General features: G+C 36.1%; 8 protein-coding genes and 1 long non-coding RNA gene across 16 annotated transcripts; 6 read left to right on the top strand and 3 right to left on the bottom strand.

Moving 5' to 3' along the window:
* Positions 1 to 9,665: 9,665 nt before the first annotated feature.
* LOC123873557 lies at positions 9,666 to 13,400 on the bottom strand. The gene is made up of 2 exons (XM_045918425.1): positions 13,102 to 13,400; positions 9,666 to 12,671 (listed from the first exon to the last, which is right to left on the bottom strand). Exon 2 carries the CDS (start codon positions 12,668 to 12,670, stop codon positions 10,208 to 10,210), a length of 2,463 nt encoding a protein of 820 aa, XP_045774381.1. The 5' UTR covers position 12,671; positions 13,102 to 13,400; the 3' UTR covers positions 9,666 to 10,207.
* A 6,775-nt stretch (positions 13,401 to 20,175) lies between these two features.
* On the top strand, positions 20,176 to 61,019 carry LOC123873559. 7 transcript variants are annotated; one of them, XM_045918434.1, is made up of 14 exons: positions 20,176 to 20,259; positions 21,270 to 21,422; positions 44,169 to 44,342; positions 44,856 to 44,968; positions 46,072 to 46,160; positions 46,726 to 46,844; positions 53,221 to 53,501; positions 54,017 to 54,108; positions 54,406 to 54,564; positions 54,729 to 54,840; positions 55,248 to 55,417; positions 57,780 to 57,931; positions 58,493 to 58,600; positions 59,392 to 61,019. In XM_045918434.1, exons 2-14 carry the CDS (start codon positions 21,277 to 21,279, stop codon positions 59,531 to 59,533), a joined length of 1,857 nt encoding a protein of 618 aa, XP_045774390.1. In that variant the 5' UTR covers positions 20,176 to 20,259; positions 21,270 to 21,276; the 3' UTR covers positions 59,534 to 61,019. The 7 variants fall into 7 exon arrangements, with proteins under 7 accessions (XP_045774390.1, XP_045774388.1, XP_045774384.1 ...); XM_045918432.1 differs by having other exon boundaries at positions 20,182 to 20,323; XM_045918428.1 differs by having other exon boundaries at positions 20,184 to 20,279.
* Positions 61,020 to 61,369: 350 nt separating this feature from the next.
* On the top strand, positions 61,370 to 64,776 carry LOC123873561 (zinc finger protein 277). Its single transcript, XM_045918442.1, has 2 exons — positions 61,370 to 61,731; positions 62,066 to 64,776. Exons 1-2 carry the CDS (start codon positions 61,482 to 61,484, stop codon positions 63,127 to 63,129), a joined length of 1,314 nt encoding a protein of 437 aa, XP_045774398.1. The 5' UTR covers positions 61,370 to 61,481; the 3' UTR covers positions 63,130 to 64,776.
* Positions 64,777 to 105,292: 40,516 nt separating this feature from the next.
* Positions 105,293 to 237,220, top strand: LOC123873563 (neuropeptide CCHamide-1 receptor-like). The gene is made up of 9 exons (XM_045918444.1): positions 105,293 to 105,597; positions 174,952 to 175,137; positions 179,861 to 180,087; positions 217,318 to 217,448; positions 226,066 to 226,254; positions 227,052 to 227,155; positions 228,900 to 229,037; positions 232,460 to 232,573; positions 235,791 to 237,220. Exons 2-9 carry the CDS (start codon positions 174,962 to 174,964, stop codon positions 235,849 to 235,851), a joined length of 1,140 nt encoding a protein of 379 aa, XP_045774400.1. The 5' UTR covers positions 105,293 to 105,597; positions 174,952 to 174,961; the 3' UTR covers positions 235,852 to 237,220.
* On the top strand, positions 196,630 to 212,193 carry LOC123873586. Its single transcript, XR_006797712.1, has 3 exons — positions 196,630 to 196,643; positions 196,942 to 196,943; positions 212,134 to 212,193. It is a non-coding gene; the product is annotated as an uncharacterized LOC123873586 (long non-coding RNA).
* Positions 237,221 to 245,541: 8,321 nt separating the features above from the next.
* LOC123873582 (general transcription factor IIH subunit 5) lies at positions 245,542 to 248,839 on the top strand. The gene is made up of 3 exons (XM_045918464.1): positions 245,542 to 245,765; positions 248,295 to 248,482; positions 248,759 to 248,839. Exons 1-2 carry the CDS (start codon positions 245,731 to 245,733, stop codon positions 248,479 to 248,481), a joined length of 222 nt encoding a protein of 73 aa, XP_045774420.1. The 5' UTR covers positions 245,542 to 245,730; the 3' UTR covers position 248,482; positions 248,759 to 248,839.
* Positions 246,189 to 248,092, bottom strand: LOC123873575 (meiotic nuclear division protein 1 homolog). The gene is made up of 5 exons (XM_045918458.1): positions 247,922 to 248,092; positions 247,691 to 247,827; positions 247,457 to 247,562; positions 247,013 to 247,159; positions 246,189 to 246,567 (listed from the first exon to the last, which is right to left on the bottom strand). Exons 1-5 carry the CDS (start codon positions 248,009 to 248,011, stop codon positions 246,427 to 246,429), a joined length of 621 nt encoding a protein of 206 aa, XP_045774414.1. The 5' UTR covers positions 248,012 to 248,092; the 3' UTR covers positions 246,189 to 246,426.
* LOC123873579 (zinc finger HIT domain-containing protein 1) lies at positions 248,779 to 249,871 on the top strand. The gene is made up of 2 exons (XM_045918461.1): positions 248,779 to 249,104; positions 249,659 to 249,871. The coding sequence occupies exons 1-2, from the start codon at positions 248,779 to 248,781 to the stop codon at positions 249,792 to 249,794; spliced, it is 462 nt and encodes a 153-aa protein (XP_045774417.1). The 3' UTR covers positions 249,795 to 249,871.
* A 3,919-nt stretch (positions 249,872 to 253,790) lies between these two features.
* Positions 253,791 to 279,955, bottom strand: LOC123873570 (protein atonal homolog 8). 2 transcript variants are annotated; one of them, XR_006797709.1, is made up of 3 exons: positions 279,687 to 279,955; positions 254,854 to 255,900; positions 253,791 to 254,821 (listed from the first exon to the last, which is right to left on the bottom strand). XR_006797709.1 is itself a non-coding variant. In XM_045918453.1 (2 exons), the coding sequence occupies exons 1-2, from the start codon at positions 279,742 to 279,744 to the stop codon at positions 255,185 to 255,187; spliced, it is 774 nt and encodes a 257-aa protein (XP_045774409.1). In that variant the 5' UTR covers positions 279,745 to 279,955; the 3' UTR covers positions 253,791 to 255,184. The 2 variants fall into 2 exon arrangements, 1 of the variants encoding a protein (XP_045774409.1); XM_045918453.1 differs by having other exon boundaries at positions 253,791 to 255,900.
* Between the last annotated feature and the right edge of the window lie 8,403 nt (positions 279,956 to 288,358).

The following is a 288,358-nucleotide window of genomic DNA, read 5'->3' as shown; positions in this document are numbered from 1 at the left end:
ATACGTACTATTACTCACTCTAACAAGTGTAAATTAAAAATTTATAACTCCCCCGACAAGTGAAGGTTACAGTAACTAGAAAAGAGTTGATAACTTTCAAACGACTTAACCGATTTTCTTGGATTATAGCTAAGAACACTCTCGATCAAGCCACCTTTCAAATAAAAAAAAAACTAAATTAAAATCGGTTCATTAGTTTAGGAGCTACGATGCCACAGACAGATACACAGATACACACGTCAAACTAATAACACCCCTCTTTTTAGGTCGGAGGTTGAAAATACTCGACTAGGTACTTCAGTCACATAGCCACGAAATATGTGACAAGCAAACAAAAGCTCATCATGCTAACAGAGAAGACTGTAGGAAAGAGGCCACGTGGACGTAGCCTGAGACGCTGGACGGAACAGCCTGGGGTGGTTCACTAACTCTGAGGCACCGAGCCCATTTGACATTGGTTTGTTCTACATTACTACTTACGAGTGAAAATAAAATAATTTTTCGTCGAAAACCTTCAATAGATTAAAAACAAATGTCAATGCATTCAGTGGCATACACTGAGCGAATCAGTACACAGATAAAGGAAGCATTTTACTCTAACATCTACTGTGCTTATCGCACAGCGGCTACGCTGAAAAATATCACCAAAAGGTATTATCAGCAAGAGGCCAAGATCCTCAGTAATGAGGGAGGGAGGGAGAAACTGTTCAAGTTAACGTTAACTTGAAACTTAGAGCCCAAGGTCTTCCTATTAGTATTTGAACAGGGCACTACGCAAACTTTGAGGTAGGTATGTAAACTAAAGTAAACAAACAAACGGCACAAAGGAGTATAAATACGAATTTATAGAAATACAACTTTAGTGGATTAACTCACAAACTTTTACTAGCTCTTTATGCTTGAGATATAAAAACTATTTTTGGGTGATTTTTTATTAAATAACTGAAAACGAATGGTTGCAAAGGCTTCCAGAATGAGCCGATATCGGGATCTGGCTATTAACGCGAAGAGTTTAGGGCGTGGTCACACTGACGTGTTGATTACAACTTTCTGTACCGAAAAATTCGGGCTTGGGCCTAAGAGATTAAGTTAAATTGCAGAGCGGCTATTCGGAATATAATCATACAAAAAAAAATCTGTAGACCAAATACTAGGTACATTCTTGCTCTTGATGTAATGTAAATATTTTCATTTGGCAAAGTTGGCAAAATTCATAGTTGGAATTAGTTGACTTATTTACCCAAAACTAATACTACTAATTTTTTACCCAAAAATCACACTGAAGGGACGGCGACTTACTTTTCATCTTACGATTAGCTACAAAAGATTAGTCTAATCGGTCACTGACGAGTTTTTCGTCGCTAGATACAACATTCATTCAAAATTTAAAATCTTTTATTCTATCATATTTTGTTCTATCTTTACCTTTTATTTTTATTTATTTTTTCTTTTTTGTATAATAATTAATCATCTAGTTCGTGTAAGTGGCTCTGCCGTTCAATTAGATGTAAATAAAATAAATAAATAAATAAATGGGATTATTCCAGGGATTGGTCCGCCAAAAAATTCCTGAAAGGCCAGCAATGCATTGGCTGTTCCTCTGGTGCTGCAAATGTTCATGGCTGACGGTAATCACTTAACTTCAGGTGACCCACAAGCTTATTTGCTAACTATTTTTATTCAAAAAAAAAGCTATCAAATTTAAAAAAAAACTAAAAAGTCCTACTTATTTGTCTACATTTTCTGAAACTATAGTGCCAATTCTTTATTTGATTAATAATAAAAATCAATTTTTCTTAGTTTCTGGAAAAAAAAGTATGGGTTGAAACAGTTTTGATATTATTGGCATACGATATGCTCTTGGGTATGAAAATGTGCCCAATTTATCACTCTACCCTTTATGTAAATATCTTCGGCCGTCGTAGCATCGGCGCTAGGCCCCAGGCGCTTTGGCACTAATGAAATAATTCCACATGTAATTTAGGACTGTTTAAGATGTCAAATTTTAAATTGGATGCGCGAAAAGGTTGGCATGAAATAATAAATTAATCGGTTCGCTGAAATGGTAAAGTGACTTCGTGTAATGAAATTTGAGTTAAGTAGGAGGTGCGTTTTGGTTTTCTTACGTTTATTACCCCCTTGACTGATGAGAGTCAATTTAACCCTCGGTCGGTCGCGCTTATTTTTGTAACATCGTGGGTCGCGTGGGGTCTGAAATAGCCCAGTTAGTGAATAGTGTTTTTATTTATTATTTAACAAGTGTAAATTAAAAATTTGTAACACCTCCGACAAGTGAAGATTACAGTAACTAGAAAAGAGCTGATAACTTTCAAACGGCTGAACCGATTTTCTAGGATTATAGCTAAGAACACTCTCGATCAAGCCAAGATGGCTTGATCAAACAAAAAAAAAAACTAAATTAAGATCAGTTCATTAGGTTAGGAGCTACAATGTCACAGCCAGATACACAGACACATAGAAACACAGATAGACACGTCAAACTTATAACACCTCTCTTTTAGGGTCGGGGGTTAATAAAGGATCTAGTCACTGGCATAAATCGTTTGGCGGCATGGCTTATCGCCAAACGATTTAGCGTTCCGGTACGCAGAAATCGATATGGGGTATGGGTTTAATAATACCATATATTTATATACCTAAATTATGCCATATCGCTTCCACGTTAGCCCACTACCACCTTAAACTGTATCATTACTCCTAACGAACTAACTAATTTAGTCATATACTATCGAGTTTCTGTGTATTAACTACACGGTACACAGCTACACTTAAAATCTATATACATATAATAAAATTGTAGAAAAGTGGTGTCTGTACAATGGAAATATATAAAAAAAAGTAGCAGGGGTTGTTATTATATCGATGCCGAACCCGAAATTGTAATTAATTTTTTTTGTCTGTTTGTCTGTGTGTTTGTGCACGCTAATATCAGAAACGGCTTATTCGATTTAGATAAAGGTTTTCACTAATATATTGTAGTAAGCTTCACTTAACATTTAGTGTTTATTTCATGTCAATCGGTTCATAAATAAAAAAAGTTATGTCAATTTAAAGAATCACGGCGAACATTTTTAACGTACAGAGTACGTACTACACCCCTCGCGCCTGAGCGTTCGTGGCTATATAAAGCGCGCTGAGAGCCATTCCACGCGAAAGAAGTCGCGGGCACAGCTAATAAATCAATAAAAACTTAAAAATGAACACTCTGTATCAGCGGGGAATTCTTGTTTTCTCTTTCTACACAAAGCTACTATAACAGACAGATTTGAAAGTTAACTGTGAAAGGAAATAAGCAGTTTTTCTTGAGTCTGGGCTTTTAAAGCCCCCGTGTGACCGATCCTGGGTTAAAGGGTTATCAGATAACTGATCGCTTACTGACTTTACGTGTAAAGAAAGAGCCTGTGAGGACCAGACCTTCGTTATGTTATAAAAGCTGAAAGTTTCTGTCCGCATTGTTCCCGAACACAGAGAGGAACGATCAGCGACTACTAAGATTGGATTATGGTGGCTTTGGCAGATAACAGGTAACAAAGACTATAAAATCCGTCGTAAAAAATCACCATTTTTTTTTCTTCGACATAGTACTTATTAGAAATCACGTCATGCATTACCAGACACTTATAGTATCGTGGCAACTCCCTGCTAGACACACAGGACATATTAATGTTTATAGATGACTAGCCGATGCCCGCGACTTCACCCGCGTAAAATTAGGTTTTTTGAAATCCCGTGGGAACTCTTTGATTTTCCAGGATAAAAAGTAGCCTATGTGCTAGTCCAGGATATTATCTATCTCCATTCTGAATTTCAGCCAAATCCGTCCAGTGGTTTTTGCGTGAAGGAGTAACAAACATACACACACACACACACACACATACAAACTTTCGCCTTTATAATATTAAGTGTAAACTTCATAGTCGCCGATCGTTCCGCCCTGTGTTGGGGACAATGCGTATAGAAACAATCAGCGTTTATAACATAACGAATGTCTGGCCCTCACTGGTTCTTAGTCCATAGGGCTTGCCTTATTAATACAATGTATCGACTTGATAAATTTGAATTCGATTTTTTGTAGAGCTGGTGAAATGAATAATGTAGGTAGCGCTTATTACACTTTATTTTGCCGGTCTTTCTTAACAGGGCTCTCTCCGTCACTCGTTTCATACAATCGTAGTTCCACTTTCATTTGAATACTAAGCAAACAAAGTCCATGAAATTTTGCAAACATATTCTAGAAACTAATATCAGTGTCTGTGGTGTTTTAGATTTTTCTAAAAATATGTTGTTTTAAAATTACAGGGGCTCAAAGATTTGTATGAAAATTTTTAAGACCGCGTAACTTTGAAACCGAATATTTTAACAGAAATCTGGAAAACCACAGACATAGATATTAGTTTTTAGAATATGTCTGCAAAATTTCATGGACTTTGGTTGCTGAATATTCAAATGAAATTGGAACTACGATTGTGTGAAACGAGTGACGGAGAGAGAGCCCTCTTAAAGAATATAAGCCATCACACTAATATTGTAACGGTGAAAGTTTGTGTATATATATGGGTGTACATATATACATATGTGTGTATGTTTGTCATTATTTCACGCAAAAACTACTGAACTGATTTCGCTGAAATTCGAAATGGAGATAGATTATACACTGGACTAACATATAGGCTACTTTTTATCCCGGAAAAAGAGTTCCTACGGGATTTTGAAAAATCTTAATCCACGCGGACAAAGTCAGCTAGCGTTAACATAAATATTCCCCTCCAACTAATCTTAATCTTGCGAAGAGTAGAGGTACGACAATAGTGGTGTTTGGATCAAAGACATTAAATAATTAAAAAAAAATGTAATTAAATAATTAACAAATTAAAATTATGTGTGTGTGTGTGTGTGTGTTTGTTACTCCTTCACGCAAAAACCACTTCACGGATTTGGCTGAAATTCGGAATGTAGATAGATAACATCCTGGATTAGCACATATGCCACTTTTTATGCCGGAAAACCAAAGAGTTCCCACGGGATTTCGAAAAACCCAAATCCACGCGGACGAAGTCGCGGGTGTCAGCTAGTTACCTATAATACAAGTGTAAATTAAAAATTTATAACACCCCCGACAAGTGAAGGTTACAGTAACTAGAAAACAGATGATAACTTTCAAACGGCTGAACCGATTTTCTCGAATTATGGCTAAGAATGGTGGCTTACCTTTCAAACAAACAAAAAAACTAAATTAAAATCGGTTCATTAGTTTAGGAGCTATGATGCCACAGACAGATACACAAACACACAGATACACACGTCAAACTTAATTCCTCTTTTTGGGTCGGGGGTTAAAAATGGCTCGTGGGATATAAAATTAGCTGAGTCGCTAAAAACGTGTAAAAGCAATTACAGATCGCTTCAACAAGAGTACTCTGGTCCATTATCAATTACAGATAACGAATAAATGTATGAAATAAATTCCCGAGCGGGTTATCGTGTAATAACTCAGATACAATCGCAATTAAACCTGGTACTAGAAGGTACTAGTGTGGAAATAAAAAATATGCTCCTATCTAGGGATCCTCTATTCATTACGTCATACGTTTTGTAATGGTAATTGAAATTGCAAACAAGTGTAAATTAAAAATTTATAACACCCCCGACAAGTGAAGGTTACAGTAACTAGAAAAGAGCTGATAACTTTCAAACGGCTGAACCAATTTTCTTGGATTATAGCTAAGAACACTCTCGATCAAGCCACCTTTCAAACAAAAAAACTAAACTAATTTCGGTTCATTAGTTTAGGAGCTGCGATGCCACAGACAGATACACATGTCTTTATAACACCCCTCTTTTTGGGTCGGGGGTTAAAAACTTTGATCAAAATGGCTTGGTATATATTATATAAATATCGAAAACTATGCGAGCTACGATGCCATAGACAGATACACAAATACACACGTCAAACTTACAATACCCCTCTTTTTGGGTCGGGGGTTAAAATAAATACATTACACTGCATTATTACCCCAAGAAAAGCCCTCAGTCCTTACCGTTCTGAGATTGTGAATGGAAGCAATCAGGTCGTTCATAGATTACGACAAAAAAGATCAGGCAAGAGTCATACAATTTAGACCTCATCGTTGTCACTGATCTGATCCGATTTTCATCCTTTGGTATAAAAGGCTGAGGAGCAAAAAAGGAAAAAAAAAGTAAAATAAAAGAAAGAAAAATGTTCTTTCGCCTATTTTTATGTATGCCCTAACCTGATTGAATACAATCAGGCTGGCTAACAAGTCATGTTTATAGAATTTGGTTTTGTCTCCAGCGGGGATTGAAAATCTATTATTGGCTCGAGGAAAGAATTCATTACATTACACATAACATTCTAAAAAGATTTCTTTCAATTTATTGTGTCGATCTAGATTACTCAACTAATACAATTTAACACGCAGAATTTTTTACATTTATTCCAACTACGGCAAATAAATGCATAAAAACAAATAGGTAGTTGAGGATACTATCCCCTAAGGGACCATGACCAAATGGAAATGGAAAACTTAGATCAAAATGGCTTAGTATATATAAATATCGAAAACTAAAATCTATGAACTAATAAACTAAATAACTAAATAATAATTATTAAAACAAAGAACCTAAATCTAAAAACCTTAAAAAATATAATATAATAACTAAAATAAATTCCCTATAGGCAAGGTTCCGAAGATACTGGCAGCGATCCCCCTTTGAATGGCTAGACTAATTCTTTGTCCGAGGTAGCTGCCAGCTCTTCGGTCTCCTGTGATGTCGACTAACCTTTTTGATATTTCCCTAAAAAAGTTTATAGCACTAGGACTCCACGGACCAAGGGTCTCGACACAGAATGGGACAAAGTCATTTTCGGAGCCTAGACCCCCATATTTGCACACTTAAGCTACCAATGTATATTAATATATTATGCCAAAAATGTTGATATTGCATTAGCAGACAAAGCCGTGGTTAAAATCTAGTTAAACTATATTCTATTCAGTCAGACCGATCTTACTGGCCATTGTCACAGTTTATTTATACCGTGCCGCATTCTCCGCGCGCGGGCATTTTATTTCTACTCTAATTAAATAGCACTTGGAAACCGATCGCGCTGATAGTTGAGGAGCGCTTTTACAGCTTTGTTTTTTACGCTCGCTCTACACTCACGCCGCGAAAGCCACGAACGCCGCGAACGCTGCGGAATAATAGACTAGATGGCTTCATGATTTACCGTGTTTCCCGTCCAATGTTGGTTTTATTGTTCGTGACAAAGGAATTCTGAAATATTGTGAAACATTGCGAATGTAATGGACCATGTTTTTTGCACAGAGTTGAAAGTTGATTTCAAACTATGCTAACGAAATATATAAATATAATATAATATAAATATTTAAAAGTAGGGTGAGGGATATTTATATTATATTTCCGTAGTTTGAAGGCAACTTAAGGCTATCCTTGCCAACGATCCCCCGTCGATTTCCTACGTATGATATTATTGTTCTTATCTCTATCTGCCCTGGTTCGTGCATTCTCGGTTCCTAGATCGGTACATTTGTGATAACCAAATTTCAAATTGCTGTGATTGGCTGAATTTACCATGTTCTTGCTGCGACAGTGAGTTTGAGCCACTAGCGGAACAATGTTAGCCGGTCAGAAATGATTGTAATTAGTCAACCTGTTTGACGTCCGTGTTCTGTTTTCGATTACAAAAAAGAAAAAATTGTTGTTGCAATCATCAATTTTAGCAAATAGTGAAAGAGAGTCGGCCAATCAGAGGTCACAACTACCGTCACACTTTCTGTCACACTATGGCAGTAGGCATACCGAGTAATGAAAACAATTTTTCATTCTGTCTAGGTCGAAGTAGGGTTGCCACCTGGCTCTTTTTGATTTACAGGCTACCACCATCAAAAATACGGGGTTTAGATTTGAAGAAATTTGAAATTTTGAAGTATTTGAAGAATATATATATAGGCGGTGTTTCTCTCTGAAATGCATGGAAAGCCTATTTAGATATTTCAGTTTATTTATAAGTTTTGTATTTTTTCTCTGTATGTTGCCGTATCTTGATTGGTGAACTGTGTTTGCAATGTGGTTTTAAATAAAAGATTTATTTATTTAAATAGCTTTTAAAAACTCTTAGTGTTGTAAAGCAAAATGTTATACATTTCATGCATACAATCTTCTCATTTCAACTTAAAATTACATTTAATTTGTAATTCCACCTTCACAGTATCAATACTATGGCCGTAGCCAGGAATCGATTGCGGGAGAGGTTTTATTAGGGCCGGAACTGAATCCTGTCATGAGGAAAAAAACATTCGCTCAACTTTATGGGCTAATTACCTGGTTAGTGGAATTTCGCCTTTCAATTTGACAGTGAGATAAAATACAACAATAAAAAAGCGCGAGCGCAGTGAGCGTAAGTGTTTTTGGTTCAATACAGAAAAAATTAAAATGAAAGGGAAACGAGTGTAGCCATAGCAAGATTTTATTTTTAAAGCTTCCTATCCATACTAATATTACGAATACGACAGTATATCTATTTGCCTATCTATTTGTTACCCTTTCACGGCCCATCTTCTTTACCAAAATTTTGGTACTTACTATTCAGAGGTAACTTGCATCCCAGACATTTTTTTTAGGCGGCTTTTTAGCCCGGAAAATCCCCCACGGAATTTTTAAAAATCTAAATTCATGCAAACGAAATTGCGGGGTTTACACCAAGTAATAGAAATTCAAAGCGCGAGTGAAGTGAGCGCGAAATGTTTGATATATTTCCAAAAAAAAATTGGTAAGCAAATGCAAGAAATAGTGTTAGTATTATTTTAGGCTTAGGTTTTTGACGGCTTCCCAGGCGCAGTCGCCATTTCGAAATTTCTGGTCTGGTGGGAGGCTTCGGTCATGGCTAGTTATATGGTTAGTATGGCCCTAACGGCCAAGAAATTAGACTGCATCATCACTTACCACTAGAAAAGATTAAAGTCACGGGCTAACTTGTATAAAAAAAGGCTTACATCCTCAAACCAAGCCCCGCCGCCTTGGCTACGACCATGATCAATATCGAGTGGGTTTCGGCTACGCATTGCCGCAAAAGGAAAATATTCTTTCTACTGGACATAACGTCAGTGTTTGATTTCGCCAGCCAGCTCCTGCTGAATTTGTAAAAAACCGGCCAAGTGCGAGTCAGACCCACGCACCGAGGGTTCCGTATTCGGGTATTTTTTCCGACATTTTACTCGAGAAATCAAAATCTGTTATGCATTAAAAAAATATGCATAAAAATAAATAAAAATCTGTTTTAGAATGAACAGGTAAAGCCCTTTCATATGATAACCCACTTGATATATCGTCGGTTAAATAGAAAAGTGACGTTATTCAAAAAGAACAAATTTTACAATACAAGCATTTAAAGTTTTCACTTCAATTAATACTAATTTTTCCTTTTGAGTTTTATATTTATGTGTAAGTGTTATATATCATTTTAAAGGTATTTACATGAAAATAAAGATGGTGTGGTTATTTTAACTAATTTACTAAAAAAGAGGTATTTCTAGCAAGAAATGTCATTTTTCTACATAATTAAAAACATTTTGCGGAATGAATTTTGTAAAAATGTAACACAATAATGGAAAAAATATGGTTTTATTAAGTATATGGTTTTTATAAATTGAGGTATTCAAATAATTACAAATCCACTTAAAATTATATGCAATAACAATCATAAACAAACCTCTATTTTAAGAGTAATCCCTACTTATTAGATAAATCAATGGCAACAATATTGAGATCAATGAGCTTAAACTTAAATCTGCTTATTTTGGGTTTTGAATAAGAATATAAAACTGTAAAATCTGTAAAATATGTTTCATAAGATATTGAAAACGTTTTCTCCTTTATGTAAATCAATTTTTTATTATTAGCTTTAGTATGCATTTTTGTACTGATTCTACCAATCAATTATAAAACTAAAATATTATTAGTATCTACTTATTTAAAAGTTATAGAGCCTCTTCAAAAAAAATTAAAATATTCCAAAATATATGTAAAGTTTCATACTCAGTCTACCTAGATATTGTAAATAGGTTTTTGAGATGATTTCAAAATCCAAAAAAAAACTATTTAGTAAATAACGTATCACACAAAAGAAAAACAATGTGAGATTATTTGGTTAAAGACTTTGATAAAAGTTTTTATAAAATCGGGGAATTATGTTTTTATCTATTAGTGTAAGTATACCGGCTTTCTTAGTGTCAGATACATCCAATTTTGTTGAGTACAGCGGCTGTAATTCGGAACACAAGTTAGTTTTTTTCTTGGTAGCTCTAGTTTTGACCATGACAGTTTTGAAACTATCTTCTTTATACGAACATTTGTAATAGAATCGATCATTAAACTTTTTTTCCACTCTGACAACTTTAATATCTCCCATCTTTAACTTTTCTCGGTCTTCATTGCTTGAAAAATTTGAACCGACACCGTCTGCAATTTTCTTAATGTCAAAGAAGCTCTCATGATTTAGTTCATGGACTTTGTATGGATTTCCTTTTTTTTTGGCAGTTCTGATCAATGTTATGTATTGTTCCGGGACGTAAATAGGTGAGGATTTCAAAGACCTTGAAATGTTACGCTCAATCACAGAATGCGCGGAATCTCCTTCATTTTGTGAGTGACCCTTTATGAGAAACTTGTGGGTTATAGAATTTAAATTTTCTAGATAAGTTACGGCGTAGATATACATTGCAATCATATATTTATTTTTTTGCTGTCCACAGCAGTTGTCACTATAAAATATGACATCAAAATCGTCTTTGATTTTATCTTGTAAATTTCTTAAATAACTTAAAACGCAGGATCCTATTTCATTGACTCCTCTGGCCCCTTCACCTTCGTGCCAGACATAGCAGTTTACGTCTTTGGATCCGAGTTCGTAAATAGTAAAGTTGAGAACATTAAGTTTTGATATATAATAAAAATTGGATACATCACCTCTTGGGCACGGCATTACAGCTTGCAAATCATAGACGGCAATTATACATTTTTCATTGGCATTTTCTTTGTCTAACTCTTTTTCTTTTCTTACTAAATCTTTTTCTTCTAAATGCGAGTAATATTTGATTTTTAACGGCTCTTTATCTTCTGCATTGTTATAAGCAGCGCAATCCTCGCATTGGTCTTTTTTCGGAGACCAAAAGGAAATATTGTATTCTTTGGTAAATATATTGTAATATATTTGATAATCAGCGTGAGGAACGTTTTCCAATCGACATTTTGTAATATAGTCCCTATGTAGCTGTGCAATAGAGAGACCTCCTTCAATGTATTCCCGACTCGTACTAGCTCGACAGTAGTGGCTTTCAATTCTAGGTATAGAATTGATATGTTCTTTGATCCCATCAATAATTGCAGCATCAAGCTTATTGTGTTTGCGATGCTTTCCTCTTTTGTCCTCATTCAGAAACCCTCCAACTGTAGAGTTTTGCATTGAAATTACTGTTCTTATCGGTCTGTCGGATATACCCAGAGTATTTTTAAAAAAAGTCTTACAAACCCGAATTATTTCTCTGTCTACTTCAAAATTGAAGGCATGGTTATAATCTTTTCTTGTACTTCCTTCGCGAATATATCTATACTTCGGTTTTATTGCGGTTACATGTTTATTAATAAATTGACGTTGCTTATCTAAATTTCCCATCTTCCAGTAATTCATAAATATAAGTTTCCGCTTTTCCTCACTAATCTTGTTATAACATTTCAGTTTACATTTTTCAGTGCATGTTGGTTTTATTTGTCTTTCTTGCATTTGTTTTTGTGACTTCGATGTCGATGTATACGCTTTTCCAGAATTTCTTAATAATTTAGCTTTATTTTTGCTCCATTCTTCCGGTACAGCTTTTCTTTTTCGGCCAGTCTTTGCTTTTTTGTTTCCATCGTCAACTGTATTTTCTAGGTTTTCATTCACTGTAGCGATTTCATCTTCCGAAGATGTCGATGACATTGCAAGATCTTTGCGTAGTATAAAATCAGGGTCATTATCTACGTCGTCAGACGAAAAGTCCTTTTGACTATCAGGAATGGAGTTGAAGGAACTATCGTCATCGTCCTCATAGGAAATATCTGATTCCGATATTATTATATTGCATGAAGTCTTGGGTTGGCCTGAAAAGAGAACGTTAGTACTTTCTTCTGATTTTGAATCACTTACATCAGCTGATTCCATAATATTTGTACTCGGCCCAGGTTGATCATTTGGCAGGTATGGAATAATTTGTAAATCCAAAAAAGAATTGTTGCTAATAGGAGTCGGTACCTTAACATTGCTACTTAAACTAATCAAAGGAGTGCGTGTGCAATTCAAATTATTTTGCAGTGGTTCGACGACGATAATCTCACATAATTTAGATGTAGATACTTCGTTTGGTGGATATTTATCCTCAGTAGCTGAGGTATGGTCTTGAAAAACTGGCTCGGGCTCTGTAGTAACTGGTTTTATGAATTCGGGCACATAAGATATTACAGATATTTGTGGATCTTCATTTGACTTTAACTGAACTGAATTAAACTCTACTGGATTCTCCTTAGAAAATTCTTTAGACGTCGTAATCATTTTTACCATTTTTTCACCACGCTTCATCCTACAAAAAACAAAGAAGTTTTAAACCCATCTTTTTATTCTAAAGGTTAAATCAAAATTAATCAAATATTTTTATTCAATCATTTTAACTAATTTTGTACTTTAACGTTAAAATGTACTATGTATTTTAATAGATAACCGTCATTATTTTAAAAACACAATACAATAAATATTCATTCTAAGCATTCACAGTCATATTTGAAATTGTTACATTTTTCTGATGAACTTCATGATACTAAATGTACAAAAACTATACAGAAAAATGTCATAATTACAAATAAGTCGAGTATCAATAACTTCATTTCACAACAAGCAGTCACATTTCTAAAAATGTCGTTTCTCAATATAAGCTACTAACACAATTACAGTTAAATTTTAAAGAACAAACGTAATTTCTCAAAAAAATACATTGTTCTATAAATTTTTCTTACCTTTTGCAATCGTATCCAAACACTTTTTTGAAAAATGACAATTTTCTATAAAAACGCACATGTACTCAGTTCCGTGGCTGGGTTGCAAATGGCAGAGTGACGTTATTCTACAACCAATATGGCAGATGAACATAAAGTACCGAAATGACACTTGCGACATCTAGTGAGCTTAACGTGTAATTTTATAAAGTGTCTTTTATCCATATAAAAATAATGTTGATAACAGACTCTTTTTAATGATAACCTTACTTTCTGAAAATTTTGAGAAATGTCATTTTTCCATTTAACCGACGATATGTAGTTATCTTACTTTGAAAATTGAAAATACTAATATTTGTTCATGAACACATGACAGACGGATAGAAGGACAGATGGACAGACGGACAGACGGAAAGACTGATAGACTGACAGACAACGAAGTGATCCTATAAGAGTTCTTTTTTGCTTTTGAGTTACGGAACCCTAAAAATATTTAGTTTTATTTGCCCCGTATTTTATTTTCATAATTACAGGTTTCTGTATCCTGAAATACGGGGTAACCAGTAAAATACGGGGCCTCTGGCAACCCTATTCGGAAAACACTGTCACATTCAAGTTAATGTCAAATATTTTGTTTTCAATTACAGAAAGCTGCATCAATCATTATTACAATATTTTCTTTGTTGTGATTGGCTGAATTTTTGAGTTTCAGCCAATAAACAGACTGTTTGCCAATTAAACGTCATAACAATATAAATGCCAGAAAGTTTAACCAAATAAAACAAACTTAATGAGAACCTAGTGAGAATGCAAACGGCACACAATTTATAATACATATTATGTTAGTCGTATATAATAGATATTATAGTAGTCGTTCACTTTGGTAATAGTCAGATTGTCATCAGTAAAATTGATATTGGTCGATGTATCCTAAATTATTGTTTCGGTGACAAATATTTTTATTATCTATTTATCTTTGAACAGAATGGAATAGAATGAAATGGAATGGAATACAATGATAAATTTTTATTCCTGTAAACTTTTAGGTAAACTTCAAAGTGTTTTTGGATGGTCAGAAAAATTTACCACTGGTTCGGAATGCCGATCCTACGTTTTCTAGGGTTTCGTACCTCAAAATGAAAAACGGAACTCTTATAGGATCACTTTGTTGTCTATCTCTCTGTCTGTCGTGTGTGTCAAGAAAACCTCTAGGGTACTTCCCGTTGACTCAAAACCATGAAATTTGGCAGGTAACCTAACTGCGTAATTTTGGGTAGTTTTTTTAATCGATAAAGAAAGTTTGCGACATTATTCAATAAAAAATTTGGATTCCAACTCCTCAACCCTGATGTTGCAGGGGACCTGACTACTAAAGCTAATGGGATTTAAAAAGTGTCGATTATTAATTGATATTGAAGGTATCTATACCAAGTAAACACTTTGTCGTTGACCTCAACCCTGATGCTGTAAGAAATTGTATTCCTAAATCCTGGTGATCCCTCGGGATTTGAAAAGGATCACCCGTTTAAATATTCTTACGTGATACAGAAACAAGTTGCATCCCGGGGACGGGCTATTACGGAGAGGCAACTTTTGTTCTGGGAAATGAAAGGATCGGGATTTTTAAAAACCTAAATCCACGCGAGCGAAGCTGCGGGCATTAGCTAGTTGTAAATATATTTAGAAGCTACTATAAGATAATAGATAAGGTACTTATTTCCTTATATTTTTATTGTATGGCAGCGCGCGGTTTTAAATTATAAATTGCACGTCCTGTCCTTTTCTGTAATACATTTTTTTCTCAATATCTACCGCTTTATCTCATAGCAAGAGTCCGTAAGACATAATACAGTGAAAATAAGCAAAATATACAATTTTTGCAGTTTCCACGTCAGTACCTGTCGAATTTTTCTAACAGTGTAAGCAGCAGAGCTGAGTTTACCATCAAGTGTTGATATGTGGGTGTTCCATAGAAGCTTTGCATCTAACATTATACCGAGAAACACGGGGTTCTCCTTTATTTTCAACATATGATTATTTATCAATGAATTTATGTCATTTAAGGTCCTGGTATTGGGCAGTGTGAATTCAACACACTTAGATTTCTTTGCATTTGGAAGTAAATTGTTAGCAATAAATCAGAGAGTGACCTGTGATATGGCATTACATATAGCATTATACATATATGGCATTGTCAAAAATTATAATATTAAAGCTGTGCGTATTGCGTGAGGAATAGGTTGCAAGAGAGTTGCAACTTGCAGGGTTTGATGCATGCGCTATTGCCAGCAAACATGAGACATATTTTTATCTACAGGCAACGTCTACGCATAACGGTAGGTAACGCATACGTCTAACGCAAGTTGAAATGTACCAGTGTATTTAGTTAGACCTATCGACAAGTTTGGAGTTGGGTGCAGTCTAAATGTGGCCCGTGTGTTTAGACTGTCAGTTTCTGTCAGTTTCACGTGTCGTCCCCCGCACTTCACCACCCCGCTTGCACAAATCGAGACAGCACGAAATTTTCAAGATTTCTGGGTGTAATTTCTGGTTTTCGTAGTTCCCACATAATTATAACAATATAAAATATATAACGATAATTTTTTTACTACATAATATTCATTTTTTCTAGGTCTGTGGTTTTTCCAAATTTCATTAAATTGCTTCGTTGTCTAGAAAAACGAGCACAAAGTTGGGCCTTTTTTTAAAGAAAAATACAAATCTTTGAGCCCCTGTAATTTTAAAACTACATATTTTTAGAAAAATCTAAAACACCACAGACACAGATATTAGTTTCTAGACTATGTCTGCAAAATTTCATGGACTTTGGTTGCTTAATATTCAAATGAAATGGGAACTACGATTGTATGGAGTAAGTGACGGAGAGAGCTCTGTTAAGTGTAGAGCGGACTTATGCGAAGACAAGGGTAATTACGCACTGCGAAATTTCACCGGACAAGTCAAGGATTTGCAAGCAGCTATGGTAACTGCAGTAGGGATGATGACTATGTAAAAATGCTTGCTTAGTACGGAACTTGTTGAAATACATAGATGTGACGTCATAAAGGTGTAACGTAATTTGACGGACTTTTTTAGTTTAAATTATCGATTAAACTAAAAAAGCATGTCAAATCATTGTGACGTCACATGCCAGTGTTTCATAGAAGCTCAGTATGCACTAAGCGCGTGTGTGGACGTTTGATAAAAAGATACTGACTTGACTAGTTGTCAACATCCCTATTCAGCAATCACACTTCACACTAAATATTATAAAGGTGAAAGTTTGTGTATGTGTGTATGTATGTGTGTGTGTGTGTATGTTTGTTACTCTTCCACGCAAAAACTACTGAACGGATTTGGCTGAAATTTGAAATAAAGATAGATAATATCCTGGATCCTGGCGGGGAGCGGGTGATGAGGAAGGCGGAGGACCGTGTTTGGTGGCGCGCTCTTGGAAAGGCCTATGTCCAGCAGTGGACGCTTACAGGCTGATGGATGATGGATGGATGAATATCCTGGATTAGCACATTTGGTTTGGATTGGTTACTTTTTATTCCAGAAAATCAAAGAGTTCCCACGGGATTTTGAAAAACATAAATCCACGCGGATGCAGTCGCGGGCATCAGCTAGTTAGGTATAAATTTCCATACTGACCTACTGGGATCGAACCTAGGTCATTCCGTTTACAAGACCACAGCACTCACCGCTGCGTTTGGGAGGTCGTCTTTCTACTCTAATTAAATAGCACTTGGAAACCGATCGTCCCGATAGTTGAGGTGAGCTTTTACGGAGCTTTGTTTATCAATGAACGAAAGCTTTGATCTTCTGAGTCCTACCACGTTTTCCTGTTGCATGCCTAGTTTTAAAGTTTTATTTTTACTTCTAAGTAAACTTGGCTTGGTTTGAATTAAAACAATTTATTATTAAGGGCCATGCTTGGTTGATAGTCAAGCCAAAAAGTTCTAGAGTGGCTTTATTATTGTTACAAAATGATTATGACAGAATTACCTTAACAATAAAATGACACCTACAGTGTGATGATTGCAATCAGCAATAGAACGTGGTAGACCTGCAGCTCGCTCCAGCAATACGCGGGACTTCAATTACTTTTATACATGGCATAATATTGTATTCAAACTTTGAAAAGAGCAACCGCCGGGTTTCTTGCTGGTTCTTCTCGGTAGGAAAGGCATTCCGAATCATCAAAAGTACTTGTAAAAGTTAAATATAATAAAAAAAAATGAGTTTTTGAATTTTGAGGTCTGATTGGCCAACACTCTCTCACTACTGCATTGGTGCAACAAAAATTTAGGTAAAGTCTACGAGTACGTACCATAAATTCAGCCAATCACAAAAATTAATTAAATTATATTTTTAGGGTTCCGTACCCGAAGTGTGCCAACGGGACCCTATTACTTAGTCTCCGCTGTTCGTCCGTCCGTCCCTCCGTCCGTCCGTCCGTCTGTCTGTGAGCAGGCTGTATCTCGCGAACCGTAATATTTGTTTTTTTTATTCTCATACAAGTTAGCCCTTGACTGAAATCTCACCTGGTGGAAAGTGATGATACAGTCTAAGATGGAATGGTTAGAGAGTTGAAATTTTTATACAATGTGTATTTCTATTGCCGCTATAACAACAGATAATGAAAATTCAAAATGGCATCTATAAAAATTAAAACCCTTCGTATTCGCATCCTACTCACAACACTATTAACCGATTATATTATTTACTAGATGATGCCCGCAGCTTCGCCCGCGTGGATTGGTCAGATCCCCTGCAGCAGTGGGATTGAGGAGCTGGACTCCAAATTTTTTATGGAACAATGTCACAAAGATCCTCTATCGATAAAAAAAATTGCGCAAATCGGTTCAGAAATCTCCGAGATTTCAGTGTTGATAAGTAGAAAAACACAACTCCTGCATTTTTAAAGTAGGTTAAAAAGTAGCCTATGTTACTCCTTGGTTAATCCTCTACTTGTCTGTGAAATTGCTGTCAAAATAGGTTCAGCTTTTACGAAGATTAGCCCGTTCAAACAGACACACACTTCAATTTTATTTATTAGTATAGATTTATTTTACCAATTTTTTTAAGATGCTTGGATATTATGAGTAAGTAGATATTTATCTTTGCATATTTTATAGAATAAATATTGGTAATATAAACTGACGCAATTTGTTATAGATAATCTATAAACTTTAACAGTTTTTTTATTGACTCTTAACGTACAGAATGGCGTAAATTATGAAAGTCGTAATAACGGAACTGAGCGGATTATATCCATAGTTCCGGGTGTAAAATAGAAATTAAGAGGATAGTCTAGTTGTAAAATTTTCCAATTTTTTTTTTTCATAGTCATTGGACATTTGCCTACATTTTATTCTTGAAATATTATTTCAACTGATATCGTTTCTACCCCTCCCCCAAACGTTTACAAAATTGGACAATTTTGGTTTTATTAGATTCAGTAATAAGTGCCTCGTACGTTTTTAGTTACATAAAAAATACTCCAGAAAGGTTTTAGGTCAAAAATATGGATATTTAGACACTAGTAACTTTTGAAATAAGCAATATTACTTTAAAATTATAACGTACGAGCATAGTTATTCATTATATCTAAGTACAACATTTCTAAAAATTATGAAAATTGAACTACGTTTACTAAGAGGAAAATGTTATCTCTTTTTGTATGATAATTAATTTACAACTAGACGATCCTCTTAATGATTCCCTATTAAAGATTTTTATTGTCATTTAAGTGTCTTAATAAAATCTCGTCTCTTGGTAGTTAAAGATCATAGAGATAGCAAAATAAATTTGTTTTAGGTTTCTTCTCAGACCAGGGCGCGTTTGGAACCCTCGTAGCTTTACTTTGAAGCCTACGTAATTAATTATCACCATTACGTACAAAGTTATAATATACTTGTAGAAATTTTTGTTTAAATACCATGGCAATGACAATATGTATATTCTACAAGTTTTGTGTAAAAACTTGCTTGAATTTTTTATGTATTCATAAAATGTGATGATGATAATGAAATTTCAATAAACGATAATTTTTTTGATTCAATTGAATTGGGAGTAAAATAGGGGTGGGAAATTTGTGTAGTCCACGCGATCAAGTCATGAACGCGGGCATAAGTAAGTTTCTTGATAATATTCTTATCAAAGCCCGCTTTCAGACGATTATTATCCACGCGACTGTATGAAAAATGTCACACAAAAACTATATAGACCTCATCACACTATCACACTAATCACACTAATATTATAAAGGCGAAAGTTTGTGTGTATGTGTGTGTGTATGTGTGTGTGTGTGTGTGTGTGTGTGTGTGTGTGTGTGTATGTATGTTTGTTACTCCTTCACGCAAAAACCACTGGATGGATTTGGCTGAAATTCAGAATGGAGATAGATAATATCCTGGGTTAGTACATAGGCTACTTTTTATCCCGGAAAATCAAAGAGTTCCCACGGGATTTCGAAAAACCTAAATCCACGCGGGTGAAGTCGCGGGCGTCAACTAATAAATGATAAAGCTACGGCGAATCCGCTAAAAGCTGTGAAGTTAACGGCTCTGCGCCCAAGATTAACCGCCCCCGTGTAGTTTTTTTAGGGTTCCGTACGTCACAAGGAAAAACGGAACCCTTATAGGATTGTCTGTCTGTCTGTCTGTCCGTCCGTCCGTCCGTCCATCGTACTTCCCGTTGAACTAGAATCATGAAATGATGAAAATAAAGGAATAAATCCGAAAACCGTGAATTTATGGTTACATCACAAAAAAAATATTAAAATGTGTTTCAATTTTCAAAGTATGATAACTATACCAAGTGGGGTATCATAATATAAAAGGACTTTACTTTTACATTCTAAAAGACCTATTTAAGCAAATAAAATAATTTGATTTGATTTGAAAACAGATTTTTATTTATTTTCATGTATAAATAGTTTTTGATTTATCGTGCAAAATGTTGGAAAAAATACCCGAGTACGGAACCCTCAAGTGCAACCCGAGTGCGCGAGTCTGCCTCACACTTGTCCAGTTTTTGTTTGTTTGATAGCAATGCATGATGCACTGTGCCTACATATTTTTCACTGCACACGCATCGTCGCTGTGGTGCAGTCGCGCGCACGCATCGCGGATGCAGCACGGTGCATCGTGTGTGACCTCGTCCTTACATTCCGTACGCAGTAAAATAGAAAAGTTAACCCTGTCCGAACTTTGGTCCAATTTTTTTATACACTTTGGTCCAATTTTTTTATACACTTTGGTCCAAATTTTTTTAATTTAAGTAATATCATGGTGTCTTTTTAAAGTGATTAGGCTTACTATCAAAACTTTTGCGGATCTTTAATTATTTTGAGTGTTACTTTAGTGAAATTATGTTACTTATTTTTAATGATTTAAAATTAGGCGGATTTTATGTTTGAAGTTTTCAATATTTTCTAGTTTTTTTTTTTGAGTGTTTGCGGTTGATTTAAAAATTGGTCAATTTTTTTAATTTATTTAGTGTATGTGAATTTTTGAAAAATTATACAGATTATTGAAGGTGATATTATTTTTAACTTATATTTGCAGAACATCATAACTTCATATCAGTAATAATTCAGTTTAATTTAAAATAAAAGTTTAATGATGATTTTTTAATTACTGCTTTGAAAGATTAAGCCTTTGCCCGCGACTTCGTCTGCGGTATATAGCCTTTATTACTACTGCATAAAGTAGCTTTCTAATAGTGAAAGAATTATTAAAATCGATTCACTAGTTTCAGAGCTTATCGATTACAAATAAACAAAGAAGAAGATTTTTATCTTTATTGTTACAACTTTCCGGTACAAATAAATATTATAAGTAAATAAAAATAAAAAATTAGGATAAAAAAATCTAAATTAGATCTGTACAGCAAATCGTGGGATAATAACGCTAAATCAGATTACAAGTTATGAATAGTAAATACCTACCTAATACAATTAGACCAAAGTTCGCAGAGTAGGTGTCGAGTGTAACTTAATCCTTGCATTTCGAACACAAAAAAATATCCAAAACGAACCATTCTATTGACACCCGTGGTATAATCTCAATAGCAAAGCATCACTATGGGATAAAATGCACATTATTATACACCCATAACTGTCAGCTTCCACTTGCTAGGTGAATAATTTAGTTTTACACGTTCTTTCGTTTTTGGGCTAGCTCCCAAATGTTGAACCCATTTTTCAACATCGCATTGAATTTCAAATATGTCTTTATAAGCGTGATTGTTTTTTTATTGTGGACTATTCCCAATTTGTTGTCCCGTGGAGGTGGTTTGTGTTTTAGGACAGTGCAACGAAATAGGAATATGAGGTAAGGGTTTTTACTATTATGATTTTTTTACTATTATTAAACTAAGTACATAGTACAATTTATTTTATTAAAAATTATTTTTGCAATATTATTTTTTCTATCTTCAGACTAAGTTCCATAATATCTTTAAGCAATTGACTATTTTTCCTTTCGCAATTATTATTTTACAGCTATTTTTTTAAAATCCAGGATTACTCAAATTTATTGATTGGCGGTAAAATTGCTTAAACACATAATATTATTGAACCAATTTACTTACTTTTATTTAACGTTATGTTTTTATAAGTTAAAATTTATTTAAATAGACCTTAAAAAGGCTTGGAAAAGTGAATTTTTCCTTGTAATAATCATTTTATTGCCGCCCATAGAAACTAAGCGGCAAAACACTGTTTCAATGAGAATAAATAATGCAAATGAGTTATTTGGATACAAAATAGCTTATTTCATGGATAGATGAACTATGCAACAGGAAATAACAATTATACTTACTAAAATCAAAATGTCACGTTGCCGATACATTGTTCTATAATTTATATTCTAACTGAATATTGGCTACAAGGACGTTAGGTATATAAAACTGTAATTTGCCGCGCCATTTTTAGACTCTCATAATATAGTTCAAGATATGAAATATATTTTGACAATGACAGATTTTTGGGTTACAACTTCGATGTATTTTTTACAATGATTAGCGGGTATATCAGCACCCATTAATATTTTCAGCACCAGTTCAGTTCATGAGTTCAGAGAATCACACGTTATCGGATTTTTTAGAAATTTTATTGTTCTTTCCCTTCAATTTAAAAGACCGGCCAAGTTCGAGTCGGACTCGCGCACCGAGGGTTCCGTACTCGGGTATTTTTTTCGACATTTTGCACGACAGAGTTGCTCTTTATAATATAGACAAGAAATAAGTCCAGATTTCTCGAAATTTCCACGGAAGAGAAATCGCGGACAGTCGCTAGTAAACTATATTAGTGCCACAAACTAAAACCAGAGTGAACTAGAGTGAGGGAACTCTCAGTTTGGTCCTGTATCGACGATATGTCAAATTAATTATTAGGGCTATGGTGGCGTGAAATCATAGAAAATAGGACTACCTTAGGGCTACCTGCGTCAAATGTAGACATTAGACGCCTGCCAGTGACGTCGAAGCCTCGACATTTTTAACCCCCGACCCAAACAAAGGGGTGTTATAAGTTTGACGTGTGTATCTGTGTATCTGTCTGTGGCATCGTAGCTCCTAAACTAATAAACCGATTTTAATTTAGTTTTTTTTGTTTGAAAGGTGTCTTGATCGAGAGTGTTGTACGCTATAATCCAAGAAAATCTGTTCAGCCGTTTGAAAGTTATCATTTCTTTTCTAGTTACTGTAACCTTCATTTGTTGGGGGTGTTATAAATTTTTAATTTACACTTGTGTTAGAAGTTCTCTAACTGTCATGAACTGTGCTAAAACTGTTCAGTTATATTCATTCCCTTTCATAATATAATATTCATAGGACAAGAAAAGCAACAGTGAAACAAAAGTACGGGTAATCATTTATTGCGTGCAAAGTGGAGGGTTAACTTGGCGCCATGATAAGCGCTTCAGTCTAAAGGCGTATTCACACTGGTGTATATTTTAATCGGATCACATTTTATATCATGATCAACCCATTTCCGCCCCACTACTGAGTACGGGTCTCCTCTCAGAATGAGAAGGGTTAAGGCCACAGTCTGCCACGCTGGCCCAATGCGGATTGGCAGACTTCACACACCTTTGAGAACATGGAGAACTCTCAGGCATGCAGGTTTCCTCACGATGTTTTCCTTCACCGTTAAAGCAAGTGATATTTAATTGCTTAAAACGCACATAACTGAAAAGTTAGTGGTGCGTGCCCGGGATCGAACCCCCGACCTCCGATTAGGAGGCGGACGTTCTAACCACTAGGCTATCACAGCTTTTCTCACATTTTATATAATCTTTCCCAATATTTTTTAAAGTGAACTTAGTTGTATTCGTTTATTTTCAGTCGACAATTTATATTTTTGTTACATATTTGACGAATGATGCCCGCGTCTACTTCAACGTGGATTTAAGTTTGTGAAAATCCCGTGGAAAGACTTATGATTTTCTGGGTCCAAATGACCTAGGTATGTCTTTTCTGGAAGGCAAAGTATCTCTGTACCTTTCATTAAAATCAGTTAAACAGATTGGCCGTGAAAAGTTAGCAGACAGACAGAGTGTAGAGAGAGTGAAAGAAGTACCAGGCATCATCTATTATGTACAGAAAAAGCTTGCTGGGCAGATAATAATAAGCTACCAACATTTTATCCTGGGAAATCGAAGAAAATCGGATTTCATGGGATTTTTAAAACAAAATACCTACTTAAATCCACGCGTCCAAAGGCGCAAGCGTCGCGTCCATCTCGTTTCTTCATTTTTAACCCCCGACCCAAAAAGAGGGGTGTTATAAGTTTGACGTGTGTATCTGTGTATCTGTCTATGGTATCGTAACTCCTAAAGGAATGAACCGATTTTAATTTAGTTTTTTTTTGTTTGAAAGGTGGCTTGATCGAGAGTGTTTTTAACTATAATCGAAGACAATCGGTTAAGCCGTTTGAAAGTTATCAGCTCTTTTCTAGTTTTCTTATAGAGGCTTTTGTGTCGGGGGTTTTTTAGTTTTGAGCTATATTTACGTGTTAACATACAAGTCTCTTGAAAATGTAAAGCCTGGTCCACACTTTTCTCACAATTAAGTAGACAAGTATTAGATACTAGCCGATGCCCGCGACTTCGCCCGCGTGGATTTGGGTTTTTCGAAATCCCGTGGGAACTCTTTGATTTTCCGGGATAAAAAGCAGCCTATGTGCTAATCCAGGATATGATCTATCTTCATTCCAAATTTCAGCCAAATCCGTTCAGTAGTTTTTGCGTGAAGGAGTAACAAACATACACACACACACACACACACACACACACACACAAACTTTCACCTTTATAATATTAGTGTGATCGATTCGATTCACATAGCAACTTAACCCCTTGTAACAGAATCGCGAAGCCCCACTGCGACATAATTACTACATCGTTAATGTCAGGGAACATAACACTCGCACGCAACTCAGCTATTGTAACGTAAGGGTTAATTGTTCAGTATCGCACAGCCTGCTTCGACGCTGATTCAGCGATGAAATTAGTGGTATCCCTGCTAATAAATGCGAAAGTGTATTTGTTATACGACTGCACAGAAAAGGGGAGTGTAAAGTATTCAGCGTTCATGTATGTGCGTTTGTTTATCCCACCATAACTTCTAAATGCCTGAACAGATTTGAATGTAAGAGCTATCGTTAGAATCCACACTGGCTAGAAAATTTTAGAAAAACTCAATATGGCGGCTGAATTGAGCCATTTTCAAATGTGTTCTTGTTTTTTTACTTTTAAGTTAATTTGGGGGGGGGGGGGGGGGGTAGTCGGGTTGCGTATATTTTTTTTAAATTACGACTTGTTCTAGTGAGGTATGGAATTATCTAAATCTAAAAATAACTTAATTTCGCTGTCGCCTTGAAAAGTTTCCATTGTCCAAGGTTTATACGTTTTGGAACCACAAAAAATAACAAATTCGTCCATCCTGCTTATCCTTTGACGCAACTGAGCTAGATTTTTTTCGACGGGAAGTATCTAGAAATTCATTCAACCACTTTATTCATGCAGTGAACAAGGACGTCATAGAATGGGACGCGATAGTTAAAAAAATATACGGATTTTTTCAAAATTCAAAATTCAAAATTCAACCATCCATACTAACATTATAAATGCGAAAGTGTGTCTGTCTGTCTGTCTGTCTGTCTGTCTGTCTGCTAGCTTTTCACGGCCCAACAGTTTAACCGATTTTGACGGTACATGGTTAGCTTATATCCCGGGGACGGACATAGGCTACTTTTATCCCGGAAAATCAAGGAGTTCCCACGGGATTCCCAAAAACCCATCCGCTTAACCGATTTGTATGAAAGGTACCGAGGTAGCTTGCGTCAATGTTATTGACATAGGCAACTTTTTATCCCGGAAAATCAAACAGTTTCCACGGGATTTTTAAAAACCTAAATCCACGCGGACGAAGTTGCGGGCATCCTCTAGTTATTTATATGTGTATCCTGAACTCCATTGGCTATCGCGAAGCATTTTACTCGCAAAGCAGTCATCGCAATCCTAAAGGCTTACAAAGGAGCATGCGCTGAGTTTCTTGCCGGTTATTCTCATTAGGAAGGGCATCCCATTCTTTTGAAATGCCGCACGCGTTCCAGGTTAGTCCGCTTCCATCTTAGACTGCATCATCACTTAGCACCAGGTGAGATTGTAGTCAAGGGCCAACTTGTATCTGAATAAAATAAAACCAGTGCAGTGGTAAGTATATTCAATTGATGATTCGAATGAACTTAGTAGATATGTATCTATCTTGTAAGGTCAAATTCAAATTCAAAATATTTTTATGAGATTAGACTTTTACAAGTTCTTTTGAATCGTCAAAAGCATCTACCATCCATCCATCCATCCATCCATCCATCAGCCTGTATGCGTCCACTGCTGGACATAGGCCTTTCCAAGAGCGCGCCACCAAACACGGTCCTCCGCCTTCCTCATCCACCCGCTCCCCGCCACCTTCTTCAGGTCATCGGTCCAGCGGGCTGGAGGTCGTCCTACACTGCGCTTACCGGTACGCGGTCTCCACTCCAGAACACGACTGCCCATCGGCCGTCGGTTCTACGACAGACATGACCTGCCCATTGCCACTTCAGCTCGCTAATCCTTTGAGCTATGTCGATCGCTTTTGTTCTTCTGCGAATTTCCTCGTTCCGGATTTTATCCCTGAGAGTGATACCCAACATAGCTCGCTCCATAGCGCGCTGAGCGACCTTTAGTTTGTGGACGAGGCCAACTGTCAGTGTCCACGTTTCTGCTCCATACGCAAAGCATCTACCACTGATTCGGAATGCCTTTCCTACCGAGAAGAAACAACGAGAAACTCGGCGGTTGCTCTTCAAATCGGCGGTTGCAAATCTTTATCTACTTACCAGTTATTTACATGCCAAATAGCCCCATTCAACCAGTAGTTTGAGCTGTGCGGTGATAGATCAGTCAGTCAGTCAGTTAGCTTTTACTTTTTTATATTTAGATGATGGGAAACAAGTCGTAATCAAAAAATCAAAAACTCCAAAAACGAACTAAAAAGAAAACTTTCGCATTTAGAAATGGCACTCACATTTTTTTTTCAAAAATCTTATAGCCAGTGTCACTCGGGATGATGTACAGATTCTAAGGGTACCCTATACATTCAAATTTCTTCAGGAATTTAGGAGTTATAAAGAAATTCACTTATACATAAACATTACACTCCTTGTTTTGGGGCAGTCGTGTAAAAAAAGGAAAAATAAAATACAATACAAGTGTTCCACACAAATAGACACTTCCTGGCCTTTGAGTTTGAAGGTTGGTAGGCATGATAAATTCCTCCAAACAAAAAATGTTTTATAATATTACAAGCGTACCAATACACAATAGCGAAGGTAGATTCCGAAGCCCTTTAATCCTAACCATTGAGACAGAACTCGTTATTTTTCCCGGCCCTTTTTACGAGTAGGTACATCCCTTTTGAACTTCCGTGTGTTTTTAATTGTACAAAAAAACCCGGCCAAGTGCGAGCCAGACTCGCGCACTGAGGGTTCCGTACTCGGGTATTATTTCCAACATTTTGCACGATAAATTAAAAACTATTAGGTATGCATAAAAATAAATAAAAATCTGTTTTAGAATGTACAGGTAAAGCCCTTCCATATGATATCCCACATGGTATAGTTATTTTACTTTGAAAATTGAAACATATTTTAATTTTTTTTTTAATGGTGTAACCAAAAATCTTCTAACTGATAAACTAGTTCTAATAAAACAGATACCCTAAAATGTAGGTAGACTAGAAAAATACTAGGTATCCAGGTGCTGTTGCTCAGACTTGATTTTGCTTGTACTTAATCAAAATCTAATCCGATAAGACTTTCTGCAACTGATAAAATTATTAATTAACTGTGCCATAATAATTAATAGTGACTGACAAAAATAATGAGTGAATGAAAGCATTTCTTTAGAAAAGAATATAAAGTAGGTAGCTAATCTGATCAATAACATATCTATGGATCAATAAGTAAAATGGCAATGCTAAGAATCTGACAGTAACGTAATTCACAAACGGACAAACAATTGAATTAAAGTCTAAACAAAAAGGCAGGTTACTCCGGTCGATAAACAGACATCAAAGCTGGCTATAAATAATATAATGTCGTTGTCCTAAGTACTTTATAATTATCCGTCTAACCTTTGTATTGGGAAATAACGGACACTGGTGCACGGATGTAAGGAACTTTCTTTCTTTCCTTTCTTCAGCTGAAAAGTTTCTAATACGCACTGCTAGAATAAATAATAAATCACACTTCACACTAATATTATAAAGGCGAAAGTTTGTGTGTGTGTGTGTGTGTGTGTGTTTGTGTGTCTGTGCGTGTGTGTGTGTATGTATGTTTGTTACTCCTTCACGCAAAAACCACTAGACGGATTTTGCTGAAATTAGGAATGGAGATAGATACTATCCTGGATTAGCAACTTTTTATCACGGAAAATCAAAGAGTTCCCACGGGATTTCGAAAAACCTAAATCCACGCGGGCGAAGTCGCGATCTTGGCAAAACAGTGCTTACAAACTTTAGTCTGAGGCCCTGCCTCCTGATAAAGTGAAAACTGTGTTTCAGGAGCCGAGGGAGGTTTCAGGAGAATATGGAATGCCCTTCCGTTTTCCGGCTTCAGTTTTCCTCGTTAGCTATAATATTGTAACATTGGTACCTTCAAGAGAAGTATGTAGGTATCTTCTAGGCTAGCGCGCTCCACCATTTCTAGGCTGCATCATCTCGATGTTCTCATCATCATCATCATCTCTACTGTTCGATCCGATTGCAGTGAAGTTCAAGCCTACATAATTTAAAAAAAAAGTTTTAACCCACAATCATGGGGCCGTCTTCCTTTTTACCTTAAACAGGCCATCTTTAGCCCTTCCAGCCTTCTTGAGAACGTAGTAGAAAACTCTCAGGCATGCACTTTCCCTTACCATGTTTTCTTTCATCGTTGAAAGCAAGCGATATAGCTCCAAAAGGTTAAATAAAAGTTAAGGGGCGGAACAACAAATAACTGGCCAAGTGCGAGTCAGACTCGCGCACGGAGGGTTCCGTAAAATATTTTTTGCACAATAAATTGAAAGCTATACTATTATTACATAAAAATAAATGCTTTAGAATGTACAGGTAATGAATGACCTTTCATATGATTCCCCACTCGGTTTAGTGATCATACTTGAAAATTAAAAATACTAATTATATTTGTTCATAAACACATTTTTTTGTGATGTTACCACAAACTCACGGTTTTCAGATTGCGGATGTGTGTGTGATATGGATTTCATGATTCTAGGTCAACGGGAAGTACCCTAGACGAGTAAGTTTCTTGAAAGACACGACAGACTGACAGACAGACAATGAAGTGATCCTATAAGGGTTGATCTTTTCCTTTTGAGGTACGGAACCCTAAAAACGAATTTAATCACTATCTTGTGCCTACTTATGCCAACCAAGATGATTTTCTACTGGTTTTATGAGCTTTCAATGGGGCCTATAAAATATACGGCTGCCGTAAGGAGAACCGACGCCATATCAGTCCATAACTCCATATTAGAGAAAAGGAAGCGAAGGCTTCGCACGTATTCGAGGAATTTGACGTGTGACATGACGTCATGTAATCTATTTACACATGATTTACACATTTTTATACAGAATTCTCACGAATGAAATTATATAGAATTTTTTTGTAGTAATCAGTGGTAAGGCGTATTTACTTACTTACATTTTAGCAGCTTTCTTGACGTTGAGTTGAGTGAGACCCTATAGGTATAACCCGTTTATACAACACCTATGGACACTTTCTGAAATATTCTGAATAAACAGGAACCATAACAATATTAAAAATTCAATAATTCATACAATCGTATTTTTTTTCACATTGCACAATAAATCAAAAACTATTGTGCATAAAAATAAATGAAAAACTGTTTTAGAATGTACAGGTAAAGCCCTTTCATAAAATGATATTCCACTTAGTTAGTATATTAATCTTGTTGAAAGTTGAAAATATTAATTATATGTCCATTTTAATTTTTTTGTGATGTAACCATAAATTCACGGATTTCCGATTTTTCCTTTACTTGTCCTATAAGACCTACTTGCCAAATTTCATGATTCTCTCAACGGGAAGTACCCTATACGTTTTCTTGACAGAAACGACAGACGAACAGACAGACGGACAGACAGCGCAGACTTAGTAATAGGGTCCCATTGCCTTCCTTCAAGTAGGGAACTCTAAAAACCCATCCAATACAATTATTTTAGTAGGTATATAATTATTAAAATATTAAGTTATCAAAACATAAAACAATTAAGCTCAAGACATGGATTCAGTAAGTGGTTTCCCTAGTTGTTTTACCATAATATTAACACAACCAAATTACAACAGTCTCGAATACTAATTAACAAACGTAATATCACGTTACAAAATAACAAACTATGTATTCAAACCAAAATACTCGAAACATAATTATTTTAGGTATACAAGTAAGAGCTAACACAGACGACAGTATTTTGTCTGAAACCGATTTTTATCCGTCAACGGTTGACGTCAGGATAGGTGTAAAACGGTGGCCGATTTTACGCCAACGCAAAGCAAATCGCAAACTATGAGTACACATCCCTTCCGATTTTACGCCGATGCAACGTATCGCAACCCTTAAATGATAAATTACATAAATCTCTTCTAAGTTAGTCAGCTTCTGTTTTAGATTGCATTATCTATCACTTACCATCAGGTGAGATTGAGAACTAGCTAGCTTTTTCAGCCACATTAGTCCACGCAGAATATGATAGAGTAAAATATATAAACAGTTTTCTTTCTTTAAATGAACACGAGTACTTATTTTATGCTTTTCTTGCTTCTTATGTCGACGATATTTGGTCATACTTTGTAAAACCGTTGTATGCGAGTAAGTATGTTTTTCTTTAAGTTAGGAAATAACTTGTTCCTTTTCCAATCGAATATTTTATCGGTCGTGTGCGCTAAGATTAAATTGTAACAACGTTGTGTGTTCAGTGTAAAAGGCACGTTTCAGTTCAGAAACGAATATTCAGGAAAATGTAAACACTTAGCATCTGCGCAATTGTAATTCGGCGATCGTGATCGGATTGAATTTCGAAAGTTTTTTTTTTTAAATTTTACCATTATAATTTTTTTTATCGTTAGACGTTCACGTGAGAAATAATCTTTGAATTATTGGGTAATCATTTAGAAAACACGGAAAATAAGTTCCAAACTTTTACCAAAAACTTTAGCTATTAAATACAGGTAAGTATTGAAATAAGTTTTCTCGACCTTATCTATAGTTCTTGTGCAACATAAATATAGAAGGTGTGGGAAATAATCAGAAAAGTTTGAATTCAATATGAAAAAGACAAAGTACCTACCTACAAAAAAATATTGTGTGCATTTCACACGCGATAAAAGTGAAACCTTCAGATTTCAGAAAACCAAACTTCGAGAAAATGCGTACGAGTAGTTAGGAGTGAAAATAATTATTATTGTAGGGTTCAAAATTATTTTAGTTACCTACATTTACCTAATTTTGTTAATCTGGAGGTGGGCGTTAACATCTACAACACAGTTTGTAACTAGCGCAGTTTTTACCGTTCTTTACTTTTAGGGCAATGTAAAGAGTTTATAAAGATTTTTAATTTTTTTTTTCATTTTCATTTTATAAAATACATAACATTACATAAAATACAGACTCCAAGTTTTAAATTTCTATTAATTCTTATTCTATAATTAATGGTAATTAATAGAAACATCACGGAACATTTTATAATGTATTCTTTACCTATCATACTCTCCCAAGCTAAATCCTATAGATGTATTTATTTGTCTCTTTTTAGTTCGCTTTTTCGTTGCATCGAGAGGCATCACACAGTACTAAACCAGTTTTTACTTTAAAATCCTGCAAATAAAATACAAATTAGTTTGTTGTTACAATGTGTTCTCAGAACGATGAAAATAAACGCATATCCAGTGATTAAAGGATTTCAGAAATTGTAACATCCTGTAGCAACTTAACACATGAATTCTCCAGGGGTGTGACTTCATCCGTGTGGGTTTAAGTATTTAAAAATCCAGTGGAAACTCTTTGATTTTCCGGAATTTTCCGGAAAAGCAGCCCATTTCCTTCTCCAGGATGCAAGCCATTTTTGTATATTTCAACGCCGTGCCAGTAGCCGAGTATCAAATGCAGGTAGGTACGCTAGCAAAATTAGGGTTCTGTATCTCAAAAGGAAAAACTGAACCCTTATAGGATCACTTTGGTGTCTATCTGTCTGTCTGTCTTTCCATCCGTCCGTCCGTCCGTCCATCCGTCCGTCCATCTGACTACTGACTAGCACTTGGCCGGTTTTTTTAACTACATTTAAATACGTGTTAAGTATCGAATTCTGACTAAGCTTATTTTTCTTAGGTCAATAAACTTGAGATGAAGGCTCTGTCTATAACATAGATAACCAAAAAAGTGAGTAAAGATTAAAAATACGTTAAACAATATCTTAGATTTTAATAAACATATCATTTTTCTTGTCATATTAGACGAGCAAAGTTCGTAAGATAATCCAATCTCGTTCTCAGAAGCTGTCTAAACGATTTTCAATATACTAAGGGATTAGGGTTTCTTTGCTTCCAAGAATCAATAAAGGCAATTCTTTTTGGCATAACCTCGATATTATGATCTTTATAATAAACCTTTATGAGCTGAGGCATAATAACATGAATCTACACTAATATTATAAGGAGGCAAAGTTTGTAAGTTTGGATGTAGCGGAATCTCCGGAAGTCCAGAAAATTCTTAATTTGACTTATTGCCACTGATGGGAAAATTAAAACGATCCCGACTGATAATTATATGATACCTAAATCAAAATTGCACAAACTTGGCGTAATAGTAAACAAATATAAAATATTATTTGATGTTCCTTAATGTTAGTGGTATGATGAAAACAAACAAGGCTCAGTGATTAAAATAATATAGATATAGATATAAAGCAGACATTGAAACATATTTGATTCGCTATATATCTATACAGAAAACAATATAAAATACAGAAGAAACTTTACAAGAGGGTACAAAGTCGGCCTACATTCAAGCATTGAACAGAATAATATGTTTACTCGAGGACGGTTATAATCGGTACCTATACTAGCTTTTTGATTGATAATCTCTCAGAATTCATACTTTTCTTTGTTTAACAAAATAGATAATACGCGTTTGACTGCAACCACACCAAATAGTAGGTGATGATGCAGCCTAAGGCGGAGCGCGCCTGCTCAAAAGGTGCCTAATTTTTCTTTCGAGGGGAAATTTAGCACATTTACAGAAACGTGACGTTACCGCTACCTATTCAGAAGCATATTTCAATTTTGAAAAAACATCGGAGGTATTCTGATTTTTTGAATTTATGAGAAGTGAGAGCCGAAAAAATATTTGGGTTCATTTCCTGAAGTAAGACATAATAGGTAGGTACATCGTTCAAAGGGCGTTTTAAAATTATTACGAGTTTTTTGGAAAAATACCATTTACGAATGACCGTCAAAGTTTTTAGCAACTAGCATGATTACAGAATCCTACCTTATGCGTATTATATCGACTTGTAGGTAAATTTCGTAAATCTTTCCGTGAAATGTGCCTAAAGTTTTAAGATTGATTCCATGATAGAAAAGGTACGCTCTACTGTACTCTGCATCTCTTTCCATAAGATGGTTTAAAAGCCTCAGCTATCAAAAAGCGGTCAAGTGTACCTACCATCGTACAAGCAATTACAGTTTTTTATTTTTTATAATTTTCATGGCGGCAGTTTTGAAATTTTTAGTATTGTTATAGTGGCAATAGAATTACATATGTATTGCGTGAAAATTTCAGCTTTCTATCTTATGATTCACGAGATACAACCTGCTGACAAATAGTCGGATGGACGGACGGACGGACAGCGGAGCGTAGTAATAAGATGTCGTTGGCACCCTTTGTACGGAATCCTAAAAGCACTTATAGAACCAAATCAATAATTTTAGATTTTAATTAGTACTTTCTAGTAATGTAAATTTTATTTATCAAAATAATTACTAATTTGTGGCAACCCTTGCTATTTGTGTTTGTATAAGGGATGTTCAGAAAACGTCCTGTTTATATAAAGATTGCACAGTCTTAATCATCATACATTAATCCTAATATGAAACACCGACATATCAACATACCTACTTTTATTGTGATTATTTGTATGTAATTTCAGGAACATAGAACTTATATTCTGCTGATACCTGCAAGTTATTCATCTGACAAAGTCAATAATAATTAATTGTAACAAGTGTAAATTAAAAATTTATAACACCCCCGACAAGTGAAGACTACAGTAACTAGAAAAGAGCTGATAACTTTCAAACGGCTGAACCGATTTCCTTAGATTATAGCTAAGAACACTCTCGAACAAGCCACCTTTCAAACAAAAAAAAACTAAATTAAAATCGGTTCATTAGTTTAAGAGCTACGATGCCACACAGATACACACGTCAAACTTATAACGCCCCTCTTTTTGGGTCGGGGGTTAAAAAGTGTATCTAGAGTGGTACCCAATTTGAATAAAAGCTTTGACTCTGACCTGAATCAACCAATTTTCTTTTTGCCAAGTCTCGTAACTACGACAAGAAGTTCTATTCTGGCCGATTTTATTACATTTACACAAACTAAAGCAATAAGACAAGTGTGAAGAAAAATTCGTTCCAACGCCAAAACTCATATTCACCGAATTAATTAACCATTTCGCAAAACTTCCTTACGAATGCGAAATGAATCTAAATCGGCCGGCACCGCGACGCTTTTCTGCAAACCGTGTTAATCCTTGAAGTTATTTATACGCAGACGTCTCGAAAAGCGCTAGCATTAAGTAAAAGTCAAAGACATTCATATGTTATTATTAGTGTCAGACAGGACAAACAGTCGGTGAAAAAATTATTTCCTTTTGGCTACTTTTCTCTCTTATATATAGCTCATTTTGTAAGGCTCCTAATATAGAGCTCAAATACAATGCCTCTAATAAAATAGTATTAAGAATAATAAAATAATTCTCAAATATTGGAGCTAAGTCGAAATGCAGCAACATGTTTTTTTAATGTTTCAAAGTTGGCAGAACTTTGACGTCTCTGTAATTGAGGTGAAAACCATTTCATGCCAAAAACCACATCATTATCAGTCCAATAGTTGTAGAGAGGCATAATACTTGAAGAGACTAAAATACCTCTACACAAATCGCTTAAATAACCTCTTCAATCTAAGTGGCGATGAGATCGGGATCAAAGATAAAAATCATTACTCTCCTACCTGCCCGGCTAGCATGGGCAGTACCTAGATAAAAATTATATCCACTGATTTCTATGACATCGGTGGATATAATCGGGGGATATAATTTTTATCTACTGCCCATGCTAGCCGGGCTGGTGCAGTCTGGTAAAAGTCTGGTAAAAGCTTAAGCGCTATGTCCGGTTGAATATTCTGTAAGTACAGGCGGACGATGAGCGACTCTACCCTTTAAATATCTTTGACTAAAATACATCAAAACACAGACAGAAATACAAAAGCGTGGCAGACTGACGGGCAGACGGCTTATTTATAGTGATTTTTCCTCCCATCCCGACATTTATTGATATATTTGTTACACTTTACTCATTGACTTTGAATTTTCTGCAACTTCTGTTAATGGTTCAATTTATTGGTGACATTTTTCTTTTGAAATTAAAGTGTATATTTTTAAATCAACAACGGCAGGATTGTTTTGGAAGTTTTTTTAATTCAAATACAAGTTAGCTCTTGACTGCAATTTCACCTGGTGGTAAGTGATGATGCAATCTAAGATGGAACTTGGAAGCGGGCTAACCTGGAAGGGGTATGGCAGTTTTCATTAAACCCATACCTTTTTTGTTTCTACACGGCATCATACCGGAAAGCCTTGGCAGCAAGGCTTCGCCGATAGGGTGGTGACTAGCTACGGACGAAGCCTGCTGCCAGACCAGCAAGGCAGGACACTCGATTAGGTTTAGGTAAGTTATTGTACGATAGGATATATTTTCACACTCGATTCGGTATATTTTCAATTGAAAATATATCGAGTGTTCTGAATTGCCCCGCAAACCAGAGATAAGCATACAAATTATAAAATTCCAAGTCCCGGCCGGGATTCAATATGATTTTTTCAATTTTAGCTCTTACAATCGTTTGCTACATTACATAGTTAACAAAGAATTATTAAAATCACTAATAATATGTACTCGAATGTAAAAACTGATTATGGGCTTGAATAAAACTCTGTACCACTTCCAGTTTTATCCGCTTTTAAACCCCCGACCCAATAAGAGGGGTGTTATAAGTTTGACGTGTGTATCTGTGTATTTTTCTGTGCCCTCGTAGCTCCTAAACTAATGAACCGATTTTAATTTAGTTTTTTTTGTTTTAAAGGTGGCTTGATCGAGAGTGTTCTTAACTATAATCCAAGAAAATCGGTTCTGCCGTTTGAAAGTTATCAGCTCTTTTCTAGTTAAGGTGTTATAAATTTTAATTTACACTTATATCTAAGACAGCATCAACATAATACCATATGTGATCGCATTCAACTAATTTGTCAGCAAATAGAAAAATATTATTAGATAATTAACTAGGTATATTAATAAATCTATATTCTCTAAGAGAAAACTTAGCAGTGAAACGTTATACTTAATAGATCTTTCCTATCAATACTCAGCATATGACTAATAGCACAAGTAAAAGAAAAATCTAAAAACCCTAAATTCGTGGTTACACCACAAAAGCTATTAAACTATTAAAGTAAAACCTAACCAAATGGAAAAGGTTTCCCTCGTAAAGAAAAGCGATTCAAACGAGCTGTCATTTACAAACGGACGTATTTGTTGCCAGGAGAATGATTGCTAATAAATCTTTTTTTTACTGTAGCAACTGGAATTTTACTGGAATGATAAACAGGGCTACCACAAGATAAAGTTTTGAATCTGAAAGTTATTAACTGTCATTTGCAAAATTTAAAATATTTACCTCTTCTATAATAGACCTTAAAATCTGTGTTAGCTTCGTAAAAAAATCTATTATAGCACAAAGAGTACTTATATAGATTTTTTTCACATCTCTAAATATCTTATACTAGCTGATGCCCGCGACTTCATTCGCGTGGATGTAGGTTTTTTGAAATTCCCGTGGGAACTCTTTGATTTTCCGGGATAAAAAGTAGCCTATGTGCTAATCCAGGATATAATTTATCTCCATTTTAAATTTCAGCCCAATCCGTCCAGTAGTTTTTGCGTGAAGGAGTAACAAACATACACACACACACACATACAAACTTTGTCCTTTATAATATTAGTGTGATTGAAGAGGTTAGTTCCACAATTAGTGTTTCATAGTGACAGGTAATCTTACATTTCGAAATTATAATAATTTTTCTAACAAAATCAAGAGCCCAGTTTGGTAAACTTTTGTTCTCAGATTAATATTACTGAGGCGACCCTGAAATTAATATAATCAATCCTATCTGTTACTCAGTAACGTTGTCATGAAAATTGTATACTTAATGTTTTTTGTCAATGAACTAAGTATATCGATAAGTATAACGTATACTTAGATGGATTACGGTTAACAGTCATCCATAGAGCGTCAACTTTTAATACCTTTCATCGTTACTAGGCCAGTCGTTAATTAGAGAATCGTAAATAAAGCATGCATAAATAAGTGGATCATAAAGTATGTGTGTCAAATCAAAAATTCGCTGACATACTTTTAGCGTTCTCACCACATGCTTGCATTAGTTACATGTTGCATCACTATGTGTAATGTGTCACTGTGATATGTTACACGGGATTTTTGCTAAACATATAATATATAACTGTCAGGCCACCAAATACAGTGCTAGTAACGACTAGGTGTTGATTTAGTGCCAGAATTAGGGAGACCAGTTGTTGCTGATCATATAGGACTTTCCTATATCCAAAACTAGCTGATGCCCGCGACTTCGTTCGCGTGGATGTAGGTTTTTTAAAAATCCCGTGGGAACTCTTTGATTTTCTGGGATAAAAAGTAGCCTTTGTGCTAATCCAGGGTATAATCTATCTCCATTCTAAATTTCAGCCCAATCCGTCCAGTAGTTTTTGCGTGAAGGAGTAACAAATATACACACACACACACACATACAAAGTTTCTCTTTTATAGTATTAGTGTGATTAGGAAAACAAACCTTCTTCCCTTTTTCTTGTTTGGTGGTTTTTTATGGTAAAAAATAAGCCTGTTTTGTCATATTTCGCGGATAAACTTAGACCGCCGATTAACAGAAAACCGCTATAAATATTTACCTGTAAAATATCAAGGACATGGTGTTGTTTTATATATAGAAATTTTCAATTTTTTTACCACTAAATCGAACCTATTTTCAACGGGCTGAAAGTTAGAAACGAAATAGAAAAGCTTTATTATGTCGACACGTCATTGGTTAGTACTTAACGGCCTTTATCTGCTTAAAAATAAATATGCGAAAATCAAATAAAAAAGTCTATAAAACTTTGTTTGAGTTTAACTACCTACATATAAACTGTGGTCAGAAATTTTTTTTTCTGCCTTGTCTTATCATCTAATGTGTAGTTACCTGATATTCTGTACTTCAAGGGTCATATAAAAATCTGATAAATATCTGTTATATCTGATATATGATATAAAATTTTTGACCAATATTTCACCATTTTCATATCACAAAAACAAGATCTTTTCAAAACATTTTCAGATGTCTTGAAAACATATAGTATTATGGGAACACTATTCAAAACATAAACTGGTCGTACATTACCGATTCGTCATAACACCTATTCCTGTATCACACCGTTTACCGTTTTATCATGATCAATGTACAGCATCAAATTATAAGTGAGGCATTAATAATTCAATAAGTTATTGCGTACTCACGTTTATCATTTTCTTGATCTATATTAAGAGGCAATCGCCTGTTACAATATGTTTGTTTACATTATGTCTATAACCAGGGGCGCCGACTCCGTGGGTGCTCGGGTGCTCCAGCATCCACGAGAGGTAAATAGTGGGTGCCGAGCACCCACAACTATGACTATCTAAAATAATTCTCATTTTCATCTTTTAACAAACGCGATCTAAATAATATACCTGCCTAAATAATATAGGCATGTGTGTACACGATGCAGCATTTAGTATGAGTACAACGCGCAACGTTGCGGCGGCGGCGGTGGCGGTACGAAGTTCCCCAGGTCAGCTAGTACTTGACATAAATAACAAATGTACAAGTAGTAGTATGTCATTTAAAAAGCTGGAGCACCCACGGGAATTTGAAAACCCGGCGCCCCTGTCTATAACATACCTGAAAAGGAAAATTTAAACTAGTAGGTATTAAATTTAAAAAAATAAATGATTTTTAAAAACATCACATCGGTTAAACGGATGAGTCTTTAAGAATCATCAATCACGAGGGAAATCTTTGATTTTCCTGGATAAAAAGTAGGCTATGTCCGTTCCGGGGATGTAAGCTAACTCTTTACCAAACATCAAAATCAGTTAAGCTATTGGGCCGTGAAAAGCTAGCAGACAGACACACTTTGCATTTATAATATTAATTTAGTATAATAGTATATAGTATGGATTAAAGTAATTATAGATCATTGCCGTAAAGTAATTACAGTTCTAGTAAAAACACATCGGAATGTAGAACAATAGTATTTTTTAACTCGTACCAGTAACTAAAGACCAAATACACACTCGAGATGGCTCCGTACAGCCTTCAAGTGCGCTTACCTTACCAGATTCCAACGGATCTTCTTTTTTCGCAATGAAACTATCACTAAAGGCTGAAACAAACAGAACGTATGGCAATACCTACCATGTCTAACGCTACTAGAAGCTATAAAACTTTTTTTTTTGCTACCGGGGATGAGATCTCCCGGCGTCTTGGGGGGACGACAGCGACTTATGTAGGATTTTTATCCCCTAAGTGACCGCTGACGTCGCATATTGGGAGGTGCCAAGATATCTAAGAACGCATTGGTGCCTCCCTTGCACAGCACTCATTGGGCTTGTCCTGGAGGAATAACCTTCTCAATGCATGCACCTCTCTATGGGGTATGGCTGCTAGTGCCACAGAAAGCTGCCATGTTTTCCTCGCTATGGTACAAGCTTCCAGCAAAGAATGCAAGGAAGGGATCCCCCTACATTCTACTTTTTAACCCCCGACCCAAAAAGAGGGGTGTTATAAGTTTGACGTGTGTATCTGTGTATCTGTCTGTGGCATCGTAGCACCTAAACGAATGAAGCGATTTTAATTTAGTTTTTTTTGTTTGAAAGGTGGCTTGATCGAAAATGTTCTTAGCTATCATTTAAGAAAATCGGTTCAGCCGTTTGAAAGTTATCAGCTTTTTTCTAGTTACTGTAACCTTCACATGTCGGGGGTGTTATAAATTTTTAATTTACACTAGTTGTTTATTAATAATGTCCCGATTGCGTTGACTTGAAGTTGGTGGCATAGAGAATTATCAGCTGATCGCTGTGTGGGCGCCTGAAATCTGATAGTAGGTACGTACGCATTTAATCCAGTGAAAAGTAGTATCAGAAATATCGGCACATGCCTTGGCACATGTTGAGGGGTATAATAATGGGGAGAGAAGAAACAGAGGAGGAGAAAAAATATCTACAGGGTTTGCACGAGGGAATTTCAATGCACATCCTTGGTCATAAGGCTATTCTCGTTCATGAGACACTCTCTGCCAGCAAGAAATCTGCATGGATTTCTTTTCCTCTAAAGATATAAATTAAGTTGCATTACAGAAACTGTATGAAACTGCGCTTCGTCAGCGTTCGATGGTATGATGTGCTTTTTTAATTATGATGCGTTATAATACGTTCGCGTACGCATCCGTTTACGGCCTGCGCAGGAGAGAAACAATTTGCGTGTGCGTGGAAAAAAATCTGGCACAACGGGCGGAGAGGGCAAAAATGATTTACTAAGAACTGTATCGCACACTATGGATTAATATTACGGCAAAACACCGTAGTGAAACATAAGAGGATTTTATCCCTCGTCTGCGCAGACCCTTATTGTGTCGACCTGCCATACAGCTGCCGCGGTGCGGCGTGTGTGTTTAAGGTTTTAAGAAAACGTGCGCGCGCGCATGTATTGTTTGCAAAAAACACCGCTAATGGAAACACTAAATCATTGTGAAATTTACTACACCCAACTACGCCGAGATTTATAGAGTATGGTCAGGAATCGCGGGCTAATGTTCCATCTGTCAAAATTCGCGCCGCCATTTTGAAATTTGCCTCAACGCAAATACAGACGTTTTTGGCGTGAACGTTTTTTGATATATCGCTGGATATTTCTTTACCGACGTGCGAAACAATGACCGCTTGTGGTATGGAGTACAAATTTATGGTCATTTTGCCATATGAGCTTATTGAACTCCGGTGCATATAGTTCCAGGAATTTCATGAGAAACAAAAAAGGGTAGGTTAAGATAGGTAATACCCGTTGTAAATTATCGGCGTAAGTGTAGGCCTAAGGTTTAGCAGGCTATAGAATAGGTATAGATGGATAGAATTATCATCATCATAATGATCAACTCATTGCTGGCTCACTACAGAGCACGGGTCTCTAAGTATGAGAAGGGTGAGGCCATAGTCCACCACGCTGGCCAAGTGCGGATTGGCAGACTTCACACACCTTTGAAAACTTATGGAGAACCCTCAGGCACACAGGTTTCCTCACGATTTTTTCCTTCAGCGCTAAAGCGAGTGATATTTTGTGCTATTTTAATTTTGAGGCCCTATATAAAATTGCTGATTCATCTGAAAAGAAATGGTCCGTAAGGCATGCGTGATTAGACAGTTTTCGATCAAGTTTTGTAAACAACAACAAACTAGTTTGGTAAACTATTTATGCGGATAATGAGGTCCTAACAGATCCTATCCGAAACTGTAGGTGGTAAAAGTAAAGTAAATAAAGGTTCCAAATTAAACCTTTTTTACAGTTTTCGAGGCTTCGACACTTTTTCGCGTGAATTTAGGCTTCTTAAAATCCAGGGTGAATTGTAATTTTCCGGGATAAAAATTATGCCCTATCCATCCCCACGAGGCAAGCTATCCCTGTATATAATTCTGTCAAAATTGGTGAAATGGATGCTGCTGGGACTAGAACCGTGAGATTTTGCATCATAAAGATTTTTTAAATATTTGCCCAAACCCAACCCCCCCCCCCCCCCCCCCCACACACACACACACAAAGAATGGTTTTCAGAAATTACACCCCAGCAAAGCAGGGCGGGTCAGCTAGTTATTCACATGATATATAGCTTGATAATGAATGCAGCTTCGTACACGTGGATTTACGTTTAAAAGCACTGTGCGAAGTCTTTGATTTTCCGGGATAAAAAGTTGTATTTGTCCATCTCCAGAATATAAGCAGGGGCGTAGCTACCGCCGTATTTGCCGTATCAATTATACGGGGCCCCCGGGCCACGGGGGCCCCCAAAGTGTGTTATATTATATATTCGAAATATTACAACCGGAGAAACTCCTATCTTCTTCAAGCGAAGAGATATTAAACGCTTCCGGAAAACTGTCTGCTAAATACAGTAAAGACATCTCACTTAATCTTTGTGACCAATTAAAGGCTCTAAAAACATGCTTAAATTCTGAAATTAAAAAAAATTATTCCATTAAAGAACTCATTGAATTATTGCTAGTAAAATTCAATAGTCTTGCATCCAGTTTTCCCGAGGTAATCACAGCATGCTTTTTATTCTTGACCCTTCCAGTTACAACCGCAATGGCAGAAAGAAGTTTTTCAAAATTAAAACTAATAAAAAATTACTTAAGAACTTCGATGGGACAAGAACGGCTGTCAGACATCTCACTATTGTCCATAGAGGCAGAAACTTTAGAAAAACTAAAATCATCATCAGTCATAAATGATTTAATAAATCAGTTTGCCGATAAAAAGGCAAGGAGAGTGAATATTTAAAATTCGATTTTTATTTGTAAAATGGGTAAATTATGTGATAAATAAATATTACTTCTCACAATATTTTTTTTCTTTTGTGAAAAATCTTTACCTCCATATAAGGGCCTCCAAAAAAATTTTTATACGGGGCCCCGACAAGGCACGCCACGCCACTGAATATAAGCAAAGTGTTTTGCTGTATAAACTATTACAGACACACTTTCATAATCAATATGGGTTCAAATTCAAGATTTTATTTCGTGTAGGCCAAGAGCTTACTATTGTCTGCGTTGTAACAAGAAAATAGTAGATAAGTTGTAATAAACCAATAATTTTATACTTGGCGATGTTTCATAGACCCAAATGACCTCCTCTGATAGATTTTCTGATAGCCTTATTTCAATAATTATTAGTTTCGAGAAATGCATTCCAATTCCGTCGATCGAAAGTGGTTCAAATCCTGATTGAAAAATTCTAATGCGGTTATGTCAAGCAATTTGTCTCTATAACTCACTGTATAAAAATGTAGGTACTTCTGACGTTCGTAACCTTACTGAAGATTATGATCGCCATCATGGCAGTCCAAATCTTTGATAAATAATATTAGAGGAAAAATGGCAAGAAACAAAATTGATCTTCTTGAGTTAATGAATTGAAGTTCTTGTATGAGAAGATCACACTAATATTATAAAGGAGAAAGTTTGTATGTGTGTCTGTGTGTGTGTGTGTGTTTGTATGTTTGTTACTCCTTCACGCAAAAACTACTGGACGGATCGGGCTGAAATTTAGAATGGAGATAGATTATACCCTGGATTAGCACATAGGCTACTTATTATCCCGGAAAATCAAAGAGTTTCCATGGGAATTTTAAAAAATCCACGCGAACAAAGTCGCGGGCATCATCTAGTGGGGTAATAAATCGTTTTTTTCCTAGCTCCTTTTCCTATCATAATATCTTTGATATTAGATGTGAAAGTGTGTTTTTGTTTGCTTATTGTTTTGTTGGTTTGTTCTTCAATCACTCAGGAACGGATTGTCGTGATTTTTGGTTGGATATAGTTAAAAACCTTTAGAGTGACATAGGCTACTTTTCATCCCGGAAAATCAAAGAGTTTCCACGAGATTTCAAAAACCACGCGGACGAAGTCGCGGGTATCAGTTATCCATACTAATATTATAAATGCGAAAGTGTGTCTGTCTGTCTATCTGTCTATCTGCTACCTTTTCACGGCCCAACAGTGTAACCGATTCTTACGAAAGGTACAGAGTTAGCTTATATCCCGGGGACGGACATAGGCTACTTTTATCCCGGAAAATCAAACAGTTCCCACGGCATCTATATAAAGCTAAATCCACGCGGACGGAGTCGCGGGCATCCTCTAGTTATAAAATAAGGACACCCTTTTGTCTACTATTCCAGAGCAAAAGCCTATAGCCTTTAACTCTCACAGATCTGGAGTTTCAGTAATCATACAGCAGAAATATTTCTCACCCTTAGGGTTGAAATTCAAGTTTTAATGTTTTGTTCATAGAAACCTAGAAGTCCTAACCACCAGGCTGGCGACGCTCATCCTCCTCAACGCTGCTGGAGCTGGACTGGCTGCTCCAAGTGTGCTGGTCACCAGACCAATCTCCAAGGTCTCAGTGGAATGGTTGCCGATGGACAATCAGACTTTGTATAGATTGGAGGAAGGAGAGACACGAAAGTAAGTAATATTCCTGACATCCATACTATATTAATTAATATTAATTTAATATTATAAATGCGAAAGTGTGTCTGTCTGTCTGTCTGCTACGTTTTCACGGCCCAACCGCCGAACCGATTTTAATGAAATTTGGTACAGACTTGGGGTACATCCCGAGGAGGGACATAGTATTAGGTTACTTTTTAATAATGGCATTAGAAATATGAGTTTACAAGCCATTATCGTCACGATATCGATATATAACATCATTGCTAAAAAGTTACATAAGCTTTCTTTCCATCTTTACTTAGTCAGATTTAAATAATTATACTCTTTCAAATGGATATATCCCGATTCCCGACGCAAAATTTACAAAACCCAGGGTAATAAATAGCCGTTTTCAAATCATAGTGAGTCAATTTTTTTTTTTTTTCAAGAAATGCATATGGATCTCATTTCTTAGGGTTCTCGGGATGCAAAAACGACGTCCATTTTTAAACTCAAGATGGTTTAGGTATTGCTCATTTGTTTCAGCCTAGAACTGAACACGTCGCTGATCTCCCAGATGACGGTCTACATCACAGTGAGTCCATGCTCGAGGCATATGCACTGGGCGTTCTATCGGGGACCACCTGATTCTAGTGACTGTAAGTGTAATGAAGAATTTATGGGTACTTAGTAGAGAGACGACATAACGAGTCGCAGGGAGCCGCTGAATTCAGGCGGCGCAAGACCGTGGAAATGTCTACAAGAGACCTATGGCCAGTGGATGTCTATCGGCTGACGATGATGATGATAATTGAAGAATCGGTAGAAAATATTGTTTTATCGTATCAGTTCTTGCGGCCTTTTGTGATTTTCCTTTTAGGGTACCATACCCGATTGGTGCAAACGGGACCTTATTATCTACTAAGCACGCCTCCGTCCGTCCATCCATCCGTCCGTCCGTCCGTCAGCGGGCTGTATCTCGTGAACCGTCATGGGTAGAGTTGAAATTTTCGCAGAATGTGTATTTCTATTGCCGCTTTAACAACACATTTTAAAAACTTCAAAATGGCCGCCTTGAAAATTAAAAAGTGTTTCATCATAATTTCTTGTACGATGGCACCATAGATAGGTATAATGGATTTCTGTGGATGGCACAGAACCCTTCGTGTGCAAGTACGACTTGCACTTTACCGGTTTTTATTTGTATTTTTAAAGTAAAATTTTAGCAATTTTCAATATCGTTATACGTCATAGCGTTACCTGCATTTCTCAACTAATTAAAAACCGGCCAAGTGCGAGTCAGACTCGCGCACTGAGGGTTCCGTACTCGGGTATTTTTCCAACATTTTGCACGATAAATCAAAAACTATTATACATAAAAATAAATAAAAATCTCTTTTAGGCTGTACAGATAAAGCCCTTTCATATTATGATACCCCACTTGGTATACTTATCTTATTTAGAAAATTGAAACACCAAAATGATGTAACCACAAATTCGCGGTTTTCAGATTTATTCCTGTACTTGTGCTATAAGACCTACCTACCTACCAAATTTCATGATTCTAGGTCAACGGGAAGTACCCTATAGGTTTCTTGACAGACACGACGGACAGACAGACAACAAAGTAATCCTATAAGGGTTCCGTTTTTCCTTTTGAGGTACGGAACCCTAAAAAGTATTATTTCTTGTTCGATGGTGCGGAACCCTACGTGCACGAGTCCGATTCCAACTTGACAAGTTTTTTTTCTGTTACCTACAGCAAAACTGCAACTGGTTCAGGAACACGGAGGTGTCGAGATGCACACTATATCATTTTCAATATCTAAACAAGACAGATATGTTTTGCAGGTATGATTATTTTCTTTCAATTATAAAGGGAAAATTGCTTGTTGGTCGGGTTATAAAAATTTCATCTTGTTATAAATACCGGTAGAAAATAGCAATAGCATGTATACCTAAGTAAAAAACCGACTTCCAAAACCACTACAAAGTAACTAAAAAGTAAGTAAAAGTCGGGCGACTTTCACGCTTTTAGATTTCTAGTTTCTTTTATTATGCTCATTACTTCATATACTTTGTAGTGGTTTTGGAAGTCGGTTTTTAAATTAAACAATCATTCATTTTCACTTTCAGTTTATTTAATTTATACAAAAATGTAGGTACAATTTGATACTCCTTAAAAACGAAACAAATTGTGATCTAAGTAGTGCTTTAATATTCGTACTAAGGTTGTGTTATTTTTCTTTTTTTTTAATATTTTTTTTATTTTTTTTTTGAAAAAATAGTCTTACATTTTTAGCTCGCCAAACTATTGGGCCAGTTGGTTGGCGAGATGGCGCTCTTAATTTTATATACTAACCACTATATTTTCTTATATATTATATTTATTATTCTAATAGTTATTTCTTTTCAGTTGTCTTCTTCAAAAGGGGGCGCAGCAGCAGTGAGCGTGCGCGGGGAAGCCACCAGACTTGTGCGCATGCGTTTGCGTGTACGTTCCAAACGAAGGCTTTCTACTAACTGGGATCCTAGGTAATTCCTCATCGAGATAATTCCTCATTCCTCATTTTTCGTTCCGTTTGTTGTGGAGATCCTGGGGCCATGGAGTCTTAGTGCTGAAAATTTTGAATTATTTACTTAATTTCTAGCACGATGTTACGGAACCCTTTGTGTGCAAAAAGAATCACACTTGACTGGTTTTTATTTGTATTTTTAAAGTGAAATGTCAGCTATTTTCAATATCACATACCCCATACCGTTAACCTGCATTTCTCGCCAATAATTTAGAAAAAGATCTCGCAACACACATCCGTAGGTACCTATTGCGCTTTATAGTCTCATATCTAACCATACATGGCGTATCATAAATTGATCAATACTCGTTCTTGTGACGAACAGACGGACAGCTCGGATTTATGGCCTGGGAGAGTTATGGTTTAACGGTGATATTCCATGCGAGTTTTTATATTTGGACGTTTCTTACTCCCGTTACATGAGTTTTAATTATGGTGTTTCTATAACTATTTATTTTTGAACAATTGCCAAAAAGGAAAAATTCCCGAGTACGGAACTCGAGTCTGACTCGCACTTGGCCGGTTTTTTTTCTATTAAAGAATGTTTTAATATCTCATGATCATTCATTTCATTAATTAATTAAACACGGCTGAATTAATTAAAATTAGACTCAAGATTATTTTCTTTCAATTAAAAGCATCGTGTTAATTAAGCGCGGTATCTTTGAGCATTTCAATCTACTTTCTAATATTAGATTTGAAATAAAATGGACCAAATATTATAATTCCTAATTAGCTAGTGAGAGTTACATTTTTCTTCTGGTTTTCGAAGAAAACAGTGGGCCGGCCGCGATGTGTTGATCATGATGAAAATTCAAAGTCAAATACTGCAATTAGATATTCTAGGTATTCTTTGACATCAATTAATTTTTTACTAAATGATGCCAACGACTTCGTTCCCGTGGGTCTCTTAAAATCCCGTGGGAACTCATTGATTTTCCGGGATAAAAAGTAGCCTTTGTTTTAATCCAGGGTAAAATCTGTCCCCTTTCCAGATTTCAGTCAAATCTGTCCAGTAGTTTTTACGTGAAAGAGAAACAAACACACACACAAACTTTCGCCCTTATAATATTAGTGTAATATATTTTTTCACTAACACTGTAACTCTGTACAAAATGTACCTACTATACTGAAAAATTGCGCGCCATTACATGGCAGTTTGCAATTGGACTTTTATAATTTTAATACCCATTGTACTTACAAGTTTGCAATGAATAATTCAAATCTAAATCTATTTAATAGCTGTACCATACTTGATGACATGTACCAACTTATTCCGTTCAAAAACAGATGATATTCGCGACTTTTACGGTTTCAGGTAGGTATAGAAAGGTACACGTAAGCTATAGAATAACATAAACAGAATAAATATTTAAGGACAAGACTACAAATGGCGAGGCTGTCACATATCAATTGACTATTAACTTATCACTAGTGATGGGAACCGTATATTATCGTATGGATTTATTCAATCGAGGGCAAGTAGAGGTTGGTAGAACGGACTATGTATGGCAAGGGTCAGACAGTCGATAAATATCGTGATACGGGTCTCAATATTTATTAATAACGATGTTATACCGTTTGCACATTAATAAAACATTATTGACGGGATCCCATCACAAAATTTATGAAAAATATTTGCTAAGCGCTTAAAAACGTAAAACGTAAATCGTCTAAACTTAAGGACTATCTATGCAAAATACCTCGAAAACTCGAAATCCAGTGATCAACTTTCACGAATACGACCTGCAGTGTATACCTAAAACCATTACCCATTATTATAAATGCGAAATAGTGTTTCTTTGTTGGTTGGTTGCCACGGAGCAAGGAATCGTCATGATTTTTTACATGATGTAGTTAGTCCTGGGCAGTGATAGGCATAGACTACTTTTTATTACAAAAAATCGAAGAGTTCCCGCGGGATTGTCACGGAAGATGTCTTATCAGCTTGCTATATAATAAAATCATTTATCAAGCCACATACTATTATATTATATTATATACAAGGAAGGAGGAATTATTATATACAAGGATATTAAACGGAGCAAGGAATGTTAGAAAATTGGGGTGCGAAAAGCCAAATGATGCGAAAGGAAAAGATATAATAAATGGGAAGCCTTTTAGTGATGACTCGTTAAACACTGTCGTAAGTCATTAAATGAATCGAAACCTCGAATACTGTTTAAATCATAAGCGGAAAGATTTGGAAGCCAACCGCATTATTATCCGAAGAAATCTCCTATCATTATAATAAAATCAATAGAAAGGGGTAACAAGTAACAACCCCTATTATTATCAACCGATGGATGTCCACTGCTAGACATATAGATAGATAGATAGAACACTTTATTGCACACAAAAACACATATAAAGGAACACAGCACAGAAAGAAGAAAACAGAAAAAACAATTGTGTGCAAAGGCGGCCTTATTGCTTGGAACAATCTCTATGTATACATATGTCTCTTGTAGGGAGTCCACACGCCACGTTCTTGATCCACCGGTTCCCTGTGACTCATTTGGGACCCGAATTTATCGGTTTTTCGAACTACATTAAAATATATGACGTGGTCTACCCATTGTCCCTTTACTTCGCAACCTCAGCTAAGAGGAGTGTGATGCCGAAAGAGAAAAAAGTTCCAATTACAATTACAAATTGTAAAGAACTCAAATATCAACATTGAGACATCGAATATTTCAGCCTCAGCTTCGGAGCATCAAAGAGTAAAGAAATAGGATAATGATAAAAAAAATACGATTAAACCTAGAATTTATGTTATTAAATTATCGACCTGGTACCTGTACTAGTCGGCACGTGTAATTACCTCTCCTTTTTTCAATTGAGCATCCCCCTGTAGTAAAAACCTATCTGCCGCAACATTGTATGGCACGGAACTGTTAATTATACGCGATCATGGACCAATACTGCATTAGCTCTTACATTCTCATTTATACTGGCACTTTTATGAAATGGCTCAGACTTTATCGGGGGATTAAAATGAATTTGATTTTATTTTGTTAAAGTACGGCTGCACTATCGGATTTTGGTAAATAATTTGAGTTTGGGCTTTTTAGATTGTTCGGCATTCGTCAAATCAACTGGGGCCACACTACAGGATACGGCGAATGTTTTATGTTTGGCGAATTTTTAAAGCTTATTTAAAATCTAAATGATACCCGCAGGACTTCGTCCGTGGGAACTTTATTTTCCCGGATAAATCGTACCCTAAGTTGTGTTAAGTCAGAATAGCTTACATCGCCTTCCAAACTTGAGCCAAGTCCGTCTACTAGTTATTGCGTTAAAGAGTATCAAATATACAAGGAACCAAAAGCTTAATTTGCTATAATCCGCCAAACCAAAGAAATCTGTATGTATCTGTATGTAAGAGTATCAAATACACAAATACACGCACACACACACACACACACACACACACACACACACACACACACACACACACACACGCACACAGACACACACACGCACACGCACACGCACACGCACACGCACACGCACACGCACACGCACACGCACACGCACACGCACACACGCACACACACACACACACACACGCGAGCGCGCGCACACCTTTCATCACAATCTTTCACCTTTATAATACATATTTGCCGAATCCCGATAGTGGAACCGAACCATTACAGAATACAGTAGGTAGTCGTTGTTCTAGGCCTTGCCAATATCGTAGGTTTTTATGGAATTAAGGAGGTTCTACTTTATAGAGATGTAGCACTATAAAACCTACTATGTAGTCTCAGAAGCATTCTGTTTAGGAATTTGTATACGATCATCGACCAATACTGCATAAGCTTCTACATTCCTATTTATACTGGCACTTTTATGAAATGGCTTAGATTGTTTATCAGGGAATGAAATGGATTATTTTAATTTAATTTTTTTTCTTGTATCCTTAAGATGTGATATCTTTGCATAGGGTGGGTAAATAATAATGTAGTAATGGGTCGAAGGGAATCAATTTAACGTTTCAATTACTCTAACTAATTAGGGTTAAAATTAAACATCTCAATGGATATCAGCCTGTTTAGTGTTTATAGTCGCTTCAACAGTTTTCCTACTATCCTTAAACCTATGTAACGATTTAATGAGTGATTAACGTTCTTCTTCTGGTCTTATTAGGTAATAGGTACATGTTGCACTTTGTAGATTAATGTTTTTATACTTGTCTACCAAAAATTGCTTTTTCCGTATTTCAAATGTATATAGGTACTTCACCATCATACATTACTGTTCTATTTCTTACATCAACAAAATCCACAAAAACTTTCATAATACCTACTATTTTTAGCAATATCAAAATTAAAGCCATCTCTACATAGCTCTACATCTGGTATTGGCTTTTTACAAGCTTCTCTATTTTTCCTGATCATAATCTCAAAACAAGGTGCAATCATGAAGTGAATTATACCAATTTTATATCCACATAAGCTCCATGAAGAATTCAATCGGGGCAAAAAAGAGCAAAATTTAAATTCTCAGTAACACCGACAACGCTGTTAACTGCAATAACGTTAATTAAACAAGTAACAAGTTTCTACATGTTGTATCAAATTGCCAATATAAGATGTCTTTACTATTTGCAGAGAACGCTACTGGGATAGTACTCGATAAATAGAATAAAGAGTCAGCAAAGGCAAGCTTCATTCCTTCAACTTTTTGTTTCCGACTATCCGCACCTCCAATGAAAAATAAATCTTAACTGATAGAAACTAAGGTTACAATTTGATCTCCACATACCAACTTGATTTTACACATTAAAACTGATAAGGGATATGAAATTTAATTGCTCCAAGATAAAGTCTTATTTCCAACGTGTCTAGAAAAATCTGAGTTCCAAGTAAGCTTTGACCGAGCTTAATAAATTAGTGCGCGACACTTTTGTTTATTAATGAAATATGGTTTATTTTCAGTACTAAAATTAATGCATATAAAATTTATATGACATCTATTGAGACAGCTAAAGTACTTTATTTGTTTGATATTTTAGTCCTATAATTTCTGCAATTCTAACAAGACCAATAAAACTGTAGTTTATATTCATGTTATAGATATTATGTATTGAATATTCATTCTATTCATTCTGTAGTACCTTTTCAATATTCAATTCATTTCATATTCCTAGTATTGCAATTCCTTTTTTATTCATTGTAAGTATTACATCAATTGCCAACCAACGGGTTTTGAAACTGCATTTCTCTATCGCTTCTGAATCGTCTTGATTTATTATTTAAAATGTACCTCATCATGATCAACCCATTTCCGCCCCACTACTGAGTACGGGTCTCTTCTCAGAATTAGAAGGTTTTAGGCCATAGTCTGCCACGCTGGCCCAATGCGGATTGGCAGACTTCACACACCTTTGAGAACATGGAGAACTCTCAGGCATGCAGGTTTCCTTACGATGTTTTCCTTCACCGTTAAAGCAAGTGATATTTAATTGCTTAAAACGCACATAACTAAAAAGTTAGTGGTGCGTGCCCGGGATCGAACCCCCGACCTCCGATTAGGAGGCGGACGTTCTAACCACTAGGCTATCACATCTTTTTAAAATGTACCTCAAAACTTTTTTTTCGGTAGAAAAAAAAGAAATCATTATAAACAACTTTTTTTATAAAGTAAGAGTCTGTAAACGTTAAAGCCACTTTGCCTTTAAAAGAAATTGAATAGGATTTTCAAAACGCCTCACCTAGATCCAACTATGCACTAGTCGGTACTTAAACTTTTTATAAACATTTAAAAAGCGTTTCAATGACTAATTAATGTGTAATTAGATGTGATTGAAATGAATCAAAGAAAAAAGCTTTCTTATATAAATATTTTCTTGGGGCTTACACTTAAGTGCAATTAAGTGCAATTTGTAACAGCTTCTTATCGTTTAATAGATTACGGGGTTAGTATGTATAATAATTTTATTCCAAACGGATGTGAAACTATTTATTATTCACAAGATAATTCAAAAGTAGCACACTTAATTATCAACACAGAAATGTTCAACTACTCTATTTTGCCTTTACATTCATTAATTTCCACAAAACTCTTTAAAAAACCTATTTCTTCGTATTCTTTCAATTTTTTCTCGTCGTTATAAATTATTTCATCAACCAGATTGCGTTGCTTTTAAAAGACTGTCTTTTTTATGAATATTTATTTTATTTTCCAGTTGGTACATTATAATATCTTACCTACATACTTAATTCATAACTTTGTTCAGCATTCATTTTTTTATTAATTCATCAGAAAAAATGATTATTGTCCCTTGAGTTCGTTGTTTCATTTTACTAACAGTTTTTTTTTGGTTTCAGCCCTATAGATCCTCAAGCAACCACATACTGCGTCGTCGCATCCCATAGAAAGAACTACACGTCACTCTGTGCTGCTCAATACGATGTTCGATCGAATCGATTTGACAATAAACCCATTCGATTCAACTCGGCTGAAGATCGATCCAACGAGAGGATTCGTACGAAGCATAATCAGACTGACAACAATACCGGATTAACTGATAGTAATAAAATAGACGATTTGGATGCTTTTAACATATATGAAGGAAACTTCAAGAGTGTCTACAGGAGAAAGAAGTTTGGTAAGTCGTCTTATGTAACTGGTAGATTAGATTTTGATGAAAAATCTAATTAAATGAGTCAGCAAATGAAAAGTATTATTGCGAATTTCTTTTAGCATACCTAAGTAATAAATAAAATTAATCATCAAATCATTAAGATATGGTTGCTAACTTTAAACTATGGGCCTCATAAGAAAGCTTAGAGTCACTCAGTGGGCGATGGAGAGAGCTATGCGTGGAGTTTCTCTACGTGAACAAATCAGAAATGAAAAGATCCGTAGGAGAACCAGAGTAACCAGTCTATTGGTTGACGATGATGATGATGATTAAGTAAAGCTTATTAGTAATACCATCGATGTAGGAGGATGGAGGAGGAGGCTGTAGGAGGATGGAGGAGGAGGATGTAGGAGGATGAGGAGGAGGATGTAGGAGGATGTATCGATGATGATGATTGTAACACTTTACATTTACCAATTCATATTCATATTTTTATAATAATATGCTGATGATGTTGATGGTGGTGTTTTTTTAAACAGGACGCAGCACAAGAGTATCAAATGAAGACCCAGTAATTGCATGCGTAGGAGATAGAACACATCATTTAATAGAAAATTTGGATCCAAGCACGGTAAGTAAATTAATTGTTACTAACCCCCGACCCAAAAATGGGGTGTTATAAGTTTGACGTGTGTATCTGTGTATCTGTCTGTGGCATCGTAGCTCGCAAACTAATGAACCGATTTTAATTTAGTTTTTTTGTTTGAAAGGTGGCTTGATCGAGAGTGTTCATAGCTATAATCCAAAAAAAATCGGTTCAGCCGTTTGAAAGTTATCAGCTCTTTTCTAGTTGCTGTACCTTCACTTGTCGGGGGTGCTATAAATTTTTAATTTACACTTGTATCTAACTAAGCACAAATCTTTACAGACATATTTTGTAAGCATATTCGGAGTAGCAAGAGATCGCCGAATTGGTTCCTTACTTGCATCGGGTAGTGTGAGGCCAAGAACCTCCACGGCTAAGAAACTTCGGGAAAACGTGCCTCTCAAAGCGGACATTAAGGGGAAAAGCGTATTTTACTTGAAGGTAAAGGAAAAATTAAGATCACTTAAGTATCGCTATAATGAAATGCATGGCTGCGTGCAAAAAATCTAATTTCTGTTATACTAACACACTGTTTGAAAACCTTATTATTGTTTGGAGTTTGCTTTGTTGGATGGCGATAATATTATAGAGATCCTTTTTTTCAGACGACAGTTGGAAGTGGAGGAGGGCTCTGGCTTGCAGTATCAACTTGCGGCGGTTCCGTAGATATTGATGTTTCTGTAAAAGGCAAACGATTGTATTTAGCTAAAAATATTGGTAAGTTAGACAAATTATTGACTTTCTTTAAACAAACAACAATGATTGAAGGAGTCGTTCGTAGTTGTAGACTTAAAGATAAAAAAATAATTAAATATACTGTTGAAATTAAATGAAAAATATTTCAAAATATTGAAATATAATCTCCATGTATCTATTTCATTTAGAATATTCTTTTCGCTTACAAACTGCAGTACAGTTTTCTGAAATAAAAACATACTGTATATTTTGTTTGTGCATTTAATAAACTCAATTTAAAAAAAATGGAGGTCAACTTTTAGCAATTACAATTATTAATTATAATATTATAATTAATAATTATTTTTATTATTTTTATTAATTACATAATATTATTGTACATTTCGCTAAGAGTCATGTGCCGTCTAATATGATATATTTTTTTTCAGAACCACATCTAAAGTTCTACATACCAGCACCGATATCAAGTTCATCAATACAAGAAACCAGTGATGAAGGATCAGTCCAGTTCGATTCGAGCTCCGAAGAATCAAAAATAAGATATGTGATAAGAGTGCTGCCTAATAAGTGGTACAGAGACTTAGCTGTTACTGTTGAGGTAGGGGTTTTACTTGAAAATGTCTGAGATCTTTAAACATGTTAGTTAACTAGCCTCAAAGTCCTTGCAACTAGACTTATCTGTATTTTAACAAACTTCTAAAAAAACTGATGGGTCGCAATTCAGCGTAGGTATATGTTTTTTCGTATGGTTGAGCCATCCGATCTTCAGGAAAACAGGAAGTGATTTTTGAGAACCTTTTTTTGAGTGCGAGGTGAAATCGAGCTACTTTGGCTAATTCTGTTGTACACAAATCTCTAACCTCAACCAAAATGATAGGTCTAAATGTATTGTTTGTGAAGTATATTTCATGTGATGTTTCATAAAGCTCTCTGCGAAAAAAAAATAGCAACTTGTATAGTATAGTATTTCATTTATTGCAAGATTGTAAGTAAAAAAGATGTTACATAAATTTTAAGTAGGTACGTATCACAATCTGCCATGACATGGCGTGCAAAATTTACTATCTTTACATACATTTTCAATAAGTACATAAAATATCATTCTTAATCAATAGAAAATTAAACATTAATAGGTAGGTACTCCTGGAGTCACAATTATAAAATAAATATATGTCACAATGTTACAAGTCTTGCTATCCTTTTTCGCAGAGAGTTTTAGTTTGGAAATTGGAAATTCCATATCCATTGGGATAAGTTCTACCCATGGAATCTCGCTGGCACGTCACACTCGGGTGCCCTGGGATCTCCTTAAATGGCACAAACTCCTTTGATGCGACTTTTTGAACTTGTTCCAAATAAAATGGTCCCTGCTCTTTTCAAATCATTAACCCCCGACCCAAGAAGAGGGGTTCTATAAGTTTGATATGTGTATCTGTGTATTTGTGTATCTGTCTGTGGCATCGTAGCTTCTAAACTAATGAACCGATTTTTATTTAGTTTTTTTTTTGTTTGAAAGTTGGTTTGATCGAGAGTGTTCTTGGCTATAATAATCCAAGAAAATCGGTTCAGCTGTTTGAAAGTTATCAGCTCTTTTCTAGTTACGGTAACCTTCACTTGTCGGTGGTGTTATAAATTTTTAATTTACACTTGTTTTGAAAGCATTTCATACAATTTGTTGATCGTTCTCTGACAAACAAAATAATTACTTTGCAAGTCGCTAACACATTATTATTCACAATCATGCCCATGTTAGTTAGCTATATCCCAAAACCGTCCAAAAGCCAAAAGTGTTCAGCAGTCCTTTGAACCTGTATAATTCAATTAATTAGTTGAATGTTTTACTTGTTTCGGGCGTTTGCTCGCGTCAGACTTTCCAGACAAACCCTTTGACAACGCGTTAATCCCTGATACTATTAGCACGTGGTGCATGCACATTGTACCTACGAAGCGAATTTACGAGGAAAGTCACGTACTCTGCAATTTGATGGCCATATTGAATTCATTTGGTGTTGACAAGGGTTTGTTGGATTAACAGGGCTCTCTCCGTCACTCGTTTCATACAATCGTAGTTCCAATTTCATTTGAATATTAAGCAACCAAAGTCCATGAAATTTTGCAGACATATTCTAGAAAGTAATATCTGTGTCTGTGGTGTTTTAGATTTTTCTAAAAATATTATGTAGTTTTAAAATTACAGGGGCTCAAAGATTTGTATGAAATTTTTTAAGACCGCGTAACTTTGAATCCGAATATTTTAACAGAAATCTGGAAAACCACAGACATAGATATTACTTTCTAGAATATGTCTGCAAAATAACATGGACTTTGGTTGCTTAATATTCAAATGAAATTGGAACTACGATTGTATGAAACGAGTGACGGAGAGAGCCCTCTTAAACAGTCTCCTTAAGGTATAAACTTCATTGAAAATTATTAGGTACCTACTGAAATAGCATCATTTGGTTTCGAAAAACTATTTTATCGCTCAAATACACCACCACCATTATAATTTTCTGATGTAGGCGTGGGCTCCATAACTTTAAATCTGATCATGGATTTGAACTAAAAGCACAAAAAAATAGTAATTCTGTCTTCGACACCTTAACCTTGGCTACACCTCAAGCACAGAACAAACAGAAGAAAGAAAGAAACAGAATCGGTATTCAAACGGTGCATTTTGAATTCTTGGATAATGGTGGGGATTTCTTTGGGTTCCTTTGGCTTGGCAGATAATTTTTTCAGATTCTCCCGCATTAGACAGTTTCAAAGATCTCAAAATATATTATTAGCAATCAATTTGATTGTATTGATGTGGGTGTACTCCACTTCGGCGGGGAGGGGCAACGCACGCACAACAGACGGAAACGTTTAAGTGCGGAAACCAGCCAGAGAGAGAAGAAGAAGAAGAAGTGGGTGTACTCCAGCTCAAAAAAATCAATGATTATAATGCCCCTTTCCAGCTCACGGCATCAACTACACGATGGGGTGTCAGCACTCCAGAACTAGATGGAGAAGATGGAAGTACCGTGCGAGAGTTGCGACCGAGGAGATCCTGCAACTCCGTTGACATTGCGTTCTTACCAGCTTCTCATAATGCTACTGATGTTATTAGGTAATACTGCATTCTGATTCCTTCGACCTTTGCTCCTCGTGTTAGTCCCCCGGATTTTCTAAAATTTGCTTGATTCGTAGTTGGCTGGTTTTTAGGGCAGGCAGTTGGCACCCTTCGAGTAACTATCGTAGTTACTGCCAACGGTATCCTTTTACTAAACCTCCGCCTGCCCGTCCATCTGTCAGTCCGTCTGCCTGTCTGTCAGCGGGATGTATCTCATGAACCGTAATAGGCAGAGAGTTGAAATTTTCAGTGCGATTTTTTAATGCCGCTGCTGTAATAAAATTTCAAAATGGCTGCCATGAAAATTAAAAAAATTATAAAGTATTAAGTGTTACATACAATATCTTTTACAATGGTATGGAACTCTTCGTGTGCTAGTTCGACTCGCACTTGGTCGGTTTTTCACTAAGCAATGAAATTATAATTTATAAGATAGGTAGGTATTTACTTTTGTATGCAAGGCACCCTTAGCAGAAAGTTGTAGATTATCTGTATTGCTAAAATCAGTTTTCTAATCTGTTTTCTCAATAATTAATCTACTAATTTCTTTGTTTTCAGATATTGCGTCCTAAGTCGAGAGATAGTGAATAATGACAATTTTATTTGTGCCTTATCAAAGAAGTCCTCAACTAAAGCCCCATGTACAAGTCACTTACAACGACCTCCGTGAGTACATGTTTCAATATCAGCTGTTTAATCTTCAATCTTGCCCTGATTGGTATTAGAGGGCCCTACCTTTGATAATTGCAGTCTCAAATGAAAATCCATAGCGGCATAGACTCCATTTCATCCCGGAAATAATACAAAGAGTGACATAAAAACTAATATTCGTCAAGAACATCAGGAATGATTGTAAAAAGATAATCTACTTCAGTGCGAACTATTACTAACATGCAGTTACTATTTTTGGAAGCCTATCGCCGCAGTTCGTTATCTTCATTGTGACAATTGCTATCACTTCAGATTGGTAGAACTCTGGTGGACAAAGGTGTCTGTAGTTGGCATGCCTTCACTAGGTACCTACTGGTTAAAGTGCATTATTCACAGCAAGAATATTGCCAATGACAACAATAGAGATTGTACCAATTGCAATGTGATAATTACCTACAAATCTGCCCCGCGATTTTGTAAGAAAAACGTATTCATCGTAATCGTAATCGACAGCAAATTCTGCTGGTTCCGTTGATTGGGGCAGCCAATCAAGGGGCTGAATTTGCTACCAATCACGATATACAAGGAACCAAAAGCTTAATTTGCTATAATCCGCATAATAAAGCTTAATTTGCTATAATATGCGGATTATAGCAAATTAAGCTTTTGGTTCCTTGTATATCATGGACTTCCGCAAAATAACGCCTGCTTCTATAATACCAATTTACACAATCAGGGGGCTGATAAGGCGGCAGACCCATTTCTTTAGTGGATTAGGCACGTAAATGAAAATCTTTACATTTCAGAACGAGGGTGATAGTCCAGAAAGTCACCGGTCTAAAACCTGGAAGAAAATACGCGCTGCAAGTGACCGCTGCTTCGAAAGGGACCTCAGTGCCATACAATGCCATATACGTAGAAACGAATGCCTCCTGTAAAGAAGAATAATAGTTTTGTCAACTGCTGTATTTAACTTGGCTACCATTTATTAATACCACAGAATACATAATATTTTCTATAGCAAAACGTTTAGCAAACCAAAGCTTGCTTGTTGCACATTACAGCTACGTACCTATCTATCTACTGTCTGTTTTTAGGATTGCGTACACAAAGGGTAAAACAGCTCTGCCCTATTAATGGCACTATATCCAAAACATGATAAAATTATGTACGTAACCCTAAAAGAAAGAAGCCTAACTCGCACTTTTTTATTTTCAACCGATACGGTTTTTTTAACGGTTTCCCCGACCGCCTAAAATAAAATTGTACCTTTAACTATAATCTTTACAATATTAACAGTGTAATCATATTGTCTAACTAATCATATTTAATGTATTATGTTCAGAAATCTAAAAACGCTTCGAGAAAAAGTACCTTATGCCCGTCCGCCGTTTGGCTCGTCTTGGCGGGGGCACTACCGTGCCCCCTGATTTTGTTTTTTATAACTATATTGAAACCAGGTGCCTACCTAGTGTAGTTTCCACCTAATAATACCTACCATTATGCAAAAAACTTAAATAATTGCGGTAGGTAGTCAAGTCAGAACCTGCAGCAGCTCCTTATTGTAATAGTAAATCAGTATTAGTTACATTTAGGTTTATTTTGTGTAGGTACCTAACTACTGTGAAAGTAATAATTAAATAATAATGTGTAATAATTAATTATAAGTAACTTCTTAACAAAATGATGCCCGCGACTTCGTTCGCGTGGATTTAGGTTTTTAAAAATCCCGTGGGCGCCCCTTAATTTCCCGGTCCTTCGACGGGATGCAAGCTGTCTGTAACTTCGTCAAAATTGGTTAAAAAAATGGGCCGTCAAAAGCTAGGAGACAGGCTGACACTCTCGCATTTATAATATGGATTTTAAATAGGTTTTCAGTTAATGGTAATAGTTAGTTAAAATATAATTTAATTTTGCGTAAAGATACCAGTTATACTGGAGATTTTTTGTAAATAAACTATAAAAAAATATCGCGTCAATTTTCAAATCATATAATTAGTGAAACTGAACGTACTTAACATTATTTTTAAATAATATAGAGGTTTTTGTAATAATTTATTTCTTTAAATTAAAAAATTTGAGGGTAGTTTATAAAATATACCTACTGGGGCTATTTGCGCTAAGCAGTCGTATTCAATGTCAGTTGCCGTTTAAATTGCAGCCAACTGATGTGAATGAACCGTAAAATATTTTTTTATAGTTTCTATAATATGATTTCTGTGCTATTTTAGTAGAAATTGATTGCGACTGCGTTGCGCAATTACTCCCCTGATCACTCCTGATTAATCATGATAAATAGAATAAGGTTTATTTTATGATTTTATAGATAAGTTTACTTGTGGCATTTAGTTGAACAGAATGTAAGTTCCTACTATTTTTATGCAGAGTGTATTTAAAAGATATAGAATTTTAAAATATAATAAATTTAAAAAGATTTTTTGTTTTATTGTCGACGATAAAAAGAGACAGGTACCTACCTGGCTAGTATGGGGTTTATGAACATAAATTTTATGGAATTTCAAACCGGTGCCCTGCCAAGCTGTCCGGCAAATAAAAAATAGAGTTTGCCCTCTATCTGCATCTTCAGCTTCAATATATTTTTATGTCCATTATTTTTTTATGTCCATTGCTGAACTTGAATTATAAAGTTACCCTCATTGATTGTACCTAACTAAGGATTCCAAAAATCCATGCTAGCGTTGAACGAAATGCAATGCTTTAATCATTGTAACTGTCAATGTCACGACTTTGACAGTTGTCTTACGACTGGCATGACATCTGTCAGTGTGAAGTGTCAAAATATTGTTTTTTTGGCTGTGAAATCCTGAAAAATCATTGGAAAAATTCTAAAATTGACTGAATATCTGTTGCCTAAACGAGTTTTTACACAAATAAAATGGCCACAAACGAGAAACAGTTCTTTGGACCGTTAACTTTGCACCAAAAGAGTGAAAATCCATCGATCTTCAAGACCGAGACTCCGAATGAGTGCGCTTGTGTTTTGTGCGACGAAGTGTTTGTTCTGCCGGCGTCTGAGAAGCAGATGTTGACGCATCTCTTCATGGAGCATCGTCTGGTTATAGCCGATGCTAACCAGATTGCGGATTTGGAAGGTTATATGAAATATTGGAAGTTGAGATTTAAAGGTTAGTTGAGTGTTAATTTAAATAAAAAATAACTTATGGAGACTTGCAACAACTTTAAAAAAGTAGTACAATATCTAGTTATGCTAATATTCATCATGCATAGTGAATATTATTAGATTAAAGTATCATAACTTAGCAGATTAGTGTTGAACTAGGTTTAGAATTTTGAAAAGTGGTTTAGCTCTTTCCATTTGAAAAAAATTAAGAATTTTAAAATTTTACTATCAGGAACTAAGATATTTTCTAAAGCAAAAATCTTAATCTATCTTTATTCCAAATTAGTTATGTTTAAGTGTATTGAACTTACTAAGTTTTTGTGTGCATACATTTTCAGATCAAAACCTGCCATTCTTTTGTACCACAATGCTGCTAGACAACAAACCAGACGGAACAAAATCAAAGAATGAAGAATACTTCTTATTAAGTGATGTATTACCTGAGGACAAAGAACTGCGACTTAATCTCCGTCAAACCAAATTGGAAACATTATTAGAAAGGCATGCCTTTGAAAGAGAAGACAAGGACTATTCAAAAGAGTGCCTCTTTTGCAGATTTGTTTCTATTGGCACCAGAGCAAGCTACCTAAATCATTTGTATGAAAAACACAACTTTCATATCGCTAAGCCCGACAACCTAATCTTTATCGATGATCTCATAGATTTAATAAGTTCAAAGTTAGATAAACTGCAGTGTATATTTTGTGAAGGTGTGTTCAAAGATCGGACTATTTTGAAAGAGCACATGCGTAAAAAAGGCCATAAAAGGATAAATCCTGTAAACAAAGAGTATGATAAGTTCTTTTTAGTTAACTACATAGGTGATAGACATCCAGTAAATAAACAGAAACCATTCAATATGTCGAGTAGTTCAAAAATGTATAACATTAAAGTTAGGGAAGAAGAATTTGAACCGGACTCGAATATAGACAGTGATCCAGAATGGTCGGAATGGACTGAAGAAAACGGACCAGTAATCACATGTTTACTATGTGAGCATACAGAAACGGAATTCGAAAATATGCTAGACCATATGGAAAAGAAACACGAGTTTTCCTTTTCAAAAGCTACAGAAGGATTCAACTTTTACTATAAAATTAAAATAGTAAATTATATAAGAAGGCAGATACATTTAAAGCAGTGTTTAGCGTGTGAAACTAAGTTCGACGATTCGAAGAATTTAGAAAAGCATTTAAAAGAAATGAAACACTGGATTTTAAGTAAGGAAAAATGGGACCAGCCTGAATATTACTTTCCAACATATGAAGATGATCTCTTCTTATGTTTCATTCATGATGACGATGAGAGTTGGTGGTCTGGTGATGAGAGGGAAACGGAGAATCAGAATTCTATGTCAGATAATATATCTAAAGAGATGGCAATGGCAGTTCTTGGTGATTGAACATGTAATATTAGTATATCTCACTTAAGTACATAATATTACTGCAAGCTATATTACTTAATTATTATAAATGCAAAAGTGTGTCTGTCTATTTCCTCTTCAAGGCGGCTTAATAGACTTCCCTGGCGCAGTGGTACGCACTGTTGTCTTATTAGTGGGAGGTCCCAGGTTCAATTCCCGGCAGGGGTTTGGAATTTAATAATTTCTAAATCTCTGGTCTAATCCGGTGGGAGGCTTCGGCCGTGGTTAGTTACCACCGTACCAGCAAAGTCGTGCCGTCGAGCGATTTAGCGTACTGGTACGATGCCAGACATGTAGAAACCAAAGGGATATGGATTTAATAAAAACTGCCATACCCCTTCCAGGTTAGCCCACTTCCATCTTAGACTGCATCATCACTTACCACCAGGTGAGATTGCAGTCAAGAGCTAACTTGTGTCTGAATTAAATACAAAAATTAATTGCTGAACAGCACTGATATATTTCAGCACACATTATACATTGTGGATATTATAACAAAGGCAAATTTTTATCAGTCCCACAGGAAAACAGAAAAATATGTGGATAGTCTCAGGCACTAGCCTATAATATTTGCCTAATTGATTACATTGGTGTAAAGTGTAAATAGTTTCCTAAGGGTTCTGATAATAATAAATCAAGCGCCCTAAGCCCACAGATTGGTATCTGTGAAGACAAGGATCTATGAAATGAAACAGGCTCATTTTGTATGGCTTATACATACTTCATTCCATAGAGTGCCATAACGCCATATTTGTCTTATAATGACCAATCATTCCTATTGCTTAGAGCAATCTGGTAGAGATCGCTCTAAGCAATAAGGCCGCCTTTGCACACAATTGTTTTTTTCTGTTTTCTTCCTTGTGTTGTGTTTCTTTACATGTTTTTGTGTGCAATAAAGACTTCTATCAATCTGTGCGCCTAAGATGTTTATTATCTCAAATCCATAACACCAAATCTGTGATTATAGCAATGTAATTATCACTTTTATTATGTATGGTATGTTGCTGAAACTATATATTTTAGCCAATAGCAAGTTAGATGGATTTGTTGAATATTTTTGGTGATTTTGGAACTACTTTGTATATTAGCACATAATAATGTTTTTCTTAAAAATATGGATTCTGTACTTATGAATTTAAACCCGGTTGTATAGATCCTTCCAATTAAACAAATGCAAACCGTAATTCTGCAATAGTAAATGATCAAATGATTTATTTGTTCTTAAAATCGGTTTTTACAAATTGTGCAAATGTAAACATTTAAGGTTGTAACTTGGCTGTATAAGTTGTAACACTAAAATCATATTAAGTAAGCAAATGTGCAATAATTTTTTAAGGATTTGTGTCTTACATAACAGCATTTATTTTGCTAATAATTACAGTAATAAAATATTTTATAATATTAAATTATATTGATATACTCCTATGTAATGAATCAATATTAAAATGTTAATAATAAGGTAGCTTTCTAGATTTTACACATAATTATGTTAATTTGGTTATATACACAAATCTCTGAAATAACTGCCAATAGTCTGTAATCTGTCGAAAGGTTATTTGGCAACATTGTTATTTGTAAAAAATAGGGTCTTGGACTTTAGTAATAAAATGATGTAATGATTTGGACATTGGTCGACATATTATTTTTCAATTACTTTACTTTTCTGTTAAAAAATTGAAAAATATTTGTCGTTTACGCATTGTAAAGACATTGATCGCATTCCGTACAGTGTGACGTTGATAAAATTAATTTTGTAAATTTCTAAAAATTTAAGTTTTTTCAAGTTATTTTCTTTTAATAATGAATTCTTGCCCCATAAACTACCGTAATACAATTGTACATCACATCATTTTATTACTACGGTCCAAGACTATATTGTGTTATGTTTTTTGATAAACAACAATGTTGTATGTGACATATCGATAGATTACCGATCATTATAATCATCAAGTGCCTTCTTCGAAACCAAGTTTGGCGGCCGTCATACGAAAAGCTTCTCTATCTAAAGCCGCCTCTTTAAGGGCCATGAGACGGGTCTGCCAGCGAAATTCAAATTTAATCTGGTTTTTCGCAATTTGTAAAGTAATAGGACAACGTAGGCTTATGGCATTTTAATTGCGACAATAGGCAGTATCATCCTCACAGGTTTATATGAAAATCTTTACTTGAAATTGTCCAGTTTAAGAAATTAGCTCTAGTATCGACTAATTTGTAGGTTTGTTAATTTGTAGCTAATTTCTTAAACTGGACCCTTTCCCAGTAAAGATTTTTATATAAACCGGTGAGGATGATACTGCTATTGTCGCAATTAAAATGCCATGCGTTGTATTAGTTTACAAATTGCGAAAAACCAGATTAAATTTGAATTTCGCGGGCAGCTCTGTCGCTTCCACCTTAAACTTTGGGCAACTAAACTCTGTCCATCTAACCATTTGCGCCTTTGGTGACCTGCGGAGTGATTCGCTAACTCAGTGCGCTAACATTGAATGAGCTCATTTGACATTGGTTGGTCTTACATTGCTGCTTCACTGAAAGACATTAAAATAATTTTTCGTAGAAAACCTTCAATGAATTAAAAATAAATGTCAAATGAACTTGGTGGCTATCATTCAGTGTTAGACACTGAGTTCGCGAATCAAGAGGCTGGTGCCCTTTTGAGAGTGATCGATTGATTATTATAATTTCGGCCGTCAAATAACAGAACTGAAATATGTAATACAATCGTTTTTCCTCAATGAACATTTTAAACAGACAGACAGACAACAAAGTGATCCTATAAGGGTTCCATTTTTCCTTTTGAGGTACGGAACCCTAAAAATATCGCACTAAGACCAGACCTTTTAGTTTATTTTAGAGATGCGTTGGGTATAACCAAATTAGAATCATAGCTGATATTAACTTTGTAATCTTGTATCGTCTATAATATTTTAATAAGCAATTTTTTAGCAATACTCTAATGCCTAATGTAATGGCACGACTTTAAGAGCGTTGAAGCATGAGCCTGGAACACAAGTTTAGGTATTTACCCGAGGTTCTTTGTTTGTTTCCGTGAACGGACGTACCCAGCGCAGTTTAGTTTATAACAAACCGTTTTGATCCTAGACGATTTTCAAACTGATTATTTTTTTCAATATTTTTAAGTATGTGGTGTTAGTTTGTCGTTTTTTTCAAAACAATGATGTTTTTTAAAACAGTGTATTTTCTTTATAGATTAAGTACGAGTGAATAAAACTTATAATTGTAGTCAGTACTTAATACTAATCTTTTATATACTTGTGCAAGTATAAGAGAGTCAAGAAATTATACAAAATTCAACTTTCCTTATACATATTTACGAAAATATGGTTCCCTTATCATGCACAGTATAAATAGTTACACCTACTATAATAATTTTCACACATATATTTATAAAGGCTAAAATAAATGTGAAATCCGTCTAAAATTTAAACAGTCTTAAATATTTAATTTGCAATATTATCAAAAATATAATGCAATGCTAATACTCATAAAGAAATTGAGCATTTTTTATTTATTTATGGTCCTTTATAATCTTTTCAAATTTTATTGTTAGTACTAAATCGTACTTACCGTAAGCGCAAGACAATGGACAGTACAATGAAAGTGATTAACAGGTACAAAAATGCAGATGTTACACTTGAGTAGGTATTTATTCATCAAAAATAAGTGCATTGCTACACGAGTAAGCTAGGGATACAAAAACAAAATAAGATAAAGTTCAAAACTAAAAGTACAAAAACCCACCTACTACTTTTAAAGACTTCACCGCAGATGATTGATTTATATTTGAATATGTATAAATTATTATTATATACATGTATTCGAAATTTTCATAGTAGCTATGATTTGATATCAAACTCGATCCATCTATTTCAAGTTTATTTTTTCTCGATATACATTTCTTTTTCATGTCATGTGTAGGTAAACCAATTCAATATACTTTTTGGGTTTTGTAGGTTATATCTCTTACATTCGTTTTGATTATGATAAGTTCTTTTATGACATATCGGAAAATTTTATGACATATTATGACAATATAGCCTCTAACACACGGAATGGTAAAGCGAAGCGAAAGAGAGATCTCATTTATCAAAATTTAATGTGCAGTTTGGCAGTAATAAGTGAATCGATGAGCCAATAAACAAACAAATACGCAACACAACACGTGACAGGTTGTGATGGCAATCAGGGTGAGGACGCCCCGCACACCCACACAATCCCTGGGCTAATCCGGTGCGGGATAGCGCGGGTGACGTGCGGGTGTGCAGAACGTCCCCCGCCTCATACTTCGATTGCCATCTCGACCTGTCACGTACTATACATAGCTCCCGAAAACTCAGTCATTCAGTCAGTTCAGGCATTCGTCATTCATTAACGCCGCAACAGAGCTACAGATTGAGGCTTTTTTTGCAAAGACATAGCTGAGAACCTAATAAGTAATAAATGCAACTTTTTTTCCCGAAAAATATGAACACTTTCCGCGGGATAGCATACTATTTTTCACGCATTTGTCGTACAATAACGCCGCAACAGAGCTACGGATTGACGCTTTTTTTTTGCAAAGATATAGCTGAGAACCTAATAAGTAATAAATGAGACTTTTTCTGCCGAAAAATATGGACACTTCCCGCGGGATAGCATACTATTTTTCACGCATTTGTCGTTCAATAACGCCATAACAGAGCTACGGATTGACGGCATTTTTTGCACAGACATAGTAGAGAATCTAAAAAGTGAAATAAGCAACTTTTCTCTCTAAAAACCAAACAGTTCCTGCAGGATAGCATGCTATCGTTCAGGCATTCGTCATTCAATAACGCCGCAACAGAGTTACGGATGGACGCTTTTTTTTTGCAAAGACATAGCTGAGAATCTAATTCCCGTTGACCTAGAATCATGAAATTTGGCAGGTAGGTAGGTCTTACAGCACAAGTACAGGAATAAATCTGAAAACTGCGAATTAAAAAAAAATGTTTCAATTTTCAAACTAAGGTAACTATACCAAGTGGGGTATCATATGAAAGGACTTTACCTGTACATTCTAAAACAGGTTTTTATTTATTTTTATGCATAATAGTTTTTGACTTATCGTGCAAAATTTTGGAAAAAATAGCCGAGTACGGAACTCTTAGTGCGCGAGTGTGACTCGCACTTGGCCAGTTGTTTTGCATAGACATAGTCGAGGAAAAAGTATTATAGACTACTTCTTTTCCTTTCAAAAAAAAACAAATAGTTCCCGCAGGATAGCATGCTAAAACACATGATAAAATAACTTAGGCATTGCATAAAATATTGTAACAAATCTCAATTATTATTAAAACCTTGAATCACGCGAGCGATGCCGCGGGTAATAGCTAGTTCAAAAATAAAACCATCATAAAGATCCACGAGGGATGACCACGTGCAAATGATAGTAATTATCCTATTGTTTCAGGTGTTATGGTAGAGTGTACAATGTATACAACCAAAATCTAAATACAAAATACCGTACTAATGCTGTAAAAGACAATAAACTAATGCCATTATGCAAATGAAAAAAAAAAGAGATCATAATGGAATACAAGAAACCGCGCTAATGCCATAAAAGGACGATGAATCATCAAAATTTTATTTAGCGGCTAGGACAAATAGCAAGGCTATTGGGATATAGCATTGTCAGCCGGTAATAACTGTAAAACTATAAGCCTTTAAGAATATTTGATTCTGAAAAATTATAATTCTAGTCAATAACTAATTATACAAAATTCAACTTTCCGTTTATTTAAAAACATGGTTTTCCTTATCACAAACGGTATAATGAAACCTTGAGTATTGAGTTTTACATATTTATAAAAGCTCTTGAAATAAATGTGAAACCCATGTAAAATTTAAACAGTTAAAAATTTATTTTTTAGAAATTATTAAAAATATAGATCAATGCCACTGCTCTGATAGGCATTGATCTATTCTCTACCGAAATCGCGTTTTACAATTTTTTTCAAATTTTGAAAATTAAATTGTTCCCTTTCAATGACAGGGAACAATAGATACCAATGCAGCTATTTGCTCGAGGCAATACTTATTTATTAACTAGCTGATGCCCGCAGCTTCACCCGCGTGGATTTTGGTTTCTAAAAATCCCGTGGGAACTTTTGATTTTCCAGGACAAAAGTAGCCTATCCGTAATAGCCCGTCCCCGGGATGCAACGCATTTCTGTACCACGTAAAAAACATCCTTTAAAAATCCCGAGGGATCACCAGGATTTAGGAATGCAATTCCTTACAGCATCATATAAACACAATTTAAAAATATACAAAAAGTTTTAATCTATCTTTAAGAAAAAATAGCGAGTATTAAAAATACCTAGTATTGAGAAGTGATAGTCGCACTACAATTTCAGGTAAATCGTAAATAATCCGATAACAATTGCTAAGCAAACAAGCGTTACGTCCGTTCTCGGAGAGGCCTCGGCCGATACTAATTTCCTAGTTCAATTTACTATTGCTTGTTGCACGGTTTTGTAGTGTGTTTCAAGATTATTTTTTGGAAACAAATATTAATTAAATTTAATTTTTTTTTTCTGTTTATATTGCAAATATGTTCTTCTTTAATGAGTACTTGGTTTTATTTATAAATGAAGAAAAATAACCCACCTAAATGACAGTTTTATGTGTCTGTAGTTTTATGAAATTATGACTTTTTTGTTTGAATTTTTATAATGTAAAAAATGCCAAACGAAAGATTTGGTTCTGTCATCTTATTAGTTCAGGACCTTTTCTTTGGTAAATATATCTCTTTGTGAGAATCGACCAAGTAACTTTTGATGTAGTGAACGTCAAAGATGACACGAAATCCAAAATTCAGTAATAGTCTTTTGGTGTTTTAGGCAATAAAAGATAAACTATGAATAAATTGCAAAATGTTGTCTGTCAATTTAATAAAACAGGAAATATTCTACAAAGTAGTATATACATGTTTTACATAAATGCAGTGTTTAATAAAATATAGGGGGGCAAAATGGCTTAAGAATAGCTCATGCCGGTTCAACACTCTTAAAGTAAATTAAAATTAAGTGTTTTTGTGTTATTTACTTACAAAGCCGGAAAAACTATTATATTATTAACCTTTCCAAATGCCAATTGTAAGACACATTGTGACTATTCCTACCACAGAATTCTAAAGGTTATAGAAATACTAATTATTATTATTATCTGTCTAGAAATGTAATCTGCTGTGTTTATCCTGACAGAATTTCGCCGATTTTGACAGAAATATTTGAAGGCACATTATACAGGTGTAACCAAAACGCTAGCAAAAACGTGATAGTACTGATGATTACTGATAAGATACCATTAAAAAAAACACGATTTTTTTTAAATCCAATAATTTTAAAAGTTCACAATATACCTACTGCAAATAAAACATCTGACTGACGCTAGAGGTCAACGAACGTTGCGTAAATAGGTCAGGCGAAGTCAATGCCGCGTCTCAGGTGGGGCATTGATCCGAGTTTTGCACGCTATATAATGCGGACTTGAAAAATATTAAATCACTAAAACTAATTAACCTACGATATCCTAATCGCCTGATGGTGAAATATCACAGGCTTGAGAAAGCCTCGCGAACAGTGGCATGGGTCCCGAGGTATATAATCGGATCCCCCACGTCATAAGAAATGAGAAAACATTAACATTTTTAAACGAAAAATGAAAAGCTGGCTTGTCGAGGAGTCTTTCTATAGTTATAATGAATTCCTACTTAGAAAGATTGAAGACAAAATTGATTATTAATATTTATTATTGTACTTTATTCTATATTTTTAAGCAAAATTATTGTGACATTTTATTATAAAAAATAATTTGAATTATTGGATTGACGTATAATGTATATTATCAAGATTAAATGACTATGACTATGACTAAAGATAAGGCAAATGGTTACTGGCATCGGATAGTTTTTGCTAGGGTTCTGGTTACACCTTGTATTAGCAACTAAAGCAACTTAAGCCTCGTTCACGGAGATGCGGAGGGTTGCGAGTTGGTTCCGTTGTGCATAGTGTGGCGCAAACATAAAAATTACGATTGAGAATCAATAACGGCTGACTCACATTTTTACCAAATGATTTTTAAACGTAGGTTCATAAACTATATATTATAACTTAAGTTTAAAAATTATTTTTGCTAACTATGTGAGTTTAGTGGTTATTTACTCTTAACCGTGGATATGGTGACATCTGAGAGCGTATCATAATATGCAGAAGCGTAATTGCGCGCGTTTGCCTTAATATTCAAATTTCAGGCTTAAGATTCATCAAGCGCCTAATGTTTATTAAATAATAATAAAAAATCATATAAAATACCTAATAAAGAGCATTGTCCTAAAATATGCTGACTTTTTGTTCCCCCTTGGCACTCTTTGGCTTTGTACTTAAGAACGTTAAGAACTTAATTAGTAAAGGTAATAACTCATCCACGCGCGTCCATATTGACATTCTTCATACCAAGTACAGTAGGTACATTGCATCGTGGACATAAACTTCAGGAGGAAGTGTGTCTGTTTGTCTGCCTTATGACTACTAACTTTTCACAGCCTATAATAATTATGTTCAACTGTTTTTGACGAAATTTATTAAAGGAAAAGGGCATAGGTAGGGCATTTTGATCCCGGAAAATCAAAGAGTTCTCTAGGGTTCTCAAAAACCCTAAATCCACATTCACGAAGTCACAGGCATCATCTACAAGTGTTTCGTACAGGGATAACTTTCATCCTGAACACTGCTTAAGGAACTTTTTATCCCGGAAAATCATTTCCCACTGGATTTTTAAAAATTTAAATCCACGCGGGCGTCGTCTACTTAGTAACTAGTATGTAGGTAGATCATATTAATTCAATGACTTATAAGTGAAGCGTAACACTACGTAGCAATAAGTCTTGCAGAAGTCAGCCCTGGCTTACTCACTTTCAGTGTACTTACCTAAATTATTATGATGACTTGATGAATTTCTGGAAATTTTATAAACTAAAATTTGCAGAAGTTCACTGTGCTGCCACATATTTGGATTTCTGTGGCTGCCACAGTGCAAGTGACTTGCCAGAGCTGACTGCAAGTTTTATAGCTATTGGACATTTCGCGATGTTTGCTCTTACTCCGATACAAAAACTCCCACGACGGTTATTATTGAAAGCCGAAATTACTTACGTGCCTGTCGCATACTATCCGAGTAGGTCACGTAAAGGCCCTTTGGATTTGAGAGCTTTTTTTATTGACAAAAAGTATTAAGAGACTATAAATGAAAAGATGTTTATTACTTAGGGTCAGCAGACATCACTGTAAATTCCGTGAGTACCTATATAGAAACTTGAGATTTTGCGTACCTAAGTTCTCTATTACGTACCTAGTACCTACCTATAAATGTAAAGAATTTCAAAAAATTTTTTTGCTTGTACCAGAAAGTTAATGAAGAGAAAAGTGGACAGAGAAGTACCTACCTACTTATCTCCATAAGAAATCTCTACCAGTGACCCTTGGCAGTGCGAAAGGTATAACAAAGATAGAAAGTATTCATTAAAAAAGCTTAATAGATGTTATGTTATATTATATACGATATAGGTACCTACGTTTCTTATATTACTTTTTCTTCTGTTAGGTATTTTTGTTCTGCGAATTTCCTCGATCAGGATTTCATCCCTGTGAAAGATACCTACCTACCCACTTACCTAGCTTATAACAGGTGATACCATATTGCCAAATAGTAGGTAATCCGGTTAATGGACATACAATTTGTGCACACATCCGCTCACCCGACACGTCAAAGGTGCGTCTTGTGTATCTATTACCGATAATTTGAGAACAATAGCTTTGTATCGGTGATAAGTTTATTGTCTTACCTACTTGGTAAATATATATCCCTAATTGGGTTTTATACAGCGTCATACCTGTACAGTTAGGTGATAAGAGGCTTGCTATAGGTAGGTAGAGCTGGTCTATTTTGAAATGACGCGCCCCACCACCGCAATTTACACATCACTACTACACAAAATTATGTAGTGGGGCGCGTCATTTCTACGTACTTAGTGTCAGGAAAAAAAATGGTCAAGAACGAGACGGACTCGCACAGGAAGGGTTCCGTACCATCGTACAAGAAATAACACTAATTTTCATGGCGGCAATTTTGAAATTTTTAGTGCCCCGTCCACACACTGCCCGTGTGGCATGGCACGGAGCGAGGAACGGAGGCAGAGTACACGTAGTGTGGACGCGTTACTCGCATGTCCCTCGTTTATGCCCAACGCTCCCTATTTTGTCGGTAAGTATGCAATACTCTCGGGTTGTAAAGGCGCTTAAGCGACCTAGTGCGGTGGTGGTGACGGGAGTATTTGTTGTTTAGCGGCTAAAATATACATTATGTGAAAATTGCAAGTCTCTACCTATTAGGGTTCACGAGATAAAGCCCGTTGACAAAGAGACGGACGGACGGTGGAGTCTTAGTAAAAGGTCTCGTGGCACCTTTCTGGTACGGAACTCTAAATTCTGACGTTGAACCTGTGCAGGGGAATTGCTCGCTCTATTAGGATTACGGAGATGGTGTAGTGAGCGTAAGTCCATACAAGTCCACATAAAGAATACTAAATGCTCGAGGCGGGCCGGTGCTGGTCTGGCGCCGGATGGCTCTAGTGAGCTATGACCTTTACGCTTTACACTTTGCAATCTTTTATTACAAAGCCATTACTAGCAGATGGCCCTCGACGTTGCCTCGTCTCCATACAAATTGTTTAGTGTTTACTCCAATCTTTTACACTCACGAATTGTTTACGAATAAGTCTATTCTGTTTTTTGCACTTTGATCAGAAATAGCACCCAATAGCTCTAACACCAGATGTGCTGTTTTATTCTTATTATGCTCTTAGGGAGCTTTTTACGATGTCTCATAAATCAAAGTAAGTAATCGGCTGCAATGAAATATTTTTGATGCTCCTTGGATGTTCCAGTGTCGTTTTTATTAGCTTTCCTAATAGTACCTACCCACTTACCTATTTATGTATAGCTACCCAGATAAGTCGCAGAAATCTAAATTCTGAATACTGTGACCCAACTCAACTCGCCTACTATTTGGGGATAGATACTGATTTGATCCCGTAGTAGGTACCAACCTACTTATATACATTTCTAACTTTTCGGAGTTATGAACTTACTAAGCAAGGGAAACATCACTCGTGAGGAAATCTGCATGTGAGAATGCTTCACGGTGTCCTCAAAGTTGTGTGAAATCTGTCATTCCTTACTTGGTCAGCGTGGTAGACTACGGCCTAAACCCTCTTCATTCGTTCGAGAAGGCCGGCGATGGGATGATGAATCCAGCAAACCATTTTATTTAGGACTAGCTGATGCCCGCAGCTTCGCCCGCGTGGATTGGTCAGATCCCCTGCAGCATCAGGATTGAGGAGTTGGACTCCAAATTTTTTATGAAACAATGTCGCAAAGTTCCTCTATCGATTAAAAAAGAAATGACGCAAATCGGTTCAGAAATCTCGGAGATTTCGGTGTACATAGGTAGAAAAACACAACTCCCTTTTTAAAAGTCGGTTAAAAAAGTAGCCTATTTTACGCCCTGGTCAATCCTCTACTTGCCTGTGAAAGTCCCGTCAAAATCGGTTCAGCCGTTCCAAAGATTAGCCTTTTCAAACAGACAGACAGACAGACAGACAGACAGACAGACAGACAGACAAAAATTTTAAAAACGTGTGATTCAGTTATGGTATCGTTCAAGTAACCATATGAGCTTAATATGAGGTAGTTATTTCGAAATTACAGACAGACACTCCAATTTTATTTATTAGTATAGATTCCGTTATTATATGGGGTATCAAATAAAAGGGCTTTACCTGTACATTCTAAAACAGATTTTTATTTATTTTTATGTGTTTTTGATTTATCGTGCAAAATGTTGGAAAAAATACCCGAGTACGGAACCCTCAGTGCGCGAGTCTGACTCGCACTTGGCCGTTTTGTTTCATTTAGGTACTTATTTATTTCCATCTATGAACCTGTAGTTCGCAACAGGTCGAGATTACAATCGGGGTGGGGACGCCCTGCACACCCGCACAGCCCCGCGCTTACCCGGTGCGGGATAGCGCGGGTGACGTTCGGAGCGTCTCCCCGCCTCATACCTCGATTGCCATCTCGAGCTGTCGCGTACTATACTAACATACCATTACCTACTGACATTCGATGCCGAAAGTCAAGATCAATTCAACAAGTATAAATTAAAAAAATTTAAAACACCTCCGACAAGTGAAGCTTACAAGTAACTAGAAAGCGCTGAAGAAAGAGCTGATAACTTTCAAACAGCTGAACCGATTTTCTTGTTCATAGTTAAGAACACTCGATCAAGCCACCTTTCAAGCAAAAAAAAACTAAATTAAAATCGGTTCATTAGTTGAGGAGCTACGATGCCACAGACAGATACACACGTCAAACTTATAACACCCCTCTTTTTGGGTCGGGGGTTAATAAATAGGAATCTACTTAGCGTAATTTCCGATGAGGTCATTTATTTGGATGGTATGGATTTTTAAAAATTATTCACCCAAATAAAATTGGGAGCAACAATAAATTTTGTACAACCAACAAACCATTCATACTCCCACGGAAGTGCAGTGGCCTCCCACACAAAAGCATTCAGCTCGAAGCCTCAGCCATCAACGTAATATCTTAATCTGACTGCAATACTGCAGTAGGTACCGTATCTTTGTTCTATAGAAAAAAAAAATTTAGTTTGCAGTCGTAATGCAATTAGCAGTCATCATCATCATCATTATCAACTCATTATTTGTATTGAGTTTGTTGTGGGCTCTTCTCAGACTTGGGCGCGTTTGGAACCCTCGTAGCTTTAGTTTTAAGTAACGTAGGTAATTAATTATCACCACTATATCGTACAATTTTAACAATTTCGACCATGAAAAGGAGTACAATTGTACCTACTTTGAATAAATGATTTTGACTTTGACTTTGACTATTTGCATAGTTACAACATAATACTCTTATTTGCAATACCATTGCATGGTAAATGTGATGATAGGTACTTTGTAATTTTCTAACATCTTTGTAAACCTGCATTTAAATGACTGATTGACTGTCGGCCCACTACGGATCTCCTCTCAGAATGAGCAGGTTTTAGACCATAGTCTGTCATGCTGACACAGAGTGGCCCAATAGCAGATTTCACATTTCACACCTTTGATAATATTGTGGAGAATTTTCAGGCATACCGGTTTCCTCACGATGTTTTCTTTTTAATTGTGAGAGTGAATGAAATGAAACAAAAATGTGAGACAACGAAACAAACCTGGCATCGAAACCCCGTTCTACCGAAAAGAAGACCGACGTGTAAACCATTAGGCTATCATGGCTTTTCACAGCGCTCTTCATACAAACGTAGTTTATTTCTCATTTCAATACTAATCAATCAAACTCAATGCAATTTTGTAGACACCTTCTAGAAACATGTGTTGTGGTTTATCAAATTTCCGTAAAAAATTCTAGTTTTTAAGTTACACGGATTTAAGATTTGAATGTATCTAAATTCTAAAGTATTTACTTTGAAACTTAAATATAGCAACGGAAATTTGGCCAACCACAGACAGATATTTTTTGGTAATTACATGTTTTTTTAATTACAACATTACATAGAATGTATTATATACGTTGGTATATTATAGTTGTGTACAAAACACGATGTATAAAAAAAATACACGAAAATATAAAAATCTCTAACAAAGGGTGAACAATAACTATTTGAACGATAGAACGTGACCAGTTTATTGGGTTTCTAATAATATTTTTATTCATTAAGGTTCATGCTTGGAATAAAAATCTGCTCTGTTCTGTTGTATAACCATTTCTTAATCCTTTTGATGTCGATGATAAATCTGCGAATCAGGGTCTACCTACTGTTTTCTCATCTGGTAGCTAATATTGTTTTTAGCCCCCGACTCAAAAAGAGGGGTGTTATAAGTTTGACGTGTGTATGATCTGTGTTTCTGTGTATCTGTCTGTGGCATCATAGCTCCTAAACTAATGAACCGATTTTAATTTAGTTTTTTTTTTGTTTGAAAGGTGGCTTGATCGAGAGTATTCTTAGCTATAATCCAAGAAAATCAGCTCTTTTCTAGTTACTGTAACCTTCACTTGTCGCGAGTGTTATAAATTTTTAATTTAAAATCTAGCCCTAAGCTGAATTCTCATATTCTGAGCCAGATTTTGGAAAAAAATTGAGGAGCCCTATGTCGATGGACACGCAGTATATGAAAATATATAAACTTAAAACCTTACATTATATGTATATAATTTAAATTGTAATAATATTAAGTACTTAACACTCTAATTAATTAATTAAGTACAGTACTTAACTCTGCAATAAAGGCTCTTTTTATTTTATTGTAATATATAACAGTTTAATATTATCGTCTATCTGGTAGGTAGGTAGTAGGTACATCAAATGTAATAAACTAGAAAATTATCACAAAGAAAAAGAGTCTATTTTATGTTCCCTAAAAAAATCACGTTAGCATCATAATAATAGGTATTCCGAACTTTTAATAAAAATGCGATTCATGTCCATAATCATAAAGGCAAATATTCTTTTGGTAACATTCCAATTTCCAAAGGAAAATCTGCGCTCATCCCAAAAATTAAACGTGGAAAACTGTTATTTTTGGCTGCTACTCCTTTTGATATTAATGTCTTACTTATTTATTTTGTACAGTCGATTTAGTAAATATTTAGATGACAAATGATTTTATTTTTAACCGACTTCAAAAATGGAGGTTCTAAATTCGACGGTATGTTTTTTTGTATGTTTGTTACGCGATTACTCCTGATTGAACTGATTACGCGATTGAACTGATTTTGATATATTTTTTGTTTTATATTTAGTAATCTTAAATAACCCCAAACACTATAAAGTAATAAAGTAAAAAATAGTTTTTGTTTCTATACACGTGCATATACTTGTATGTATGAAGTCGGGCGAGTACCTAGTATAATAAAAGAAATTAGAAAATATCAAAGCATACGGTTCGCCCGACTCCATGTAACTACAAACAAAAATTATTTTTTAATTTTTAGTGTTTGGGGTTATTGAAGTCGGTTTTTTTTTTTTTGTTTTTTTTTTTTTATAATGGTGCGTTTACATGGGCACACTTAGGTACTTATTTATCTTGTAGGTACAGTCGATTTAGGGCTGAATTTTAATCGTCAATTAACTTTTATCTCTGAGAAATTTTGGGGTTTGAAAATTTTTCTATAGGAAATCTGTCATAACCCTGTGGTTAAGTCATTGCGGGGTTCGACCTCGTCACGCACCTCTAATTTTTCAAAGTAAGGTAGGTAATTTTAAAATAAGGTAGGAAATTGACATTTTTATCCCGGAAAATCAAAGAGCTCCCACGGGATTTTTAAAAACCTAAATCCAAGTGATACCTATAGAAGTAATACCTACTAGGTACTGTTATAATATGTACCTACCATAAAATGTTGGCGCCGATATATTTTCAGCAATAAAAACCAATCCAAACCACCATTTCCTAAAGCAATAAAACTGCCCGATGTAATTTTTACTGCAGCAATCATCGGCTTATATGAAATGGTTAGATATTTTATGTACTTACTGGTTAGATCGGGGGTTCGGGGAACCCTGATCTCTCGAGTCTGGACGGACAGACAGACAGACAACAAAGGGTTCCGTTTTTCCTTTTGAGGTACGGAACCCTAAAAATAATCAAAATGTGTACATGAACAAACAATTAGTATTTTCAATTTTCAAACTATACCAAGTGGGGTATCATATGAAAGGGATTTACGTGTCTATTCTAAAACAAATTTTTATTTATTTTTATGAATAATAGTTTTTGATTTATCGTGCAAAATGTCGGAAAAAAACCCCGTCTACGGAACCCTCGGTGCGCGAGTCTGACTCGCACTTGGCCGGTTTTTACATGGCTATAGTGAAGACCTGAAGTGTGATATAGGCTACTTTTTATCCCGGAAAATCAAAGAGCTCCCACGGATTTTTTGAAAATCTAAATCCACGCGAACGAAGTCGCGGGCATCAGCGAATTTTAAAATAGCGAACAAAAAATATATTTATTTTATTGTAAACAAATCTTTCACTAAGTAATATTATACCTTAAAAATATTATGTTAAGTATATTAGGTATACTATAAGTATAGTCACACTAATATTACAAAGGCGAAAGTTCGTATGTGTGTGTGTATGTTTGTTACTCACCTTCACGCTAAAACTACTGGACGGATTGGGCTGAAATTTAGAATGGAGACAGATTATACTCTGGATTAGCACATGGGCTACTTTTTATCCCGGAAAATCAAAGAGTTCCCACGGGATTTTTAAAAAACTACATCAACGCGAACGAAGTCGTGGGCATCAGCTAGTATAGTATAAGTATGTAAACATTCTATAGCGACCATTTTGCAAAGGTGAACAAAAATTACTTTCCTTGCCATTTACATTATGCGCTTTCGTGGTTTGATGGCTAGCGCGCTCGAGTAGCCTTGAACTTAATTTTCCACCGCGTAAACATTGGCAGGACTTTCGAGTATGTTCACTGTGACTTGCAGTTAGGGTTGCCTACTATTTATAAAACACTTAAAACAATATTTTTTTTTTCTTTCTCGTCTGGCTTTACACTGATTTGCCAATGTAAAGTTTGTAGTTATTTACGAGTTAGGTAAACTATATGTATAAGTATGGACTTCGTCTGTGCCGGCGCCCGCCGACATACACGCGGTGCCCCTTTAGAGCCTTTCCCAGTCAGTTCCACCACCAATAAACACCAGCAGAACACAAAAACCGGCCACTTCTAACAAAAAAACACTCCAAAAAGGCACTAACACGCGCGCCAGCTAACGCTACCACAGACGAAGTCAAAATAATATTAAGGTTGAAGAAAAAAGTACATAGTACTTTTTAGTGTTTTAAGTAGCGTAATTCAGGTGCAAATCTGCAATTCAGTATTTTTTTGTTAGCTTTAGAAGCCTCGCCATGTTATTTAAAATCAAAATTCACATAAATGAGTAGTGACTAGTGACTGAAATCTATGTTGTACCTATAGGTATTTTACTTGTATTCAATAATAGGTAAATTCCATTTATAGAGTAAATAAAATATATAATTATGTATATGATATGGCCATACTATACATACTTTTCTTGCTACTTACATTAAAATTGAACCGATTTTCTTGGATTATAGCTAAGAACACTCTCGATCAAGCCACCTTTCAAACAAAAAAAAACTAAATTAAAATCGGTTCATTCGTTTAGGCGCTACGATGCCACAGACAGATACACAGATACACAGACACACAGATACACACGTCAAACTTATAACACCTCTCTTTTTGGGTCGGGGGTTAAAAATGACGACTATGGTAATAATTATTATTATGAATGTATCTACAATATTATAACGTTATAAATGAATAAGAATGTTGCACGAAATTAATTGTAAAAAGAAATATGTATTTAATTTAATGGTAGTAGAATAAAGCGCCATTTTTTTATTATTATAGCCGTATTATACATACTTATGTTTTTAGCAATATGGACAGTATGGTTAGCAACCCTATTTGTGGTTGAAAACAAGCTCAGACCTAATTACTTTAGGTGCCTCAGTTCAACTTCAAAACCATTCAAAACTATTTTAAACACAGAGCTCTAAAATAAGACACGTGCCATCAACGTATGTAACCTATTTTTTACTGAGTTGGGAACTTTTCATAATAATATTTTAACACCACCAAAATCCAATTCCGGGCTAATATCCATACTAATATTATAAATGCGAAAGTGTGTCTAACTATCTGTATGTCTGTCTATCTGCCTGCCTGAGCCCGCCCGGTTGCCCGAATAAAAATAAAAACATCGTAAAAAACCTGCATACACAAGAGTTCTCAAAGGTGTGTGAAGTCTATCAATCCGCACTGGGCCAGTGGGAGGACTATGTTCTAAGCCCTTCTAATTCCGAGGTGAGACCCGTGCTCAGTAGTTGGCCGGTTATGATTTGAACTTGATGATGAACGCCCTTGACATTATAAATTGTATTAAGTATACATTTTCTTGATGCATAATAACTATAACAACAATAAAAGATAATTTTTGTACGACAGTAGATTTAGAACAAGGGCAAATAGCTAGGTGTCACGAAATAGACCCATAATTCACGCACACGAAAGGAACCTTTACTGAAAATCTTTATTGAAAATTTTCGGTCAAACTTTCGTTTAGCCCTGTTACCCACATTGATTGCTATTCTTTGTTCACACCTTTTCGTAATAAAAAACCTGGGTCTTAACTTAAATTACACATAAAGTTAAACTATTACTTATACTATACTTATTAACAAAAAAACTATTACTAAAATAACTAATTAAGTATTAATGCGAAAGTATGTCTGTCTGTCTGCTAGCTTTTCACGGCCCATTTGTTTTACCCATTTTGACGAAAGGTACTGCGATAGCTTACATCCTGGGGTGGACGTACCTAGAATACTTTTGTATCAGAAAACCAGAGTTTCCACGGGATTTAATAGTCCTGAATTACTCACTGACTGACATCATCGCCCAGTCCAAACCCGTTGAACTAAAAAGCTGACATTTTGCATATAGACGTCCATTTTATAATGTAGATAACGAATAAATTTTTCAAAATTTTTAAATTTTTCAAAATTTTTGAATTTTTCAAAATTTCCACGAGAACGTAGCCACGGGTGATCGTTAGACATATTTTGTATACTTTGTCCTTAACACAAAACAGCGCCTCTATCTTCAATAGAAAATGCTATCGTTTTTCTGAACCCCCAGGATTAATAGATCCGAAACGTATGTCTGAGAGATGAAACCCAGTTTAGCAATAATACAGTTGGGGTTGCTATAAACCTACCTAGTTGTTATAGATAACAACTTATTAATTGACAGTGAAAAAGAGTTTCGCTGCAATAAACTTTTCATCGTGATAAAAGGTTGCACTGATAGGCTTTTAAAAGATATTTAAGTATCTATGAGAGACCACTAGTTCTAAAGCGATCGATGATGTCTGCTTTTTCGATCACCTATTTGTCCGTTTAAACTCCGTCAGAAAGTCATAGTTTTAAACTACGATCTCTATGTAGGTACTACGTACTGGCTTGGCCATTTCAAACAGAATTTTTGCTGGCTGCAACTCGCTTTTGCATAGATATAATATAATTATAATATTAAGTTTTACAGCTTCATAAAACATGATTTTCTTACCCAAGCCATAGAATAAAGACAAAATTAAGAATACAACGAAGAAATATTATAAATTTTTAACAAAATTTCGCCACAACGTAATCATGGCCGGAAAGTGAATCTCTCTAGTGAAATAAACTTGCGCTGTACGTCATTTCCTTAACTAAATGATTGCTATACTGTGGATTGAAGTGTTGAAATATTGCCATCAATCTTCTGGATTTATCGAAAGCTTTGAAAGAGATAACCATCACCGTTTCTAAGCAATAGTAATCCAGAACATAAATATTAAACACTACAAAGAAATTCCGATTTCTTTATCTCAATTTATATTTAAACTTCTCGAAAAAATTGCCTTTCTTTGTACGAAATCTGTCTAAAGATAGACTGAGGTACAACATACACGAGACCTGAGTACTCTAAAATGTGCTATAATAAATTATACAACGCGAACAAAGTCGCGGAAAAACGCTAGTTTGTATACGAAGCCTACCTACTCTTATGTGTCGTCTTCTAAGTTTAGTGTCGATATCGTATAAATAAATTAAACCTTAACCCCGCAATATCATGTCTCATCTTTATCCTGCAAACCTAGCACAATCAATGCGACAAAAAATTATCTCTTGTGGTTTTTGAAAATTTTGGTCACTGAAAGAGTCGCGAAAAAGACGCAAGCAAATGTGGTCGAATGTTTTCTTTATCATTGTCATATTGATGTAAGTTTTTAACCGACTTCCAAAAAAGGAGGAGGTTCTCAATTCGTCGGGATCTTTTTTTTTTTTTTTTTTTTTTTTTTGTATGTTCCCCGATTACTCAAAGACCCCTGGACCGATTTGTAAAATTTTTTTTTTTGTTTGTTTCTTTATCATTTTGATAGCAATAAAAGAAAAACTTGACAATTCATAAGGCTTTACTTAGTCATAGACGAGACGAAAAATTGAGGTTGATTTGTTATGCTTATTTGACGGCCTTTGTAAATCAAAGTCACCTCTATCTGCGCCTAGGTCTTCATTTTTTGTCGCTGGCAATAACATTTGAATTAGGTCTTTTGTACTGAATAATGCGTACGAAATTGTATATTCAAGTCCCCAGACCTTGAACTGTAAGAGATTTATTATTCTTATAAAATTATTTATTTACGAATAAAAGTATAAAATTGTTTCTCACCAAACAAAATCGAGTGTAACTATGAACACTATTATGTCACACAGACGCAACAGCTGGAACTAAATACAAAATGTACAGTGTCAAATGAAAAACATACTGCATGCCGCCCAAGCACAATCAGGGCGCAAAGGGCGACAATGGTTTCTCGCGACATTTTTAACGATAAAAGGCGCAACACTGGCCTACTAATGTGATATGTTAAAAGGGGGCGTGTTAAATTGGCTCTACATCCATACTAATATTATAAATGCGAAAGTTTGTCTGTTTATTTTTCACGGCCCATCCGTTGAACCGATAGATATTGACGATACTTGGGCTAATTTTTATCCCAAAAGTCAATGAGTTGCCATGAGATTTTTAAAAAACCTAAATCCACGCGGACGAAGTCATAATCTATGTACTTAGTAAGGCATAAAAGATAAAAGTGAGGTATATTGACTACCAAATTCAATTTGACCATCTATGGGTACCTCTTGTTATAAATGCCATATTGTATTGTACCTACCTGCCTAATAATATAATCAATCAATCATTGAAATCATTATTATTTTTAATTAAATACTTATGTGATAAGTTAATTACGTGCCACTGCACTCGTAATCAGTATCACTCGACTGAATTTTCAATTATAATGCTGAGCCTATCTCGGTTATTATTGTGAAATCATTTATATGTATATTTTAATAAGCATACTAACATTGGCCGAACGCATTCGGCGAACGTGTACAACGTCGACTTGCCGAATTTCGTGGGTTTCGGTAAAAATAGCAAACGGTTTTCGCGCGATTCGGAAAATCTCTTTGGCCGGCACTTGTCAAATACATTAGGCCTATGCAATGTATACTGGAGCTTCCAGCTAATAATGAACTACTAATTCAACATTAACATTGCTTTTAATTAGTCTATTAGATAAATATTGGTACACTGTAGACGCAAAACGTATTTTCGACGATCCCTCAGGCTCAAGTTTGGTAAACTATTAATTAATATTTAAACTATCGTGAGTGATTTCCATTATAAGTACCTATAGATTGTTACACCGCGAGCTGAGTCCCTATGAAAAGTGACCCCGGATGAGTTCGGTCCCTATGAAAAAGGACCCCGGATGTTTTCGAAACTAGTCGGGCTTACATTAACTAAATACATCAGTTAGCCGTTCAATCTATGTAAGTAGCCTTTTACAAGTGCTTTTTACACTGGTTTAACATTTACCACTGGTTCGGAATGCCGTTCCTACCAAAAATTTTGGTAAGGGTTCCTTTACATAATAGTCAGCTCAGCAAATCCGGGTGAAAGAATCAGATATGTGCAGATGAATTTTCGACAGAAGGCTAAGATGAAAGAGCATTATTTCTCATGTTTTAACGGGTTTTCTTAGTTGAAAACGGGACAGATTACGTCAGACGGTCAGAGACGGATATGTCCATTAGTCTACTGGACATGACTACGACGTGTGAAGCGCTAAAAGCCGGATAAAGCCTGAATAAGCCCGGGTTTTCTGATCAAGTGAACCGTGTGAAAGACTCGTTTTGAAATGGCCGATTTGGTTTTTCAATAAAAAATGCCGAATCGAGTGTGTTGACCCGACTGTTATGAAGCAATCGTTACATTTTTCCAATGCGTAAACATTGAGGAAAATATTGACGGAACGTGACATGAAACGCTGCCTTCAAGTCAACATTAGAAATTGAATAGAATAGAATAAGCTACATTTTTATTCAAATAAACTTTTACAAGTGCTTTGGAAATTTTGCAATTGCTCATAAATCTAAATGGCTAAGGTTTGGAGTACTCTTCCGCGAACTGTGTTTCCTACCAATTACAATCCGGGTGGCTTTAAATTAGGAGTGAATAGGCATCTTCTAGGTAAACGCGTTCCATCTTAGACCACATCATCACTTTCCATCAGGTGTGATTATTGAAGGCTTTACACCTAAGCGGTTCGTATCAAAAACTTTGAGGATAATGTTGCATACCAGTTCATTTGATGTAACCACTGGATGCCAACGCTCATGGCAACTGTTCTGTGTTAGTATCGCTGATTTCTTGCCAAGAACGATATAAAAAAGATCGATGTACGTATGTATGTATGTATGTTCCTGATCAAGCTCTCCAAATTTTAGTCTTGCTTCTCATGGTCCATCTGCTTAATCCAGTTTAATAAAATTCATATAGAGTTAGTTTTCATCCCGAGGACGAACATAATATACTTTTTATTCCGGAAAATCAGACCTCCCACGGAAAACCTAAACCCACGCGGACGAAGTCTTGAGCATTATCTAGTAGAACAGAAAGCTAATACATAATGAAGATTGCTTCAAAGAATACAATTTGTCAAACAAAAGAAAAAACTCGTCCGTCTCAAAAAAAATATCCAAACAACCACATTTTTTAACGAAACTAGACAAGCTGAAACTCCAACAATGAATATTCTTTGTCTTAAAAGAACCATTTTGTACAAGAAATGTAACATTATTCACTTTACAGTTCAGTAAACAGAGTTAAAAGATTCTCGATATAATATGAACAAAATAACAACCAAACTTTTCCTGACACTCAACTTATTTCTAAAGATGGGTGTCCACTGTGTTTGCGAATCTGTGTAGTTGTGATTGGAAATTGGAAACTTTCCCGCGCTCTAAGTTATACTTTAGTTTTCCTTAGTTTGTTTACAACTTAAAATACGGTTTAAAAGATAAACAAATCGCAGAAACCTTCTCGAAATAACGTAAAAACCGGCCAAGTGTGAATCAGATTCACGCACCGAGGATTCCGTATTCGGGTATTTTTTCCGACATTTTGCACGATAAATCAAACACTACATATCATGGGAAGTACAATATAAATTCTCTTGACAGACACAACAGACGTACAGATGGAGAGACGGACAGACAGACAGACAACAAAGTGTTCCTGTAAAGGTTCCGTTTTCCATTTAGAGGTACAGAACTAGACGTACGTAACGTAGACTCAAAGATTGGTATGAACATTTTTGAGCCCCTGTGACTTTTAAAAAACTACTCATTTTAACAGATAAACCACACCACCACAAAACTACAAACAGATATGATTTTATAAACCACAGAGAGATATTAATTTCTAGAATTTGTTTACATTTTAAAACCAAACTATTAGGTTTTTTTAGAACGAACTACGATTGAAGTCATCTTGAGGTTCATTTTACTTTGACGTTGAAGCGTTTTGACTCCCGAATTCTATCAACAATGTTGGTGAGATGTAAAATCTTAAACTGAACACACTGAAGGCTCAAGGTTACAGATTCGAGATACAGTGGACTCCTAGCTTTACACTAATTTTTATGAGCGCGGGTTCTTAACCCCTTTTTTGGTTATGATTAAAAAAACGTATTTTCTTGTTTATTTTCAGCGATAATAATTAATTATTTTACCGCTGACGTCTAATTATTATGTACAGGCGCCATGTTTTATAATCACACTAATATTATAAAGGCGAAAGTTTGTATGTGTGTGTGTGTGTGTGTGTGTGTGTGTGTGTGTGTGTGTGTGTGTGTGTGCTTGGAACTCTTATTACCTAAGTAGGTATTGTTCTCTAGAATCTAGATAGTTAGCTTTTATTGATTTTAGGTAGTCTTTTCTAAAATAATGTCTACCTACCTAGGTAATACCTAGTAGATAAAACATGTTCTAACTTCTAACAAAATTAAAAGTTAACAGTGAACTGAATTATTTTAGTAGGTTGGTACCTTCATACAAAAATCGCCTCCTACAAAACTAGAATAGAAATTAAATGAATTTATGTCATGTAGGACAACCGGTTGGCTCGGGAAGCAGATTCTATTGAGTAGAGCTGGTAAGAAACTCGGCAGTTGCTCTTTTTTATGTTTTAGTATGATATGGACATGAAATAGTAAACCAAAACTTGTACCAGATTTCAATTTTTTTTTTGTTTGGAATGACCCATCTAGTCTATAGAGCTCGTTGGTCTATGGCATAACTAATAGTCCATCACAGTGATGCCAAGAAAAGTTTGATTAACGAGAGTAAGGTTTCAGAGCAACTTTTATTTTATTCTTCAGTGTCACTTCGATGAAGCGATCGTTATCTTGCTAGTTTTAAAATGTAATTTTTAAATACATATCAAAAATTGTGGAACCGGCCCGATTCGAACCTGCATCCTTTGGGAATCGCGCCCGATGACTTGACCACTAGGTCTCATTTGCCTTGCTGCCAGTGCCGAAATTCGAGACCTGCCGGTTTCACAATTTTTGATATGTATTTAAAAAAACCGGCCAAATGCGAGTCAGACCCGCGCAGTGAGGGTTCCGTACTCGGGTATTTTTTCCAACGTTTTGCACGATAAATCAAAAACTTATTATACATAAAAATAAATAAAAACATTTTATTACACATAAAAAAATCTGTTTTAGAATGTACAGGTAAAGTACCCTTTCATATGATACCGCACTTGGTATAGTTATCTTACTTTGAAAATTAAAACACATTTTAATTTTTTTTAATAATGTAACCACAAATTCGGGGTTTTCAGATTTATTACTGTACTTGTGCTATAAGACCTACCTACCTACCAAATTTCATGATTCTAGGTCAACGGGAAGTACCCTATAGGTTTCTTGACAGACAGACAACAAAGTGATCCTATAAGGATTCCGTTTTTCCTTTTGAGGTACGGAACCCTAAAAATTAGCAAATAATTTAATTAATACTGAGGATTAGTCTCCTCTGTGAATGAGAAGGGGTTGACCGTAGTCATACCACGCTGCTGACCAAGTGCGGATTGGCAGACTTTACACACTTTTCAGAATATTATGGAGAACTCTCAGGCATGCAGGTTTCCTCACAATGTTTTCCTTCAGCGTTAAAGCAAATGATACTAATTCATTGCTTTGACCACAGAGCCCTCTCCTGACCGATGAGCCTTAAGCTATTTTAAGGCTTAATCCATATAAGGGACGAAGCAAGAAGCCAACAAAACCAAAAAAAAGTGCCTGATGCTTGCGTACAACTTTATTAATACAAAATGCCACCCTTTCTTATTAGGACTGATCTTTCACAGGAAGGAAAATATGTAAACGATATTTTCCTTGACAAAGCGTAACAAAGGTAACATAAAGTTACTAAACATTTCCGGAACCTGTGCAATTTCCTTTTACAAAAATATAAAAAATTTGCTGAAATAAGTATTATAAATTATAACAATCTAGTTAGACTTATGTTTACAAATGTACCTAATATTTTCTTTTTATTATACTTTTATTTATCGTCGATCATTATTCATTGATTTTAGAAGCATAGACTTCTGCAGTTATACCGTGAAAGATACTATTGTATTAAATATGGTTATACAAAGCATAAGTACGGACGGAGTGCTCCATGCAACTCATGAAGAAACGTGGACAGTCCCAAATTGACTTAGGGTCTAGAACACTGAAGAGCTTCCTTTATTAACCCCCGACAAAAGAGGGGTGTTATAAGTTTGAAGTGTGTATCTGTGTATCTGTCTGTGGCATCGTAGCTCCTAAACGAATGAACCGATTTTAACTTAGGTTTTTTTTTTGTTTGAAAGGTGGCTTGATCGAGAGTGTTCTTAGCTATAATCCAAGAAAATCGGTTCGGCCGTTTGAAAGTTATTTACTTTTTAGCGTTTTGTGTCTGGGGTTTTTAAATTTTGAATTTATGTTATACTTACAATTATAGTACTACAAAATTTTATTTTAGGTGTCTGCTTGGCGCCGGTTTTAGATGTATGGACAAACACGAACCTTCAGCCAGCCTATAGTATGTGAAATGGGGAGAACCAGGAAGTCCAGGAGTGGACGCAAAGAGACTGATGCTGTTGCAGTGTTCTACCATGTAGAGTAATAAAGTTCATAATATTACCACCCACTGTGTTTAATTAAAAACCACCAGTAACAACGGCCATTCCTTTAAATTATGCTTTTATCAGGCAAGTTTGTTTTATAGCAGAAACGCTGTAAACTCCTTCCTAGAAAGTGTAACGTGGATTTATAGGTTATGGAAAGGACAATTTCATGATTTATTGACAAAGCGCTGTGGCCGGGCGTCTTTAAAAAGAATAGTCAGCATGCTCGGTAACATTTTTAGGGTTCCGTACTTCAAAAGAAAAAACGGAACCCTTATTGGGTCACTTCGTTGTCTATCTGTCTGTCTGTCTGTCTGTCCGTCGTGTCTGTCAAGAAACCTATAGAGTACTTCCCGTTGAATCATGAAATTTAGCAGGTAGGTAGGTCTTATAGCACAAGTACAGGAATAAATCTGAAAACCGCGAATTTGTGGTCACATCATTAAAAAAAAAATTAAACATGTTTCAATTTTCAAAGTAAGATAACTATACCAAATGGGGTATCATATGAAAGGGCTGTACTTGTACATTCTAAAACAGATTTTTATTTATTTTTACGCATAATAGTTTTTGATTTATCGTGCAAAATGTTGGAAAAAATACCCGAGTACGGAACTCTCAGTGCGCGAGTCTGACTCGCTCTTGGCCGGTTTTTTCATTTTGCCCTCAATTAAGCGAACAGTCTGTGAAAGGAGTAAATATGATACCTACTAGTGCAACGGAAGGGTATGACCTTTCATATTCCAGTCCGCTTTGAGCTAGCTATTGATATTTCTAGAGCTCTCCGGATCAGAGGGATTAAAAAAAAAAATGCAACATGTCCAACATGGCTCATAAAAGTACTGGTATGGTATACTCGAGTATACCAATGTGAACATTTTCATACAGTTCTTTATGAAAATGTTCATATTGGTGGTGTATCAGAATAAAATTGACGTAAGACTTTTATTTCCACAGTTTTCCACTTACAGCGCAGATTGTAGATACCTTTATTGATGAACTTGTGCGTTTAGAAACGAGGCAGTCCTTTTTACTTTGACGCTCGAATACTATCAACGTTGGCGATAATATGTACAAGTGTAAATTAAAAGTTTATAAAACCCCCGACGAGTGAAGGTTACAGTAACTAGAAAAGAGCTGTCAACTTTCAAACGGCTGAACCGATTTTCTTGGATTATAGCTAAGAACACTCTCGATCAAGCCACCTTTCAAACAAAAAAACTTAATTAAAATCGGTTCATTACTTTAGGAGCTACGATGCCACAGACAGATACACAAATACACACGACAAACTTATAACCATCCCTCTTTTTGTATCGGGGGTTAAAAATATCATGCTAACCCTACTTTTTAGCGGTCATTACTGCAAAGCAGTAGGGTCAGCATTAGCACCCGTAGTAAATTTTTATATTTCTGCTTAGCTGGCCCTTCCATTGTCTCTATAATTCCGTATCAAGTAATAATGCTTAGTTACGGTCAATTGCAAAGGAGGTGGGATTTATGAGGAACTTTCATCTAACGCAACTTTATCGCCGCTTTAATTGCTGCGGCACGATATTAAACTTCGGACGAACATGGTTTGGGTTTCAAAGGCAGACTTTTTTAACCCCCGACCCAAAAAGAGGGGTGTTATAAGTTTGACGTGTGTATCTGTGTGTCTGTGTATCTGTGTATCTGTGTATCTGTCTGTGGCATCGTAGCGCCTAAACGAATGAACCGATTTTAATTTACTTTTTTTGTTTGAAAGGTGGCTTGATCGAGAGTGTTCTTAGCTATAATCCAAAAAAATTGGTTCAGCCGTTTAAAAGTTATCAGCTATTTTCTAGTTTTCTTGTAGAAAAGAAGGTTAGATAACCCTTAGGTTCATAATATTCAAGTGTCAATTGACAAATGTCAAGCTGTCAAGATGGACGTTGCCTAGATATACATAATTATTTATTTGAAAATGATTTGTCGGGGGTGTTGAAATTTTTTAATTTACACTTGTTTAATCATTCAGATACAGATACAAGTTAGCCCTTGACTGCAATCTCACCTGATGATAAGTGATGACTGATGATGTTAGTTATGATAAGATGGAAGCGAGCTAACCTGGAAGGGGTATGGCAGTTTTTGCCCAATTTTTGTTCAGTTGCCCTGGCAATTTACGTTGCCCGTAATGTTTTGTTGCCAGTTCTAATTATGTTTTTTGACAAACAAATCCATAACCATATGCTATTTAGCGATAAGGCCGCCTTTATGTGCCTACATTTTAAGTTTTCTTTTTGTAACCTGTCTTATTGTGTGGTTTGTGGTGCAATAAAGTATATACATAGATACACACATACATAAACATTTTACGTGAGTACTTTTTGGTTCTGTTGTAAAAAAAATCATAGCGAGACTTTCTGTGAGACTTTGTATGTGAATACGTATCTTTTCACGTTACCATACTTCATCTAAGAGTTATTTGTACAATTTTCTACAACGAGTCGCAATTAACATTAAATTATATTACAGAAACAAAAATATGCCTATATTATAGTCGTAAAGCCCCATTATAGCCCATAATATTTTGACCCTCGTTACGCAAATTGCGTGAAACAGCTGTGCCAGCGAGCTTTTCCTGATTTGTATTTCTTACAATTTACAGTTTACATGGATCGAAGTGAAAAGACCTTGACTTTATTTTTGCCACATGAGCATGAATTTTATGAAAATGCGCAAATATTTGTAGTTAAGTATATATTATACAACTGAGCAGTTAAAAAAGGATTGAAACTTACTTATAAGAAGTGTAAATTAAAAATTTATAACAACCCCGACAAGTGAAGGTTACAGTAACTAGAAAAGAGCTGATAACTCAAACGGCTGAACTGATTTTCTTGAATTAGAGCTAAAAACACTCTCGTTCAAGCCACCTTTCAAACAAAAAAAAAAACTAAATTAAAATCGGTTCATTAGTTTAGGAGCTACGATGCCACAGACAGATACACAGCTACACACGTCAAACTTATAACACCCCTCTTTTTGGGTCGGGGGTTAAAAACAAAATTAGTCCAAAGATGACTAGGGTGTATACTGTATACCTACTCAGAAACCTGTGTCCGTATATCCACTTCGGACAGGGTGGATTAACGGACTTTGTATATTTATTTTTTTAGTCCAACGGACTTCACCTTTCCGACTATACAACCTAGGGTGGCTGTTTAAGTGTGGATAAACGGAATAAGGGCTTGGTGCAAGTGTAGTGCATTTTGTTGTTCGGTTACCAAGTTCTATAACATAAAATATCTAAGATCTAGTTCCGCCCTCGCCATTTTACTATCGAATCGTGCAACGTCGTAAAAGTCTGCACCCCTGTAGTCGTACGGACTCTTCTACGAAGAGATTCGCTTCCTCGTTCCAATACTCATTTCTACAATATGAAATGCCCTTCCAGTTTTCGTTTTCCCAGACAGCTAATATTGGAACCTTCAAAAGAAGACTGAATAGCCAAATTTTAGACAGGTGTACTCCATCTTAGGTGGGATCATCACTTACTATTTGGTGCGATTTCAGTCAAGCACATATTTAATTTTTTTAAATAAAAAACTTTATTCAATACTTACGTAGAAGTTAAAATTCTCAATAAAAATAATCGTAACAATTCCCGAGTTCAAAATCGGTTGCTCTAGCCAAGTTAAGACTTGGCTGTGTACCAAATTCCCAGAACAAAACATCTGTGGTCAACTGTACTTAATGTGTATGGCTACTAAATGGCGCTAAATGTAAATATAAGATAAGATATAGTATATTTTAGATGTTATAATTCTTAATTAAAAAAGGTCATTTGATGGTTAAATAAAATTATATAATATATATCTAGATATGTAAGATAATGTGTGTGTGTGCGTGTGTGTGAAAGCGTGTGTGTGTGTGTGTGTGTGTATGTAAAAATATTGTTATTTTATTATTGATTCCATGATAATCCCAACCTTCCGGTTAGAACGCGAGCGTCCTATCCTAGGTCGAGAATTCGGTGCCGCGGGCACGCTTTTCTTACTTTTCGAAGTTATGTACGTTTTTAGTAAGTATGACTACTAAAAAATTGATCCTAATTCGGAAATATCATTAAGCAGTATTGAGCATAACAAGGTCTCACAAAGGCATCCTTACAAAATATTAGCATTTAGATATATCTACTCAGATGCATACACACCATTCGGTTAATTCGCATATTTTTGCATAAAAAGAAGGATCCTATTTCCCTTCGTGAAGATCAAACTGTAATAAAATTGGGTCACATAAAGTTGGCACGAACTACGGAATCGGAAATTGAGGTCTTTTAGCGAAACCGTATCTCTGGTCCTTACTGATTGCGTGTTTATTTTTAGCTACTGTTTGTGGAAGTGTAATTAGCATGTAATATAATATCGTTTAGCTTGGTTTCTAATTAATACATAAACATACTCAAATGTTTTGTAAGTTCTGCTGTTTTTGTTTGAAAGGTGGCTTGATCGAGAGTGTTCTTAGCTATAATCCAAAAAAATTGGTTCAGCCGTTTAAAAGTTATCAGCTATTTTCTAGTTTTCTTGTAGAAAAGAAGGTTAGATAACCCTTAGGTTCATAATATTCAAGTGTCAATTGACAAATGTCAAGCTGTCAAGATGGACGTTGCCTAGATATACATAATTATTTATTTGAAAATGATTTGTCGGGGGTGTTGAAAATTTTTAATTTACACTTGTTGATAAAGTACATACCTATCGCTTTGACTTTATTTCGTTTACAGTACAACCACAGGATTTTTTAAAATTTTAAATTCATGCAGACGAAGTCACGGGCATTGTCTAAAGTAGTACCAGTAATAAAGGTTCGTGTAGAAACTAATTTGACAACTAAACCCCGCCCGCTGAGATATTTTCTCTAATTTATTTCTCAAAGTAACAAGTAAAAGGTGTACTCGTATTTATAAATCGAGATTTTAATTGAAAAGAATGGTTGACCGCCAATTTGAACTATCTCGAAATTAAATGACTTTTATCATGAATTTGAATGGAAATTTAAATTATTGGGCACAAACGTGATATCGTTAGTAGACTTTTTATGATCGCTTTCGATCGCTGAGGGTTTCGTACTCGGGTATTTATTCCGACATTTTGCACGATAAATCAAAAACTATTATACTTACACAAAAATAAATAAAAATCTGTTTTAGAATGTACAAGTAAAGACATTTCATCTGATACCCCACTTGGTATAGTTATCTTACTTTGAAAATTAAAAATTATTTTAATTTTTTTTAATGATGTAACCACAAATTCGCGGTTTTCAGATTAATTCCTGTACTTGTGCCATAAGACCTACCTACCCGCCAAATTTAATGATTCTATTACACTACCTTAACACAATGCCAATAACAATTTGCCTTATCTCGTAGTTTTAGCGATTTAATATTTTTCAAACCCGCATTGTATAGCGTGCAAAACTCCGGGCAATGCCCCACCTAGAACGTGTAGGTACGGAACGTTCGTTGACCTCTAGCGTCAGTCAGATGTTTTATAAACCTTAATCCCCGCGACAGAAGTCGTGGGCATCAGTTAGTATTTTTATAAATGTTTTCAAGCAATTCTATTATATTAGTAAGGAATATGACGTAGAGAGTGAAGCTGTAATAAAAAGGGCATCCTATCGAATTCAGCCATTGCCTAAAAACTCAAATAAATAACCGAGGTGTGAATAATTGGAAACACGGGGCGCCACAAAGGAGGTTTCACGGAAAATGAAAAACAGTGAGTTTTTTAATTTGTACGAGGGTCAAAAGCGCTGGGGAACTTGTTGCTGGCTTTAATATTGCCTCTAGTGACTAAATCCAGTAGTGAAATACTTTAATATTTACATGAAAAATCCATACTAATATTATTATAAATGCGAAAGTGTGTCTGTTTGTCTGTCTGCTACCTTTTCACGGCCCAACAGTTTAACCGATTCTGACGAAATTTGGTACAGGGTTAGCTTATATCCCGGGGACGGACATAGGTTACTTTTTGTCCCGGAAAATCAAAGAGTTCCCACGGGATTCCTAAAGACCCATCCGCTTAACCGATTTGTACGAAAGGTACCGAGGTAGCTTGCGTCCCTGTAATTGATACAGGCAACTATTTATCCTGGAAAATCAAACAGTTCCCACGGGATCTCTAAAAACCTAAATCCACGTGGACGAAGTCGCGGGCATCCTCTAGTTGTATATATGTAAAGGCAGCTATTTTGAAATCACAGACAAACAATTCAATTTTATACTTGGATTGATAGAGCGCAGTGAGTACCTGATTATTGTTAGCATTCATACTAAGTAGCTCTCTTAAGAATAGTAATTATTATTTTCAAAATATTATATTAGTTGATGGCGCTTGAACAAAGTGTTATTGAGTAGTGTTTATAAACAAGTTCAATTATTAGAAATTAGTTAAGGTTATTAAAAGTTGTAATTGAATCCAATTTATAACTCCTCTTATCCTAATTAAGCAAAATAATAATCTGTAAAGTATGAAATAAAGTCGCAATCTGAGTCCGGAATCCGATAATTCTGGATCCGAAGTAGCCTGTACCTACTATATTTTGTTTGAGGGATTGCGAACTAGATCAGAATTTCGTTTTACGGTGTCTATCGGGATCCGAGAATTATTTTGGATCTAAAGTAGCCATAAAACTATTTATATGAGGAGTTACGCCCTAGACCCGAATTTCGTTTCACGGTTTTAAGGTCTATTTGCAGAAGGACACTTAAACTGATTTACTAAGTTACATTTTAATACCTGTAATGTAATCTCATTAAACAGGGTGTAACCAGAACGCTAGCAAAAAACGAAGGCAGGTGATAGTACTGATGATTACTGATAACATACCATAAAAAAAAAACTACGAAAAAATTAGTAAAAAAGCCTGTATTTTTTAAAAGTTCACAATGTATTGCAAATAAAACATCTGACTGACGCGATAAGTCAACGAACGTTCTGTAAACAGGTTATTTGGCGACAATACCACGTTGTAGGGTGGGGCATCGACCCGAGTTTTGAACGCTATTGCGGGTTTGAAAAATACTAAATCACTAAAACTAAACGATAAGCAAATGGTTATTGGCATTGGATTTCGTTATGGTAGTATAAACAACGCTAAGGTTTTGCTAGAGTTCTGGTTACACCTGTATGTATAAAAGGAAAAGATAATGACTCATCTATCATCGCACAGCTCAAACTATTAGACGAACCGAGCTGAAATTTGGCATGTAGATATAATGACGTAGACATCCGTCAAAAAAGGGTTTTTGAAATTCAACCCCAAAAGGGTAAAATAGGGGTTTAAAAGCGAAGTCCACGCAGGCGAAATCGCGGGCATAAGCTAGTAGGTACTATTTATAATATGAGGCGTTGCACACCTGATCCTATTCGGAATCCGAGAATTTTCAATCCGGTCTACCCATAATACTTACTAGGTATTTGTAATAGGGGTTTCGCACTAGATCCGAATTTCGTTTTACGGCTTAATCACAGAATTCTCGATCCGAAGTACCTAGTCGTAGGTACATTTTATTCATTGTTAGTTAGTTCGCGAGGAAACTTACCTACTAGCAATTCACTGCAGTAAACCTGTCTTAGTTTTTAGGGTCTCGTAGGAAAACAAGGAACCCTCATAATTTCCTGTAGTCAATCAATCCGTCTATAAGTCACAACCATTAGATATGTTTTTAACCCCCGACCCAAAAAGAGGGGTGTTATAAGTTTGACGTGTGTATCTGTGTATCTGTGTATCTGTGTATCTGTCTGTGGCATCGTAGCGCCTAAACGAATGAACCGATTTTAATTTAGTTTTTTTTGTTTGAAAGGTGGCTTGATCGAGAGTGTTCTTAGCTATAATCTAAAAAAATTAGTTCAGCCGTTTAAGAGTTATCAGCTCTTTTTTTTATAGTTTTCTTGTAGAAAAGAAGGTTAGATAACCGTTAGGTTCATAATATTATGTCAATAGACAAATGTCAAGCTGTCAAGATGGACGTTGCCTAAATACATAATTATTTATTTGAAAATGATGTTTTGGAAAACTCAAATAATACTTTGGATCGTCGGGGGTGTTATAAATTTTTAATTTACACTTGTATAATCAATCAGAGTGAATGACTCGTTTTATGAATGACTCATTTTATAACTACGAAATCAATTTACTGCAAGTGCATAGGTAGGTAGGTACGAGCATTTGGTTTACCTTGCTATGGATAATGCATTTAGTGTCTAAGACTTTCATACAAACAGTGCTTGTCTAACAAGACAAGTCAATTGTGCATTCGCCAAAGAGAAGGAACCAGTGAGATTTGATTATGGATCTATTTCATTGTACCTTATAGGCATAGAGGAATAGATAAGACAATGTTCAAAATGGCGCGGCGGGGCCACACTAATCTCACAAATTATATTGACAAGGCACATAGATTCTAAATGGTTACCTAACGTGGTTATAATACTTAATTACGGTCGGCCTCAGAATTCGAGAAGCAACTCCGCGAAATTATTGAAAACATCAACAAGTGTAAATTAAAAATTTATAACACCCCCGACAAGTGAAGGTTACAGTAACTAGAAAAGAGATGATAACTTTCAAACGGCTGAACCGATTTTCTTGGATGATAGCTAAGAACACTCTCGATCAAGCTACCTTTCAAACAAAAAAAACTAAATTAAAATCGGTTCATTCGTTTAGGCGCTACGATGCCACAGACAGATACACAGATACACACGTCAAACTTATAACACCCCTCTTTTTGGGTCGGGGGTTAAAAATTATGATCTTTATAAACACGCCACTGACACCTAATGCATGTGCATAACCGTGCCACGTGAATATGATCACTAAGGTGCTAATTACGGTCTTTGACTGTACAATTTTGTTCTGAAATTCTTTAGACCAAAAAATCTAGTTTTTAGCCCCCGACCCAAAAAGAGGGATGTTATAAACTTGACGTGTGTGTCTGTGTGTCTGAGTATCTGTTTGTGGCATCGTAGCTCCTAAACTAATGAACTGATTTTAATTTAGTTTTTTCTGTTTGAAAGGTGGCTTGATTGAGAGTGTTCTTAGCTATAATCCAAGAAAATCGGTTCAGCCGTTTGAAAGTTATCAGCTCTTTTCTAGTTACTGTAACCTTCATTTGTCGGGAGTGTTATAAATTTTTAATTTACACTTGTAAACTAGAGATTTTCACACACAGCTGTTTTTCGCCGCCTAAATCCAGCGGCTTTCTATCGACCCGTTTGATGACGTCTGTCGACCCAGTAGAGGGACTGCCAACGCCACTCTTTCCGATGCAAGGTTGCCATTCCAGTATAGGTACCTTGAGAACGCAACATCTAAAGGATCGTGCACTGCCCATTTTCAGCTTCGTAACCCGTTGGGCTATGACAGAATACTCTTGTGTTTTTTTACGAATGTTTATAACGACTATATTCCCATTTGCCCTCCAAGTAACCGCAAAGCTTGTGCTAGCAGTAAGCCACTGCGCTCCGCCGTGGCCAATGGTATCCATGAAGGATTTTCCTCACGAAAAAAAGGTAGGTACCTAAATAAGTACGACAATAGTGCAAGGGATGGGGTTTGAACCGCTGACCTTACGGTATTCAGTTAGATCTTTAACCGTTGAGTTATTGAGGCTCTGTCTCTCCTACAGATCTCCTCATTTCAATTGGATCACGTAGAGAAAGAGGTCAACCTCAAATTAAAAAACTGGTCATAAAGGCATTTTTTGCAGCGTCAAACGATAAATAATTTTGGTTTGCATTTTGCTTTCAGCTTCCGTCCGCAAATCCGTGCTAGCATGCCTGTGATCCATGCAGTTCAACTTTCTGATTAAAAATGAAATGAAATGAATATTTATTAATCAAACCTTGGTGTAACCAACTATATCCCATAACTATGTTTTATGGAGCCCAGTCCCTAAACTAGGAAATCCTATATCTTAAGCACCAGTGCCTTCCCAAACACAGTAGCTTGCTTTTCTTTTTAACCCCCAACCCAAAAAGAGGGGTGTTATAAGTTTGACGTGTGTATCTGTGTATCTGTGTATCTGTCTGTGGCATCGTAGCGCCTAAACGAATGAACCGATTTTAATTTACTTTTTTTTGTTTGAAAGGTGGCTTGATCGAGAGTGTTCTTAGCTATAATCCAAAAAAATTGGTTCAGCCGTTTAAAAGTTATCAGCTATTTTCTAGTTTTCTTGTAGAAAAGAAGGTTAGATAACCCTTAGGTTCATAATATTCAAGTGTCAATTGACAAATGTCAAGTTGTCAAGATGGACGTTGCCTAGATATACATAATTATTTATTTGAAAATGATTTGTCGGGGGTGTTGAAAATTTTTAATTTACACTTGTTAATTTTAGAATTGCTAGAATAGTCTAAACTCAGGTCTAGTCGTGACAACGCATATGGATCGATTGTGATTATCAAACAACGTTGACCTAAGTCAGCAACTGGATGGGTGAGCGACTTTGAAGGTGTGAATTCGGCCTTTACATTTCTTCTGTGTTAGCTCCCAGTTACTAGTTATCACTAACATCTGATAATAACTACGAAAAAAAACCCTAAGAGTCGAAATCTCTTAGTTAAATTGTATCCGGAAGAATCTGGAAACCCACCGCATTATTATTATCCCAAGAAAACTTCTACCATTATGTGTTTAATGGAAAGGAGTCAGGACCCTCAGCAATGAGGAATAAGACACAGAGAGCGCGAGTATAATCTAATTCGTATTCAGTTATCTAATTAGTAAGAGAGTAGTTCAAATTAGAAATACCTAGAAATGGTAAATGGCTTCTAGGTCAGAGCATTCTATCTTACAAGTAAATTGCATCTGCATTTACCCGCTCTGAGCTGTTTACTTTCAGATGAGATTGTTGGAAGCTTTGGCAGCATAATAGTCTGGTGGAATCCTTTACGATAAACTTACTACGTCATCGGAATCCTTAATATGTACCTATATTTCGATTATAATTTTAAAGATTATAGAAAGTATAGGTATAAGTGGAACTAGTAATAATGCGTGGTGCAATATGGCCTGCTTTTCGGCTTTATCCTTTAATAATCAAGATCGTTCAGCGGCTAGGCCATGAAAAAATAACTCTCAGACAGACAGACATACAATCTATCGCAGGCATCATTAGACCATGTAGGTACATACTATTTGTACATACCACGCATCTTATACGTGTTTGGTGTTCGCCATATCCGAGGTAGGTATTGTTTATCCATTAGCACTATTAAGAATTTTTCACTTAACGACCTCAAGGTATGTGATATTTAGCGATGCATTACTTAAAAGTTTTTTAGAGTTCCGTAGTAAAAGGAACCGCTATAGTTCCGTACCCAGTTATTAAAAATCTACACTAAAGAGGTTTTTGAACTCTACATTAGTCCCAAGTGCTATCCGTATTATAAATGCAAAAGTGGTCTGTTTGTCTGTCTTATCCACAGTGTCCATCATCGACAGGTCTTCACAAGGGCCATGGCTTCCGGGGAGGGCAATTCCCATTCCTCAACATATCCCTTACTCGTCACCAAACGGGACAGGCGAGAAACCAGTGGAACAGCCAGTGATTGAATGGGTGATGAAACACTCATCACCAACCACCCACCACAGCCACACCCTCCGCTCCTGGGGCTCCTGCCCCATGGGTGCGTCCACTGCGCCCTCTACTCGGGAAACTCAGAGAGACGCGCGGACAACGCCCCCCACCATGCCTGGTCAATCAGCCATGGCTAAAAATATCCCATGAAGAGTTATGTTAACCATGTTGCCAGGGTACACAAGCCCAAACGCTGTTCTTCCCCGAGGACTATCCAAAAGAGACCCGCAACACTCAGGCACACGGGGAGGTTTTCCTGGATGGTACCCCACTTTTCAATTACCTAGATCAAAGATCAATTGTTTAATTAAAATATAATCCAAGTTTGAATGGAAAAGATCGAGATTTCTTTTATTTTTCGAGAGCTTAGAGACTTTAGAGCTGTTCTAATGAGTGCAGTAGCCTGTATTTGAAAGTTAATTAAAAATCACATCGGAATAAATAAAAAAAAACAGTAAGTTAGTAGGATATTTTAATCCATTCAAGTGTAATAGGATCGTTGGGGCAAATTAAGAGTCTGTCTCGTTATCAAATAGCTTCAGGGTATTGGGCACAAAGGCTCTGAAATTTCATAATTTAACATTTATCATGGTATTTAACAACCTTTTATTGGATGTTAATTTACACGACCCTTCTTCTATATTAATTTTATCTTTTTATCTAAAGCCTAGTGGTTAGGATATCGGTCTCCTATTCGGGAGATCGGAATTCGATTCCGGGATTTTCGAACTCCAACCTCTAACTTTTCGCAGTGGGGAACATCGTGAGGAATCCTGTATGCCTGAGAGGATCCTCCATAACTTTCTCGAAGTCTACCAATCGGCACTTGGCCAGTGTGGAGGACTATGACCAAACCATTCTTGCCAATGGGAAATATCCTAATGACATTCGTTACATACTTGTAATTCTCATTATAAGAGGGGACCCGTGCTCAACCCATTACCAGCTCACTACTGAGCACGGGTGCAGCAATGCTTTTATGCCTCTATGACCTGCACGTCACCGCTCTTGGATATAATTATATCGAGTGTCAAAGCAAACCCTGCCATAATAAAGCGTATCACCCATTAACTTTATTTAAGAGGTTTGACACCTCCATAACTTTGGAAAGGTTTTGTGAGGACTATTTTGCATTTTATAGGTGTTACTTAACCCCTGAATTCGCAAAAATTCAGGTATGTCACCTATTTAGATAAACTTGGAAAGTATATAATTTCATCCAAATCGTTGCAGGCTTGTTTTATGTATACAAGAATTTCCCATCTAAAGACACCCCCTTTAACTGTTTTTCTTAATAGTGACCTAGTATTATCTAAATACTAGGTAGGGAAGTAGTCGTACCTTCTACAATACCTGAGCTTATGTTAATTTTAAGTTTTCTATTTTTCCCATATCATATTTTGCAGTAAATATTTTTCATATAGGTATATAGTTTGGTATGAAAATATTCTCATGAATCACTCTTCAAATAGCTATTCAAAGCAAAAATTGCTTTGAACAGATGATCTGAATAATCTAACATAAAAGTGATCTGAAATATACAGAAAACGTGCCTTTTGGAGCGACGATGCGTGATAATGCAATTGTGTCTGTAAAAGTGACTAAAAGTGGATGTGCTCTATCGGACTACATCCCTTGAAAAGTGAACTCTTTAGAAAGAACTCAACAGGTTACAAGTGTAAATCAAAAATTTATATCACCCCCGACAAGTGTAGGTAACAGAAAAGAGCTGATAACTTTCTAACGGCTGAACCGATTTTTTTTTGCATTATAGCTAAGAACACTCTCGATCAAGCCACCTTTCAAGTATTATAAACAAACCTAAAATGAGTGGTTAGCAGTTAGTAATAAAAATATTTAATGGGGGTTAATAAAAAGGGGTTGTAACCCTCAACAATTAGGAAAACGATGCAGAGAGAGAATTAAATATTTAATTTATCTTGAACAAAATAAACGAAAATAGCATTTTAACTTTTAAGGTGAGTTTCGGCCTCGCGCCCTTTTAAGTTTAAGTGGCTCATAAAACTTTTCGTCTTCAGTAAAACTTTTTGGAAACAAATTCTTTTTAATCTTCAATGGAGTCTTGCATAAAGTTAGGAAGAATCTTGACTCACTTTGCTACTTATAATAACAGTTTAAAGTCCAGTTAATAATAATTGAACTTACACTTCTGCGTGGAATACCAGGGGACGTTTCTAGGGTTCCTCGTCTTATAATGGAAAACTACCTATATAGATATTCCTGCACTGAATCTATGCACTTTTTGCCTTTTGACCATTTGGCCAAGAACATGAAATGACCTAGAATAGAGTAGAGTCTTGGGAACACCTTAAAATGTCTTAAGGATTAGAGACAGTCATTAGTGAGACTGATCCTTACGACTTCATATCGTTCATGTTCACATAATATGATACTAATCGGGGCCACCTGCCACAAGTACTACTAGCAATACTAGGCACTTACTGGGATGGTCCCAATTTTTTATGTATTCTATGTATAATTGTTTTATACTGTTTGAATACGATCACTAAGATAAGACGCAAAAAGACTTAAGTGCAATGTCGTTGATACCACAGTGGCTCAGTTTAACGAGTCTCGTCCTCAACGCAATCTAATGCCTTTAGATAAATCACAGAAAATACAACGGCATTCTGTGAGTTCTCCTACGCGTTGAATAAACGCTTCAGAAGCTTTAATGACCAGATTTATCGAACCGGCAATCTAATTCGGGACCCTCATTTATAAAGCCACAGTGGATACCCCTGAGCCACAGCGGCCAACCTTATTAAAAACAGAGCTCCGTAAGTTCTGGACCACAGAGGTCGACAAAATTTAATGAAGTATTTTCATATTACAAAACAGAAGGAAACAGTAAAATGTACATCTTTCAATTTAAACTTAAGTAATTCACCTCAAAAGCTCTTTATGTGCGAAGGCTTTTAAGAATAATTATAAAAATGAAAACGAGGGCAACAATTGTACAAAGTATCACTCCAGATTTCCTCGCTTCGTTTAACCAACACATTATGACCACCCGACCTCCATTTTATGGACTAATTCGCACCACAATGGAAAAGTTGTCGAGGACAGTTTTCCTGTATAGTTCCCCAAACTAAATGCGAGTATGTAGATTGTAGGTACCCTAAGTTAGTAGCGGGTACGTACTTACTATGATTAATATAGGTCTTGCACTGTAGTAATAAAATTATGTGATGTTTCGTATAGCCGCTATAATTTGAGCCCCATAAACTACCGCTATACAATAGCGGTACTTTATGGGGCTCAAATTCATTATTTAAAAAAAAAATACTTGTGTTAGATTTTTTTAAGCTGTGATAGCCTAGTGGTTAGAACGTCCGCCTCCTAATCGGAGGTCGGAGGTTCGATCCCGGATACGCACCACTAACTTTTCAGTTATGTGCGTTTTATCAATTAAATATCACTTGCTTTAACGGTGAAGGAAAACATCGTGAGTTAACCTGCATGCCTGAGAGTTCTCCATGTTCTCAAAGGTGTGTGAAGTCTGCCAATCCGCATTGGGCCAGCGTGGCAGACTATGGCCTAAGCCCTTCTCATTCTGAGAGGAGACCCGTACTCAGTAGTGGGGCGGAAATGGGTTGATCATTAGATTTTTTGATATTTTTAACATAGTTAACCATTAACGTCACGATAAAAAAATAGAGTAGGTAATTTCTGCGGGAAAATATTTTTATGTTAAAAAATTGAAAAATATTTGTTGTTTATCGCCTTGTGACTTCTTTGATCGCCTTCCGTACACCGTGACATTACTAATTAATTATGATAAAATTAAATAAAAGCCATGTTTTTTTATTTTATTTATTTATTTATTCAGATACAAGTTAGCCCTTGACTGCAATCTCACTTGGTGGTGGCGGTGATCACATCTCATGATAAATTCTAGTCCCTATACAATACATCACATCATTTCATTACTATAGTCCCTATTGCAGTTGCATGGGTTTAATATGGGATGGAACAGTGGTACACTGCCTAGTTTTTTCACACTTGAACAGTGAAGCAAGACATGTTTTCATTCATTATCCTTATCTAACAGCGGTATGTAGCTATTCCAATCACATTCCAATGTTCTAGTAGGCACAAGAAACGCAGGAAAGTGAAGTGGCTGAACCAGTGAGCAAGGAGCTCTACCGTTTGGTTCGAGCCCAGTCGAAAGGCAACTACCAGCGATATAGGGCGGGCGGGCCGCTTCCATACATTTCCCTCGCGAGTTTGTATTGCGAACGAACTTTGCCATCCATATCTACAACAGAACCATAATTTATTTATTTTTAATCTATGACAATTAATTTTACTTAATTAAGTATAGTTCGTAGGTGATGTGAAAGGAATTTTAGGATATATTTAAAATGTTTTGTGTTTGGAAAACTTTTTTGAAACTTTAATAAAGTTTGTTGAGTGCTTGGTACTTATTGTGGGTTTGGATTTGGATTCGTGGAGTGAGTGATTTCTTCTGGCTCTGTTACCTGTAAGTTTTTTTCAATTATTTCTTTTGTTTTTAAACAAGCGTAAAAATTAAAATATATCCACGCAATAAAATTTTAACTAGTTTTTGCGTATATTCGAAGATTGTTGCAATTTAGAAAAATCATTTTGCACTTATTTCACAACTTAAGTTCAAAAACTCGGGTCTATTCCAAAAACCTAAATTATTTGGAAGATTCTTCATTAGGTTCGATTAACTACATTAATTTATTATTTAAATTAAAATAATTATTTATTATTACATTATTAATTAATCTAATTGTAAAAATATCTACGTACGTGCGTAGTTGACATTCCTCGTACACATAAGAAGCGATTTGCTTCCTCTTTTCTAATCCGAACCGCTAGGATATGGAACGCCCTTCCGACATCAGTTTTCCCTTCCATTTTAATATGGGTATCTTCAATTTCAAAAGTCCGTCGTCATTAAGGCGAAAACAGGTTTATTTTTGCAATCACGTCTATATAAAAAAAATGTATCACGGTCATAGTTTCATTTAAAATATACACGTTTCTGTGATCCCGTGTAATTGCAGAGATAGGGCGCTTTCGCACTCATTCGTTTTCAACTCGTATTTGTTTTCCTAAAAATACGATCCGTATTTTTACGTCAAATACAAATCGTAAAAATACGAATGAGTGCACACGCGTAGGTAAGTACGTGGGTTTTGTAAGGCGGCCACTTTGAATCGTATTTTTGCGAAAACGAATACGAATGAGTGCACAAACGCCTATAAGCAACTTATTCCAATTTTTTTTTAATATCAATTTAAATTTACATTGTAAATTTTCTCGCACGAACTAAAATAGAAACGATTTTCCTATTTAACGCTAATGGAATTTTTGTACCGCAACACTGGTCAAAACTTAAAATATCTAGTGAAAACATTCTGAACAACAGTCAAAAATATCTCTTACTAGTTGATACCCGCGACTTCGTTCGCGTGGATGGAGGTTTTTTAAAATTCCCGTGGGAACTCTTTGATTTTCCGGGATAAAAAGTAGCCTATGTGCTAATCCAGGGTATAATCTATCTCCATTCTAAATTTCACCCCAATCCGTCCAGTAGTTTTTGCGTGAAGGAGTAACAAACATACACACACACATACACACACACACACACACACATACAAACTTTCTCCTTTATAATATTAAGTGTGATTTTATTAGTGTTATGTGCTTTTTAAGAGGGGTCTCTCCGTCACTCGCTCCATACAAACATAGTTCCAATATCATTTGGATAATAAGCAACCAAAGTCCATGAAAGTTTGCAGACATATTCTAGAAACTAATATCTAGGAAACCCGGATGCGTGAGAGTTTTTTTTTCTAATATTCCTCTTTCCCCTCCAACTAAGCGTAAAGCTTGCTCTAGGAGTAGGTACGACGATAGTGCAACAAGTGGGGTTTGAATCGCCGACCTTTCAAAATTGAGTCCGCTCCTCAACCGTTGAGCTATTGAGAGATTGGGTTATTGAGAGTTCACAAAGGTGTGTGAATTTTATCAATCCGCAATTGGTCAGCGTAGTAGACTATGGCCTAAACCTTTCTCATTCTGAAAAGGGATCAGTGCTCAGTAGTGAGCTGGCGGTGGGTCGATGATGGTGATGATAATTATTATCATTGAAATTATGCCAACTTATGCTTTAACTATAACACACCTACACAATAATACAGTACTGGTAACTGACTGACTAACGGAAAGACAACACGCAACCTAAATCAAAGTTTTATAAGGAGGAAATACTTATTCCTTGAGAACCCTAAGAGTTAATAAGGATTTTGAGAAAATCCAACGGGATCATTGAAAAAACGAAAAACCACGCGATCGAAGTCGCGTAATAAGCTAGTGTTCGTATACCACTCCAACAAAAGCAGGCGCCGAGTCCCGGAAATTCATTTCAGACTTCAGTCGTAATAAATGACGGCTCATTTGGAGTACAATAGAGTCCTTTATTTACTCTCAAAATAGCTCTTTGAATACGCATCAGTAGTTTTTCAGTCCCAAGGGCAGTAGCAAAAAGTTTTATTCATCTTCATCATGATTAACCCAGTACAATTAACCCTATCTATCGACAGTTCGCAGGTTGTACCTAGTCGGGTTTACTGCTGTTTAACTTTATTGTAAATCGCGTAGGTATGTTATCTGCCAACATGGGACAGCATTACAATGTTTAACTAAATGAGAGTTAAATGGGAGTTGATATGGGGAATGGGAGCCTCGATAGCTCGACGGTTGAGGAGCGGACTGAATTCCGAATGGTCGGCGGTTCAAACTCCACCCGTTGCACTATTATCGTACCCACTCCTAGCACAAGCTTTACGCTAATTGGAGGGGAAAGGGGAATATTAGTTATGATTAGCATGGCTAATATTATTTGTAAAAACTGCTGGATGAAATTCCACCATCAATGAACACCATCGATTTCACCTATCATAACCAAAACTCTACCTTTCAACCTACGGGCGCATTACGCAATAATTAGGTAAGACTCTGCAAGGGAAGGCCGAAGGCTATGTATGAGTGCGAGCGACTGATTACATTAACTATTAGTAGTATGAGAGCCCATCTTATGAGCGTTAGTAGAATGAGAGCGTCCTTTTTAGGGTTCCGTCGTCAAACAATGAATCCTTTTACTTTTGTTCAGCCCGTTTGAACGTCCGTTATGTGAGTCACAGCTATTTTAAATTTTGAATAAAATCTTGGAAACTCTTGAACATGAAAAGCGTCAATTGAAAATCTGGTTTGTCCCCTCGAGTGACCTTTTTAAAAACTTAGGTAATTTTGAAATCATTGTTTCTTAGACAGTTTTTTCCAAAGAATGTCTAAGAAAAATACTGGATTTGTCACTTGCTTACAATGACTTTCTACAAAGTTATTGCTTGCTTAGTTTGATTAAATTTGATAAATATACGCGGACTTAGTCGCGAGCAAAAACTAGTACTTAATTATTCAATGAATTGGATAGAAGTTTTTCTTGAATAGTCAATACCCACCACTTACTGAAATTACTAATTACCTATGCGTCCTTAGTGATTAATCTCAAGCCCTTTGTTTACCTAAAGCAAAGATTTATTAGACTCTAAACTTATAAGGGAGTCTAGTTTATGCCTTACAACGTTAGAAAATAAATTATTTCAGTCATTACTTGATCCCTCAGGCTTTTAACTCCAGAAATACATTTTAAGTAATTAATGAATAATTAATTTGAAATCCTGTCTCGTGGAGTGATCGGAGGTCTAGCAGTTACATCGGTCAGCATATATTAGTCTGGCCTTGCAACGAACCAGCGCGTTCTGGGCACCCGAGCAGTGGTTTGGATGGAACGATTGGATTGGATGGGTCGAAATTTCGACAGATAGAACCATCAAATTATTCGTGGTATATACCCGTTCATCCATCCATCCATCCATCAGCCTGTAAGCGTCCACTGCCGGACATAGGCCTTTCCAAGAGCGCGCCACCAAACACGGTCCTCCGCCTTCCTCATCCACCCGCTCCCCGCCACCTTCTTCAGGTCATCGGTCCAGCGGGCTGGAGGTCGTTCTACACTGCGCTTACCGGTACGCGGACTCCACTCCAGAACACGTCTGCCCCAACGGCCGTCGGTTCTGCGACAGACATGGCCTGCCCATTGCCACTTCAGCTTGCTAATCCTTTGAGCTATGTCGGCCGCTTTTGTTCTCCTGCGAATTTCCTCGTTCCGGATTTTATCCCTGAGAGTAATACCCAACATAGCTCGCTCCATAGCGCGCTGAGCGACTTTTAGTTTGTGGACGAGGCCAACTGTCAGTGTCCACGTTTCAGCTCCATACGTCATCACAGGTAGGACACACTCATTAAAGACCTTAGTCTTAAGGCTTTGCGGTATCGACGATTCGAAGACCTGACGTAATTTTGAAAATGCTGCCCGTTATATACATTAAAATATCTCTTATAGAGAGTTCCACACGACGCAGCCTATCGCCGCGTAAATCCAGCAGCTCTCTGGGATTTGTTTAGTATCGTATGTCTTCCTTTAGGGCGTCTGCCTACACTGCAATTTCCAGTGCGAATTTACCTCAGGAACCCTTGAGTTTTATTTACACTGGGGTTTAGCGATCGGCAAATATCGGTTAGGTAACTAGAACCAGAGATAAAGGTAACCTGAATTCTGTACGAAGCGGAAGGCAAAAGCTAACTATAAATGGATGTAGTTTACACCGTTACGTAATTGGCATTCTACAAATACGTAAGAAGCGCTTCTCGTTGGAGTTACTGAAGCAAACAGACCACCGCTGCATTTAAGGCCCTTTACTCACAGGCGTAACACGTTTTATCTTAACAGGGCTTTCTCCGTCACTTACTCCATACAATCGTAGTTCCAATTTCATTTGAATATTAAGCAACCAAAGTCCATGAAATTTTGCAGAGATATTCTAGAAACTAATACTGTGGTGTTTTACACTTTTCTAAAAATATGTAGTTTTAAAATTATAGGGGCTTAAAGATTTAAGTATGTAAATTTTTAAGACCGTGTAACTTTGAAACCGAATATTTCAACAGAAATCTGGAAAACCACAGGCATAGATATTAGTTTCTAGAATATGTCTGCAAAATTTCATGGACTTTGGTTGCTTAATATTCAAATGAAATTGGAACTACGATTGTATGGAGTAAGTGACGGAGAAAGCCCTCTTAATGCTAGATGATAACCGCGACTTCATCTGTGTGGATATAGATTTTTTATCCCGAGGAACTCTTTTATTTTCCGGCAATAAAGCCTGTATGTGTCAAGTCAGGGTATATCTCCATGCCACAGCCGAATCCGTCCAGTAGTTTTTGCGTGAAAGAGTAACAAACATACACACACACACACACACATTTTCGTCTTTATAATATTAGTGTGATGTGCACACACATTTATATATGCTGTAACCCTCCATTTACAACACATGCACCATCGCATCAATGATGTCGCACAAAATCACGCGATCATGCCGGAGTATAAATGGAAGGCCACTTTACCCCCAATTCATAGAAGACCTTGTCGCTGATTTGACACATTACATGCTACTATGGTTGCCAGATGGCCGGGAATTCCGGGAAAGCCCTGAAATTTCACGTGTGATCCCGTGTCCAGTAATTACACTTTATTGTCCCGAAATTCATGAACACTAGTTTTTTTCACAAAGTTAGGTACGACACCACGGGACGGCGCGATTCTTGCTCCAAGGTCTTTCGCGAACTGTTTTTATTTAAAAGTATTTTTTGAACTAAAAAGACTAATATATTGTGATTGTGTATGGTATGCACACAGTGTTATAATTTATATCTATAGATTTTATCTATACATATAATAAAATTGTAGAAAAGTGGTGTCTGTACAATGGAAATATATAAAAAAGGGGGCAGGGGTTATTATTATATCGATGCCGAACCCGAAATTGTAATTTTTTTTTTGTCTGTTTGTCTGTGTGTTTGTGCACGCTAATATCATAAACGGCTTATTCGATTTAGATACGGTTTTCATTATTATATTGTAGTAAACTTCACTTAACATTTAGTGTTTATTTCATGTCAATCGGTTCATAAATGAAAAAGTTATGTCAATTTAAAGAATCACGGCGAACATAATTCAAAATATGCTGCCTGAAAAGTCACTATTCCACGCGAACGAAGTCGCGGGCACATCTAGTGACAAATAAATATGTTTTTAAAATCATTTGCATTTTTACTTTTACAATAAGTAGGTATATAACTAGTAATTTTGTAATATTTTTTTTATTGTCCGTCCAACGGCAAACATTTGTAGTTAGATTTGGACTCTAACACCAACCCGTTTGTAACCCCAGAAATGCCCAGGAAATGATAAGCGTGTATCTGGCAACCCTACATGCTACACCTCCAAGTGAGCCCCCGCCTTTATTTCCTTCCGGCAACTGTTTGCCCAAGCAACTATAACAATGGGTATCCATCTCAACACTAAAACAATCAAGTAAAACTTCGGCGCATGGTTTTTCACGTGTGAGTTTCAAGTTTCAACCTCCACCTGCCAAGTCTTGAGAGGCGAATTTTCGCTTCAGTCTTACCACGTTAGTACAAAAACACTTTTGTTCACGAAACGCCGTTATATAAAGTAATCTTACAGATGGGAATAAAGTTGTCGAAATCTCGCAATATGTCTTATACATAGTTTTGAAATAATTGAGGTTTTTCCGTCGTTTAGATGCATCGTTAACTGAACATAAAATTGGTTTTGAAATGAAATGAAATGAAATTTTATTTATTTGCTGCATATCAGTTGTTGAGTTCAAAATTATAACTAAGTAACTAAGTATTCTACTTCATAAGCATGCAAATATTTAATACTATTAAATAATTTAATAGTTTATTTTTGTATATTGTTGTTATTATTTTTCATTATAATTACAATTACTTTTTGTAATATAACGTGCTTTATAATACTAAAACCAGATATCCCTTTTATGATATAGTTAATGTGCATTTTAAGATTTATGAGAATTTATCTAAAGGTTCGACGAATGGTTAGCTTTAATAGAGCAAGCCCGAAGGTTAGCTATCTGGGGTTAATTAAAATTTTCGGTTTATTTAATTTAAAGGCGACTTTTTCGGTTTAAAATTCAGGCTGGAGGTCCAAAAAGCCGATTTTTCAATTACCAGTCACAAATGAAAACTGATTTCCACGCGTCAACCCCAGTCTCACTTGGGAAAAACTATTTTCAACTCCAACGCCATCAATCGCTCAATACATTTCTTGTTACGTACGTCACCCTGGAAAACTAGTTTCCCGAAACTTGTGCTGTTTGAAAGCTTCCATTGATACGCATATAGGTATGGCAAAGGGAGTTAAAAACTGTTTTTTTTTGACGCGCTATCAGTTTGCTTAGTACGAGATTATAGGATTTGAGCGTCGATACTCTTGAATGTCCATCCGTCTAAAGCCAGCGTTCCAAACAGAAAACTGGCGAAATTAAAATCAGTAGTACTGAACTTTTTACTTTAAATCAAGGCGTGTTAGGTCCATTTTATTATGTTTTTAATTGTTGTTATTGTATAATATTTAATTTTTCAAAATCTTTTAACGTTTGGTGAGAAGTAAAACCTCATACTAAGCACAGCTGCTAAGCAGGTTTCTAGGGACTTCATCCGCATAGATTAGGTTTTTTTTAAATATTCTGTTTCTGGGTCTACGGTCCTCTATCTATATTGCTGAAGTTTTCCGCAAGTAATTACAGAAGTTATTTTCCAATAGAAAATCTTGTAGAATTTTGCGCCGCCTGAATTCAGCGACTCCCTGCTACTCGTTTAATGACGTTTTTCCACTTGTTAAGGCGTCTCCCCACGCTGCGCTTTCCCGTATGAGATCGCCATTTCATCGCTTTGGGACCCCGACGTCTATCGTTTTCTCGTGTCCTGCCCATTTCCACAGTTTCGTATAGTTTCCTGAAACGAAAGTCTAAGTTTCTTTACATATCAAGCCTCAATAGTTCAACGGTTATAGGAGCGGACCAAAATCTGAAAGGTTGGCGGTTCTAACCCCACCCGTTGCAGTATTGTCGTAGCCACTCCTAGCACAAGAAAAGGGGTAAGGGGAAGTCATGATTAAAATGACTAATATTCTTTTTGTAACAAATTAAAAAAAAAACTATTGTCGTTCGAAGTGAAAACTGTGTCAAATAAAATTCGAACTCGCCAAAACCATCTAAGTTTACGAGTACTACAAAGTCGTGCTAGAATACGAACGCGGGAGAAAATGAAATGTACTGTTGCGGAAACGTTTGAATATTTTAGGTTAGGTAGTATGTTTGTATCAGTATGTTGAGTATATTTATGCAACTAATTTATAGTTTTCAAATCATGAAACTGGTTAGTATCGTACGTTGTCTAAAGAATTCGCTATGGGAATAAAAACACCTATCCGATGCTATTCGTATGTGGTGTTAGTATAATGTTTATTTAGACACTAATTTAAACTTTTAAACAAGGGTTAACGCAGACCGGATTGTAGCCTGAATTTGCTAGCATACTTTTCTCACGTGAATTATCTGAAAATCATTTTTTTTAAATTAAAAAAACCGAACAAGTACAAGTTTAGTTTGGGCAATCAGTGTTTTAAAAAACATTGCATTACATTAATCGACATCCTTAAAATGTAATTAAATAAATGTTCTTGTGCAATTGGGCCCGACCGAATTTCGGCCACGGGGCTGCCGATGTCCATGGAGTTTAGCCAACTACGCGGGAAATATTATAGTATAGAATGATGTGCGCAAACACAGGTGCACTCTCTGTTCCCTCACTCTCATAGCCCGATGGGACGGAAATCCGACACGACCGGAGAGAGATCAGGCACAGGACCCATGACTTTAAGTGCTCTCCGAGGCACGGAGGTGACACAACGCCAACTTCCCAGCTGCACTGAGAATTTCTTAACCGAAAAAACTCAATACCTAACAGTTTTTGGCCTAACCCGGGATTTGAACCCAGGACCTCGTAATCGGCAATCGAAAATGCTACTACTACTAAACCAACGGGGCAAGGTAGAAGAGATTTTTTTTAATTCAGATACAAGTTAGCCCTTGACTGCAATCTAACCTGGTGGTAAGTGATAATGCAGTCTAAGATGGAAGCGGGCTAACCTGGAAGGGTTTATGGCAATTTTTATTAAAGCCATACCTCTTTAGTTTCTACACGGCATCGTACCGGAACGCTAAAACGCTTGGCGGCACGGCTTAGCCGGTAGGGTGTTAACTAGCCACGGCCGAAGCCTCCTACCAGACCAGACCAGAGATTTAGAAATTATAAAATTAAAAATCCTTGCCGGGAATCAAACCCGGGACCTCTCTCTATTAAGACCAGCGCTTACCACTGTGCCAGGGAGGTCGTCATAGTTAGACTGATAAGGCAATTCGTTTATTTTATCCACGGTCTCCGCATTATTCAATCTCGGAACAATGGTCTACAAAGAAGTGTCATAGGGCTTTGTGTTCTCGTTTCGACATCACAAAAGACGCTCATTTAACCGTCCACTAACATCAATTTCTGACGTCCTCTCTCACGCCACTGGGTGTTCAGTCTTACATTTTGGAATGTAAATAGGTATGTTGACTGACTGACTGATCTAAGGGCCGGCGCACATATGGCGGAGCACAGCGAAGAGTATTTTGCACAGTCGAAATATTATCGACATTGCCCTCATTGAAATAATAAGTATCTAAAATCAATTGTACACCCGTGCAGATACTCGCGCATCCGTCCGCGCGCAGTTCCGCGCGTGCTCGCGCATTCTCGGGTAGAAATTCGCGTTATGTGTCACGCGATTAGAAAACTTCGCGGGCATGCTCTGCGCTGCGCTCCGCCATATGTGCGTCGGCCCTAATAATGCACAGCTTAAACTAATAGGCGGATCGGGCAGAATTTCGGTATGCAAATACCTTACCGTACCTTTAAAGATTATGTTTTTTCTATATTTATATTTAGAATTTTTCTCATATAATTGAACTTTGTTCTTTTTGAGAAAATAGTCTCTTTAAATAAACCTAAAAAGGTATTATAACACAGGCATCCGCTAAGTCAAATCAAATCAAATCAATATTTTGGGGTACGTTTTCACTGAAGCGGAGCGGATACGTGCTCTACAGACCAATCAGGTTATGTCTCCAATTAGATCCACTCCACTCTGCTTTAGTAGAAACCACCCTTAAGCTGCTTGTGTATTATCGTTTTTTTTTTGCAATACCCAGCAATACCTACCAATAAATTTCAGCAATGTTATGCAAAGTAATTGCTCAAGATTGTTCCATATTGATCCATACGTGTTACCGAGCAACAATTGCTTAAAAAATTGCCCATGTTAGCGCACCATTAGACAGAAATGGGTCTATCAAAAATTAAAATTGTCCAGAGACAAGATCAGTAAGGATTAGTTTAAGTCCGTCGATCAGTAAGGATTAGTTTAAATTATAAAATTGGAATCCCTTTATAACTCTCTTTCTATATCTTTTGAGGACCCTTCAGAATAAAAAGCATGCAGGATGATATTGGAATAAGATTTCTCGCCAGTCACCTTATTCAGGCTTCATAAAAGATTACAATATTATATTCGATTCAATGGTCGCGAAATGTCGTTGGCAGCTTTACTAAAGCTGAGTGTACACGGGTCATAGGTTTACAATTGAAAATCAATTAAGGTCTTACGGTCGCAAAAAAATCACGCCAAAGAAATACGACGCGATAAGTGATTTCATAAATTCAATGAGTGCTTGCTGTAACTAGGTACGATGGGGTCAGATTTTCTTTACAGACAGCTTTTTTACCTGACTAAGTGAAAGTAGGTTATGATTTTAGCAGTCTATGTCCTAATGTATGTTTGTATGTTCCACTACAATATAGAACCTATTTTGATGAATGAAGTCAATCGATTCGTATTCTGGTCCGGGTGTCATAGGACCATCATACATCATCGTACTAATACTATAAATGCGAGTGTTTGTTTGTTAGTTTGTCCTCCAATTACACCACAACGAAGCAAACGATTGACCTGATTTTTTTTGGATGGGTAAGTATAGTTAATGACCTAGAGTGTGACGGTTGACATAGGCTACTTTTTATCCCGAAAACTCTAAGAGTTCCCAAGGGATTTTTAAAAACCTAAATCCATGCAGACAAAGTCGCAGGCATCATCTAGTAAAAAATAACGGTTATTCTAAGAAAATAACGCTATCGTATGTTCTTTATTCTATAAAATCCTTAGCATGTTACAAAAAGTTAGTTTGTTTCAATTGACATGTTTGTGTGATTACGTTCCGAAAAATAAATATCTTTTCAGAACAAATTTAATTAAATAAACACCTGTTTTAAATAAAATTCTTTAGGCTCAAAACACATTGTGGTAGAGAGTGATACGAAGCATCGAAGAGTCCAGATGTCGCTATGGTCTAATGTGAAATTGAGAATGGACACAAGTCACAAGGCATTGCGCTGGCTGCAATGACTTTGCTCCATACTTTTTACATTACTTAGTGTAGTTCAATTTATTGGTAAACGTTTAAATAGTATTAAAAGATTTCAAGTAATTTAGATTTTCTGTTAATATGCCTTGATCCTTATACTGTACACACATGAGTTAACAGACATTAAACAGTCTTGTAATTGAGCATAAATTATTTAAAGAGTAAATAGACTAGTTTTTTGGACGAACTAAATAAACCCAACTTTTTCTTAAAGATTTTTTGTAAGTAATAATGAAAAAGCGAAACTTTAGCACTACCTATAACATAAGTATACAGTGTCGGTTATTCCTGCTTTTAAAAGCACCTATCGTTAAATCACGACGACTTCCGAAGTTATTACGTTCATTTATGAGCGATAAAAGACCTCCCACGCGTTTCATATCAGGTCGAAAATTATATTATACTGTTGAAGAAAAAAAAATATTTTGTTAATAAAAGTACCTACTACTTATAGATGAGAATTACTATTTTTACCCGACTACGCCAAAGCCAAAAGGAAGGGTTTTAATTTTAAGCAGTCTATGTAGGATGTAAGTATGTATGTTTGTACCTATCACATTCTGTGTTCCACAGTGGCGCTTAAATTACAGGGCCGATTTTGATGAGTGAAGTGTCAATCAATTCGTTATTAACAGGGCTCTCTCCGTCACTCGTTTCATACAATCGTAGTTCCAATTTCATTTGAATATTAAGCAACCAAAGTCCATGAAATTTTGCAGACATATTCTAGAAACTAATATCTGTGTCTGTGGTGTTTTAGATTTTTCTAAAAATATGTAGTTTTAAAATTACAGGGGCTCCAAGATTTGTATGAAAATTTTAAGACCGCGTAACTTTGAAACCGAATATTTTAACAGAAATCTGGAAAACCACAGACATAGGTATTGGTTTCTAGAATATGTCTGCAAAATTTCATGGACTTAGGTTGCTTAATATTCAAATGAAATTGGAACTACGATTGTATGAAACGAGTGGAAACGAGTGACGGAGAGAGCCCTCTTAAGGTCCGGGTGACATAGGCTACATTTTATGCGAAAAAATTGACCTAACGGACGGATGTTACATCCAAAAATGTTGGAGTCTCCAAAATTTTTTTTTTGCTGTTGTACCTATATCGTATGGGATATCAAACGAAAAAGGGAAAATTGTTTATAAATATAGTACAATGTTGAAATACACCGAGCGACAGGAAAATCAATTTTACAATAGCTATCGCTATTTATCGGCAGTTGGCGGGTAGTAGTCGGGTTTTAAGTGCTGTTTAAGTGTTTGCTTACTTTTGAGGGGAAGCTACTCGTGCACCCACCGACTCCCATCAGAAGGTGCAAAGAAAATTCGTATTTATCCGTACAGTCACTGCGTTAGTATTGGAATTCAAATAAAAATTAAATCTATACTTTTATACTTAATATTATAAATGCGAAAGTGTGTCTGTCTGTCTGTCTGACTGCTAGCTTTTTAAGGCTCATCCGTTCAACCTGTTTCGACGTCTGCATCCCGGGGAGGATTAGGTACTTTTTATCCCGGAAATTTAAAGAGTTCAATTTTAAAAATCCTGAGTCCACGCGGGCGAAGCCATGGGCATCATTTAGTCTAAAATATATTTCATACACCCACAATATGATGTCCATAATTTTGTACGGAACCCTATAAGAGCGAGGCCTGACTCGAACTTGACTGGTTTTACATTTTGTTTAACAACATTGAATTCCTTTCTATTTAAAAAGGAATTTCAATGAAAAATACAAGGAAAATAGCTTTCTTTTGTGCTATAGAACTTATTAAATTAGCTTTTTGCTACAAAATATCTTACAAATATTTCCCCCTTCTAGAGCAGTAGTTTTACGCCTTTGGATCGTAAAAACCTTATTAGCATTATTTCGCCGACGAAAATTGATACCTACCGTCATATTATCCTTGATGACACTTTTGTTTTACGATAATAAGGCTGATGATATAATAAAGAACAACGCCCTATGAAAGCTATACCTACCGTCTACCAAAGTGAAAGCCAAGAGAAAGAGTCAGTTTACTAAACGGAGCAAAAAATATACTAAGAAGCCATCGTTATAGACTATGATCATCGATTCGGCGCTATCGAGACCGCTTCTTATCAATAATAACTGCTACTAGTGTAAATTAAAAATTTATAACACCCCCGACTAGTGATGGTTACAGTAACTAGAAAAGAGATAATAACTTTCAAACGGCTGAACCGATTTTCTTGGATTATAGCTAAGAACACTCTCGATCAAGCCACCTTTCAAACAAAAAAAACCAAATTAAAATCGGTTGATTAGTTTAGGAGCTACGGACGCCACAGACAGATACACATATACACACGTCAAACTTATAACACCCCTCTTTTTGGGTCGGGAGTTAAAAAGCCAAAGGCGGATGTTAATAAAAAGCGTCAAGGCGCCAAGTAGGTACTAGGACTTGTGGAATTTATAGGTTTCGTGCCTTGATTACTAACTTTCCCTAATAATGCCGCTTTTTTATTCGAACTGGGTCCACATTACTAGATAATGGAGAAAATATTTTATTTAAATACCCCAAATAGATAAATGGAAATTGATGAGATTCCCTCAGCATTTGACGACCTCCCTAGTGTAGATCTACCGTCCTATTTCGAAAAACGGTGAGTTACAAAAAGTTTTTGACGTGACAACGTCTTATAATTCGATAGAGCCGGCTGCACGCACGATAAAATGACTCATGCGGCGTTACCTCGCTCTGAGGCGTTCCATGTAAGGCTTGAAGTACAAGCGAGAGCGCGGAACGAGCGACAAAGAAGCACAATCGGCCTTTGTTGTCACGTTCAACTATCGTCATTAAACCGACTTTACAGACAACCAATTTTTTGGGTTAAATCCCAAAAAAAGCCGTAGGTCCTGCGCCTGACCGCTCTCCGGTCGTGTCGTATTTCCATCCCATTGGGATGAGAGTGAGGAAATATAGAGTGCGCTAATAATTTTTAGGGTTCCGTACCTCAAATGGAAAAACGGAACCCTTATCCTTAGGATCACTTCGTTGTCCGTCTGTCGTATCTGTCAAGATAACCTACATGGTAGGACTTCCTATTGACCTAGAATCATGAAATTTGACAGGTACGTAGGTCATATAGCACAAATAAAGGAATTCCGAAAACCGTGAATTTGTGGTTACATCAAAGTAAGATTACAATACAAAGTGGGGTATCGTATCATATGAAAGAGCTTAACCTGTATTGTATATTCTAAAACAGGCTTCTATTTATTTTTATGCATTATACTTTTTGATTTATCGTGCAAAATGTCGGAAAAATACTCGAGTACGGAACCCTCGGTGCGCGAGTCTGACTCGCACTTGGCCGGTTTTTTTAACTGGTTTCTCCTTCACCTATCTACACCGTACCGCACGGAATCGTCAAGGGTCTGCATATTATTATATTATATTCGAAATTCCACGGTTGACGCGATTGGCCTCCTCGTTTCTAATTCGAACCGCAAGGATATAAACGCGCTTTGTGCATCAGTTTCCTCTCCACTTTTTATACGGGTACCTTCAAGTCAAGAGTAAATTGGCTGTCTTAATACTAGTGATTAGGCTGCATCATCTCTTGCCAACAGCAGGTCTGATTGCAGTTGAGCGCTAGTCTATAAAAAAGCCACCCTTATTCGGTTTCAGTTCACTCAATACTGCAATTCACTTATTTATACAGGCACTTAGAACGAAGGTTGATAGTGAAATTGCATTCCCGCATGCAATATGAAGGTAAATCAAGGTGAGCGTCTCATTACTCAATTGCATGCGAGGATGTGGCGCCCGTAAAATGCTGGTGATAGGTAGGTATATATTTCGCCAGTAACGTAGCTGTATGTAATATGTGCGTGTGTATGTTTGTTCCTCCTTCACGCAAAAACTACCTAACGGATTTGGCTGAAATTTGGAATGTCGATAGATAATGTCTTGGATTAGCACATAGGCTACTTTTTATTCCGGAAAATCAAAGAGTTCCTACGGGATTTCGAAAAACCTAAATCCACGCGGACGAAGTCGCGGGCGTCAGCTAGTACTTCATCATCTCATCTTGCAGGCTAAATACTGAGCACTAGTTTCATCGCAGAATACAGGTTTTCTCAAGACATCCTTCACCTCAAAGCAAATGATATTTAGATACTTAAAACGCAAATAACTCCATAAAGTCTAAAGAAAAGAGACAGATTAGTTCAAAGTGACTACGCGTTTTTCACTTCTGAAGAACCAACAAAGACAATCGTCTAAATTAACAAGATGGCCGACCAATCTGCATGAAAAGCTCATTTCCATATCATCTGCAGGGATGCAGTGGGGCGTTATGGGCGATTAAGTGTGCCTTATTCAGGATCTAATCCAGATCGGTCCTTTATCAGCAATTGTATGGCAGCTGGTGTCGGGAATATGTTAGAGGAAATCTATTAAACTAGTAGAAATTAGATTGAGAGAACTAGCGTATATTGAAAACGACAAGAATAAATTTTACAGGGTGTTTTTTTTTGGAAACGGTCTGAGAGGCGATTTAAACTAAGTATTAGAAATAGAGGGATTTGTAACCCCCGACCCAAAAAGAAGGGTGTTACAAAATTGACGTGTGTATCTGTGTATCTGTATATCTGTGTATCTGTCTGTGGCATCGTAGCTCCTAAACTAATGAACCGATTTTAATTTAGTTTTTTTTGTTTGAAAAGTGGCTTGATCAAGAGTGTTCTTAGCTATAATCCAAGAAAATCGGTCTCGAAGTCTCGGAAGTATTCATAACCTCGCAATTTATCACAAAAAATGTAAGTAATTTTGCTCTGGAAATCGATAGAGTATGTTGTAACTCGTAAGAAATGAATGTTGTACATCAACAAAATCTCTTAAATAAACATAAAGAGCTATATTGAAGCCTTTCAAAGTTGGTTCCCTGTGGTTTATATGTAGATATAATTCTAAAAGAAGACTTTGTTTACGTATAACATCGTGTTAGGTGGGTATGTGTTTGTCTCAGTATTAGTCTTCATCAACTCTTATTCAGTCAAAACAATTTTTACTGAAAAAAAAAAACAGTCACAACTAGTTTTGACGAACGACGTTAGTGAAAATTAGTTTTTGCATTGAAAATCTGTTAAAAAATATCATAATTCATTCAGCCGATATTGTAGTAGTATCTTGAAATGTAGCCATCTATCGTATATGTCCTTAATTACAAAACCGTTCGTCAGTTATAATTAATTTAATAAATTATGTCTTTAATTTTAACACGATGCGGTCACACTGGCGCTGAAAATTTACGATCCTGCATAATGAGCAATAACTCTGACACGTCTGACACCACGTCAGACACTACTGAACTGAACTGAATTAGTACCCATCATCATCACCATGATCAACCCATCGTCGGCTCACTACAGTGCACGGGTGAGAACGAGAAAAATTCTCTACCTATTAGGTATGGTTCATGAGAGAAATCCCGAAGACGGACGAATGGACGGACGCGCGGACGGACAGCGGAGGCTTAGTAATAGGGCCCTTAGTAATACGGAACCCTAAAAACGGACGATCAAAGTACAAATTCATAATTCTGAGTAAGTAAGTTTAACACCTCGCTTATCTCTTTCAATTAACACGCACTTGCTAATTGAGACGAATGGCTCGGTAGTTGGTTTTCCCCCATCAAAGAAAGAAATATGTTATAAAACCTGTATTTATATTTACTACTTGTATTTTGTGCTAAACAAGTAAATTAAAAAATTTCAACACCCCCGACAAATCATTTTCAAATAAATAATTATGTATATCTAGGCAACGTCCATCTTGACAGCTTGATATTTGTCAATTGACACTTGAATATTATGAACCTAAGGGTTATCTAACCTTCTTTTCTACAAGAAAACTAGAAAATAGCTGATAACTCTTAAACGGCTGAACCAATTTTTTTGGATTATAGCTAAGAACACTCTCGATCAAGCCACCTTTCAAACAAAAAAAACTAAATTAAAATCGGTTCATTCGTTTAGGCGCTACGATGCCACAGACAGATACACAGATACATAGATACACAGATACACAGATACACAGATACACAGATACACAGATACACAGATACACAGACACACAGATACACAGATACACACGTCAAACTTATAACACCCCTCTTTTTGGGTCGGGGGTTAAAAATGCTAGAATGGTGACCTCGCACCGGAAAGTGTAGCGTTGTAAGACCCCTAAATGGGCAGACGTCATCAAACGTGTCGCCAAGGTCCGCTGGATTCAGATGGCATAAGACCGAGGAGTGTGAAAGTCTGTACAAGAGACCTACGAGTATGTATCTTTTTAGGGTTCCGTACCTCAAAAGGAAAAACGGAACCCTTATAGGATCACTTTGTTATCTGTCTGTCTGTCCGACAGTCCGTCTGTCCGTCGTGTCTGTCAAGAAAACCTATAGGGTATTTCCCGTAGACCTGGAATCATGAAATCTGGCAGGTAGGTAGGTCTTATAGTACAAGTACAGGAATAAATCCAAAAACCGAGAATTTGTGGTTGCATAATTTAAAAAAATTAAAAAATGTTTAAATTTTCAAAGCAAGAAAACTATAACCAAGTGGGATATCATATGAAAGGGCTTTACCTGTACATTCTAAAATAGATTTTTATTTATTTTTATGCATTATAGTTTTTAATTTATCGTGCAAAATGTCGGAAAAAGTACCTGAGTACGGAACTCTCAGTGCGCGAGTCTGACTCGCACTTGGCCGGTTTCTTTTTCATAGGGACTCAGCTCGCTGCGCGTCGCGGTTGAGACTTCATCGGTTGACTTTACATCGACTAATTAATACGTGAGCCGTAACAATCTTTACCTACTTATAATTCTACTACTTCTTTTAAACTTCAATATGATAATTTTAAAACAACTAGAATAAGTATTCTGCTTGTGCGGCAGGTATTTGCGAAGGACTTCAGAGTTGAGAAAGGTTGTTACAATTTAATTAGATAGATAGAAATAACGTAAAGCACTCTAAAAATTTCTTAGTTTCTGAAATATTTGTTGAAATATTGTACTTTCAAAAGCAACAGCTATAACTAAAACTGTACTAAACTAATATTATAAATGTAAAAGTGTGAATCTTTGAATTTGAATTTTGGACTTAATTTTTTTTTTCACGCACATAAAGTGCATAAAATCCGCCATTTAGATTTTTTAACAATTTTTATGTACCCAGTGACACTCGCGCCATCAACACGTATCCATCACGTATCTAATCACTAATGACATATCATTCAAAATTGGTTGAGCCGTTAAATAGAGTTACGAGCGAACATGAGAATGGACATACATACATATATTGTTCGCGACAGGTTGAGATGGCAATTTTCTAGAGAGGTGACATCTCATACCGGGTTAACAAAATCGATAATTTTTTGGTACCTACGCAACAAAATAAGAGTAAAAGTATTACTTACCACCTTTTTGAAGTAAGTAGGTAATATTAGGTAATTCATCACAATCAAAAGAAGTTATACAACATCGCTTCAAACACTTGATTTGATTTTTGAAAGTGATTTTAATTATTTTTCATGGTTTTGAACCGAATTTTATTCTGGACATGGACTTTTCGAGATGCCAGTGTAAAACACAGCTCTAGTGTATTTATAACAATTATTTTTCCGTTCAATGTCACTATATTCTAATACCTACTTTTCAGGCTAGTTCACGTGTTTAAGAATGGACTATAAGTTATTTTATTGTTACACATGGCGAACAGGCAACAGCTGAAGTCATACCTATATTTTTTCAATACACAAAACTACAAGCAAGTAGCAACGACGATAAACGTGGTCGATACGAACTCGTGCAACACTATAACTGATAGCACGGGCACAATAGCTAATTATGGGCTTCACCACAGTCGGGTAAAAAGTTAGTTCCTTATTTTATTAAGGTAAAGCAAAAAAAGTGTGATAATATTTTATTGAGGTAAAAGAATTATTAAAGTGGCCTTATATTAGGCGCACGAACGGAAGCCATTAATATATCCAACTTTAGTATGTTTACTTCCAATATTGAACCGTTTCTACCCAAACGCGACGTCTTTCCAATATCACAGTTTAGAAACTGTATACAGTGGGGCAATGCGTACCGTGTATGTGTCTTACTTGTGAGGGATTTGCCATGAATCGCGCGATTAGGGCGACAGCTACAGCTCTGGTCATGAAAAAACTTAGCAATATTTGACATTGAGGTATTATTTCCATGCAGCCCACACCTTTGTACTTCACCTCACATTACCCAGATTACAAAGAAGCCGCCAATCGCATTGACGCGTACTGGAAGACCGACACACATCGACCAGAACTACTAGCATCAATACCTAACGACTAAAAAAGAAGCTCAAGTCAGTATGAAATATCAAATTAATGATTTCTATCTGACACCCCGAACGGGCGTCTTAATTGGAGCCTAAGCTGTGAAATAAAATCTAAAGTCACTTCGGCTGCTAAAAAGAAACGATATTGAAATATCGTTAACAAGGATTGAAATCCTTGTTTCTAATTCAATCGATACTTGCCTATGGGCATAAGCTCTTCATTGAAGCCGAGTAGAAAATTATTTGGTATCTTTCTCGTCTCTGGATTCAATATGTTGCATACTCCTTTTGTGCTCGCCTCAGCTGGCCAAGCACAGATGCAGGTTTTGAAAAACCATAGTCAAACTGTAAATTTACTAAGCTGTGTCCAAGCCAATATGAAATCCAAGAAGATACGCAATATTTCACAACAGGAATTTTTATCAAGCACAGCTCTCCAATTTTGTTTACTCTCTGTAAAATAAATAAAGCAATACGAAAAGGTTTTTAATCTCCCCAAAAAAAAGGGTCTAGGAGAAATTTTAACGATAATTTATGTTTAGTCCAAAACTGAGCCAGCCCTTTTGTCACTAGAAGAGGCAATTAACCGGGACGAAAATATATCATCACACTAATATTATAAGTAATAAAGGTTAAAATAATATGTGTGCGTATGTTTGTTACTCTTTCATGGAAAAACTACGGACGGATTTATTTGAAATTTGCAATGGAGATACATTATACCATGGATAGGCTACTTTTTATCCCAAAAAATCAAAGAGTTCCCATCCAGGATTTTGAAAATCGAAATCCACGCGTATTAAGTCGCGGGCAGCTAGCTAGTAGTATAAGAATATTTCGTAAGATATTTTTCCATGGCCATGGACGGAACAAACTTTTGTAATATAATATGTAACTCTCGATTAGAGAGGCAATTTCCACCGTTTACCGGATTCAGCTTTTTCTGACCGGCTTCCAGCCTTGATTCTGTTTTCCTGATATTATGATACGGGGGATACGAGCCAAAAAAACGAACGTTGCGTTTTTTAATTACTCATTTTATAATCCACGCGTCAGGTAATCGAGAGCAGGCATTTATTTAGCTCAACGGCCTTATTTATATGGGCATAGTGATCAAGACACCATATAACGATTCATTTAACGATTCACGCACACAATAGGTAAAAGAAATAACACTAATTTATATATTTTTTTAATTTTTATGGCGGTCATCTAATTTTTTTTTTAATTTTTGTTATAGCGGCAATAGAACACACACTCTGTTAAAAATTGAACTCTTTACCTATTACAGTTTACGAGATACAGACTGCTGACAGACAGATGGACGGAAGGGTAGCGGAGGCTTAGTAATTAGGGTCCCGTTGGTGCCCTTTGGGTACGGAACCCTAAATAAAATAAAATAAATTGAGAACCTCCTCCTTTTTTGAAGTCGGTTAAAAAGAGTGCTATGCAGGACTATACTTTTGTTTTTAGTTTGGTCCTACGACATGTGGTTTTTACATGTGAATTTTCCATGAGTGGAGTATATAAAAACAATTTCAATATTTTATACTATCCATTTATCTTCTTCACATACCTATAATAAAGTTACTTTCAGACATTGAAGGTTACAGGACAGACTATCATGAAGTAATAAATCCGATCAACCAATAAAGTATATTGATTCATAAATTCAAAATTTATGGAAGGCAAATAATATAGGTACCACATAGGCATCTAGTAATCTACCCTACTTTAATGCTTTATAGGTTTTAAATTTTGATTGTACGCTACCTATCTTGGGCGTCTTTTTGGTTGAAATTTTTTTAACCCCCGACCCAAAAAGAGGGGTGTTATAAGTTTGACGTGTGTATCTGTCTATCTGTATATCTGTCTGACGGACAGACAGACAGACATACGAGTGATTCTATAACAGTTCAGTTTTTATTTGGACGCACGAAATCCTAAAAGTATGCATAAAACAAGTGTACCTAAATTAAAAATGTATAACACCCCCGACAAATGAAGGTTACAGTAACTAGAAAAGAGCTGATAACTTTCAAACGGCTGAACCGATTTTCTTGGATTATAGCTAAGAACACTCTCGGTCAAAAGCTACCTTTCAAACAAATAAACTAAATTAAAATCGGCTCATTAGTTTAGGAGCTACGATGCCACAGACAAATACACAGATACACACGTCAAACTTATAACACCCCTCTTTTGGGTCGGGGGTTACAAATAGGGCTATAATAGGGCTACCTGCATCAAATGTACTAACAATTGATCACCATTTGACGCCTGCCAGTGACGTCGACGCCTCGAAGTTTTGTTACAACACCTCTGTCTGTTGTGAACTGTCCCCTTCCAAGCTACAACAAAAGTCTCACTGGTTCGGTTCTATAGAAAAAAATTAAAAAAAAAATTGGTTGTCTGTAAAGTCGGTTTACTGACGATAGTTGAACGTGACAACAAAGGCCGATTGTGCTTCTTTGTCGCTCGTTCCGCGCTCTCGCTTGCACTTCAAGTCTTACATGGAACGCCTCAGAGCGAGGTAACGCCGCATGAATCATATTTTATCGTGCATGCAGCCGGGTCTATCGAATTATAAGACGTTGTCACGTCAAAAAAAGATTCCTCCTCCTTTTCTCGAAGTCGGTTAAAAAATCGCGCTGGTCTATAAACATAACTTCTCAGGAGATTCTACCTTTTTTCACACTCAAACAGCTGTTATGAGTATATAGGCGTACCCTATCTCCCCCGTCTTGTTTGCAGACTTAAGTGAAATCCGCTCGAGTCTGCGATCGCTCAAAGTTTATTGCAGTTAGGCGCGATAGATTTTCACAGCCCAGAAGTTTCTTCTAAACTTAGCGTCGCATATTATGTTTGTTTATAGTTTTATACGCATCGCAAAGCAAACGACAAACAAGACAAAAAATATCAATACGCAATCTAAGGGCCGATGCATACAGATTTCCTATATACACTGAACTCCACTCCATGTAGTCGAAGCCTAGTCTTTTATGACTTCTTGAACTCGTAAAGTTTGACAAACGGTTGAAACTTGTATACCTACAGAAAACAAAGCAGGAAAGACGCGTACGGCGATACATGCCAGGGCTCTCCGTGTCAAAGGAAATAAAGCATAGTTTAAATTGTTTTCAAGAAAGACGCTGCGCTTCGGCTCTACCGGTGTGTGTTGCGCCTTGGAGTCGTTTTTATTTCGGCATTCTTCTTATTCTCTCTCGGCTGCTATCCGCACTTAGTCGTTTCCGCACGTTGCTCGTATCGTCAGAAAGAGAGAGCGAATCATAGATACCTACATCCAGTAGTGAAGCAAGATTTAGTTTACAGTCGTTGTTGTGACTGTCGGATCACAACACGTATCGCAAGAACGACGTCTCACACAGTGCGATTCCATACTATTACTATCCTAATTTCCACGTTGCGTATTTACTATCTGATATTTCTATAGGTGGCTTCTATAGGTTTCCTAGCCGTTACAAAATAAATTACAATCAAATTAATTAAACCTAAAAACTATAACCATTTGAGTGAATCACTAACAAATTCACACACAGCTTTGCCGAAATGCTCAAAGGTTCGTTTAAAATACAGTTGAAAATATCAATATTCATAAAAAAAGTTCACGGTTAAACTGTCATTACGAACACGTGACAAGTGTGAGACATGATCTCACATCATCTACATTACCATATACCTCACAATTGGGAGAATCCAAGTTGCTTTGTGTGTCGTGGTATTGGAGCCTACTTTTGAATTTGACAAATATTATTACTTTATTATAAACTAGGATAAAAATAATGACCTACGCTGAAAAAAATATTAAAATCCAACAAAGATTTACAAAGTTACAGGCATTTTAATTTTGGAGTGGGAGGGTCTTCTATCCCTTTCTCGCAAAACGAAAATTTGTATGAAACCGCAGGAAGCTACTATGGCATTTGCACGGAGTGACGTCATAATGCTATTATCGCTATCTCTGTCTAATCTGAAATAATTAAATGCTTATAACTTTTTTGTTATTTGATTGATTTAATCAGTTTTTTCAGTTTACATCATTATTTTTATCCTAGTTTATAATAAAGTAATAAAAAAATTAGAGTAAAATACCCTATTGTGAAAAGGCCTTAGGTTCGGCCGTGGATACACCTGTAAGTCTTACTCACGTAACTTAGGTACATAATTAACTACGACAAAACTAATGTAAACACTTTTATACGTAAGTACCCTTAGTCAATTAATTACGCAAGCTATCTAGTAAATTTGTTATTAATTAATTAATCAATTACGTAAGCTTACATGAGTAAAACTTACAGGTGTAATCGTGTCCTACTGTCTAGTGCGACGGCTGCTGTTCTTGGATTTATGTTTTATAAAATTCTATTAGAATTTGCTAAAAAACTTTCTTATATTCCGAGTCATCACATAAAGAGAGAACCTTCGTGCAAAATGTCTTTCTTGATCCAGGCCTATTGAGCTATAATTGATATCAGTCGATCAATTTCTCCTTTTATTTTACATTTAACAGGGCTCTCTCCGTCACTCGTTTCATACAACCGTAGTTCCAATTTCATTTGAATATTAAGCAACCAAAGTCCATGAAATTTTGCTGACATATTCTAGAAACTAATATCTGTGTCTGTGGTGTTTTAGATTTTTCTAAAAATATTTAGTTTTAAAATTACAGGGGCTCAAAGATTTGTATGAAAATTTTTAAGACCGCGTAACTTTGAAACCGAATATTTTAGCAGAAATCTGGAAAACCACAGACATGGATATTAGTTTCTAGAATATGCCTGCAAAATTTCATGGACTTTGGTGGTTTAATATTCAAATTAAATTGGAACTACGATTGTATGAAACGAGTGACGGAGAGAGCCCTCTTAACCAGGAATCACACTAATATTATAAAGGCGAAAGTTTGTGTGTGTGTGTGTGTGTGTGTGTGTGTGTGTGTGTGTGTGTGTGTGTGTGTGTGTGTGTGTGTGTGTGTGTGTGTGTGTGTGTGTGTGTGTGTGTGTGTGTGTGTGTGTGTGTGTACGTGTATGTTTGTTACTCCTTCACGCAAAAACTACTGGACGGATTTGGCTGAAATTCGGAATGGAGATAGATAATATCCTGGATTAGCACATAGGCTACTTTTACGGAAAACCAAAGAGTTCCCACGGGAATTTTAAAAAACCTACATCCACGCGGGTATCAGCTAGTATCTGGATAATTATGTGCTCCGTTTTACGTTAAACTCGCTGCTGATGCAGAAGTTAAGTATCGAATAACGCCCACGCTAAATCGAACAAGTTAGTTTATTTCAAGTATAAATTTCTAGATTGAATGTTAAGCTATCAACTATTTAAACAAGTATAAGCACTTAGTTGATTTACCCAGCTATTTCAGAATGTTTTATAACTTAATTTATTTAAAACTTTAATCCTGTTCGCATAAAGAGTATTTCTGGGTACCGTGGGAGTGCTTTCATTTATAGTGAATACCTGAATATACCTTTGATAGAAGAACTTGTTAATCCTGCTTGAATAAATTAATTTGAAATCACTTTAAAAGGAAGCGCGTCCTTTAAAAAGCTATATAGAATTATCTAATCGAAAATGTCGATTGGATGTTGTGTGCTATAAAAAGATGCAATGCCTACAGTGGCAGGAACTATCTGTTCAGGTGCATGCGTCGTTTGGTGTGAATTTGGCATTGCTATTTTTAAGAAATTCACCAAGCAAAAATGGAATGAAAATTCTTTCAACACAGTGAAGATTCAAAATACTTAGCTTGATATATTGCAATACTAGATGTTGTCCGCGACTTCGTCCGCGTGGATTTTGAAATGGCGGCTGACGCGGCTCTAGTGTCAGTCTCGCCCCCCAGCTAGGTGATTCGCTAACTCAGTATCTAACACTGAGTGATAGCCTCCGATGTTGTTTGGTTCTACATTGCTGCTTCACTGGGTAACAATAAAATATTTTTTCGTAGAAAAACTTCAATAGATTAAAATATGAACTCAGTGATTATCCATCAGAATTAGACACGGAGTTAGCTGAACAGATAAGTTGGTGGCACTGTATTCGATTTGCAACAGGATTGCTCTGTAATCTTATTACAGTGTCATTGACGTTGAAAAATGCCTCGAATTTTCTAAAAATAAAAATAAAAATTTATTATTTTTCACACCCCAAGTGATATATTAGCCTCGGCGCCGTTTTAGGGTCTTACAACACTGGGGTTTCCAGCAATACCTCATTTTATTAAAGTGCTACGAAAGGCGTAGGCCGTATACAGCGACGCCGGATGCGACCTACGTAACAGACCACGATCCTAAGTAGACTTGCGTGCGTCGCGTCGTGACCAAACGACTGACGCGCGTTACGGACGTACCGCAGCTGACGAGACAATTAAACATATGAAAATGTACGGCGCCTCTTTCAAGCCCACAACGTCAGAGTGTTGTCGCATCAGCTGGGCGCGTCTGTCGCACGCTTCAATCGCTTCGGCCGCGATTCATGGAAGTCTCCGTTTACAGTTGGAAAAGCTCTGGACAACAGAGGAGGGGATTTTTCGGCGCATAGATACTGTACAATACTTTTTCAGTATGCGCAAAGCAATGTAATAAAGCAAAACTTTACGCTTTTGGCAGATTTATAAATTGCACTGCGACACAGACGAAGCCATCGTATCTTACTGAGTACTGTCAATAAATTATAATGATTAAATCGATAAAACCCACGCAGATTCAAGCATTCGTTAAATGACTCAATTTTGTACGTAATGTATCCGTTGCGTTGCGTAACAAAGATGGCCATAATGCGCATGTGAGTGCAAGTGAGAGAGAAAGTGGCGTCTGAGTTGCAGCGAACTCGCTGCACACCCGTTGCAAGCACGTTAGCAAATCGTTTCACTGGAACCACGTTCGCGAAACTTCAGTGTGTTGAGACCCTTGAAATAAATTAGGCGCTGAAAAAGTTTTCTTTTTGGGAGATAATGAATACGTAGAGATAGGGAATTTTCGAAATTACTCGAAATTTATGTCTAAAATGAGACACGTACCTAAATCATAAAGATTGTGCCTTCATTATTAAGCCAAAATGTAAAATTAGCTTTTCTCGAGGTTTTAATGTAAGATTTGACCAAGCTTTATGCTTTTCGACATCATCCTCCACCTTTTATAAAGAGCGCTAACACGCGCGGCCTTCCTTATCCAGCCACTTCTCTCCACTCTCTTTATATCGTCGGCCCATCTTGCTGGAGAGCGTCCCATACTACGCATTACTTGTTCGAGGTTTCCACTCTAGAGCTCTCCGGCTCCATCGCTCCTGTGGCAAGTATGGCCACTTGCTGATGGTTTGAGCTATGTCAGTGACCTTGGTTCTCGTGCGGATATCCTCATTTCGAATCTTATCCTTCAGAGAGACATAACTTCACCTTAACTTGCTGTGCTATTTTAAATTGGCGGATTTCTACTTTCATGAAATTAACCGTAATTTCACCCTCACGAAGTTTAACCAAGCTATATTTTTGCGAAATTTTCGCTACTTTATGATGAATCTATACAAGTAAACCAGTAAAGTAAACAAGTACCTAGTTACATAAAACTTTATTACTTTAGTATAAGAGTACCTACCTAATCATGACTGCAATAATATTATGTACTGCTTTTTATGATGCCATAATAAGTACATGAACCTAGTAATTTACAACCATAAAAGAAAAAGAAGAAGAAAAAAGAAAGAAAAGAAAAAAAAATTACAACCATATCTTAACAGGGCTCTCTCCGTCACTCGTTTCATACAATCGTAGTTCCAATTTCATTTGAATATTAAGCAACCAAAGTCCATGAAATTTTGCAGACATATTCTAGAAACTAATATCTGAGTCTGTGGTGTTTTAGATTTTTCTAAAAATATGTAGTTTGAAAATTACAGGGGCTCAAAGATTTGTATGAAATTTTTTAAGACCGCGTAACTTTGAAACCGAATATTTTAACAGAAATCTGGAAAACCACAGACATAGATATTAGTTTCTAGATTTATGTCTGCAAAATTTTATGGACTTTGGTTGCTTAATATTCAAATGAAATTGGAACTACGATTGTATGAAACGAGTGACGGAGAGAGCCCTCTTAAACTATAAGGAGCAATTTTCATCCAGTCACTCAGTATCAGCTCGTAGTTTCTCAAAGAGCAAGTCTTCAAAGTCAATACAAAACTAGAATTCCAGCTTCAATAGACAATACCTTCTCCTTTGTTCTAACAAGATAATACAACATTCTGGTTCCGACGTAATAGTGCCTGGAAGGTACTATACTAATTAGTCTTTGATACTAATCTTGATACTATCTACCTACTATCTACTGATAGTAGGTAGAAGATGAAAGCGTTGATCTTCTATTGACGAGATCGGGACACGTGAAGTGCGTGTCCGGGAATTCCCTCAGAACACACACACACCTTTTTAGGGTACCTCAAAAGGAAAAACGGAACCCTTACAGGATCACTTTCTTGTCTGTCTGTCTGTCGCGTGTTGCGTTCGCGTACCTCTATTAATGCACCATCAGGTTGATTCCGAAAAACCTGCATCAATCATTATTACAATCGCAACTATTGTGATGGGCTGAATTTATCCTTGCTGCAACAATACATTGTAGCCAATAGAGAGCGAGCGTCAACCAATCAGAGGTGATTGCGATATTGACATTGTTGCTGTCATTCTACTGCAATCGATCCACTGTTTTATAATGGCATGAAAATCTCTTCCGTTTCTCTTTCTTGCCTTCGCAAACATGCCACTCGCAAGTCGCATTCGTCTCTCAGTAGAGCCAGCATTCTATGGAGGAACTAGGGAGGAACTATTTTAATCCAGGCAGCTAGTGTCAGTCGAGTTTCACAAAGACCAAGTCACACAAAGTACTCTGCAATAGACACTAGGTACAATTAAGTCTTTGTTACTCTGCAAACTCGGTGGACCGACAAATGGGGAGAAAGCGAGTTGTAACTGTTGCAACCCTTCATTTATGAAACTAGCTTCTTCCCTTGGGTTTACCCGCGTGTAGAATGTGAATAGTTTTTCTTAACGAGGGTCCTTGTTACAGGACCCCAAGAACCTACCATGCGAAATCTGACGTTTCTTAGTTCTTCCTGCTTTGATATGCGGATGATGGCTTAATATTTATAGCTATTGTACAATGCATCTACTCGTATATAATTACAAGTGTAAATTAAAAATTTATAACACCCCCGACAAGTGAAGGTTACAGTAACTAGAAAAGAGCTGATAACTTTCAAACGGCTGAACCGATTTTCTTGGATTATAGCTAAAAACACTCTCGATCAAGCCACCTTTCTAAACAAAAAAAAACTAAATTAAAATCGGTTAATTAGTTTAGGAGCTACGATGCCACAGACAGATACACAGATACACACGTCAAACTTATAACACCCCTCTTTTTGGGTCGGGGGTTAAACATAATCAGGGGGCACGGCAGTGCCCCCGCCAAGACGAGCCAAACGGCGGCCGGGGCGCTACGTACCTTTTTCTCGAAGTGTTTCGCCGTATTTTCGACCCGTCATAACTTCGGTCTGGATGACGCTAGAAAGCTGAAATTTTCAGTATAAGGTGTCCTCAGCAAATTTACCAAATATACTAAATATCAAATATTTAGCTTTTATGGTTACAGATTTATTGATACCTAAAATACGCCGTATTCGTCCCTCACTGATGATCATCAAAACCTCTAAGGTACTTCCCGAAGTCCTAGAAGGCTGAAATTTGGTATGTAGACTAGAAATTGCATACAAACAACAGGAAAATTGAGAAATTGGAATTTCCCCCCCTCTACGCCTCTTATGAGAAAAGCAAATCTGTAAATTCTGTCGCTAGAATGCTGATATTTTCAGGATAAGATGTCCTTGGCAGATTTATTAAACGCATTGAGTATCAATTGTCTAGCTTTTATAGTTTCAGATTTATTGACAGTCAAAACTTCTAGTCTGTAATTCTAGGGTACTTCCCGAAGTCCTAGAAGACTGAAATTTGGTATGTAGACTAGAAATTGCATACAAACTACAGGAAAATTGAGAAATTGGAATTCCCCCCCTCTACGCCTCTTATGAGAAAAGCAAATCTGTAAATTCTGTCGGAAGAATGCTGATATTTTCAGGATAAGATGTCCTTGGCAGATTTATTAAACCCATTGAGTATCGATTGTCTAGCTTTTATAGTTTCAGATTTATTGACAGTCAAAACCTCTAGTCTGTAATTCTAGGGTACTTCCCAAAGTCCTAGAAGACTGAAATTTGGTATGTAGACTAGAAATTGTATACAAACTACAGGAAAATTAAGAAATTGGAATTTCCCCCCTCTACGCCTCTTATGAGAAAAGCAAATCTGTAAATTCTGTCGCTAGAATGCTGATATTTTCAGGATAAGATGTCCTTGGCAGATTTATTAAACGCACTGAGTATCAATTGTCTAGCTTTCATAGTTTCAGATTAATTGACAGTCAAAACTTCTAGTCTGTAATTCTAGGGTACTTCCCGAAGTCCTAGAAGACTGAAATTTGGTATGTAGACTAGAAATTGCATACAAACTACAGAAAAATTAAGAAATTGGAAATTTCACCCCTCTACGTCTCTGTATGGAGGATGCAAATCTGTAAATTCTATCGCTAGAATGCTGATATTTTCAGGATAAGATGTCCTTGGCAGATTCATTAAACGCACTGAGTATCAATTGTCTAGCTTTTATAGTTTCAGATTTATCGACATTCAAAACCTCTAGTCACAAATTCTATATGTAGGGTACTTTCTGAAGTCCTAGAAGACTTAAATTTGGCATTAAGTAGGAATTTCAAGAATTATGAACAACAGATAAATTAAGAAATCGGGTCCCCCTTCATCCTCTCGTATATGAGATGCATATCTGTAAAATCTGTTGCTCCAATTCTAAAGTTTTCAGGAAAAGATATCCGTGGCAGATTTATCAAACGTACCAAGTATCTGTGTTTCCTGAAGTCCTAAAAGACTGAAATTTGGTATATCTGCTTCAAAATTGAGTTGCAAGATTCCACCCGAACAAACATATTTACATACGAGTACATTGCAAGTTGAATAAAAGCTTTTAAAAAAAGAGGTAACGATAGAGAGTGGGCCATGAAAATGATGTACCTACAAAAAATAGATCCAAAAAAATCTAGGGCACCTGCCAAAAAGAAATTAAATCCCACCAAAAACATTTCATGTAAAAAGGTAGCCAAGACTCACAAGTTCATAATGTTTTCACTGTTAAAAAATTATGAGATCTCTAATAGAGCCAAGCCCCTAGCTTAGATTTGTGCTGGCCATGGGACCTATCCGAAGTCCAAAGTAATATAGCTCTTAAATGTTCTTGAGTGTATCACATTTATAACAATAAATAACAAATCACTCTACTTACAAGCTCTGATTCTACAAACCCTATATCTTGGTAAAAAAAGTACGGCTTGGCCGTTTACAGTTCGTGGATTTTTTATCTGAAATGACATTTAAGCCCGGAATAGCTTCTGCGACCATCACGAAGTACAATACAAATTAGTAACTGTCGAACAAACTATTCCTTAAGGCCTTAAAATATGTTATGTCATGTAATAGTTTTACGAACATTAAACGGCCAAGCCGTCCTTTTTTTACCAAGATGTAGGGTTTGTAGAATCAGAGCTTGTAAGTAGAGTGATTTGTTATTTATTGTTATAAATGTGATACACTCAAGAACATTTAAGAGCTATATTACTTTGGACTTCGGATAGGTCCCATGGCCAGCACAAATCTAAGCTCAGCTAGGGGCTTGGCTCTATTAGAGATCTCATAACTTTTTAACAGTGAAAACATTATGAACTTGTGAGTCTTGGCTACCTTTTTACATGAAATGTTTTTGGTGGGATTGATTTTAATCTTTACAAAAAGTTAAATTGAATTGAACTAAAAATCCATAAGCGTTATCAAAACAACCGCACACCAGTTTCTTACATTTGTTTATCTGAAATCTCCAAATTAGCTGAACCAATTTTGATGGGAGTTTTACAGACATATAGAGGATTGGGAATGTAAGTAAAATGTCCTACGGAGCGGACAAGATCGCTGGCGACTGATACTTAGTATAATCTCATTTACATTAAACTTGCATTATACAGACTTTGTAGATACGAATAACGTAACTAATAGAACAAAATTGAACTTAGAAAGAAGTTATAATAAAGTCTTCCACTTCCATTTCGAAGAGTCTGGAAGCTATGTAGTGCTTGTTTATGCTAGTTAAGTACAACGTTAAAGTTAGAACTAATGGAACGAAAGGCATCTTACGTTACCTTACTACGAATACTTTAGCGCTTACTTTTATTTTTATAAAATACCAGAAATACGACTTCATCCGCATGAATACCATGACTTTCTGAAGTCTTCCTATTTTATTTAAAACACACCTTTCACAAATTAAACATACCTAGATTATTATTAAACGCAAGCGAGGCGAGCACAAAATGTTTCATTGATTTGACAGAAATGAAAAAAATCAAGTAATAATTACGTTTTTTCCGTTCGTGGAGTGGCAGGGCAGGCTCTGATGAAATCATAACATTTTTCTTCTCTTTCCCAGCCACTATCTACTTATACTAATCTAGTTTATGCCTGCGACTTTGACCGCGTGGAATTCACAAATTTCAATTTCCTATTTTATCCCGTTAGGGGTTGAATTTTCAAAAACCTTTTCTTAACAAATGTCTACGTCATAATAGCTAGATCTGTCCAGTAGTTTGACCAGTGCATCGATATGTGAGTTAATCAGTTTTTCCATTTATATATTTAGATAACAAGGTAACGAATAGTAACCTACACTAGTCTCAGCTACAAATACCTAAGTACGAGATAAACGTAGGTATATACGTGCTGCCTACGCTTTCTTTACAAATTATTCTGAGAGAGCATCACGTATACAATGCAACTTCACGTTGAAGAGAAATCAATACCGGGAGAAGTTTCATAATATAATAACATTCCTTCAAGAATATCTCCTTTCTCCATGTCATAAATTGAACTGATACTGATACTGAAGTTGCAAGAAAACTACGTAATATGATTTGAATTCCCACCACTGAGATCACACGTAGTCGAGTTGCAGGAAAACTACGAACCTAACTACTAAGGTTGAATTTCCACCCGGGATGCCGAGGTAAGAAGCCGATCAAAGTAGGACAGTTCAAAGATAAATAAATATTATACTTATACCTAACTAGAGGATGCCAGCGACTTCGTTCGCGTGGATTTAGGTTTTTAAAGATCCCGTGGGAGCTTTTAGATTTTCCGGGATAAAAAGTTGGATAAGTCAATTACAGGGACACAAGCTACCTCGGTACCAAACATACAAATCGATAAAGCGGATGAGTATTTAGGAATCCCGCGGGAACTGTTTGTTTTTCCGGGATAAAAAGTAGCCTATGTACTTCTTCGGAATGTATCTTAATTCTGTACAAAATTTCAATAAAATCGGTTCAGCCGTGAAAGCGTAGTAGACAGACAGTCAGACAGATAGACAGACAGACACACTTTCGCATCAATAATATTAGTATGGAATAGTATGGATAAGGCACGTCGTCCCAGTGGCCTTTGGTTCTCCAACAGATATGGTCTGCCCATCACAGCTTGCTATGCTTAATTCGGTTGGGGCATCCTTAGAGGAGTGGAGACCGTATACCTACCGGAAAGTGTCTACGTGAAACGACGTTGAGCCTGCTAAGTATAGGGCTTGAACTCCGGAGTTTCGGTTTCAGCGTAACTCCGGAACATTGAAAGATTACTTTGTTTGTAAAATCGGAGTTTACTAGGTCGGAGTAAACTTAACTCGACCGGAGTTTCGATTTTCATATTTTTAGAAAAAGTCGAACTATTTCAGCGTTTAAATACAGAGTCTTCATAAATTGTGCATATGAAACTTATCCAATTTTATCGATGGAAAACATAAGAAAACAATCTAAAAGAAAAATGTAATTATATAATTAATTTAGCAGGTCGTAAAATAAAGTTTCCTTTTTATTTTTGTTCTATTTGTTTTATTTCATGCTTAGCATACTTGAACAATTATTTAACTGTAAGAAATACCGTGACTTAGACAAGGGTTTTCTAACTTTCGTGAGAATTTCGAAAATCTCGCCTTATTTTTTGTCTGCACTATATAGGGAACCGCTGTGCCAAATTTCAGCTTTCTTGGTCCAAGGGTTAGAGTGTATTAATAAGTCATTCAGTGAATTATAACTTTTCACGCAAATAACTCGGTGAATAAATCATTTCAACGCGTCCATACGTTTCCTTTTTTATCAAGCCCTCACGCAAGTATACATTCGGTGGCCTTGGCGTGGTGTAGAGTATCAACAACATAATAATTTCGTTCGACGATCGATCGCCTAAAATTGGTTAGTCTATCTTCGTGCCTAGTACGCCGTTACTCCCGCTTACCTCTAACACCTGTTCATAGCCATAAACTCAAATTTGCGGCGAATTTATAAGCAGAACGTGGTATTTACTGGGGAATTTCTTTGTTCGAAAAAGCCGTGCAAAATTGTTGTTTTAAATATTTAATGGTGTTTGTTGAACAAACAAAGCGAAGTCCTCTAGAAATCAACTTGGGTGTGAATTTGCATTTCGTTTGACTGTCCGTCTTACAACGAACGTCTGAAATAATGAATAAGTATAAGCAATTGGTTAAAATTCACAAACAATATTTAAACAATGCCGAAAAATACATGAAACTTACAAAATTTTTCGAAAATGCGCAGGAATCTTTTAAAACTCATTTTAAGGAATTGTCCACACACCGAATGCGTATCCTATCAATGAAAATGGGAAGTTACATCCCTACCTACTGATGACCAAAAGAGGCATATTCATTATTATTAGACGAAGCTCGTGGCTTAGTAAGTAAGTTAGTCCGCGTGGATTTTTGTTTTTAAAATCATTTAAGTATCATCCGTTTATCCGATTTTGTCTTGATACACCAAAAGACAAAATTGACTAAATGGATTGGCCGTTAAAAGGTAACAGACATGCACAGTGCACATCAACACACTTTTGCATTCATGATAATATTAGTATGAATATTTTACAAAGAACGTATTTTTAAATTCCTGTGGGTATTACCACCATCAGTTTTTTTTTCTATTTTCTAAAAATATGATAATTATACAGATATCTCTTTTGAAAAGATATTTGTCAGTAGCTCTCGCTTAAAAGATTATTTTTCTTATTTCTTGGGAAGCGCATTTAGTTTTTATCTGTGTGGATCCTTGAGACAGTCAAAGGTCTGCCAGTTGTTAATGAATTGGATGGATTCGCTGTGGAACGTTGCGCTTGCCGAGAATCAGCGAAGTCTTCTTCTCTTTTTGTTCCATTTTAATTTAAAACTCTAAACTTCTAAGAAGTCAGTTATTTTCTTTTCTCCAAGGACAAATTACGCTTTGGTTCTGCGACGTTGAAAAGCAGCCGACGTTACATAAAGCCCATCGCACACTAGCAGCACTCTGTACACTGAGTAGAACCTAGGCGCGATGTCTGTCTCGATAACAACTCAAAGTCTCAAACTAAGCTTTATTTTCCACGGCATCAATGCAGCATGCCCAAGTCCGTCGTGCTTTCTCAATTTTGTTTCCAGTAGGTAAGTATAGGTATTAGGTACTTTCAGATAAATTAAAGTCGTATAAAAAACTGAGTTTAAGTTGTTAATCAAAGAAAGCTAGCTCCTGTGCTGTTTTTCTACTCCACCCTAAGGTACAAAAAACCTAATGAGGATAAGATTTCATTGATAAACTTCCGTAGCCCAAGGGTACAATAAGGAAAAGGGTACAAGGATTTTAAATTAATATTTCTTAGTGTATATTATTATCTTTTTCGTTTACCCTGTATAAACATTAATACCTATGCGAGCTTGTTACCGTGAACTGACTGAAATAATTATAGAGTCAAAAACCAGTCCAGGAAGTCTAAAGCGCCGGAAAAGTCTCGTCGCTTACGCGTTTCTCCAAGAAGTTTTTTTTCTTTTGAGCAAACTAAGGAAACACGGGCTTTAAATGAAACTAGTAAAACTTTGAGCAATTCGGCAACAAAGTGTATTTTTTATCGATTTCTTTAAAATTGTTATTGTTAAGTATACTAGATTTAATCATACTTTGACTTTAATTTAGTGCGTAACGATTCGTCAGTATAAGTCAACTATGAAAGCCTCGTAAAAACGTAATATTAAAAAAGAACATTTTATTTTCATTCTGTTCGCTTTTAATATTGTTTAATAAATAGACACACAGAAGTTTAAGAAAACACATTCATAGCTGACCCGTTTGCTCCCAGTTACTAAAGGCTTTTGTACGAAACTTGTCCTCTTAATAATATCCACTCTATTGTGAAAGGTCCATAATAATTTCCGGTACGAAGTTTTAGTAGGCAATATTTTATTCATATTTCATGTTTTTAATCGCGAAATAAACATGCGATTGTGTGCTTATTTTTAGACTCTCAATATAATAGTGTGTTACATAACGTCTTAACAGGGCTCTCTCCGTCACCTACTCCATACAATCGTAGTGTCTGCAAAATTTCATGGACTTTGGTTGCTAAATATTCAAATGAAATTGGAACTACGTTTGTATGGAGCAAGTGACGGAGAGACCCCTCTTAAGCAACAATGAGGTTCCATTCAAGGAGATGCATGGTTATATGCACGGTGTATCATGCAGAAAAAGCAACAACACGGTGTGTATTGCTTGCTTTTTCTGCTTTAGTAATAGGAGGCGGGCGGTTCATATCACTCGCTGCACGTTGTACCAAATTATTTGTCTGTTTTGGTCGATTACAGCGAATTAGGTTTGTAGATCCCTTTACATCATGGACTGATCGATTTCCGCAAAGTAAGTAATAGAAGCAGACTTCTATCCAACAAATTCTACAACAAGTTCTGTTAAAAATTACCGGGATAGCATATCGTTTTTTAAAAACTTATACACAACAAGTGTAAATTAAAAATTTATAACGCCCCCGACAAGTGAAGGTTACAATAACTAGAAAATAACTGATAACTTTCAAACTGTTGAACCGATTTTCTTGGATTATAGCTAAGAACAATCTCGATCAAGCCACCTTTCAAACAAGAAAAACTAAATTAAAATCGGTTCATTAGTTTAGGAGCTACGATGCCACAGACAGATACACAGATACACACGTCAAACTTATAACACCCCTATTTTTGGGTCGGGGGTTAGAAAGAATTCGAAAATAGGTACAGCAACTAAGTAACTGAAAAAAGTCAAAAAGTCAAACAAAACACTTAGTACCCGAGCGCATTTTGCATAAAAATAAATGGTTCACATGACCATAAAAATGCTTGGTACGTCCTGAAATTTTCAGGCTACATTTTCTTGTTTTTGCCTCGAACTGACATTGCGTTTGAAAATTCTTGTTCTAATTCAATATAATTCCCACTCCACCATTTTGATTTCTAAAAATTTAATGTACCCAGTAAATCTCGCGCCATCAGTTTGATGAGCTATTATTAAGTAGATACGGGCGATCATAGGAACGGACATTCATACATACAGGTCAAACACATAACTCTCCTTTTGGGTTTTGGGTCGGGTAAAATATCTTAGACCAGCCACAATGGTAAAGGCCTTACTAAAATCTTCCATTTGATTGTTTTTGTTGTAAAAGTTAATAGCCCACGCTCACCGTAATAGGGTTACCTTTACACCCACAATTACTTTTAATTGCTGGACTTACAAATGTTAATTATGGCTATACCTATTCTAATGGCACACCGCTACGATGGCGTAGCGGTGTTCGGATATGGATCCGAATACCGGTATGTGTTTTAATTGTGAACTAGCCGATCCACCCCGGCTCGGGTGAAAGGGCTTTGAATATTTTGGCCTACCTAGTAGTTTAATTTTTTTCCAAAATAGCGGTGTCCCAATATAAAACCTGTATTAATCAATAGCTGGCATCAATACAAACCAGTATTGGATGAAACAAAATTTTCCAAAGTGTCACGTTTCCGAGATATAAGCCATCAAAGTTGTACTAGTGGAGTCATCAGTACAACAGTCTAGCCACCATTATACGAGTACCATATGGGATTACGCAACAGAGATAGCGTGTATCCGTCGATACATCCCTTTGGTGGTCAGGTTGAAAATCGGAAACACATTTTTCTTCTTGAAATGCTCAAAATTATGTAGGTATTCAATACCAGAGTTTTTGACAGAGAGATACTGAGTAAAACGGCCGCTAGCCGCTAGTGTTGCCCGCGATAATGCTGTGCCTTTACACAGCGCTATACTCACTAACTTTTTTCCATGGATAGAGTATCTATATACTAATAAATAAAATTGAAGTGTCTGCCTGTTTGAACGCGCTAATCTTCGGAATAGCTGAACCTATTTTGACGGGACTTCCACAGACAAGTAGAGGATTAACCAAGGAGTAACGTAGGCTACTTTTTAACCGACTTTAAAAATTAAGAATTTGTGTTTTTCTACCTATGTACTACACTGATATCTCCGAGATTTCTGAACCGATTTATTTGTAATCGATAGAGGAATTTTGCGACATTGTTCCATAATTTTTTTTAAATTCCAACTCCTCAATCCTGATGCTGCAGGGGATCTGACCGATCCACGCGGGCGAAGCTGCGGGCATCATCTAGTAGAAAATATTTTCTTAATCTTAGCATATTCCTCGCTAAAATTCCCACGAAAGACGATAAAGTCACCGTGATATAGCTTTTTCGAGGAATCATAAAGGGCCGGTTTTACCGTTTATTTAGCACTTGATTCTCAACCTTTCACCTTCTATTGACACTAAGGTGCTATTTTATTCCAATGAAGCACTTTGGTGCTATTAAGGATTATTTTGTGATTTTTTTATTTATTTTATGAGAAGTTAACTCTCCTTTTTTTAAATTTTTTAGTCTAGCGCTTGGCTGCAATCAGACCTGCTAACAAGTGATGATGCAGCCTAAGATGGAGCGCGCTTGCCTAGAAGATGCCTATTCACTCTTGACTTGAAGGTACCCATATTAAAAGTGGAGGGAAAAACTGATGGCGGAAGGGCGTACCTGATGTAAGTGACGACGTAGTTCTGATACGTAATCGAGGTAACACCGAATCAGTATCTACATTCTACATAGCATCGTACTGGAACGCTAAATCACTTTGCGCCACGGCTTTACTAACGGCCTAACCCTCCAGTTACTGGATCAAACCTATTAATCAATCATTTTCCAAACTGTCCCTGAAGGAAATCAAATTCAAGACCTCTATGCTTGAGATCTATACACTTAGCACATAGCACTAGCTGCTCAGACTTGACACAATTAAAACGAAACAGCGTCATGCCGCTGGTATGAATCTGTCTCGTTTTAACTGAAACTTAAGTTTTAGCGAAGTGGGCTCTATGGATTTTAACCTAAGAGTTTGGTTCGGTGCCTCTATCATGTGAGCATTAAAGCCACACAAAGTAGAGATAAGTGTGAAAATATGTTCAATAAATCAATCGATTATAGCTAGACTCCAGAGGATTGTTATACATTGAGTGGCTTAAATTGTGAGTGACTTGCTTAAATTACTCCCTGTCAGTCAGCAATTACTGTCAAAATCCTGCAAATCTTGCCTTTTGACAGCTGACTATGTACGGTTTTCGAGAGTGGATATACGAAATAATAATTCCGAAGTAGTCCTAATTCCATGCTTTCGGGTTCGTTGCCACTGATCTAATTTAGGGCGCCTTCAAATTTAGGACACGTCTTTGCGGCAAAAAAGACGCCCTTCATGTCATCCTTTGTCAATCACTGTACTATGTACCAGTACATACCAGTACCAGTTGTAGCATCGATTTTGGAAGTGCCACCCCTTGAATTTCTATGAGTGTTATGTACTATAGGCCTATAAGTACCTACTGTAATCAGTACGCAATTTGCCTCTTGTTTCAAGAAAATGAAACATTCCTTTTGATGTTTTAACCTTTGTGTATTCAACTAGCCTTTTCTTGTGACTCAGATTTTCTTGCTTAAGGCTTCTTTCTGTAAAGGATTCCTACAAAATACTCTGTCCTCCTCCTTTGTGCTAGGTAACCCTGAAAAAAAATACAACAAGTAAAAAACAAATAAAAGCACATTTCTGTCTTATTTAAATTATTGGGGTTTCAAGATTTTTTTCAATCAGAGTTAAAAAATATTGGGAATATTGAAATAGTAAAAATACCAAAAATACTTAAACATTTTGGCTTATGGCCACATAATTTATCTGAACCAATAAAATCTATTGTTTGCTAGCCATGGTGAGTCATAAATCATATCTAATACAAACACACTGGGCCAATTTCGAGCTAATAAAATATGGTTTTATTATTGGTAATTACCTACATTCTATAACTTAATGCCTTTATACATTTTTATATCAAACTACAGACGGAGTTTATTTTATATTCTTTATTTATAAAAAGTTATTTATATATAATAAGTTATTTTAAATAATAAATAATATATAATAATAAATAGGCGAATATTTAAAACGGGTCTTAGCGAACGTCAATGAACACTTTATATGTACCAAAAATCTACATATTATTGTTTAAATGCGAATATTATAAACACGAAAGTATGTCTCTCTGTCCGTCTGTCTGCTAGCTTTTTACAGCTCACGCGTTTAATTGATATTGACGTTTGGTACGAGAAAGGACATATAAGGTACTTTTGATCCCAGAAAAATCAAATATTTCCCACGGGATTTTTAAAAACCTAAATCCAGGTGGATGAAATAGTGGGCAGCATCAGCTATTTGGCACAGAGATAGCTTGCATTCCGGATACAAATATAAGCAACTTTTCATCCCGAAAACTCGAAAAGTCCCCACAAAAACCTTAATTCATGCAGATGATGTTACAGGCATTATCTTAAGATTCACTAGGTACCTATTGTAACCTATAGCAGGCATATTACACCTCAAATGCAGTTTGGCACAACTATAATTTACAGTAAATGCGCATATATTGAAGCCAAAAAAATTCCGACGAATTGAGAACTTCCTCCTTTTTTGGAAGTTTTTTAAAAACCTTCAAAAATATCGTGATGATGTCGTATCGTGTAGCGTAAGAACCCCTTTTATAAGTACGGTATGGGATTTAACCACGCTCGTTGCTTTGAGAGGCCATTCGCAATGATAATGTACGCATCAAAATATAATCTGTAATTAAACCCACAGTATACCTAGCAGTAAACAGGTAAACGATTTTGTTGCTTTTCGCTTTTATTTTAAAGACCAATTTGCTGTAACTTGGCCCTTTGTTTTGAACCCCCATACTTTATGGAATGGCTCAATTCATTATTTCATTAAAATTATATTAATTTTGTTGACGAGAAAAATTATGGTTTTTTTTTACATAGATTTATGTGTAATGGCGCTTAAGCACGAACTAAAGCGACAGCTAGTAAAGGCACCCGTGCACATTGTGTCCACTGCATTCGGCATATTGTGTCGGCTAAATATGTACCTATAAACCGATGTTTTTTGCAAACTGTGACAACGTCCTTTGATGTTTGTATGACATTACTACCTATATGCTAAGTGGTTCTGTACAAGTAAGAAATAAAAGAAGCCATAAACATGTTTATACTAAAACAGTAACATAAACTTAATATCGGTTATTCCAACCTTCGATACAAAGTATTAAAAAACTGTCCAGTGCGAGTCTGGCCTCGTTCTTTTAGGGTTTCGTACATAATTATGAAAATCATATTTTGGGGGTATGGAAATTTTTTTCTGAGCTAGAACAAAAAGCCAATCTAAAACTGACGATTTTGATAGCCCCCCATTTCTTATTTTTTTAAGATAAGCTAAAACAAAAAATAAAACTCTAAACAATGATATCCCACATGCTAGGATGAGAAAAAAAAATGTTGGACTCGCACACAATTGTTGTACAAGATGCATGGCGGCCATTTCGGCGGATTTTTTTATTATTTTTTGTTATAGCACTAATAGAAATACCGTACACTCTGAGAAAATTTCACCTCCCTACGTAATATTACGGTTCATAAGGTAGGTAAAGCCCTCGGCAACCTGGGCGGTCTACTCGGCTTCTGGAGCGAGCTTGGATGGCTGGACGCACGGGCAACGCACGCACAACAGACGGAAACGTTTAAGTGCGGAAACCAGCCCAGAGAGAAGAAGAAGAAGAAGGTAGGTACAGCTCTCTGACAGAAGGACGGACAGACCGATGCAGAGCGAAGGCTCAGTAATACCACATAGTGTCCCATCGGCTCCGTCCATACGGAACCCTAGAAATAATGTTTCAGTTTACTGAGCATCTATTTGGTAACATTCGGACTGATTCGGATTTACCTACATGTTTAGCTGTTATGCAGCAGGTAAAAGTTGTGGTTAAACTTTAGGTAACTCTGTTACGTATAGTTTTACCATAGTAGTAAAAGTTTCCTGTTACGGTAACAAACTTTTACTGTTAGAGCAAATTATTAACGTAAATATGTATATACTTCCGATCTGTTCTTTTTACCCGACTGCGGCAAAGCCAAAAGGAAGGGTTATGATTTTAGCAGTCTATGTATGTATGTATGTATGTGTATGTGTGTGTATATGTGTATGTTTGTATCCAGATTCTGTGTGTTCCACCGTAGCGCCTAAACTACTGGGCCGATTTTGATGAATGAGGTGTCAATCGATTCGTCATAAAGGTCTGGGTAACATAGGCTGAATTTTATATGAAAAAAATTGACCTAACGGATATTACATGAAAAAAGTGGAGGTCTCCAAATATTTTTTTTGCTATTGTATCGAGTGGGGTGTCAAACGAAAGAGGAGAAGATTTTGAGTTCATAAATAAAAATGTACTACAACATTAAAATATACCAAGTGACAGAAAAACAATTTTACTATAATATTTCAGCGTATATTAAGACGATCGCAGTCGGGTTTTAGTTTCCAACTTTATCTTGTTATACTATGTAGGTAAAAAATACGCAAGTAAATACATAGAGATTTTGTGCGTCTTTGTTTACTAGAAGGTCACTTAGTACTGCTGAAACATATTGCGAAAACGCCGAAGCCAAGTAACGCGTCCCATTTTTTTAATTCGAAGGTTAGAACTTGACTGGGATTTGGCTATTCAGGATGTTATTTAGGATGCGAGAGCGCTTACCTAAAAAGCCTAATACACATTGGCCCAACACAGTCAGCCGATGCACTCAGCAAACGTATAAACGTATACAGGCAATGCCGTATATCGAGCCTCGATAGCTCAACGGTCGAGGAGAGGACTGAATTCCGAAAGGTCGGCGGTTCAAACCCCACCCGTTGCACTATTGTCGTACCTACTCCTAACACAAGCTTTACGCTTAATTGGAGGGGAAAGGGGAGTATTAGTCATGAAAAGCATGGCTAATATTCTTTAAAAAAAAATGCCAAATGTCAGAGGTCATTCTAGGTCATTGTGATTATCATAGAATAAACCAAAATCTGATTCTTCCAACATTGATGATTTGACTTGACAACTTACAATAGTTACGATCTTTACGATGCAATCTGCATGACCAACACTCACTCACTATCAAAAATGAATTCAAATTCAAATTCAAATTCAAAATGTTTTTATTCAATTAGACTTTTACAAGTTCTTTCGAATCGTCAAAAGCATCTACCACTGGTTCGGAATGCCTTTCCTACCGAGAAGAACCAGCAAGAAACTCGGCGGTTGCTCTTTTCAAAGATTTGATGTACAATATTATGCCATGTATAAAAGCAATTGAAGTCCTGCGCATTGCTGGAGCGAATCGAAGTTCAAATCCACGCTTTTTTATCATTTACATAATCTTCGATAGTATAATATGCTTTTCTCAAGAGCATATTTTTAATAGATTTTTTGAACCTGTGTAAAGGCAAGTCCAAAATTGACTGAGGAATTTTGTTATAGAAGATTATACCCATTCCCACAAATGACTTTTGGACCTTCCTGAGACGGAGTGTAGGAGTCGCAAGCCTGTTACGGTGTCTAGTCAGCCTGTTGTGTAGATCGCCAACCTTCTTGTAACTAAGAATATTTTGTCTTACAAAAATTATGTTGTTGTAATGAATTATTGCAACAATAATACAATAAATTCAGCCAATCACAATAATTACGATTGTAATAATGATTAATGCAGGTTTTCTGGAATCGACCAGCTGTATACACTGTTCTCAAACTTTGCAAAGCCTTCAAGATCGCAGATTGGGAGAAAGAAATAAAAATGATTAATATCAATATCGATTGGACCCTGTAATTGTGATGAATTTGCTGAAAAGAAATTTGACCATTAACTTTGGCTCGACCTTGAATTCAGTCACGTAGAGCTGTTGCCGTTTATTGACTTCAACAGCAATTTTTCAAATACTAAAGTCTCAGCTTAATTTTGATTGAGACAATTTGAACAGAAGTGGCAGGTAAAAAATTATCCGCTTCAAATCTTTCTTAGAGCCGTAACGCACTCGTCTGACACGATCTGAGTCCGTGAAAATGCGGATATAAAAACTCGGACTAAACTCGGATATTGCTTGCGTACTAATCCGATTTGAAGATAAGCTATCGTGACCGAGTTAGGCATTTAGACGTTATTAAAATATTATTCTAGTAGCTGACACCCGCGACTTCGTCCGTGTGGATTTAGGTTTTTCGAAATCTCGTGGGAACTCTTTGATTTTCCGGGATAAAAAGTAGCCTATGTGCTAATCCAGGATATTATCTATCTCCATTCCAAATTTCAGCCAAATCCGTCCAGTAGTTTTTGAGTGAAGGAGTAACAAACATACATACATACATACACACACACACACACACACGCACACACGCACACACACACACACACACACACACACACACACACACACACAAACTTTCGCCTTTATAATATTAGTGTGATACATTTTGCATAATTCTAAATACATATCAAATTCCTTGAGGTGTAGGTAAAAACACTTTCATAAAAATTCATGATCCTTATAATCTCATACGGTTAAAAGAAAAACGTAAAAGGCACCACCTAAAGAATATCCCACTGGGACGACATTATTACAACAGAAAATTAAAGTTAAAGCGTCGAACTGCAATATCAAGTTTCTTTAACTGGCTGTTGGCCAAGTTCTGCTGATAATAACTTTAATTGGTAGCAACTGATTACACCCACGTTTTCCTTCTGACCTTTGATTACAGGAGCACTTGAAGATACATTCAAATAATTTAGAGCATCTTATTTTAGTCGATACAATTTCAATACACTTTGTTGCTGTCTATTTCTGATAGCATTCCACTTACTTCCAAGATAACTAGATAAAGTTTTATATTATACTAGCTGATGCCCGCGACTTCGTTCGCGTGGATGTAGGTTTTTTAGAATTCCCGTGGGAACTCTTTGATTTTCCGGGATAAAAAGTAGCCTATGTGCTAATCCAGGGTTTAATCTATCTCTATTCTAAATTTCAGCCCAATCCGTCCAGTAGTTTTTGCGTGAAGGAGTAACAAACATACACACACACACACACACACACACACACACACACACACACATACAAACTTTCTCCTTTATAATATTAGTGTGACTAGCTGGTTCCCGGGATTTCGTCTGCATGTATTTAGGTTTTTTAAAGAATTCCGTTGGAAGTTCTTGAAATCCTTTCTTAGTGCGGGTTTACGTTATAAAGAGAACCTACTTACTAACACGTAATATTTCAAGTTTCTACAGCGTGATTGATAAATCATACAGTCATACTTACAACAAATAACAGTAGTATTATCTAGCATGTCTCTAAAATGGCGTAACCTATAATTAAATATTTATATTGATTTGAAGGCAAATTAAAAAGGTTCGACAAGTGTAACAATTTGAGTTCAATTTCGAAGAGAATTACAAAATTTTCACCGAACATTTTCTGCTGTAGTGAATAACTCATGAATACATTAAACATTTCCTTTCATGAAAATACTAATAGGTACTCGTACATCCCACGGAATTATTGCATACAAATTTTGTTATTTTAACAATGGTTTATTTCGATGCCCACGAAGCTCGTTGGAAAACCTGGCGCATTCAGAGAACTAACTTTCCTTTGCGTGTTCTATCGCTTTTGTAACGGGGAGTGTCCTGAGGAGTTACAGTTGTTTGACCTCATTCCACCTTCCTTTTTCTACAACCACACCGCACGCCACCGCAAACAATTTCACCCTCACCACCTGGGTGCCTGGTGCAGTTCGACCACCCATCCAGATCTTTTTTCCCACGCACATGCAAACTGTTGCAGCAACTCCTACGGTGGTGTTCCTAGTAGGAAAGTATTTCAACATGGAATGGGACAAGGGCAAATTTTTGAAAGGCCGGCAACGAATTGGCATTTTCTCTGGTGTCTACTGCAAAAATGTTCATGGGCGATGGAAATGTTAAATCATTTCATCAGGTGACCGCCTTATGTTAAGTGATTCCACTTAAAATCAAGTAACCGTTTGCTCGCTTGCTCGCTATTTATGTTAAAGAAATTGTTAAACCCAAATAGTACGTAACGATACTTGATTGTTATATTAACCCGTACTTTGCCAGCATGGTGGACAATGGCCAATCCCTTCTCATTCTGAGAGAAGACCCGACCTCAGTAGTGAGTGACGATGTGTTGATGATGTTGATAAATTTATATGCGTAGTATTTCGCCAATAATAAACGAGTGGATAAAGATAATTTGCGATTATGGTGCCCATATAATTATTCCGCCAATAAAAAAATTAATAAAGGTGATAACCAATTCCGCTTATCTATAGATGCGTAAAAACAATTAAATCCAGACACAGCCGCAAGAGCTTACTGGTTTTAAGATAGACTGAAACTAAAGGTCATAGAGTTTATGTACATACGTTGCACTATTTTCCTCTCTTTTTCTAGAGCAAGCTTCAAGGCTATTTACAATTTTTATGATAGTGTTTTTTACCCGACCACTGCAAAGCCAAAATTAACGGTTACGATTTTAGCAGTCTATGTATGTAGGTTTGTATTTACCTATGACGTGTGTTCCACCGTAGCGCCTAAACTACTGAGCCACTTTTGATGATTGATGTGTCAATCGATTTATTATTATGGTCCGGGTGACACAGGCTACATTTTATATGAAAAAAAAATATTTTTTTGCTTTTGTATTGATATCAAATGAAAGAGTGAAAAAGTTCATAAATATAAATATCGTACAATGTTAAAAAAACACCGGGCGGCAGAAAAACAATTTTACTCTAATATCCTATTACATAATGTAACAAGGCGATTCATGTGATTTTTCCATAGATATGTGATTTTTCACATGCTATGCATGCTCTAGATTGTTCACATGCTATGCATGCTGCCAGTGAAATGGTTCATCTCTACTAGAATCTCATTTTCACTCATATTACGCGTAAATTCTGCCGTTTTATATCAGTAATCATCTTTGTAGGTACTTACTCGCCATAATCTCGTAAACATAAGCACCTGCCATAAAATGTCATTCCCCCAAATTGTGAATGGTCGTTTTCACTTCAGTGTGACGTGTTTTCGTTTTCATTTACACTAACGAATTATGTCTTAGGCTCCATAATAAAGAAATGTTTAACAAATATTTCAAAAAGGTTTTTTATTGTCATCCCTTATCTCTGCGTCTTAGCTCTTTTGAGACGAAGCCACTGTTACGGAAAGTTTTACTTTTCAGTAACATCTAGCAAGCTTATTTTTTATTATTGATACCTATCTATACTAATATTATAAAGAGGAAACCTTTGTGTTTTTGTATGTTTGTATTGAATAGGCTCAAAAACTACTGGACCGATTTCAAAATTTCTTTTACCATTACTTAGAGGGATTCTTCCGAATCCGTATAGGCTATATTTTATCCCGGAAAATAGAAAAAAAAAATTAAAAAAAATGTCCACCCGTGCGAAGCCGGGGCGGGTCGCTAGTCTAATATAAAGAGGAGTCTAAAATAAAATAAACTATAATACGCGTAACCTTGGCTTGCTCAGCGGGCGATGGCGAGAGTGTATGCTTGGAGTTTCTCTACGTAATCAAATTTGAAATGAGGAGATCCGTAGGAGAGGCAACTGATAGATATTGGGGTCCCAATGTGCTGGAATGGCGACCTCGTACCGGAAAGTTCAGAGTTGGAGGACCCCTTCCTACTTACGACATCAAACGAGTCGCAGGGAGCCACAGGTGGCGCAAGACCCTGTGGTCCCTACAAGAGTCCTGTGTCCTGTGACCAGATGATGGTGATCACGAATCATAGGAACATTTTGCGCATCTGAATCGGTTGTTGAAGTATAGCTGATCCCTGCCTAGGGCCTCGTCTATCTACGTCTTTGAAAATATGAATATTGGATGATGTCATATATTTATTTACAACTAGCTGATGCCCGCAGCTTCGCCCGCGTGGATTGGTCAGATCCCCTGCAGCATCAGGATTGAGGAGTTGGAATCCAAATTTTTTTTGAAACAATATCGCAAAGTTCCTCTATCGATTAAAAAAGAAATGACGCAAATCGGTTCAGAAATCTCGGAGATTTTGGTGTACATAGGTAGAAAAACACAACTCCCTTCTTGAAAGTTGGTTAAAAAAGTAGCCTATGTTACACCCTGGTCAATCCTCTACTAGTATGTGAAAATCTCGTTAAAATCGGTTCAGCCGTTCCGAAGATTAGCCTTTTCAAACAGACAGACAGACAGACAGACAGACAGACAGACAGACAGACAAAAATTTTAAAAACGTGTGATTCAGTTATGGTATCGTTCAAATAACCATACGACCTTAATATGTGGTAGTTATTTCGAAATTACAGACAAACACTCCAATTTTATTTATTAGTATAGATACTACGTTTCAAAATGTCTCTACGTATAAGCCAACTCGATTCAGTAGTTTGACCGAAAAAAAAGAAATAGAAAATGGACGGGCCAACTCAATTTTTATTTCTCGGTAACATCAAACTGAAAGGTCCTCAAATTTAAAATTCGCTGAATCCGAAATTGAATCTCTTCAGTGAAGAACAAAGCAGCATTTTCAACAATGAAAAAAGTGTGAAAAATCTCTCTTGAATCAGAATATAGCGTTGAAATTCCTGTTATTAGGGTTCCGTACCGTGCCAACGGGACCCTATTACTAAAACTCAGCCATCATCCGTCCGTCCGTCCGTTTGTCTGTCAGCGGGCTGAACCAATCTCGTGAACCATAATAGGTAGAGAGACCTGAAATATTCACAGAATGAGAATGTGTATTTCTATTGCCGATATAGCAAAAAATGCTAATAATTTCAAAATTGCCACCATGCAAATTAAAAATAAATTAAAAAATATTATTTCTTGGGCCTTGGAACCCTTTTCGGTTTTTCTATTTTTGTTTGACATTTAGTAAAATGTTAAAGGGCAAATAGTTTACTTTGAAAGACCTATAAAATTACATATTTAAGTCATACTAAAGAGGGTAATCTTGTTGTCACGCAAACGAGGTAGTTTGTCTAGCAATTTGGTAAAAATGTTATCAAAAAATACTGAAATTTTCTATGTTTAACCAATATTAGTGTAAAGCATCGTTAAAACTTAATTTTATCTCTTTCAGCTATATTCCATTCGTCATAAAACGGAATTAACATACAGCTAACCACAATTACTGTTATGTACTACGTAGTACGTACTAGATGAGTCGTTTCCGAATAAAAGTCGTGTTCTATGAAGCTGTCAGATTTAGCCTAACATTGGCATCAAGTTATATTATGCACAAGTGTAAATTAAAAATTTTCAACACCCCCGACAAATCATTTTCAAATAAATAATTATGTATATCTAGGCAACGTCCATCTTGACAGCTTGACATTTGTCAATTGACACTTGAATATTATGAACCTAAGGGTTATCTAACCTTCTTTTCTACAAGAAAACTAGAAAATAGCTGATAACTTTTAAACGGCTGAACCAATTTTTTTGGATTATAGCTAAGAACACTCTCGATCAAGCCACCTTTCAAACAAAAAAAAGTAAATTAAAATCGGTTCATTCGTTTAGGCGCTACGATGCCACAGACAGATATACAGATACACAGATACACAGACACACAGATACACACGTCAAACTTATAACACCCCTCTTTTTGGGTCGGGGGTTAAAAAGAGAGTTGCACATATACATAGGTACCTATTGCAAAAAAAAAACTGACTGACGCTAGAGGTCAACGAACGTTCCGTAAACAGGTACTCGAAATCAATGCCACGTCGTAGGTGGGGTATTGATCCGAGTTTTGCACGCTATACAATGCGGGTTTGAAAAATACTAAATCACTAATACTACAAATTAAGGAAATTTATTTATTAAGGTTATTAACATTGGATTGTGTTTAGGTAATATAATAAAAACGTTAAGTTTTTGCTAGCGTTCTTGTTACAGCCTGTATATTAATCGTTTTATACCTAAAACTACATTAAATGGTCTCAATAAAGCTGTATTGCAAGAATCTGCAACAGATTTATGTCTCAGTTATATGCGAAAATGCAGCGTGCGAACTGCGATATTCACAGCCTGCTCTCCCATTGCTAAACATGCAGGAAAAGCCAGCCAAAAGCACAATTGCAAAGAGTTGCAAATGTTGAAGTAAAGACGTTTCGTTCCTACAGTTTGATTAATTAGTATTTGTATTTCTATAAAACTGGAGTGACCTATAATAGTTTAATATATTTTGCAGAACCGCTAACTTTGAGACGAGATGAAATCTCGGTTTGTAGCGGTTCATTTTATAATATTAAAAAAAATATTAAAGTTACAAATTGAAACATAAATAACGTAGAACAAACTTGGTTTGGACACTTTTAGCGTTTATTAAATTTTAATAAAAACACGTTTCAAAAAGACTGAAATTAATTTCAACTTCGCGAACATTTAGGTATTTAAAATGTCACCAATTATGAAAATTTATTGCATGAAGCATATTTCATAGTAATAATTTAATGGCGGTTTATCTATAAAGCAACCATAGAATTTAATTAGTCCGTAGGTAGGTAGTTAGGTACTCTTCGTAATTCCTAGTTATCTTTATAATGCACGACAAAAAACAGATCATTAGGTACGAATCCCTATCCTTACAGTGCATACTCGTAATAATTATGCATACAGCTATTAGAAAATTTTTGATGACATCATAAATTATGTAATATTTTTAATTAATCAATGTATCTATCAATGCCTTGTTCAAATTAAATTATAATAAGTGTTTATATGTTGCTATTTACAATATATTATGGGAAGACACTGCCCCCTGAAACACAGTTTTCACTTCATCAGGAGGCAGGGCCTCACACTAAAGTTTGTAAACACTGTTTTGAAAAGTTAATAAATAATAATAAAGATTTATCTGTAATAAGCAAAAGTTTTCATAAATAATTTCAACCAAATAATATCACAGCTAAACTTTCCTATACAACAAGTATGTAATATTACTTATGATCTCAATTGTTTTAGGGCCCTTCTGGTGACCAAAATAAATAGCAATTTATACTCTTTATGTTCGGGCACTTGTCGGCTTTTCGGGTCAAGTGTTATCGGGGAACAAATTATTTCATACATTTTACTAGACCTCATTTTTTGCTAGAGAAAAGTGAGGTCTATCCTTTTTCCAGGAATGTAATTATTATCCTTACAAAATGATATTACATTTGTTTCTTCTTCATTTCTTCTTTTGCTTTTAGGCTTTTTGAGTATGTAATAATATTAAGTATGTAAAATTTAAATTATAAAATCTAATGTTTGTGAAAATTTTATAATAAACTAAATGATGTCCGCGATTTCGTCTGCATTGATTTAGGTTTTTAAAAATCCCAGCGAACTCTTTGATTTTCTAGGAAAAATAGTATCCGATGTGTCTTCAGGCCCATGACTTCAACCACTTGTTTTTTTAAAGTTATGAGATTAAGGTTTTTTAAAAACCCTTGGGAACTCTTTGCTACTCCGAGATAAAAAAATAGCCTATATCCGTTCCCAAAATGCAAGCCTCTATAAACAGATGGCCTGTGAAAAGCACTTAAATATAACTTTATACTAGTGCAATGCTACCAGATAAGTACTTACCAGCGAAACCGAAAACTTATTTAAAAGCTAACACTTCTATAAAATAGATTATTAAAACTGTAAGTTCAAAAATTTTCCTGTGCATATGAAGTACTTAATTAATAATACAATTTCGTTAAGTAAAGCTTTTTCCAACAAAAATGTACATATTTATCACAACTACACGACATATCATATCGTTTTGCAGTCGCATGGTACGAAATGTACCAATATGTTTCATTCATTGAAGCCAGACCCTTTTAGTAGGGAATGCTAGCGTGATGAAATGAATTCTTTAACAGGCCTCCGATTTCTTTTTGGTTTTATCTCATTTTCCGCACTGATTTATTTTTCAACGTTTGACCCGTGAGCAATAGTTTTGAGGTGATTCCATGAATTTTAGAACCTTGTTGAATATTCACAGCTGAACAAGTGACAAAGGCCTTTAATTAACCCCCGACCCAAAAAGAGAGGTATTATAAGTTTGACGTGTGTATCTGTCTGTGGCATCGTAGCTCCTAAACGAATGAACCGATTTTAATTTAGTTTTTTTGTTCGAAAGGTGGCTTGATCGAGAGTGTTCTTAGCTATAATCAAAGAAAATCGGTTCAGCCGTTTGAAAGTTATCAGCTCTTTTCTAGTTTTCTTACAAAGTTTTTTGTGTCGGGGGTTTTTTAAATTTTAATTTATTTATTTTGTAAGCCTGTGTTACAAACAGTTTAAAATAAAACCGGTCAAGATGGTCAAGTGCGAGTCAGACTCACACACGAAGAACCCTTCGTGTACGAGAGCATCATACAAGATGTGTACAGTCAAAGGCCATAAGTCGTTTAGCACTTTAATGATCAAATTCGCGTGGCATAGTTATGCACATGCGTTCGGTGTGTGTGGCACACACCGAACGCATGTGCGTAACGCATGTGTGTGCATGTGTGTGTTTTTGATGCAATAGTTCGCGGAATTGTTACTCGAATTCTGAAACCAACCGTACGTTAAATTTTTTTTCATAGCGGCAACAGAAATACACTGAGGGAAAATTTCAACTCTCTACCTATTGAGGTTTGTGAGATACAGCCTGCTGCCAGACAGATGGACAGACAGACGGACAGGGTTAGTACTAGCGTCCCATTGGAACCCCTCGGGTATGGAACCCTAAAAAATCAAAGTAATCTCTCAAGTAGCGCTTTTCTAAAAAATCCCTGAAAATGTCTCTCTAAAACACAGCAAAAATTCGTGCCATCATCAATCTTCCGCAAGCAGGCTTTCGCATAAACAATGAGCACTTTCCGAACATTAACTGATTAAATAGCGTACTTCCGACATGAATTGATGAAAATGCTGATTAAATTATAATAATGTACCAAGAAGAACGTTTTAGCTTTTTATTTTTTAGGGTTCCGTACCTCAAAAGGAAAAACGGAACCCTTATAGGATCACTTTGTTGTCCGTCCGTCTGTCGTGTCCATCAAGAAAACCTATGGGGTACTTCCCGTTAACCTAGATTCATGAAATATGGCAGGTAGGTAGGTCTTATAGCACAAGTAAAGTCTTTATTTATTTTTATGAATAATAGTTTTTGATTTATTGTGCAAAATGTTGGAAAAAATACCCGAGTACGGAACCCTCGGTGCGCGAATCTGAATCGGATTTGGCCGGTTTTATTTACACTTGCAATGGCAGTACTACCTTGTGGTTGTGTGATGTGTCATTATTAAAATGGCGAGTCCATAAGGGTCAATAACTCAGTGGTCAAAATGATAGCCATCAGGCACTGGTAGGTTCTACATTTCTGCTTTACTAAGTGATAAGGGCTCATTGTAGAGATTCCTAAAATCTGTAATTATTCATTAATATACGAATGAAACAAAAGGAACAGCCGAATTGTGTTTTTAAATCTTAAATATCGAAATTCAAAAAAATCAAAATATTTTTATTGAATTAAACTTTTACAAGTGCTTTGAATCGCCAAAATAATCTACCGACTACCACTGGTTCGGAATGCCGTTCCTACCGAGAAGAACCAGCAAGAAACTCGGCGGTTGCTCTTTTCAAGTATTCAGTTTACAATAATATGCCATACTGTATACAAGCATTTGCAGCGCCGCGTATTGCTGGAGCGAGTCAAATCCAAGCTTTTTTGTCATTTACATAATCTTCGATTGTATAATAAGCTTTTTTCAACAAAACAATACTTGTTTTTGGCAAATGAAATTGTTGGTAGAATTTCACATGCCTATTGCATATTTTGTAATCTTACATCAAGGCAATAAATCTTCAAGATACAACGATATAGACTTACAACATACCTACTCGCTACATGTAGGTATGTTGAGAACACGTGTTCAGTCTAAGAATCGTTAAAGTGTTAACATAAATCACTCGTGATAATTTATTCGTCTTTCTCAGACAATAGTTTTTTAGGGCCCTTGTTTACGAAGAAAACGTATTTTAGTTTAATTTGAGAGGGGTGTACGCTTCTTGGGTTCCGTAGCCGAAGATCGATTGATAATGATGAATACTTTTAATTACTTTTTAGTCTATAAGTAAAGAAAGTATATCACTAATTTTACTTATATTTTCTACGCACACGTTTGACTACGATCACATGAAAAATGGAAAGTGATGAATAATTATTATGAAGACTAGTCTTATGATGATGCCTATTCACTCTATCATACCCGGATATTACCTACAATCTCTACATGTAACGAAACCCAAATCTCAGAAGAGTATTTCAAATCCTAGCTATACGTACATTATCATAGTTCAATATCGATACACTATCGACAGGCAACATACATACATACATATAGGTACATTATGGGTATAATAGATTTGTATATGTAATGATGACGTAAAGCGTTTCGCGCGTATAATATCATGTAGATGGAATATTCGTCGATGTAATTTTAGCCCTAGAGATTGAATGAAATTCAATGACGTGTGCATCTGAGCCTTTTATGGATATTTCATCACCATTTCCCTTTTAAGCTGCTTGCCTTTTTGGGATTTACCACGCACTCTACTAATGAAACACTGGGGCGAATTTTATATAGGCAACTGGCGGCGGCTTCCCTTGGCGAAAATATACCCTACCTCTTTATTCCCTATCGTCTAGGAATTTAGAAAAATCGAATTTTTTGAATCTACTTAAAATTCACTCTTTCCGCGTGGACTATACAAATTTTAAACTCCTATTTTTCCCCCTTCAGGGAATAAATTTTCAAAAATCCTACCTTAAAGGATATCTACGTCATGATAACTATCTGTATGCCAAATTTCAGCCCAATCCATCCAGTAGTTTGAGCTGTGCATTGATAGATCTGTCAGCCAGTCAGTCAGCTTTAGTCAGATACGGGGAAAATCTGCAAAATTCAGTTTTTTACCCGACGCCAAAAGGAAGGGTTATGATTTTAGCAGTCTATGAATGTATGTATGTGGGTATGTATCTTTGTATCCAGATTCTGTGTGTTCCACCGTAGCGCCTAAACTACTGAGCCGATTTTAATGAATGTAGTGTCAATCGATTCGTCGTAAGGGTCCGCGTGACATAGGCTACATTTTATACGAAAAAATTTGGAGGTCTCCAAATTTTTTTTTTTTTGCTATTGTATCATATATTGTATGTACAGTGGGGTGTCAAACGAAAGAGGAGAAAATTTTGAGTTCATAAATATAAATGTACTACAACAAAGCGACAGAAAAACAATTTTACTATAGTATTTCAGCGTTTATTAAGAGATCGCAGTCAGGTTTTAGTTTTCAACTTTATCTTGTTAGATCCGAGAGTTAGGGCTGCTAGGCGTTAATGAGTCAGCCAGTAAGAGAATCAGAACTTTTTATATATATTTAGATTAAATAAATAACATCAATTATTGACATTATCTGCAAAAATAACAATAAAAGACCACAGAACAAAGTTTTTTTTTTTTTTTTTCACTCGGCATTGAAAAGGCAAACCAATTACCAGTGTGTCGCGAGCCAAAGTGTCCACTTGAGATGACGTGAGTGTTGTCAAGTTGTTAAATCTGTGTCGAGCGCTTCAGTGGTGCATTCAGATTTCAGACTGATGTAACTCTGAGTTCAAGAGCAAAAGTTTCAAGAGAAACCTACAATAATTGAGACCTTTATATGCAATAGCTTTTGCGAGGGTTTTCCTGGCGCTGATTACGCAAATGACGTCCATTTTCAAAACCAAAGAAGCTAACGTATCATTTCTTTTTGAAGCGATGCATACGTTTTGAATGGAGGCTTAGGGGTTGGGAATTGGATAAGCCAGTCAGTCAGTGAGTCAGAGATACCCATTTTTAGACTTTCAACTGAAAGACATAGTAGTGCTAGCAATTTTTTTTACTTTTTTTTAATGAGTATGGGTCCAATTTCCAGGGTTTTTTTTAGGAAACTTCCAATTACTTAGGAAGGTACTTCTATTCTAACTTATTTATTTGCACTCAAACACCTATAGTATCCATTAATCCCGCACCAAATTCCAGATACGATCATAAAACATTTATTGTACTCTGTAATAGCTTGTTGTTACAAGTTTATTACCTCTTAGGTTGAAATCTATAGAGTGCACTTCGACTTTGCTCAGACTTAAGTTTTAATTAAAACGAGACAGATTTATGCCAGCGGTATAACGCTGTCTCGTTTGAGCAAAGTCAAAGTGCGGTCTATAGATCTCAGCCTTATTGTAGCGAATAAGTGGGTGGAAATGTCTGGCACGCAAGTTTGATTATTTATCGTCGTTACGCATGAAAATTCCGCTATGTGGATAATCACAAGTTGTCGGTAGACTTAAATTTTTTGAAAAAAATATGCTTTATCACATACCTTTTGTTTCTTGGTTTGTCCTTTAATCACGCTGCAAAGGAGTAACAGGTCAACGTAACTCATAATTAAAGAGTTCCCCTGTGATTTTAAAAAACCTAAATCCACGTGGACGAAATCGCGTTTCAATTAAGCATTTCAAGTGAAATTATTTTTGAGAGTAATTTTTTCATCCACTTCGTTCCCCCAGCGAGAGCCTACATCTAAAAAAAGTCATATTAATTTTTTATTGCAATATCATTATCCTAGCCCCAGTGAAATTATTTCATGAAAGTAAATTTTACTCTCCCAAATTTTCTTCATAAATTGAGTGGCTGTTATTTGAACTCTAGTGCTATTTAACGGCTGTTTGATGTTTAGGTACTTATATTCTGTGCAAATTTAGCACTAAAAGTGGTTTTATTAATACCTCAAAGTTGAGAACTAATAGAGTTTAATGCTTGAAATTAAAATTGAAATAGACATTCAGTTCATCTCGCTGTAAATCTTGGTGACTAGTTTATTAAGTTACAAAAGAGACAGCAACTTGGCAGCTACGAGTACTGACTCCATCTTTATTGAACGCTAGCGACACCTGCATGGTTGCACAAAAAGTTTAATATAAAGAATTAGTCATAACATTTTTATACCTTTGACCTAGCACAGGTTTATTATCACCTACCTACAAAATGTGAATAACATTTTTAGGGTTCCGTACCTCAAAAGGAAAAACGGAACCCTTATAGGATCATCTGTCTGTCTGTCTGTCTGTCAGTCCGTCCGTCCGTCGTGTCTGTTAAGAAAACCTATAGGATACTTCCCGTTGACCTAGAATCATAAAATTTGGCAGGTAGGTAGGTCTTATAGCACAAGTAAAGAAATAAATCCGAAAACCGTGAATTGTGGTTACATCATTAAAAAATTAAAAATGTGTCTAAATTTTCAAAGTAAGATAACTATACCAAGTGGGGTATCATGTGAAAGGACTTTACCTGTACATTCTAAGACAGATTTTTATTTATTTTTATGCATAACAGTTTTTGATTTATCGAGCAAAATGTCGGAAAAAATACCCGAGTACGGAATCCTCGGTGCGCGAGTCCGACTCGCACTTGGCCGGTTTTTTTTAAGATTAGGTTCATTTATTTATGGAAAACTGCAAATTTTATAAGACATTTTGAATAAATCAATCACCCTCCCTCAGTCAACTTCATCAAATCTCAAATCCAATTATAAGCATCAATATTAAAAGAAAAAGCTGTATTTTTGCTGCGCTTATTCTTCCAATTAAACTTTTATTTCATTAAAAGTTAGTAGTTCAAATAAGATTTTCTCGATAAAACAAAGAAGAGTTTTAAATAAAAAGTGTAAATAAGTCGTTACATGCGATTTCGTTTGCTGCATTCGAATCCGTCCCAATGAATTATAATAATCCCTCTTGAAAGACGTTGCAAGTTAATATTGTACACATTATATTACTGTGCTTAATCTAATAAACTACGCTTCTCATACATAAAAGCGACTAATATGTCAAAAGCTTAGTTTATCATGACAAAGTTAGAAAAGGCACAGACTAGAAGTAAAAGAAATACAGAGCACTCGCGAACTAATGTTGGTATTCACATAGCTGTATTATTATTAACGCGTTCAGGCTGCATGACTCAACTCCGTATAACCTAAATTTTTATTTAAGCTCCTAGGTTAAATATTAATATATTTTTACGGCATGTAAGCATCAGAATAAACTATGGAAATGTCCACTTTATTTGATGGCGGATTTATTTTACGGACAGGACACAAGCCAGAGATTCTAGATCCTATCATTACATTTACATCTCACCGCACCCATCCCGTGAGAACTTGTTAATTTTCCGTAAAAATATACATTGCCTCTACCACTTTTCAACTCTAATGCAAATATCCATGCATAAATCAAATCGATCTGTTGCTTGTTACTGTGTGATTGCATGACAAACACACAAACAAACACATGTCTTTGGCATTAATATTATTATTAGAGGATAGGATTGACGGCGTTGAATGATTCCTATCAACGTGATCTTGATGCTTACCACTTTCCGCTTAGTGTAACCGGAAAATGGATATCAAGCAAATTAGTTTATGGTGAGCTCTCTGTCTATCTTTTTCCTTTAGTCCGCGATACGAGTACAACAAAGTAAGTTAAGTTTCGATGGAGGATCCATTATCTACAGCAAAGTAGATTTCCTTTAAGAATTTTCAGTAAAGTAAGAAACGTTAAGTTTATAGACTAACGACTGTCGTTTGAGAATAGGGGGTCCCAATTTTTAACCGACTTCAAAAAAAGGAGGAGGTTCTCAATTCATCGGAACCTTTTTTTTTATTCTTTTTTATAATGTCTATGTTGTAGCTTTTGAGGTAGTTAGTGCGATAGGTATTATTTCCGTAGGTAGGTAGGTATTTTCTGTGGCAGTAGTTATATCAAACCTCATTATTTTCATTTATACTTTTGTATGCTCCCAAATCTTTACAACATTTTAAAGAAAAGCACGAAACACGTGCAAAAATATCGAGTGGGCGTCCAACAGCAATAATAATTTCGACCATTTTCTCTTCTTAACCTTTTAGACTCTTAACCTTTCAACTTCGAAGTCCTGTTCATACAACTAGGTACTTAAACCAAAACAACATTGCAGTTTATATGAAATCGTTTTACAGTTATTAAGTTTGGTACGTATATTTACCAGGATATCCATTAAGCTCGAATCGCTGCAAATTCAATAGAATTTAACACTTGTTTGTCCGGAGAGATTGGTTTGTCCGTTGACGTTTACTGTTTGGAAATAGTGATTGAAAGGGACTATTCTTTTTCACACGTTTATCTCGGGTGGCTCAAAATAAAAGGCCTACGCATAATGCATTCAATATCTCTTCTACCGAATATTTCGTCTAAAATCGACAGGATAGCGTTCGGGAATCTTCAAAATGTCTTCTTGTCCTAAATTCCTTAGTATTTGAAGACATAAGTCTTTGAATAGTGCGGGTTGCCAGTGACAACATGTGGTGCCGCTAACTATGGGCCTCATAAGACAGCTCAAACTCACTCAGCTGGCAATGGAGAGAGTTATGCTCGGAGTGGCTCTATCTGATCAAATCAGAAATAAGAAGATCCGTAGGAGAACCAGAGCAACTGATATAGTTCAATGGGTTGCGAAGATGAAGTGGCAATGAGGAGTTCGAAAAACCGATAAACGTTGAAGTTCCAAGATGCTAGAGTGGTAACCTTGCACCAGAAAGCGCAGCGTTGGCAGACCCCCATTAGGTGGGCATATGACCTCAAACGAGTTGCAGGGAGCCGCTGGATTCTGGTGGGGCAAGGCTGTGCCGTATGTCCAGCTGTGGACATATTATATTCATTGGCGATTATGATGATATCCCCTAAGGTACATGGCACGGTGTTCTCTTGATAACCACTCAAACTAAGCTTTTTTTACTTACTTATGCATCAATTCTTTAATCAGAGTTCTTTTAACTCCCGCTGAGTTTCTTGCTGGTTCTTCTCGGTAGATAGGGCATTCCGAACCCGTGGTAGATTCATTTGACAACTCTAAAGCACTTAAAATTTTAATTTGATAAGAAAATATTTCTATTTCTTTTTCTATTTTTAGTGGATGCCTACATTAAACTGATATATCATTTCAATTCCCACCGGTCGACACTGAACATCCAAAGCACTAACGTTATTTGCCTGCTGTCATAAATCATAATATCACGTCCAATTTGTCCGTACGTGACCTGACTGTCTTTCGCCTTCCACCCCCGATTACAAAATGTGCATACCTAAGTACCTACCCCACGTGGTTTTTTTCATATTTTTATTTGGAAATAGCAATTAATAGCTAACGCCCGCGACTTCGTTCTCATGAATTTAAAGTTTTTGAAAGTCCCGTACGAACTCTAGTAAGTATGTTGAAATGAAAACTTGTGTTTTTGAAAAAATAACCAACGATTTTATTACAGAAGAAGCAAAGCAAAAACCTCTTGTTGAGTCATTCAGTTGTGATCCAAAGGATCCTGTAAAATTCTATTTGAATAATGATCAGGAACGTGATTTATTCCGAATAGAGCGTTTGATTTCATATCCTCTGGCGCAGTGGAGCGATTAAATATTCTTTTGTGTCACCATCGTGCGTCGCTTAGCAACAAACGGCAGAAAGGATAGATATCTACTTGAGTTTGGATAAAAGGATAAACCGATGTCCTATTGGCGTTTCGCAAACAGACTCGTTTTGGGGCGGTTTCTCACTTAGCGAAGTCACATCACTATTCACTACACATATCAACAAGTGTAAATTAAAAATTTTCAACACCCCCGACAAATCATTTTCAAATAAATAATTATGTATATCTAGGCAACGTCCATCTTGACAGCTTGACATTTGTCAATTGACACTTGAATATTATGAACCTAAGGGTTATCTAACCTTCTTTTCTACAAGAAAACTAGAAAAAAGCTGATAACTTTTAAACGGCTGAACCAATTTTTTTGGATTATAGCTAAGAACACTCTCGATCAAGCCACCTTTCAAACAAAAAAAAGTAAATTAAAATCGGTTCATTCGTTTAGGCGCTACGATGCCACAGACAGATATACAGATACACAGATACACAGATACACAGATACACAGATACACAGATACACACGTCAAACTTATAACACCCCTCTTTTTGGGTCGGGGGTTAAAAATGCGAATGTCAGTTTGATTGTTGGCTTGTTGGTTTGTCCTTCAATCACGTCGCAACGGGGCATCGGATCAACGATATTTTTTGCATGGTAATAGTAAAAATCTCGAAAGTTATATAGGCTACTTTTTATCCTGGAAATTCAAAGAGTTCCCATGGGCTTTTTGATAAACTAAATCGCTAATAAGGGAATGAAGTCGCGGGAATCAGGAAATGAATTCTATATCGATGGATAGCGTAGACTCAGTTTAGATCGCCCAAAAATATTTCTTGAGGCACATTCAAGTATATTTTAACCCCCGACCCAAAAAGAGGGGTGTTACAAGTTTACGTCAAACTTGTAACACCCCTCTTTTTGGGTTTGACGTGTGTATCTGTGTATCTGCCTGTGGCATCGTAGCTCCTAAACTAATGAACCGATTTTAATTTAGTTTTTTTTTTTTTGTTTGAAAGGTGGCTTGATCGAGAGTGTTCTTAGCTATAATCCAAGAAGATCGGTTCAGCCGTTTGAAAGTTATCAGCTCTTTTCTAGTTACTGTAACCTTCACTTGTCGTTATAAATTTTTAATTTACACTTGTTATTTTACTACAAGTTATCCCTTGAATCTCATCGACGGTATGGTAATAGTACGAATACAAGATGGAAGCGAGCCAAGAGGGAAAGTTGTGGCAGTTTTTTATTAAACCCATAATCACTACCCTAATCTTTTTCTACGTAAAACGCTAAATCACTTGACGGCAAAGTTTTTTAATAATATGATGGTTGTAACTAACTACGGTTGAAGTATCCCACAAGATTACATAATATGAGGCAATTTGGAAATAATATTGTTTTCTTGACAGAAAAACCTCATTTAGCTTGTTTGATCCGAACTGGGACTTGTACCCGGGGCTCCATGCTTTGCAGTCAAATAAGCTAGCACCTAGTACTATGATCAAGGCAGATATTCAAATTCATAATATTTTTATTCAATTTACAAGTGCTTTTGAATCGTCAAAATAATCTACCACTGGTTCGGAATGCCGTTCCTTTTTTTGTAACTAAGAATGTTTTGTCGTACAAAAATTATATTATTGTAAATATATTGAGAAGTTACTGTAAGAATACCTATTTCCTTAAATTTCTCTCGTAGGAATCGCGCGGTTTTAAATTATAGATTGCGCATATTGTCCTTTTTTGTAACACGAAAATTTTTCCAATAATTCCCATAGCAAGATTCCGTAAGACATGATACTGTGAAAATAGGCAAAATATACAATTTTTGCAGTTTCCACGTCAGTTATCTGTCGAATCTTTCTAACAGCGTAAGCAACAGAGCTGAGTTTACCAGCAAGTGTTGATATATGGGTGTTCCATGGAATGAAAGCTACAGCTAGTGCGAACTAAATTCAAATTAGGGGAAAGTTTGTGTTATCACGCGCTATGAGAGGCCACCACTATTTATAGCGTCGCCCCGTCGTTGTCGTTCAACCGACAGACGTCCACTGATGGGCATATTATGTCTCTTGTAGGGACTGTTCATCTATCCATCTAGTGGGGTTTCTGCCAACATTTTGTTTGCCAGTGCGAGGCCGCTATTTTAGCACCTTGAGACCGTGTTCCTTAAACTATGTGCTCGGTCCATTATCACTTCAGCTTCTTAACTCGTTGAGCTATATCGATTACTCTAGTTCTGCTTCGGATCTCTCATTTCTGATTTGATCACGTAGAGAAACTCTAAGGCTGGAATCTATAAAGCGTACTTTAACTTTGCTCTGACTTAAGATTGAGTTAAAACGAGACAGATTTATGTGAGAGATATAGCTCTGTCTCGTTTTAACTCTGTCTTAAGTCTAAGCAAAGGCAGAGCGCGCTCTATAGATCTCACCCTAAGCATAGCTCCCTCCATCGCCCGATGAGTGTATATACAGCAACAATTGAATGTCTAGAAATAGTAATATGCGATGAACATGGCCACCGAGGAGGTTTTAGTGTGCAGCAATCCCACATAACCCTATCTCTCCCCAAAGAGATCGCAAAGTATACAATAACACATAAACATTAATGAAACGTGACAAACACGGGATAACATTTCACAACGCCCGAGGCTTTGTAATGAATCGCTTTTCTCACTCGTACTGTAGGAATGTTTTATTCATGTGATGTGAACCTACGCTCGATATGGGGAAAATGACAGACATGAATATACAGTCTCATAAACATCGTCAGCATATCCAAAACATTACCTGCCGTTTGTTTGCTAAATTGTCATTTCTAATTTTCGAGCTTGTTGAGACAGTTTTTAAAGAATAATAACATCATCACTTTCCATCAGGTGTGATTATGGTCAAGTGTGTGCCTATAGTTAATAAGATAAAGTTGAAAACTAAACCCCGACTGCGATCGTCTTAATAACACTGAAATATTGAAAAATGAAATGAAAAAAAAATAGCCTATAGTCAATGTAGTAGACAGTACTGATAAAAGTAGCCTATAGTCTGTTAACAAGAGGTTTTTATAAATCCCATTTCAATTCTTTGGTTTTCTGGTCTGGCACAATTTTTTAAACTGATGGGCTGTTAAAAGCTAGCAGACAGATCTAGACACATGGATATGGATTAAAGGATTTAGGGTGGATCTTTCGTAGCTGTTTCGTAGCTTTTGCCCGTCGCCGGTATGGAAAATTAAGTACATAAAATAAATGTAGGCATATTCACATCTCAAAGCGAAAGTAACACAAATAGAAACCAAATATATCGTCAAAGTCTATAGTTAGTTTGCTTGTAGAGGCGCTTTCAGATGAGAAAACTATGTCGAGTGTGTCGTACGATGAATATGGTGAACTTTGAATGAATGAAATCATGCAGAAGCTTCAGTCGCTGTTCAAAATAAAACATTGAGGTTAATAATGTACCCAAGTCGAAACAAGCCGAACATTTGAATGTAGGTCTTTTGGTGCAAGAAGTAGCAAGAAGACTATATTATACAGTTCAAAGATCTGAAGGGTAAACTGAATTTTTCATCTTTTACATTTCGTTCAAATCCCACTGTTGCTTACTATCTCTTCCTTTCCTATTAATGTGCGAATATGGCTTTTATCTTTCTTCCTTGCCTAGGAGAGCATGAGTTCTCATCGGTCTCAAATAATCTTCATTTATCATCATCATCTCAATTCTTAATCCATCGTCGGCCTAATATTTTTAATAGAAAACAAGTCTCTGAGAATGAGAAGGGCTTGAATCTTAGTCCACCTTGCCTTAAGATCATCATGGAAAGCTCTCAGGCATGCAGATTGCCCCGTGATATTTTCCTTCACCCATAAAGCAAGTGTATTTTTAACTGCAAAAAGTTAGGGGTACCTAAGTAGAATATTCACTAAAGTAGTCGAAATCGTACATCGAATCTCATGCAGAAAAATCTGGGAACCCACCGCAATGTGACCCAAAAATACTTGTTTAATGGAAGAGGTCACACACCTCAGCAATAGAGTCGGGATTAAAACCTGACACATTTTCTTACTGATCTATTGTAGGCGACAGGTCGAGATGGCAATCGGGGTATGAGACGGGGGGATGCCCCGTACACCCGCTCGTCACCCGCGCTCTCCCGCACTTGGTTAGCGCGGGGGCTTTGCGGGTGTGCGGGGCGTCACCACCCGATTGCCATGTCCACCTGTCGCGAACTACTATACTTATATATGTGATTCGACTAGATACCAGGCAATTATGACTCGATGCCGGTATTTAATTTATTCCATCCACGGTCGCCAAAACGCGGGCATCAGTAAAGTTATAAACAACTGCAATAAATCAAAGGTTGGTGATAGTGATCTATCAATTAATTGATTTTGGGAGCAGATTGATTGATGATCTGTCGATGCTGCATTGTTACTGGAAGTATTTTCATTATTAATTCCATTATATTAATTTTAAGGTCACTACTCACTGTATACGTTAATTTATTGTTTTAAGAGAAACTCTGGGTACCAACTTATTCTCTTCATAATTCTTCAGTGCTTGAATACCCAAAGTCTTCCGATAGTCCGTATTGCCAGTTATGACTTACAAGTCTGAGATATGGTTGCTATGGGTCTCATAAGAAAGCTCCAGAAAATGGAGAAAGCTATGCTCGGAATTTTACCTGCATCTCTATTCATACCAACTCTTACTTCAAGTGAAAAGCTTGTGAAAAGGTGAAAACATAGTTAAGTACTAAAATACCCTTAACCATCCAGCCTACTGAAAATACGTAACGCATAGTATTCAAAATACGATTTCGAATACCTATCTGAGGTCTATAAAATATCCGGTAGGTAAGCATTTCTATTACTTAGGATTAAATTCAGGTACCGTTTATCCTCTGAATTGCCTGCAAATAGGATTATTATTTTAAATTACTTGGCATACGAATATAAGACGTAGGAGCGGTCTTGCTTATCTAAAATTCAAATGGGTACGCCTTTTTAATAATCATTATTCTTCTCAGCATCGAAACGCTGCCTGCGTCAAATACCACCTACGTTATAATTCTGTGCCTACGTTTTCATATTACGAGCCCTACGAGTATGTTTTGTTGTTCCCCATTTCCCTTTTTAGAAGGAGGTAGGTACTTAAAGTAAAGTAAAATATTCTTTATTGTTCACCAAATTACATTTAGAAATATGTAACAAAGTAGATATATTTGTTCTATAGGCGGCCGGCTGTAAAATATAATAGCTATATCCTAGCTAGAGTATATTGATCTAAAGATAAAGTCGCGGGCATAAGGTCAATTAAAAAACCTGTCACAAAGGGCTCAAGTAAGGTCCATCGTAAAAGATACAACACTTTAATTTTTTAAATTTGCATGGGGGCCATTTTGAAATTTTTATTATTTGTTGTTATAGCGGAAATAAAATTCTGTGAAAATTTCAACTCTCTACCTATTACAATTATTGAGATACAAGCTCGCTGACCGACAGACGGACATATAGACAGACAGACAGACGGACAGCGGAGGCAATAGGGTTCCGTTGGCAATCTACGGGTACGGAATCCTATAAATAAATTCTGATATTATTAGGTAGTTATCATGTAGTTACCTACCTAAGTAAAATATATAATGAATAAAAAAACTGAGGTATCGTGAGCTCTCCATTTGATTTAGGGATCTCCTCGAGACCGTAGCACTGAGCACGTACTTAGCTGTTTACGTTTGAAATGAAATACATCGTGGTTGAAATGTTTTTCTCTCGCATTTAATATCAGATTTTGTTATCTTTGTACGAATTACTGTTTTATTTGATAAAAGCAATCGTTTGGAGCTCGAGTGGTCGCATTACTGTGCGTCGGACGGGCTTTATTTTTTTACTGAGCCCTAACCTTGAGCAATTCCAGCATCTTAGGACCCCAACGTCAATTGATTTTGACATCACAAGGATTTGCCTATACTGACCGCGCTGCTGGGTAGACGTCTTTGTCATCGCAATGCATTGTCCCTTACTCTCATAGTTTGATTGGACGGCAATCCAACACGACCAGAAAGATATCAGGCGCTGGACCGAAGCTCTACCTTCGAGGTACAGGGATGAGACACAACCAACTACTCAACTTTGGACTAGTACTGAGACTTTCCTCACATAAATTATGTATATGTATTATGTATACAGATTGTGGTCCTTTGAGGTTGTTTAATAAAATATGCTTTAGGTACAGTATCTCTCGAAAACACTCGGATTTAGGTGTAAAAAGGGAACATTTTGTGTTGAAAGGCGTGTTTTGTGAGGGAATCAGATCGTTATCCCTCCATTTGATTTAGGGATCGCCTCAAAACCTAAGCATGTACTTACATTAAGTAAGGCCTAAGGCTTTTACATTGAAACTGAAAGACTTGCGGCTAAAACACTTTATTTTGGAGCCCTTTGCATTTGTTGGGTGATACCTTTTATGTACGCGTATCATTAAACAACCTATTAAATTCTGAAAAAGTTGCGATATGGGATTAATATTCGGTATAATGCGTAAATGAGAAAGAAGGATGAGTGGACAACCAACTTATGTTTTTTGTTAGGTGGTCAAAGTTTAACCGTACCCATAACGTAACTTTAACCACCTATTCTATAACCGGACCTAAATCTACTCACAGTTAACCTTATTTTTAAAACTTATGCTAGTGCTTCAGAACTCTAGTTTTAGTTTATAAATTCCTTAGTATTAGAGGAATGGAGTTAACTTTTATATTATATTTATTTTATTTCAATATTTACCTTTTACATTTTTTAACGCAGTAAAATACAGATATATTTTACTGCGTTAAAAAATGTAAAGGATATCAAGCGATACGTTAAAATATCAAAAACTAACAGCTATGTTTTGAAAGATGAAAGGAAACCTCTGTTTCTATTTGAATAAAAAAAACATGTTTCGATAAATCCAAATTCCATTAAAATAAAGCATTCAAACATCGAGCCGCATATGAAAATAAAAATATAAAATGGATTTAGTTTACTATCGAAATGTATGAATTTGATTTCGCGGATGCCACAACAATATTAAGTCCGCGTTACACGGGCAGCTTGAACCAGTCAGGGTTAACAGCTTCAAGCTGCGACTGCATAGTGTATTTGTATGCAAGTCGTCTATTTGCATATAGGTACGCCTACATGGAACTGCTCAAGCAGTCGACTGCTATCGTGCAGTTACTCTCCCTGCCCTCATCCCACCTCCGCTTCGCATGCTCTTCCCGCCCGACTGTTTAAAGTTGTAATTGTTGAAACCGACTGCTGCAGCAGTTGTCAACGGCAGCACTGCCCGAGAGGTCCGTGTATTTTGATCTTTTTTGGCTAACTGCTCGAGCTGCTTATGTAAGCCCGGCCTTATTGGCAATTTTAAATTGAATGACTGAAACTGGATTGCATAATATTTTAAAGCATATTAAATAATGTGAGTGATGTCCGTATATGGACGAAAATATTATTAAAATGAATATTAATGCGTGTAATTTATTTTAATTATCGATAAAAGTTTTTAAAACGCCCCGGTTGTTCTTAATTAAACCGGATTTATTTAGCTCCACTTTCAAATACTTACTTATTATTTGAGTAAAATATTCCAACGGATTTTAATTAACTCCTACTGAAGTTAATTAAAAATCCCTTATGAGTCCTATTTACAGGCAAAGTTATTTAACCGACTTCGAACTATTTATATAGGCTGCAGTTATTTTATTAGAATGCTAGCAAAAATGAAAACAGGTAAGTACTGATGATTACTAATTAGATACCACAAAAAATACGCGAAAAACAAATTTAAAACCTAACTTTTTTTTAAAGTTCGCGAAGTATTGCAAATTAAATATCTAGCTAACGCTACAGGTCAACGAACGTTGCGAAGATAGGCGCTGCGCTGCCAATGTCACGTCATAGGCAGGGCATTGGCCCCGAGTTTCGCACGCTGTACATTACGATTTTGAAAAATACTAAATCACTACATGTACATTGTACAAGTATGAAGAAAATGGTTGCGATTGGATTGCGTTTAGGTAGTAAATAATAGCGCTTAGTTTTTGTTACATCCTGTTTCTTTCTACCATATTTTCTTACTACCTACCAGGTTTAGCAGCGTTAACACTGTGGGGTAACTGGGTGGATGAACTAACATTAAAAGTTCAAATACATGAGATACATGTAGATATTCAATACATCAAGCTTTTATCTTCCCCCATCTCAAACAGCTTGAAAGTTTGCTATCCTCAGCCTAGAAAACGTGTAAATATGTTTAACAAAAGAGAGACAACAATATATAGCTTATGTCTAAAATACGTAATGACAATACAAGTTTAACATTTGATATGTTTTTTACAAGCTTTGTCAACAACAAACAACAATCCGTCAAACAGGAATGTTGGTATAACTATGGCTTTATAATAACTGTCATAAAGCCGTCGTTACACAAACAGTCTAGTTTGATACTTTTTTGACAAAATTTGTAAAAAAACATGCATTGACTTAAGAAAGAGAACATGGTGCAACAAAATCAAATAAAAACTTTTTTAAGGTGGAAGCGAGGGACCTGCCCGAGAAATTCAAATTTAATTTGGTTTTTCTCAATTTGTAAACTAATACAACAACGTAGGCTTATGGTATTTTAATTGCGACAATGGCAGTACCATCCTCACAGATTAATATAAAAATCTTTATTTGAAAGGGTCCAGTTCAATAAATTAGCTCTAGTATCGACTATTCTCACAAATCAGTCGATACTAGAGCTAATTTCTTAAACTGGACCTTTTCAAGAAACATCTTTCCCTTGTTCCAGAACATGCACCATGGACTATAACGACACATACAACATCTCGGAGCCCTACAAGCCGTACGACGAGCGCCCTGAGACGTACATCGTGCCGTTGCTGTTCGCGCTCATATTCCTCATCGGAGTGGTCGGCAATGGCACCCTCGTCGCTGTCTTTGTCAGGCATAAGGCTATGAGGAATGTGCCCAACACGTAAGTAATCGAATATGAAAAAACCGGCCAAGTGCGACTCAGACTCGCGCACTGAGGGTTCCGTACTCGGGTATTTTTTCCAACATTTTGCACGATAACTCAAAAATATTATGCATAAAAATAAATAAAAATCTGTTTTTGAATGTACAGGTACAGCCCTTTCATAATGATACACCACTTGGTATAGTTATCTTACTTTGAAAATTGGAACACATTTTAATTTTTATTTTTTTTATTTTTTTATTTTTTACAAATTCGCGGTTTTCAGATTTATTCCTGTACTTGTGCTATAAGACCTACCTACCTACCAAATTTCATGATTCTAGGTCAACGGGAAGTACCCTATAGGTTTCTTGACAGACACGACGGACGGACAGACAGACAGACAGACAGACAACAAAGTGATCCTATATGGGTTCCGTTTTTCCTTTTGAGGTGCGCAACCCTAATTATAAGTCACGAAACAATGTTACGAAAATAAACGTTTTATAGCTCAGTTAGGTATAAGTTACATACTTATTTACATTTACTTTCGTTTGTTTACATTTTAAATGGAACAGCAGTTTGCAGTTAGCCCCAAATTAACCAAGTTTTCTGATATAACACAATTAGTTAGCACGCCACAGCTATAAGGATTTTAATTTCACTCTTATTATTTGCTAAGGAAAATTTTCTTTTTCTCATCGAAAATGTTTTTATGTCCAGAAATCTAGGTTAATAGCCATATAAAATGAATCCAATCTAAGTTGAAATCAAAGAATTTCTAAAACGGAAAATGTAAATAAATAGTGGATGAAAGCAAAGTAATTAAGATCTAAGTAGGTATTCCACAGTTTTATATAGCACTAGCTGATGCTCGCGACTTCGTCCGCGTGGATTTAGGTTTTCAAGAATCCCGTGGGAACTCTTTGATTTTCCGGTTAAAAAGTAGCCTGTGTCACGTCGATCCAAGGACAATCCAACAAACCAATAAACCAACAAACAAACACACTTTTGCATTTATAATATGAGTAGTAATATATTATATTAGATAATGCCCACGACTTCGACCGCGTGGATTTAGATTTATAAAAATTCCGAGGGAACTATTTGATTTTTCGGGGTAAACTCAAACTCAAAGCATTTTTCAAAATAGGTATCACTGTACACATTTTGATTGTCAATTGTTGAATTTGTAAGATAATGATGTACCTAATGGTGATAAATAATAACGTAAACTTAAAACTCAAGCTATGAGGGGTAAAAAGTAGTTTATTCATGCATTTCCGGGATGCAAGCTATCCCTGTACCTTTTGTCTAAATCGGTTAAACGGATGGGTCGTGAAAAGGTAGCAGAGAGTGACAGACAGAAATACTTTCACATTTATAATAATGGTACCATGGACTTATTAAATACTTATGGCTATAGATTCTGTGGGCTATAGGTAGGTACGGCTAGCGGTTGCTTTAAAACTAACTAAGTATAAGTAAGTCATTACTTTCTTCATGATATTGAACTTATTACCTCAGGTGACTCGTCTGGTTCATTTTAAAAGCTATAAAAAACCTATTTCTCAACAAAGTAACTAAGTAAGTAGGAAGCCTAGCGTGTCAATAACGTATGAACGTAAAAAAGTTGATTCACAAAGATTAACAGTCCATTATTATGATAAGGCAATTAACTTCGTAATTTTTAGAAACATACTATGACTTAGGCCGTGGATACATCTGTAAGTTTTACTCACGTAAGGAGCTTACACGATTAACTTACGACAATTTTTTTTTTTTTTTTTAAATAAAGAATATTAGCCATGTTAAATGACTAATATTCCCCTTTCCTCTCCAACTAAGCGTCAGGCTTGTGCTAGGAGTAGGTACGACAATAGTGCAACGGGCGGGGTTTGAACCATCGACCTTTCGGTTTTCAGTCCACTCCTTTACCGGTTGAGCTATTGAGGCTTAAATTTACTAATGGAAACACTCTTATAAGCACATTTATATTAGTGAAATTGTTTTCAATTAACTACGTAACCTACTCACGTGAGTAAAACTTACAGGTGAAAACGCGGCCTTAAAATTTTTTTTTAGGCAATCGTAGTGCTCGGGTCAATCTATTTTAAGGTCCTCACGATACAGATTCTAATATGAATACTAATCAGTGGCCAAAACCTCGGTACCAAACTTCATACAAATCGGTTTAGCGGATGAGTTTTTGGAAATCCTATGGAAACTTTTTGATTTTCCGGCATAAAAAGTAGCCTATGTCCGTCCTCGGGATATAAGCTAACCCTGTACCAAATTTCGTCAGAATCGGTTAAACTGTTGGGCCGTGAAAAGGTAGCAGACAGACAGACAGACATACAGACTGACACACTTTCGCATTTATAACATTAGTATGGATTTTTTTTCTTAGCTATCGGCTATAAAAGTATGGGTACAGATTTGTTAGCGATACTTTCAAAACATTTTCCACAGTTATATAACTAAGTAATCGAAGACTTTAGAATAGTTTGTAATAATATATTATAAGTATTCAACTATCATTACTATCATCATGATCAACCCATCGCCGGCTCACTACTGAGCACAGGACTCCTCTCCAGATGAGAAAAGTTTGAATGTTTAATTCCTTTTAAACAACTCACTTATGTAACTTTGCATAAAACTTTAAAACTTTACATAACTCCGAAAAGTTAGAAGTGCGTGCCCGGGATCGAACCGCCGACTTTTCCCAACCAAACTAAAGGTCCTAACTAAATTATGGGTAAGACGACGGTCACTTTATAATTTAGTCAAAATAAATAATTGCAAGTAAACAAAACGTTGACTTCAGAACTTTTGGGAAAAGCACCATTCTCTTTGACGACCCAAAGATTTTAAGAAGTAACAACTAAGTAACATAAAGGGAGAATAAGTTGGTGATTTTGTAAAGTTTTCTACTTTGGGCGAGAAGCATTCTCACGATGAAGATAAGAATATATTATATGTTACTAGCTGATGCCCGCAGCTTCGCCCGCGTGGATTGCTCAGATCCCCTGCAGCATCAGGATTGAAGAGTTGGACTCCAAATTTTTTATGAAACAATGTCGCAAAGTTCCTCTATCGATTAAAAAAGAAATGACGCAAATCGGTTCAGAAATCTCGGAGATTTTGGTGTACATAGGTAGAAAAACACAACTCCCTTTTTGAAAGTCGGTTAAAAAAGTAGCCTATGTTACTCCCTGGTCAATTCTCTACTTGTCTGTGAAAATCCCGTCAAAATCGGTTCAGCCGTTCCCAAGATTAGCCTTTTCAAACAGACAGACAGACAGACAGACAAAAAATTTAAAAACGTGTGATTCAGTTATAGTATCGTTCAAATCAAATAACCATATGATCTTAATATGCGGTAGTTATTTCGAAATTACAGACAGACACTCCAATTTTATTTATTAGTATAGATTACTTAGCCTATTTTCAAATCTGTTGGAATCTCAAACAGACTGATTCACAACATTAACTTGAACAATCCGGAAATGTTAGCTTGTTCTAGATATTTAACGTATGACCTAGTAATAATTTAGTATAGCACAAAGTTCTCTTTGTGCATTATCTCTTTAACGTTCATGTTGTAGTATAGTAAGCTTTTAGTTCCAAAACTAAACTCGTACTAACTCGGAAAAGTGAATTTGACGAGCACGCCCAAAAGTATCTTTATTTCTGGACTGTACATATGGCTAAATGACATCTATATCTATACTAATAAATAAAATTGGAGTGTCTGTCTGTAATTTCGAAATAACTATCTCATATTAAGCTCATATGGTTATTTGAACGATACCATAACTGAATCACACGTTTTTAAAATTTTTGTCTGTCTGTCTGTCTGTCTGTCTGTCTGTCTGTTTGAAAAGGCTAATCTTTGGAACGGCTGAACCGATTTTGACGGGACTTTCACAGGCAAGTAGAGGATTGACCAGGGCGTAAAATAGGCTACTTTTTTAACCGACTTTTAAAAAGGGAGTTGTGTTTTTCTACCTATGTACACCGAAATCTCCGAGATTTCTGAACCGATTTGCGTCATTTCTTTTTTAATCGATAGAGGAACTTTGCGACATTGTTTCATAAAAAATTTGGAGTCCAACTCCTCAATCCTGATGCTGCAGGGGATCTGACCAATCCACGCGGGCGAAGCTGCGGGCATCAGCTAGTTTAAAATATTTATAGAAGCTATTTGTAGTTGGAATGTTAAAAACGCATCCATTTCATTGATACCATCTTCAAAGAGATTAACGTGTGTGTTATTTTATTCCGTTTGCACTTTCTACGAACTAAACGTTGGGCAAAACTGAGGAAATTTGCATTCCCGTTCGGCGAATTTACTAATCTGCGTTGATATTGAACCGCATAGAACCTATTTAATGATTGCGTGGTTGGGATTTGCTATAAAGGTCATAGCACACATGTGAACTCGGAAAGACATCGGCAACGTATCGCCTTTCGCCTCGCCGTTAACTAGGCGTCAGCTTAATGTAACCCGGATCAGCAGCTCCGGTACGTCGACTCGGCTTAATGTGCTTAGGTACAGCAGTCTCTTCCCCGCCTCTCTCTGCTCCCTAGTCCATTGCGCGTGAATCGCAGCGCCGCACTACGTCGGTTACAGCGATTTCTATGTAGGATGACGAAGCGGCACTAGTCAGGCGCCGCCAACGCAACTCATCGCGTGGTTTCCCTCTGAGAGACCTAATACAATCTATCTTTTCAGGTACATCCTCTCGCTCGCGCTCGCAGACCTGCTGGTAATCATCACGTGTGTACCATTCACGTCGATCGTCTACACCGTGGAATCCTGGCCATGGGGGGAACTGGTGTGCAAGATATCGGAAGCAGCGAAGGACGTCAGCATCGGAGTATCCGTATTTACACTGACAGCGCTGTCGGCTGATCGGTACTTCGCGATTGTGGATCCGTTACGAAAATTACACGCTACAGGTGAGTGATATTATTACAGCCGCAAGAGCCGCAATTAAGGATAGTGATGACGTAGTAGCAGCAGTCGTATTTGCTCAGCGAGTGTGACTTTTGCAGCTTTTACGGCTTTTTGCGGCCCTTGCGGCTTTTTGCGGCTCTTGGAGCCCGTGCAATTCCTGCAACTATTGCCATTATTTATTTTAATTCAGTATCAGAGTCCCTTGTGGCTGTTCTTTAAGCTCTCGTAGACAGTAAAAATTAGTAGGTACCTATACACGTAAGAAATAATAAAAAGTAATTTGGAAAACCACAGACACAGATATTAGTTTCTAAAATGTGTCTTCAAAATTTCATAAACTTTAATTGCTTACCTAATATTCAAATGAGAATCAAACTACGATTGTATGGAGTAAGTGACGGAGAGACCCCTGTTAATACTTTTCACTTGGTTTAAATTCATTTGTAGAGCGCTATCTCTTCTACTCTCATGAGTTTTAATCTTCTGGCTTATTCTTCTCAGAGCACGAATTATATACGCCATGTAATATGAACGTAACATGCCTAATTAATAATCACAGAATAGACAATAGTACCTACTGGTATAATAATATTTATGCTGAATTCCGTGATATGAAGTAGGTAACTATAATATATTCCATATATTCCTAATAATTCCCTTTCAGCGTACATTTGATGCGAAGCTTATTCGGCAAAAGCCGGGGTTTAACTGACATTGACACGCGGCTCGGAGAAAGACGCATGAGTGATTATGACCGAATGATAATCTTGATTGATTTCATTTTCAACCTTCCTAACATTATAATAAAACAATTATGCCCGTGACTTCATCCGCGTGGACTCCTTTTACCACCCTAGGGGTTGAATTTTCAAAAATCTTTTCTTAGCGGATGTCTACGTCATAATACCTATCTGAATACAAAATTTCCCTCACACCTCTCAGGATAAATCCGGAACGAGGAAATTCACAGAAGAACAAAAGCGACCGACAAAGCTCAAAGGATTAGCAAGCTGAAGTGGCAATGGGCAGGTCATGTCTGTCGTAGAACCGACAGTCGTGTTCTGGAGTGGAGACCGCGTAAGCGCAGTGTGGGATGACCTCCAGCTCGCTGGACCAATGACCTGAAGAAGCGGGTGGATGAGGAAGGCGGAAGACCATATTTGGTGGCGCGCTCTTGGAAAGGCTGCTGATGGAATGGAGTAGAAAAAATGCAAAATTTCAGCCCAATCCGTCCAGTACCTTGAGTTGTGCGTCGATATAATATCAGCCAGTCATTCACCTTTTCCTTTTATATATTTAGACAACAAGCTATTCTCGTGAAATATTATGTGGTTCGTTGGTAAATTAATGAGAGACCCTTGTGCAGACGTGTTTATTAATTGGTGAAGTCTCATGATCTAAGTACCTACTCTCCTTACGAACATGAGTAACTAATTATCTTAAATGCTAGGTACTGCCTCTATCTTGTTCTTTGATAAATGATTACAAGAAGAGTTCAAGGATGTCAAACTGTATCCGTGGAAATATCCTCACAACCACAATTATTGTTTATTATATTTGTCGTTTAGACAATTTATAAGGTAAAAGGCTATGTTGAAGCACTTATACCTATTTTTTTTATTCTGCTGTAAACAAAATAAAGTCAAAGCGACTCTTTTTAAACCCCGATCCAAAAAGAGGGATGTTATAAGTTTGAGATGTGTATCCGTGTATCTGTCTGTGGCATCGTAGCTCCTAAACGAATGAACCAATTTTAATTTAGTTTTTTTGTTTGAAAGGTGGCTTGATCGAGAGTGTTCTTAGCTATAATCGAAGAAAATCAGTTCAGCCGTTTGAAAGTTATCAGCTCTTTTCTAGTTACTGTAACCTTCACTTGTTGGGGGTGTTACGAATTTTTAATTTACACTTGTTCTGTCGGATTTGGTATAAGGTGATTAGATGGTGGTGAATACGTTTCTTAAGATCCTATTACTCAATATAGAATTAATCAAAATTTTTTGAAATCCATGACGTGTAGATTGCAACTTGCATACATCGATTAATCGAGGAGTTGCATCTTTATGTTACAGTATGTAGAGTGAACATGTTACGTTCAAACTAAGGACTCGAATACTATTATAAATTAGCCACCTAGAGATATTTTGACGTAGCCCACCATGCTTCAGGAATTGACCCTAAAACCGCTCACTTGAAAGGCAACATACCAGAGTGTACCACCACTACGCCAGGGAAATCATCAAACATTTTTTTCTATTAATATTTTGTGTATGCCTTTTTTTCTAACCTAGGATAAAAAAAAGTAGATACAGCTACGTTGGTACTGTCGGCAGCAATGAAATGGTCTGAATTTCAAAGTTGTTCTTATACTTAATTAAACCTTTATTAAAACGCGTACTAATTACCCACTGATGATAAATACTAGTAGCAAACATTACAATAGATTAGATTAAGTAAATTAGCTAATTAAGAGAAGCAGAAGGCAACAGGTGGGACTAATAGCTGGCACAGTCTCAGCGAAAGCTTTTTGGGCCAATCGGGACTGAATAGCAAATCTGAAAATTATTTTTACTAGAGATGGTCATTATTGCTACATTTAAATAATTTAATTCAAATAATAAATTAATAATTAGAATTTATTATTTGAATCAAGAAACCTGCAAAAATCTTAAACTTATTAGATATTCGCCTTGTATACGCATATAAATGATATCGATTAGGTAGGTATACGTAGGCAAGACCGAATTACAAAAACGATAGAATTTATTTTATTTATATATATTATATTATTCATAATTACATTTAGTAATGGTTTTTTTAACAAAACATTGGACACGGAAAGAATTTTCATTTAAGTATAGAATATTTAGTACCTAAATAATAAACTGAGCGATAAAATATTACGGAGCCTATTTCATTACATACACGAGTTAATGAAGACAGAATATAAAAAGTAATAAGAGAAAAAATAATAATTTTTTATGAGCATATCTTCCCCGTTATTAGGTCTGGTAGGCATACAGCCTCCTTTTTTTTGGCTAAAACCTTATCCGACATGGGCGTGACTCTGATAAAATATGTATTTAATAAGGTCTGTATTTTATTCTCACTTTACTATAGTAAATTGTATATAAAATAGTATATAGTATATTACTGAATGTAGAAAAAAGTGTAACCTGTTCTTAGAAAATTTACTGTGGTTCTAGTCTTCAACTAAGAATATTCATAGCCAAAAAAAAATTAGAACCATGCATGATTTTAAGTTTCTAGACAAAGGAGCTTGAGTTAGATGAAGCCTGCGACTTCGTTCGCGTGGATTTAGGTCTTTAAAAAGCTTATGGGAACTCTGATACTCCGGGATGATCCCATATAGTATATCCGCGTCCAGGATGAAAGCTATCTTTGTACCAAATTTCTTCAAAATTGGCTGAATCCAATCGATTCAGTACTGTAATTGTATGTATATTACTGGGAAGCAGTAACACACATCTGGCAGATGGATAGACACACTTATTGAAAGAATATTAGCCAAGTTTATCATGATGACTAAAATATTACCCTTTTCCCTTCAACTAAGCGTAAAGCTTAGGAGTAAGCACGACAATAGTGCAACAGGTGGGGTTTGAACCGGCGACTTTCGAATTTTAGTCGAGGCTCTTATTAACTAGTATGCGCCGTAGAACTGATAATAATCAATAAATAATAGTTCATATTAAAACTATATGATCGTAGGATAGACCAAATAGGCCCACAAATTCTCCCTATCAAATTATTTGCACCGTTAACCCGGTAACACCGGGCAGGGAAACTCATCGAGGCGTCAGTACCAGATGACTAGCCGGTTACCTTCCTACCTTATCGCTTCAGAACGTCGCATTGAATGTATCTATTCAATTAGAAACGTTTCATTTAGGCTGATTTATGAAATACCTACTACGTGCGTTGGATAGAAATGTAGCAATAATGACAGACTCAGAGAGTCATGCTCTCAAGTCATCATTATTATATTATCCCCCCATAACTTCCCATATTATAAAATAGCTTATGCCCGCGACTTCCACGTGGATTTAATAGCTCGTTCACACAGGCTGCGTAAGCGTAGACGTAGCGCGTACCATTGCTTTGTAATGTATGGAACTGTATGAAACAGGGCACACCGCTTGCGTAAGTCGGTGTGTTAGGGGTTTACGCGCGTCACTACGCACGTGTCACGTGTACGTACTTGGTGTGAATCGGCCTTAAACATCTTTATTGCTTAGGTCTTAAAAATCCTTTGGGAACTCTGATTTTCCGAAACAAAAAGTAGGTACATAGGCCACTCTCCAGGTCTTTAACTATACTTATGCATTAAATCACGTCGATCCGTTACTCCATTGCGACATGAATGAAGGAGAAACCAACAAACTTTCGCATTTATAGTAGGTATAGGTTATATTATATTTATATAGGTAGGTATAATAATGATATTGTATAATATGAGTACCTACTGAGTAGTGATGCAAAAGTGTGTTTAATTGTTGGTTTGCCCTTCAATCACGTCGGAACATGGGTTGGGGTTAAGGCTAAGCCTTCAACTGAATAGTTAGATAGAGTAACCAGCAATGGTTGAATCATTGATGTTGGAAGAGCCCGGGGTATTAGGGTGTTCTGTGGTTGAGATAATGATGAAAAATCGTTTAGCAAGGTAAAGATTACAGGGCCTAATGGCAAGACATATTTTACAGGTATCTCGATACTACCTTTCCGTTTTTGCCCTGTATGAAAATGTAAATTTCGCTAAAGGTCGAGTATCCTCAACGATCAGACCATCGTTACTTAATTTAATATTCCCTCCAAGCAGATTTAAGCACCTCGTTTGAACTATGTTACTTACATTTTTCAGGGTCTCGGCGAGGTACTAGAACACTAAATGACCTCTTTAGGGCAGCGGTACCAAATCTAATTACATAGTGGAATACAATAGATACCAATGAAGAGATATTAGTGCAACAGAAATATTTCAAAAATCGAATAAAAAAATTCAGTTGACGGTAGACTGAGAAGGCTCTTAAAACCCCATATATTATCATCAAAATATATTATTAGCTTATTAATACTAATTGATTTAACAATCAAGGAAAACATCTCCAGCAAACATGCTTATGAGTTTTAACACAACCCGAGCTTAATAATTTATTATGCTTGTATCATAGAGTACTCAATTTCATTATGGATAAGTATGTAAGTTAATATTGAAATGTAATACTCTACGACAATATTATTCATTGATTAATTGAGTTACCGTAAGAGGATTGGTTTTGGCATGTGAAGTTGTTGAAAGCCAATTGAATTCAGCAGAGGGGTAAACAGAAGCACCTTCTGACATAACTCAATCAGCCTGTCCATTCACACCGGCTTCCCACGGCGCGTGATATCGCAGACAGACACAGAGCAGTCCGTACCGACCGCGTGGGCAGAGTATCGTCCGTGGTAGCGCAGACACGCCGTCATTCACGTCCGAGCCTTTTCCGCGATGCGTGATCGTCCATGGTCGTCAGATGTGCGTGATAATGCGCACAAACACGCACCGTGGGAGTCAGGCTTTACATCCACTTTAATATAGCTAGCTAAATAGTTAACTAACTGATTGTGGGCGTGGGTCTTAGTACTTAGAGTTCAGAATTCGAGTTTTGCGTCCCGCGTATAATCTAGAATCGTAACTTAATACTTACTTAATATTATTACAAATGCGAAGGTGTGTCTGTCTGTCTGCTACATTTTCACGGCCCATCCATTCAAACCATTTTGACGAAATTTGATACCGAGTTAGCTTATCACGGGGATAGATAATAGGCTACATTTTGTCCCGGAAAATCAAAGAGTTCCTAGACATAATTTTTAAAACCTCAAATCTATGAAGATGAAGTAGCAGATATTATCATCTATTTGGTACAGACAGGAGAGAGAGCTTGTATCCTGGAGACGGACTTTTTATCCCAGAAAATAAGTGTTATTTAAAAACCTACCTATATCCACGAGGGTGAAGTCGCGAGCATAATCATTCATAAGAGTGATTTCGATCAAAACGGTACAATTACAGTAGAGTTTCAATAGCTTTCATTGAGTTTTTTGCTCTTTTTGTAAAATTTTACTTCGTGTAATTACACCGTTTTGTATGCCAGCTCCTCAGTATGACGAAAGTTTAAATTGGCGGAAAGAAATGAAATTACATCAATCGACTGAATAAAATGAGTAGAGAATTTATACAATATGTAACGGTTTATTCCATTGAGAATTCAATATCCATGATTTGATTTGAAGGACGTGAATCTGAAAACTTGATCGAAAAAAACTTCTGAAGGTAGACATTAGACTAAAGCTTTATTATCTCTAACTAAGGAAATTCAATTAATCATTGGGTCCCCTGCTACAGCTTGCACGAGAAATAATCGAATGCAATTAACTCGGTAAGTACTTAAAAAAATCATTTCTTTTCATTCATAATAGCTAAATCAATCTTTCATTCATAAGAACCCGCCACGTTGTCCGCGTAGAACTTTTTTATTTTCTGGGATAAAAAGAAACGTCCGTTTCCGGGTCCCTTCCCAGAATGTGAAGGGTTTGGTCACAGTATGCCAATCTGGCTCAATGCAGATTGGCAGACTTCACAGACCTTTGAGAACACTATGCAGCACTCGGGCATACAGGTTTCTTTACAATGTTTTTCTTCGCAAGTGATATTATTTAATCGCACATATTAGCTCCGGAAAATTAGGGGTCCTACTTGCCCGGGATCGAACCGACAAACTCCCGAATAGAAGACTTAGACGTCCCGCTATAATTAGTATGGAATGGATTAAATAAAAGTTCCGATTCCAACAATGATTCTCATCATTTCGAGTCGAACTAGATTTAATCGGAACTCGGAACTTTACTTAACACTTTGGTGAACTATTTAGTCAAATCGAACTAAGTTCCATTTCCATCTATAGATCACACTAATATTATAAAGGACAAAGTTTGTATGTGTGTGTGTGTGTGTGTGTTTGTGTGTGTGTGTGTGTGTGTATGTTTGTTACTCTTTCACGCAAAAACTACTGAACGGATTGGGCTGAAATTTAGAATGGAGATAGATTATACCCTGGATTAGCACATAGGCTACTTTTTATCTCGGAAAATCAAAGAGTTCCCACGGGAATTTTAAAAAACCTACATCCACGCGAATGAAGTCGTGGGTATCAGCTAGTAAAAACTATTCAAGACAAGGTGGAGTAGATAAACCGGGAAATCCCGCAGAGATTTAAACAATCTTAGCTATCTTAGTTCACACGAAGTTAACCCGAAAACTTGGCCGTTAGAACTTGGTTGTTAGGTAGACAACAATTTGAAATTAAATAAATCGAGTTAACAAAGTTAGCTAACTTAGCCAATTTCGTGGTACCGTGCGGTGTAAACAAAACATTAACTATGATAAATTGACACGTCTCTTCCTGATTGATTGAATAGGGATGATACTTGGATGAATCAATAATTCATCCAAGGGATGAATCTGATGTCTATGTCAAAAATAAATTATTTCTTAGTAATTATTAAATAGAGTGTTTTCCGAAATTCGTTAAATCCACATTAGATGCTAGATTTAGGTTTGCTAACCAGTTTAAATTATCTATTTAACTAAAAAATTACGTCTAATTACATCAAACGTTATGACGTCTTATATGTGAATTTGATACAAACTCCCTTACTAAGCGAGCGTTTTGACATTTGATAAAAAGTCGCTTATTTGACTAGTAGTCATCATCCCTATTTTTTAACCCCTGACCCAAAAAGAGAGGTGTTAAGTTTGACGTGTGTATCTGTGTATCTGTCTGTGGCATCGTACCTCCTAAACTAATGAACGGATCTTAATTTAGTTTTTTTGTTTGAAAGGTGGCTTGATCGAGAGTATTCTTAGCTATAAATACAAGAAAATCGGTTCAGCCGTTTGAAATATATCGGCTCCTTTCTAGTTACTGTAACCTTCACTTGTCGGGGTTGTTATAAACTTTTAATTTACACTTGTTCCAATATAGGGTACCTTCCTAATTACCCAAACTTATTACGATTTCAGATTAGCTAATGTCAAAACGTGTTAGTTAATTAACAATCACACACAATTACATTGGTAAGGCACGCTCAAACCCTACCGCAAATGATAACAATCAGTTCCAATAAAGGATTAACTCAACTCCGAGATAAACAATGGTATTGATGAAGAGGATAATTATTACTGGAACATTTCCAATATAGACGTCTGATTGCGGGTATTTCAAGCTGTTGCGTACCTACATGACTAATTTAGCATACTATAAGCACTAAAAATATAATTTCAGATCCAATAGATTTTAAAATTGTAGTGTAGAGGCAGGCTAATCAAAATAAAGTTTAATCAATCAAAAAATCAAAGTTTTTAGATACAAAAGTTCGTTTATTATAAAGTTTGTCGAAAAAATTAAGCCTTCATCAACACGGTCAAAACTTAATAACTCGAATAGTGCTCGAATATTATGATTCTCAAGGAACAAAGTAACTATTTGAAGTTTCAAGCTATTCAATTGAACTGTCTTGGGGTTTCAACCAACGGACCATAAAGCAGAACTTTGTTCTACCAATGAGAACCTGCATGAAACTTGGTGGATACCGAGAAATTCTCGGTATTATATACTTAGACGAAGATACAATTTGATTTAGCTGTGTACGTGATAAAGGGTTGAAGGGGCTTCGGCAACTTTGTACCGAAATATGATTGCAATAGCAATTAGGATGGAGCGAGATACTGCTTGGAGTGATAAGGGAAGGGCCCGTTACTTTATTTAGATGATTACTTCATTAGAAGACCTTCTGTTGCTATTTACTACACGTTTAAGGCCAAAGGTCTCTCTCTGCGTCGTATTCCTAATTGCTGAGGGTCATAATCCCTTAAAATAACATGAAGATGAAGGGGCCTTTGTGGGGTGATAATGCGATGGGCTACCAGATCCTTTTGCATAGGTACGACTCAACTAGAGTACCTATAATACTTACCTACACAATTTTGACTAGAAATAAGTTTGTGATAATAACTGGGGCATCATTCATCATCAACTTAACCCACCACCAGATACTGAGTACGGATTTCCTTTCAGAATGAGAAGGAATTAGGCTCTTCACGCTAATCAAGTGCTGATTGGTAGATTACACATACCTTTGAGAACACTATGGAAAACTCTTAGACATGCAGATTTCCTCGCGATGTTTTTAATTACAACTAAAACAAATGACATTTAATTCCTTTAATCCGGCTTCCACACCTCCACGGAGTGGAGACCGCGTATCAGCAAGCGCAGTGTGGGACGACCTCCGGGAAGTAGGTGGATGAGGAAGGCGGAGGATCGTGTGTGGTGGCGCACTCTCGGGAAGGCCTATGTCCAGCTGTGGACGCAAACAGGCTGATTAATTGGTTGGTTGAAAAGCATTTAAAAATGAAAAGTCAGAGGTTAGATTCGAAGCTCAAATCACCCAAACAAGAAGCCAAAGTTTCAACTACTGGGCTATCAGAGCATTTTTCTTTGTATTACATACTAGCTGACGCCCGCGACTTCGTCCGCGTGGATTTAGGTTTTTCAAAATCCCGAGGGAACTCTTTGATTTTCCGGGATAAAAAGTAGCCTATGTGCTAATCCAGGATATTATCTATCTCCATTTTGAATTTCAGCCAAATCCGTCCAGTGGTTTTTGCGTGAAGGAGTAACAAACATACACACACACACACACACACACACACACACACACACACACACACACACACACACACACACACACACACACACACACACACACACACACACACACACACACATACAAACTTTCGCCTTTATAATATTAGTGTGATCGTCCACGCATTCAGTGCAGTCGCGCAAATCTTTACCGTATTTTCTTGTGTCTTTATAAAAAATCTAAGTCACAGATAATAGCGAGATAAACTACGTTATTTCATCACTCTAAAGAGTCCGTTTGCGAAAGGAAATCATTGCAATATTCCGTAAATAGATCCCGAATAGCGCATTCATGTAAATGAGTTCCATGACGTAAAGGCTATATCATTGCGCATAGTTTAGCTATCATACAGTAAGTCTTCGAACCCTCCTGTTTGCCTTTTATGATTTAGACAACTCGCAACTTCGGCCCGCGTGGATTTAGGTTTTTCAAAATCCCTTGGGAACACTTTGCTTTTCCGGGATAAAAAGTTGTTAATGTGTCAAAAAATGTCAAATTCCGGGACGTGATTCAAGCTACCTCCGTACCAAATTTCATATAAATTGGTTAAACGGTTGATTTTCCGGGATAAAAAGTAGCTTATGTGTTAATCCATGGTGTAATCTATCTCTATTCCAAACAGCCAAATCCGTCCAGTAGTATTTGTGTGAAAAAGTAACAAGATCCATCCATACATACATATAAACTTTCGCGTTTATAATATTAGAGGATATACAATTTTAATAAATGAGGCCGGTCCCTGGCAAAGATCCTTCGGTCTACGTAAGTATATTCGTAGCCCAACTGTATTATTGCTAAACTGATAACGGTGTCTATATTGGGGCAATTCTAAAGATAAATAGGACCGCTATCAATACTATTGTGTTGTGTTATCGTCGCCTCTGATTAGGATTTATTGTTATGGCGAAACGTTTTGGACATGATTTGCTTTGATTTGTCTATAACAATAGAAACGCGAGTAGAGACCCTACAAGTATTTTGATTCAGTCAATTACACTCCTTATTTATGTATTTAAATATAAGTTAACATAAGTTAAACATCTTCATTAAAAGAATAAAAATACAGCTCCTTATTCTGCCACCCATAAATTTCAGTCCCAGAGGAACGGCCAATGCATTTAAAGCGCGCTCTTAGAAAATCTCTATACCTACATATTAAAGTAATTTTCAGGTAACAGGATCGGCGTAAGTTGGTTCCAATTTTCCACAATTTGCATTTATCATCTTTATGCTCTAGATCAGAAAAAGAAGAAAAATGCTTATTTAGATTTTTTAAGGCAACCGTAATATTTTTTTCTAATTAACAACATAATTAATTAATTATTTAAAATTAGAATTAACCAGTCAAATAACTAAGTAGTGTTTCTAGTTCATATTTACAAGCTTTATGTGAACTTTGAAGAGTATTTCGGTGAACAGCTTAATTTAGTATGCCAAGCTTACAAAATCGCTGCAAAATGGACTGCCATTTGCCAAATTGAGCATATTCGCCCACGCGTCGTAAATCGGCTTAAGCTTATTGGCGGAAAATGGACTATAAAGCTAATACATGCATTTTTCAAACAGCTCACTGCGCCCAGATGTTTCCTGGTAAACTAGGAAAATAGTATTCAAGATGTAAGCTAGTCGAGGAGTGATGGCAGATACTTGTTTGCATTAGCAGGGTACCAGAGGCGGACTAAGGCTGTGTACACACCAAACTACGTAGGTATTGTGAGGATTACCTTACGCCTTTACTGTTTTATTACCTGTTTTGCATACATATTCAACTTTTTGTTCACACCAAACCAACAATACGCCATTCATCATCATCATCATCATCATCATGATCAACTCATCGCCGGCTCACTACAGAGCACAGGTCTCCTCTTAGAGTGAGAAGGGTTTGGCTATAGTCTACCACTAAGTACGGATTAGCAGACTTCACACACCTTTGAGAACATTATGGTGATCTCACAGGCATGCAGGTTACCTCACGATGTTTTCCTTCACCGTTAAAGCAAGTGATATTTAATTACTAATTAAAACATCGAACCCCACACCTCTGGTTAGGAGGTGGACGTCATAACCTTCTACGCCATGCCTATTGATTACTATACTACGCCGCTACGGTACGGATGCAAACTGGCTACGCAGCTACAATGGCTTTGGTATGAACAAAGCCTAAGGGGTAAGGGCAAGGCGGGAAAAATCGTCACTAGGTAATCTCATATCAAGCCGACATATTGAATCAAGTCATATTTTGCCACTCTCCAGGTCTTTAAATAGTACCATCTAAAAAATCGTAGGTATCTATATAATTTATATGGATTGTATGCCAACATGCAAATATTTACTAGAGATTAAATAAGATTTCCAAACTTTCGTGACCTTTGAACACCTTATAAAAGTTACAAACTTATGTTTTGGAGTCGATGTTTTTTAAAGGAACCAAAAAAAGAATGAAAAAATCTGTTCAAATAAAACCCCACGTTTTCTTTGTTTCGTATTATTGTTAAAGTTATTCTCACGTAGGTACTTCCAGTGGAAATGAAAAGAGTTGTTATAAAACTTTCCAACAACACCGACAGCACTTCGAATTGTTTTTTTTTTTAGGGTTCCGTACCCGAAGTGTACCAACGCGACCCTATTACTAAGCCTCCGCTGTCTGTCCATCTGTCCGTCCGCCTATCACCGGACTGTATCTCGTGAACTGTAATACATAGAAAGATTATTTTTTTTATTGCCACTATAACAAGAAACAATAAAAATTACAAAACGGCAACCACAAAAAATTATAAAGTGTTATTGCTTGGACGATAGTACGGTAGCGGAACCCTTTGTGATAGAGTCTGGCTCGCACTTGACCACTTTTATTGAGACGTGCGGTCAATAAAGGTCGTATCAAGGTTTGTTAATTGTATTGTCTGTTTCATATCATAGTATGTAGTAGGGTAGGTATATAGATAAGGGTCTAGTAGGTACATAGCTATTCCGACCGACCCTCATATCAAATCATTCCTATCACGCAGGTAAATGCAAATTGTGGAACTAATTCACTTTTACTGTATTTCCACGTGGTCTCCACTATAAACTTTGATATGAGGTTATTCAAGGGAAAAATAATCAAACTGTTTTGTTATAGAATTAATTCTAGCATCGCATACCTACCTTTCTTTTTCAAAAACCACCGCTGACGACAAGCTTATAAATCCAAGATACTTCGAGCACAATTCCTGTCATTTTAGCGTTTGAGTTGGTGTATGATATTCATTTTAAATACAGACTTATCGACTTATAAAATGGATAAAATAAAACTTTAAGTACGACTTAGCCGAGTAGGTATAGTTACTATACTCGACTAATTAATTATAGCTTTTCAAACCCGTCCGGGGTTCCTTATGCCCCGATTTCCATGGACACCTAATTCCAGCCAATAATATTCCAGCCAAGTGCTAATCTATTAATTAAAAAGAGCATTAACAATCAACATTATAATTAATGCGTTCGTCAGTCTGTCTGTCTGCAAGCTTTACACGGCCCATCGGTTTAAACGATTTTGACGAAAGGTCAGAGGTAACTTACACCCCGAAGAAAAACAAAAAGTTCCCGCAGGATTTTTTAAAACCTAAACGCACGCGGACGCAATCGCGGATATCTCCTAGTAAGTTCATTAAGTGTCTACGCTGCAAAATAAGTGTTTCTATTTCTATTCGTTCTTAAAACGCAAAAAACTTTATCAATCGAGCACTTACGTAAAGCCTTCCCAAGCCGATTTTGTCCAAGTGGCCACAGTCAATGGCTAAACTCAGCTAAAGTTAATTGATACTTATTCTATAAGTAAACAAACCAATCTCTGTTAACCACTAAAGGCGTCTCAATGACTGGCGACAGATAAAGCTAGCGCCAGTAGTTCTCAGAAAAGATTAAGGTCCATTTGCACGACAGGCGGTTAAAGTAACGTTACCATAACTTTAACTGATGCATGAAAGTGGTCCAGATGATTTATTCACGTCTGTTCTAATCGCTATTTATTTCGTCTTAAAATTCCACATTTTCTGTGCTTAATTTTCTGTAATCATTGTTAAGCAAAAAACAAACACGTTACCAGAACTACTAACACAGCTCACAAAAACAATATAGACAGTCTTAGCTAGTTGACATAACTTTTTTTAACAAAAGCTCGATTGCTCGCCATTTTTCAGGCCACCTGATGTTATGTGATTACCGCCACCCATGAACATTTGCAGCACTAGAATAATAATATAATAGTAAAATAATAATTTAATAGACAATAATCGTACCCGTGAATTGTTAAATGTCGAGTACAGTGCACAAGAGCTAGATTTAATATGGTCTATTTTGAGATTGCTAAAATCCAGATTTGTGTCACTAATACGTTAATATAATGTATTGGTTCTTATAAAATCGTCAATAACAGCAAATTGTGTTACAAAAATCAGGATTTGTTAATTTTGGGCCTTCAATCTTAATCATGGAAGTATGCATACTGACTTGTGCAACCATTATGCTTTTTATTGGTAGTCAAAGTTTAACGGTAACAATAATCACGTAAATTTAACCGCCTGTCGTGCAATTGAACCAAAGTAAATTTGCTAATCAAGTTAAGATAGACGAAAGCCTCTGAACGGAGCGTAAATAATGCATCACGCATAACTGCTAATTTACTTTTACAGGGTTGGGGTTTGTGTTTAATTTACCTACACGAGGAAAAGCATTTACTTTTACAAATACTTAGCTTGATATAAATAAAAAAAGTTAAGTGTAAAAAAGTTATAAGTACCTACTACGAGAGAATTTTCTAGACGTTTTTCATTACTATTTGCCAACAAACTAATTTTCACTAAAAAGTTTTTGAGTTGCACAATGAGTTAAGTTTGAGCTAATGTATTAAAATAATGACGTAAGGCAAGGTAGTATAATGGTTTAATACTTTTTTTAACCCCCGACCCAAAAAGAGGGGTGTTATAAGTTTGACGTGTGTATCTGTGTATCTGTGTGTCTGTGTATCTGTGTATCTGTCTGTGGCATCGTAGCGCTTAAACGAATGAACCGATTTTAATTTAGTTTTTTTTGTTTGAAAGGTGGCTTGATCGAGAGTGTTCTTAGCTATAATCCAAAAAAATTGGTTCAGCCGTTTAAAAGTTATCAGTTATTTTCTAGTTTTCTTGTAGAAAAGAAGGTTAGATAACCCTTAGGTTCATAATATTCAAGTGTCAATTGACAAATGTCAAGCTGTCAAGATGGACGTCGCCTAGATATACATAATTATTTATTTGAAAATGATTTGTCGGGGGTGTTGAAATTTTTTAATTTACACTTGTATACTATAGAACATGTATATCGCTGGTTATAATTCTTCGCCCGAGTATGCAAAAGTCTCCGTCCGTCCGTCCGTCTTACAAAAGCTTAGTGTTAGGGATATTCAGGTATTTCTGAATATCGCTTCGGCTTCTGTAGATCTGGGGAGACTACCAACCACTATTTACTACTTCACGTAGTTTAAACCTTGGAGTTAACTGGGATTTAGACGTACTGTTATTTTCAGTTCGTTGTTTCCAGGAGAGAGAGAGAGTTAGTTACACACATCACATTATGTAAGTGAGAAAGATATATATTGATTAACAGCAGACAGATTAAATTGCAATTATATATATACACTATACAGATTAGATATACGTTTTAATTTTTTATTAGTTAGGTAGGTACACAGTTTAATAATGTAAAAATAGAAATCCTAAACACTCAGTAGATATAAATTGAAGATAGAGCATTTTGAAAACAAATAATACTCGTAATAGGAACCTTACGAGGTTTATTGGAACCTTTCAGTATTATATTACACATTTTAGTAACATTTTGATCCAACTAATTATTTTTTCTTTCGTCCTTTTCATCAATTTTGCCCTTCAAGCTTAGTGTCAACTGTCTAACCCGCAGAATCCTAAATAAGTGATAGAAATGGTACCTTTTATCTTTAATACAATGACTACATGTCGTCCAAGTTAAGCAACTCGCACGTAAAAAATGTACGAAAATATTTCGAAATAACATGTCTCTAGTATGCGAAACAATGTAAATTGAACTGTAACACAATGAAGTAAGTCCACTTTTGCAATAACGCGCTAGATCTGCCCATCGACACGGACAACATTTCTACGCTTATTTTGGTTTCGGTGGTCTCACCTAAGCTCACTGAAAAACAATAAGTATAAGTACCAATAAGGCAGTAAGCTTTTTATATTGTTTTATCTAAATAAATTGGAGCTTATTATGTTACGTATTGGAATGAGAGGAAACTTTTTTTTCCAATCATATTAATAAATTATTGCTATGTACACCTATTAGGGGTTGTCACTTAGATTAGGATCTTTTGTTTTTATGTTTGGACCATTTTTAGTTACAACCTGGATGTTTCGTTACATCAATATTAGGTCCTTTGAAGATCTATCCGTTTCCAAATCAACAACAAACATGATCAATCATTTCTCAAAGTGACACAGTCGGAAATCAAAGCCAGAGCCATGTTTCGCTTGACTGAGCGATCCGTTCCTTCGCTTTCAGGGTTTTAGCGTCGACATATTATTTTTAGCGTTAATAAATAAAACATTACCTCATACATCATAAGTTTATAAGAGGGTTGACGCGTAAAGTCTAGAGAGGCGTGACAAAAATATAATTTATATGTCTGAGTAGGTTGTCCCTCTTATTTGTTCGTGTGGTTATGATAGATTTAGATCTGTATGCCTACTTTCAAATAAGCTATAAAGAACTTTTTTCAAAGTAGGTAATTGGTCAAAGGACCAAAATTATTATTGACTGGATTTATAGTAGGTAGAGCATCTACCTTTTTTTTGATTGACGGGAGGGGAAAATCTTCTTAAAATACCCGATCTTTTTAGGGTGAGATCGAGTTAAGTATATGGGGTTTTTACAGAAGTGGTTGCTATCATATTATCATCATCATCATTATTAACCATGGGACGTCCACTGTTGGACATAGGAATTTCCACACGCCATAGTCTTACACCGAATAAATCCAGCGGCTATCATATTATATTGTAATTAATAATAATAATAATTAGTAGTTCCAAAGTTTGTTATCAGGGCCTCTAGGAAGGTTATGTCATAATCATAACTTTCGTGATAAGGTATGCCATAAAATGTAACATAGACCTATCCAGCGCCTTCTATGAAGCTAGTGTGCACAAAATTAAGATACTAAGGTACTTACTAAGCTATTTATAAGCCGAGACAAACTAAAACTAAACTTTTTCGACCAATATTCTACATATTTTAATAGCAATAAATCTCTAACTTCAATTCAAGGTTCTTTCTCAGATAACACTTATTAAAAAGCTATTAGTTATTCATTTTATTGTAACGTTTGTATAAAATAAACTCGCTATCTGAATGCTGTTACAAAACGAAGCTGACGGTAATTGCATTCTTTGAAGCTTGCTCAGTTGCTCATTGATCGACATTCGACGGAAGCTAGAAAATATTCTATTAAAATCTGTACATAAAAGACAAATAAAACCACTTTCGCATATTTATAATACTAGCAGATGCCCGCGACTTCACCCGCATGGATTTAGGTTTTTAAAAATCCCGTGGGAACTCTTTGGCCTTTCGGAATAAAAAGTAGTAGGTAGTCAGTTGTCACTATCCAGGTCTTTAACTATACCCATGCAAAAACCATGTCAATCCGTTTCTCCGTTGCGACGTGATTGAACTTTGAAGGACAAACCAACAAACCAATATATATCGCATTTATAATATGGGTAGTAATAGTGATATGGGTAGTGATGAGTAGTGATTGTTAGTTTTCCTTTTTTAACCCCCGACCCAAAAAGAGGGGTGTTATAAGTTTAAGGTGTGTATCTGTCTGTGGCACCGTAGCGCTTAAACGAATGAACCGATTTTGATTTAGTTTTTATTGTTTAAAAGGTGGCTTGGTCGAGAGTGTTCTTAGCTACAATCCAAGAAAATCTGTTCAGCCGTTTGAAGATTATTAGAGATTTTTTGTCGGGGGTTTTTGAATTTTTTTATTTTAGGTTATGTAAGTTTGAGGGCTGTTGCTTCAGAGCCTATAATATTACAGCCCGTAGTCAATCCAGATCACACCTGTTTCGTTACATCAATATTAGGTCCTCTGAAGATCTATCCGTTTCCAAATCAACAACAAACATGATCAATCATTTCTCAAAGTGACACAGTCGGAAATCAAAGCCAGAGCCATGTTTCGCTTGACTGAGTGATCCGTTCCTTCACTTTCAGGGTTTTAGCGTCGACATATTATTTTTAGCGTTAATAAATAAAACGTAAACGTGACGCGTAAAGTCTAGAGAGGCGTGACAAAAATATAATTTATATGTCTGAGTGGGTTGTCCCTCTTGTTTGTTCGTGTGGTTATGATAGATTTAGATCTGTATGCCTACTTTCAAATAAGCTAAAAAAAACTATTTAAGATAGGGAATAAAGAACTTTTTTCAAAGTAGGTAAGTGGTCAAAGCACCAAAATTATTATTGACTGGATTTATAGTAGGTAGAGCATCTACCTTTTTTTTGATTGACGGGAGGGGAAAATCTTCTTAAAATACCCGATCTTTTTAGGGTGAGATCGAGTTAAGTATATGGGGTTTTTACAGAAGTGGTTGCTATCATATTATCATCATCATCATTATTAACCATGGGACGTCCACTGTTGGACATAGGAATTTCCACACGCCATAGTCTTACACCGAATAAATCCAGCGGCTATCATATTATATTGTAATTAATAATAATAATAATTAGTAGTTCCAAAGTTTGTTATCAGGGCCTCTAGGAAGGTTATGTCATAATCATAACTTTCGTGATAAGGTATGCCATAAAATGTAACATAGACCTATCCAGCGCCTTCTATGAAGCTAGTGTGCACAAAATTAAGATACTAAGGTACTTACTAAGCTATTTATAAGCCGAGACAAACTAAAACTAAACTTTTTCGACCAATATTCTACATATTTTAATAGCAATAAATCTCTAACTTCAATTCAAGGTTCTTTCTCAGATAACACTTATTAAAAAGCTATTAGTTATTCATTTTATTGTAACGTTTGTATAAAATAAACTCGCTATCTGAATGCTGTTACAAAACGAAGCTGACGGTAATTGCATTCTTTGAAGCTTGCTCAGTTGCTCATTGATCGACATTCGACGGAAGCTAGAAAATATTCTATTAAAATCTGTACAAAACTTGTACTTAGGTAGGTATCTGATTACATTTTGACCAGGAATAAAAGAGTGCCAAAAAAAAAGTTTTGGGGTACAATTTTATAATTTACTAGAGGATGCCCGCGACTTCGCCTGCGTGGATTTGGTTTTTAAAATCCCGCTGGAACACTTTGATTTCCCGGGATAAAAAGTAGCCTATGTCCTTCCCCGGGATGTAGCCCATGTCTGTACCAAATTTCATTAAAATCGGTTCAGCGGCGCGGTTGGGCCGCGAAAACGTAGCAGTCAGACAGACAGACAGACACTTTTTCGTTGGATTTTATACAATGGCAGAAAAGTCTCAGAATACATAATATTACAGTGGTAGTCGAAATCGAGCGCAAAAATGGTATTGTACCTAATCTACTTAATTCTTTTTTAATTAAATAATGCTTTATTAGTTTTAAAATTGTACCACAAGGCCATGTTCGCGCTACATTTCGATTGCCCCGCCATAGTATGAACTAAATTGTAAGTACCACAAAAGCTTCCATATGGCCTAGGGTTTAAATTTTGTTGACGGATTTTGAGGAATTGGACCAAAATGATACAAGGTCCTTAGAAAAAAAATTTAGGGTGGGGGAGCTGCTCCCTTGAATGATGCAATAAGTATTTTAAAATCAGTATGAGATTTCTTAGATTGTTTTTGGAAAATAGGTACTTTAGTCTGACACGCACTTCTCAAGTATTTTACTACCAAAGCTTCACTATTATTAATTTAGGCTAATTTTAAATGACCCATTTTAATATTTTTTTTCCAAAAAATAAAAATATTTCTGCTTATGACTCAAAATTAAAAGGGGCCGATTTATATTCGGGTCCTAATTATTTAATTTCCTGTCCCTTATCTTCATAATCATCATCATGATTAAGTCAACTATTCGCCGGCCCACTACTGAGTATGGGTCTCTACTCTCTTCTCAGAATGTTATACTCCGAAATATTTCAATAAATCAAAAACAAGCTTAGTCTGAGGCAGTTCATTAACTTGACGAAACTCAATGAATAATTTTCATCAACTTATTTCGTGTAATAGCTTGGACGAAACGATCTTTATAGACCCAGAATAAACTGGGAATTCGTTTGCAAAACAAAGAAATTCTTGAAGTCACAAAGATGATTCTTAGTTTCAATGTTATCGGCAAGTCCTGTAGTCCTAAATAAATATATACGACGGTTTTACTTTCTTGTCTAATTTTTTTTGCTAAACCTATCGTGTGCGACATCAAATTTAAGGAAACTAACTAAATATATTTATTTTTATTATATCGAGAAAACCCCCACCATTATTGGATGCAATTACGACCATCAATAAAATACGTCATAGAAAGAGCCTTTATTTTATCTTTGCGGAACTCCAGCCAAAAAAAAACAATTTTGGTTTCAATCAACAGGGAATGAATTAAATATCTACCTTCTTAGTCTGGTAAAGAATCGATTGATCTCCTACTCTATTAATTAGTATGACTATACATGGCTGTTTTCAGGTAGATATTGCAGTGAATTGCTTCATGTGACAAAATTGGCTAGAATTGAGTGATTCAAAAAGCCCGTGTGAGCGCACCTTTATAAAAGGTTACAATCAGAAGCTGTCGCTGTCTAACTTTTCAATCAAGATATATCCACTTTTTAGGTGCAAAAATTATTCAAGAATATCCATACCAGATGGTCTCATCCCGGCTGAGTATAAACATAATAAAATAGTTCGATCATTTAGAAAGAACAATACTTACCGAATTTCGTATGAAAGTTGGGCTATATTCTTGCATCTTATTAAGTTAATTATCAGCAAAACATTTGCACGGTAATATTATCTATACCATTACCGTGACATTTGTTTACCGATTCAGTATTATATAGAAAAAAAAACCGGCCAAGTGCGAGTCAGACTCGCGCACCGAGGGTTCCGTACTCGGGTATTTTTTCCGTCATTTTCAATAAGTTCTAAACAACACATGCTAAGGTAACAAAAAATCGGCTCCTTTTTCATGTATATGGGAGCCCCCCTGAAAAATAATTTAATTGAACTTCTAACTCGATATTTGATTTCGAGTCAACGTTTTACAATAAATACAAAAAGTTTAAGCTTTGTAACTCATTTAGTCTACGAGCTAGAGACCTGTGACATGCGGACAGACAGACAGCAGAGTGACATTAATACGGCTCCGTTTTTACCCTTTGGATACGGAACTCTTAAATGATGAAATGATGAGTTGTTTACTTAGTTGGATATGGATGTTCAATAAATAGTCAAAGTTTGCCATTTCTAAATGGTCAGAGTTTGCTCGATAACTAAATTTCCTTTATCGATAAAACGAGAGTAAAACTGTCGATAAACAGTGCGTCAACAACTTTGTTAGGTTTGGCTTTCATTCAAACACCGTTTGATACTAGCCTGTAGGTACATAGAATTCTAAACGCCGCTCGCGATACGAATTCTATTCTTGATATAATTGCATTGTCAGAGTATAGTCAGCAACAAAATATGATTGAAATTTCTTGAACTTGGGTCCTTGGATGCAAAACGTTCCAGCTTTGCTTTTCATGAAAATGTTATGAAAAATACCTACTAGATACAACAAGCTTTTGCAAAATATATACTTTCACTTTACAATCATTGAGCACTAGATGTTATCCGCGACTTCGCGTCAATTTATATTTTAAGGTATAGATTGTATTTTATTCGAGATAAAAAGTAGCCCATGTCCGTTTCCGGAATACAACTTATCTGTGTCCCAAATTTCGTCAAAATCGGTTTGGCGGAGCGGATAGGCCGTAAATTATATTTTCGTCTCCTTTTTCATGTATGGGAGCCCCCCTGAAAAATAATTCAATTAAATTCCTAATTCAATATTTTGTTTTGAGTCAACGTTCTACACCAAATACCACAATTTCAGGTTTGTATCTCATCTGGTCTACGAGCAAGAGACCAGTGACACACAGACAGACAGACAGACAGCAGAATGGCGTTAATAGGGCTCCGTTTTTACGCTTTGGGTACGGAACCCAAAAAGAGTAATCTCTTAAAGTGGCGTTGTTGTCTTCCCCAAAGTTTGAACTTTACCACAGGTACCTCGCAAAACTTGTAACTCAATTTGGTTTGCTTTGACTGTATGCTTAGGTCCAAATCAGATGTTAAGGTTGTGCAAATAGACGGTAACTTTTAACAAGATTTCGTACTCACTGCATGAAAAAAATCAGTGTAACCTAATTATTCCATTAATTCTTCAATTTCAATGTCCATTAATTCTTCAAATTCAAAGGTGTGCTGTCAGTCAGTGAGTGACCAGGACTTTTTAACGGACTTCAAAAAGGAAGAGGTTCTCAATTCGTCGGAATCTTTTTTTTTTTTAAGGTTCCGTGCCTGAAGGGTGCCAACGGGACCCTATTACTAAGACTCCGCTGTCCGTCCGTCCGTCCGTCCGTCCGTCCTTCTGTCAGCGAGCTCGAATCGTAAATACATATAGAGTTGAAATTTTTACAGAATAAGTATTTCTATTCCTGCTTTACCAACAAATAATAAAAAATTTAAAAATGGCCGCCATGAAAATTACAAAAATTAAAGTGTTATTTTATTATATAAGTGTTATTTCTTGCGTCGCACTTGACCGGTTTTTTTATGTATATAATGTACTAGGTATGGATAATTATTTATTATTGTTGTAACTATAAATTCTAATGATCTATTTCTAAAAATTTTTTCTCCGTTGCCTACCGACACAACTGTGATTTCACCATACATATAATATGCACTTATATAGAAAAGTTTATTAGTTATAACGACCACGTAACTAATCTAAAATCGATTTCAATCGAATACTAATAGTTATGTACTAGGTAATCAAACGTATGTGTAAACAGAGCATCACTAACCGACATGTTAGTCAACAAGTAAGTCTTGTAGACTCAGATAAATAGCCTATTTGGACTATTTCCAAATATAATATTTACCTTAGGTATAAAGCGGTGATGGTCCAGTGTTTAATATTTCGGCGTCCTATTTCGGAGGTTTGGGACTCGAGCCCGGACACATTCCTCTAACCAGACCAGACCAGAGATTTAGAAATTATATATAAAGTTGAAAACTAAAACCCGACTGCGATCGTCTTAATAAATGCTTAAATATTATAGTAAAATTGTTTTTCTGTCGCTTGGTATATTTTAACGTTGTAGTATATTTATATTTACGAACTCAGAATTTTCTCTTCTTTCATTTGGCAACCCACTCGATACAATAGCAAAAAAATTTTTGGAGACCCCCACTTTTTCATTTAACATCCGTTAGGTCAATTTTTTTTTTCATATAAAATATAGCCTATGTCACCCGGACCTTTACGACGAATCGATTAACACCTCATTCATCAAAATCGGCCCAGTAGTTTAGGCGCCACGGTGGAACACACAGAATCTGGATACAAACAAACATACATACATAGACTGCTAAAATCATATCCATTCCTTTACAAACAAACAAATTTATCGAAAATTCGAAGCGCAGAATTTTTCGGTCTGGATTCCGTTCTAATGGTTGACGAAACAAATCTGTTCGATTTTGCAACGTTGCTAAAAGAATAAGTTGTTATATAAGTTTGACGTATGTATCTGTGTATCTGTCTGTGGCATCGTAGCTCCTAAACTAATGAACCGATTTTGATTTAGTTTTTTTTGTTTGAAAGGTGGCTTGATCGAGAGTGTTCTTAGCTATAATCCATGAAAATCGGTTAAGCCGTTTCAAAGTTATCAGCTCTTTTCTAGTTACTGTAACCTTTACTTGTCAGGGTTGTTATAAATTTTTGAATTACACTTGTTTTATTTGTCGCCATTTTTCACGCAGCTTTTCTAAGACATCTTTATAAGTGCCTATATTTCTAACGCCAACTGTACAGTAGTATTAGCTTAAGATATATCGGTGAATGCTTTTAACGTTGGCACGTTACGCCTTTGCAATATGCAGATGCACTCTCTTGCCTTTACACTGTTATTTGAACCTTGACTTTAACTATTTATTTGCGAAGGTATTTTAATAAATACCTACCTACCTGTCATCACATATTCAGGAATTTCCCCTATTGATTAAATAGAAGCAGGTGTGTTAAGCACACAACCTCAATGTCAACTTTAAAGCTTTTTAAATATTTTAAGAGATACGGAGATTGGTACAAAGGAATAGATAAACTTACAAACGAATAAGATGTTAAAATATAACCCTTCTGAAATCAGATGAAAATAAAGAAAAAGAATGCCAACATCCTTTAAAATCACTACCCATATTATAAATGAGAAAGTGTGTTTGATTATTGGTTTGTTAGTTTGTCCTCCAATCACGCTGCAATGGAGCAACGGATCGACGTGACTTTTTGCATAGTTAAAGACTTATTCTTAATAGGTACCTTCAAAAGAGTGAATTCACCAATCCGCAAAAGCAAGCGTGGTGTCTCAAAGGCTTGGAAAAGGCTATAAATCCCTCATGAAAGCACAATACAATAGTAAGCCTATGTCCAACAATGGATAAAATAAGCGCTAACGAAGAAAAAGTTAAAGACTAGAAGAGTGATATTTAAGCAACTTTTTTTTTAATGAAAATATTACAATAAAACTTAAAGATAGCCTTATCTAATTACTTTTTATCTCGAAAAATCAAAGAGTTCCCACGGAATTTTTACAAAACCTAAATCCACGCGATTTTAAAAAACCAAAATCCACGCGGATGAAGTCGCAGGCATCAACTAGTAAAAAAATGTGTATGTGAGACTATCCTCAAGACGCAGAATAAAAATGAAAAGAAAATATACGGTATAAACGTTATTATTAGAATAAATTTATTTCCAGAAGAGCGAAAAGCAAAAAATTCTAATAAGACTGCCCTCCGACCCTCTCCATGCTAACAAGGTTCCGTACTGCGCAAACGAAAATAGTTGCGATCCTGATGCCAGACGCGAAATCAGTTTCCCGTTGCCGAGATTGTTTATTTTCCGTTTAATATCTCCGGATACCACGGAGCACTGAATAAATATACATTGGAAAGCGTGCATGCTTCGCAATCGTTGAGCTACTCGTATATTCTAGTTCTCCTACGATAAACTCAAAGTTCTCTCCACCTCATGTTGTCACTGTGAGCATTCTTAACTGTAGGTAGCGACTATTGTCTTGGACCTCTATCATTGGCAACATGCAACGTTCGAAGATTTTCATCTTCATGCATTGAGGAATTTTGTACTACTACTAAATTATTTATCACAGATGACCAGTGGCGTGCAACTCACAGAGGTATAAAAGTACTGCCTACCCTAGCTGTTGTACTAAATCAACACTTATTTTCCACTATGGCTTGCCAGAAAATAAGTTCATACCTTAATGCTTACCCTGGCTTTAAACTGTGCACGCTACTGCTGATGACTATGTTTTTTACCCGACATGTATGTATGTACGAATGTATCCAGATTCTGTGTGTTCCACCGTAGCGCCTAAACTACTGGGCCGATTTTGATGAATAAGGTGTCGTTTGGTAAAGGTCCGGGTGACATAGGCTACATTTTATACGAAAAAAATTCGCTTGACGGATGTTACATCCAAAAAAGTGGGGGGTCTCCAAAAAATTTATTTTTCCTATTGTATGGAGTGTGATGTCAAATGAAAGAGGAAAAAATCCTGAGTTCATAAATATAAATGCACTACAACATTAAAATATAACAAGCGACAGAAAAACAATTTTACTATAATATTTCGTTTATTGAGACGATCGCAGTTGGGTTGTAGTTTTTAACTTTATCTTGTTGTTTTTGTGCTTTTCTTGTGATTCCTCTACACATTTATATATTTTTTTGCTATGGACGTATGAATCATTGTACCTAAAAGATAATATTATTGTAACCGTTCTAATGTATTTAAAATAGTCATAAAATTAAGTTAGGACTCTAGTACAAACATTTGCAGTAAATAGAAACGATCGTAACTCTCAATGATTTATATCGAAGTCGAAGGAATTTGCTTTGGTTGATAACGATATTTATCTTTAGCAGACTACTGATTGATATACCTACTAAGTAGGTACTTATTCGGCTTCCTCGGTGAACCAGAGAGTCTTGGCCACCGTCACTACCATAATTATTACATTATACCTACCTACTATGCTCCCAAAAAGAGACGAGACGTTCCGTATGTCTGTTTGTACTAATTTGCTATTCCAACTTCTTTGATATTTAGTGATATATTATAGGGCATCCAACAGGAAGGACGTTTTCCTATGTAGGGTTCCGCACCCTTAGAGTACCAATGGGACCCTATTACTAAGACTCGGCTGTCCATCCGTCCATCCACCCGTCCGTCTGTCCGTCAGTCCGTCTATCAATATATGCCAACAACTTCTATAGACTACTAACAGGGTGCGATATTTTTAACCCCCGACCCAAAAAGAGGGGTGTTATAAGTTTGACTTGTGGATCTGTGTATCTGTCTGTGGCACCGTAGCTCCTAAACTAATGAACAGATTTTAATTCAGTTTTTTTGTTTGACAGGTGACTTCATCGAGAGTGTTCTTAGCTATAATAATAATCCAAGAAAATCAGTTCAGCCGTTTGAAAGTTATCAGCTCTTTTCTAGTTACTGTACTCGTAACCTTCACTTGTCGGGGGTGTTATAAATTTTTAATTTACACTTGTGAAGCATTCCCTTAGGTGTTGTTTTACCCGAAGTAGATTGTCTATGTACCTACTTAGTCTGTACAAAAGCTTATCTTTAAAGTCTGCGCTTTTTGAAATACGAATGTATAATCTGCCTATTTGGAGTTTTACTGGACTATGTCTGAACATCTTTAGCAAACACATGCTTCTTGAATCGGAAAAAGAACCCGGGACTTCTAAGACCAAAGCACTCAACACTGTGCCGGGAGGTTAGGTTGCAGAAACTCAAAAGCTACGTTCATTTTTTGGGTGTTTCCAAGGCGCGGTCGATCATTATCATAGGAATTATTGTAGTTCCGATCGAACTAGTGCCATTGATACAAATCACTAGTAATTAACATCGTCTATACTGCCGACTGTTCTTCACAAATTACAATATCGACAGGTCACTTTAGGTATTTACCAATGTCAATTATATTTTAGAGGTTGGCAAACAAAACGGTGTAGTTGCACTTCTAATTAAAATACATTTTTTTCTTTAATCCCGATGTTTTTAGTCCACTGAATACAAATCAAAGTAAGTTTTACTCACGTAAGTAACTGATTAACTTACGACTTTAACAGGGCTCTCTCCATCACTTACTCCATACAACCGTAGTTCCTATTTCATTTGAATATTAAACAACCAAAGTCCATGAAATTTTGCAGACATATTCTAGAAACTAATATCTGTGCCTGTGGTGTTTTAGATTTTTCTAAAAATATGTAGTTTCAAAATTACAGGAGCTCAAAGATTGGTTGTGAATTTTGAAGACCGCGTAACTTTTAAACCGAATATTTTAACAGAAATCTGGAAAACCACAGGTATAGATATTAGTTTCTAGAATATGTCTGCAAAACTTCATGGACTTTGGTTGCTTGATATTCAAATGAAATTGGAACTACGTTTGTATGGAGCGAGTGACGGAGAGACCTCTTTTAATAATGTAAGCACCCATATCCACCCACTCTGCACTCAAGGCACCCGGGTCACAGCTGAAAATCAGCGTCCTGCATTTAATGCGTTTTAATGCATATGATGCAGGACATAATGCTGAGCTGTACACCCATTTGAGGTGGTGTCACAGATGAAAATGTTCATTTGTATGCTTTGTTTTTATCTGTGACACCAACAACAAATAAATGCATTTTCTTTCTTTCTTTCATATAATTTGTTGTAAATTAATAATTAGGTACGTAAGCTGCTTACGTGAGTAAAACTTACATTTTTGCGTTCTATAAGAAGTTTGTAAGTACAACAAGTTAGCACCATTTATTCCGAAAGAACAATAAGTAGGTACCTACTATTTTACGGCTGTATCTTAAATCGGTCCGGATAAATGAGAATGTAAATGAAACAGCCAAAGTAAACAGCCGCAGTTCACTTAAATCGCGATGCCTTGTAACTCACTAAGAATTACGATTGTTTTCATTTTAATGTACTTTACTACGTTTATTCAAGCAACTCGGCTATCTTTACAGCTGCCGATTATCCTATCTTTACCAACACTGTCTATCATCGTTATTAACTTGTGGTTCATAGTTGTAGGTAAGTAGATATATAGTGGCCTTCCCTAATGTCCGTCCGTCTGTCTGTCTATCTGTCTGCTAGCTTTTCAGTTTAGCCCAACAGTTTAACCGATTTTGATGAAACAGTACACAGCTTACGTTCCTGGGACGGGCACAGGCTACTTTTTATCCCGAAAAACAAAAAGTTCCCGCGGGATAAAAAAAAACAATATTATATCCACACGGACGAAGTCGCGAGTATCATCTAGTCAAATATAAATAGTACCTACATAAAATAATTATAAGCATTGAATTTTAAGATTAAATTCCTGCATAAAAAAATAAAAAAAATAAGATTTTTATAATTTTTTACGGAAAAATTCTCAAAACTATAGCTATAATTTTTATAGGTTTAAAAGCTTTGAGAGCTAAATTGTTTAAGTACCTATTAAATTGTTCGTAAGTATATATTTATTTACGTCGTGCAAACAATATGACCACAGAACATGATGTAACATCAAATATTGTCATGTTCGCTAAAAGCTTTTTAAACCACAATTTAAGTGATAACTTCGAAAGCTTCCACGAACTTACCTTTCATACAGACTAGCTTTTACAGCATACTTTTTTATAATGTGATAATAATTGACTGATCTTATCTTTTAGCCACCTTCAATAGCTAATAGATTTATTTACGTTTTTGTAAGCATGAATTTCTTAATTGTCCCGTGAATAAATAAAAAGTTTATCTATCTGTATCTTTCTGATGTTTATATATCTTTCTGTAACAATACTAGAATTATAATTTCTGAGTTACAGTAGTAATTGTGCCGATAGATCCCAAAAAGTCTAAAAACAGAGCCTATGATAATCCTCAAATCATAGATTTCAGAACTTTCTCCGCCACCGGCTTTACATGCTCTTCGACTTCGAATCACGAAAAAAGTTATTATTATTATTAAGCACCTAAGTGTCGAAATCTCACACTACTCGAGTAGTATGTGAAAGGATCTTAGAGACTACCACATTAGAAACCCCTACAACAATATGATTAACTAGCTGATGCCGGCGACTTCACCCGCGTGGATTTAGGTTTTTCGAAATCCCGTGGGAACTCTTTGATTTTCCAGGATAAAAAGTAGCCTATGTGCTAATCCAGGATATTATCTATATCCATTCCAAATTTCAGCCAAAACCATCAAATAGTTTCTGCGTGAAGGAGTAACAAACATACACACACACACACACACACATACACACAAACTTTCGCCTTTATAATATTATTAGTGTGATATGATGGAAAGGCGTTACGACCCTCACTGTCCACATAGCTAAGGTATTAAATATTATATTATTATATATATTAGGTACTATTAACTATTATATTATTGCGATACAACGTAGAAAGGGAGGTAGTAAATATCTATTAATTCACTTTGTGAGATAGCTAATTACAATAATAGTAGTATACAATTAATTAACAAAATGATTAGGTAAATTCAATTAATCAAATTGCCACGCTCATTTGTATTTGATGCTTTGTATTTGAAGCTTATTTGTATTTGATGTGGATTGTGGAGGAGAGTAAGTGATAAATGAGACTGATGATTAATTCGCACTAAACAAAAATAGCAAAGAAATTTTTTTGAAGACTTCCACTTTTTTTGATGTAACATCCGTGAGGTCAATTTTTTTGTATAAAATATAACCTATGTTACCCTAACCTTTACAACGAATCAATTGACACCTCATTCATCAAATTTGGCCCAGTAACCGGCACTACGGTGGAACATACAGAATCTGGATACAAATATACATACATACACACATACATACATAGACTGCTAAAATCATAACCCTTCCTTTTGGCTTTGCCGCAGTCGGGTAAAAATAAGCCAATGCCTAAATTAACCTCAAACTTAACCTTAGCCGTCAAACAAGACATCTAAAGCACATGATCCCACTGCACGATCCAGAAAGATAGTCTGTCCACAAAAACTGTACAGTCTTGAATGAAAGACCTATCCCTATTATCGACCTTTCATACAAATCCTCACTAAGTCTTATAAGCTTGGTACGGTCTTAAAATAGATAGCAGACGTCTAAAGCAGGGTTAGGATGTACGTGAAATTCGTGTGCTATCGTTCAAATACATAATGGAGCAGGAAAATATAGGTACCTTTTCCACCCAGTTTATTCGGACCTACGAATTTGTCTTGGTAGAATTATAGCTCTGGGGATTATGGAAACCAATATGAGATATCTTTACGGTCGCCGCTTGAATATAAGCTTCGTAGAGGTCTTTCATAAAAATCAAAGAGCGTCCTATTGTTAAAAATGGTTTTGTTATGGCGTCCAACATTTTTATTGTTACTCACCTAGTATTTTTACCTGACTGCGGCGAAACCCAAAGGAGGGTTGTAGTGTGTTTGATCAACAAAAAGATAAAAGAATAATATAATATAGGTATGAATTTAAAATAAAAAAGGCTTATTTTTTAGGGTTCCGTACTGTCTGTCTGTCTGTCCGTCCGTCGTGTCTGTCAAGAAACCTATTACTTCCCGTTGACCTAGAATCATGAAATTTGGTACGTAGGTCTTATAGCACAAGTACAGGAATAAATCTGAAAACCGTGAATTCGTGGTTACATCATTAAAAAAAATATTAAAATGTGTTCCAATTTTCAAAGTTAGATAACTACGAGTATATCAAGTGGGGTATCATATGAAAGGGCTTTACCTGTACATTCTAAAAAGATTTTTATTTATTTTTATGTATAATAGTTGTTGATTTATCGTGCAAAATGTTGGAAAAAATACCCGAGTACGGAACCCTCAGTGCGCGAGTCTGACTCGCACTTAGCTGGATTTTTGTACCATAGTACGGAACCATTCGTGTGTGAACTATGAGTTCGGCTCGCACTTGATCGATTTTTAATAAAACAAAAACTTAGGTATCGACCTAAGCTTCGGGCAAGTTTAAAGCTTTATATCTCTCAAAGGTTTAATCAAAAGATTGTTGTCTTAAGCTCTCAAGTAGTTTTAAAGATCTGACCTCTCTACAACAAGAGTAAGTGTTCAGTTAAGATAAGTAAGATATCGCGGGGCTAAAGTAAATGAAAGTTTACTATATGAGATTTTAATGATAACTTCTGCTTTCTTCATGAAAGTACGATATAAGATATTTTTGAGCCTAGCAAAGAACTTCGTCGTAGTTTTTGATACAAGTAGGTACTTTTGATGGCTGAAACTTTTTGATAGGGGATTCGGCTTATACTCATATGAAATGTTTTTGTTTAGAATTAATTATAACCGGGTACGAAACTAGTGCTACGGGTTACAAAAATAGTGCTACGGGTGGCTTTTTGTCGCTTTTGAGTCTCTACAACACTTAAGGGGACGCTGTACGCTCGACCGAAATTGCCGGCGCACGTCGGTAATCTGTTTGGTATTTCACCTAACATTTTGTGGAGAAAGAGATCCCCGATATAAAGATTTGCCGATGTCTAAAGTTAAATTGTTTTATAATTATCATAATCCTCCTAATCTTATATATTTACGCACAAAGTTGCCATTTTAATATTAAAATAGGAATCTTTCAAGGCTCATAACTTTGAAATCAATATTTTTTCAATGTTTTATCCATACTAATATTGTAAATGCGAAAGTGTGTCTGTCCGTCTGTCTGTCTGCTCCGTTTTCATGGCCCAACCGCTGAACCGATGTTAATGAAAGGTACAGACTTGGTATACATCCCGGGACATAGGCTACTTTTTATCCCGAAAAATCAAAGAGTTCCTACGGGATTAAAAAAATCGCAATCCACGCGGGCGAAGCCGCGGGCATCCCCTAGTATATCAATAAACCTAGATAATGACGAGACGAATCGATATGATACTTAGTTTTGGGCATATAATATCAAATCATGTAGTGATCACCCACCTACGTTTGTACGAAGAAAGCACCGGAATGCGTCACCTAAGTAATTGATTTTAACAGCTCATTTAATTTTACTACACTTTTTATGCGCCGATACGTTAAAGTATCAGCTCGTTTAATTAAGATGGCCGTTTAACGAGTCGCTTCTATTTGTCGTGGCAATTGAACTTTGTTTTTATATCATAAAGTTAATGAGAGAGGCGCCGGCATTCGAGGAGCTTTCCTTGAAGACTGAAAAACTCGTAATGGAAAGAAAACTTAAACTGAATTTTCTTTAAACATTATCAGGATATTGCAATAGTAAATATTTTTATTAGCTGACGACTTCGTCTGCATGACGTATTTAGATCATTAATAATGCCGTGGAGACTCTTTAATTTTCCGGAATAAAAAGTATTCTACGTTTGGTTTGGTTAAACATAAATTTTCACGATCTTATATTGGAATAAAAATAGGGAAAAGAATAAGAATAATTTACTTATTAAAAGCATTCTTTGGCATTGGAGTTGGAAGCTTTGAAAATGGCATGACGTCACATTTTACCAACCATTCAGGGATTGCCTGAGTAGTAGGTACTTAAACATTTTCAGTGAATAGACCTATGTATTACTAGTAAGTAGTAGAAGTAGACTTATATTAGGATATATATACCTTGTTTTTTACGGATGGAAATCACACTAATATTATAAAGGCGAAAGTTTGTATGTGTGTGTGTGTGTGTGTGTGTGTGTATGTTTGTTACTCCTTCACGCAAAAACTACTGGACGGATTTGGCTGAAATTTGGAATGGAGATAGATAATATCCTGGATTAGCACATAAGCTACTTTTTATCCCGGAAAATCAAAGAGTTCCCACGGGATTTCGAAAAACCTAAATCCGCGCGGGCGAAGTCGCGGGCATCGGGTAGTAGTAAATAATTTTCATTTCATTTTATATCATTCAATTCATTATAGTGTTACCATATTGTTACATTATTTCTATTTACTTTAATAGCAGTTCATAATTATTATAATATATTTTTATTTATAATAGCTTAGGTATATTTTTCATGTTCTTTAGGTTGGGTACTTATAATATTTTACTGTACGACTTTTGTTTTGTTTTTTCAATGCACTGCCGTAAATGGAGTTACTTGAGATCTTTAGAACATAAGGGATTAACATATTGTGCAATTTAAGTGTGTGATTCTGTGGGCGGTTCCATGATAAATAAAATATATTTATGTACATGATACCTACAAATCATTCTCGAGTAAAAAGTAACAAGGAAAGTTAAACAACAGGAATTGTAGGAATGTTGTCCACAGCGAAAAGCTTCACTTGTCCAACGAGTTGGTAAGACAAATAAATCTCTTGGATCAACACCGAAGTCAAGCTATACGCGCAGTGCAAACAAGACGGAAAAGAAAATAGAAAAGTTAACTTACAATTCCCTAGTGAATTTAATAATTTCAACTGTAATGAAAATAATATCGATATCAAACGGATATTAGGGTTTCATCATTATCATTGTCATTATCAACCGATACCGATTGTTTATTTCTACTTCCGCTATAACAATGAAACAAAATGTCAATTAAAAAAACACGATCCTTTTTTGAAAGTCGGTTAAAAAAGTAGCCTATGTTACACCCTGATGAATCCTTTACTTGTCTGTGAAAGTCCCGTCAAAATCGGTTCAGCCGTTCCGAAGATTAGCCCGTTCAAACAGACAGACAGACAAAAATTTTTAAAAACGTGTGATTCAGTTATGGTATCGTTCAAATAACCGTATGAGCTTAATATAAGGTAGTTATTGCGAAATTTCAAATTCAAAATATTTTATTCAATTAGACTTTTACAAGTTCTTTTGAATTCTTCTTCTTTACATTATTATTACAGACAAACACTTCAATTTTATTTATTTGTATATAGATAAATTAATGAATAAATGTACGGAATCCTTCATGTGCGAGTCTTCACGGAAATGTAAAACACGTCGAAGACAGGGCAATTTTTTTTTAAAAGACAAAAGTTTTCCGATTGAATTCAGGCTTATCTCTAATCCGACTCGTAAGAAGGTGCAACAGGAAACAAAGATCGTAAAGTTCCTGAAATGGATTTCCTGATCAGAAAATCATTCGTGATTTGAATCTAAATTAGACTCCGATAATAGAAATTTTTATACAGTTTGATGACGCAAATCTGCGAATTGATGACGATCAGTGTCCTTAAGCGTTCCTTTCAGTATATAGCTTAGGAGTCAAGTATAATTATAAGAATCTAAACATAGAAGGAATCTTCTAAATATATAAAAGGCTGACTAGATGATCTATCAACGCACAGCTCAAACTATTGGACGGATCGTACTGAAATTTGGCAAGATAGCCTATAATTATGGTGTAGACATCCGCTAAGAAAGGGTTTTTGGCAAAATTTCAATTTGCGTCCTTAGTAACAACTTGTTAAATAGGCGTTTTATAAAATCATTATGAGGTTTCTTAGATGATTTTTGGGAAAAATACTACCGTCTAAGAAATAACGAACATTCAAGTTTTTAACCATTAAATAACATGACAATGGAACCTACAATATTATGTGTATTCTGATTTTGCACTCAATCAATAATCTAATAGTTATTTAATTAAAGTAGTTTACACTTACACTGCACACTTTACAGGTCTTTATAGACTACTCTTTTCATTAGTCATATGGCTCGGTCCTAATAAACTCTAGGGACCTTCTCGCTTCTCCCTAAGAAACTGCCTTCTATTCGTATTCAAGTCTTCAACGAGTCTTCACATAAATCAAACCCCTGTACCTAAACTTTAACATTATGCAAATGATTGTTTTAATAGTACTCCTGGGATTAAATGTGATTTCAGTGTCAAGTCATTTTGACTTTACTTATAAGTTTTCGTTGAAATTAATCTTCTATTATCTTCTATTATGTGCTTTGACAGAAGCGGTGATAACTAATGGTTAAGATTTCTTGGGAGGTCTTAGATTCGACCGTATGCAAGTAACTTTAACTTTGCGGAGTTATGTTCATTTTAAGTTATAAAATATAACTTGCTTTAATGGTGAAGCAATGTTTTCCTTAGTTAATTAGTTAGAAGGAAAGTTTCCACAGTCATGGTGTTTCATGACTGTGGAAACTTGCATGCCTGAGGTTCACTATAATATTCTCAAAGGTGCGTGAAGTCTGCCAATCCGCACTTGACCAGTCAGGAGGACTATGGTCTAAACCTTTTCCTACCCTAAAACGTCAGTCAGTCAGTTGTGAGGAATATAATGATGATAAATCGCCTAAAGTTAGAAGGATATATTTACAGACACTTTTTGACAAAAACTAGAAAATAAAATACATCAGCGCGACATACTCTCACGGCTTTGTTGATGAAACCAATGATACTTCTTGGGCTGTAGGCTGATCAAAATTTCCCAAGATGAAAGTCGGGGGCAAAAGTTATTTGATAAACGGACTCAGAACTTTATAATTAGATGAATAAGTAATCAGAATTTAAATCATTAAAAAGACGAATTGAGAACTTCCCAGATTATGGTACTAATTGGAAAGATTCGTTCTCGAGAATTAATTAGAAACCATTATAAATTATACCATTAGGCCTCGCAAGACATTACTGGTGTTACAAATAAGGGGTCTATTTATAATGGTTAGGACAATCAACTTTGAGTAACGAACTCATTTCGTGTAAATGCTAAAGGTTCAATGCGCCAGTGTTTTTGTGCAACTATATCTTTGTCCTAACTTGACAAATTATGTAGCTTAGAACCAATGTACAACTACATATTTGTATAGTAGGTAGGTAAGTAGGTACCTACTAGATGACCTCGGCCGCGGATTTAGTTTTTTAAAACTCTCATGGGAATTCTTTGATTTTCCGTGATAAAAAATTACGTATGTTCGTCGCTGCAATTAGCTATAATGTGCACCAAATTTCGTCAAAATCAGTCAATCGGATGGGCCGCAATAAGTTAAATAAACTTTCTATTTAACTATAATAATGCTAGATACCCCAACTTCGTCCACGTGGATCTAGGTTTTTTTTTAATCAAGTGGGAACTCATAATTTTTTCTGGATAAAAAGTAGCCTTGGTCCTTCCCTGAAAGGCAAGCTATCTTCGTATTTTTTGTCAAATGTGACAAGCTAGCGGGCAGACATCCCTTACACGTGTAATCTAAGTTAATTTTAACCCTTGCAGCATTATGGCTATATTAACAGGAAGTTAGTAGATTCATGCGTTAATGGATCACCAAATTAGTTTGAGGAAGCAATCAGAAGCTATAATTCCTGTGTCCTATTTGTCAATTTACATACTGTGTTAATTAGTAGCTTGCGACTACTCGCTATGTACCTAACTAATAACCAACTAATGAGTATCTTATTACAAAAACGAGGTGTGGCTTACGAGTTAAACGTGAGATTACACTGGACCTAAAGCTTTTGGAATTAAACCCTTTAATATCACCAGTTGTGAAATTTATAATTAGATACGCTTAACTACAACACCAAATAGCAAATGTTGATGCAGGCTAAGATGGAGCGTGGGTGCCAATACGGTGGTGCCTATTTACTCTTCTTTAGAAGGTACCTACTAAAGTTGGTGGAGAAAATGGAACCCGTAAAGCCTTAAAGGTATTCCATCTTCTAGCGGTGCGCACTACAAAAGAGGAAGCAAATCGATTCCATAAGCAAAAATTTAATATGTAAAACCTCCACGATGTTGAAAATTGTGTAGTTTGGTCCATTGTTATTTGAAATCTTGAGCTCAGTGCATACATACACAAATGTAGTGCGTACATAGTGACATACTGCTTCGACGTGCGTCGAAACAATAGGTCAAAAACGGGGACCTAGAGTAATGAAACTCTCAGATAAAGCCTGAATCGACGATAAGTCAAATATGGAGACATGAAATCATAGAAAAATACGGCTACATTTGGATTACCTAGCATCAAAATATGTACTAACATTTGAGACTTGCCAGTGACGTCGAAGCGTCGACGTTTAACTGTAGTGAACTGTGCCTAAAATGGTCACTTATTTCATTCAAGTAACCGAGCTTTCTCTAATATTGCAATGTTTGTTCCCAGGTGGAAGCAAGCGTGCCACTCGTCTGACCGTCGCAACAGCCATCGGCATCTGGTTGCTAGCTGGTGTCCTCGCCACGCCTGCCTACATCGGTTCCTACTTGCGAGCATTTGTCGTCAACCCTACTACACAGGTTAGTAACGTTTCTCTTCAGAAGTATTCTAATCAATATATTATTCTACTACTACATTAGCGTCTAGTATATCGGCAAACAACTACAAATAGTGCAAGACCGTGGCATGCGAAAGTCTCTACTTGTGTGGCATATTATTGTAAATTGAATACTTGAAAAGAGCAACCGCCGAGTTTCTTGCTGGTTCTTCTCGGTAGGAACGGCATTCCGAGCCAGTGGTAGTTTAGTGGAGTATTTTGACGATTCAAAAGCACTTGTAAAAGTTTAACTGAATAAAAATATTTTGAATTGAATTGAATCTACAAGAAACCTACTCGTAGGTATATCCAGCAGTGGGCATCTACCTATCGGTTAACGTTGCTTAGCAGAGGACCAGCGATGGATTAAAACGATGATCATGAATTATTATTGTTGTTCGAAAGGTGCCCCGGCCTTTTGCATCATACAATCTGAATCTTTCTTTGTCTTGATGGAAAGGAAACGAGTTCAATCTGAAAATGAGTAGAGCACGTGACGTGTACTCTACTTATTTTCAGATTGTTATAAAGCTCGGCGCACACTTCTTTTCTACTGTGTAACAGATCCTGTTATTTCTCGCATGCATCGAATTAAACTGTCACGCCCACATGCCTGTAAAAGGCACCGAGCGTTATTGTTCTGCAACAGTTTATCTGGACAGATCTTTAATCTAACCGTGTCACAAAGGCTAAACTTTGTAGTGGAAAAGTGCTATTTTTATGTACGAGCACCAATAGTTTGTGTTATACTGCAGTTGGTTTATAAGCGTCATAAAATATCGAGTTTCAAAACCCTTGGGAGTCGCAAAATGCTCGTTCCGCTCGCCCGCAACTCAAATAACTTCTGCCATTCTACTATTTTCTATTTGACATTAACACACCTATCAAATTACTCTTGCCCACAACTTCGTGTTGGATTGAGCTGTTTAATGTCCCATAGGAACCCTTTGTTTTACCGGGATAGCAGTACCGTACGTACCTAAGTACTTATCCGCCTTCAAAAATAAAACTTTAGATTAATTCAGATGTATTTCTCAAAGATGGCTGCCAAACAGAACAGCTGTTTTAAGGCCAACATCTTTATATCGAGGTGTTTTAAAGTACCAAATAGTTAGTGCCATAGATTTAAAGCTGTACCTAACTTTTGCCAACTAATCTATACAAATAATAATAAGAACGTCAATGAACAAATCTATGAGGACTATATTTTATGCTCTCAATAGGTATCAAAATGAAGCGCGATGCAGGATTCTACTGGTGCCATATAATTAATCTGTCAAATAAGGATGTTACTAATGCATCAATCAACGGATAAATAAAACTTTGCTGAAAAGCCATGCAAAAGCAGACAATATATTATGTGATCATGAGAGTTGACCTGTTGGGTCACAACTCTAACCCTATTACCCGCAGGCCGCAACGGTCGTTTGAACTTACGGTATTATTTAATCTTCTCACAGGGGAATCATTGGACCCATAATATTGGACCCAACGTTTATTTCAAATGCGTTATGTGTGGTGTGTCCCTATATAGTGGCCACTCAGTCGAAAATAGCGAAATTTTCTTGTCAAAATTTGCAAAATTAGCGGAATACTACGATGTTAGAGATGAATCTGAACGTCACAATAATATGAATATTCAAATCAAGGAGTATGTGTACCTAAATAGAATCACATAAGGTAGACATCAAGCTACGCCCGAACGGCGATACGCGACTTTTGGGACATGGGAGACGTCAAACGACACATATTATGTGCATGTTATTTTATTTTCTTGATTTAAAAATAGAAATATTATAGTGCGTACATTTTCAGAACTCACTCACCATTTTAGCTCTATGTGTCAACTGTACGCAAATGAAGTAACATATGCAGACAGTGTTTTGAGTCGTTTGATATCTCCCAATGTCCTGAAAATCGCGTATCGCCGTCGCGTGTAGCGGTCGCGTAGCTTGAAGTCTACCTTATACGAGAAATGAGTATAAAGGGCATTTGAAGTAAGCGACAACGATGCGACGGTTTTCATTTGCTTTGCTTTGCTGACGCGATCGCATGGCACCTACTTATAGAAACACTAAAAGATTTATGTTCCTGCCCACATTAAAAGTATTTTAAGCAAATTTTCAGCTACTACTCGTATTTATAGATATATCTACATCCAAAAAATTGTAGGTATGCTTTAAACATAATTTTTGAAAGACGTTACAATTTCATGAAAAATCATCATTTTTATTCAAGATCAATTTCGTTTGGCCATAACTTAGTAGGACAAGAGAAAATGTCATTGTAAAGAAAACATAAATATCGATGCTTGGACGTTATATTTAAGCTTACAGTGACATAAAATATATCCCTTCCCGTCCACTTTCTTTTGAAAAAAGCGGTTTATAAGTTTCACTCGAAAATCCCTTGTCAAATGGATTTTGTTCGTCTTTTCCCGGGGGGATATTTATCTTGTCCCTCCTTTCAATAAAACCTTACTTGAAGATTTGAAATGTTGTAGTATAATCAGGTATATCCAGTTAGGATAAGTGCTATAGGTTCTGTTGGGGCTTATCTTTAAAGCATCCTTTGGAGTTTTGAATGAATCACCTTTAAAGTTTCCTGAAGTTTAAAATCCTTTGGAACTTTAGAATTTTTCGAGATCTGTTATGGTAGGTACTTATAGGTTCTGACTTCTGAACTACGACTACCTAACAATGAATCAAAATTACGCCGAACGAATCTTAGGTAGGTATTAGACTTATTTATAACTAGAGGATGCCCGCGACTTCGTCCGTGTGGATTTAGGTTTTTAAAAATGGAACTGTTTGATTTTCCGGGATAAAAAGTTGCCTATGTCAATTACGGGGACGCAAGTCACGTCGGTACCAAATTTCAGACAAATCGGTTAAGCGGATGGGTTTTTAGGAATCCCGTGGGAACTCTTTGATTTTGCGGGATAAAAAGTAGCCTATGTCCGTAACCGGAATATATGCTAACCCTGTACCACGTCTGAATCGGTTAAACTGTTTGGCCGTGAAAAGGTAGCAGACAGATAGACAGACAGACAGACAGACAGACACACTTTCGCATTTATAATATTAGTATGGATTTTTCCACCTTATTACAATACGGACCATTTTTTTTAAATTAAATAAATATGTAACTGAAAATTTTCGATCCACTAATAAATAAAAACAAAATTAAAAGCACTAGAATTAAAAATTAGAAATGGGCCTGTATGTACTTAAATACTTTTCGAAAATGATCATGATTTCGGTACGCATCTACTAAAAAAAAAAATGATTAAATTATTTAAAGAAAATAATTATAGCTTGTCGCTTTCCCAACGAACACTTACTCAGTGGAGTTGCTCCATTCCACTCTGTTGGTGTGCGTCACACCTTATCCTGCCTCGTTTCCTTAGTTTACTTGACGGAACTATTTAATCTTCTCGCTAGGGGAATTTCGAACCCTTCATTTGTCCAGGACTAATGAACAATTTAAAATCTCTTTGAGATATATTTGCCTTTGAAATTAATTAATAGATATCAAAGCGACTCGACTTGGTAGGTCTTAAGATAATAACGAGACGAGACAATAGTATTCCAGAAAGTTACATCTCTATTAAATAGGTAAGTAGGTAGTATGATACCTTTATAATTCCTGAAACGTTCTTAATTTCACCTTTCTCCTTGAAAAAAGCAGCCAATGCGACAAGTTAGACTCGCGAATCGACCCGAGGGTTCCGGCCTCGGGTATTTTTTTCGTCATTTTGCACTATAAATCAAAAACTATTATGCTTAAAAATTAATGAAAATCTGTTTTCGGTAAAGAACCCTTTCATATGATACCCCACTTGGTATAGTTACTATACTTTGAAAATTGAAAATTCTAAATTATTTGTTATAACACTTTTTTTTTGTGTTGTAACTACAAATTCACGGTTATCGGATTTTTTCCGTAACTTGTGCTATAAGATCTACTTACCTGCCAAATATGATTCTAGGTCAACGGGAAGTACCCTATAGGTTTTCTTGGCAGACACGAACGACAAACGGACAGACAGACAACCAAGTGATCCTATAAGGGTTCCGTTATTCCTTTTGAGGTACGGAACCCTAAAAATACGAGAGTTGAGAACCTCTCTTTGAAGCCTTTTAAAAATGAAGTAAAGATACTTTGCTACTATTTTGTTTTGAATAAAAGCTTTTCCATTGTAGGAGGTTTGCTTTCACAATACAGACCTATAAAAATAAAATAAGAAAGAATTAGAGTACCTACCTACTTTCTTATTTTAGACCAGAACCACCTCTTTTCACCCGACTACAGCAAAGCCAAACAGGTTATGATTTTAGCAGTCTTTGTAGGTATGTATGTATCTATGTTTCTTCTTCTTCTTCTTCTAGTGCCATCTCCTATCGGTGGTTGGCAATTGGCTAACTGGATTTTGTTCACCGCTGCTCTAAACAGTGATCTTGTACTCATGTACGCCATGTAAACCACTGGCGAAGGTTTTAAAGCCAGGATGTTCGTATGTATGTTTATATCTATGTGTATTCCATCGTAGCGCCAAAACTACTGAACCGATTTTGATTAACTATGTGTCAATCGATTCGTTATTAGATATAAGATGACATAGGCTACAATTTATATGAATAAAATCGATATGGCGGATGTAATATGCAAAAAAGTGAATGGTTTTTTTTTGCTATCGTCAGAGTGAATTACTATCGCATAGAGTGGAATGGAAAATGAAAGAGGAGAAAATTCTTATTTTAACAAGTGTAAATTAAAAATTTATAAGACCCCCGACAAGTGAAGGTTACAGCAACTAGAAAAGAACTGATAACTTTGAAACGACTGAACCGATTTTCTTGGAATATAGCTAAGAACACTCTCGATCAAGCCACCTGTCAAACAAACAAAACTAAATTAAAATCGGTTCATTAGTTTTGGAGCTACGATGCCACAGACACATACATAGATATACCGATACACAGATACACACGTCAAACTTATAACGCCCCTCTTTTTTGGGTCGGGGGTTAAAAATATGAATATCATGCAAATGGTTCAAAGTTTAATAACAAATTGTCTTGTTACGCGTTTTACAACTTCGCAATTAGTCTTAAAAATAATGATAAGAGACCTCGATACTAGTAATACAAGTGTAAATTAATAATTTATACCTAACACCCCCGACAAGTGAAGGTTACAGTAACTAGAAAAGAGCTGATAACTTTCAAACGGCTGAACCGATTTTCTTGGATTATAGCTAAGAACATCTCGATCAATCCACCTTTCAAACAAAAAAAAAACTAAATTAAAATCGGTTCATTGGTTTAGGAGCTACGATGCCACAGACAGATACACACGTCAAACTTATAACACCCCTCTTTTTGGGTCGGGGGTTAAATATGTACAACGGTGACAGAAAAATAATTTTGTTATATACAACTAGCGCTATCTATTGGCAGTTTTCAGGTAGAAGGCGGGTTTTAATGTTGTTTAATAATTTTATCTTGTACTGAAAACGGCTAAAAATAAAGAAAAGACGCTTCTATTGTATTGGTATAAAGCCTCCTCTAGTTATTATGCTATTATATTGTACAATTGAGACTTGAAAGTCCAAAGTTCTAGAAATGAGATTTGAAATCTCTGCCTCAGTGGTCAACCGACCTAATAAAGGTTATTACTATAAGTTCAAACGACACTTTAGCAAACAAATCTTTATTACTTATTAAAAAGCGTATTCCTAAGGTTAAAGTTTGCACAGAGCTAATATTAATATTGAAGGTATTGCTGAAGCTATATTTATTATTATTTATGTAGGAGATAGGTATGTTAAATGGCGGACCAATTTGATTTTTTTCATATGCCTGTGTCCTATGGACTATAGATAATAACGAATTTAATAACATCTCATTTGTCAAAATCGGCTCAGTAATTTAGGTGCTACCATGAAAATATATAAATAAACTAATACATACACCCTCACACACAAATGTCTATACATACATACAACCACATACACACATGCTAAAATCATAACCCTTCCTTTTGCCTTTAAGTACCGCAGTGGGGTGAAGAGAGTTGGCTCGTTTTCGCTCAAAATATCATCCTGGCTGTTCAGAACGATAATGCAATCAATATTCTTGACACCATTCCACGCGGGCATGAATTATACAGTAGGTAATTAATACAATAAAACATAGATTAAGTTAGCATAAAGTTTTATTGGAACATTTTCAATGAAAACTTGGCCTGATTGCTGAAAATAGCTTATCTTAACTTCAGCGTGACTACCATTATTAGGTCCTTTTCTCTCATTAATCTTAATCCTTAATTACCCAGAATACTTTTTCGCAGCTTCCGCGTCCAATAACAATAGCAATTAAGTCGGTATCTTCAAGTTGAAAAGACTCGATAGGAAACTTTTCGTAGCAATTTTATTTCGTGAAATTTTTTCTTGTCAGCATTTAATTATTACTAGCTGATGCCCACGACTTCGTTCGCGTGGATGTAGGTTTTTTAAAATCCCGTGGGAACTCTTTGATTTTCCGGGATAAAAAGTAGCCTATGTGCTAATCCAGGGTATAATCTATCTCCATTCTAAATTTCAGCCCAATCCGTCCAGTAGTTTTTGCGTGAAGGAGTAACAAACACACACACACACACACACACACACACACACACACACACACACACACACACACACACACACACACACACATACAAACTTTCGCCTTTATAATATTAGTGTGAAGTGTGATAGTGTGATAATTTTTCTCGATTTATTTTAGGCATTTAGAAGTTAAGGTGGAATAAAGAAATCACAAACATGGATCCAGAAAATATTATACTTCTTTTTTGAGCAGTCGCGTCGTGTCGTGTAAAAGCACCTACTGCGCTTGCTGAAGTCTTGCGGGTCCTCACAAAGTATGCGATCACCATTAAATCTAGTATCTTCAAGTAAAAAAGACTCCAAAGACAACTTTAAAGGAATATTACTTTCGTAAAATACTTTCTACATTTCAATTTTTCTCAACTTATGTAGGATCGCTAAGAAAGGATTTTTGGTATGTATATTGGAATTCCGAAAATTCTTTCTTAGAGAGCCCAAAGGAATTAAATAGGGTACGAAAATTTGTATACAAAACCATCATATTATTTCAAATGGAAGTTCCATGAAAATTGATATTTTTCTTTCCGTCAAAGTAAAATAAAAATTCCCTTTTTCTGGATTTTTGGAAATTCCATTGCAACGAATTTTCATTAATTCCATCAAGTTAGGAAGGGTGGCTTATTTAGTTTTGCATATTGGACTAACTTTGACTGCAACTGTACGATTCAAAGCCACCGCAGAAGTAGTACTTGTGAAGGGTTTGGCCATAGTCCACGCTGGTCAAGTGCGGATTAGCAGACTTCACACACCTTCGAGAACATGGAGAACTCTCAGGCATGCAAATTTATGCAGGCATTAACGGTGAAGAAACGGTGAAGAAGACGGTTAGAAGTGTTTGCCCGGGATCGAATCCTCAACCCATGAACAAGAGGCTTACCTATGTCTTAACCACTCATAATCACAGTTGCATCTTGCAGCCTTCAACTACGGCTCTTGGCTATGGGTCTTGCGGGTTTTATCGTGTAATGTGACCTCACCTTAGTATCTCGAAGTTAAAAATACTCGAGAGGGAACTTCATAGAAATTTTATTTTAAGAAATTATTTCTTACAATTTAATTTTTCAAAATTATTTTAATACTTACCGTAATAGCTTCACGCTTTCAAGTAACTTAACAGCAATTAGATCTCTTTAGATACTTAGCAAAGGTTTCATTAAAGATTGTTTTATTTTCAATATTATCTAACAGTACATTTTACTTTGAATATGCTTATTAGGTATGTAAACGCGAGTAAGTTGCAAAGTCAATATAGATCCTTTAGACCGATTAAAACGAAACTTCGGCAGTTCGGAGGCAAAATCTGACCAAAATAGGTCCAAGAACTTTACAACTTGTACCACATTATGAAATACTAGTTGAACTTCCCCGGTTTCGCTCTTGTGGAATTATTGAAAATCTTTTCTTTTTCTACGTTATAGAGAGAACTCAAAATGTCAAGTTTTTAAACCTTTTGAGGTTTGAGCTGTAGGCACGTTTCCCACTTTATAGTTGTAGAATATAGATGGAGAAACATTTTATGGCTTACTAGCTGATGCCAGCGTCTTCGTTGACTGGATTTAGGTTTATAAAAATCCCGTAGGAACTTTTTGATCATCCGGGATAAAAAGGAGCTTATGCTGCTTTTCATGCAAAAATTTAGTTGATCCATTGCTAGTTGCTACGTTGCTGTGTGATTAAAGGACAGACCAACAAACAAAATACACTTTCGCTTTTATGACATGGGTTGAAACTGTAGGCTCGGTCCCTTAAAATAAAAATAAAATAAAAATATTTTTTATTCAATTAGGCTTCCACGAGTACTTTTGAATCATCAAAAGCATCAACCAAGCATCTGGTTCGGAATGCCTTTGCTACCGAGAAAAACCACCATGAAACTCGGCGCTTAAAAATGAAATATGGTCAAACTTTAATATACATTTTCTTTCCACAGTTTCACGTATGCTACCCTTACCCTCCAGAATGGGGGGAGTCGTACGCACGTACCATGGTTCTGATACGCTTCCTACTCTACTACTCGCTGCCCCTGGCTGTCATCGCACTGTTCTACGTGCTGATGGCACGACACCTAGTGCTGAGTACCCAGAACATGCCGGGCGAGATGCAGGGGACACAAAGACAGGTATGGGGACTCAATTACCTTCCCAAGTGGGGCCTATGCGCGTACCATGGTTCTACCATGTGTACGCGACACTCAGAAAAGCAAGTATTATTTAAATCATTTCAACGAATTATTGGAATGTCCTTCCAAAACCTACGCAAGAACACAGGTTCAACGCGTAAAGGTTATCCGAGAGTTTCAATATAAAGAAAACTAGTGGCAAAGTAAGTAATTTAATTAGAGCGTGATTGCTATCACAATATCTAATTATCCAGTTCACGATCCAAACAGCGAAAATATGCAATAAACGAATCTCAGAGGGAGACTAAAATAAAGACCTTATACAAATTCACTCGAGGTAGTCTCCTAGCAATAGATCGTATGACATCGAATGAGTGACATGTCAACTTTGTTAAACTACCTTCAGTATATAAATTAATAATTTTATATTCTTTTCGACAATTCAAATCAATTTTAAAAAATAATCTTACACGTGCAATTATTCCTCTACTCAGCGAATTCAGAGCTGCTATTGGCACTGTTGTCTATTTATATCTTAGTAAAAGATAATATTATGTACTATGCAGTTGTGGTTTCCATAACTTACCTACTTCCTGAGCTTAGAAACTTTAGTTTAGCCTCAAGTTTAGTTTAACTTTGAAACCTAGAGAAAATCAAACATCATGAATAATCGAAGTCTCGAATCTATGTTAATTATATCGATCATCTAGATTGTTATTTACCTTCATTCCTAGTAGGTAATAAGTTTACAAAAAAATTTGAAAATTAAGGAGAGTTTAAGCCGCGTTTTGTTTCAGATGCGGGCTAGAAGGAAAGTTGCGTTAACGGTGCTTGCCTTCGTCCTAGTGTTCGCTGCTTGCTTCCTGCCCTCGCATGTCTTCATGATGTGGTTCTATTACTGGTACGTTGAAAACCTTTAAGCTGCTTTTTTATTCCATTACACGTTAGTCCTTGACTGCGATCTCACCTGGTGGTAAGTGATGATGCACAGTCTAAGATGAATGCGAGCTAATTTGGAAGGGGTATTCCAGTTTTTTTAAACCCATTACCCCTTAGCAGTTTCTACTCGGCACAATACCGGAACGCTTGGTCGCTTGGCGGCACGGCTTTGCCGGTAGAGTGGTAACAATAGCAGAAGCACGCAAAAGCGTACCACCAGACAAATTCCACCAGAGATGTGCTATGCTTGTGAGCTAAGCTATGTAACTATGTGACCGTTTCCGCTAAATATGCTAAGCGATGTAGCGGACCGAATAAGATGAGCTATGGAGATGCGCCGCGAGGAAGCTGTGTGAGGCAGATGCGTAACTTGAGCTAAGCGATACATCGACAGTAGGGAAAGAACGGGGCTTTATACTACTCGCGTATCCGTAGCTCTCGTCAATACCTCTCATGTATAGTAAGCATTTCTCCATATAGAAAACATAGCTTCGTCAAACCGTTTCCAACAATGCTAAACTATATGGAGCAATAAAATTTATTGGTGCATACTGCATATCCATAGCAACGTCTAGTATAGCACATCCCTGACGGAAAAGGTTGCCTTTTGCTTGCAGAATTTGACTTCAGGCATACGATATTATTATTATTATAGGTGTGATCACTGACGAATAGCCTATCATCTACTCTAATGCGTTGCTGATGTTTGAATGAAAAACGTCTCCATCAATCATTCATCAATCACTAATAATAATAATTAATGAAATTGACTGATGCAGAGCCTCTCATACAATAAGTTAGAGTACCTATTTTGAATTTTCTGTCTGTATGATACAGATTACAGAGTAATAGTAACTTTAATTTTAAAAAACTGTTGCTAGCAGAAATTCTAGATCTAATTTCACCACACAAATACATGACAACTGCAACTGTAGCGTTGAATTTTGTGTACTCGAAACATGTTTGTTTTCAAAAAGTAATTTATAAAGCTCTGATATTCAGTTAAATAACTTTTCTTGTTTCATTCGAAGCCACTAATTAAAGTTTTATTCAGCGGTCTAGCCTGAGTTTCGAACCTGCAGTTTCTGATTATGGTTGCATGAAATTCGACTTCAAATGTCTTAAAACGGTCATGCACCGTAAGCAAAGCATGCAATGTAACAAATGCGTGATCTTCTTGAGCCCGCACGCAAACAAGGTCGGGCCAAGGTTTAAAAGCCTCAATAGCTCAACGGTTAAGTATAGGAGCGGACTGAAATCTGAAAGGTTGGCTGTCCAAACCCCACCCGTTGCACTATTGACGTACCCACTCCTAGCACAAGCTTTACGCTTAGTTGGAGTGGAAAGGGGAATGTTAGTCATGATAAAAATGGCTAATATTCTTTTTTTTTTTTAAAAAAAGATAACTAAATAATTAATCTACGGAGCAACTGGTCCATAGTTATTATTATCATTGAATAAAAATAAAAAATAAATAAATATTTATTTACATCACTGTACAAGTACAGTACAATACCTACTTTTAAGTATGAGTTACCCCTATGGTTCCACCATTAGAGCATTTGCTCAAAGTAATAGAAGCGCTAGAATATCACCAATTTTAGTGTGTTGCACAACCTGAACAATTAATGTTCCATCTTTATTCTCAGCATCTATGCCTCTTATAAAAAATACAAAAGCAAATTCAAAAAGTTTTTTGGTTGTAGCCCAACGGCCCAAGAAGACTACAACTCATGGTGGCACGGGCTACGCATCGTCGGCTTTTGCTTCTCCTTCCTGAACAGCTGCGTCAACCCCATCGCTCTCTACTGCACCAGCGGGATATTTAGGAAACATTTCAACAGGTTAGTTTCACTTACAATATGTAGTTCCAAACTGACTCGCTAATAACTATAATCCGTTTTTACGCGACTGCAGCAAAGCCAAAAGAAATGATTATGATTTTAGCAGTCTATGTATGTATGTAGGTGTGTACTAATGTGTGATCCACCGTAGCGAGTAAAATACTGAGCCGATTTTAATGATTGAGGTGTCAATCGATTTCCGGGTGACATACACAACATTTTATACGAAAAAAATTGACCTGACGGATGTTACATCCAAAAAAGTGGGGGTCTCCACAATTTTTTTTGTGTTATTTTATCAAGAGGGATATCAAATAAAAGATGCAAAAATTATGAGATCATAAATATAAATATTTAGCACAACATTAAAATACACCGAGCGAGGGAAAAACAATTTTACTATATCTATCGCTATCTATCGGCAGTTGGCGGGTAGTAGTCGGGTTTCAGTGCTGTTTAATTTCATTCCTTATCTTGACGGAAAGGTAAATAAACAGCTTCTCGCTGAAATGCGTAAGAGGCGCTATAGTGCGGCCCATACGACCTTGTTACATCTGACAATGAATCATGATAAGAATGAAAAACATTCCAGAAATTCCACAGCGCCGGGCATTTCGCTTTGCTTACGCATTTCTCCGACGAAATTTGTTTATTTTTTAACCTTACTTAGGAAACAGCAACCACATGAGTAGATATGCAGCAACTACCTAGTCCTAGAGCATTACTCAGTCTAAGGTGAAAACTATTCAGTCTTAGATGAAAGCGTGTTTGTTAATTCCACATTGCAAACCCCTGCACCGAAGCATACAGAGATTTGATTGCTTTTTACCACGGGAAATTGTGTTACTCCCATTGGAATAAAGAATGCTTAGAAAAATACACAGGAAAATTTACGGGTAACAATCAAGTCAATTTTATAAATGAAGTATCATTTTATCCAATCAATTGGAAAATGGATTCATTTTTTCCATTATTCCAAATAATAGAAACAAATACAGCGCTATCGAATTACAATTTGGCAACTCCACGCGTTTCGAAGAATAAAGGTCCTGTCACACAGACGGACAGACGGACAACGATGTAATCCTGTAAGGGTTCCTTTTTCGTTTTGAGGTACCCTTTTGTAAACCTACAAAGCTCGTTCACAATTTGGTTCTAAGGTTCCAAAATTGTGGGTAAAAATACTTATAAGTAGGTACGTTAAATATAATAAGTACTAAAGCTACAGACATAATCTACTCGTATGTCTTCCACAGAATTCATTATTAATAACGTAATTAATTAAGTAATAATACACTGAAAATAATTAAAATGGTATATAACCTATTACGTCTATTTGGTTTAATTCGTTTATTCGTGTCTTTGTCTCATATTCTGCTAAAACGAACAAAGAAAGAAGCGGAGCGTGGACCAAAACATGCCTTCAGCGTAGATTTATTCTTGAGCCGTGTAAATACGGTTCAAGAATTTGGAGAAACGGCAGAATACCGCGTATACCTCTTGGTAATTTGATACTAATTAACAGGGCTCTCTCCGTCACTCGCTTCATACAATCGTAGTTCCAATTTCATTTGAATATTAAGCAACCAAAGTCCATGAAACTTTGCAGACATATTCTAGAGACTGATATCTGTGTCTGTGGTGTTTTAGATTTTTCTAAAAATATGTAGTTTTAAAATTACAGGGGCTCAAAATTTTTATGTAAATTTTTAAGACCGCGTAACTTTGAAACCGAATATTTTAACAGAAATCTGGAAAACCACAGACATAGATATTAGTTTCTAGAATATGTCTGCAAAATTTCATGGACTTTGGTTGCTTAATATTCAAATGAAATGGGAACTACGTTTGAATGAAGCGAGTGACGGAGAGACCCCTATTAAGTAGGGAACGTAATGTAGGTACGAACATTTTGATGTCCTTGCCCCCTTGTGATGTGTTTTGAATACTTCAAAACGTCTACAAAGCTATAATATAGAACTGAATTATGTTTGACGACAGTAATTATTATTTTGCACTTACCTAAGGCGCATATAACATACCTAACATATTGAAGAAAGGCTTGTTAATAATGCCTCATTAGGGATCGAAAAGTTAGACGTGTTTTCGAACAGCCAAAACAGTATGTGTGAAAAGTTGCGAACGCAATTATTTACAGCGCTGAGCTTCATTTCATGCTATAATTAAGTTAATGACTAGGTAAAACTTCTTAGAATCTCTAAATTCCGTTGTAACTTACACCTTTTTCCATAAGTAGTTTTGACTTTGATTAAATGTTTTATATTATGGTTCACATAGCTAATAGCTGATGCTCTAAAAATCTTGTAAACTCTTTGCCACGACGCTGCTACGACCGCCCATATCACATGCCTAGTCATTTCATGGCCTGAAACCTCGGGGTTTTGTTACAAGTTTAGTTCATTTACCACATAAGTAGGGATGTATACTCATATGTTTGGAACGCGTTTTGGGCGCGTTTGGAACCCTCGTAGCTTAAGTTTTAAGTTACGTAATTAATTGTTTGACTTTGACTTTATGGTGACTGAACAGAACAAAGCAGCGTATACGAATAATATGCTTTTGAGATGCGTTGAGGTCAAGGGAGCTGTACCTAATCTGTGATCTGTGCAGTATTGGCAAATATGCTGTCTGAGGATTTTCTGAGAATTTTAGATGCCAAGTTTGTAATGGAATAAGCCTAACCAGGTTTCTGAGTTCTGTCAAGTTTATAACAGGATAAACTGACCAGATACAATCTAATATTCCTCTAACATTCAAGAGCGATTATTAATATCGAATCATCAAACTCAAAGCGCATCAGAAATTAATAAGCAAATTATAGACATTCCATTAATTTTTAATTATATATTACAATGGCATTTAAAATTATATTTTATTTACCTCCGAATTTTAAAGCTTCTGTGCGTAAATTGCGGCAGTGAGATGCGTCATTTCGTCTCGGACAAGCGTTAACAGGGCTCTCTCCGTCACTTGCTTCCACTCGCTTCATACAATCGTAGTTCCAACTTCATTTGAATATTAAGCAACCAAAGTCCATGAAATTTTGCAGACATATTCTAGAAACTAATATCTGTGTCTGTGGTGTTTTAGATTTTTCTAAAAATATGTAGTTTTAAAATTACAGGGGCTCAAAGATTTGTATGTAAATTTTTAAGACCGCGTAACTTTGAAACCGAATATTTTAACAGAAATCGGGAAAACCACAGACATAGATACTAGTTTCTAGAATATGTCTGCAAAATTTCATGGACTTTGGTTGCTTAATATTCAAATGAAATTGGGACTACGATTGTATGAAACGAGTGGAAACGAGTGACGGAGAGAGCCCTCTTAATAGCAATTTAACATATTGTAAGTAGGTACATTATATAAATGACTTGAACTCAATACTTCTGTCCAAGGTACCTCCTGTGTCGGAGTGGTTCAGCTCACGGGCAGCGCGGCTCCCTCTCTCTATCAACATCAAGGCGACTCCACTCCAGCAGGAAGACCAACATCAGCATGGTGCCTCGAACGTAAGACACTCATATACCCAAAGATATCATAAAACTCAATTTAGGCAAAGCTCTTATTACAATAATTGTATTTTCCGTGTATTTTAAAACGTGTTGTACGCTTGTGTAGTGTGTCATAGAATAGCACAATAGTATGTAACACAAATTACATAGATGTTGGTGCGGCATTTACGCATCTTTTCCCCCCGTCCACACACTGCACTACTCGCGCAATTATTCGCCCGCCGCACTAGGTCGCTTGACTTTGCAACGCGATGGGCGTCGAAACTGTGGCTATTGCATACTTACCGTCAAAATAGGGAGCGATGGGCGAGAACGAGGAACATGCGAGTAACGCGTCTACACTACGTCTCTACCCCGTTCATCGCTCCTTCCCATGCCACACGGGCAGTATGTGGACGGGGTATTTGATGCGAGGATGCTTCAAAAAATGGCGACCCATTAGTCACTATGTCTGCATATACCTACCTAGTTTTTGTTATTACCTATTAGCTGGCCCACCCCGGCTTCCCTCGGCTGAAATTCCTGGAAATCCAGTCTTTGATAGAGGCTTATAGGTAGGTTTATAGAGAAAATCTTTAATAAAAACTCTTAGAATTCACCTTTGAGTTCTTAGTTTGAGTTCAATCTGAGAATTAGCGTTTGAGTTGAGTGGCGTATGGAAGTCCTTACAAGAAACTTATGTCCAGCTGTTGTTGGTTAATAAATCTTTATTGACAACGATATCTTTTTAGACATCGGCGAAATGTTTTCAATTATGGTCACATATTACTAATCACAATCACAATTCACATCAATCATTTGCATTTTTGAAAACAGTGGACGTCAGCGAATCAAATTAAACGGCATCATCCCTTACCCCTTTGTTATTGAAAACATTTCATTTATGTACTGACAACGAGATGATAACTTATAAACAAAACAAAAACCATCATGGAAGCAACCCTCGTCAAAACGAAAACAGTCGATAAGGACTTCCAAGCAAATGTCCGTTATGCTTAATTCAAAACTTACTTCGGGATATTATAATATTGTACTATCGACTATACTAGGTGCAATGCTGATACTGATTATATTACGCAAAAAAATGTGTGCAATATCACATTAGAATTGACACGATCAAAAGGCCTCTTGCCACCATAGACGTTCCTGCGCTCATTGAGCCGGCAGGGATTAGTCGGGATGATGGCAAGAGACCTGATGGATTGACGCTGGTTCCCTGGGAACGGGGACGGGCGCTAATGTGGGACGCAACGTGCGTTGACACATTGGCCCCGTGTCATATCAGGGAGACAGTATCAAGACCGGGAGCCGCAGCAGAAATGGCTGAAAACGGCAAGCGGCGCAAGTGTGCCTCTCTTATTGAGAGTTACATTTTTGTTCCGTTTGCCGTGGAGACCCTGGGGCTATGGAGTCTTAGTGCAAAAAAAATTTTACGAGACATTTCACCGCGTTTAACAGCCTCATCGGGTGACAGAAGGACTGGCGCAACGGATCAGCCTGGCTGTCCAACGCGGAAGTGCAGCCAGTATTCTTGGCACCATTCCACGCGGGCATGATTTGTATAGTAATTAGATAAGGCTAGCTTTAAGTTTTATTGTAATATTTTCAGAAAACTCTAAAATTATCGTATTTCTCTACTATATATATTATGCATGTGTTATTCATATAAACATTCCCCTTGAAACACTATCTATGTATTAAAAAAAACCGTATCGAAATCCGTTGCGTAGTTTTAAAGATCTAAGCATCCATAGAGACAGACAGCGGGAAGTGACTTTGTTTTGTACTATGTAGGGATTCTGTATTTTGGGCAAAGAGATGATGTTGAGTAACTATTTCTTTGGAATGAAATGAAATATTAGAATAGAATATTCAATTTGTTCAAAGTTTAAACTGGGTATGACCAGGTATGACACATTGTCATATAATATAATTCGAATAATGCTTAGATATTACACAATTCATCTAGAGTGAATTAGGTATTTTTAAAAAACCTTTTGAAACTCGACTTCATAAACATAAAAGGTGGGATGTTTAGACCTCAAATAAAACATGTCAACTCTTCGTATAACATTTGTAGCAGACAGAACTTTGTTTTAATCTATTATCACCTTTTTTCTTGTTAAAGTTCTGTTCAACAATATAATTTTGATAAATTGTAACCATAATTGAATAGCAGCATTACAGCACTGAAAGATGCAAAAGCAAAGCAAGCAAAAAGCAAAAAGGTCAAGGCTTAAATTCGAAAAGCTATTTTGAACAGCTGTTTTAGCTATACATATAGCGTACTAGAGGATGCCCGCGACTTCGTCCGCGTGGATTAAGATTTTTATAGATTCCGTGGGAACTGTTTGATTTTCCGGATTAAAAAGTTGCCTATTTCGATTACAGGGACGCAAGCTACTTCGGTACCAAATTTCATACAAATCGGTTAAGTGGATCAGTCTTTAAGAATCCCGCGGGAACTCTTAGATTTTCCGGGATAAAAAGTAGCTTATGTCCGTCCCAGGGACATAGGCTAACTCTGTACCCGTCAGAATCGGTTAAACTGTTGGGCCGTGAAAAGGTAGCAGACAGACAAACCGACAGATAGACAAACAGACAGACACACTTTCGCATTTATAATATTAGTATGGATCTAGCAAAACCCATCAAAACCACACGACCAGTAAACTCGTTGCCACACGTTAAAAAGCCAAGAGCAAAATCCAATTATTTAGAGATAGAAGCTTTAATGGAAGCTGTCAAAAACGGGGCCGGGCAGTCACAGAGTTTGCAAAATCTTTTATTTCTTGCTAGCAGGCCTGCAATGCGTCTTGGGACTTTAATACCAGCTTATGTCTATTTTCGTAAAACCTCCGGTTTGGAAAATAGATTTCACTAAAACGAAGCATACAAAAAATGTAGTTACATATTTTTTAATCAACATTTTATAATACTTACAAAAATAGCGTAAATACATTCTGGAGACGGTTACCAGTTTTTATTCCAGAAAATACAAGTTCCCACGGAATTTTTAAAAATCCTATTTTCTTGCGAATTGCAGGCGAAAATCAGCTTTATAGTAAAACTACACGTGGACTACACCAAACCCCTATTCAACCCTTAAAAGGGTAATCCTTAGGGGTTGAATTTTCAAAAATCCTTTCTCAGCGGATGTCTACTTCATATTTCTGTGTATTTAGATGAATTAATTACAAATATTTTTCCGCAGGACAAGCGTGGGGCGAGACAGCAGCATCCGTCTCCTAAACAACGGGTCCTCGAACCTCTGAGGAAGGTACCGTCCGCACTCCGCGGCGAACAACAACCAGGAACGGACCAAAGAGAACTATAGGAAGTGTTTAATCTTCAAACCAGATAACATGCCCCCTTTCCCCAAGTGCTGTGAGAGTGAAAACGGGGTCAAACTTGCGGAGACCAATCTGGATTCCAAAGACATTAGCACGGAAAGTTTCCTTTTACCGCTGGACAATTTTAGCCGAAGTTAGGAAAACTGTATAGCCTTGACGCCCGTGTCTAGTCATTAAGGCTCACAATTTTTAACCAAAAACCACAAATAGGCAAAGAGAAATCATTATGAAGCGTATAGTCTCCAAACCAGATAATGTATCCCCTTTTTCCAAGTGTTAATGAGTGTGAAAACTAGGACAAACTTGCGGAGACCAATCTGGATTCCTAATACATTAGCACGGAAAGTTTCCTTTTACCGCGCTGCACAAATTCCGCCGAAGTTAGAAAAACTAAGTATGTAGTCTTCATGTCTAGTCATTAAGTCTTAATTCTTTCAGAACAACTAGAAACGGACCAAAGAAAATTAAGGGTTTTTACCAGTGGACGATTTGGGAAATAGTCAAAAAAACAGTCTAAATCTCCTCTGTCCCTGATGTCTTATCATATTTCATAACTTTTCAACAACAACCAGCGGGATGATTCTCTAAAGTGTTCAACACTGACATGTAACATTTATTTTTAATCCATTGAAAGATTTCTACGAAAAAATGTATTTGATATTTTAATATCATTCAGTTAAGCAGCAATGTAGAACCAACCAATATCAAATGCGCTCAGTAGCAATCAGTGTCGAACACAGTTAGCGAATTACCCCACTGCATGGTTGAAGAATAGAAATTGTATCCGAATAGGTGTATATGTATAGTATCCAAACCACATAGCGTACCCCCTTTCGGCAAGTAAAGTTTCCAGAAACCGATTTATTTTCAAAGTTGTACATTGAAAAATACTTTCTAGACACAAAAAGTTTTATTGAACGAAAGCGCCATACTCTACCGAATAAGATTTAGGAAGACTGTCTTTACTTTTATTTACAGAAAGCTTTCAGCAATATTAGAGAATAACTTTCTCAAAACGAGTCTGCTGAAACTAATATACCTACTGTGAGTTGTTCTTATTATGTTAGTAATAATAATCATTCTTCGTCGTTGTTAGCCTGTGGACATCCACTGTTGGCCTTCCCTAATGAACCACACCTAGTCCTTAACCTTTTACATCCAGCCAATTCCCCACATCCTTTTTATATCGTCAGTCCATCGTGCTGGAGGCCGTCCAACACTACGCTTACTACAACGCGGTCTCTACTCTAGGACTTTTCCAACGACCAACGCTCCTTCGACAAGTTTAGAGGCGATCAGCTTCAAGACTAAATATATTTATTAGATAAAATTTATGTTAGACAATAATAATATGACGAGTTCTTTGCACTTGACCACAATCATTCATACTAATATTATAAATGCGAAAGTGCGTCTGTCTGTCTGTCTGCTGCCTTTTCACGGCCCAACAGTTTAACCGATTTTGACGTTTGGTACAAAGTTAGCTTATATCCCGGGGACATAGGCTACTTTTTATCCCGGAAAATCAAAGAGTTCCCACGGGATTCCTATAGACCCATCTGCTTAACCGATTTGTATGAAATTTGGTACCGAGGTAGCTTGCATCCCTGTAATTGACATAGGCAACTTTTTATCCCGGAAAAGCAAATAGTTCCTACGGGATCTTTAAAAACCTAAATCTACGCGGACGAAGTCACGGGCATCCTCTAGTACCTATTAAAAAGCAATGATGATGGTCTAAAAGTTGGAGCGCACCCACCTAGAAGATATAGAATATTCACTCTTGCCTTAAACACACTGGCCTGTAAAAGGCTTGTCAGAAAATCTATTTACGGACAATACGGAATATCTGGACATATAGGGTAAAGATTAAATCTGGAAAATACCGAGCATAAATATATTAGTTTTCCCCACATTTCCCCGTACAATAAACTACACTGTTACATAATTCATACTTCATACATTTCCTAAGTAAGAGAGCGATAGAGATTTATGTCGTGATAAAAATAGACGTAAATCCGATCTGGGGCAGGCTTTAATGGGAAATATTTTTCCGTTATACGTGTTTATAGGTAAAGGGTTGCGGTCTACGATCTCTATGTATTATTGTATTACACTGGGCATTTCAAGCGAGAATGTTTTGATGCAAGTTGTAGTACTTATATGTAACTTATAACTTGGTGGCCAGTATCACGTTTGATTTGACAGCTTTATGGAACAAAAATAAGCTGTTCCATACTTTTAACTCAAGGATTCTCCATTTTTTTCTAAACAATTATTATATTAACATGACGAATCACTATTTTAATTAGAAAAAGATAGAACATTCACGTTAAAAATATATATGCCACTAAAGCCACTTCAATTACAGTCAAAATATAAAATAATCTAATAAAGTAATTAGAAGAGTAGGTCAAACATTAGAACGGTCGAATCCGGCGAAAATTTGCAAGTATAGTGATAAATATAATTCAGTGAAATGCCGAACTAAATATAATTTGGCTGTAATACCTACACTTTACGCCTGAAAAAAGTATATTACACAATCGAAAATTATGTAAATGATAAAAGAGAGCTGATTTGACTAGCAGCTCGCTCCAGCAATGCGCAGGACTGCAATTACTTTTATATTACATGGCATGGCTGTATATTGTAAACCGAATCTTTGAAAAGAGTAACCGCCGAGTTTCTTGCTGGTTCTCTTGGTAAGAAAGCATTCCGAACCAGTGGTAGATGCATTGGAGGATTCAAAAGTACTTGTGAAAGTTTATTTGAATAAAGAATACCTATTTTTATTCTGTTCTAGCTAGGTAGGTACTGACCAGTGACCATAGATAAAAGAGAGAAGCTTTTCTTTCTTTTATCAATGGTACTGACTCTCTCTATTATTACCTACTTACTTGTTAAAGGACCTACCTGATTAAGAGCCTGTATTGGCCTGTATCAAATACAAAGCGACTGAACAATCTCCATATTATATTACCTACTTATTGAGTATTTCAGACCCTTTCACTACTACCTATTCTTTGATCTCAAAGACCTCCCGTCTCGTTTATTTCCTAATCTCGATAAAGTTTAACATAATCAACTTTTTATTACACTGAAGGAGTTCGCAATAAAAGATTTTATATTCGTTAAATATATCGATTCGGTAATCGACATCATCGTAAAAATGTCGCGATAAAATTTATAGCCGAATGGTTTTTACTATTCCGTATATTTTGTCAGTAGCTGACTTGCCTCGTCTTCGCTCGGGTGATCCTTTAAGGGTTTTCTCTCTGGTGATTCGGAACCCAAAAAATCACCTGTGATGATATATCATACTTCAGGTCTTATTGAAAAAGTGGTTAACAGAGGTATCTACTATCTACACATTAGGTTACACAATAAAAAAATCCACCCACATTTTTGTGTAAATAATATTGTAAATAAAACAATTAGTGTAAATAATTAATACCTGTATGTACCAAAAATTAGTTAATAGAATAATTTGTAAGTTTATACGACATCTGTTATTATTGTACATCCTAAAACAGATTTTTATTTATTATTGTGCAGTTATCATTTGTATTTACTACTTACTCACCGAAATAAATAAGAATAAGCTATATTTTGTTAGATTATTATGTACCAAATTGGATTAAGTTTAATGTTTTCTAGATAACATATTAGTTACTAATTATTGTCCCTTTTATATCTTAAGAGTTAGGCATTAAGTATTATTAATTATTGTAAATAAAAAATTATTAAGAACTGTTTTTTATATAACAAATAAGTACCTAAGTACTAAATAATTAAAATTATAAGTAGAATCTTCGAATTAATTGAAATTCTTTTATAGAGGCACTTTATTTATTTATTAGGGGAACTGTTCTACCGAATTGTGTACAATCGGATAGGACAGGTAAATTTTAAATTATTAATTTATTTTTATATTATTTTATATTTTAAGAGTACCCCATGAAGTAAATTATTTGTGTAATTATAATTAACATTAGATTTCTCACGACTTAGTGGAATTTATGTAAATTGTTAGTGTTGATGTAATGATATAAATAAATGGAGATATATTTGGAACTTTGGGTTTTTTTTTAGATAATTTTAACCCTACCCGAATCAAACGATACTGTTTTTAAGCCCACGGCTGGACTGATTTCTCATAGGAAAAAGATAACTATAGAAAGCAATGATCCATGATATGATTTCTCAGTCCGTACAGGTAAGATCGCAGTAGGTAGGTAGGTATAAAAGATCAACCTACCTTAAAATTAGGCAGTAGAATTAGCCTGAACCTGCGATCGCTAATCAATAAATACATACTAACCACTAAGCCGTCAAAGCACAATATTGTTCAAGTTCTGTCTAATGAAAGTTGAAACCTGTGAATTAAACGGTCCCGCATCGTCAGCTTTAACGTAACAAATGCGTGATCATTTAGAGGTCACACGCAAACAAGGTCGGGCAAAGGTAATGACTATAGGGAGCAACGTCGCCAATTCTTGCCAATTGGTAAAAATGAAAACAGCTATGTAATTTTCACGCCTGAAGACTGAAGCTGTCTGTGGCTTCGATATAATATTATGTAGGAATATGCCTAGATACAAATATTTATTTTTTTAAAGTCGTACCTATATTATTTTGATACATCCATATTAATATTGTAAATGCGAAAGTATGTCTGTGTGTCGGCTAGCTTTTCACTGCCCAACAGTTTAACCGATGTTGATGAAATTGGTACAGAGTTTCTTACATCCCGGGGAAGGACCGAGGCTACTTTTATCCCGGAAAATCAAAAAGTTCCCACAGGATTCTTGAAGGCCCATCAGTTTATCCAATTTTTATGAAATTTGGTACTGAGTTAGCTTGCATCCCAGAAACTGACAAAGACAGCTTCTTATCCCAGAAAATCAAAGAGTTCCTACGGGATTTTTAGAAACCTAAATCCGCACGGAATCATCTAGTTGTAAATAAATACATCCTAATAACTAAGCCGTCTAAGCATAGTTGCCTTAATTCGAGTTCAAAATGTGTCTAATAAACGGTCATGCACCGTAAGCTGTAATAAAGCAAATGCGTGATCATTTGGAGCCCGCACGCAAGCAAGGTCGGGCAGAGGTAACGACTCTAGGGAGCAACGTCGCCAATTCTTATGAATTGGTAAACTTGAAAGCCGTTGTAATTTTCACGCCTGAGGCGTGTCTTCGATATATTAATATTACGTAGGTACATATCTATACTAATGAGCACGGCTCTCCCTACAGAATGAGAAGGGGTTTAGGCTATATTGCGGATTGACAGACTTCACACACTTTGAAGAACATTATTGCGAACTCTGAGGCATGCAGGTTTTTTTTATTCAGATACAAGTTAGCACTTGACTGCAATCTCACCTGGTGGTAAGTGATGATGCAGTCTAAGATGGAAGCGGGTTAACCTGGAAGAGGTATGGCAGTTTTTATTAAACCCATACTCCTTTGGTTTCTACACGGCATCGTACTGGAACTAAGCGTTCCAGTACGATGGGTGGTATCTAGCCACAGCCGAAGCCACCTATCAGACACCTCACGATGTTTTCATTACCCTCCACCAAGTGGACAGATGACATCAAAATATGAGTTAGTTGTAGGGAGTCGCTGGATCTAGGGAGCGCAAGATTGGCGTGGAAGTCCCTCTAGCAATGGATGTGTATCGGTTGATGACAACTTCGAATAACATTCTATAGAGCATACATTTACTTAGACCTAAGTTTCAATTACTTAAAACGAGACAGATTTATGCCAGTGGTATAACGCTGTCTCGTTTTAACAGTGTCTTAAGTCTCAGAAAAGTCAAAGTGCGCTCTCTGATCTCAGCCTTAGATAATATTATCGTTTCTAAATTTTCTTTAACATACCTATTATATTATAGTATGAAGATACTTTTAAAGTTTAAACGCGAGTGGGTGTGAAGGATGAGCGCCTAGAGCAATGAGTCATTTAAAGCTCCCTATACGTGCTCGCGTCCTCATCTTAAGCACCTAGTCTAAAGATATGTGCACATGAGCTCAGTGTACAGCGTGTTTGATAGATCACATAACAGGACTAATGAGGTATGTAATACCTGTAGTACCAAACAGTTACTGCAATAGTTTCGTCATAGAGTAAGGGTAGTTACCTATTACCAACCTACCTAGGTTCGACTGAAGCCATCTAAACAGATCAATCGTGCGGCAAGGAAACGACCCGAAACGGCCCCAGTAATACCCTATTATGACAGAGTCGTTGTTTGTCGTGAGGGCTCTCTCCGTCACTCGTTTCCACTCGTTTCCTACAATCGTAGTTCCAGTTTCATTTGAATACTAAGCAACCAAAGTCCATGAAATTTTGCAGACATATTCTACGAACAAATATCTATGTCTGTGGTTTTCCAGATTTCTGTTAAAATATTCGGTTTCATAGTTACGCGGTCTTAAAAATTTTCATACAAATCTTTGAGCCCCTGTAATTTTAAAACTACATATTTTTAGAAAAATCTAAAACACCACAGACACAGATATTAGTTTCTAGAATATGTCTGCAAAATTTCATTAACTTTGGTTGCTTAATATTCAAATGAAATTGGAACTACGATTGTATGAAACGAGTGGAAACGAGTGACGGAGAGAGCCCTGTTAAGTACAAGAAGCGAGCAAACGAGCAGGCGGATCACCTGATGTTCAGCGATTACTGCCGCCCATGGACATTTACAGTACCAGAGGAAACCTCAATGCGTTGCCAGTGTTCCAATGAGGAAAACCAACGAAACAGATCTCCACTTAGTCAACCTGCTCCTGATTGTCCATTTTATCAGACACAAAATCTGTAAAGAGAGCTAGAATATACAAGGCCTTATGGCCTTAAGCCAACACTGGCAGGCCCTGGCCGTTGAAACCCTGGCTAGAAGATCGTCACTGGATGCCCTGCGCCTCACACGGGTAAGGAAGATTATGCCTCGAGGCTCGTACTCTGATTTGGCTGTTCTGGTCAATCGGAGAAGACCTACACAATACACATGATCATACAAGTATGCAGTATGATTCTTGCGTATGAGGGTGAGAAGCATCATCAAGCATAGTGAGCGAACAATAAAGTGTGTGGCTTTGTAGCCAATACTGTTTGGAGCGAGCATCAACCAATCAGAGGTGATTGCGATCGTGATATTGTAGCTGTCATTCTACAGCAATCGAGCAGCTGATGTCAGCCTAGCCTAGGTTAATAACCGCTTTTTTAAATGTAATGAAACACCTACTCACTGTATTTTATTAAAATGTTTGCTCACATAAAGTGTAGTCGCCGCCTTAATGCATCGCCGCCCCATTATGTCAGGTATAAAACAACTGTATTGGCAGAGGCAACTTTAAAAGCTAAAAGCCACCACGTTTCACAACACTATTCAAGTGACGATAAGGTTTATCGATGTATTTTTAGGGCTCCGTGTTTTCAGAGAAAAATGGGAACCTTTACAGGATTACTTCGTTGTCTGTCTGTCAGTCTGTCTAGACTCATCAATGGTCTCAAAACATAGGGTACCGTTCCTACAAAAGGAAAAGACGAATCCTTATAGGATCACTTTGTTGTCTGTCCGTCTGTCCTTTTCACGAATGTTCTTTCAACCTGGAATCACGAAATTTAGCACTTACCAATATAATATATGGTCAGCTGCCAGCTGGTCATATAGTACAAGTAGACACCTAAAGGGTTTTAATCCGATACCCGTGAATTTATGGTTTCAACACAAAAAATTAAAGATTGTTAGGTATTTCTTTTACGATAGCACGGAACTCTTTGTGAGAGAGCCCGACTCGCACTTGGCCAGTTTTTCCATTATCTATCTCTTAACAACATATTTAAGTAGGTATGGTTTATTTTTTCCGAGCTTATTATAAAGGTAAACAAGAGAATTAACAATTGTGTTATTAATTCTCTTCATCTCGTGATACAAAAAAAGAAAAATATCAAATATACTCGTATAATTAGCGATCGCCCCCGGCTCCGCTCGGCGAAAATATAAAACCATGTTGCCATTACGTTTTACCCGACTAAGGCAAAGCTGAAAGGAAGGGTTATGTTTTAGCAGTCTATGTACATGTATGTGCGTATGTATGTTTTTAACTTCATAATAAGCGGCATACTATTTTTCTTCAACTAAATAAGCATACAGGTCGATTCAAGCAAAAATGCGTTACGCGAACCACAATGATTATGAAATCCTGAAGAGTCTCTCTCGGCCACGCTACATACCAACGAAGTTTGATTCTTAAGTAACTTGCTAAACCGATAAGGGTCTAGATTGCACTCTAGGGCTAATTCGTGATGGAATAAAAAAATCGTTATTCCGCGAAAAACCTGACTATCTACCTACTTATAAATTATCTATTAAATCAGAATAACTTAAGATTATTGAGTGATTATTATTGAGATTATTAAATCAGAATAACTTGAGATTATATTATAACTTGAGAGAATTGAGTGTATAATATTATTGATGCTCGTTATTCACGGCACGGGAGCAATCAGTTGTTCATAAAGTTATTCAACGACATGCATGCCAATGAATTTCTGTTCATATATTATTACAATTTGATTTAGAGTTGAGTTAAGCCGGCTCTTATCTAGGAGGTATGAGGTTCTGTCCCGGGCACGCACCTCTAACTTTTTGGCAATTAAATATAACCTTGCCTTTGATGGTGAAGGAAATCCTCGTAAGCAGACTGGCATGCCTGAGAGTTCTCCTTAATGTTCTCAAAAGATCTGTAAAACTGAAGTCTGCTAATACGCACTTGACCATAATATCGTGGTGAACAACGGCGAAACTTTTCTCATTTTTAGAGGAGAAACGTGAGCGAGCGATAATTTAATGGCATGGCCTTCTGGGGTAGGTAAAGTACCAGGTAGGCATGCAGCCTGCAATTCCTTTGTATGTCTACCTAAGTCAGGTAAGAAAGTTCTTCTTAGTTATTTAATTGATATCACTATCAGTAGGTAATTAGACTCTTTATTACAAAAATCTTATGTTAATTAAAATATAGCAATAAAACTTAAAGCTAGCCTTATCTAATTACTATACAAATCATGACCGCGTGGACTGGTGCCAAGAATTAGGTATAGTGGCTGCATATCCGCGCTGGACAGCCAGGCTGATCGTTGTAAATCTTATTTACAAGAAGTTTGTAGCTACCCACAATTATATTATTATGAATCAAACATTCAAACAAACCGCAAGACTAACAAAAAGTGTTAAAGTTAACACAATAGAATAGTATATTATTTTAATTATAAATACATAATGCTTACAATCAAATGAACCGTGTAATCAATCACTGGTAATAACATAGAATTATTTCGGCGGTATTTTTGCAATGCTATTTTTCATTTGAATTATAATGCCATCTATGAGCGCAATTAATTTTTTTTTAATGGGGTAACACTTATTAGGTTTTTATCAGACGAGCCAACTTAATCAGGGCCAAACTTGGCCAAGGTGTGGCCAAGACCCAGAAACCCCACGGTTCTTGGTCATTTTTAATACTCTGGGATTCATCTCTATAATGACGATGGATAAATTACAGCGAGCTGTCATTTGTCAAAGTCAAATGCAGTCAAACACACACACGTCAAACAAATAATTCTCAAAGAACCCCAAAACAGCTCCGCATATGAGCAAATTTTAGTTTTTCAAATCCATTAAATCAAAAAATCATTCTTTTTCACTAATTAATTTGGTGTAATTTATCCTATCCTGTTAATATTTTTTCTATTATAGGAGTTCACACAATAATGCATCATGGTGAATGTTATGAAAGGCGTTCTTGTTGAATGGTACGTATTAAACTAGTACTTTGTTCGTAAGGCTTTGTGATTGATCGTGGCAGGATAACTAAGGTTCTAGACATCGCTACCTCATGTCTGAGGGTTGTGACCCAAGCTTTGCATGTTACTTATGGTTAACCAGGCGATTCTTTGAGTCTTTTGGAGAGAAACTTGCATATTGGTGCGGAATTATGCAAAATCAGTCCAGCAGATTGGTACTCTTCCTCTGCTTCTCTTAGTGACCTGTAGCTAGTTTTTTATAAGGGGTTTAAGGTTAAACCCTAAGATGAGTCAAATAAAAATTACAAGACAAAACTATAGGTCTGTTTAATTTTAATTTAAACTAAATTATAATTTAAAATGTTTAAAAGTATTTTTTCCTTGACTGACTTAGAAGGAAACTAAATGACAGAGAACTTCTCTGAAAAAAAAAAATGCTATCCCAGCAATTAGATGTTCTTATGTTTGGTTTTTCACTCATATCAGTTTCATTGTTAAGTTACAGTGAGAAATGCTTATATATAACCTTTAAAACTGCATAAACTTTGTTGTTTAACTTAAGTCTGCTAAAAAAAGTGTCAATGAAACAGTCAAATTCATACAATTTTAACTTAAAGCTTATGAGGAACAAAAATAAATCTTTTAAATATTAAAATGATAGTAAAGGATCCTAGTTTTCTACGTAATCCATATCAGATGGTATATTGAAGCTTTGGTCAATAGTTTCATTCTCTATTTGGAATGTGTTCTTAATGTATGACTTGATTATGAAGATATTTTCCGTCCATCTGTTTGTTGCAGTTTTCAAATCCTTGAAACAACAAAATGTTTATTATACCTAACTTATACCAAATCATAGTCATAATCAACAGATTGCCGGTCCACTACTGAGCACAGATCTCTCAAAAGTCTCAGAATAAGAATGCTTTAGGACATAATCTGCCACGCTGGCCAAGCATAGATTGGCAGATTTCACACACCTTTGAGAACATTATGGAGAACTCTCAAGCATACAGGTCTCCCCATGGTGATTTTCCTTCACCGTTGAAACAAGTGATATTTAATTGATTGAAACACACATAACTTTGAAAAGTAACAAGTCCATGCCTGGTATCAAACCCTAAACACCCCAAACAAGAGACTGGCGTTTTAACCACTATGCTATCCCCACCTGTCATAGTTTTAGTAAAGAAGAGAATTTGGTTAAGGAATGATCACATATCTAGCATTCAGAAAGGTTTATTTGAAGTACTTACTTCAATTTCCGTTTTCACTTGAGCTATATACTCTGGGTCACAGTCTCTATATTTTTGTACTTCTTTTTTGAGTTCATTTGCACGTTTTGTGAGCTGTTCTAGAGTTGCCAGAAGCTCAGTTCTTTCATCACTCGGTTCTCGTCCAATCTAACAAAGAACAAAAATTGTTTAAGACTGTATTATAACTTATAATGTGTCAATCTTCTTAAGTTTACTATGGTTATTAGCTGTGAATCTATACATTCATCTGTGTACATTTCCTGGTAGCTGCTATGAACAATTGCCAGGGCCAGCTAATGTAAAATAAATCTATGAATTTTTGAATAAAATGGCTTTTGGATTTTTGTGCTCTGGTAACTTTATCGCAAAGGATTATTCTCTTTTCTTGATTCTAAAACACTTAAATTAGTCATTTCTACTTATACTTAATCTATTTTTGCTAACCGATTCTGTGATAATGGAGTCTTCAGTTTTTTTCAATTTCTTTGTTGTTTCATCTAGTTCACTTTGCAAACCTTGAAGCTTTCTTTTCTTGGTATTCTTTGCTTTACTAAAAAAAAAATATAAATCATGTTTATACATATTAATGGCTTCTGTATTTTTTTTTAAATATTTTTAGGGAGAAAATTAATAAATTGTATGTAATTTAAATACATGAAGTTTTCATAGATTTACAACCTTGGAAAAGACCAGAAGTAGATAGAGGTGCCAATTTTCTCAGAGTCCACCAAATGGTCATCAACTAGACTTTGCACCACCTCCTTGACTGATTGCATTGTTATGCCTTTCTCTTTAGGAGCTATTTTCTCCAATTCCTAAAGGAAATTACTAAGATGTTATAAAAACTCTTACTGATAGGATCTATCCTAAGGGCTTGCATACACAAAATTATTTGGAAAAAACATATACCTTCAATTGGAAGAAATCCTTGCTCTTATGGAATATTTCCAACATCCTAATCTTCTTTTCATCAGCGCTTAATCCTCTTTTCTTAGACATTTTTTAATCTGTTTCTTCACTGCTCAATAGCTGAAATATTTGAGTTGACCTCAAAAATTGGTGTAACTTGCTTCGAGATGAAACCTAGTATTGCAAAAAAAAACCACATCAAAATCACTGCAAAACACGACTAGGTACTACAGGGTTGTCTATTAATGGCCCTGTTACCTTAAATAATAGTACTTGTTATTTTTCAACTTTTACTATGGTGTGTAGGATACTTAGTAAAATGTACTAGTATTTGAAATGTGTATTTCTTCAACCATGGTCTTTCACTTTTCAGTGATCCAGCAATGAAACAGTTTCTCCTGCATCTGGACGAGACCCTTGCGTTGGGCAGAAAGTTTATCTTGCAAGACCTGGACGAGACACATCTGTTCATATCCTCAGACATTGTGGACACTTTGCAGGCCCGTGTTGATGATTTGATGGACCAACTGAGTATCCCAGTACATGATAAAGGATTATAAGGTAATTCATTGTCTTTTCTATGACAGATCAAAGTTATGGTTACCGCTAAACTTTCACTGACAATAAAAGCAAAATAGGTTGCACAACTCAGGGTTTGTTAAATTCCGAACAAAATTTTATTTGACCTTAACCATAGAGGTACACACAGACTTGTGCTTTTTATTACTGGCCAAAGTTCAACCAAAGTTCAGTAATTTTAACCACCTGTCATGTAACTGGACCTTAACTCAACTATAGGAATGTAATTATCTCCAGTAAAGGGTCTATTTATTTCGGTTCTAGATACAGGTACAAAAATGTCAACAAGAGAGTCAGGACGAGTTAAGGAAGTGGAGAAGAGGAGAGTTTTAGATGATGCAGCGAGGAAACGGAGAGCCAGAAAGGCGGTTGAGGCGCTCGAACAAGACAACTTTCATGATGACCCTCACGCTGACCTGGTCATGTCAAAGAAGATACCTAAGTTCGCGGACTCCAACGAGAAACCTACGAGGAAAAAGAAAGCGAAGAGTGCGGAGTACTATAAGATGAGGTTTAGGAAGACTTTTGCGCAGTTAGTGGAAGAAGATGCAAGTTTTAGGCCAGAACCACCTAATTATTTGTCGGCTCAAGTTCCACCATCCAAGTAAGTTTTGTGTTCTACTAATTAATTGACTACGATCTCAACTTAAAATAAACCAGATGAAGCTTGCGACTTCGTCCATGTGCATTAAGTGCATTTTAAAATCCAGTTTTATTTCTCGTAACAAAAATAGCCTATGTCCGTCTCAGGGAGGCAAGCCATCTTATTTATCAAGCATAATATTAGTATGGATGACATGTATAAATTAGCAGCTTTTGTTATATTTTATATCGATAAGTTTAGCAACGTTTTTAAAAAACTACAATTTTTTAAATAAACCACATTGTGAAAAGTAGACAAAAGAAAATTCAAAATATTTACGAAAACTAAATTGCGACTGCTCTTGACTGCTCTTTTAAATTTTAAGATTTACATCAAGATAAACATTATTACTACTAAATTCATTAAATCATCGGTCAATTGCTATTGTCTCTACTATTATAATATCATAAACTGATGAACATATTACAATTACCCTTTCTCAACAACCTTCAGTATAAATTTAAGAACAAAAACCTTTATTATGTCTTATACAATGAATTTATACTTGTTTTCAGATTTCCCGACCGCCACTTCTGCGCAGTATGTGGATTTATTTCAAACTACACCTGTATATCCTGTGGCGCAAGGTATTGTTCTGTGCGATGTCTTGGAACGCATTTAGACACGAGATGTCTAAAATGGACAGCTTAGAATACTTACTGAATCACTGTGAAAATTATCACTAATAAATAATTAGTTTATAAGTTTTATTAAAATGGTCGATGCTATATTTTAGTTTCTGTTTCCCGCCAAACCTTGTCCACAGACACCAATATTTTTTTTAAATATTCTTTCTATAGGTATTCAACGGCCATCTAGTTAGAATTATAAGTACTATGCAAACAACAGCGCCATCTAATAACAAGTAGTTTATTTGTAGTTACTCTACTCGATAGTAGATGACGCTAGTAGGTTATAACTCAAAAAGTTTTTACTATACAGTCCGACAAGGCTCTTTTGGCGCGTGGCCAAAATAAAGCCGCTATCTAGAGAACTGAGAAGTGCAGTAATATTGTTGATAGTTCGCTGTGTCGGCATAAAACGACAACTGCGCGCTCACTCAAGTGCCAAAAGAGCCTTGTCGGACTGTAGTTTTGAAATTCATAGACAACATAACAATATGTTTTTTTAATCAGGTTAAATAAAAAAAATCTGAATTAGGAAACTACCATTAATTTAAATAAGTAGGTAATAATAGGCTTTTGCCTGCGTGATATTAGGTATATCGTGGTGACAACCTGAAAAAAGGTTCCAGCTCAGCGTAACGCTGTATGTGAAAGGTCGCCAAAACACATGAAATAGGTACTAACATACACGTGTATTGCGGTCTATTAATGATACCTAATCGATCCCCCTCGTCACCAAGGTATGGGCTGTTAGGGGCGATCGGACACGTTTGCGATAATTTAACATTTGTGACAACAGCTGTCTCCGCGTCGTTACACTATTCACTAATAAAGGGCAGATTGTTTGCACCAAACGTGCGTTCGACTAATGGGGATTATTGTTTTTATCCCCAGACCCAAAAAGAGGGGTGTTATAAGTTTGACGTGCGTATCTGTGTGTTTGTGTATCTGTCTGTGGCATCGTACCTCCTAAACGAATGAACCGATTTTGATTTAGTTTTTTTGTACCCAAGAAGTCGCGTCGTCTGTGTGAACGAAACGTCCCGTAGGAATCATTTATTTATTTCTGTTTTCCGAGATACAGTTGCACTATTTTAATTATTTACATAGTTAGAAAAGAAGTGCAAAAAAATTGAAATTTTTAAACGTCCATTTTGTATACATAGTTTCTTTTGTACCTATCTTGTATTGTTTTTCGGGGTGCAATTAAGATTTCTAAATATTTTAAATGGGTAAAATTTATTTTGCCCAGATAAAAGAATGCGATCTCACTTGATAGTAAGTGACGCCTGGTTTGGTGGGAGGTTTTGGCCATGGCCACCACCCTACCGCACATATTATTACGTGCCGCTGCGCCGAGCGATTTAGCGTTGCGTTGCGGTACGATGGGGTATGGGTTTAATAAATTCGTCTCTAAAGTTAGCCTGCTTCCACTAACTTTAGGGTTCGTAGTTTGTACTTTGTAGGTACATATATACTTACCAAAATTCTCAAAAACTAGACAAGTGTGTATCCGAAAATAAGGTAGAGTTCCGTAGCCATTGCTAATAATATTTGGCTTCATTTCTTCTTTTATATTTTGTTTTTCAAATGTGTATGACACACAGACAGAGTACATCAGTCTGTCTGTGTGTCAGAAGGACTGGACGAAACTATACCTAAGTGTTCTTTGTTAGTTTGGGGTTTAAAAGAACCGAGTATGATTTCGTCCAGCTGTCTTCCAGTCGCAGCTAGGTAGGTACTTACTTTGCTTTAATCTGCAAAGGACCTCCTTGCAAATAAAAGCAAAAGTGAGCACTAATATATCTACGGCGTCAAACTCCCGGCTACCCACGGTCTCCCTTTATTTTTTAATATCCCTCAGATAGATAAGGGGCAAAGGAGTATTGACATACAGCCACGTGCCACGTTATCTGCCACCCGACAGCTGTGCCCATGAGAGAGGTTATTGTGAACCAACAGATGCCCGCTACTTCCTATTTAGGTAAATGTCGGTGTAAATTGCCTCAGTTTGTATGTAAAAAACTTATTTCAAAGACGTTAAAAATTATTGTTTAGTTAAGCTGTTGGAAATGTGTTTGTTACCTTCTGTTTTATGCAAAAAAAACTTGTGCTCCTACCTACCTAGTTACGTCATTGTCTGTTTGCATGTATCGAGAAGTTTATATAAAGATGGTTATTGGCAAGTAGGTATACCTATTTGTTCTGTGTTGCATACTCCTTAAATTCGCATGGAGTATGTAACCATGCGAATATATTTAATTAAAAAAACTGATCAAGATCGTAACTGATGCGGGTTCATAAGCTACCGTAAAACCATAAGTAGGTACTACTTTGCTAAAAATGTTGGCAGTCAGTAAGTATGTCTTAAACGGTAGCTGTTTATTTCCAAAAACTGTCTAAACAACCTCATAGTGATTTTGAAATACCTAGGTATACCTACAACGAAGTTGACACGAGAGGTTACCAATTTTTTTTTCAACTCTCGCTTATTCACTTAAATTTTGTTTAGTTAGGTAGCTCTGAGGTGTCAAGTTTCTAGACTGTGCTTTGCAACTTTAGAGCTCATATTTTATACCTAGTTAATTTTTAAAATAGCTGTGAGAGACCGACAGACGGACTTGATAAAACTAGGTTCTTTAATTACTACGGAACCCTAAAATTGGCTAAGTAGCTGTTGTATGGAGAAATGTTACCTACATTTCCTACTTTAATTGGTAACGTAATTTTATTGCCATTTCTTGATTCTTCAGGCATTCCAGACATTTTAGTATTTTACCTAATTCAGAATTAATTTTCAACTAAAGTAATCTCAGCATTTCTTTTTTTTTCATTTAGTAGACTTTAAAGTCTGAAAAATAATAATTGTAATTGTGTTTACTGAAAAATATGAATTATTGTATTTAATTAACAAATGATTGGAAATAAAGGCTTTATTTATTTATTTAAAGTCTGATTAGGTATTATAAAAATTGATAAAAATGAAACGATCAAAATATAGTTTACGTATTCTTTTCTTTATTTCTGTTTATGCGATAGATTCTATTGTTTGCACAAAACAATGTGATTTATTTTACTCTTTAAAGTCAAATACGTGATAATACATAACTAGGTAATCGACCAACAGATATTTAGATTTATTTAAGAACATTTTAGAACACAATAAGAAATCTCCAAATAAACGTAGGCTCAAAAGGCCCAGATAGAACTAAGAGCGGTATGACGAGTTACAAAAAAAAACTCTAAAAAATAAAATAAATCACTGCATTACAGATGACTTAAATTTTTCAATAAATTAAATGTTGCAATGCTAATAAAGTCACAGTCACATTATTTAAACGCATTAACATCTACAGAAATATTATCACAATTAGGTACATTATGTTTAAGGCATTCAAATTACGACTCTTTGCATAGGGAATGATTTATGCTAGGTCGTGTCATTTACGGATCGTAGTAGATTTTTTGAGTTTTGTCTATGGTACTCATTCAAAGATCATACATGAAGGTTTAGAATACCTATACAAATATATAAGTTTGCTTTGGATGACTTAAAGAACAAACAAGTCGCTTAGATCGCTACAGAAACGCGTAAGCAATGCACAACGCACGGCGCGGCGCTTAGGACCAACCGCTAAATAACAATTATACATGAGCGCCATACTAATCGCGTCGCTTACGCATTTCTCCGAAAAGTTTTCTTTATCATTTAAGTCATCTAAGTAAAAAAAGATTATTTTATAGGAAAACTAGAGGATGCCCGCTACTTCGTCCGCGTGGATGTAGGTTTTTAAGGATCCCGTAGGAACTGTTTAATTTTCCGGGATAAAAAGTTGCCTCTGTCAATTACAGGGACGCAAGCCACGTCGGTACCTTTCATACTTACAAATCGGGTAAGCAGATGGATCTTTAGGAATCCCGTGGGAACTCTTTGATTTTCCGGGATAAAAAAGCCTATGTCCATCCCCGGGATATAAGCTAACTTTGTACCAAGTTTCGTCAGAATCGGTTAATTTGTTGGGCCATTAAAAGGTAGCAGACAGACAGACAGACAAACTTTCGCATTTATAATATTAGTATGGATGATTGTTTTGTTACATGTAAGTACATTCGTGGTTCGTTCGTATTACGCTCCGAACACGGCACAACGAAGCATAACATAAATCATTCTATTTTGATTTCCGTACTTACTTTATACTTAAATTGTCTTTTGTATTTCATAAGTGGTACATTCAAACGAGTTTATTTATACTATATATAAGTCTTGCAATGAGTTTACCAAAATGCCCTTAGATAAACAGAAGTCTTGATCAACATGAAATGTACATGTCTCTTTTAAAACTACTATTTACAAAAAATACATAAATTACAGTAACTGACAGTAAATATTTTACATCAAGCTTTAGAAAGTGATACTTGGCGACTTCGGCTTCGTAGATCGTCTCTTTCACTCATACTTATACAACGTTTTACCGCTGACTTGTCACTGTCAGTCGTAACTCTTAACAATAGAGACGACGCTCTACAAAGCCGAAGATGTAGATTATCTCTTTCTAAAGCTCGATATTTACTGCCATACCGTACGAGCTAACTAAATAAAATATACAATTCTGCCTTAAAATTACTGACTCGATTTGTAAAATTGTAATAAATATAAAGTATTAAAGCCAAAAACACATTACTTTACAGTTTTGTCATTTAAGTTTATACATCCGTCTTTAATACTGCGATTTTGGGAATGGGTTAACTAGGTATTTAGATAAGCTAGTCATGTTTAGTCAATATAAGCAAAAGTGTCTTTAAATTATTTTGTTTCGTCGTTTCGGAATGACGATCGATTTAGATTTGACGACAAAATATTATCTTTTGAAGAAAGTCGGCTGTAAACCTAACTAGCATACCCGAATTATCCGAAGATAAAAGGAAGAAAATTTTGTACAGATTATACGTTACGTCATAAAGTATACCATCAGTTGCACGAGATTCAGCCCAAAAAATTCAAGTTTTACAAAAAAAAAAAAACAACATTCTAAGTACCAAAACACACACACACTTTTGGCATCGACGTATAGCGATTTTGAGACAACGGTAAAGCTTTGCGTTTTGACGACTTTTTGCGCTGTCTGAGCGAGCTTGAAATTGCGAGTGCATGGTTTTCGATATTAAAGATCAAAAAGTGCAAGGGTAAAAATTCAAGATGCTTCTAGCTTCAAAACTGATGCTACCTAAAAGTATCGTATGTGCTTTAGCCCTTATTGTCTTAACCTACCGCAGTTCTTGAATAAATATTTTTTTAATTAACCAATTATTAAGTATTATTGTCGTTTTTGTACTCAATGACTTTAGGCTTCAAAGGACGGTATAAAGATTCGAAGAACCATTGTTTCCAAGTCCTCACTTGTTTTGAGTTTTCCTTCAAGGTTCGTCTTTCTTTTTCCTTAGTTTTCCTTCCGTGTGTATTGTTTGCGTGACCTTTTCCACTGCTTCTGCGAGGTCGGCTTCAGGTTCATTCGCCGCTGACAAGGCGGCAATGTACGCGCACGCTATCCGGAGCACGGAAAGTTTGGACAGTTTTTGGTTATGACTATATGAAGGTATCGCTTTCCTCAGCGTGTCGAACGCTGCACTGATGGTATGGACTCTCGTTCTCTCCCTCGCATTAGCTTCTATCCTCCTTTCCCTTGTCATGTTTTTGTAATTTCTCTGCTCTCTTGGTTTTGTCTTTTCCGTGAAGCCTTGGTCCGTTACGCCGGGATGTGGTGGTACTCTGGGAGGGCCTGCAGGTTCTGGTATCGGGGCAGGTATTGGTATCGGAGGCGGAGGTGGTTCTAGAGGCCTCCTCCTTTGCCTCAGTAGACTAGTTTCGCTTTTCTTTACTAATGATAAGGGTTCTTGCTGTGGTTCTTCCGTGTAAGACCAAGGCCTGAATCTTGGGGCCTCGCATATGTCTTCTGTTGAGTCTAAGCGGATTCTTTTCTTTGGCGGCTGTCGGGAAGGGGAGTGGACTCGTTTGACTCGCGAGTCGGTGTCGGTGAGTCTGACTCCGGAGTCGTCGGAGTGCGCTGGTCCGGAGCAGGAGTCGTCATCTTCGCCGCCTGATACGAAGCCAGCATCTCGTTCTAGTATGCGATCTGTAACAAAGGAAAAACTGTAACAAACTGTCAATATTCTTCATTTTGTTAACAATTCAGATTTCTTAGGAATACTTTTCTATCGTATATGATTTTTAACTAGATGATGCCCACTGATGACTTCGTCCGAGTGATGGATAAGGTTTCATGCGTAGATTGAGACTTTAAAAATCCCGTGGGAACTCTTTGATCTTCCAGGATAAAAGAAATTTATGTCCGGCTTCAGGAATCAAGATATAAGATAACTTTACTGAAAAAAAGCATTAAACAAACTAGATATTTTCAGTAGCTCTATCTGTAAAATTCGAAAAAAAATACTGTACAGCACACAGATCGTATTGCTCTATAAATCTTCACGTGCCAAAAGCTGTAACTCAAGCCTGGGGGCTATTATAATAAAGAAAACCAAAAAACGCGATCAATAAAATGGCAATTATGAATATTGTTTAAATAATTAATTTGTTACCCGCAGTGTGCGAAATATGATCGAAATTGTCGAAAAAACCCCGATCCTTGCATAACTTATTTGAAAGTTGTTTTGTAGCCAATACGCGGAAAAATTCTACTTAAGGTGAGTGCACATTGACTCGTATCACCTGAGTGTGACCAAAAAGCCTAAAAGCTCAATTTCTGTACTAGAACTATGAAATACTCAAATGCTTCCGTTGTCATGCTCCAGAGCATCTTGATTTTAGATTGTGTGCCATTTTTGAATTTATCTTATAAGTATACTTATGTACTTTATTGAACCTTATTCTTATATAATATGAAAAGTTAAAAAACCCCCGTGGGAACTTTCTGATTTTCGGATAAAAAGTAGCCTACATCCCATTCCGAGATGTATCTTTGTGAAACATCTCTGTATCTTTCGTGTGGAAATGGACCAAGAAAGTGTAACAGACAGACAGACATACTTTCAAATTTATAATATTTACTAGTTTGCAACATGTCCGTGATTTGATACGCGTAAACTAGATAAATTTCAAACGCCTATTTTACCCCCTTGGGGTTGAATTTTCAAAAATCCTTTCTTAGTGGCTGTGTACGTCTTATTAGCTATCTGCATATCTTTCAGCTTGATCCGTCCAGTAGTTTGAGCTGTGCGTTGATAGGTCAGTCATCTTTTCCTTACTCTGACACTCAGGTAAGTACTCGTACTGATACTAATGCTCAGGCGACAGTAGTCAATGAGCGCAAAGCTTTAATTTATAACATGTATTTAGATGTATCAGATCGTAATATTAAATTACACAATGGCGCTAAAAGAAGTCGGTATTCCGGTTTCAGATGGTTGGAGACAGGAATCTTTAAGTTCTCATATTGTAAAAAAACCTAGGTTTCTAACTCACACTTGATTAATAATTTAATTTTTTGTAGTATTTGGTCAAAAGGAGACTTCATACGCTATACGCATAGATATAAAATGATAATCATCATCATCATCATCAATCCATTGCCTGATACCATTGCACGAGTCTCCTCTCTGAATGAGAATTGTTTGGCCACAGTCCACCACGCTGACCAAGTGCGGATTGGCAGACTATGAGGTTATCTGTCAGGCATGCAGATTTCCTCACAATGTTTTCTTCTACAGTTAAAGTTAAGATATTTAATTGCTTAAAACGCACATAGCTCCGAAAAGCTAGAGGTGCGTGCCCGGGATTGAATCCCGGACCTCTCGAATAGGAGGCAGACTTCTTAACCACAAAGCCATCACCGCTTTTTAAATTATTACCTGCATCGAATTCAAATTTAATTGATTTCGAAAATCAGAGCTACAGTGCTTTATGTAGGCAAACAGAGTACAAAATAATAGGAGATTACTACAAAATAGATATAGGTAAGGTAAGTAACTTAAATGTAACTTAAGAAGCTTGCGTCTAAAGTTACATTAAATAAACATTGTTGGCATTCTACCTACTTAGTTTTACCTTTAAAGGTACGGTTCATTAGTCAGCAGTGTATTAATTCAATTATTCAATATATCTCGGAGCATGGGAACGCGCGGCGACAGCGGCCAAGCGCCGGCGGCGCCTGCGCATGTGACGTCACGCGCACACATGAGATGGGCTTTGTGTTGTGCTGTGTTGCCGCTCGACTCTCGGAATGCTAACTTTGCGAACAGGATATCATCGCGTGTTATTGTTGAAGTTATTTTGTAAGTTATATGACTGCCTTTGGTTTAGTGGTTAGCATCACTACGGCAGAATGCAGATGACGATTTCCTTGTTTCTATCCCGGGTCGGATTGATTTCTAATATCTCCAACACAGCTAGACTCTCCTTTCACCAAAGGTTGCCTGGTGGAGATTGCTCTGAGCAGTAAGGCCGCCTTTGTATTGTTTCTGTTTTTAGTTTCTTTGTTTTGTCTTGATTATTTCATTTTTTGTGTGCAATAAAGTTTTCTAACTCTCTCGTCTAAGCTTTAAGCTTTCTATCTATCTACTTACTAGTAGAAGATTCCGTTTCAAGAAATGCGGAAAAAACAAAACTGAGCAGAAGTACCTATTAAGGATAGTAAGTAAATAAATAGGTATGCAGGTATCATTTTTCAGCCCGGATTAATCCTTTTACATGTATTTATGTACTACGGAGCGTAGATACCTACTTCCACGTTCCGCGTCCTATCAAATTGATTCGTCCTTTACATAATTCATCGCTGATACATCTCGAGATATATCTCATGTGCAGTGGCATTGTACTGAAGCTTATCGCATACAGGTTCGATCCAAACTGGTTTGCGCCGGGCGCCCATATGGCCGACGTCTTTGTTAGGCCCAGACCAGAGACGATTCGCTAGCTCAGTGATCAACACGGAATGATAGCCATCGATCTACCATTGAAGGTTTTTTACGAAAAGTTATTATAATATCACTCAGTGAAGCAGCAATGTAGTGCCGCATTTAGCGTTGATTTCTCGAATCTTTGAAAATTCTTTGAAAAGTTCGTCTTTGAGCAGAAATCTTTAGGTTTAAACAGTTTTTTTCTCAACAAGAACACACATTACACATACATATTATAGTACATTGATCTGAGATTATTAATTATGATTTTTGTTTAAAATATAAGCTACGGTTACGTAGATAACTAAGTTCTTATATTAGACAAAAAAATCTTAATATCCTACATTAGGTTCCTTGTGCGGAATTCGATCCTTTCGAACAAATTATTTGTTTTCTTTTAAATAATTAATTTTATGCTTTTATATCATCTTTTGTAGGGTTGTTTTTAATAGAAAAGAATCATTTTACGTAACTATCTTTTCAAAATCAGGCTTCAAATATTACAAAGCAATGTGCGTTGTGTTATGACCCGGAGTATAACCGGACTCCGTATGGTCTAACCCTTATTTCGAGCCTTATATTAATAAATTTTACTTCTAGAACAAGAGTTTGTCCGCATTCCTTTGCTTTTTGTTGCCATAGAGATAATTGGTTTGTAATAATTCACGTACTTACATACCTACCTATACCTAATTTTTTTGTAGTTTTTTTCTTGTTATTGTCGAAAACTAATAAAAGTTTTTGATTAAATTTATTTTTTATGACTCGAATTATAATGTGTTAGATAAACACTTTTTTTGTTGTGTACATGTATGATGCAATATGCTTGGTTTAACATGCTTGTTTAACTGATTTTATAGCTACGCTCCATGTAAAACAGGACTTAGGAAATAGAATAGAATATATATTTTTTTTATTCAAATAAACTTTTACAAAGTGGTTTTGAATCGTCAAAATAATTTACACTGGATCGGAATGCTGTTATTAACAGACAAAGATAAGTAGGTAGGTACTTGTTTAAAACCTTGTTTAAAACTCTCGAAAGTGAAGACTAATTCGTACGCGTGTGTGTGGTCACACATAATATGGCCGCCCGTTGCCAATAACGCATTTCCGGTCAGTATAGATACCTACATACGAGTGAGTATATAAATAAAAGAGGAAACGAAAATTAAAGTTTTTTTAATAAAAATATTCTTACATTATGATTTCCGGTCGCATGTTTTTCCTTGATTTCATAAAAAAATACCTTCTTCATTTATTTGGATGCAGTAAGTACTAGGTACGTACCTACCTACTAAAAAATGCAGATTGCAATCTTTATATGTATGTATTTATATCACTCTTTACAAGCTTTGTTGAAGGTTAGTTATCACTTATTATATTTAGGTAAAAAACGGTCCAGTGCGTGTCGGACGAAGGGTTCCGTATCATCTTACAAGATTTTTTTTTTTATTTTCACGGCGGCCATTTTGAAATTTTTATTAGGTACTGTACCTACTTGTTTTGTAGCGGCAATAGAAATAGGTAGATACATACACAATCTACCTATTTCGGTTCACGAGATACAGCCTGCTGACGAACGGACATCGCAGGCTTAGTAACAAAATCCCGCTGGCACCCTTCGGTTAAGGAACTCTAAAAGCTGACTATTTTATTTTTTAACTTACCTAAAGTTGCCTTCTATTACAGTGTGAACAGTGACATTTCAAAGTAGGATGAGCGATATCTATATATTGTATTATATTTCCGTAGTTTGAAGGCAACTTAATGAAAAGAAATTGATATAATATTTTCCTAATTAATGACAAAATTATTAAAAATGTAAGTGAAATCGTGCGATAAATACCAGATAAATCTAAAGTCCGTAATGGTTGAGCTACCGGAATTGGTTTATGGCTCATAATCGAGCTAACGTGGCGCCGCGAAGGCGTTCCAATTAGACAAGCAAAATAGACGCCTACAAAACAAATGCCAAGCCATATAAGGCTTTAACACAACGGTATAAGAGCATAGTAATGGCTTACCAATGTAAATTATTACTTTGCTGTCTTCGCCTAAGCCATGGACGTCGTAGACGTAGAAATTTATAGATAGGCATATTGAAGAGCAAAAAGTGAGTAAGTAAAATAACTAGTAAGTATTAAATTTTTCAGCATTCTTTTAGTAAATTTTTGCAAGTTCTTTTGAATCATCAAATGAATCTACCAAGTTCGAAAGTTGCCTAATTCTTCCTATTGAGAAGAATCAGCAAGAAAAATTACAATTTATATATTAATAGGTGGATATAATTAATAGCGAGCGACTCAAATCCATTTTACAGTATTTTTATCATTGGCATAATCTTCAATTGTATAATATTACTTTTGTTTTTTAATTGAATATAATATATTTTATGGTTATGAATATGTCTGTAACAACTTGTGCGTCACAGCGTATGCTATTTATAACAGCACGCATTGAATGACAGATTAAGAGTGCATTTCCACTGAAGCATATTGATAAATGACGTGATAATGTAATTTGTATTTGTATTTGTATTTGTATTTATTTTATTCTTCGTTTCAGACTTATAAAAGCACTTACGAAAGTCACAATACATTGAAAAAATAAGTCTACCAAATATGTAGGATCTAAATAATATCAAAATAACAATAGTAACAATAGTAAACTAATATTACGGGTACACAAGTAGGTACATAATTTTTAGCTTAGCTCGTTGAATAGCTGGTGCTGGGCTACATTTTCCATGCGTTTTTATCATCTATATAATCATTAATCTTATAATAACTTTTTTTAATTAAAATTTCTTTTATTTTACTTTTGAATTGCCTGTCAGAAAGATCGGTTATATCCTTTGGAATCATGTTGTAGAAGCGTATCGAACTGCCCATAAATGATTTAGTCGTTTTAGATAACCTGTATTTGTGTCCACTTAACTTATGTTTATTTCGTGTATTATAATGATGAGAGTCAGAGTTCTTCTTATACGATGGTAGATGTTTTCTAATGTACATAATGTTCTCAAATATATAAAGTGAAGGCATGGTCAGAATGCCGATATCTTTAAACAAATGTCTTAGAGAATCTCTGGGCTTCATCTTATAAATGGCGCGAATAGCTCTTTTTTGGAGTATAAAAATTGTTTTCCAATCCGCAGCAGAACCCCACAACAGAATTCCGTAAGATTAATTTAACATGCTGTCTATAATATCAATAGTTAATCTAATTGGTTGAAGTATACTGTCTTCGGTCCGTTCCACTAGAAACTACGATTGCAGTCTGTAACATTTGTGGTATGATCATTTTCATAATAGGTATCAGGCAATTAGTTAGTGCCAAGATGGGCAAAATATCAGGGGCCCTAGCCGGAGGACCCCTGGCACATGAGGGACCACAAGGGAAACACAAGAGGGTCCTAATGATTGTTCCAAAATTAAGTAAAATTGATTAGTTTATATATAGAATAACATACGCAAATTGAACAAAAAGTATCGGATTGAAACGCATTTCTAGTAGTATGCACTACGTACACACCATTTGATTGTTTTTCCTTTAGGTTACCTATTAGATAATAATCAACGAATAATGTACACAATAGGTGCATATAGTTTGTTATATGATATTTTCAGTACAGTACAGTAAGTTAGGGCCCCATACGATTTGGCCACGGGCCTCTAACGATATGGTTGAGCCTCCACTGATCAGGCGATCTATATAATTTCCTACATCTATGGCACGCTAACGTACCTTCTCACACTACAGGTGTTTTTTTAAGATAGAACGTTGTTCAGACGGCCCCGCCTACGTTTGATTGAGGTTTTAATTGCTTCGTGGCTTTATGTAGAATTCCTTTACCTTTCCGATGAACGCTATGGGAATTGTGACTTGATAAACCACTCAACGACATCTGCATTCCTGGTACATTGAATCGACCTTGTTGTTAATAAAAACTTATGGAGGACCTAATGAAAGAGATCGGGTATTAAACCACTTAAGAAATAGTAAAAGGGAGAATCAGTATTATGAGCGCGGTGTGGGCCAGCGTGAACTGAATCCTAACCATGGCAGCCAATGCTTCACTGCTAGTTGTTCGTTGTATGGTCTCACTCGGTATGGAATCCAAGCGATATGGTTCGCATGCATTCAATTTCCATTAAAAATAATTTCCAGTGTTTACATTATAATTAGCGTCAAGAATAGGAAAGTCAATGACCTCTATCCGTCAACTTACTGTCACTTGAAAATTATTACGGTTTGCAAGGAAAATGATTTGCATTTGCATACATTATTTTTTCCTACTTTTAATTTAACAGTCTTAGTACTTACCTACTGCAAAATCTATGTATTGCAATTTTATTAGTACAAATATATTCAAAATATAAAATATATTCATTATGGAACACATCTATTGACAACACCAAAGCAAGCTAATCTTATTAGATAGGACCAAAATCCAGAGCCGTAAAAAACAACTAAGTATCTATACCTAAACCTTAGAGTATGTTATTTCCTAAGGACGATAGAAGCACCAAAAATGTCTATAGCAAGCAACCAAAGGCTTCAAAAGAGCCGGCGCTATGGACCCTTCTATAGGGCTGAATGGTGTCGATCTCACCACTAGATAAAACAGGTCTTGAGAGGTGATACCAATCTGGCGCCAAATTTCACAGAAACAAAACGCGTCCTCTAAAAAAAGTAGGTTTTTCAAACACGTTCTGTGTTCTATTCACTTTTTTTTAATGATCGAGCACGGGTCAAGTGTTTCTTTTTTTATTATTTTAAAAAAGGCCCTTGCCTTCGCCTTTGTCCTTACAAAAAAAGTCACGTAGGTAAGTCCGGTTTACTGACGATGAATGAAGGATATTATATGTAGCTCTATTAATACTTTTAATTATTTGAAATACTTTAAATAAAAATGATTTCAGTTTGTAAAAAAACCGTGCTAAAATAAAAATAAAACTGATGTCGGTCAAGCCAGAAGCGCAAAAATCGCGAACGAGTGTAGAATATAGAGTAGGTATACCTACAATAACAAAGTAGCAACTACAGGAGAACCTCTTCCTTGAATTTTGAAGTTTAGAGAATTGGTTGATTTTATTGCTGCTGATTTTTTATTATAATATTTTTTAGTAGGTAGGATCGGTTATCGTTTACACTTTTTTTTACACTTTGCAGGATAATTAAAAAAAACATGCCTTACTCATTTAATTATTTATTTAATTAATTATTTAATTAGAACGGACATTTCAGTCCAATTACACTAATTAAATTACACAATAAAAATAAATTTGTTACGTCAATAATCTAATATGTAAATTACAAATTCTCGCAAAAGTGCAGGATCTATGCACAGGACCTATGAGGTCAGCCCATTTGTCAGCAAATATGTCACAGCGAGGGGACCCCTTCATAAGAAACAGTTACTTAAATAACGTAAAACCATACTATTAAACTCATGCAACCAAAAGCTCATCACGCAATTTACATTTACCGCCATTCGCAAAGGAGTATTTTGGAGAGATTTAAAAAACATGGAACTGTCAAAACGTAGTGATGTACAAATGATTGCCGGCGTAATTACGAGATCGTACGATGGTACTTACCGAAAGAAATGAGGGAATGATGACGACCAGTTATTATGAAAATGATTTGAAGTTTAGACCAGAGCTGACCACTTCAAAGATAGCCTGGGAAAAAACACGAATCAAAATCTTACAAAGTTAGAAAATTATAACTTACAAATTATTTTAAACTAACAAAAATGTAATGAAAAAAAAAACTGATAGCCAATCTATAAAATTACGTTTTTTGCACCCGTATCATCGACCCCGAGCTAAAGCGCGTGCGTGCGAGTACACTCACATTTGCTGTGTGTTAGAAAGGGGAAAACATCCAGTTTAATGTTTCTCGAAAAGAAAATTTTCGCACTTACGATTCTAAATTCACTTTCCATGCAAGCCAACCTGCGAAATCAGCGCTAATAATAATCGTTCGTAGTTCAATTAGGTAATTTGTTTAATTGTAAGTGCGAAAATTGGAAAAGCACATTCCATGAAAAATCACCTGTGAAATCACTGTAAAAAAATTCACGAAATGAAAATGATTTGAAATTAGCAATCATGTCCATCGCTAGTTTAGACTAATAATAATATGTCGCGTTTGCGGTTAGATATGGTCACATTCGCACGGTCTCAGCTTAGCTAATGTATGGAGAGTCGTGATGTCAACTTTCACCAGCAAACATTACTGGCGCCAGACCAGTGATACTATGTATATTGTTTAATCAATCCTCATTTGTAATATATATTCTGTAGAAACTATGAATAATCTGTTCTGAATGAAACTAATTAGGTATGAATTCAAGATTGATGATAAATTAACTACGGTAAGTTTAGTCAAGCACTTTTGTACGACTGATTACGTTGAATAGTCATCGATCTTTGGATGCCTCGAAGGTAAAGTTATACCTAATTTGAAAAACAGCCAACACTAACTAAACTACAGTAAGTACAATAGGTATTTATCATTTTTTTCTATAGTGGGGCAAATCTTAAGATACCCAATGGATTTCCCAAGACGTAAGATTTTGACCAATTTTGACCTCCTAAAACTCGGTGGCCACTCAGCGCATATAGGGAGGCTCCGAGATCCCTTGCATATCTATTTAGGTACAACATTCGTAGGTACCATTTGTAAGAGCACTAAAGGTGCTTGGCCCCCTAAACAATTTGCATAATTTAATAAAGGAAAAGCTTCGTATGTTTTAATTTATTTAATACATAATAATCGATATTATCGAATGCAAAGTCTATAAGTACATCTAAGTATCATTCAATAGGACACTGCAACTGCAGGTAGGTGGGTAATTGGTTCGGGGAACCGTTTATCTATGTTGATACTGATAATAAATGCATTATGGGAACTATTTTATTAATTTTTATTAACGGGATGCAAATACATATCAAAAATTGTAGAACCGATAGAATTACAGCTTTGAGTCTCTCCGGGTCTCCTTGAGAGCCTCTGACAACTAGATTAAGGCCCGCGGTTCACTTAATCCAAATGCAAATTTTTGATGGTCTATGTATTTATGCCTGTGCGATTGTTAAAAAAAGTACCTATCTGTAGCTATAGCAGCAGGCCAGCACTCTGAATCATCATCATGATCAATGGGTTTACGCCACCTAGTCCGGTTTCTGGTCAAGTGCGGATTGGCACACACCTTTTGAAAATATTATGGAGAACTCTCAGGCATGTAGGTTTCCTCTCGATAATTTCCTTCACCGTTCAAGCAAGTGATAACAGTTCCTTATCACAGCGAAAAAAAAGATGCATGCCTGGGATCGCTCTCCCGACCTTCCGAACGGAACTCTGAATGCCTTAAAATAATATTAGAATGTTTCAGGTTTGCTTTCAATGAAATCCAATGAAACGAATTTATTTAGGTATTTCATGTAGCCTTGTGATATTATGATTTTGCCAAGCGGTTCTACTAGCAGGATATTCTACTGAGAAGAGCCGGCAAGAAACTCAGCAGTTGCTCTTTTGTGACCCAGTGGAGATTTTTTTTTTTTGGAAAAATGAGCAGACCTGACCGATTCTGACCGATGACCTGAAGAAGGTAGCGGGGAGTGGGTGGATGAGGAAGGCGGAGGACCTTGTTTGATGGCGCGTTCTTGGAAAGGCCTATATCCAGCAGAGGACGCGTACAGGCTGATGGAATGGAGCAGTTCTACAAGAGTTCAATGGAATGGTGCAGTTTAAGTACTTGCCTTTTACGTTACTTCAAGGTTATAGTTCTCCAAGTTAGCCAATTCCCCACCCCAATACGTTTCTATGGGATGAAATCCCGCAGTCCGGGGTCCGATTAGTCATGTAGGTAGGTAGGTATGCGGCGCGCGCCACCACGGCGACACCGGGGCGCCATGCGGTCGCCATCGGCGAGCACTAAACAATCTTTATATGGAATGCCTGTTATTATTCTTCGTTAATCGCGCATTATATAAGGAAGCTACAATAATTAAGACAAATAATGCGACAATCGTTTTAACTTGAGGCCAAGATCAAGTAGGCAATTGTTTAAAAGCAGAATGTTCTTTTTTTATATTCGATTTAAAAAACTTGAATTCAACGAAATCGAGAACCAACGTTAGAACGCGATAATTTTTTGGATATTTTAAGATGAAGAAAAAAATGAATTTAAAGAAAGGTTGCCATAGGTTGAATAGTTTCCAAGTCTATAACAGACATAGGAAAAACATTTTTGTGTTTCATATGTTAGGATTTATACATATGTAGGTGCAAAAAAGTAAAATAAACGTATTTTCATTTAAGTGTTGTATAATGTATATGTAAGTAAGTATACTATGTCAGCCAGGTGCGATCCAGAGACAAAGTTGTTGAGGCTACCGTATCGGAACAATAGATATTTTGACTCCAGCCAATAGCGTGTATTGTATAGTCTCGTCACATGTCTCGTGTTGTATAATTAACGTGCAACAATGGGTTTATTTAGCCAGTCATTTCAAACCAGTTATTAATATTAATAAATACAATAATATTATAAATGCGAAAGTGTGTCTGTCTTCTAGCTTTTCAGGGCTCATCCGTTTAACCAATTTTGATGAAAGGTACGGAGTCAGCTTACGTCCCGGAGGTTTGTTTTAAAAATCAAAGAGAAAATCAAAAAGTTCCCACGAAATTTTAAAAAAAAACCTAAATTCATGTGGACATCATCTAGTAACAAATAATTTCTCAAATCATACTTTACTCTATCACTCATGATCATTGACTTATCATAGTGGTGTAAGAAAAATGTGAGCATCACTGTTGAAATAAAGACAACATATTGTTAAACACTAGTAAACTAGTATTTAAATATTTATTATAACAAAATAATATAGAATGTAAAAATATATTTTTAATTACTTAATGTTTTTACTGAAATAATAATAATAATTGGCGGATATTGTCCACAGTGCGCAAACACTTTTCAATAAAGATTTAGGAGATAAAAAGGATATTATAAAAATTAGGTATCTATTTAAATATGATTTAAATCTATATAATATGTGTATCTATGTAGGTAATTTTTTTAAAATACCTAGTAAAAAAATAACTACAAAAATGAAAAAAACACCATCCCATCAACAAGAAGTGTTGCCTTTTGCCCCTAGTAATATTTTTATTATTGGGGGCAAAAGGCAACAAAACAATAAACAAAACGAAAAATAAATCCGCCAACAGTAAGTTTTTACGCTCATATCGAATACGATGTATAATGGATAAAACCACCTGGTTGAACAAGAAATATTGCATCTCTGTGACACTTTGGCAGCATCATTTGTTAGTGCCCCCATTTAAATAAAACCTAGGACGTCTAGCATAGATTTCTGCAGACACATTAGAATATTATGCGTATCTATGGTCGATACTGTGAAGTCGGACGTAAAAAATCGTAAAAAAATGTAAAAAAAACCTTTTGATTTTATGGATTTTCCAGAGGCACAGCTGCACACATTTGATTTTGCCGTTTGATTGACAGTTATTAGGATACGGGGAGTCGAATGTACATACCTTTTTATGCAACTGGGGGCAAACGTATGGTGATTTTTGTTTCTTAAATAAAACACATTAATTTAATAGTTGTTTTGTCCTGTGACAGCGTATATTAAACTTTTGTTTAATGCATTTCTGTTTCAAGATACCTTCCTATTTTCTGAATTTATGAATCAATTATATTGAGATGATGTTATGTCAACTAAAGCAAAAAAAATACACTATTTTTTCGTGTTCCACGTAATTTATGCAGTTTTATTTTTTTACCATTTTTTTTCAAAATCTTACCTGCGCAAAACATATTGTTTCACTAAGCTCTATATTAGAAAAAAAAAATAGCCACATTGTGAAGTTTTTTTAATAATAAGTAGATATTAGATATCTATCCTATATTATAAGGTTCAATATATACCTTGGTCCAATATATATCCAAATCTAGATCATAGTGGATATAATATTCAATTTGAGTAAATGCAAATGGCAATTAAAAATAATTTGGATCATAGATAATAAATATTCATATTATATTATCGTCAATTGAGCGACGTACGGCATGACCTTGTACTGACGTCCTGGCATTGAGCAAATAAATCACATAAATAAAAAGTTAATTTCGCATGCCGCTAAGTTCCAAGTCGAGCCAGATGGCCGATCCCGGTGTTTTACCACCATCTGGCGCGGAAAAATGTAATTGTAACTTTGATCATTGCGATTTTTTTTCATCCGGTGACTGCGAACGATACTCGTTTAAAAATATTTTATCTTGATTACTCAAAAGTTATTATTGACGCTTTAGGATAGGATAAGATGTCTATATCGCATATATCTAACACATATTTCACGTATAATTGATTGAGTACGCGTGATTATCGCATATCGTCCTTATACCTAATTTAATTAAGACATAATTTATAAACATCCTAACAAATAACAGGCCAAAAACATATTTTTTTGTACTAAAAATATTCATAAAGCATCTAAGCAAATACATACGTTATATTTTTTACAGTTATTTAATCTAAGCAACAAACAGATGCAAAAAAACAATTCACATTACCGATACTAAATTTTTTCCCGGATGTTATTCCAAATTCGAACTAGTTAGCGCCAGCGCCATTTAAATTAGGCGGCATTATATTATCTTTGGAGGATATTTTATAAGAGCTCTACAGATGTCCCAACTTTTAACCCCAGCTTATGTTCCAACCATGTTCCAACCGAGTAAGTACTTATTATGTAGTCCAAGATTAAGCCGGCAGCTACAGCTACAGTAGCTACTGATTTTAATTATTTCAATTATCTGTAGCACAGTTTAAGTCGGCCCGACTCAACCGCCAACTTGGTGATAGCTATTTACTTATTTAGGGTTCAATTTATATAAAAGAATGTCGATTCTGATATCACACCAACTTATTGCCACATCTGGAAGGTGTTTGGCAAGTTGGGTCCGAGGATCAAATAACAAAACAATATTAGAACGTAGACTGTAGTTAGAAGTTGGTATATTTGTAGATGCTGTTTAGAATTCTTTCGGTACCAGTTGGCAAATTAATGCAAATGGCTCGATCAGCGCGCGTGGAATTTTATTACGTGACCATCTTGTCAATATTATAAGTAAACATAACGTTATTGTCGCTTTCTAAAGCAATCTGTATGCAACTAAAAATAGATTTTAAGATGTGTAATGACCAAAATTCCAATAATACTTCACTTAGAATTCAGTTTTTTTTTGATTTCTATATTATTGCTTTATCATCTCGATTCTCGTCTCTACTTTTAGATTCAATGTAGATTTTATTTTTAAGTTACTACAAGGTTGCTCTAAGGAGTAAGCTTTTATAAAAATGTGTAAAGTTTAGTTCTCGTTTGCCATTGGGAGTTTTAACCAAATAATATTGCTTTTTTTTAAAATAAAAATAGCGAGTTAACGTTAATTTTTATTTTCACCCGATGTTAAGTGATTACCGCCGCCCATGAACATCTGATGCGTTATCAGCCTTTCAGGAATTTGGCGGTCCGCCCCATGAACAACCCAATGTAGTAATCTAGTGGGAACACCGCCGATGTGTTCATCACCGCCGATCATAAATATCTACATGTAGATTGTAGAGAATATTATGTTATTACCTACTTGTCAAAGATTTATACCTAAGCTCTATAGATGTAAAAAAATATATATTGAAATATAAAAAGTAAACTTCTGATACGGAAAGGATACCTACCTTCTCTCGGTTGGCTTCAAGAAATGCGGATGTAGTGTTGTTATCTTTAGTAGGAAACAAGTTACTGTTAAATTTACGCAAATTATACGCCATTAATCAAAAACTAAAGTTCAGGAATTGAATAACTTATGAATACAATAAAATGTGTTATGTTAAATAAAAATCTTTGAAGACCCGGAATCAAACATTTTTTTACATCTTTTTTCGATAAAAGTTTTTGTATAAGTAGGTACATAGTGACAAATGTCAATTTAAAAGTTTTCGGGTTTTCAGGATAACCTTATACAAGCTAATTCACATAATAAATGTATGATACAAATAACTTGTCATATGTATGTTGTCTTGTCATAAGTTTACTTTAGTTTTTAAGTACTTTTGACATGACAATTGATACATAGAGCAAATAATATGGTGTGCGCATTATATCTACCTAATGGCAGCGGTGAAGTATTAAAAAGAGTAAGGAGATTAAAAAAAAAAGTAAAAAAAATCAAACCGGACTACCTAACAAGGCCACACAGTGTCATTCCCCGGGCAACGTGATGCGTTTGATACGATCACCCACACCAATCAACGGTGCAACAATGTTCACTTTAGACTATATTTTTTAATCCTGTCATAGCAGAACTTTAATTTAGTACGATAAAACGTACTTTTGACATGATAATTGACACGTAAAGCAAATAAAGCGAATCCTTTCCTAAAATGTACGCACTATAATCTATCTAAAGGCAGCGGTCGTGTATTAAAAAGTGTAAGGAGATAAAAAAAAGTAAAAAAAATCAAACCGGACGACCTAACAAGGCCACACAGTGTCGTTCCCCGGGCAACGTTATGCGTTTGATACGATCACCCACACCAATCAACGGTGCAACAATGTTATTAGACTATTTTTAACCCCATATTAAATGAAGCGCAGTATTTAATGGGCATTCTTTTATTTGGATGGTATAATTTAGTACATGAAACTAAGTAGGTAACTAGGCACTGTTTGCAGTTTCTTAATGGGTACATAATTAATTATCTTTAGTTATTACTTAACTATTATGTTGCAGCGGGCCTGTTAACCGGTTAACCTGTACAGTTGCTCATTGGGCGAGTTCATACAGGCCACAACATTTTGGTAAGTAGTATAAAGTAAAAATAAATAATTTAAGTTAACATCGCTATCGAATTAGGTTAGCCTGTAATGATAGTTTCAAGTTGTCATTTTTTTTTAATGTATGTATTAATGCTAATAATTCAGTTGTAAATGTAGGAACCACTAGGAACAGAATCTCTAAACTAAATTGACTGGTCTAACTACTTATCCATAAATAAATCTTATAATGGTATCCTTTTCAGCAGGGAACATTATGAAAAACACAGACCAATTGATTTAGTTTACTTTGAAGATTGTGCACAGCCGACTTTGACGCAAAAATATATGCACCTACCGTGCATAGCTATGATGCCTTTCCAAGCATGGAAGTTGAATTCTTAGGTCTTCCATTAAAAACTTAGCACTTTTTTGTGTATTGTCCACTTTTTCTGTATCCGCATGAGGTTTTTACACTAAGCGACAATGCTCAACGACAAAAAGTGGGAACGATTCATTAAGGCTCAATAGAAGAAAAAAGTTATATGTAAAAACAGTATAAAAATAGTATTAAAAAAAATGGCTAGTTGACAAAAAAAGCAGAAAACTTTAGGGGAAAAAAAAATATTTTAACGTAATTTGTTTGTAGCACGCAAAATACATTTGAATTTTGAGTTTAACAACCATCCGAGTAGTAAGGTACTGTATTTAAAGTGTTCTGTGCTGTAGAACCGATGACTGTTTTTTATTGAAACTCCAAAGAAAAATAAACAATAAGCATAGCTTCAGATTAATGCCTTTTGCACTAACGAATGTTTTATGTGAAAAATAATATATTAAGAGTTGCGACATAAGAGTTACGACTTATCGCATCGAGGGTATGTCGTAGCCAAATATTAAACAAATTATTCTATTCATCAGTACCAAGGGAAGTGTGGGCCATCCTTTGTTTTTGTGACCACCCGCCTGCTTCCTCTCTTTGTTGTCATTTTCGATGAATTTCGGGCTTCCCGTCAACCCTTTGATAATGCATATGCATGCAGATTTTATAATTTGATTTCCACCCTAACTTCTTCGCAAACGCGACGCAATGAAAAAAAAAATGTAGTTAAATGCGGTTTCATTAATAAAGATTTATAGGATGTTCTGTTTTCTAAATAGACTCAGGATTGGTTAGTTTCTGTGGGATACATGAAGCGTATTTATATTGACGAGTAGAGATGCCACACCATGTAAGGCTCGTTGATCCTCATAGGTTTATCTACCTACCTTGTGTAGATACGATGCCATGGAGATATAAGAAAAATCTACCAATAATTGAATCTTAATAGTTACGCAATCGTAGTGAAAAGTCACCTACGCGTTCAAATAATAATAATATCAATTAGTAATATGTACTTATCAATTATTCTATACTCGCTTAGTTTTATGGGAAATCAAAATTACAGTCGCAAAAGTTTTGCAGCAGCTTCTTGCTCTATAAAAAAACAATGATTGTTGGATCTATCGAAATAGACCAGGTTAAAAATTAAATAAAAATCTCAGTCTATTTGACAAATCCATGCATCCAAATCATGACTAAGCATCTCAATATTTGCTATATATGCGTCCGTTGGCAAACCTTTTTTTTAAGAATATTAGCCAGGTTTATTATGCTCACTAAAATTCCCCTTTCCCCTCCAATTAAGCGTAAAGCTTGTGCTAGGAGTAGGTACGACAATAGTGCAACGGGTGGCGTTTGAACCGGTGACCTTTCGGTTTTCAGTCGCTCCTTTTACCGTTGAGCTATCGAGCTGCTATAACCTTGGTTAGGATCAGTCTACCAAAACTATCACGCAGAAATTTTTAGACACCCCTGAACACTTACGAAGCTGAATACATTCGGTAGGTAATAACAACGGGTAGGTACAGAAATGCTAACAAACACATCCTCCCAGCAGATGTCAAGCATCATTACATGCAGCGCATAAAACAATGTTAGTGTCATAAGGCGGACAGATGGACGAACAATCGACAATATGCAGTTGCTACAAAACAGATGTGGATCACTGGGAACGTTTCGTAATCTTGTCTTTGTTGAGAGGAAACAGGAGTTTATTTTAAAATGGACCTGAACTGATTCCTGCGGTGTCGCCATGTTTTAAGTAGGTTTCGACCACGCAACGTATTTTCAAAACATACCTATTCTTTCTTCTCTATAGGCGTCCTACCATATCCCTTCCCAAAATAAATCTTATTTTGTTTTTTATATTCCCATACAATTTAGCCCTTGACCTTGCCTTGATGAGGCAGTTTGCAGTCTAAAATAAGCGGGTTAATTTGGAAAAGGTATGGCAGTTTCATTATACCTTGCGGGGTGAACTCAGTATCTAGCACTGAATGATACTACTTCAAGCTCATTTAATTCCACGTTATAAATCTTTTATCTTATGAGAAATGTCCTATAAGAAATTCAGTCGTATTGATTCTTATTATACGATTAAGATCATACCTACATAATATAATGCAAGATATTTTTTTTATGTCGGATCAGAAGCACGCATACTAATCCATTCTTGTCTATTGTCCGTGTCTTATAATGTGCAAAAGGCCTCAGTATTTTAAAGCGGCAAATTTCAGCTGGCATTTCCTCTGATATCCGTTTATTGTGCATTTTTACGGGCGTTATTTTGAAACAGTAGCTACTACATAGCACGTGAACGCTTGCACGTGGTTGATACGCAATAGCTTGTTTTCCAAGTAACTATACACGTTTCTTGGGTAAAGCGGCTTATTACATTTTCAACTTCAGTATTTTGGACAGTTGGGAATAAGGCAGCTCAAGGTTACTGAGCGGAAGATGGAGAAACCTATGCTTGGAGTTTCAAGAAAGTGATCAAATTAGAAATGAGGGGATCGGAGGAGAACCAGAGATGTTAAGAAGCAAAAGTGGCAAAGGGCAGGGCACATATTTCGCGAAACTGATATATGTTGGGGTCCAAAAGTGCAGAATGGCGACCTAAAACCTTCCACGGTGGACATCGCTGAATTCAGGCGGCGATAGACCGTAGCGTGTGGAAGTCCCTACAAGAGTCCAGCAATGGACGTCTGAACTTGTTTGATGCTAAGAGCATGCTAGTTAGAAGATTTTCAATAAATAAGTCTTGAAGATTATAGCTACCAAAAATATTATGGGATTTGTAATAAAACTCATAATCTATACAAGTTAGCTGCAGTTCTATTTTTTATTCTGCTTTAAACAATCTGCTAAAAATAATTTCACTCGAATATGAATACGGATTATGAATTTTGAGTGTGTGAAATTCTTTTCGGTATCTTTTGGGAGTAATTATTTTTTGTATTAGATATTAATGAAGCAGAATTTAAAAAAATAAGTACATAAGTATAATATAAAAGTAGGACAGTAACCTACTTGCAAAGACATTCGGCACTTGTCTCGCATAGCTGATGTTATCATTAAATGTAAAAAAACTGCTAAAACATCGCTTTTTTTGTCGCGATGCCTAGCGCATTACGCAACTGGGAAATCCCACAGTTGCCATCAACAAGATCCTGAATGCCTTCGTATCTTTATCAAAGAAATAACCTAGACTATTAATAATATTCGTGTACATATAGGCTTTATAAAAAATGCAAACAATATCATGTAAGGGTAGCAACGAGACTCTATTACTAAGCCTCCGCTGTCTGTCCGTCGTCGGTCCGTCCGTCTGTCTGCCAGCGGACTATATCTTATAATACATAGAAAGTTGAAATTTTCACAGAGTAGGTATGTGTATCTCTTGCCGCTATATCAACAAATAATAAGAAATTCAAAATGGCCGCCATGAAAAAAAATTATAAAGTACGTAATCTTGTACGATGATACGGAAATCGGAAGTGGAACCCTCGTCTGTGACCGACTCGCCAGATTTTTTTACTTCAAGTTTTTAATAAAGCAAAGATCAATAACTTTACAGCCTACCCTGCTATAAACTGAGAGTAACACAACGTTGACAGATGAGAAATGAAAGGTTAAACAATAATCGGGTAGCAATAAAACTAAACGGTTGTCGCCACATGTCAAAAGCATGACGTCAAGCCGCTTGGTCACCAGATGCGGTGCCCAGATGTGGGGCATAATCGCTGTAATAATGGCACTGGCTGTCGGCTGTGTGACATCTGTATCTGTGTTGACTTTAATTAAAGGGTGACTCCCGCTAAAAATGTTGGCTCAAATCTGGCCAATCTACTAGCCATGGCACATATTAAGGATAGATATTAGGTGCATACGTAGATTCGTCGAAGCCGTCTAGTGTGCGGTAGCAGTGCGGTAAGTGCAACACGAAGGAGCGACCGAACTGGCCTACTAAGTTGAAGGGTCGGTCGTCATTTACCACGAGATCAAAGGCGTCGGACTACTGTGTCAGTCTTTAAATTGTGGCAAGGGCCATAGTAATGTTTGGGCAGGTTTTCTGTTTTCAATTTTATTAAACTTACTAATTTTACTAATTTGCTAATTAAATAAATAAGCGCAAATCCATACTTTATAAATGCAAAAGTGTCGGTCTGTCCGTTACATTTTCGCGGCCAATCCGTTTCACCTCATTTTTTATTTATTTTGGTAAATCAAAGTATGCCCACGGATTTTTTAAAAACGTCCACTATGACATCAGATAAGTTTACATGACCAAAAAAATTTTCTTTTCAGCTCTACCAATAGAAAGACGGTCAAAAATTAAACTAGTTATAGGTATTTCGATGTAATTTATTCAATATCTTACCTATTACAATAATACGAACGTAGTAAGCAACATGATAGATTAGGTACAAGGGAAAGTACGGCCACGTAACGACCCTTGATTTCGGACTTTTGATTGAAACAAATCGAACTGATAAGATAATAATTGTAGAGCTAAAATTATTCGCCAAATCGTCTGTCGTTATTAGTAGTAAGTATGCATGCACCGGAAACATACCTATTTAGTTAAAATACCGATTAACTTGATTAAGTATGATAAGTCTTATCAAAGTCTGTGTGTGATGTGCATTGACTAAACTCTTGGCGCAAAATAGTATCTGTCGTCAGCAATAATAAAATAGGTAATTAATACGTTTATCATCATCATCATCATTATGATCAAACCTGCCCATTGAGCACTTCTCACAATGAGAATACCAACCACGCTAGCTAACACACCTTTGAAAATATTATGGAAAACTTTATCTTTGTTGTCTACCCCTGTGTTGTCTGATATATTTATTTCCTGTAGGAGTTAGGACAAGTTGTGGCGCTTATGATACCTAATATGTCACAGTTCACGACAGGAAGGGAACTTCTAACAGAACCTCGAGGATTCGATGTTATTGGCAGGCGTCAAATGTTAGTACATTTGACGCTCGTAGCCCTAAAGTAGCCTTATTTTCCCATGATTTCACGTCACCATAGCCTAATATTTTACATATCGTCCATTCAGGATCAAACCGAGAGTTCCCTCACTCTACTCTTCCTATGTCATGTCAAAACTACCACCGGTTCAGAAATTTCAAGTTGGTCTGATGAAATGAAATATTTATTTCATGTAGAATAACTTGTGCCTCTTATGATATGTCAAGACTACCACCGGTTAGGAAAACTGATTCTACTGAAAAGAGCACAGCTCCAAATTAATTATAATTTTTTTTAATACTTTTTTCTGAAACTTTTTGCCGACGGCGATTTTTTGTGCACCATACGTAAAAAATGTATCTAAAAAAATATTATCGTGTGAACCGTAAAAAAATATTACCATGTAAGTATAAGGAAGATTAGATAGAGAATACCTAAATAGGCAAATAACCGTTAAAATATTAATCGATTCCAATTTATTTATCGCCTGCTAAAACAGAAGGGGTGCAACAAAAAATCCATTGCACATGTTGCTAGGGTGGCAACCCCTGAGCGAACAAGTGTACGTTTCACTATAACTAATTTATTCCCGTTAACCTGTTAAGTGTTTTAACTCTTATTGCTGAGGAAATAAAGGCGTTTTTAAGTTTACACCTAATTTGTTTGTTCACATGTCGCGTAGCGGGGGTCGCGAGAGATTTGGAGTCAAGTTTATTTATTTTTTTATTTTTTTTAGAATTAGGTCGTTAGTGTTGCCAACTGTTCCGCAAACATAAACATTTCAGTTTTTAAATACATTTTCTTTTGATACTTGATACAATACAAATATATTTTTGACCATGATAATCATGGTGGAGATAGTTTTCCCGGATGGTGCCCGGATGCATATTATCGGTACTTATTCCTGAAATATTGAGTCATTACGCACTTTTATAGTTGCGTAATGGCTCTAAGCTACGTACCGGATATTACCTAGGTATGATATTAGTGCTTAAAAAAATTTTTTTCTGCATTATAAGCAAGCGCATGATCACAATCACACCTGATGGGGAGTGATGATGTGGCCTAAGATAGGACGCATTTACCTAGAATGCGCCTTATCATTCTTAGATATGCCTAGATAGATAGATAGATTCACCTAGATTTGTTTAGTTTTTTATTTCTTTAAATTTTAATTTAGATTTAAGTTTGTTTTATTGCATTCCTGAAATAAAATACAGTCAAAATCTGTTATAACAACATTGATGGGACCATGATTATTATTAGTTCGCAAAAATCAGTAGTTGTAATGTTCAGTTAGTTATTCAGTACTGTCTAGTTACCAGTCTTTATACACATAGCTGGGATTTTGATGAGCATGTTGGCCGTTATAACCGATATATTGTTATCAAATGATGCTGTTAGAAATGCTTTCCTATGTAGGTAATATGTAAAAAAAACTAAGTTTTCTTAAACTTTTATGCCTTGCAACATTCTATTGCTGACACATTATTCGTTATTACACTTAATTCAATACCTGCTTTACTATTTGTAGGCGTAGAACAATTTGCTATAATAAATTAATCGGATCCTTTTACAGCTTGCTATATTTACGATCCACCTAATAAGGAACCCGAATTCGTCATTCCGTCCGTCGTATTTAATCTGAGACTTCCGGCGGTCATATTAGACTTACACCCACTTGGTATGGTTCACCTGGGTGATAAAAGTATAGAAAATCTTACTAAGTAGATAGCTATACTGAAATCATGATTGAAATAAAATTATTACCCAGTAGCCCCAGTAGTAGTACCTATGTATTACCTAAGCTTAGGCATGCCCGCGACTTCGTTCACGTGTTTTCTGGAAAACCCCGGGAAACTCCTCATTTTACAGGATAAAATGTAGCCTAGATGCAAAAAATCGCTTCGGTCCATTTCTCCTTTGCGCCGTGTTTGAAGGACTAACTAACAAATTAATAAACCTACAAAGAAACACATTTCTAATTTAGGTACGTAAGTATATTATTTAATTATTATGGGTATTTTTGAAAAGGATAGCTTTTTAGCAATTTTATCTAAATAATAATTCAACGAATAAAAAATAGGGGTGCGCAAAGAGTTTACCATTGTTATCGATAAAAAGATAAATGTCTTTTATATGTATTTGCAATCTGAAAAATTAATCAATTTTTTACTCTATTTATAAATACCTACTTAGATCAAAGCTCGTGTAAGTGATAAATAGATAATTTGTGACATCATATTATGTGATCAATATTTATGTCAGACATAACACAAAAAACACTACCTACCAAGATTATTACCCTATTATTTAACAACTTAGAATTATGCAAAACTCCTAGATAAAACAAAGACTTATTTATTATTATTGGATACCAAATTAATAAAGTCGGAACTTAGATATGAAAATATTTCCTTAATATTGTTATTAAGTATCTAAAATAATAAATTAGGTAGGTAGGCATTAACTATTGGATAATTAAAATCTCAAAGTGTTTACCCTTTTCCTCTCTATCCTTTGCAGAATTATGATTTACAAACCTTTTTAAAGAAGGTTTGTAAATCATAAGTAACTACCAGTAAATTTAATTATTATTAAAAAATATAGATAAAATCTCGGCATAACCCAAATAAATATGCAGACTGTAGGACATAATTATAGTCCCAGGGGTTGTAATAGTTTCCTCCATCCATCACCCAGTGTTTCCTTAATTTATTTTGTAAAAATATATATTAATTATATAAAAATATAATTATTAAAATAATGAATTACCTTTAGCATCAGCCACTGCAACATCCTCAGGAGCCGAAATAAAAGTATTTGTTGACATTTTCCGTCGCGCTCGCTCATTCAAAATCCAATAAACTTAAAAACAATCCTCATGGATTAAATACACACTGAATACAACAACTTCGCTATATTGGCACGTTATAATATAACACAGTTTCATTAGGAAAAACAAACACTAAATTGTCGTATCGTGTTACGTTTACGTGTTCGATGCGGGTTAACAGTGAACGCACAAACTCTCCCTACGACAGTTTGTATTCAACTGAATTCTGAAACGGCGTCGGGCCGCGGGCGTCAGAACTTTTGTTGGCGGTGGACTTGGAGCCGTGGCGGGGTAAAAAAGCGCGGCGCCAGCCTAGTCTCGCCCTTAGAGATGCACCGTCTGTCACATGTTTGGAATTTATCGTATTGCTGTACTATTATTTTACGTATGGGTCCGAGACATAGTCGCTAACTACGGGCCTCATAAGAAAGCTCAGAGTCACTCAGCGGGCGATAGAGTAAGATACGCTTGGAGTTTCTCTACGTGATCGAATCCAAAATGAGGACATCCATAAGGGAACCAAAGCAACCGACATTATTCAACGGGTTGCGAAGCTGAAGTGGCAATGGGCAGGGCACATATGTAGTTCGAAAAACCGAAAGACGTTGGGGTCCCATCGTGCTGGAATGGCGACCTCGCACCGGAAAGCGCAGCTTGGAAGATCCTTGGACAGCATGGACGTTCATCGGTCGATATTGATGATGATGATGATGATATTGTCGAAAACTGCGATATCTGTTGGCATGCAGTTCCTAGATCGTTCGAAGATCCTCCCTCATGATGATTCTGTATTTTGATGTCAATATGAATTTCAAAAGAGTGGTAGTTCAATGATGTAATCTATCAAGCACTCTACAATTCTTGATCTGCTGTTCTAGCTTTTATAATGCTTGTAATGTTTACCAGTTTCTTTTTAGGAACACAAAATTTATTGTTAAAATAGGTAACAGTAGTATTAACAGACTTGGCTCTCTGTGTTACAGCAATAAATTCATGAGATTGATTTTCCTGCCTCATTTGATTTTCAAGGATACTTTACAATTGTAGAGAAATTCTAGTGTTTTTATTCAGATTATTATATTCACCTAATCGGATAAGCTCACAAGTGGACACAATAACGTCTAATTAAATGACAAAGAAAAGCATTTTTCAATAAATAAGATATGATGTCACACGATGAGAGTGCGGTTTTCTATACGAATCCATGCGAATCTTCAGATGTTTCAAAGGAATGCACCAACTTATCGTACACAAATATGGCCGACTGAAGATAAATTCAAAATTTAAAAATCTATTAGTAATTAGTGGTTAGTGCAGTGATCGTTTATCGATAATACGGCAACACTGGCGCGCCAGCCGGTCGCATACTCCGGTCGGCGGCGGGGCGGCGACTTGTCGTGTGAGGATCGCCGTTCCATCACTGATATACAAAAGCCAAGGCGCTCAGATTATAACTTTTTCTCTCATTTATTAATTATTCACACATTACCTTATTTTAAAGAAATTATTACAAAAATAAAATAACAGAAATAACAAAAAATAAAATAACAGAAATAACAGAAAAAATAACGGAAACAAGAAAAAATAAAATGACAGAAACAACAAAAAATTTAACTTTTACTTTTTATCATTAAAGAATCCTACTAATACTATAAACGCAAAAGTTTGTAAGTATGCATATTGTATGGATGTTTGTTATTCTTTCACACAAAAACTGCTGGATGAATTTGGTTGAAATTGGAAATAGAGATTGATTATACCTACCCTGGATTAACACATACTACACACAGCTACTTTTTATCCCGGAAAATCAATGAGTTCCCACAAGATTAAAGGCGCTCCGGACACGATACCCAGGAGACACTGGTTTTAATCCTGCCGGTTCCACAATTTATAAAAAAAAAAAAACAAAATTATTTAGAAATGACTTCTTTTAGAAGTACAATCATACAGCTTATAGAGCCAGCATTAAACATAAGCATATTATATTCGTGTGAATAAGCATCCATAAAAAATTAATGCAGACTGAAGATAAATACAGATCAAAAAAAATAGATTTATAAAAAATCAAGCATAATAAAGGTGTTCTTTAATTCAATTCAAGGTGTTTCTTATTTCCGGAAAGTCGATAAAATGAACAACGCTATTCATTTTTAACACGTTATTAAATGTTTACATTTATTCTACTGAAAAACCTTTTATGTAATACAAGCTGATACCCGCGACTTCGTTCGCGTGGATGTAGGTTTTTTAAAATTCCCGTGGGAACTCTTTGGTTTTCCGGGATAAAAAGTAGCCTATGTGCTAATCCAGGATATTATCTATCTCCATTCCGAATTTCAGCCAAATCCGTCCAGTAGTTTTTGCGTGAAGGAGTAACAAACATACACACACACACACACACACATACAAACTTTCGCCTTTATAATATTAGTGTGATAACTTGCAAAGTTGCAACTCCTTACTTACGAGTACTTACATTGTAGACTTGCATCAGAAAAACTTGCTTGTATCTTTTGGTAACATTTTGCAGGTGAAGACTTGACGATTTGTTACAAGTTTCATAACATGAACTGTTCAATGGGAGTGAACTTGTTGTAGTTTGTGTGTTGTGCTTTATGTGTTTGTCACCTGTTGTTTTACTTTAATATGTACTATGTGTCTCCAAAATAAAACTAAAAATATAAAATTGTTGTGAACTGTAGCATCAGACTAGTCTTCTTGTATCTCAGTGTTTTCTATATCAGTGTGTTCGATGCGAACATTTGTTCAAGTTGCAGCTATTTCCATGTCCACATGTGCAAGTGCGCCGTGACTCACGCACGCATACGCATTACGATACTTTACGATCACTTATTCGCAGCGAGTGCCGACGCTCCCGCATTTGGATCAAATTAGAATTTAATAACCATTTCATTATGGCGCTACGCTAATTTCTCACGGATTTTTCAAATATGTAGCTTTAAATTTATCAAAAAATGAAATAATACACAAATTAGGAGATGAATATCTTTATAAAACAATAAAGCAAATAAAAAAGAAAAGTAGTTGCAATGCAATTAACACAAAAACCTGATAAAACGTAACTGTTTTTAAAGCCTATCGTATCTTTCCAAAACTCTTTTAGCAGAGATAACAGTATTAACAGTATAAGTATTATATTCAAAGAAATGTTTAAAATAGAATGATGAAGATAATACTTCCTAATCTAAAATGTCAGATAATTTGGAAAAAATCACCGAATCATAATGACAATATTTTATTTCAACAGTGATAAGCGTAAAACAAACGATTTCAAAAGTATAGTCTAAAATATTATAAAATACTCGGTGTCAAGGTATTTTTCCGTTGAAGGAGGGATATGTTCCTTTTTTGGTTTTGTAGTGATCCCTCAGCGCCAGATTTAAGTCTGCGGTGGCGGCATCCCCTTTAACATCTCTTAACGCGTCCTGATTTGGCAACGTTGATACGAAATCCTGTTCCGTCGGCTTTTTGCTCGGACATTTCCTCAGATTCGAGGAACGGGCGCGCAAAAAAACCAAGTTTCGCCTGCAGCCGCTTATACAGGTTTTGTCATGAATTTTTATGGACTCAAACAGGGTAACAACATCAAATCGAGTCATGAGCGTGGCGAAAATAAATATGCCTTTCTGTCTTCCTGATTTACGCAGATTGTGGTAGACAACAAATTATGAGCAGTCGGTTTAAAATTTTTTAAATTCACTTCAATACTTTGTACCATCTACATAATTTTCTTGTATATTATGGTCTTTATAAGAACATGTTGATAACTCTAAATATTTTATGGATAACCCTACCTGTACAAAAATAGCATAATTAAATGAACACCGGAAATGTTATCTGACATTATCGTTAATCATAATAATATGATTATTGATGACCTTTCCGGTGCAACGGTACGATAACTTTTCATATAAAGAAAAGGTATAGAAAATACTCTTCAAATTAATTAATATTAAAAAATGTAAAAGTTAGTTAGAGCATCTAATAATTTTCAATAGGTAGTTAACCTTCAGGTTAAAAATATGTTACAAGACATTGCCATCATGGACGTTGAACAAAAACATTTCGTAGACAAAAAACTGTTGCACTAATCGTACGTGTCAATCCCCGGGAATATTTTACCTTATTTAAACAATAATTTGAGTAGCCTGTATAGGGGTGTGAACCTGCGAAGGGATAACTCCCGAACAAATATAACGCGTACATTTCGGACCAATATAAACTTGTCCTGTGTAGGCGTGAAACGGTCAGGTAAGGCTTTTGACACCTAGCTATGACCGTGTGGCGTGAACTTCGCCGCGTCTTGTTTAACATGTAGTTTTTTGGCTGTTTTATCACGAACATCGGAGACCCTCGGAGAAATATCGGCATCACGAGCAGTCAGAAATGCTAATATTGATAATGCTTACAAGATTATTTTACTCGCATTTCATTTCGAATTACCACATGCTTGTAATTTTTCATGGTTGCTTTGTCTGCTTAGAAGAGCATCTACTCCAATTCTCAAGATTTGATAGATATTTGCTGACTGAAAAGAAAATTTGATCAAAAGTTGGAGAATTTTATGTTTTGGATGGATAAGAGTGGAGAGCTCTGAGGCTTCAGTCGAGAATTTACGAGTAGGTACTTAAATTTTGTAAAACTTCAAGACACATTAGAAAAAAATTGAAAATCTTTAGCTTTGTGGTTTAGAATAAGACAGTAAATCGACCTTTAGACACACACACATAACACAAGACAACTTTTTTAAACGATTATCGTGGAAAAGGTCAATCTTTTCCCAATGATAGAAGTTATAAACGATTCAAGAATTCCAAGATAATCAACGTCTCAGAACATGAAGGTGAACAAACGGCATTGCCCAATGATATGATAATGAAAACGATTTCGGATTTAATTGACTCGATGCCAAACGAAGATCCCATATCGTTTGATAAGATTTATCGGTAATGTAACGGCGAGAAAGAGCAGCCACCTGGCAATGCAAGTGGCGCCAAATATAAACTCGGTAACCGTGCCTATTATTAGTTGTTGTGTCATTTAAAACATTTGTTTTGTTATTCAATTGCGTGTAACAAAGAAGAGGTATTGTAACTTTCAATCATCTTTCTTATCGTCTGTGGTCCGCGTGTTGTACAATCATATTAGGTATTGCCTTTCAAACGTAAGCAGTAGGCACAGATGTTATAATAATCTGCCAAATATGTCTTTAAATAATTTTAAGCAGATCCAGAATGTGCTTATAATTCTAAAGACAGAATATATATGGCAGATTATTTACAGTCTTAGTCTTAGACTTTTGAGCAATATGCTAAACAAAATAGATACTGAAAAATATTATTAGAAGTTCTAATAATAGAATTTTCACTTCCATAAAATATGTATTTATAGTTAAGTACAAACTTATGCTATTTGAATAAAATATGATGCGTACACTAATAAGGTAGTTATTAAAAGTCTAGAAACTCCAAGATTAACTTAGGTAACATTAATAAAAAATAAAATCCAATACGAAAAACTCATGCTTCCTAAAAAGTAGCTTTCTTTTTGTTGGCGTTTGGAATTCAAAATCAAGAAACCAATTCAATACATAACTAACTAATAAAGGAAATGTGACTTTATTATTTTAATGGTACAGTTAATATTCCATTGTGCTTGGGAAATACAGCTGATATCTGTTATGTTTTTAGATTTTGAGACTTATATAAATAGAAGTAAGGTTTAAATTGGGGTAAATAAGGGTAAAATGTAGTTGGCAGGATAGTAGGCGCCGCGCTTGCCGCCGTGGCGCCGGCTGGCCGCCGACACCTCTTGTATTATGAACTAGCCCCGTGACCTGGCGTCGATCAACTAGTACTTGACTCGGCAAATGGACTAATACAGAGTTTCTAAGCAATTGAAGCATACATACATGGGAATTGTTTAATATTAATGATGCGTTGAATTGTTTTGTTGTATTCCTGATTAGAGAATATTTGTTTATTTATTGCACATCATGTAAGTCTAGGTAGGTATTTTCAGTCAGATGTTTTTTTTAATAATTTACTCTTATACAACTACATGCACAGCATATTGCAAAATATTACACCTAGTTCATGTCATAACAATTAGATAACATTAAAATTTATGGTTTTTATGTTTAATCTATGACATTTTTGTATTTAATAATACATAGTTTCATTATAAGTATAAATAATAATATAAAATTTATAATAATTTTACCTAGTTGACATATTAAAAAAAATGTGTTTTAACCTGTCCCTTTTTTAAAGTCGGTTTAAAAGGAAAAGAGATTCTATATCAGTTTTAAACTCAATCTAAACTAGTATGAATGTCTATAAAAAAGTGGTCATATAATATGTAATTACATAAATGTCCTTTTTTCAGAAAAAAAAACACATAGCTATGTGAGAACGGATATGTCAATGTTTTGCATCGGGAAACCTCGGTCGCGGGTCTCACCAAACATTCTACGAACCGCGACGAAACAAAAACAAGTGTTTAGAGAGAGACGGACACATCCCACACTCCTACCACAGAGCGAAACATCGATAATTTATGCGAACATCCCTAACAAGAATGCAGTGTGTTCTTTCACAACCTGATTTCAACTTTAACACTTATGCACACGTCTTAAAATTGCTTGGTGTTTATTTAAATAAGCGCTGTGGTTGAAACAGGTGTTCCGAGCCAAGAGTGTTTTATTTGACACACACAAAAATAAACTTTATTTCGTTAGTGTCAGAGTTTATATTTGATTGTGAATAAATGCAGTTATGTCCTTTAGTGTTTGTGTTGTATTTCATTACTCCCAGATGTGCAGTGGAGTCTCGAAAACGCCTCGCTGTATTTGAGGCGCGGGCTTTGTAATGGAACGCGATGTTGGCAATTAACGAGCGCTTTAAAATCGACTTCCGATTAATTGTGCATATCAGTCATTAAGTTTTTGATAAATGCACTTATTAAACGCACTTACTACTGAGAATATACGCCCAAAATTACCTACCTGTATTAGCTAAGCAGCGAGCATGTTAAGCGTGCATGAATCAAATACTTAATCAAGTCATTGACTTAATCTAAACTTTTTGGTTCAAAACTCAGATTCATCATCATCGTCTCACTACTGAACACACCACCACCCCCTTCCCCCTCGACTAGGTGGACAGTTGGACTCAGGCGTCACTTATTAGTGATTACACAATCCTTACAAGAGACCTTTGTCCACCTGTGGACGGCTATTACAGGTTAATGGCAACTACGATGCACTATCATTATAAGTAGATAGGTACCTAAAAGACATCAACGTGTTCTTCCAATTTCAAACACCTTAGAAAAACGTCGATGTTATCGGAAGCACATTAAACTGATACCATCTCCACAGAACAAGTATCCAGCCACAGACAATACAAGTATAAACTTAAAATAACAGGTCCCTTTATAACGGAGCGAAGCGCCGGCGCACCCCTGTCACTGTGAAGTGACTGACAGGGTGACAGGTAGCTTATTGTTCGAAATCTTTATATTATTCACAGATATTATTATAGGCTCTACACATTTATGTACGAGTAGGTAGAGACTAGGTAGGTATCCTCCCAGTGTGCCTGGATGCTGCTGGTCCCTTTTGGATGCGTCCGAGGGGAAGAGCAGTGTTCGGGCCGGTGCGCCCCGGTAACATGGCAAATAATTTCTCTTCGGAGATATTGTTGGCTATGGCTAATGACCTGGCAGGGGGGGAGGTTTCTCCGCGTGTCCCTCTGACTAGCAGAGGGCACAGTGGATGAAGCGGAGGATGGGACGCGGGCGACGTGCGCGTCCCAAGGTCGGGGGACGCACTTCGTTGGTGCGTCCCGGAGGTGCGTCGATGGGGACCGAGCAGGTCCCCGGTGGAGGGTCTGCCTTGGCAGACGTCGCTGGCTGGGTCGCGGTTGTTTGCTTCGGCCGTTCCCGTGACCCAGTCGCCAGGCGACGCGCAGTAGCGCCGCTGGGGTTTAGTGGGTATTCCGGTCGCCTCTCGGCCGGCGAGTCCCACATACCCTCCCTCCGGGGGGGGATGCGTAAATGCATTCCCCAGCGTCAACAAAAAAAAAAAAAAAAAGGTATGCCATTCCAAAGTCGTTATTGCTAGTTGCTAAAAAGTCATAATATTACCAAAAAAGTCCCTAACGAGTCACTAAAAAGTCCCTGACGAGTCACTTAAAAGACATCCGATACACTCTGGTTCTCCTATGAATCTGCTCGTTTCTGATCTGATCAACTAGAGAAACTCCAAGCATAGCTCTCTCCATTGCCCACTGAGGGACTATGATGTGGTTACATCATTAAAAAAAAATTAAAATGTGTTTCAATTTTCAAAGTAAGATAACTATACCAAGTGGGGTATCATATGAAAGGGCTTTACCTGTACATTCTAAAACAGATTTTTATTTATTTTTATGCATAATAGTTTTTGATTTATCGTGCAATTAATGTTGGAAATAATACCCGAGTACGGAACCCTCAGTGCGCGAATCTGACTCGACTGTCTAGGGTTGCAGACCTAGGGTATGCCTAGTAGTTTAATTGTAAAATGGCGAGGGGGGAATGTATT

This window comes from Maniola jurtina, chromosome 17 (assembly GCF_905333055.1).
Source record: "Maniola jurtina chromosome 17, ilManJurt1.1, whole genome shotgun sequence".
In the NCBI taxonomy this organism is placed as follows: domain Eukaryota; kingdom Metazoa; phylum Arthropoda; class Insecta; order Lepidoptera; family Nymphalidae; genus Maniola; species Maniola jurtina.
This window is presented reverse-complemented; position numbering and strand designations above follow the sequence as displayed.

What these genes read in the sequence shown, in the direction of transcription:
- LOC123873557 (XM_045918425.1), bottom strand. Translation starts at nt 12,670, where the DNA reads ATGAAGCGTGGTGAAAAAATGGTAAAAATGATTACGACGTCTAAAGAA.
- LOC123873559 (XM_045918428.1), top strand. Translation starts at nt 20,218, where the DNA reads ATGCAGCACGGTGCATCGTGTGTGACCTCGTCCTTACATTCCGTACGC. An exon ending in AAGACAGATATGTTTTGCAG is followed by an intron (nt 46,161 to 46,725) that starts GTATGATTATTT and finishes ATTTCTTTTCAG; the next exon opens with TTGTCTTCTTCAAAAGGGGG. An exon ending in AGTCACTTACAACGACCTCC is followed by an intron (nt 58,601 to 59,391) that starts GTGAGTACATGT and finishes TTTACATTTCAG; the next exon opens with AACGAGGGTGATAGTCCAGA.
- LOC123873561 (XM_045918442.1), top strand. Translation starts at nt 61,482, where the DNA reads ATGGCCACAAACGAGAAACAGTTCTTTGGACCGTTAACTTTGCACCAA. An exon ending in TTGGAAGTTGAGATTTAAAG is followed by an intron (nt 61,732 to 62,065) that starts GTTAGTTGAGTG and finishes ATACATTTTCAG; the next exon opens with ATCAAAACCTGCCATTCTTT.
- LOC123873563 (XM_045918444.1), top strand. Translation starts at nt 174,962, where the DNA reads ATGGACTATAACGACACATACAACATCTCGGAGCCCTACAAGCCGTAC. An exon ending in ATGATGTGGTTCTATTACTG is followed by an intron (nt 227,156 to 228,899) that starts GTACGTTGAAAA and finishes TTTTGGTTGTAG; the next exon opens with CCCAACGGCCCAAGAAGACT. An exon ending in ATCAGCATGGTGCCTCGAAC is followed by an intron (nt 232,574 to 235,790) that starts GTAAGACACTCA and finishes ATTTTTCCGCAG; the next exon opens with GACAAGCGTGGGGCGAGACA.
- LOC123873582 (XM_045918464.1), top strand. Translation starts at nt 245,731, where the DNA reads ATGGTGAATGTTATGAAAGGCGTTCTTGTTGAATG. An exon ending in AAAGGCGTTCTTGTTGAATG is followed by an intron (nt 245,766 to 248,294) that starts GTACGTATTAAA and finishes TTCACTTTTCAG; the next exon opens with TGATCCAGCAATGAAACAGT.
- LOC123873575 (XM_045918458.1), bottom strand. Translation starts at nt 248,011, where the DNA reads ATGTCTAAGAAAAGAGGATTAAGCGCTGATGAAAAGAAGATTAGGATG. An exon ending in AGGATTTCTTCCAATTGAAG is followed by an intron (nt 247,828 to 247,921) that starts GTATATGTTTTT and finishes AATTTCCTTTAG; the next exon opens with GAATTGGAGAAAATAGCTCC. An exon ending in ACTCCATTATCACAGAATCG is followed by an intron (nt 247,160 to 247,456) that starts GTTAGCAAAAAT and finishes GTTCTTTGTTAG; the next exon opens with ATTGGACGAGAACCGAGTGA.
- LOC123873579 (XM_045918461.1), top strand. Translation starts at nt 248,779, where the DNA reads ATGTCAACAAGAGAGTCAGGACGAGTTAAGGAAGTGGAGAAGAGGAGA. An exon ending in GCTCAAGTTCCACCATCCAA is followed by an intron (nt 249,105 to 249,658) that starts GTAAGTTTTGTG and finishes ACTTGTTTTCAG; the next exon opens with ATTTCCCGACCGCCACTTCT.
- LOC123873570 (XM_045918453.1), bottom strand. Translation starts at nt 279,744, where the DNA reads ATGTCAACAAATACTTTTATTTCGGCTCCTGAGGATGTTGCAGTGGCT. An exon ending in TGCAGTGGCTGATGCTAAAG is followed by an intron (nt 255,901 to 279,686) that starts GTAATTCATTAT and finishes CCTTTGTTACAG; the next exon opens with ATCGCATACTAGAACGAGAT.